Source organism: Poecilia reticulata, chromosome 15, assembly GCF_904066995.2.
Source record: "Poecilia reticulata chromosome 15, P_reticulata-male-v2, whole genome shotgun sequence".
Classification (NCBI taxonomy): domain Eukaryota; kingdom Metazoa; phylum Chordata; class Actinopteri; order Cyprinodontiformes; family Poeciliidae; genus Poecilia; species Poecilia reticulata.
The window spans coordinates 23,147,020-23,435,377 of NC_088844.1; the positions used below are offsets into that span (position 1 = coordinate 23,147,020).

The 288,358-nt window shown below is 39.3% G+C and overlaps 6 protein-coding genes and 2 long non-coding RNA genes across 23 annotated transcripts; 4 read left to right on the forward strand and 4 right to left on the reverse strand.

The window, feature by feature from the left end:
- Nucleotides 1-10,860: 10,860 nt before the first annotated feature.
- Nucleotides 10,861-11,739, reverse strand: LOC108166934 (uncharacterized). The gene is made up of 2 exons (XR_001777327.2): nt 11,345-11,739; nt 10,861-11,275 (listed from the first exon to the last, which is right to left on the reverse strand). It is a non-coding gene; the product is annotated as an uncharacterized LOC108166934 (long non-coding RNA).
- A 12,730-nt stretch (nt 11,740-24,469) lies between these two features.
- LOC103477253 (signal-induced proliferation-associated 1-like protein 2) lies at nt 24,470-139,345 on the reverse strand. Of its 7 annotated transcripts, none has more exons than XM_008430233.3 (23): nt 139,017-139,345; nt 112,630-112,777; nt 95,798-97,540; nt 89,783-89,916; nt 87,877-88,065; nt 82,080-82,254; nt 81,058-81,161; nt 79,456-79,613; nt 77,949-78,525; nt 67,900-68,174; nt 61,254-61,508; nt 54,874-55,020; nt 53,667-53,770; nt 53,451-53,539; nt 51,181-51,554; nt 46,888-47,136; nt 44,920-44,973; nt 42,819-42,957; nt 36,359-36,578; nt 34,177-34,308; nt 29,146-29,263; nt 27,724-27,799; nt 24,470-27,310 (listed from the first exon to the last, which is right to left on the reverse strand). In XM_008430233.3, the coding sequence occupies exons 3-23, from the start codon at nt 97,302-97,304 to the stop codon at nt 27,164-27,166; spliced, it is 5,223 nt and encodes a 1,740-aa protein (XP_008428455.1). In that variant the 5' UTR covers nt 97,305-97,540; nt 112,630-112,777; nt 139,017-139,345; the 3' UTR covers nt 24,470-27,163. The 7 variants fall into 7 exon arrangements, with proteins under 7 accessions (XP_008428455.1, XP_008428452.1, XP_008428453.1 ...); XM_008430230.3 differs by having other exon boundaries at nt 27,724-27,802; nt 139,017-139,343; XM_008430231.3 differs by lacking the exon at nt 112,630-112,777 and having other exon boundaries at nt 27,724-27,802; nt 139,017-139,343.
- Nucleotides 139,346-140,350: 1,005 nt separating this feature from the next.
- Nucleotides 140,351-142,891, forward strand: map10 (microtubule associated protein 10). The gene has a single exon (XM_008430229.3). It carries the CDS (start codon nt 140,424-140,426, stop codon nt 142,776-142,778), a length of 2,355 nt encoding a protein of 784 aa, XP_008428451.2. The 5' UTR covers nt 140,351-140,423; the 3' UTR covers nt 142,779-142,891.
- Nucleotides 142,892-143,620: 729 nt separating this feature from the next.
- Nucleotides 143,621-149,347, forward strand: ntpcr (nucleoside-triphosphatase, cancer-related). Its single transcript, XM_008430227.3, has 5 exons — nt 143,621-143,757; nt 145,269-145,431; nt 145,522-145,624; nt 146,887-147,096; nt 148,316-149,347. Exons 1-5 carry the CDS (start codon nt 143,724-143,726, stop codon nt 148,400-148,402), a joined length of 597 nt encoding a protein of 198 aa, XP_008428449.3. The 5' UTR covers nt 143,621-143,723; the 3' UTR covers nt 148,403-149,347.
- Nucleotides 149,348-156,638: 7,291 nt separating this feature from the next.
- mymx (myomixer) lies at nt 156,639-199,440 on the reverse strand. Of its 9 annotated transcripts, none has more exons than XM_081616201.1 (34): nt 198,836-199,440; nt 197,998-198,084; nt 195,756-195,893; nt 191,864-192,010; nt 190,800-190,991; nt 188,718-188,804; nt 188,416-188,534; nt 188,216-188,330; nt 186,940-187,017; nt 186,747-186,862; nt 185,159-185,321; nt 179,985-180,115; nt 179,790-179,886; nt 178,216-178,365; nt 177,920-178,069; nt 175,818-176,074; nt 174,182-174,317; nt 173,906-174,100; nt 172,634-172,786; nt 171,597-171,814; nt 171,154-171,337; nt 170,919-171,074; nt 168,438-168,761; nt 168,111-168,230; nt 162,086-163,948; nt 161,035-161,154; nt 160,875-160,949; nt 160,708-160,794; nt 160,544-160,635; nt 160,357-160,442; nt 159,548-159,611; nt 159,270-159,457; nt 158,842-159,003; nt 156,639-158,771 (listed from the first exon to the last, which is right to left on the reverse strand). In XM_081616201.1, the coding sequence occupies exons 1-34, from the start codon at nt 199,295-199,297 to the stop codon at nt 158,506-158,508; spliced, it is 6,978 nt and encodes a 2,325-aa protein (XP_081472327.1). In that variant the 5' UTR covers nt 199,298-199,440; the 3' UTR covers nt 156,639-158,505. The 9 variants fall into 9 exon arrangements, with proteins under 9 accessions (XP_081472327.1, XP_081472329.1, XP_081472328.1 ...); XM_081616203.1 differs by having other exon boundaries at nt 188,784-188,804; nt 198,800-199,440; XM_081616202.1 differs by having other exon boundaries at nt 185,195-185,321; nt 198,800-199,440.
- Nucleotides 199,441-217,712: 18,272 nt separating this feature from the next.
- Nucleotides 217,713-247,738, forward strand: klhdc3 (kelch domain containing 3). Of its 2 annotated transcripts, XM_008430225.3 has the most exons (11): nt 217,713-217,851; nt 219,468-219,711; nt 221,849-222,025; nt 222,224-222,339; nt 222,423-222,494; nt 223,796-224,009; nt 224,675-224,761; nt 226,861-226,969; nt 240,249-240,322; nt 241,940-242,018; nt 244,479-247,738. In XM_008430225.3, exons 2-11 carry the CDS (start codon nt 219,558-219,560, stop codon nt 244,543-244,545), a joined length of 1,149 nt encoding a protein of 382 aa, XP_008428447.1. In that variant the 5' UTR covers nt 217,713-217,851; nt 219,468-219,557; the 3' UTR covers nt 244,546-247,738. The 2 variants fall into 2 exon arrangements, with proteins under 2 accessions (XP_008428447.1, XP_081472401.1); XM_081616275.1 differs by lacking the exon at nt 241,940-242,018.
- LOC103477247 (uncharacterized) lies at nt 245,902-248,396 on the reverse strand. The gene is made up of 3 exons (XR_001777326.2): nt 248,308-248,396; nt 248,123-248,219; nt 245,902-245,992 (listed from the first exon to the last, which is right to left on the reverse strand). It is a non-coding gene; the product is annotated as an uncharacterized LOC103477247 (long non-coding RNA).
- An 8,081-nt stretch (nt 248,397-256,477) lies between these two features.
- Nucleotides 256,478-264,489, forward strand: npas4l (neuronal PAS domain protein 4 like). Its single transcript, XM_008430224.3, has 9 exons — nt 256,478-256,968; nt 258,623-258,786; nt 259,430-259,575; nt 259,659-259,758; nt 260,514-260,769; nt 261,158-261,267; nt 261,367-261,502; nt 261,586-262,790; nt 263,688-264,489. The coding sequence occupies exons 1-9, from the start codon at nt 256,868-256,870 to the stop codon at nt 263,714-263,716; spliced, it is 2,247 nt and encodes a 748-aa protein (XP_008428446.1). The 5' UTR covers nt 256,478-256,867; the 3' UTR covers nt 263,717-264,489.
- Nucleotides 264,490-288,358: the final 23,869 nt, after the last annotated feature.

Here is a 288,358-nt window from a genome sequence, read left to right on the forward strand (position 1 = left end):
CTATGCACCTTATCTCCAAGGCTGAACTTAACTCATTTCACTCACTTGCATTCAATCAACTGCATCTGGAATTTAATTTTCTGGGTTATTCATATCACATCACCCTCTCATTCTCTTTCTTCGCCAAACCAGACTGTAGGAACATCATTACTGCCAATAAGGTCCAGATCTGACACCAGATCTATTGCACAAGTATTCAAATGTAAAAATAATTTATGAACCAAGTTTTCTGAAGATGGTTTGGTTTTCTGAAGGTTGTTTTGAGTTCTACATGCAGGTAAATTACAATTTTAAAACATATGATAACTATTGCAGGCATGTAATCTACTTTAATGGGATATTATTAAACATTACTTTCATAAGACTTTCACAGTTTATTAGTCACATAAATTAAAAGCTTACATGCAAATAAAGTGAACCCGTTGCCTATTCTGCTGATTTTTTTGTGAAGTTAGTTTTTTCATGGATTTTCTTTGTAGAGTATGATATATTTAAAAGAAAATGCAGCTTTGGTTGCTTGATTACCTTCCAGGAAAAAGGTCTTGGGTTTGAATCCTGATCTGGGATCTGTCTGCATGAAGTTTGTATGTTCTCCGTGTGCTTATCTGGGTTCTCTCTGGGTTCTCCGGCTTCCTTCAAGAATACAAAAACATGACTGTTAGCTTAATTGGTGTCTCTAAATCTTAAAGTGTGAGTGTGTGTTTGCATGGTTGTGTGTCTCTGTGTTACCCTGTGATGAACTGGCGACCTGGAGAGAATTTAATTATTTAATTTCAGTCTTTTATTCTGTACTGGTCCACTGAAAACAGAAAAAGAAAAAAAAAATCATTGGCACACAGTAGATTTTGATTAAATAGACGTCAGAACAACTTGAGCCACTGCAATTAAGACATAATCACACTGAATAAAAAGCACTAGTGAGGTGACTACAGCCGTTCATGTTTGTCCACAATTTGTGAAAAACAAAGTGTGATGTTTTAGTGAGCAGCAAAGACAGAAATCTGATGAGACATCCCAGGATTTCAGTGACAAAGCAATGAAACAGAGATGAGCCCGAGGTCTACAACATAACCACTGACCCACTGACCATTCCTAAACAAACCCTGAAGTTATTTTTTTATTGTTTTTGGTGTCATTGCCCTCTAAAAAACCTCTACACGATGTCGATGAGGATCTCTGTTTGCTTGTGGAGGAAACAATGCAAAGCCAAAAAAGCAACCAGAAAAATCTCAACAGTTCATCTCTCTCTAAGTTATCGCACACACAGGACATTTGGAAACTCTTTGGAAACTTCTCCACAGCTGCTTTAGGTATCAAATGCAGCTGCAGACTCAGTTGAAACCAGAAATCAGACTAGTTTTCTTCCTTTAGGCCAGTTAGAATAAACACATGTATTTCTAGTTGATAAATACCAGAATGCCAGGATTTTTAAAATTAATATCAGACATTTAGATCTACTAAAATGAACATTCCTTGAAACAATTTAGGAAAATGTAGATGGTGAAGTAATAGTTTTATTGGTTTTGGCAGGTTAATCAACAACATATTTGCCTGAACTGAGGTAGAACTGAAACAGGTTTTGTTTGGTGTTTCTTTTTCTAGTCAAAGGGGAGTTTTCTTTTTCCGCTGTTAACTTGCGTTGTGTCGTTGACTTTGCAGCAATCCATCAAACCGAGCATGCATGCAGCGACAGTGGAAATGAAAAACTCACCTTTAACAGGAAGAAACCTTCAGCAGGACCAAGCTCAACACATGTAGCAACATGTAAACACAGGAAATAATTTTAGTAATCCTAGCTAACTTAACAGGCAGTGGTGCTCTCAAAGGGGGAAAAAAGAGGACCATGGTCCCCCTGGAAAAATACTGGCCAATCAGAGACTCATGTTCAATTCATACAAATGCATAAAGAGTCGGTCATCTTGAGCTAAGACATGAATGTAAAACCCTAAATTCTACAGGCCTGTCTGGCCACTAGAAAGTTTTCTAGGGAACAGGAAACAGAAAACTTGTCTTTTTATGCAATGTATTCAGACATCTGTATATTTTAGGGAATTTCTTAGGCTTAAGACAATAAATAGGAAACATGCAAAGCCAAGCAGGAGCAAAATGAGAATAAACTACAAAATGAGGTCAGCTGAGGTAAAACCAAGGATTTCCTGAATGTTTGCATGCAACATTGGTCTCCATTATCTGCAAATCATGTTTAGAAAACAGAGACAAACACAACCCACTCCTTTACCGTCTGTCCATGTTGCTGGAACATTTATTCCTCTTTCTGTAAATGCAACTCAACCCACACTTGTCAGATGACTTGTGTATGTCCACCTACCTACAGCTAGATGAATCGGGAGATGTCCATTTGTTCATGGCTACTGACCTGTTACGGTGTCGGAACCTTGCTGACCCAAATAGGAAGTGACATAAAGGTGAGTGCACCATCCAGGAATGTACTATCAAGGATGAAGCATGAGACTTTGAGTGCTTTTTACGTTTCTTCAAACAACACAGCCCATTTCCACTCTTTTCATAATTCTTCCTGGCCTTGTTTTGTCTTTCTCTGCCTTATAAACGTGAAGTGACATGAAGGTGAATCCGCTGTACCTGTGGGCTTCTTATGCCATTTCTCTGTTTACAGCTGTCACACAACAAAAACAGGCAAATGTTATGCAAGAGTTGGTTTCAGCCTTGACATTGACTGTGATCATTGTGATGTGTGTGATCTCAAATTGCAGGGCTGTGATTAAACATGAGAGATCATGTATGTTTACTGTTGCTCTTGTTTTATTTTTCTATTATTGAAAAGTTGGTTTTAATGTCTGGAGGAAAGCTTTTGTTCAAATCATGTCAAGTAGCATCTTCAGATTTGAATATGATCTGTCATGCTTCATTGAACAGGTTAAGAAAGTCTGTGAGCCAAACAAAACATATTTATAAAATTTTTTGCACAAAATCATTCTTAGATAATGAAATTTTAGTCTGGTCAGTCCTGCCTATTTTGAACTCCTTTTAGGGTGTCTTGTCAATTTAAATCAAAATAAGCTGCTGCTGGCCACAACCTCCAACTCAACATTTACACTTATACATGAAAATGGCTGCAAACAGGAGTGCAAGTAGACATCCATACATCTTTGAAAAGCAGAAGTGGAGACTCCTGCACAACCAACAAGAATGTAGCAAGAGGTTTCCGGATGGTATGTCAACACCGAAACACTTGTCTTTTCAAGTAGGTAAAAGCAGCTGACCAATGTTCTGGACCACAGTTAGAGTAGCTAGGTAACTAGGTTGCTAGGTGATTCGTGATGCAACATTCAGAAGGTTTTTGAAAAAGGTAATTTTCCAGACACTAAAAACCATTAACTTACTGCAAAAAGAATGGCTGGATGGTTTGTTTTAGTGCTTAGGTTGTTTTTAGGATCAGCAGAAACCCAAATGGAAGTACAAAAAGTTACAAAATATGTATTCTACATACAGGGTCTTCTTTAAGAGAAACACAAGACCTAAGGTGTTTATGCTATTAAATACTGTTACTGATCAAAGAAGGATGCAGATACTGGGACAAGACCATTGGTAGTCTCAATATTTTATAATCTATGTCATTTGTCAACTCACTAAGAACAGAGGAAGCAGCATAACTTAGTTTTCTGTCACACTGTGGAGGATCCTCCATCTTTTCCTCAGTGTTAGTATTTAAGTGTTTCATATAATATATTTAGAATTTCACTTTTTCTTTGGTGGTGGTTATTGCATTAGGTTGTTTACTAATTTGGGTGCACACAGTTAGTAAACGCCTTATGTTTATTTAAGATCATTAATATTTTGTTTTGTTGAGTTTAAGGACTGGCTGGCAGAAGGGGGTTGGCTCAAAAGAAAACCAGGAAGTGGAACAATCCATCAGGCTGCTGGAAGCAGGGGACTTGATGTGAAACAATCTGCCTCTCTCCACTAATAGCATAGCCTCTCTCCACTAATGGCATAATTGCTAAAACCTTTTTGGTATTAGTTTATTTTGGTTTTTATAGTTGTGATAAAGTTAAAATGTTTTAGTTTTGTTTTTAGTCATTTATGTTTATACATTATTTGTCTTTGTCTCCTTCCCTACCCCTCCTTGTTTGTGTAGGCTAGCCTGTTTGTATAAATTCCCCTGTGTGTTCATTGTTAAGTGAGTCTTTTGGTTTGTTATCTTGAGTTATGTTGCCTCAGTTGATTTTCTTTTGGGCCCATTTTGTTATATTTTTTAGATTTGTTGTTGAACCTTTTTGTTAAGATATTCTTTGGAAAAAATAAATAGAAAATATTTTTTTATATATGCCTTTGTCCTTTTGTTTTACTGGTCGGACCGTCACACACACTGACAATAATAAGGACAGAGCAGAATTAGCTGTGAACATAGCTATTGAGTCGACATGCAGCCCAAAAATACACCCAGCTTCAACATGTAGCAAACACTGGCATGTAGGAGGTTTTAAATTAGTAATAATCCTAAGTACGTCCTTGTAGAGTCCAATGCATGTGGGCATTTCAGGGATGTATGCTGGGTTCAAACATAACCATGATGTACAACACAGAGAACAATCCTCTTAAATCTGCATTGGATCTGCTTCAGCGACTTGATAAGATGTGCTAGATGGGATTGGAAAGTTCTGTTCTTCATTTGGTACCAATTGTTTGGTCACCATTAAAAACAAGCAGTCGGTCATTTAAGGAGCTTTGAGTATTGAAGTCTTGTTGCAGCTGACAAAAAGAGTCTGATTTTGTGAACACAAGGGAGCAAGCAATGTTATCAGCAGCATTCACGTAAAAATGGAAATCTGCACTTGAAACGTTCTGATCAGGAGTATTGAGATGCAGAAAGGTTTGGCGTAGTCAATGGGCAGCTCTTTTTATGCAGAAAAAAAGTAGAATTTACATACAGAAACTAAAATCTGTGTTCTTAAATCCTCATAAGGCTGTGTTGGTAGAGCTGTGATGCTCTGCATGTTGTCGGACAGGTTTTTACCATTTGATTTGTCTAAAAACCTCTTGGAGTCGCAATTAGAGGTAATTTCCCCCCTTTTTTTATATTTGGACAGTTGTTATGAGGCGTACCCATAGCAACAATGTGTTTCTTCTACATCGGGGAGGAGCTGATTAACATCTCAAAAGCTCAAATAATATCTCAACTACAGCCCGACATGCCAGATAAGCTGAAAAGGAGGCAGAGAGGAGGGGGAACTCAAACATTCACTTCCATTGATCACAAACGACAAATTAGATGAACATGAGATGTTCTACAAGTCTGTTGTGAAGAGTGCAATCTCTTTAGGGGTAGCAGCACCAGAGTCAGTGATTAAAGTGATCTGTGGAGACTCTGTTGAAGTAATCAATGCAACTAGATAAATGCGTAGATGAGATTCTCTAGATCCTTGGTGAACCCGGAAATGTTCTGCCATTGACAGAAGGCCGACTTTGTAACTGTCTTTATGTGACTTTGAAGGTTCAGTTTGAGCTTTGTGACTGTGCAAAATTCTATTAAAAGGGACTCGGTATCCATTGTAGACTGGGAACACCTTAATGGTGCGTTCACACCAAACGTGTCACCAAAAATGCTTCTAATGCTTCAAGTTTGACGCGTGCACTTTGAACGCAGATGATTGACATTTTGGTCTACGCCCATCATTTTGTGTGTCTGGTTTACATTGAAATTCTATGTGGAGGTGCGTCGAGGGCGTCACATGCATCAAAATCGATCTAGCCGTCGTTTTTGTTGCCGGCCTGTTTTTTTGGACATGTTAGATGCGCAAATCGAGCCGCAACGGGCTTTGATGCACCTCAACGCACCTCCACATAGACTTATGTAAACCAGACACGCAAAACGCGTTTGGTGTGAACGCACCAGATCTCCCAGAACGAAGATGACAATAGATAGATGAGATTTCTTATAAACTCCACAATATATTTCTTTTCTTCCTAATAAAACTAGCAGTCAGTAAAGCTGTGTAGATTAGAAAAACCTCCAGATTTTACTTGTAAAGCATCAAGACACCATGTTTATCTTTTGAGCCAAGACATTTAAAATTCAAAAGTCCATAAAAATAAAACAGTGTTCCTTCAACAGTTCTTCAAACAACTAACTCCCTTTTCTTAATAATTACTTCTCTGCTGCTTTGTCTCTTCATTTGTTCATGAATGCACAAGACCTGAGGTCATTGTGACTGTGCAGACATCAGCTGATTTTTGTGCCTCGCTTCGCAGCGCGAGGACCCAGAAGTTATAAACAAAGACACAGAGAGATAGAAACAGTGAGGAGGAACGAGAGCAAAGTCATCCACCTAAGAGTCTGAACTGGCTCAGAGCGGGAACGCTAAGTGGCTTCCTCCCATCTCCTCTCTGCCATCTCTGTCTGACTCTTTCTGGGATTTGGCCGAGGAGGGAGGGTGACCGTGATGCCTAATCACAACAGAACATCGACTGCTCTTTCCAACTGTCTCCACTAGTTACTATCTTTATTCCCGGGTGCTGAGAGGGAGTCTGCTGACCCAACAATAACTCTGGAGGAGCGATAGATGGTAGGACTCTGTTATTTCTAACCTCATTATATCTTGTTACTATAACTTTGGTATCATCCCAACTCAGTGTATCCTTGCAGACCTGTTTGAGTCAAACATCAAGGAACCTTTTGGGAGTTGGTAGCACGGTTGCGTTCAAGTGTTTGCATTTTTTCCTGGTGGTTGGGGCGGCGAGCAGTCATTCATCCAGCGGCCTGCCACGTTTCTGAGTTAAAATTTTTTTAAAGTTGACAGGAAGAAAATATCACTTGATAAGTATGTGTTATTGGAAGATTAATATCTGAACAGCAACTATAAAGTCTTTAAAAAAATGCAAATATATATATATAAAACTTAAATAAATAAGCAAAGCTAAGCCTGGGGGCCCACCAAGCTTATAATACACTGGGGGAAACCCTGACATGGATTCTTCCAGCATCCAAAACCATCACTGTTTGGTTAAAATGCCAAATATCAAGAGCTTATATTTTCAATTTAAGAGAAGAATTTCATTACCTTTGTGATTGTGGCAACACTAAGGTAGGAGTACCCTGCTCCTCACAGCAGGGTAACCAGAAGTTGTCAACAACGCCACCTTGGGAATTGCACCCAAGGAAATATGCTGCCCGTGGGCTCGAGGTTCGTGACCAGAGAGAACAAGACTTTTCCAAAAAAAGGGAACATTACTTACTGATGTCAGAGCTTTAAACCTGCATGCTACCCAAGCAACCTTCCCAGCGACGTGTGACCAAATGCCAGCATAAGCAACCAGGTGAGAGAGTCTGCCTTTGTACTCTCCACCCCTCATGAGGTGATTAGGGGCCGGGTGTTTTGAATATTGGGGCAGGCTTCTTCCTGCTACATAATGTTTTCACACAAAACGTCTTCTTTTTTTCAAATACAATCTGTTATAATACCCAACAATTACAGTTTTATTATTATCTATTCATGCAGCTATATCTTTTTTTTAATTGCAGCTCAAAACTATACACCTACGTAAAGATATACAACTCTGGAAAAAATCATGAGTCCTCTTAAAATGATCAGTTTCTGTGATTTAGTAAAATGAACATTGCTCTTTTATTCTATTGACAACATGTCTCTGAAATTCCAAGCAAAAATTAAGTATTTATTTGCAGAAAATGAGAAATGGTCAAAATGACGAAAAGATGCGGCGCTTTCAGACCTCAACTAATGCAAAGAAAACAAGTTCATATTCATTTAGAAACAAAAATGCTAATATTTTAACTCAGGAAGACTTCAGAAATCAGAAATCAGTGGAATAACCACGAGGTTTTCAATGGGGTTCAGTGGTATCCTAGTTTTTTCCAGAGCTGTACTGTATATCTCGAACATGGCTGAAAATTAACTATTGAAGGAAAAATGGCTTCAACATGAAGGTATTGACACAATCTGCTTTTATTGAAACAAATCCTAATAATATGCTGAAAATGATAAAGATAATGTAACTCTTTCATTATGAAGTGTATTATACATTTTTATCATTTTACCTCTGTTTTTACACTGGTAGGACATATTTTCTCCTTTAATAAAAGTGTTAATGTTTGGGTAATTTGCAGCAAAGTGCATTTAAATCCATTGTCTTGTGCTCCGACCTGCCTATGAGGAAAGGTCAACTTTTCACGGTGAAATGTTTCTCATAAAATGCCCTGAAGGACTGGAGGAAAAACTAACAGAAGGGTTCAGACAGGATGCTAATCAAATTCAGCTGATTTTTAGCAACCCCTAATTTTCCCAGCTGAATCCGTCTCCCACCTGCAGTGGCTCTGAGCCATCGTGTTTGAGCTCCAGTGAATCAGAACAAAACCAATAAACACGGGGAAACCACACACTCAAGAACGCTCGTCCTTGTCTCAGCAGTTTTATTGGGTGTCTAAAATTGCTGAAGTATGGCTTTGATTGAAAATAGTTTGCAAGAGAGAGGGAGGATGTGATCGACCTAAGTACGTCTGTGATTAATCCAACACTAAGTAACTCCATTTGTTCTTCATCTTTATTTCATAACCAAGAACTAAAGTGGCAGGTACAACAAAGCGATGTCCTTACTACTCCCAGATCCCTGCATTTGTCTTGATCTAAGTGGTTTCAGTGAGACAGAAAGGGTTTTTCTGTTGAAGTCAGATCAATTACAGTGTAATGCAGCATGCTAATTCTTTTACGGTCGCTGTGGTTAGAATGCAACAAAGCCTCCTGGGAAAACTCTTACAAACAGATAGCAGAGTTGTCATCGCCCAGTGCTAATCAGCCAAGCAAAATTAAACCTGGATTATCTGTCGCTGTATAGCTGTGATTATTTTCCTCAAGTATCTGGAGGAATGCCCAAATATGAGGACTCACGTCTACACGCAGTGCTCAGAAGTGACGTTAAGCTCGGTGAAGAATTTGCTAATAGGTCTGTGTGGCAGGACTCAGCGAAAAGCAGCTGGCAAGTCAGGATGACGACTCATGTAGCCATGACCGCAGTTAATCAGCAGCAGGCACTTACACAGAGACAATAAGCAGTTCATTAGAGTCACTGCTGAGTAGTTTAAAATGGAAAACAGTCACACACCCAGACAGCAGAAAGAGAAGAAAACAGACTCCTGTTTGTTGGTAAGGAGTATGTGGTTTTACAGATTGTAGCTAGCAAGCTAGCTATGAACACGAATAAAGCCAAAATGACTCATACTCCAGGTAGAAATAGATTTAAAGTGGTGTTCTAGTTTCACCCACAGGGTTTTTTCTGACTGGTCATCAGCCACTTTATTATTCACACACCTTCAAGTGCTTCTTAACACAGTCAGCAACACTGCTAATCACTATAGAAGCTAATCAATCTGCATAAAACAGCTTGCAGAGTTAAAACTGAGCATCAGAATTTGGCATGATTATTTGTACCAGATAGTACGAGTATTTAAAAAACTGCTGAAATGTTAACATGCAACAATGTCTTGGGGGGGGAACAAAATCCTGTGGCGATAGAGGTCAGTTGAAGAAAGTCTTTATTTCAAGACAAATCATTTCGGAAAAAAAGTAGAAACTGAGCAGACTGGTTTGAGTTGATAGAGTAACAACTGTAATTCAAATAATAGGTAATTCAAATACAAGGTATGCATAATCTCTGAATAGAGAACATGTTAAACATTGAAGCCGAAGAAGATGAAGAAGACCACATGGCTGCGTTCAGCTGAGAAAGTTCACTTCAGAGTTCATCAGGCCAACTTGAGTATTATTGCTGACCTTGTTCATCTTTTTATGACCTCAGTGTGTCCATTTTCTGGACTGCTTCCTCCTGCAGGACAATGCACTATTTCAGAAAGCTCAAATCATCTCAAACTGGCTCCGACAACAGCACCTTTCGGATTGGTGAAAAAGCAGCAAAAGCACGCTAACATGCCAATACGGAGCAAAATCTCTCAGGACTTTATAAACAAACATTTATCAGCATTGGTGTACCTAATAAACTGGCCGGCGGGTCGGTCATAATTTGCATGTTGCTGTTATCCAGACATCCCTCTCTGAACAGACAAAGGATTCAGACAGAACTGCCTCTCGTTCTGTGCGGACCAGCGGCTACCAGGCGCATTTCACACCTTGGTCGCCGTGGAAACCCACCATCAGCTGAGCTCAAGAGGTGATAACAGACGTCACACCAAAGAGAGAGTAAATTTGCTCCTGAGCTTTAAGTTAGGATAACAGAAGAAAATAAAACAATAAAAAAAAATGGGGGGGGGGTCGTTTCCTTTCCTGCTGTTTAATAAAAAATAATTCTGATGAGAAAGCAGTGCAACTCAAACGCGTATGACCAATCTGGATCTGAAGATTATGTGCCTCTCGATGTGTTTGCTTTTAATGAGAGATGCCATTCACACCTTTCAATTGCTATTCATTTGTGGTATCACTCACATCTCCCCGGCACAATGCGTCGCCTTTGTGTGCTGATTTAGGCTTATTGTACACGCAAACTTCCAGCCGCCAGAATCGTGATCTCTCATCACTTTGCCTTTGTGCACACAGAGAAACTCATTTCAGCTTTTCATTACAACACAAGTGCGCAGAGCCATTACCTGGCCTTTTTCCACACCACAAACCAACAAATGGGTATTCAGAGTTGCTATAAATGTATTAACACAATGCCGAGGAGCTCTTGATTGAGACGCACCAGGGCTGCGACGAAACCACATTTCGGCGTTTCACGAGAAGTTATGGCTTACATGAATTTGCATTTTGGTTCTGAAGCCACTTGGGATGCTGTGTTAGTGAGAATCCCCATGCAGGGTGTGACCAGCAGGTGGAGATATCTCTAAAAAAGTAACAAGACACACCAGAACACAGATTTAACAGTGTACAATACTTTATTAAACAATTATCTAAAAGTTCTTTTTAAAACACTTCTTTTAAAATCCAAGGCATCGGGCTCACTACTTGGTCGCCGGAACCAAAGAAAAAGGGAACACACAAGAAGGGACAGACAAGATGAGGTTGTTCCAAGAAAACCATGCAAATGCAACAAAATAAAACAAGAAAACAAAAGAACATGCAACACAAAAGAAAATACTTCAAATGATGGAACAAGTTGTCGTCGTCGTCGTCGTCTCTCCAAGTGCCCTTCTATGGGGGCCAGAGGAGTAATGCCCCGCCCACCAGCCTGCCCAATCCACAACAGGCTCAGCGGAGAGCGGCCAGAACAAACAGTGATAAGACAAAGCAGCAGAGCGTCCAAAGCACTGCAGCTCCCAACACTCAGTTGCCTGAAACAGAAACCCATTAATGCTAAGTACAAAATAAAATAATCCAAAACTAAATGGCAGGTAGCTTACCCAGGGATGGAGACACAGCCTACACCAGGAGGGAGCAGACCAGCAGGCGAAGACTAGGCAGAAGCCACACACCACCACAACCTCCAGCCGCGGCCGGCAACGCCAGCAGAGCCGCACTGCGGAAACGCACGACAGGTGTAGCACCCAACAAAACCAACCACGATCCCAGCCCGGATAGCAAAAATGGCACTTACGATATCATACGAGTGGACCAAACACCACCAACATGCAGCCGCCAATTGCGCAGACAGTGGAGGAAACAAGGGCACACACACACCTCGCAGCGACTTACCCAGCTTTAAAGGCATCTGCCCCGCCCACCAATCAGTGGCGCGCCTCTCGCCACACCCGACGCAAAGCGTGGGGGAGGGTGAAACACCATCCCACCACAAGGGCAAACTCCCAGGTCTGCTGTACCGCCAGATGGTGGTTCATTAGATCCTATTTGTTGTGTGTTTGGTGTGAGGCGTAGGAGGGGCAGGGTTTGCTCTCTCTAACAGCCAGACTTAAAGTCTAGCTTCATCCCCGTTTAATGCTTCTGCTCCTTGGAGAGAGCCAGAGCGCCTGGAAAGCAAAGTGATACTAGAGGGAAGCGTGATGGGAGGAGGAGCAGCCTTTTGTTATGCTTTTTTTAAAACGAGGAATTTATGTGGTGTTAGATTAAGCACTTTACATGTTCAAGTCCCAAAGGGAGGAGCGGAATAAATGCAACCACCGCAGCTATACGAGTAATCAAAGTTGAATTACGCCGCCACAAGAAAAACTGAATGTAGATCAAAGCACAAAGTGTTGTTTGTTATAAGTTTGACTGTTTCAGTAACAACAAATCAACCTATTTATTCATCAGCAGGTCCTTGCACATGTATGTGGTTCCAGGCAAGAGAAAGATCAATAACACAGGATTATTCGCAATACAAGAGCATTGAAGGTTTTCTGATAAGCAGGAAGGGAGCTTTGGTTTAAAGCAAACTTTTTGTCAAATGCTGATTGTAGTTTTAAAAATGCCAAAAATGTTGTGATTTTTTTTATTACCTACTCAAACATAAACTAGGAATGAACTATTTTAATTAAACAATCCTGTTTTTTTTTTTTTTTTGTAGGAACAGGATCGTAGATCCAAATTTTTATCTTTTGGTAAATGAAAGGGAAATAGTTGAAGAAAATTGAAAAAATTGGATATATAGGTCAATCTTGATTTGAAAACATTGACTGTATTTAGCCAGGTTTTAATACAGCAATTAAAAACACAGAGGTTTACTTTAGAGTATAAATTAATGAGTAGATGTGGTTCTACTTATCATAAAAATAGAAGGAAACCAGGAATCTTGGAAAAGATGATCACTTTCCTACATTTATGTAACCCACTTAAGCAGATTTTAACCATATTTAATTTTTTATTGAATTTTAGTTGGGAACTCTACTTTTAACACGTTTAAAGGATAAACTTTAAGCCAGCAGAATGTAATTTCTGAATCATTTTACTGCAATTTTATCTAAAGAGTATGTTAAGTTCACATTCGTCTGACTTCAGCTGATGCTGCACTTATTGGCTCCTCTGACAAAGTCACGTAAAAAGCAATAGAAAAATTCAACTGGTTGGCATAAAAAATATTTAATTTGAGAAAATGTTTTCGCTGTAGAAAAATATACATGTAGGTTAATTGTTTTTTTTTTTTTTACAAAATCACTAGAGAGAACATTTTGTGCACCCAGCAGGGTTTATTTGATATCTAGATTCAGGGAATAATACAAGAAGGCTGATTTTATATTTTGTGAATCGTTTATTTGTTTTTGAGCAGTTACTTTGGATCTTTATCATGCAAAAAGAAACACTGAAAAACATTCTGTGTTTATTCTACTGACAAAATCCTCTGGTGTTTCAAAAGGTTTATGCTACAATCCAGTCTAACAATCATCCCACAGTCTTTGGAAGAGAAATAGGGTCAAAACGTCACAGATCTCCAGCAGTTTTCTTGACAAAAAGCCCAAACTTTAAATCATCTGACCAAGGCTCATGTCTCCACATAGAGCTACAGTAGAGTTTAGGAAACTCCACATATTTACACAACTTACAATTTTTAATTTCTGGCTGGATGAGGATCCATATTAATTTTGCCACCACACACAGCGAGTAAGCTAGTAACGGAAGTAAAACAAATCTCCAAAGCTCACTACTAGAGCTGCAGCAACTAAATCCCTGTAATAACCATCAGTAACTACCAACATGACAGAGAAAGCCAAAAAAAAAAAAAAAAGCCTCACTGTCCTACTTTTTCATTGTAAGATTAAACTCCTGCAGCAGAAGAAGTATAATCTTTTCATAAGACATTTCACACCTCTTTCCCACGGGGCGAATAAAAGTAGATGCATATCCCAGCTGAAAAACTACGGCTACTAAAGCAAAGTTTCCAGGAAACTTGGAAAGAATAAAAGTGACAGAATGTTTCAGCATCCAGATGAATACATAAACTGGCCTTAAATCAAGGATAATTACAGCCTGATAACTTAAACATGTTGCTTCTCTCCCTGGAGTTAATCCAGATCAAATAAAAAAGTCGAAGTTGCATACTTTAACGCACTGTTTGCTGTAGCTACAAAGCTGAGAAGACACAAACACACATAAAGAGTTTTGGCTCTAAGCCTGGGTGAATTACATCATAACACTCAGAAATGAGGTTTAAAACATATGGACTCACCACCCAACATCGCAGTAACGTCAGGCTAAATATGACCTAGATTATTATTACATCTCAGCATTTTGGCTCTTCATGACTCTAAAAACTTTTCCCCGTTGGTGTGAGAGCAGTATGACCGCAATCGCTGCAGATGTTGCCATGGTTTGTACTTTTCCAGCTGCTCACAGACACACAAGTTGCCACAAAGCTTCCTCTTATACCCCTGATGTTGCTCTTTTTCTCCTCGCCGGCCCATTGACTTTTGTCACATGGCGAGCTGATGGAGCCTGATGATTAGAGACTGCATGTGAAAACGCACAATTAGAGAATCCACAAGCTGGAGGAAAGCAGGTGGAACCAGAGGGAATAATATATTTAAAAAAAAAAACAACATTTTCTGTCTGAGAGTGAGTAACGCTCAGCTGCACAATATTTGGGTTGGGTATTTTCTCTAAAAGACAGGGAGTATAAAAAGAGACCGATTGGTACCTGGCTTTGTTGTTAAGCCAAGCATTAGCAGAGAGAGATGAAGGGAAAAGAAAAACTATTTTCTGTCTCATTCTTCTCTGATCTTTGCGTCCACTGAGAAGCTTCCCCTGCTTGCAGAAAATGTTGGACTAACAAACACAAAGCATCAAAGCTTCCATTTCAAATATTGTTTCTGCAGTTTGTTAAAAAGGAACCGCCAGGCAGGCAGGTAATCAGTTTTTTATTATTATTTACATGTGTTTTTGTTTTATGTCGCATTGAAATACAATCTAAATATTATCTAGGCAATGTTATGGTTTGATTTTACTTTTTATAGGTTTATGTTAGAGTTAAACATAAACCTATTTTTTACTCAAATATGCATATGTTTGAGTATATATCAGTATTTAACATATTCTATTAACTACTGACAGCATGTCTACAAAATTCCAAGCAAATTTGGGTCAAAATCAACAAGCTATTATTGCTAGATTGTCAAAACATTCAACCCAAGTCATACAGTTTATAAGGTAATTCAGCAAAATACCATTTAAATCAAATTTCACAAATAGAAATAGTTCAAGTAATCCTAACTTACCTAAAGCAGGAAAGATTACCAGATAGTGTTTTCTTTCTTTTTTCTTGTGGGGTGTATTTAAATATCTGTTTTCAACTGGATATTTATTTACACATCAAAAACTGAGAAATGTGTAAAAAACAAAACAAAAAAAACAACAAGAACAAACAAACAGGAAAGAGAAGTAAACAAGCAGAAGACAGCTGAGAATGCTTGCTGAAGAGATGATGATGTTACATACCAAACACCAGATTTGGATACCAAAACAGAGCAGCTCCCCAACACAATATTAGATAGCGTGGATTTCCGCTTGAATCAGAGTCCATAAGCTAAAGATTTCTGTGAGGAATTGTGTCTTCAAATAACTGTGTGACCAGAATAGCCTGCTTTAGATTAGTGGGCACAAAATGAATGGAAGCAGCTGAAAGTCTCAGTGCTAACCATGGATTGTGCTTGTAAAAAATTTAAGATATCCGTTTTCAGTTTCTTTCTTCGGATTGTCAAACCTTGAAACTGATTAGTTCCTTTTTTTCTGAAACATCAATAGAGTTAATTAATGCCATTGCCTTTACTTTGTCATTTTAATGACATTTTGTCCATTTCCATTATGCTACTGTTCATTTCTAACATATTTAATGTATTTTGGGTTCCTTCTCATTGTAAAAATACTGAATTGTTGGACAAGCTTACCCAGGTTCATTGAGTGCTGTTTGTTTTTGGCCAAGCAGTTCCTGGTTACAGTTTTTTCTGCCTTTATATGTTGAATATCACAAACGATTAGCCTGTGTTCCCCTCATAAATACAGCAACATTGTTCCAAAGGCATGATCTGTCCTGCCACTCAAATTCTGCTACACATCTGGTGTTTAGGAATGAATTCAAAATATCGATATAGAAGCTGTCATTCATTTGGCTCAGGCACTGAGAAAAAAAACAAGGCACTGCTGCAGCTAATTTTAATGGGTAAACAGAATGGAAGTTGAACGGGAGCATTTATTGATTACTCTTTCTAACACAATCTGCTTACATCTGGAGATGTTGCGTATTAACAGATGGCAAATTTAAAAAAAAAAGGAAAAAAACTTTTTACTCTGTGGTTCAATTTAATCACACATTAATGTTTTATAAGATTTTTAGGTTGTCCGCCTCTAAGACATGATGATTTGCTTTTTTCAAGTAGAGAATGACGGAAAAAAGAGAAAAATCAGAGAAGTCTAAGAATAATGTCTCAGTGGGGAGAACTTCTTAAAAGCGAAGTACCACATTAAGGAAGAAAAGTGGACTAATAAAGAGAGAAGTACAAAAGCTCAATAGAGTCTGAACTTTTATTATTACACGCCAGTATTGAACAGCTTTCTTCCGCCCTCATGTCACTCTGGGGAACAGAACCGGAAAAGTTGTGAGTCAGTGAATAAATAAAAGACAACAGCACATCTGGGGATTTGAGCTGTTTGCTTTTGCAGAAATTAAAGGTCATCCACCCTGAGAGTGCTTTGTCATGCAAATACTTTCAAACTAATTATGTTGTACCTTATTGACTGCATAAGCAATCAATGGGAAATAATAACTGAGGTCAGACAGACGGCTTAACATCTGATGTGTTAAACAGATCCTCTTGTAGTGCAAGATTTACAGCTTTAAACAAAACATGCGTCTTTTGATATGTTATTTATGCTAATTTGTCATGAGGGATATTCTGGTGATGACATAGTCAGCTCATAAAGACGGCTGTGAGCTTAGTAATAAAGTTGACAGAGAAAAAGTTTTTATTACCCGGGAATCATCAGGAGAAAACTGAAATGACTTTTAATAAATTTAGTGGCAGATTTCCACGTCAGACTGATCCCTCATTACATTTCAGTTCACTGGTGGCGTTTTGTTCCCTCATCGTCGTCGAGCTGTCACCAGCAGAGCAAGGAGCGAACATTAATTTCTACTTATTGAACCGATTAATGAACTATTCAGGAACATACCAACATTCACCGTTTCTTCATCGCTCCCCATGTGCACAAAGGTCTTCTTTTAAGCAGACTGATTAAAATCCCAAAACTTTCAGTTTGTACGTCTTGTTATAGGATCCATAGATTAACGCTTATCACATTTGTTGACATGCAGAATAAAGAGGCATAAATGTCAACATCTGGCATGTAAAGCAAGAAACTAATCTCTGATCAGCCTCGGATTGAAACTATGGAAACAAAAGGAAGACTAAGGCTACGTTCACAGTGCAGCCCAAAGTGACCCAATTTCAATTTTTTTTTTGTCAAATCGGATTGGTTTGTTGTGGCCGTTCACACTTCCAAATATGTCCGACTTGTACATGTTCTCCAGTGTAAACGACCTGAAAGAGTCCCGCATGCGCAGTACAGGGCGCAAAAAACGTCTAGAGCGTGCTCAGTGTTTTACAAACCGCCATAAAAAAGAACTTGCTCTAAACGTGGATGCTAACAGTGGAGCATAGCTTGCGATTTTGAAGTTGTCCGATCGAAGGCAGAATATTAACAATTTAATCCACATTATAGTCCGTCATGGTTGTTGTTTTTCTTCCTGCTTGCGCCTATCAGGATGTATCAATGAGGTTCAGGTCGGATGAATGCGACCGGGCGTTCGGTCACATTGGATTCAGATACGTGTCGGATATCCAAGCGACCTGGATCGCATTCTAAAAAAACCCCAACTTGTGTTATTCAGACTGTCTTGAAAAGATCAGATACAGCAGGTCGCATTACGGCAAAAAAGAAAAATCGGAATTGGGTCACTTCGGGCTTCAGTGTGATCATAGAATATTCTGCTATCAGATAAGCAAAAAGAGAAAATGACCAAACAACAAGTTGATTTTACTGATGATACCGCCTTGTAATTATTTTACTATTCTAAGAATTACAACTTAATTACAGTTTCTCATTTTTCACTTCTCATAAGGCTTCTTTAAGAGTCATAAAGCTGAAGTATGTACAGGTTTTGATGCAAAATAAAAACGTTTCTCACTATTTTCAGTATAGCATGCGAATCCCTGCATTTGTTAATGCAGAAGAGAGCCAGAGCAAGATTATATTTATATTCTTCCACCCTTTAAATGGGGTTTAAATGTAAAGACAAATGTAATTGCTTGTCGAAATGAATGGACTGAACTCATGTTGTTAAATTTACTGAACCTTACTGAGTTTAAAGGAGACATCTGTTGCTTGTTACGTTAATGGAGAGGATAGAAATACTCACTGTGTATTGTAATGTGGCTCAGCAGTTCATAATATAAGGATTTACAGAGATCACATGCAAAAAGCCTAAAAATGAATCAAGCTTTTATTGAATAAGCATAATCTGTATTTCATAATCTGCATTTCTGGAAAGCAAATAACAAAAATCCAACCTTTAATGTTTTAGAAAGTTGGAACTAGGTTTGGGAGACATGGACGTAGAGTTTTATTGAGATATTTTGTGGTACTGTTGTGATAATATGTTTTTATTAGCATTAAAGGAGCACATTGGTTGTTTTGACCAGAGTGGGCGGAGTTCTGGAGAGCGTGACGTCACGTGCAAAGGGTCATTATTATGGGATGGATTTTTACTTTTTCTCATGGGTAATTTCTGTACTTTTTTTGTAATGTAAATTGTTAAATACATGTTTTAAACACAATAACATGTTTTAGTTGTCGTGAACAAAAGTGTTTCTTAAGATTAACGCCTGGGCCACATTTTTTAACTGTCATATTTGCAGTGCATTAATGCAAATTAGCTCAAGTCAAATGTAAACATCTCCACCCGAGCAGCTAAAAGACTGATTTTATCAGTCCCCACCTGGAGATAAGGACAGCTCCTATTAGCCGCGCTTCTCCCAGCATGAGTTTTCCTTCACAGAAAGATGTTTGTTTGCCAGGTTAATCACTTCCTTTACTTCATTTTGCCAAAGAGGAAGAGTCAGATGCGTGTTTCGTTTGACCTTCAGCGTCTCCGCAGCTCCACCTCTCACAAAGAGGATCGATTCCTTCTCCAGTTAAGCTTTTACGGCCTATGATGGATCAGTGGGGCTGTTTGCTATTCAGAACTAAACACCCCCATGCTTACACCTCGCGTTCATCCATCAGATATCAATATTCCCAGGACCCCCTGCAAGAAATGTTCCACTCAGCTGCCACGGGCTTGGCCAGGCTTATCAAACTTTATGTGATCAATACTCCAAATCAGGGGAAAAAAAAAAAAAGTCTGAGGGTGGCTGTGAAGTCCTTCCTGAAAAGCCTCCTCACAGCTGCAGCTGTTTGCACTGGAAGCAGTCGATTGAGAATCGATAGCTGAGCTTGCTGCTGCTCCGGGGCTGAAAGGACAGCACACAAGGACATCCTTGCAAATGAAGATAATTCACCTGCCCTTGTCTGATCTATTTGTTCCTGTCTCCTTAGCTAATTTGCCGGTGAAGCACGAGACGCGGGCCCTCGTTTCTTTTCTCCCGCGTTCAACACGGGAGGCTTTCTCTGCCGTCGCCTCGGATTGATGTAAGATTTGAAGTCACTCTCCCTACAGTGACCTTTCTGGAAAATGATTTCCTTCCCCCTGTTTTACCTTTAAGGATTTTCAAAGAAAGCTTTAAAATACGCTGCCCTTCACTGGGTCCAGGTAAGAGGATGGTCACCTGTGACTGACTGACAGCAGCAGCAGCCCTCTGGGATGCAGGAGGCAGATGGAGGAGAGAGATGACTCTTTACTGGTTTTGTTTTTTTCTTTGTGTCTTTTTTTTTTTCTCCCGCCCCTCCTCCCCCCTTTTCTTTTTGCTTTCTCTTGCAGCTCCCCAGTGAGTGAGGGGGATTTTCAAAGGGCCGGCAGAGGAGAGATGAGCTGCACAGATAAACAGTCCAGGTGAGAGAGCTTATCCTGCTGGCATGCCTCTCAGGCACACAGCACATCAGAGATTCGGTAAGAGCCAATGAGAAAGAAAAGTCAATGCTTTATAGTTTTCCCAGTTTTCCTCTCATACTCAACACTCGCTAACAATGTGGGGATCAATACGGTTATCATCTAGCTTTCAAGTAACAAAGGAAACAGCACTGATAGGAATGAGTTGTGAGTAATTCTCCATGTTCACCTGGGAGAGATGCATTAAACATTAAAAATTGACATCTTTAATTTGTAACCAAAGGCCTGTGTGCTAAGCAGCAAATTGTTGATTTCTCTCTGCTGGAAAGAAGTTAAGAGAATAATCAGCTTTGAGAAAGTGTAGGAAAAAAAATCTGCTAAATTTCAAGAGATTTACAATAATTTTCTTGCATTTTTAAAGAATTACCAAATTAAAATTTAAATGTCTCCGTTGATTATTATGTATGTGATGCTAAGCTATAAATATGAGCATTATTGGCCGTGACCAAACTCTGTTTTAAATCTGAGTTATGAGGGATTTTTATTTTAGTCATTTATTCTTTCCTTTTGTTTAAAACCTTTTTGGCTGTAGATGGCTAAAAACAAATAAAGACCTATTTTAATAAAAATATGAAAATAAAGTGATGTTTCATACAGTAGTTTCTAAAGCTGCATTTTCTTTCAAATATTTTAGATATGCTCAAATAACTAATTTAGGTCCACTGTATAATATTTCCACAACAGAAGGACACTGATCTGCACAAAAAAAAAAAAAAAAAAAAAAAAAATATATATATATATATATATATATATTTTTTTTTTTTTCTTTTGCTCATTTTATGTCACTGTGTTGCAGCTATAGAACATTTCAGTCAATAAAATGTTCTCTTTCCTTCTTTTGTTCCCCTGACATGTTTCATGCAGTAGATATTTCTAACATTTAATGATTATTTCTCAGGATTATATTGGTTTTGCACATTTATTTACTTGTAGCCATGACTCTTTGGATTATAAAGGTTGCTGACCCAAAGGTTTAGGGGCTGAGATTACTAGTAAAAGGTTGTTTGAACCATTTCTCTGTGGATTTGGCCAAATGTTTTGTTGTTAATTTTTCACATTTGACCAAGCATTTTGGTGAATTTAAGTGTCCTGCACTGATGCAGTTATCAAATAAAAATGTAATTCAGTACATTTATGTATGCATTTGCAAAAAAAAAGAAATGTTTTAATTTAATTCAGCGATGTCTTTCTGTATCGCATTGGCCGATACTACACCTCAGATTTCTGCACTGCAAAAACACAAAAGTAATTTTGGTCTAATTTCTAGAGCAAATATGTTATTACACTTGAAATAATTCAAAAAAACTTAAAAGTAAGGCTTGTTTTAAGTAAATAATTATTTGCTATTGTACTAGTTCCACTGGCAGATAAATTAACTTATAACTTGGGGAAAAAATGTCTTGTTGTAAATAAAATAATCTGGCAATCAATATTAAGGAATTATTCACTTAAAACAAGTAAATAAGTTAGTTTTGTTTCAATTTCAAGCGTATTAAGATATTTGGAATAGAAACTAGACCAAAACTACTTGGTAAGATTGTGTTTTTGCAGTACATTTGTATTTTTTTTAAAAGTGTAAAGTACACATCTGCAAATAAAAACGAACATAATAAGGTTTTTTTCCTGCATCTGTACCAGGCTGCTAATTACAATGGTGCAGCACTTAGAATACTTTTGCCTTTTCTCATTTATTCTCCAGAAAAAAAAGAAAAAGAAAAAAAAATTAACTCAGCTCTACGTTTGAGAGAAATTTGATACGTGAAGCCGATATCTGGGTCTAGTCGATGAGAACCGCCTCCCCCTTCCCTCTGCACGGTGCCAGCTGTGTTTAAGGCATTCTGAACCCATTCTGGGTAACATGATCCGGACCAGCGTGGAACTCGCAGCAGGGGAGCATCTGCCGTGGGACTGAGGAAGCAGGACAACTGCGCTGCAGTCACAAGCCATTATGAGTGATGAGCCACAAATCTGTGCGGCTGCGGATGACCGTCACTCCTGAACGGAGGAGAAATGTCAGCGTTTATGCTTTGAACCGCTGACACAGGAAGAAATTAAGAGACCAAATATGGTTTGCACAACCGGGAGCCCGAACCATCTGGCTGGTTCAGACCGTCAACCTAATGGGTTGGGTCTCCGAGTTACAGCTTGTCAGCATATTTTCCGAGGATAATGAAATTCCAGCTTGTCACTGCGTTATTGGATTGGACCGGTGCTTCTGTTGCCACAGCCGCTTGGTTCTCCCTCCAAGCCTCAGTTCATTTTTTTTTTTATGTTTGTCCAGATTTTCCTCATGCAGAAGACGCTTGGCATTTCCATTTAGCTGCTCCACACCCTCGACCCCTCCTCCTCCCCCCCCCCCTTCATCCGAAGCAGGCAACACTTTCACTTTGTGCCAGTTTGGGTTCCCATCTGCCGTCCTGGCGCTGAGCACATATACGTGTAGATTAACCACCTCCTGACTGCGTGTTGCCCAACACAGAGCCGGTTGGTGATGTGGAGCGGCCTGACAGGGAGGTCAGGCTGCAACCAGCGACTCCCTGGAGAGTCTGACCCGCTTTCAGACTTTCAAACAGGCAGACATCTCCGCCAAAAACTCACAGGTAAAGCCATTAGCAGCGCAACACGTTGTCTATGTCCCGCTAATGTCGAACAAAACCCGACAATTGGGCGATTACGTTGTTTCTATGAAATAAGAATAAGTTTGTTCACATGATAAGTCATTAAAAAACGTGCTGCGCCATCCACCATCGTTCTCCATCCACTTCCTGTCGTCTTCTTCTTCATGGTTTGCGCCACTGGAAACAGCCGCTTGTTAATCACCACACCTGTGATGTAAAACAAACAAACAAAAAAAACGTGTTTCCACGGCAGTTTCGCAAAATAAACCAATTTCGGTACAAAAAACCCACCTCACCCTAACGCCAAAACTTTTTTATTTTTTACAATCAAAAAATGTAATTTTTTTTCGAAATTGGCGGGTTTTCATTTAGAGAATTTATTTTCAACAAAATAAAATTGCGTGAATAGAAGCGCAGCAATTGACATAAGAACAGTTCGGCCAATGACAAAGTTATTCAAAGTGAGGCCCAGGGGCCATTTGTGGCCTCTGTCCCGATTCTCTTTGGCCCCCAGTTCAATTCAATGAGACAAATCTGATCCCCCAACAAAGATGGTTAACAGAGATGGTAATTAATTGATGTTTATTAAAATATATGGAAAAAAAAGAGGCACAACATGAAATATTAAGCATTTCATAACCAGACTTTTTGCATTTTCTTTAATTTTATAGAAAAATCTGACCACATTTATCCAGTGACTTTTACTCTAATGCAGACTTTAATGCATCCAAATATGCATTTAAGTAATTTACCAGGCTCGACTCAATACAGCAAATGTTTCCTGAGAAAGAGTGAACCAAACCCTGTTCTTGTGCTGAAAATACTCATTTGTTCTGTAATTTATTTCCAAATGAGTCCCAAAGAATGTGCAAACTGGATGCCTTTATTTTAATGAGGCAAGGATGCAAAACTCCTTCTCAGGTTTTGAGCTACGCTTCACTTTTCTTCAAACAAAATTAAAATACTGTGTACTTAGTTTATTTTTTGTGGTGTTAGCTTTTTAGAAGAGTTAAAAGGTTTTGGCCCAGTTGTTCTTCTGACGTGATAAAAGGTTTGGACACCCCTGACCACCCCTGACCTATGACATAATGCAGCTGCAAACCTGAGAAACTTTAATAGATTGAGTCGCACTTCAGCAGCTGAGCAGGTTTTATGCAGGAAGTAGCAAACAAATTTAATTGTTTTTCTCTCCACATCTAGAAAGGCTTATGATTAATTATTTAGCAAGCCGCTGCAAACGGTGAAAGCAACATCTGTCATTTATTTAAAGCCCATCAACTCGGAGGGAATCAAGTCCCAAACACATTATGGTTTCATGTTTCAACTGGAAAGACTTAGCAGCACACCTGCTGTTTACTAAACAGGGGATGAGGAAAGTCTGACAGAAAACGATCTTTGTTCCACACATCAGGAACAAGAAAAAAGAAAAGTTCCTGTGCAAAAAATAAAATTAGCTCTTTGTACATGCATCAGCGTCTTAAGCTTTCCTGCATGAATTTCCCTTCTGTGAGGCAAAACCATGAACTCAATAATTGCAGTCAGGGCCTCTAAATTCACAAAATTTAACTGCGGACCTATTGAAAACTCAAAGCTGTGCACTAAACTATCTGATGTATATGAACACTTTCAGCTGATTAAACTTCCTCGAGGCACATGCGATTTGATGAAACTGCCTTTCAATGAGCAGAGACGACCTACAGATCCGTTTTAAGCCACGATTGATCAGAATTCCTTTAAACTTTTTCATGTGAAAGTCTAAATAATAATCAACGTTTCCATCCATCGTCTAAACCCGTTTATCCGTGAGGTCCTTCAGATCTTTCTTATGCAACATTGCTTAACTTAGATTAGAAAAAAAGACACTGCACATGGCAAAAAGGTCTGATTTTTACAACTACATTTATTAAAAACAAAATAAAAAAAAAAAAAAAAAACAGGAAAACAAACAATCAAATGCGTCCGACATCCCACACCAGGGAGGAGACTGGTAACGAGGAGAGACATTTTTTTTTTTAAAAGCATACAAACCAGCGATCTGTTCATCTAGCAGCATCCAAATGTTGGAATTTCCAAAATTATTTATACAGTTAAATATATACTTATTAATTTGTTTTGTGGTTGTTGGTTTGATTTGTTTTGTCGTTGTATTTTTGCCCTGCAAAGCAACACACTTTACAACATACACAGAGCTTTATCTCTCCTTAGTGCAGAAAAAAACGAAAAACAAATAACGAAGCTTCATAAAATAAACAACTTTAGGTTAAATAAGCTTAAATAATAGTGTTAAATACAAGACACTTCTGTGGCAGTTATGTACAGAAATAAACACATTTGGCATTGTAAGTGTGGTTCACTGGCGTCCGCTCTGATACTCTAGAAACCACTGCATAAGAACTCATACTGCTGCACTCACACACACTCTCACACTCAAATGATTTTATCTCAGTGAGCCACAGACAAGGCATGTGTTTATAAAAGAGAGCTGACAGAGAAAAACAAAGAAAAAATCCATTTACAACCAGTTTTAGGCACAGTCTCTTCCAGCTTTATAAATACATGTCAAAAAAACATCTGCTTCTCGAAAGAAACTATCCACACTTGTGCTAACTTCCTTTAGAAAAGAAAATCCCAAAAAAAAACCCCCTAAATAAAACAAAAAACACAGTTTCGTAACTACCACTTTGTTATTGCTAGGACATTGTGACGGTGAATGGAAACTACTGACAAATATGTGCTGAGGGAGAAAGCACCTTCGAACATCAAAATTACTGCCTTGTGAACCTACGTTACAACACAGAGGAGAAAGAAAGAAAGAAAACAAATGAAAAAACAGGAAAGTTGACTGAAAACAAACACGTCAAACGTTCAGAACTTCTGTAGCTTTGGGAACGAGAGTTTCAGAGAAAATAAAAGGTCTCGGTTGAGCTACATTCATCCCCTCCCACCCGTCGACACACTGAACATTTCAAGCCCACCATATGTGGATTCCTCCTGGTGCAGGCGGACAGTATCACTTTATTTCGTCTGGTACATTCCTGTCCCCTCCGACTCTCGCCTCAAACCCTCTGCTCCCCCAACGTCCGTGAGGGCCGACGCAGCAGAAACAGCTGAGTGACAGTGTGCGCAGATTGATACAGGTGCCTCTCAGTACATTAGAAAAAAAAAAAGAAAAGTAGTTCAGTAATTCAATTATGAAAAGTGAAACTCGTATTGGATAAATCTACCACACAGAGTGATCTTTTCAAGCTCATATTTCTATTAATCTTGATCATTTTGACTTCACAGTTTCCGAGAAAATAATAGAAAACCAATATTTTTTTTAACATATTGACAGATATTGACTTCCCTTGCAAGTTGTGTAAAGGCTTTTGCCAAAAGAGCTGGCAGTTCAAAGAGAGACGTAAACAAAAATACAAGCGGAAAGTTGAGTGGAAGGAAAAAGTGTGGTAGAAAGAGTTGCACCATCAACAGAGACAACTGAGGGAAGTATAAAACAAAGCCCCTTATAGGCTGCTGTGTAAAAGCATACTAATGGAAAGTTGAGTGAAAGGAACATTTTGTAACATCACAGAAACCAATCCACATGAAGTTTCCACAGTCTATAGCTGTGTTTCCATGTAACTGCGCAAACTGGAGTTATGAAAATAAATGTACTTGATGGAAACATGCCATAAAAAGTTGAGGTGGTTTTTTGGCTGTATTCAAATTAGTATATTTGGAAAAATATTTTTTTTGCATGTGATCAACAACTGGGTGTTACCACTGGCAGAAAATACAAAGAAGACAACAGGAAGTGGTAGGAGGAGGATGGTGCTGCATGATTTTTAATGACTTATCATGTGCACAAACTTATTCACATTCGATTTTAACTATATTTTTCTACTTTATAGAAACACAGCAATTGGAAAATCATGTTTTTTTGACATTAGCACGATATTGACAGTTTTGTGCAAATTTGTTAGCCAGTAATTTAAGAAAGTACCGTAACTTTGTTTTTCATTTCCTGTAACCCATAAACATCAAAATTTAAAATTATGCTTGAAATACATCACCCTGTGTGTTTAAATTTATTCATATGAGTTGCGTGAATAAATTAGCTTTCACAACGTAGCAATGTATTGAGATTCACCCGTACAGTACAGCTGAGTATACAGTACAGTAGACTGACGTGATTTACGTAGGTAGATTAAATGTTGACTACAGTAAATGAGCTTTACATTCCACTTCTGTAAGAAGATCCCAGGACTCAGCGGAGCTCCTTTCCCCTGGAATTACTTTTCTCTAGTCCTCTCTGGAGCAAAACACCACGAGGTTCCCCAAGAGAGACCGGTAACTTTAAAAAGAGGAGCACAGAGGAGTTCCCCTAAACTACAGTCCAGATCTGGGTTTTCAGTCTCTCTCACAGTGCAGCACAACATCCTAAGTGTGGGGCTTTTAATACTCGTCGTCGTTTTAATGTTGTTTTCGTTGTGGATTTATCTGGGAATCTTACATGGGAGTTGAGTGGGTGCCCAGGAGGGATGAAGGCCTTCTTTTGCTCCGTCTTTCCTCTGTGTTTTTCCTCTCTGCGCCGCTCAGGGTTTCTTGTCGATGGTGTGAAAGAACCACTCTGTAAACTTCCTGAGCTGAGCCGCTGCCGTCTGGCTCTCCTCCTGCAGCCGCATGTTGTCCTGTCTCAGGTGCTGCACCTCCTCCTGCAGCATGGCCTTGTCCTCCTTCTCCTGAAAACACACACACACACACACACACACATCCAGAACAAGAGGCAAATTAGGCTAACACACACAAAGGAGCTGATAAAAGCCCCGCTATTAAAAGCACATCCGTCTTTCGTCGATGCGGCGTAAATGAGAAGCATTAAAGCAGCTAAGCAGCTTTTTCCTCCGCTCTGGTAGAAGTGTATTTCCTCAGCACTCTACTGGAAGTGGGGAAACACTGGGCTGGGACACAATAAGGAACGGAAACAGGATATCAAATTAAGTGGATGAGTATATGTATTACGCAGACCTCAGGGCACCCATTACTCCATGTCGGCCTGAGTGGCACAGACATGCACTAGCTGCTGGTGTTAAAAAAAATAAAAATAAAGAAAAGCACAGAGGTGCCAGAGCTTAAGAACAGGAACATAACTCACCTTTCTGAGGTCCTGCTGCAGCTGCCTGAGGATGACCTCCAGCTGGTTGACTTTTCCAGTTAGTGTGGACGGGGAGCTGCTGTTGGTTTAAACAAACAAACAAAAACACACTGTTAAGAGACGCATTTTTCTTTCATTTTTAACTAATTTAAAGTGCAAATATTGTATTTTAGTCAGAAAAACAAAAAATCTTTAAATAATATACATAATCACATAATCTTTCTAATGATATAAAAGCTGATAAATCATTTTAAAACACTTTTTTCGTAGCATAGAAGAACCTTCAGGAGCTCACCTCTAATAATCATAACCACCATTAGCATATATATGGATGTTGACATATAGGGTTTGTTACATAGAGAGTAAACCCCCACTTTCCTCAAATATCCAGCTGAGCAGAAAAAGTGGGTGAACTTTGTGTCAGTTAAATAAGTTTCTCAGTTCGACTCACTTTTTGCCACAGTATTATAAAAACACGAGCTTTGAACTACGAAACTACCAGACTGTCAGTCAGTACATCTGCAAAAGCTGTTTGAAGAGTAATGTTTTTACCAATGACGAACTATTGCTCAAGCACGATTTTACTTTTAATGAGCCCCGATAGTAAGTTTTTGTTTTTTTTTACACTAAGTGTATTTTCTCAGCGTCTGAGCCCCAAAAAGAAAAAAAAAAGAAATTCTTGAAACATATACCGCATGTGTAGCAGTTAATGGAAGTGACATTTTAAGGCAAAACAACGCAAGAAAAAAAAATTGTGGACAGACTTTCATTCACCACTCTGGTGAATTACATGCCGACTGGGCTTGCCATAGAGTGCCTTTAAATTCCTGAGTACGCTCACTGGTGTTTTAGGTCTCGCAGCTGCTGACTTCCTCCTCCAAACTGGACCAATCATCCATATAAATCTTGGTGTTATGAGCTCACACTGGAGCTGGGAGAATCTGCAGTCACAACTTTCTACTTGGGTGGCCATTAAGTAATGCATTACTGCTGGAGTTTGGTATAATTGTCGCTCTTCACCAACTTTTAGCTGCATGCTTGGGTGCCTTGCCCTCACTAGATTTTCTTTATTCTTTTGTAAATACTTCTTGGGAAACTAACTATTGCAAATAAGCAGCTTAAAGACATCCGAAAAAGAAAATAAATAATGGAACACTTATTTCACCATATCAGGCCTTCAAGATTGTATTTGGTTTGGAAATATGGTGAGCTGCAGATGATGCAACAGTAGATAAACGTGCTAAATGACGAAACTCCTTACAAAATGCTCTAGGTTTTACTCTAGTTCTCTTTCTTTTCTCTGAAAGGCACACACTGCTAACTCGCAGCTGTTAAGTGTTTTCAGCCAAAAATCCCTCTTTGCTTCTTCCAGGAGTTGTGTTTGCGTGTTTGTGCGCTTGTTGTGCTGTGAATGATGCCTACTCTGCTCCCAGCGCTGCTCCCTCCGCCTCCACCACCCGTCTGGTCAGCTCTCTGGAGATCTGCAGCGCCTCCACCCGCTGCATGTCTGTCATGGTGCAGAAAGACGCCACGCGCTGGTCTGGAAACAGAACAGGTGACCAGAACCGGTCAGATAATCCGGCTTTGACATCACAGCAGGAAACCTGAATCAACATGCAGCCAAAGCAGAACAACTTGAACTGAATGCATGCGTTCCTAACAGGATGGGTGAGTCATTCATGGTTTCAATGAATGGAGCTTATTTAAGCATTGTTTCAAGCCACTTTACTAAAATCTACATCCAGATAATTCCAGTGTTTCTAGTCAATCTCCTTGGGTTCTGCTTCAGTGGTTTCCACCCTGGAGTTTCCTCTGACAGCTGTTTGGCTCCCACTGTGAAACTGTAAGACACTAGTCATGCTTGTTTCACCATATCAGGCCTTTAAGCTTTGCCAAAGCCACATGGAAAACCCGAACTTGGCACAGCGCGCTCTGGGATTTCTCAGTTTTAAGGCTTAATGCTGTTTTCTCTACAAACCAGTCCTTCTCCAGCCCTTGGTTTAAGACTAAAGATGGGGAAATCTGCATATTCATACCAGAAGTAAGCATTTTCATTAATTCATCCCCCAACTGAAAGATAATCCACTTTAACACAGAAGTTGGATGAGGACAGAGTTGGTTTCTCTCACATGAGGCAGCAAAGACAAACCAGGCCCTAATTTCCATATGAATGATTTCCTTCCTCAGATTCCATGGCTGCATCAGAAAGATTAAAGTCTTCCCAGACAGCAGAGATGCCGCCTGTCTTTTAGCGATGAGGCGATGTCCAGATTTAGTGAGCATTCTGATTAGATTGAAAAAGAAACCACATCACTGTGGACAGGAAAGATGCTGTAACTGTAAGTGATCCTGCTTATTTGTGGGGGATATCAAAAATATTTGGAAATGATTTACCAAAATTTATTTTATTAGGGTTTCAGGCCTGCAGCATCTCCAAGCACACAGCAAAAAACTTGATTGTAACGGCTCCATTTTTGTCATTAATATTCAGTTTGAATAAAGCGCAAAGCCTGAACCAGGCAAAAATCTAAGAGGGGTCCTTTGGAGATCTAGCTGAATACATGCAATGCTCCTCAGATTAGACAAAATCTCTAAATCCACCAATTGGAGTTTTATTTCTTAAGATTTAAGACATAAAATCGATTGATTGTCTGCAGCTGTGTTCAGCAGCATTATCTAGCTGAACACAGCAAAGGAAGCAGAGTTAAAGTATTTTTAAACATAACTAAAGGTGATTTATTATACCTCCTCGAACAGGGGAAGTTAGGTGTATATGCTATATAAAACATGTTTATCACATTTTTTGCATTAAATCATTCTTAGATAATGAAATTCTAGTCTGCTCAGTTCTAACTGTTTCACGATGAGATGTTTTAGTGCGACTTGTCACTTTAAATCCAAATTAGCTGCTGCTGGCCACATCCCCAAACTCAATGTTTACACTCACACGTGAAAATGGCTGCAGACAGATGCCCATATACAGTCATACATCTTTGAAAAGCAGAAGTAGATCCTCCTGCACAACCAACAAGAATGCAGCAAGTAGTTTCTGGATGGTGGATCAACAACAAAACACTTGTCTTTTCCAGCTGCCATTGTACAGCACACACAGCGGTAAAACCAGCTGACCAAATGTCCTGGAACTCAGATTCGGCTGCTAGGTAACGGGATAGGCCTCACCGGGGTTTGCTAGGTGACAGGTATGGAAGTATAAAAATGTGCAAAATGTGAGTTTTGCATATTGCATCCTCTTTAAGACACATGCAAAATAAAGCTTTACTGCTAGCTAGTTTATAATTTACATCTCCATTAGAGTAAAATACTGTTGGATTTAATTTTAGTCCCTAATAAGAAAAATAATTCTGAGATTATAGAATCCCAGAATATTGTGGGAAGGTTGGCTAAAGCAATTTTCAAAGTATTTTGCACACATTCAGTCATGGCCTGACATCAATTTTGTAATGGACAAAGTCTGAATGGCTAAGAGGCAAAAAATTACATTAAAATAATATTTAAACATACTATGTATTTGCAGATTTTTGCAAATCTCACTGTAATTTTTCAACTTTTGGACAATTTCAGTATTTTAGTGGGTCAATATTGATAATACAGCTACACTGCATATTCATGCTGTCCTCAGTGACAGTTTGAAATAGTTTTTTTTCTTTGCAGGAAAGCTATTTACAACCCTAATTAATATTATTACTAGAGCAGTCATTCATCAAGCGACCCGTCGTGTTTATGAGTTAAAAAATGTTTAAAGTTGACAGGAAATTTGAAAATATCACTTGATAATTACAGTATGTGTAAGATTGGAAGATTAACACATGAAAAGACTTAAAAAATGCAGACATTTTAAAAAGACTTAAATAAATAGGCAATGCTTAGACTGGTGGGGGCACATGTAAAGCCTGGTGGCCTGCCAGGCTTATAATATCCTGGTATTAGATAATATTAATGTTAATAACAGATGACAGTGAAATAAAAATGCACCAGGAGGGGAGTGCACAGGGCATAGGAGGCTTGGAACCCAGTTATATCTGCTTGAAAATGTGGTATTTCATCAAATTTTCACAGGACAGTTTTTACTTCTCAGCTGTGAACAGTTTTCTTCACCTTGAAACAACAGAACATTTATTATGAGTGTCTTTCATCTTTATTGACCTCATTGTCTCCTTGCTCTCATAGCATAGCTGCTTAAATGTCCAAGAATGATGCTCCAGCTTGCATTGACTGGCGTGACAACAGCCTTACTGCTGTCAGTCAAGCTCTTCATCATCTCCGCTGAACCCCCCTCTCCCTCAGTAAGTGATGGACTTTATGCTTTGAAGCCGGAAACGAACCAAAGGCGAAACGCCGCACTGACAAATGAGTGAACACAAGCTATGCTGTCTGCTCACGGGTCAGGGTCAGGCAGAGTTCAAACAGAGAAAAAAAAATCTTATGGTATGCTAGTGGAAGATGAAATGCACTGACATGACAGTAGAGCTTAAATTAAGCATAATAAAATATATAAACAGATGATGCTGCACATGATGTGGAAAAACTTATTGAAACTGGATCAGTTACAGACAGAGAAATATAATTCAAGCATTTATTACTGGTGGTTTTTATGATTATAACAGCTAACGGAAACCAAAAAGAAATTACCTGCCTAAATATCTGCGTTAGTGCAGAGTGGCATGGAGGTGATCAGCCTGTGTTTCTGTTTAGCTGTTAAGGAAACACTGGTAGCTTTCAGCTCATCTGAACTGCTAGATCTGGTATTTCTCATCTTTTTGTTAATACTCCTAAGCTGTATAGCTTTTTGTTCAGGCAAGTACTCTACCAATTCCTGCTGGTAAATTAGTGTCCCTGTAAAACTTGTTGGCAAATAAAAAGATGAGGCGCTCTAAAATGTTGCGGTAGACTTCTGTGCTGATTTTGGACTCGAGAAAACAAATTGGATCTGAAAAGAGAACTGGACAACTGAGCAGAGTGCCGATTTTTCAAATTAGGCCAAGTAATTTATCACAGTTTTTTTTATACTCAACCTTCCATCAATATTTTTAAATAAAGAACTGAAAAACTACTTTATTTACCAATGACGTTTTTTGTTCCTGACCTTATTTCTGAAGGAGGTCAGTAGTGGAGGTTCCATTGCAAATGTGCGGTTACTGTCAAAAAAACACAATTTTATAATCGCAGTGTTTCCTTTACATAAGAAACACAATTAAAAGCCTTCATGATTAAGTTTGTTGACTCGATAAGTCAGTAAAACATGCCACACCATCATCCTCCTCCTACCACTTCGTCTTTTCCACCAGCCACGACAGCCATTGTTCATCCCATAACTTGTGAAATAAACTAATTTCGTTAGAGTAAAAAAAAACAAAAACAAAACTACTCCATTCTACCACAAAAACCATAACTGGAAAAAAATGCTTCTTTTGAAATTGCAGTTTTTTCATTAAGAAAATTAGTTTTCTTAATTCCATTTTGAGGAATTTTATGGTCAATGTGAACTTATTAATGACCATCTGTTAGCGTTCTAGATAATTGTGTAGGCCGTCACATGACCATAACATTACATTCATCACTTTTAATTGGTCTAATGCTAAACTTTAATTGTCTGGGAAACTTATTTATGGGTTTTTATTAGATGTAAGCCATAATCATCAACAGAAGTGAAACACATGAAACATATTTCCTGCTATGGGTAAGTAATAGATATGTATGTTTCATTATTGAAAAAAGTCGATGTGTTATTTTAGGGGTGGACAATAAATCAGTAACAATATGTCGGGATAGACACATGATCAATATGAATAAATACAACTAAGAGCGTTCCGAACATGAATGGTCACACCACCAGATTGACTGTATTTCAGATATTTGAAACAAAAAACTAATCAATAATCATCAATATTGACCAATATGAAATACTCATATCGTGATATGGTTTTCAGCCATATCGTTCAATATTATATTCTAATTTGTAATCCAGCTAAGCAGATCTTAATTTATGTAAGGCATTTTTACCTACCTGCCGGTGTTATTGAACAAAAAGCTAAAGTAAAACCTTCATAGTAAAAAGAAACCAAAGTGTAAAAGTTTTTCCTGACTTCCTGGTTTTATGGTGCGGAAATTGGTTCCACCTCTGAGCGGTGACATGACGGCTCATTTTTAGAGATAACCGTGCTTGATGGGAACCACAAAGAAGTGCTGGGAGCAAAGGTGCAAAAAGCAGGACTCCCAAAAGTGACCTCCAGTAGCACTTAGGAGAAGGTAGTAGAGACAAAAAGAAAACCACACAGCTGACAAAAATCTAACGCATGCAAGCGAGCGAGCACTTGCAGCTTACAGACACACAAACACACACTGCGCAAAGCAGCTGGGGGGTCAGGGAGGTCGGGGCTGGAGGAAGAGGAAGGTTTTAGACAAGGTGCCAGCAGCTCTAGCCAAGCTGGTTACCTTCAAAGGCTCGTGCTGCATCGACCAGGTGAGACCAGTCCAGGCCCGAGGCAGTGTCTGGGAGGGGCATGAGGCCCGGGTCGCTGAACTTGGACCTATCCGCCAAGGAGCCGTCAGAGAACCAAAACTCACCTGCAGAGACAGGCAGGTATTGTGTTGAGTGTCTGAGCCCGGCCTGAGTTCAGGGCTAAGCGTCGACAGGGGGGGAATGAGAGAGGGGCATCGGAGGGGAAAAGTTGGGAGCTTATGTTAACTATTTATCGCTGCTAAAAAAAAAAAAAGAAGGGATATTTATGTAACCCCTGGATGCATCTGGAAAATCCTCAAAGAATGGAAACGCTCACTCTTAAGAGGAACGTCTTGCATCAGCGTGAGAGGTTCAAGTCACATTAAACCAACTTCTCTGCAAATCACCAGAGAGGCACCGTTTGAGGGGTGATAAATGACTTGTCTCGGAGAATATCTTCACGTTTCAGTCAACATCTCCGCTCCCTTCCATCTGCGTCTCAACCCTGAAAGACGCAAAACGCAACTAGCACACTCCCGCTCACCGGAGAGGCATTTAGAAAAGCTCGAGCAAGGAGTCAGCGAAGAGACAGAGAGCTTGAGGTGACATTCTCTTTTCAATTTACCAAGCTTCTCGGAGCTTGAGTGATTCACTGTTTACCAAATTGGGCCGTCTCTGCGAGGGGAAAAAAGAGAGAGCCTTCATTCTCAACTATCCTTCAAAACAATCAGGAACCCATCAGGTTGACAGCCAGAACAGGCCGGAGAGAAAAACATCTTTCCAAAGCCCATTTTCTACCTAATGGCGGCAGCAAGAGACAGGTGAGGAGCGGTATGGAAATGAGACCGGAGGGACAGAGAGGGAAGGCAGGGATGGGGATGATGAGCGAATGAAACATAATGTATGACAGAAACTGTGAAAACCCTGGGTGGAAAAACTGGCACATTCAAGTCAGCGATGTTAAAACCGGGACACATCACACCTGTCATTTACTTCCTTACATTCAGAAGATTCGGGGTTGAAGAGTCAGGAAAGTGTCTGCTTGAAGCAGGCGCAGAGGCAGAGAGCGTGCGAGTAGCTTGCAGCCCCACCCATTTCCAATTAGTTTGCTATATGGAGGAGTGTTGCTGAAATGTGTTCAGTTGTGCTAATGATATCAGTCGGGCACAAGTGGCTCTTCAAGCAAGTAACTATATCCTGGCTCTTATCTGGTGCCAGAAGGAGGGAGAGATAATCATGGAGCAACATGATGAGAAAGTGTTACTAGCCTTCTGTCTCTCTGAGACGTTTTGGAGTTGTGTTTATATCAAAAACAGATTCTTTCTGGTGTTTGTTAATGCACAGTTCATGTTACTCTAGGAGTTTAACCGTCATTCCCATGCAGAGCCTTGTAAAAGTATCCCTTACAGTTTATTATGTCACAACCACAATTTTCAGCGTATGTGCATTTTTTTGAAAATAAACTCAGAACATCAATTCTCAAGTCTTATCACAGATTTTCAATTAGATTTAGATCTGGACTTTCACTGAACACAGAGTAATATAAACCCTGGCGTAGCTTTGGATGTACGTTAAGAGCAATTTCAAGTGCAGGTTTTGTTCCTTAATTCCTTAATATTGATTTAAAAAAATCTAGATTGTTATTTTCATAACAATAAATTTATCAGGTGTTATAAGTAAAATAATATGCCAGTGGAACTAGTATTTTATCATCTATTAAGGCACTATTAACTTAAATAAAGCCCCTATATCTTACTAAAAAACTACTTGTAAGTTAGTTTTGTTTTATTTCAAGTGTCGTCAGATGTTTTCATTAAAAACTTGACCAGAATACTTGGTAAGTCTTTGTGTTTTTGCAATGCACGTCTTCATGATGGTGTTTGTTCACTAAAGCTTTCCAACAAAGCCTCTGCGGTCTTCACAGAACAGCTGGATTTATACAGAGATGAAATTACACACAGGTGGACTCCATTTACTAATTAAGACACTTCAGGGGGTAGAGAGTACAAATGAACGCCACATTCGGATTTTTTATTTGTAAAACAGAGTAGAAAACCGTGCGTAGTGTTTCTGTATCGCATAAAACCCAGTAAATACTCTGAAGTTTGTGGTTGCAACGAGACAGAATGTGGAGATAGTCAAAAGGTGAACACTTTGCAGTGTGTTGGCACTCACTGCGCAGGTTGGACGCTCCCTGGTTGTGGACCATGCGAGGAGGCAGTGTGCTGTGGTAAGGTGGCGTGGTGCTGAACAGGATGTCGTTGGGCATGGCTTGATCGAGCATGGAGCTGCGAGAGCTGGCGTAGGACGAAGCCTTCCTGTTGCTGCACACGCTCTCGTCCGACAGGGTTCGGTAGAGCGAGCGTCTCGGTGACAAACTGCCCGGTGCCAACACCTGCAGGAAAAGGAGAAGAAGTCATATCTACGTAGTTGCAAAAAGAAAAAAAACCCTGCAAGTACTGGAAAATCCCCCCCTGTTGCATGCTCCGCTGACATCCTTTGACTTTCTTGGGCGCAGCGGGGTTACAACAGAAGTCAGCTGGGCGGGTGAGGCAGTGACATCAGGGAGCTGTGTCAGGAATCAATTACAGCCTTTGCTCTCAGGAAAATGCGACTGATTGAGCACAGCTGGAGAGTGTCTGACAGAGTGGGAAACACAGGGGACAAGGCTGGTGGAGGTGGTGACAGAGGTCACTCCCCTGTGGCAACCACTGGTCACTGAGCTTAATGTGAGAAGCCACAGACAGCAGAGAGGAAATCTCCAACAAGTCCAAAGAGTTTCGTTTTCATTTCGTAAAAGATCGAGCTCTCAAGCAAAGCCTAACTGCATCTAAATTCAAAGAAATGATCAGAAGAATGATGCAAAAAAAACGGCATGATCAGATACAAATGATCAGATGCGCTAAAGAAATTATGTCATTACATTTTAAGCAATAAAATATTGGTTTTCTTAAATAACTTAATTATTTGTTCATTTGCATTTACAATACTGTATAAAATAAGCATACGTGGTTAAATAAAAAATCTGCAGAAAGAGTCAAAATTAGTTGTCAGAATAATTGATAACTAAAATAATCGTTAGTTGCAGCCCAAAAAAATATACCAGATCTTAATAAGTTTTAGGTAAATTTAGTTTTATTTTTGCTGACTGAACATATCTGAAAATCTAAATCCATCATTAAGCAATTAATTCAAGAAACAAATGTTCAGCTGATGGTCTTTAACATTTTAAGATACTTCAAATTGCAGCAGGGATATTTGTGCAACAGGTTGCAACTGTTTATAATCAGAAGTAAAGCAAATTTTAAAGGTAATTTTCATTCAATAATCCCCAAAAACAAGGCTAATAAAATAATTTGAGGCCCATACTTCAGCTGAACTCAAGTTTTTTCCCTGTTGGTCTACTCTACTTCCTCCAAAATAGGTCAGTTTAAGAAGCCAGGAAACATGACATGCTCTGCACCCCTGAAGAGTAGGAGCTTCGAATGAAAAGCCTTTGCTCCTCGTTTTTTATCGTTTATTTCAGTGATCACTTTTCCTGTTCTGGAATACCAGTTTAAAATTCTCACTGGTGTTTTCTTTTTCCAGTTCTATAACAGTTTATGCTGCATTTAGTCACGCGGCGTTCTTCAAATTTACTACAGCCTATTGATTCTTAAAGCAGATGTATACTTTTGACTCCATGTGTTGTATAACTGTGGACTTGTTCCTTCAGCTCTGCCCTTGTTTAACGCTTGATTCATGTCTGTCATGAATTAATATTTAATGCCATGAAGAGGAAAAAAACACATATACAAGTTACACCTGACTAAAAGTTGCAGAATCAGCCAATCTATGAAAAAAAGTATGAATTGTAGTGGACATGCAGCATGTGAACCTACATGTAAGAAAGGGCTGTGTTTTTGTTCTTGACTAGTTTTTTGAAGAATGTCTTCGAATCTAGATAGGTGTACTAGTGAAGCAGGTAGATAAAATTGATGATGAAGCATTAGGCTTGCTATGAGGTCTATATTCTAGTGTTCTGAGCATCTGAGCTAATTTTAGAAACAGAAGTAACGAAAACAATTACCACACAATCCACCTGTTAGCCAGTAAAGAAGCTTGATACCTGTTAGGTTGAACGCATGCTGGTGGACAAACATTTCTGGCCAATCCCTCTTGCTTGATTTTGTCTTTTGGTGCTACACCTTACTAGATTTTTTGGGAACACTTTATTTGATGGGGTGTGCATAAGACTGACATGACACTGTCATAAACATGACATAAGATCTGCCATGAACATGAAAAGAGTCTTTATGAATGTTTATGACTGTTGTCACGAAGTGTCATTCGATAAATGACACTTTTAATGCAAAGCTGCTTTAAAACTTGCATTAAAAGTCCATTAAAAGTGTCATTATTTACTGAATGAGTGTCATGGCAGTCTTATGCACACCCTATCAAATAAAGTGTTACCAATGATTTTTGTGCCCTTCCACTGACTGATACCTTCATAAAATTAATTATTTTGATCTTTGAAAACCTCTTATTTGAAAGGTTGTTTGACAAAGTATTATCTTTGAGTGTTTTTAATTTCTTTTATATTTTTCCCTGAATCATATTGGTTGAACAGGATAAGAAAAGGTGGAAGAAAATCCAAAATTATTTCTTTTTTGCAGTTATACAGAACCTCACCACACTCTAGATGAGAAAAACATTTTCTCTCATCTATTAGTTCATATGATAGAAAATTAAAGTACTTCTGTCATGCAGGTCATGCTCTCAAGGAGAATGAATTCAGATAAACTGAATTATGAAGTGGTAAAGCAGGCAAACAAATCGGCATAATGAACGTTCTGGATCGGCTAGTCTATGCTGAAGTTGTGTGGAGAAAAAGCCTCCGGGTTAGCTGTGCATCATCCATCTCTAAATGTGTCAGAGTAAACACATAAGGTGCTTTAGATCAGCCATTATAGCTTGCAGTATGGGGCTATACATCATGGTCAATTAGACCGCTGACCTTATTCTGCCATATTGATCTGTGCATCGTTGATTATTTGAGGGTGACTTTTGTCGCTGCTTAATGTACAGAATAAAATGAGTGCAATAGAAAGGTTAAAGGATGTGCTGTCAGGTCAACCAATGTATCCACAGGCAGCTAGGACCAAAATCCTTTGCAGTTAGTGGTTTGGTAATAAAACTGCTGGGTCATCCAGCATAAAAAATCTACAGCTACAGGCCGAAACATGCTGCTGCCAAGGCCAAAATGAAGATGTTAAAACTCTTCCTTGGTCGGGAAATTAGCACCATCACAACTTACGCAGGATGCCACAGCAGGGAGAGTAGTGTCTCATTACTGCGGTCATAGTTGTTACAGAGGATCTCCTGTTTAAACACACAAAACCACGACGACCAATCCCATCCATCACTGTCCCATTTAGTTTACATAAATACAGAAGGAGTGACATCAAAAGCAGCCACAAATGATACACGGAGCAGCTGCACAGATCGGTAAATATCTGCCTCTTTCTTCCCAGCTGTAACCCACAATGCGCTGCTATCTCCACAAGCCAACACCCAGCCATCTCCATTTCAAAGCGAGATCCCCCACAAGTCCCTCAGTGGGAATTTAACAAACATTCAGTCTGTCTTTAAAGCAGAGATATGCTTATGCCTCCTTCAGCCCAAACACACTTTTCTCATATTCAAAGTTTACAAGATAAAACCCCGCAAGGTTATCACACATCGGAGCAACTTTAGGATTCTCGATTCTATAAGAGGCAGAAAATAGCAGAATTAAGTCTTGAATAAAACTGCAGATCAGATAAATCATCAGTGAAATGCACTGCATGATTGCAACATGGAAAAGTCTTTAAAAGTGTACAGATACTCTTCTATTGAAAGATGACAAAAATCTGACAGATGATCAGTTATTAAAGGTACATCTAAATCCACTAAGACCGACTCGGGCAGCTTTGGGCTGTTAGATCTTAGCGTTTCTTTGTACAGCAGCACTCTTATCAGCGCTGCCAGCTCTGACACATCCACCGAGACTTTTTCCTGATTACCCTGACTTGCAGCTCGCGGCGAACAAAGACAGCAACCGGCGCTGGCCCCTTTTTGACGTGCCACTGGGGAGGATGTGTTTGGACAACCACCTATTCAGATGCTTTTCTTTTGTTTCCCACCGAAGGTTCAAAAGAGGAATGTTGTGGGAGACTAAGCCTGCGAACGGCCTTTCCTCTGCGTCAGCCACACAATGGGCTGTCTGTCGGACATGGCTGGCAAGGAAAGTCTCTGTGCACCTGCTTGTCCGTACGAAGACTGGCATTGGGCGACAGTCAGAGGGCACACTGAGCTTTGTTGCATCCGCTGCTTGGTCACCTAGAATATTAACTAGTATGCAGAGGTGAGTAGTAACTTGCTACATTTACTTAAAGAAAAATGTATTTTTATTGAACTGTAGTTTTTACTTTTACTTTTTTGTGTTCTTTGGTCCACAAGTTCTTATATATATATTTATTGGTCTGTTTGTTGACGTAATTTTTAAATATCAAATTTTTAGTTTACTCAGTACTTGTGACGCCTTTTTCCCCAAATACTTTTTTTTATCTAGAGTAATTTCTCGGATAGATACCTTTAACTTTTATTTGAATAAAAATATGTTGAAGTAGTGCTACCTTTACTTGAGTACAATTTTTGGGTACCGTTCCCTCCTCTGGTAACGTGACATGTTTAAACCTTGCCTCCAGCTTTGTCGTTTTCATGATTTAACTCTTTCATGTACCCACCCTGCAGTGTGTCTTATTTGGGACCATATGCATGTCTGGCAGGAATGCTCGGCATCGGGCTCCCCATGATACTTCTCGCTCTTCAATTGTTTTTCCGTGCTCTGTGCTATCAGACTGGAGAGGGCGATTATAGTAACAAACCAGCTGGCTGAGTCCTCTGGGTCTCTGGCTGCTCTACTTCTTGGTTGTAAACAAAACATATTCAAATCAAGGTGTTTGTTTCTCTCGTTATTGAAACTGTGTTAAAACAGCTTGGTCCTTTTAGAAGTAAGCCAAAGGGATTCAAAGCTGCAAACAAGTGCTGTGCACTGAACTGATTCATGTGAGGGACAGGCCTGGCTGTGCCAGAGGACACTGCTGGCTGCCTTTGTATTAAAAATGACCGGCGTCCAACAGAACCCATTTGGACGTCTCCAGGGTCTCATCCTGGTCGATAATGGACGAGTGTTGAGGCACTGGGGAACTGGGGATACAATTAATTGTTCTGAGGAACATCAAACATCTTTCTGCAATTTCCTGTCCCTAATATCCCAACTGTGTAAACTCAGGCTCCTTTTGGAATTAGGTTAACATAACGCTGAGCGAGTCAGGGGTCACACAGGGGTCAGCAGGGCGGAGGTCCATCAGCTGTGGAGCAGATGTTTCTTCTACTGTGACGTGGAGAAAGTATCTGCTCAGGGTCCGCCCTCATATCATCATCTACACTTATTATGAAAAGACAATGGCTTTATAAAGAGGAGCAGAATATTAAATATCCTGTAATCAGAGTAAATAAACAAGTGATTCCCAATAAATTAGAAATCACTATAAAGTTAATTTATTGCAGTTCTTCAGTTCAAAACTTTTTCACTACACAGTGATGGTGATACATTTCGAGTATGTTAAATTTGAAGGTCAGGAAAATCTAAAGTTGTGTTTCCCAGGAAAGTATGATATTACTTCATCCCATTAAAAATAGATTTTTTAAGCAAAATGATGGCTTACTGAAAGGTATGTCCAGGCACTCTACAGTAGATTCACTCAATCGTTGGTCAGAGCTCCTTTTGCATCTTTTACTGCATCAATCCAAAGATAATTTCTAGAAGTTCTGAATTAAAAGTCGTTTTTGGTGAAGTTAAAATTTCAAAATGTTCATAGAAACCAACTTTTAGACTTTTGAGATCAAAATTAAGACTTGAAAAGTACCATTATGTGGATAATGAATCCATACAATATTTAGGGTTTGATTAACAGCTAAGGGAAACCAAAAAGTCAGTTTTTTCTAAAGACAAAAAAATATAAGTAACTTATATAAATATATATAAGTTATATATATATATATATATATATATATATATATATATATATATATATATATATATATATATATATGAGCAAAAAAACTTGATGTTGTGGCTTACACAATAATGGTGATGGCTAAAAGTACAGAAGAAACTGGTCGTTCACAGCAAGTTGTACCCAAGTATTTTGATGGAAAGTTAAGTGGAAGGAAAACTGCAAGAAAAAAATTAGCAAGAGTAACAGAGACAATCTACCTTGAAAGAATTGTAAATGCAGAGATTCAAAGGAAAATACTGAACAGTTCAACTGGAAGATTATTTCACTTATAACATGGAAAAAATGTCTCGTTATAAGTGAACTTGACCTATTTTTTTAATCAATATTAAGGAATTATTTACTTAAAACAAGCTCCTGAAAAGGTAGTACACTTGAAATAAGACCAAACTAAGATATTTGCACTGGAAACTAGATCACAAATACTTGGTAAGATTTTGTGTTTTTGCAGTGCATTGATATTACAGTTTATTTAGTTGCACTTTTTATGCATCAACCAATCATTCTTTCATTCAGCTCAATAACCTCACCTTCCGGCTTCTGTCTTCTCCTGGAGGGCTGTCTGGCAGCAACATCTTTCGAAATTCCTCTTTCGACAGCCTATGCAGGGATTTTCCATCGTGCTCTGCAGACTGGAGCCGGCACGCTGCCTCCTGCGCGTATAGTTGCCTGCAAATCATATCAAGAACAAAGAAGACCAGATTTCATAACCAGGGTTACCAGAACCACATCCTGCGAAGGAGGCCCCAGCTACTTTTAGAATAGCGGCTGAACAAAGAAAAACGGGGTCCAAGTGAAGGATTCATCTTGGCATGCCAACATCAGGAGTCTCCATGCTAGTCAGTTACATATGGGGCAGCAGGGAGGGAGAGACGCCAGGGTGTGTGGGGGGGGGTTATTTCCACTAACACCTTGTCCAACACCGGTGTGCCAAATCCATGAATAGAGAGACTGCGACGAGTGCAGCCAAGCACTGTGAGGGGCAGGAACAAAAACAAGCATTTCGAACAGAGACCATCACAGACCAAAGGAGTGCTCAACACAACAACATCAACGGCGACGACGACGAGGGAAGACATAAAAGCCGCTATGCAGGGATTGAAGACGGATTCTGAAAAGGTGACATGTTGTCCTGGAACTGGTTGTCAGCAGGTTTTGTTTGAGGACGTCTAAATGATTCTGACTGCAGGGGTTTTGGGTGTTAAGAGAGGAGGGCACAGGGCACGGCGGATGTGACCAAACTGGCTGGTGAAGTGGTGTGGCAGTGTGAGCTCTGCTTTAAATGAGCAGCCTGTCCGCGACACTCTGAGTGCTGTTGGCAGGGTGTTACATGGCCGCGGGGATATCGGTTCAGACGGCTAGACGACGGGACAGGCCGGCGACGAAGAGACACCATTTCTGAGAATTGCATTGCTTTATGTAGCTCGGTGTAATGAATACTTCCATGTCACATGGACTTTATGTGACAGTTAATTGTTAAATGAATACAAAAAGGCAAAACTTTAAAGATTTTTATTTTTTTTAAATAAATGTGTTTTGTATGTATTCAGCCTTGTTATCATTTGTAGAACCAACTTATCATCCAATTTCACACATCACTTTTGGGCGTGTTTTTATCAGCTTTACATGTCTAGAGTAAGGTTGGACAATAAGTCAATATCAACAAAGTAATACGTCTGACAGAATATTCAATACTTTCTCTGAACAGCTCTGCATTCTGGGGGTGTAGGCAGAGGAAAGGTTTTAGTTGCTCAACCTTTCACAGCCACCTAAGCTAGGTTGGTGGCATTAACTCACTCACTTGCTTTTTGGTTACCTAGCAACTCACTCATTCTTTTGTTACCTAGCAACGACCTCTGGAGTAATGGCGCGTTCACACCAAAAGCATTACGCGCATCAAAAATGCGTCTGGCGCTTCCAATTCGATGCGTGTACACTTTTAATGCAGACGCCTGACATTTTGCGCTACACCTAGCGTTTTGCCCATCTGGTTTACAATCAAAATCTGTAGAGGCGCGTCGATGGCGTGTCAGATGTGTCTGCTCTAGCCATTGATTTCCGTACAACGCGTTGGATGCTCTTGTCTCATAACTGCTTAAAAATAAACAGTAATGCGTTGAGTGAAAACTGGATAAAACAGGAAATGTCACACCATCTGTTTGGTAGTATTTCAGGTATTTGAAACAAAAAAAACCCTAATCAATAATTATCGATGCTGACTGATATGAATTGCTTATATTGAACGTTTTTCAGCCATACAGTCCAGCTCTAGGTTGTAATGTGAAGAAAATAAAACTGGAAAGCATTGCTATTAGCCTGATGCTAAAGCACTCAGACATTTTGCCTACATTTTACTGAAATCTTATTCTATAGTCTGAAGTTCTAGCTAAACTGCAGTTACAGTAAGAGTGGGGTTGTGTGGAAGAAACTGCAGAAATGTCACAGCTACAGATACACAGTTGGTTGCCCCTTGAATGTGTCACATGTTGACAGGACCGGCACTTGAGACCGGTCATGACATTCAAGTGGCGTGATGGTCTAGGACAAAGGGGGGTGGAGAGGGTTGTGACGGAGTGCAGGGGAGCAGGCTGGGTCAGATCAGGGCCACCGGGTTCGACTATAACCGTGTACCTGGAGCGCTCAGACAGCATTTTGAGAAGGAAGGCTAACAAGCTCTCCGCTCCTCTGAAACAAGAATCAGAAGCAGCCTGGGATTAGAAGCATTAAAACAGATCCTGCATTTCATACAGTGTTAGGTCAAATGGGAAAACTTCACAAAGAGGGGAAGAGAAACTTCATTACGTTAGAGCAATATCTGTGAGTAATATTAGGCCATTTATCATGAGACACTGTTATGTAAGAAGAAATAAAACGGCAGGAATATATAAACAAGCAGTGGGGAGGGTAAATGAATTACGGAGCTTTTTCATAAGTCGGCAGAAGACGGCTTCAGTGCACGCGATCAATCACACAGCAAATTTCACAGCCTCAATTGGATTACTAGGAAGCCGAAGCTGGGGGTTTCTTCGAGGGCAAATCTCACTTTCGCTCTTCCAAAACATGCCCAGAGCTGTCTCTAACACCCTCAAACGAGTACTTACATACATCTAACCCTCCCTGCAGCGGGCCATTTAATTATCAGGGAGATGCTGTCAGCCATCAATCCTCATACAACATCTAAAGAGAAAGGGGACTTTCTGAACTTTTCTAAACGACTGCATACGTTTCTCTGGTCGCCGCTCTGTGGAGGGTGTGACAGATCGTAGCTTGGCTCGCAGCAGAGACGCTGATCTGTCAGAGACCCAGCAACGCAATCCACAGGGACCTGAGATCAGATGAGTGATCAATAACGACATGTGACATGTGTCAAGTGTATTATGTCAGCAGCTTCATTGAGCTTATTTATTTTGTGGCTGTCGGCTTCAATCAAGGCCAGTATATAAGCTCTGAGTGGGAAAGACAATGCAGAGGGTCTGAAAGGAAACTGGTCCAACAGCAGGCTTCACACCTGGTGCTATCAGGCAGAAATAATCACAGGCACTGAGCCTTAAATACCAAAGCTCACACCTTGTATTAAAATATCTTCATGGCACTTTAGCTCTGTCTTAAGGATCGTGCTAAAAAAGTTATCATTTTCAGCCAATGCATACATTTGAAAAAGAAATAGGCAAGGGCCAATATGAAAATGCCATGGTTTCAGAATATTCTGGCATTAATAAGTTTTTACACAAAAATATATACAATGAGCTGTTTGCTTTTATTTGTAACAGCTTTCCAACCAGCTCAAAACCTACCAGTTGCAGATTTAAATCGGAATTACTTTTAATTCATGGAATAGGGCTAAAATGATATATCGTATTAATTGATCAGTGAAATAATTGTCAACTGATTTAGTAATCGACTAATTATTAACTGGAGTATACAGACTCTAAGAAGACTAACTGCTGAAAGAACAATATTCTCAGAGCAGTAATTACGCCAGAACTGTACAAGAAATATTTTCAATCATTTGTATTTAAGATGTAAAAAAATTATTTATCTGTAAAACCCAGAACTCATCAAGAAGCCTCATTTTAACTTCACCTGTTCAAATTCTGTAAAAAAAAAAAATCAAATAATAATCTCCTATAAAGCATCTTTCAATATCCAATTATTTATTGGTTATTGCAAAAAAAAAAAATTACTCAACTAATCTACAATGATCAAGGGTATACTAAAGAACTATGTTATTATATTTTAGGAGATAAAACATTTAATGCATTGTTAATGTTATATAAAAAGGCAGAAGTGATTAAAAGAAAAATGTGCAAAATGTGTCAATTTTTCTATCCGATTAATCGTCTGAATAATCGATTACTAAAATAATTGATAGTTCGACTGGTTTCTGTAATCAAACTGTGACTAAAGCTTTTAGGCTTTTAACATGACAAAGACTGTAAGAAACAAGGAAATTATGTCGCTCTGCATGATTAAAAAAATGGTAAATTGAGAAAAATTCACTCAAACCACATAAATAAGGTGCTTTTGTGACGTTGTCCTCATTTTTTGATGACCTCATCCGTGCACTCTTGAGACCTTTTCTGTCTCTCACACACTCACCCACACTCTGAAATGTTGGGAGGTCCCTCAGTGCAGTGGGCATCACCATCACCATCATCATCAGCTGTCTTCATGCTCTCTGGGAGCTTGCAGCTGGACTGTGTGCGTGTCTGTCCACAGGCCTCGGAGCTGGGCCCCGGCTCGGGCCCTGTGCTGCTCGTCTGGGGGATGGTGTACACCTTGGAGGAGTCAGCGGACATACAGTACCTGGCACCGCGGGCCAGGGGACTGCCAGAGTGGTGTGAGCCACTGATCAAACAGCAAAAATAAAGCATAACGTAACTCAAACATGACCAAAACAATGAATGAAATGAAATAAACAAATACAAAACATAAAAAATGGTGATAATAATAACAAAAAAGAAGCATTAGCAATAAAAAAAAAAGCATGGATGCTTGCAACACAACCCGGCAGATGTATGGAAATTTGTCAAATGGATGATTTATTGTCAGATAGAGCTGGACAATAAATCAATAACAATATATTAAATATATTTATTTGCACGCCTTTTAATGTCCTAAAAAGTGCTAGATAGGTTTGATGTATTATTAATATTATCAATGTAAATTGTGATTGACGTGTATCAATAAGGTCCTTTGCAGTTCATGGGTGAGACAAATACAAGTCAGAAAAAAGAAGAAATCAGATTTCACAAAAAATATGGGTGTTAAAGCCTGCAGTGTGAACGTAGCCTAACTCGTTCACTCTTTCGTTACCTGACGCCGCAGCAAGTTAAGTTTTCTTCGCCGTGCCTCAGAACTGCTAAAGAATAAATAAATGACGACGGTGTGGAGTAAAACAGTACAGATCAGGCCACAGGTTTGGTAGTATTTCAAATATTTAAAACAAAAAAAAACTAACGAATAATTATTGATAGACTGATACGAAACGGCTAAATTGGAATAAGATTTTGTGCCATATTGTCCAGCCCTCACCTCACAATGGTTCATGAATGGTCAGCATTGCAGCCAGCTAGGATGACATAATCCCCTCCAAATAAAAGTACCTCCCCTTTAACCTACTTCATGAGACGACTCAGTTCCAGTCTGTCATGCTCGTATTCCTGCTGAACTTTGTCCTTTCAATATTTCATCAAATATCAAATGACAGGCCGCATTTATGGTTCAGTGCATTCAACCACAAAGAGGCATTTCCTCCTCTTGCTCTCGGTGCTATGCAGAGGTTCCTCAGACATCTGCTGCTCTGACCCCTGCTGATTTATGGGTCTCCAAGCATAACGAGCAAAGCAACTCGCACGCTTCCATGTATGCGGAAAACTGTTTCTAATCATGTTATTGGGGTGAATTCACCCTTGAAATTAAGATTGGTTGGTCAAAGTAATGACTTGTTTGCTGACAGAAATATTACCCCAGCACCAGCTTTGTTCTGTTGCGACAAAATCTAATCATTGTAAGTAGGGTGGTCGAAACATTCCCCAACTCATAATGGCTTCATGTGCTTTGTGAATATGCTTTAAATCACAGCGATTTAAAAATAAGCATGCAGTCATTATCAGAGTCCCACATTCAGGCTGGGGTTTTCCCTTTATTAATTTTCCGTTTATGATGATGGCCGACAATTAGGATTTCATGTCTCTTGGCTGCCAAGGACTTTCACTACGACTGCTCAAATAAAAGTCAGACAATAATGAACTCCATAAAGATGTCAACCTCAAAGCTGTAAAACTTTAAAATATGTACAATGAAATGATGTTTTGCTTGCTTCTGTTTGCTGAGAATGCTGAACGCTCACCAAATGTGTGAAAACCAGAGATTTTCCAGCCTTTTTATTTCTGAGGGTCACTGAGGAACGCCTGCCCCTTTCGGCTGGATGTAATCATGGTCAAGCAACCACAAACGTTCATTTATTTTCTCTTAATTTAGCTTAAGTCTAAAACGTGCAGTGCTATAAAACCATTTTTGCTCCCTTTCTGATTTCCATTCCGTACACATTTTAATTTTCGATAAAGACAGCCTGGGTAAGTAGAAAAAAAATCTGATTTCCAGGTATAATTTTATTTACTTAAGGGAAAGAGCTATCTAACCAACCTATCTGTAGAAATATTCACACATCTTGTTAAATCATGAAACGATGTGATAACTCGTATTATTTCTGCACAGTTAAAAAAAATCTCCAAAAGTAATACAGTAACATGATCCAAACTAAAGGAAACCAATTACAAATTAATTAAATTCTATTTGAAAAAGCGTTAAAAAGCCCTTTCTAAAGGTTTTGGACTCCTGCAAAGCCAGGTTGGGAGCCGTTATTAACAAATGGAGAAAACATTGAACAGTGGAGAATTTTACCAGGAGTCACCAAATTCACTTCAGGAGCCCATCGACAGTTTATTAAGGACGTCACAAAAACATAAAGCACAACATCTATGGGTAAAGATAACTTCTATAGAAGAGCGCCAAGACCAAAACCACTGCCAGCAGATCAAAAAAAGCTCATCTCCCATTTGGAGTAAAACTCCTTTCAATGGTTCCAAAAACTTTTTAGAAGAATATTCTCTAAACAGACAGACAAATGTTTTTTTTTTTTTGAAGGTGTGTACTATTGTATCCGATATAAAACTGAGAACATTTCATCACAAAAAGATTCTTACTGACAGTAAAAGAAAAAAAGACGGTTGGGTTCTGCTTTTGGACTTGGGAAAACTTGCCATAATTGTTAAAATCATAAATTCAGCTCTTTACTAGAAAATCCTAAAGAAGAACATCTGACATTAAATTGAAGCGCAGCTGGATTATATGACAGGACAATAATTCAACCAAATTCATTGCAAGTTATCTTAAAAACCAGTTATCGCAGCCAAGGGTCGTAACTACTTTTTCACAAAAGGCGAGGTTGGTTTGAAAAGCATTTTTTCCTGAATAAATGATATAAAACTGAATATTTTACAATAGCTGTCAAGGCAAAGTTTTTCCTTATTTCCTTACTCCAACATTAAACCAACCCAGGTATGAAAACAGTCTGAGTTTAGATTAATGGTTAAAACAATAGATCCTCTTTCATTTTTTGCAAAGCGTGAATGAAAACACCCCTCCCCCATTTTCCTTCACAAGAACCGCAGTCTGGCGATGGGAACTGGGATCATACAAGACCCCCTTACCCCACCGCGTTGCTTCAGGCGGAGAGCAGCGACCACCGCTGGCTTCAGCACAGCTGGATAAGCCGGGTGGTAGCTCAGCAGACACTAAGCACCACCAGGTGAGGAGAAGGTCAATAAACAGACACAGACCATTAGTTGTGCATGTAATTGTTCGTGTGTCTGGCAGAACAGATCCAGTATCGGGCTCGATAGTTTGGCGGTCGTGGTGTTTGTCTGCGAGCACCGATGTATTCCAGCACAGAGGATTTTGCTGTGAGCTATGTAGCATAATAAAGGGTGTGAATTTCCAGCACACGCAAATCAGTTCAGTGACCCGGCTCGGATTGAGCAAACACAGAGCAAAGTAATTACCAATAAAGATGAAAAAGTATCAAAGAGCAACCACTGACTCATGATCTGGTAGACATGGTGCTTCTGTGACTATTTATGTAACTTTCAGTATTTTAGCTTGTAACTGTTTCAGTATTTTTCAGTATTCCAAAACAAAAAACACTCTTGCCTCAGTGCTTCTCTACCTTGTTTCTGAACTTGGTGATGAATCTACCACAAAAGCTGGGTGGGCTTCTTTACTAGGACAGTACAGATCCACATTTCTTTGCATTTCTTTACAAAGAAAGTACAGTGATTGCTACTATTAACTCAGAATATTCTGCTTTTCTTTTCTACAGAAAGTATTCTTGGTTTTTCTATTGTGTGATTAGCTGTGACTCCATCTTGGAAAGCACCTTCAGTCATTGCTGCTAAATAAACAGCATTAAGTAGGGTGGATTTTACTGTGATGCATTGTTATTGGGTCAAACTGAACTGGATGCAGTTGGATATATACTGTAGTACTACTGTTTCTTGACGTGAAGTGGACCTGTTCTGCAATATAAAAGTGAACTGAATCGAAATGATGCTGAAAATACAAAAGCGTTCAGCCTTTTATTTGCCCTGATTATTCCAGTCCTATAGTGGAGGAATTCCCCGTCTCCATTTGATGTTTTTCGAGGCTGGGCCAAGGCAAATTATTTTTTTTGATAGTTTAGTTGACATTTTGTGAACTTCAAACGTTAACGTGTTAAAAGTCATCAGTTTTTTGTTCCAATGCTTACGCAAATCCAGAAAAACATTGTTGTTGTAAATTTTGGCTGCCATTAGGAAGAAATTAAAGCGTTAACCTTCATCTCTATCGTACCTTGAATGAGACGAAATCTCGCTGAGGTCTCCAATGCTGCCCTCTGTCATGTGACTACCCATGATGGCTGAAGCGAAGCCTTGCTGCAAGTATAGTTTCCCATGATCCTCTTCTGTCATTTCGTCCTCATGGTGCTCAGAGACCCAGGGGTGTCCCTGTTCCCCGACTCTGCCCTGCAGCAACACCCGGGCTCCGGGGGGCACGCAGGGATTCGTGTCTATGCCGCTGTCTGTGGAGGCGCCTTTGATGTAGGTGAGGCCCAGCATCTCCGGGTCCATCAGGTCTCCAGAGCCAAAGTGCTTATCATCGCTGTTGCTGGAGGCGTTGCTTGAAAGAGTGTTGCTACTAGAGTGGCTTGAGTTTTTATCGCCAGTCTGGTGGAGAGAGGGAAAGGGCGAGAGGGGTGAAGGGAAAAGAGAAATGAAACTGGGTAATTGCAGATTGTTCTTATAGTTGTTTTAACGGACTCGGTGTGCCAGACGATGGAGGTTCGGTCTGATTCCACTCTGACTGATGTTATTACAAGAGATGAGCCTGTCAGACAGCAGGGGAAACTAGGTATATCTACAGGAAACATTTAAAAATAAGAGCGTTAATGTTTTTACAGCCCTGTTTCAAACACACTGCGTCTCTATTTTAAGTTCATGGTGTGATTTTAATCTAATTTGAAGGAAGTCTAACAGATAACCAAAGTAAAGTCTGAGTAATATGTGATACTAGTAAATCTCAGACTGAGAAAATAAACTATGAATTACATGAAATTGACCTGACACTCTTTATTTACTATGCTACGCTCAACATTGTTAAATCGTGGATGCAACTTAAATCACATCGAATCAAAAGCAGATGGGAAAAAAGAAAGAGCTCTGTGCCAAGAGGAAGGTTTGATTTTTTTCTTTTATGTAGAAAGCCTGGGTTAATGAAAACATAGCTGAAAGCACCAACTGACAGAAAGGAGCAATTAGTTGGATAAGGAAGAAGATGAGCTGATGTTGAGTCAAAAAACGGCAAAAAAAAAAAAAAAGAAAATATAGATAAAGTAGACAGGAGAGACTAAGGCTAATAAAATATTAACAATTTTACTAAAATATGCCCTAGAAAAGTGTGAGTTGGCCAGAAATGGTGATGGGATGAGGCACATGCTTGCTTGCTGATGAAGGATATGTGACAACTGGAAAGAGCGAGAGAATAGCAGCCCAGTTCAGCTCCTGATGGCTGTAAAGTCCATTTCTAAATCAAACACACATGAGGAGCAAAGCAGGTCTGAAACTGCTGCACAGCTTTTAAAAACATTGAGGCCGTTATAATGCACAAAACACTCCGATCTGACCTTCATCTTACATTTAACTGGTCTCTTTCAAAACATTGGAAAAGAAAAATACTCAACAGATCTTTTAGATTAGTCATAGCAACCTCCTGAATCTTCAACATTTGCTAATCTTTATTGGAATGTAAATGTTAAGCTCTAAAGAATGTCTCTTCTTTGAAATATCGTGTTTTAAATCAATCCATTAGTCAACTTTAGGTAAGTTAAAGGTTTAAAACTCTAAAGATCTTAATTTGTATTCTCATTCAACAGATTTGTTTGCACTAAATGTCTACTTGCTTTGTGAAATTCTTGCATCTCTGAGTAGCTTTTTCTCTCTGAGAAACTTTTTCTCAGAGATACTAACGCAAACTATTTTGCATTAGTTTGATTCCAGCAGGATCCAAAAGGTAAAATAAATGAAACATTGACGACCTAGATGGACGAACCAGCTGTTCCCTCTCGCCTCACGCTGTTTAAAACTGAGTTGTTTGTTTTTCCTACTGAGGAAGTTTTCTGGTTGAGGCAAAATTTACAGTCAAAGTGGTTCAGAAACTCTGAATCCCTATTTTTCTTTCCCTTTAAATCTTTTTAAACAACCACTTGCAACATCAGGTTGCATGTTAAACTTCGAAATGCTGTAGGACAAATTTGTATAGTAGAATTAGAAATAAATTGTGTTCCAATTTCTTGCATTTTTTTGTTTGTTTTACTTAAATCGTTAAAAACGTAACATCTCAATAATAATAATAAAAAAAACAATCTTTAGTGATACTAAACTAATCTTAATTGTGAAAAACGTACATAGGGTCCTTGCTTAGGGAGTTATTGACACTGATGAAGAATGTAGATTGATATGTTTTTTTTACCATTGAGTCCCAGGAACCTAACAATGTAGAGAATATGCTTAAATGTCATGCTGTCAGCTTGAGTCAACCTAAATGGTTGCAGAGAAGACATTCACCCTGGAAAGCTTGTTTGGCGAGTCCTTCCCTCCTTCCCTTTGCTTCAGAGGATTCAGGATCTTCGTGGAGGGTATGTGCCATTTGGCCTCTGTGGAGAACCATGGAAGACAATATTTAAAAGAAAATAACCCATAAATGATAAAATCTCTACATTACTTTGCTTTTACTATATGGCATCTTTATGTAGAATAAACTTGAATCTCAATTAGATTCACCTGCAGATCTGGTTCTTTCCAGGGTGGGCTCCCTCTCCCTGCGAATCTCTCCATCGCCTCCTTGGATGTCGCCCGCCCGCTCATGCAGTATAGGGGAGGGACACCTGAAAAAAGGCACACAAAAAAAGGCTCAAAATGATTTTCAATCTATTGTGTGAGCTTTGTTTCCTAGTCAAAGAAAGGCTTCAAAAGACCTACCGCGGATTTAAAGCAATTAGCTCAAGTTTCTTTAAGGTCAAATCACTTGAGCTTATAAAAGAATAAAGAAGCTGCCAGACAGCTCTGGCGAGAGGCCTGTTTTCATTCCGCTCAACATGCCAAGCTGTTCCTTGCTCTTGACAAAAGGGAAAGAAAAATCACATTTTTCAATGCAGGTCTTAATTATCGCTTCGAGGGCTAATCGGGGTTACAGGGGTCAGGGTGTCTCGTTATCTTTAACAAAGACGCTAACTGGAGATCAGTCGTCTGGTCTGGAGAAGCCTCAGCGGTCCTCAGCAGTTCAGAGAAAGTTTGAGGCTTTTAAATGCAAAGAAGAGGGAGGCTGAAGCTCTAATGAAGGTCTAGAATCATTCATTCACAGATGTAGGTGTTGAATTTGAGTCAAGATTGACCAAAATCATGCCGGCACTGTCTGCAGTCTCAGATGCAATAATCCAGACATCTATTCAAACTTATTAAATTGATAAGATTAGGCCAAGTAACGTTCTGCTTATAAATTTATAATGAATAAGATAATTAATTTGAGAACATTTTGGTTTCAAAGGCTGTGTACAGAGAAGATTTTAAAGTAAGAATCATTAAAAATACTGAACTGAAATGCATATGAGACAGTGTTAATGTTTGAAATAAAAACAAATACAAATCAGAAGCTCCAAAAAGTTCCAAGAAATATGAAGAAATAAAAAATCTCATGCATGATATTCATAAAACACCATCTGGTCTTCTGTGTTGCTAAGCCGTAGCAAGCACAGTATAACATTTCTGGTGGATTATTTCCTGTAAAAAATGTGTTACGACAAAAGCGCACTGATGATTTGGTCATTTCATGCAGAAAAATTGCCATCATTTTGTAAAATTGCCAGGTCTTAGAAATAGTGCGAGCACTGATTGAAGCCGCATTCACAACAACGAGAAAAAAAGAAGATATAATCATGGAGAGACTATTTTATATCAAAAAGGAAAAGTAACTCATTTATGTTTCTTTTACCCATCATATCCGGGCTGCTGGGACCAGTTGCTGCTGCCGCATGGACCCGGATCGCTGGAGGAGGATTGGTTACTGGGTGAGCTGCGGTAGTGCTGGTCTCCCTTGTTGCATAAAGTGACCTGGGGATTCTCCATGTCCTGCAAAGTCCTGTAAAAAATACCGGAGGTTAGTAAAAAAAAAACCCTGCTAATGTCGGAAATTTCTGTCTGACTTGACATAAAAGCTGTGCATTGATTCTAGTTCGTTCCTCTTTAGGTCCAAAGATAATAACAAAACTGAAGTTATTATCTTTGGACCTAAAGAGGAACGAACTAGAATCAATGCACAGCTTCAGTTATTACAACTAAAAACCAGCGATCAGGCCCGAAACCTGGGAGTAGTGATGGACTCTGACCTGAACCTTCAGAGCCACATTAAGACAGTCACAAAGTCGGCCTTCTATCACCTGAAGAACATCTCTAGGATTAGAGGACTTATGTCTCAGCACGATCTAGAGAAACTCATCCATGCATTTATCTTTAGCCGCATTGATTACTGCAACAGCGTCTTCACAGGTCTGACTAATAAATCAATCAAACAGCTGCAGCTGATCCAGAATGCTGCTGCTCGGGTTCTCACTAAAACCAGGAAGATAGAGCACATAACACCAGTTTTAAAGTCCCTACACTGGCTCCCTGTAGCTCAGAGAATAGACTTTAAAATACTGATGTTAGTTTATAAATCTCTGAACGGTTTAGCACCACAATACCTTAAAGATCTGTTATTACTGTACCAACCATCTAGACCCCTCAGATCTTCTGGTTCTGGTCTGCTCTGCATCCCCAGAACCAGAACCAGACGAGGAGAAGCAGCATTCAGTTTCTACGCACCACAGATTTGGAACAAACTTCCAGAAAACTGTAAAACAGCTGAAACACTGGGTGCCTTTAAATCTCAACTTAAAACCCACCTGTTTAGAGTTGCTTATGGCTAAATTAGGGTTAGAGTGCGGGTTTTGATGTCTTCCATGTTTTTATGTCTTTAATGTTTTGATTTTTTTTTTTTTTTTTTTTTTTTTTCTTCTTTCTTTTATGTATGGGGAAGAAAGTGAAAAATGAGGGTGGAAAACGATGAAAATTAAAGTGGAATGGAAATGGAATGGAACCAGTTAAAGTCCGCGGGAGGGCAGACTCCTCTAACTATAAGTTAGTTAAATTCTGTGTGGGACGGCGGCGTCCTCTGGTAAGAAGTTAAACCCTGAGAATCCTAGGCACTGTCAGGTACAATAAAAGCAGTTAAAGTCCGCGGGAGGGCAGACTCCCCTAACTCTAAGTTAGTTAAATTCTGTGTGGGACGGCGGCGTCCCCTGCTAAAGGACGGCGGAGTCCTCTATGAAATAGTTAAATTCCGCAAAGGACGGCGGAGTCCTCTATAGTTAGTTAAATTCCGCAAAGGAAGTTAAACCCTGAGAATCCTAGGCACTGTCAGGTACAATAAAAGCAGTTAAAGTCCGCGGGAGGGCAGACTCCCCTAACTCTAAGTTAGTTAAATTCTGTGTGGGACGGCGGCGTCCCCTGCTAAAGGACGGCGGAGTCCTCTATGAAATAGTTAAATTCCGCAAAGGACGGCGGAGTCCTCTATAGTTAGTTAAATTCCGCAAAGGCAGGTACAATAAAAGCAGTTAAAGTCCGCGGGAGGGCAGACTCCCCTAACTCTAAGTTAGTTAAATTCTGTGTGGGACGGCGGCGTCCCCTGCTAAAGGACGGCGGAGTCCCCTATGAAATAGTTAAATTCCGCAAAGGACGGCGGAGTCCTCTATAGTTAGTTAAATTCCGCAAAGGACAACGGGAGTTTGTTTTTTTTATTTTTATTTATTTTTTAAATTTCTCTCTTTCTCACTGTTTATTTCTGTTTTTATTTTAATTATGTAAAGCACTTTGAAATGCCTTGCTGCTGAAATGTGCTATACAAATAAAATTTGATTGATTGATTGATTGATTGAAAAGATAAAAGCGAATCATTTCAGCACTAATCCACTCTTCCTTGTACATTTATTTATTTTAAAAAACATGCAAAACCTGCCGAGACTGCACCTTGAAAAACATATTACCCAAACATTAGCATCACTATCACTTGGCGTCACAGCAGAAAATAGTTCCTTTGCATGTGAGCGCCTGGGATAATCTCCATAGAAAATGTTGGAGCTGTCACTAAGAAAGAAGGCGTCTTGTTCTCCAAAGATAAACACAAAAGAGATTAGTTCTGCTTATAAGCCGCAGAAAGAAAGTAATCCAGATGGCGACTCTATGTATGCATGTAGCATGAGGAGATTCTGAATTTACACAAGCTGTAGATTCTTGCTTGAAACTTACACTTGAAGTTTGGTCATTTCTTTTATTGCCATTGTTTCTTCAAGTTTTTTTTTCTATAATCATTGAAGTAGCTCGCTGCTAACTTTTGTTGAAGATTAAAAAATGCCCATCATTTCCTTTCAGCTTATAGTGCGATGCAAATGTCTTCATAACCAATAAAGTTTATACTTTTTAACATGTTGGAGGTTTGGATTCTCTATGTAGTAACACACACTGTTCTTCCTTCTCCCATCCTGCTGCATTCAAAATACCGTCACATCTCACATTCTCAGTGTCTCAAGTGAGCTAAAAGGACATTTTACTAAGAAGATTTTGTTACTAAGCGAATCCGCTTTATGGTCATCTTATGACTGAAGATAAAACAAAAACAAACAACTGATTCTTTCTCTGCAGTGCAGTACTAAAAGACGTATGGACTGGTATTGGTTTGTGGTCCCGCGGTTGGGGATCTCTCAGGTTTGGGCCAGAAATTTACAGCCTATGTGTAAAAATACTGAATTGGAGAACTAAAGCCATAAACGCAAGGTCCCTATTGTGAAACTTCTGCAGGGATTATTTTCATCAACAGGGTGAATCCTGACAGGAAACGCCAGGGTAGAGAGGTAAACATACTTCTAGAGGTACAACTTAATGGCTTATGGCCAACTACTAGATATGTTCATTTTCAGTAGGTCATAAAATTCTTAGAAAAACATTGATTCAATTTAGAACAGCAGAATATCTCAAACATACAAGATTTTGGCTCTTGTAGCATGGATCCTTGGCTACCCTTATTTTAGGTCAAATGGAACAGCTTATTATGTAAAATCTCTCTGAGAATCTTTGCCAAAACTTGAAAATGAAAGTTCACAGAGGCTCCCTGATCAATCTGACTGGTCTTGAGATATTTTTCATAAATGTGTCTGTGCAAAACTGGTAGAAACAAACCCCAAAGGACTTGCAGCTGTAATTGCATCGTTTTTTTTCTACACAAAGTATTGACTCCAATACAAAAGCAGGCCAAATAGATTTCTGCAAATTTGTAATTGTTAAAAGAAATATCACAAACAAAAGATTCCTATAAAAGGCATTGAGGTGGTTGTGAAGTCAAAAAAACTTGACAGCAAGGCACAGTACATATGTATAGTAAAAGTATGTTTTATTTAGACTTTGTGAATACTTTAGTTACTACAGAGTACAAATTAGTTCTTCGTTGTCATCTGCATGCTTTTCTTTAACAGAAAAATAAGCCGTCACAAAAGAAATCCCTGCACACATCATCAAACGCATTAGTTTGATCGCAACATTTCCTCTCCTCCGTTGAGTCCTTGCGCTTTAATTTGAAACAGCAGCATCTGCCTTCTTGTTCTCCTTTTCCTCCTCCCTAGAGATAAGATGTTCTGAGAAGGGGGATATCAAATGCAATATTCCTCTCTGTGGTGTAATATCGTCTGAAGGTGCTCTCTGGTTTTGTAACATACACATATTTTATATAGCACAGATTCTCGATTCAAATTTATGTCACGTTGGGATTATGCTTTATGGTGGCAGTTTTAAAGGTGATCTATTATGCTACCTTGAGCAAGTTAGGATAGGTCTATGGCTGTAAAAAAACATGTTCATTAATTTTTTTTTTTCACAAAATCATTCTTAGAAATTGAGATTTTAGTCTGGTCAATGTTTACGCTTGCATGTGAAAATGGCTTCAAACAGATGCACAATAATACAGCTGTACATTTTTGAAAAGCAAAAGCCCTCTGGATGGTAACTCAACAACAAAACATTGGTCTTTTCCAGCTGACCAAATGTCTTGGAACTCAACTTGGATTGCTAGGTGACGGACGGAACTCTACTGGGGTTGCTTGGAAACCCCAGTAGAGTTTCCGAGTGAAAGCCCTGGTTGCTAGGGTTGCTAGGCAAGGGTCAGTGTCTGTTGATTTGTGACGTTACATTCCAAAGGTTTTTGAAACGGCCCCTTTCCCAGAAACCAAAGAACATTTGATTATTTCCAAAAGCTGTGTGGATGGGTTTTTTTTAAGCAGTTGGGCTGTTTTTCAGAAGCAGTAAAAACCGAAATGGAAGTACAAAAACATGCAAAATGTGAATTTGCAAAACACGTCCATTTTATGCTGTAGATCCTTCCTTAAGAGAGACAGAGAGACTTCCTGCCAAGTTTCTGTCTTCAGTTATTGCTACCATTTAGAGAAATAAAAGTTACACATTTAAAACCTTTTCTGATTTGCTAGTACTTTCATTGCCATCTATTCCTAATGGTTTTAGTCATCTGCACAGCTTTGCCGCACTTAAAATGATTGAGAGTCATCACTAACCATTACATCTTCTTCTTCTTCTTCAATTAGTCAAACTATTAAAGGAAATGACAACATAATTTATGTTGATTTATGCCTATAGAATATGCTCCTGTATAATAGCACCCCTTCGTTCTCTCCCTTGCCTCCTTTACAACCAACCACCCCCCTCTGAGGCGCTACACGTCGTGGTCCGGGAAAGAGCACTGTCTTTGTTTCTGTAGTAATTGGATGAGATGAGCCGAGCCGTGTCAGTGTCCCTATCACCTCCTCCTCAGCAGGGTGCAAGGAAGAGGAAGGGAGAGCGGCGAAAAAGGGAGCGAGGGAGAATGGGAGTTCTCCCACTTCCAGAGAGCGAGCCTGATTAGACAGGGAAGGCGGCCATTATCCAAGTATAGTCAGAGCAGGCAACACCGGGGAGGGGGGGGGTCGGTGTGACACACTGGAAAGGTTATCATGACTGTAGGGGTTTCATTAGTCTGAACAAATCACTGCTTTACATGGCTCAATGGAGATGTCCAAAATAGGACAGGAACAAAGTCTGAGTGTGGCCTTATCATCTGAAGGGAGATGAAAGCAGGGCTGTGAATTCATTGGACTAAAATGCTCCGTTTGTATGTATGCAAATAAGTGAACACAATAACAGCTCCTCAAAGTGTCCCTGTGGCTCTTTTCTAAATGCGAAAAAAACAGAGTTCAAAGATTTGCTCGCACAGAACCGGGGGTGGCGACGTTTGATCGTAGTTCTCACGAAAACCCCTGAGCACAAATGTCTTAAAAGCTTTGTTTCCTCTCTTGATTTGTCTGACAAACTTGTAAGATAGTTCTCCAACCATCCTAACAGGATAATTAACCACATATCATTTTTACTGCAGCTTAAGTCATACTAACTGGGAAGAATGTTTTGGTACAGAAAAGAACCATTTTGTTAAAAGGAATCCAACAGAAATAGAGGCACTGCAGAATTGTTTTTTTAATGTCTAAGTGTTTTATGAGAGTGTAAGAGTGCTAAGGGATCCATCCATCCATCCATCCATCCATCCATCCATCCATCCATCCATCCATCCATCCATCCATCCATCCATCCATCCATCCATCCATCCATCCATCCATCCATCCATCCATCCATCCATCCATCCATCCATCCATCCATCCATCCATCCATCCATCCATCCATCCATCCATCCATCCATCCATCCAAAATGTCAAATCTTCATTTTTGCAATAATTAAATATAAGTTTCCTTTAACTTAAAGGCTGTTTGATGAGGCGGTCTTGCTGGGAACTGACTGTCAGCTGGCAGAAAGCGGAACTTTGCAGTTGTCCACTGTTGAGAATTAGTTCACTAGTTGGTAAAAGAAGTCTTGGACCGAAAAGAAACAGGAGAGTTTGTTAATAAAATAAAATAATAGCAAACATCAGGAGTGGCCGAATCAAAAACCTGCGTTGGAAAATAACTGGTGGATCACAGGGGAGTGTTGCAGTAGGCAAAACTAAAACAGTTCAATACATTCAAGTGAAGATGCCTCAAAGGCAAACAGAGGATCTTACATGCAGTGCAGCTTTTCACATTCTTCACTCACATAAAGCTATGATCTGCTTTACGCTCAGACCTGAGGAATAGATGCGTTCACCATGTTTGGGTTGATCCTCATCTGGTTTGAGATGAAACCCTTCTCCTGAGTTATTTTTAGCTAGTTGTATTTAGACCTCTGGTTGGGAGAACAACAGAAAGTTTTACCTAGAGCCATCTGGCAGCTTTCTATCGAAGGAAGTGCTTCGCGGGATGACGGCCTGGTGCTGCTGGAGGATCTGCTGGCACTGCAGCCGGTCAGGACCCTGAGTGGGCGAGCCCCGGGACAGAGGCGTCCCAGCAGTGGCCGGCACCCGGTGCCAGGTGGTGTTTCTCCTGAAGGGCGTCTTGTACTCGCAGGGCTGGCCTTCGCTGTCCACCTTGTACTCCACCATTGGTATCCGGTAAAGTTCGGAACAGCCCCTGAAGGAAAGGAATCAATAATATCATCAAGGTTAAAAGTCATCAACAAGATGCACCAGAGGCTAAAGTAGGAAATGAAATCTTTAATCTTCTGAGTTTTTTTCCAAAAGCACTGACTAGAGTAACATGAAACACACTTAATCTGGTAGACTTGGTTCGATTAGGGACCAAAATTGCAACATTTGTTAAATTTTCATCTGGAGAGGTTCACTTTCACACTGCACTGTGTGTCAAACAAACCAAATCCTTTGAAAAACCTGTTCACCTCCTCACCAGTGGGGGCGCTGCGCCAAGATCCACTGGAGGAAACGACACAAAAAAACTCTGAAAAAGATGCAAGTGCAGCTTCTTTCTTCATGACATGCAAACAAAAAGTCTCTTTTTGATCACATTTTTCTTCAGGAAAAGACACAAAAACTTTTAAATATTTAACATAAAGGCGATATTTAGATAGATTAATTCACACTTGCCAGTCTGATCACAATACATGTCAAACAGAGGCAAACATGCACACAGGGTCCGTATGGGCATATCCTAATTACAAAGAACTATAAAGAGGAATTTAATGGCAGCTTTCCTTGAGTCTTTGAGGAGGCAATTTGTCCCTCCATTTTTATTACCACTACTCTCACAATCCTGAGGATATCTCACAAGAGGAGACCTGTGATGCCATTTCATGCAGTATTAATCTTCTGGCCTGGGCAGAGCCGTGGATGTGTGAAGTGAAGGTGGGTTTACTGGGTGGTGGGTTGAGGTTAAACAGCCTGGACGCTCTGCCAGCTCTCCATCAGTATCTCAAGTATGAGCCAGATGATTACACAGCCCTCGCCCCCTACTCACTCTATTTTCCAGGATGTACTGAAGGATGAAGAGCTCTGTATACTTTGCTGTGGTCATACATGTACAAACAGTGGTGCTTGAGGTGGATGCTCTGATTGAAAAGGCTGCAGCGGAGGGGGCGGGTAATCCCTCTCAGAGGGAACCTTTCATCAAGCTGCTAGACCGTGGGTGGCTGGGCTGTTTACAGCTGACCTCCCATTGGAGATACAGAACGCAAAAAAGGAAGATCAACATCACTTTATTCTTGCTTTTGAGTAAAAATTGAACAGTTTATCTATATCCTGCAGTTTTAGAGATGTAGTAAATGCATATTACATTTTTGGCTGCAAAAACAGTCCTCAACATATCAAGGCGGTGACTCCGTTAGATCGGCCAAGAATATTAGCAGTATCCACTGACTATTTTGAGTATTTATTCCATAAATAAATCAGTTTTCCCATTCCTTTTATTCTACAACCCGAGGTCCTTCGGTCAGTTTTAATTTCTGGATGCCAAATTGCCCAGACTGTTGGTCAATTGTTTTTAAACAGAGCTGCTAATCCCCTCATTACCTTGATTAACTGAGAGTGTGTGGTCATGCTTAGTAACCATGCGCCATTACTCCCAGCTAAAGACTAAGCCCTGCAAAAGTCTCAAACTCTGTCGCTTGCTGCGATTTCTGCACCAGAATATTTAAGCAGTAAAAGGATGAAATCCTCTGGAGAAATTTTTCATCACCACCAGTGTGAGCTTAAAACCTTCAGTTGATCTGATGGGAGGAGAATGTGTTTGTTTTTGAATGTATAAGAGGAATCTCTCTTTCTCTCTGTGTATAAATCAATTTGAAACTGCAGGAAATGAGTGTTTAGACAACTGCTAAAGAAAAGCTGAATGCTTGCAGAAGAGGAGGTGAAGAGGAAGTGGACAAAGTTGTGTTCAAATTAACAGCAGTGGGTTTAAGAAAGTCAATATAGACTCTATGTACTCATAATAATATTTATAGAAATATTCTTAGGACATTTTCCAAAGCTAATTTATTATTAATCTATTAAAAGTGGGAGAAAAGTTGTGCAAAAACAGCTGTTGCTGCGCTTTTCTTTGCAGACTCAAATATGTACTGCAAAAACTGAAAAGTACTTGAAGATTTAGTTTTCTGTGAATCGCGGAACTAATATCGAGTTGCATAAACACAGTTTCCAAGAACTGCTTCACATCTGTGCTCTATTGAGTCCTCCCACTTCTGAAACCTGTGAAGACGTGTTGAAGCTATGGATGACAGGACTGCATCACACAATTCCTCCATATTTCATGTTGTTTTTTGCCTTAGAAATAGCATGTTTAATGTCACTTCGCAGGTTTATATTAGGTTAAACTACAGGGTATTACGCTGACTGCTAACAGTTGATCGCCCTGGAACTTCGTCTTTTACAATTTCTTTACTCTTTGATCCATTTAAATGGCAGTTTTCCATTTTCTTCCATTCCATTTTCTAACCCTTTCCGTTTTTTATTTCCATGTTAAAGCATTTGAGATACAGCGCTTGACTATATGATTGGAACACATATCACGATATAAGCGATTCACATCGGTCGACATTGATAATTGTTGATTAGGTTTTAGTTTTAAACATTGGAAATACTACCAAAATGGTGGCGTCAACTTTCCTGTTTTATCCACAGTTTTCACTTCACACCATTGTTGTTTATTTTTAAGCACTTGTGAGGCAAAGTGGAGAAACGTTAAACTGCTCCAAGTTACTCAGCAAGTTGTTGCTAGGTAACCAAAGAGTGAGTGAGTTGCTAGGTAACCGAAGAGTGAGTGAGGTAGATGATTTCACCAACGCAGCTTAGCTAGTCGTCAGAAATTGAGCAACTAAACTTTTTCCTTTGCCTACATCCCCCAGAAGGCTGTGCAGTTCTGAATCAATTTATCTATTGATACAGATCACCTTTCTATCACAATATGTATTGTTATTGATTTATTGTTTATTCCTAATTTGAGGTCATTTTAACCAACTAGCCTCATCACTTTATGCAAGATTTAATACGTTTTCCTATCTGAACTCAAATTTCTTCAACATATTTATAACCTCTGACACAAAAAGTGATTTATCTTGTAAGTGATGTTTGAACACAGCTACTTGAAGTCAAAGCTAAAGTCATGTTAAAAATGTAAAATATAACATCAGAAAGAAGCTGATGGGACAAATAGCTTCTTTAGGAGCTTCTGAATAGAATAGACCTGGAAAGTTCCTAAAAAAAGCTTCTTTAAATAAAAAGTGTTGAAAAAAAGGAATGAGAGAGAAATTAACCCTGATTTTTACTTTTATTTTTGCGGTAAATCGATCTGTTTGGGGGGGGAAAGCCGCTCTGGTGAAGGATATTAGAGGATTAAGCAGCAGCAATTAGTGACGCAGGTTTTTGGTTTAGCAGAGATGCCGTCCTTAACTGGATGCTGGCATGGAAAGTGAGAAATCCAGCTTTACTTTGGTCCAGAGGAAAATCCGCTATGACAAGTCTGATGCCGCTTCAAAGTAAAGGTCGCAAATGAACATTTAAATGTCACAAATGAGACTCATTATCAGCAGGTTGAACACAGATGAAATTATGGTTCTGTGCCATTTTCCCAAAATAATCCTCAGAATCAAATTACAAAATATTGAAACCCAGGTCAGGTTACTCAAAAAGCTTGCAGGCAAAGTCAAAATCCTGGTTATGCAATGACAGTCTGTCTGTTTCTATTTGTATGTGCTGTAACATCCCACTATATTGCATATTGAGCTGATTTTTTTGTTCATTCCCACGTAACTCATGGCCACATGCAATCACTGCCATGTTCTGTGCATCGCATTCCTGTTTCAAAGACCTAATCTTCTCCATCTTTTTCCCATTAGTTTGATCCAAAGGATAACATGTTGAACTTGTTTAAAGCCTTTCAGAGTGACGATGGAAAAGCGTTTCATTTTGCTCTTTGTTAAAACCACGTCCAGCTCTCAGTCTAAATCCCTAGGATACAAGGTACCTCTAATATCAGTGCCATATCTCCCGCATGTGAGGAGAAATGGAATAAAATGCAGTTTAATAAAGAAGAAGACATCAAGAGCACACAATGCTAAACGAAAAAAAGAAGAAGAAATCCACTGTTAGCTGCTACATGTGCTAGTAAAAACATGATCCCCGTCATGGTGGCTCTGTGGAGCTAGGGGACTTTGTCTGGAGGTCATGAGACTGGTCCATTGTTGCTCGACTGACCCCCCATCTCTCTAGTCCCCAGGGACCGACTGAATTCCTTTCCTTTGAGATAAGAGGAGAAACTGGAGCACTTATTGTTGACGGCAACATTTTAGCAACTCAGAGACGCAGCAGCAGAAACAGATGAGGACTCTCAAAGTTGTTTGCCTGACCTCTCACCTTCTTAGAGATTCTCAGGACTCTCCAGAATATTTGGATTCTCATCAAGACATTGGACATTTGGTTTATTACTGCCCAATTTGGTCATGTTATATAAAGCAGATGTGTTTACAATATGCACTTAAATATGTTAAAATAAACAACCTTTAATATATTTAGATTTGTTATTAAACAAAAGTTCAAATTCAAAAATACTTTAATGATCCAAAAGGGAAATTAAGTGTTGTAGTAAAAAACAAAAAAAAAAAACTACATCTTGAACTCTGAACTCTGGCACGGATCTATATCGCGATATTTTGTGGTAACAATAAAAGTCATGATAAAAAAACTACTTATTAGTTATTTTTTAAGTAACTTCGTGTCTATGAATGCATAGCATAGTGGCACAAACACAAATACTGTTCTTGAGAAACATTCCTATTTCAAATAGCCTTCAGGATGTGTGATTAATTATTTTTTTACATTTTCAACTTCACTGACACTTATTGAAGCCTTGAGGAACACACAGTGAAATAATACTGAGTTTCATAAACATCAATAGTTGAAATGTATTGAAACCAATAAATCGGCATTCATATCATGATAAGCAATAATTCACAATAAATTATAAAGATACGATAAATGCCCCCGCTTAAAGGAACCAATATTGTGAAACGATATAGTGGAAGTCTTACTGCATTAAATCTGTCACTATGGATTTCATGGAAAATCTTTACTTTAGATTGTTTAGTCTTTAAATGTGAACAATATCAAGGCTTTTTATACATCACATCTGAACCAGATGTGTCAATAAATGTGACGGTTGCTGCAGCAATGCTGGAAGTTATACGCATATGCATTTCTAAAACAATTTCTTCTTCATTTTTGTTTTGACTCAAAACAAAACAAAACTGTTTTCCTGGCAGAGAAAAGATGTCAAGAGCACACTTCCCTCTGGAACCAGTGCTTCCAGTGAGCTGAACTGGCACTGTGGACACAGGACCAGTTTTGGCTGACGTTTGTTTTGCCAGGTTTTCTCTTTCCCTGAACAGCGATTATGATTGTATCATCGTGTATCATTGCTGATTGTGGTAAGAGGATTAGACGGCGGTTCTGCCAGAGAAGCTTTTTCGTCAGAGTCACAGACGAGACCACCATCTGGGGGAGCAAATATGTTACATCTTTGTTGCCAGGCGGGAACACAGAGTTGAAGACAGATAATAGGAAAGCCTTTGATGGAGCGCGCACACACAGATGTTTAACCTTATTCTGGATATTCTGCAGCATACATCTGACCCAATCTAAGATTGCTCAGCCAGGATTCTTCCCTCGCATCACACAGTGTGAGACACAGTCAAATCATTCAGCTGCACTCTTCGTAGTGATGGGGGAACCAGCATTTTCTGCTGCACAAATCTGTCAGCCTGAAACAGACGCAAAACAAAGATGTCAAAAATGTGAGTGTGAAAGAGCGGCTGATGGCGTGTTTCACAGCTCGGTCTGTCCCTCACAGACAAAACACTCGGATGTGCTCTCAGAACAAGTGTTTTACACAGATTTACGTCTTCTCTCATCATAAATTTGATCGATTGTTTGAAATAGGCTTCTCTTTGTGAACAAGCAATAAAACCTCCCTAAGGGCGCGTGGAAAATCCTCACTTCATAATTGCTCAAAAGAACATTATGCCAGGTTAAAGGGGGAAAAAAGCAATTTTCAATTGTGAGCTGTCAAACAATAGTGGTGAGATTTGAGCCATTAATCAAAAAGCTCATCTCATTATCATTAGTGAGAAACGCTGACTGTGCACGTTTGAGACGCTACAGCTGTGTCGGACGTTTCTCTCCAGAGAAAACAGGATAAAACGCCAACAATGACGTTCTGTAAGCATTTCTTTATGCTAATTATTTTCTACATGAGAGCAAATGTCAAGTCGATTCCCCTCAGCAATATAAAAAGCAAGAGCATGACTCTTCTGTTACAGGGTTTTTTTACAAGGCTTTAAATGTCAAAGTTGTATTCTTTTTCAATTGTTAAAAGTCACAGCAGATATTTTAACATAAAACCTGTTTACAGTAGACATTTTTTAGATGGAGTATGCAAAAGTTTTCATACCCATTGTTTTATTTGTCTACACTGTACCAAGACAGAAATTACTTAACAATTAAGAAAAGTAAAAACGTACCTTCGAGGAGTACCGTCTTCATACGGCTGGATTATAACCACTTTGACGGTGACGGATGTGCGCAGGAGGTCAATCATCTGCTCATGAGTGAGAGTGGCGACGGCCACCTTGCAAATCTCCACCAGCCGGCTGCCCTGCCTCAGCCCGGCCTTCCAGGCGAAGCCAAATGGCTCCACGTCGGCCACGATTCCCTCAAAATTGACGTGAAAGCCAAGCTGGCCGAGGCTATTCCTCCGCAACGTCATCTCTGTAGTCTCACAGCCTCTGGTGGCAATCTGGAATCAGAACCAAAGGCAATACGTTTATCGTCTGCATAAAGGGAAAATTGTTTTTACTTATGACTGGGATAGGTTCGCTAAATCTTTATCCTGCATTTTCTAATGGGTTTCATCTGACCAGAGCAACCTCTGACATGTTTTTAATGTGTTCTCTTGATAAGTTTGCATCCCTAATTTGTCTTCTGGTTTCTTTGGTTTTGATTATTGTGTTTGTTTCTTCACAGCTACATCCACACTGAGGTTAAGTTATACAAAGACAGACTATTTGCATTGATTTATGACGACAATTGGCTGCAATGGATTTTAAACAGAGGTATAAGAGTAAATTAAATACGAGGAACTTTTTTTCTCCCCGACTTTACAATTATGGACTTCTTCATTCGTATACTCTCCACAAAATATGGTTACACTAATGGTTGCAACATGACAAAATGTGTAATAGTTCAAGGGATATAAATACTTTTGCAAGGTGGTTCATTTGACACACATACAAAAGAGGAAACAACACTGAGCACCTGAAGCTGAGCAAAACCCTTTTTAGCAGAACAAACAAGCATGCATGTTTGGCAAATCCAAAACATCTTTAGATATAAAAGTAACTATTTCTGAGCTAACTAAAGAGCCTGAGAAGGAACAAAAACACACCTGTTTCTGCCTGCAGAATCTACAATCGGTCTGTGGAAGCTGCATGAATGAGAATCTAATTGGCCCCTAAGACACCGGCGTCTCCATAGAGTTGTGTTTGTGAGCCAGAGTTTGTGTCTAAAGCTGCCTCTGGAGCACAACAGTCATACACAAACATAATCTGCATCAGCTGCCGGCTCATTTTGTTCATTTCCAGCATGAAGAAAACAAATTAAACACGCCACCTTTTTTTTTTTCCCCTGTTGGCTGACTGCAGTCAGAGACATGACACTTTAGCCATGAATTTTTGATGGACATTTTGAGCCTGTCCAATGCATGTCTGGAAGAAATTAAAGCCTGGTCTTGTTTCCATCATACACTTTAATGTAAATTCAGCCTGTCTTTTTCCCCAGAGGTGGCTTGGCATCACCCTTTCATAACACGCAGTCCAGGTTCAGGCAAAGTTCACACGACCTACTTTCTGCTGCGTGACTATTCCTGTTAAAACTGAAACAAGAAAAGCAATTATGTATTGACTCATGATTGTGGCAATGCAGCTGTGCAGCCTTATGGTGGGACTGGACATTATTGTGCAGCTTTCTGACCGTTTCTTAGGGGTAAATAAAGAACCTGACTCTACAACCAAGAGCTGTAATCACCCATTAGATTAGTTTTGGTTCAGTTGTGGGTGACTGCCTCCATTTACTTTAGAGTGGCTGCTGTAACACATTAACACAGACTATGGATTGTTAACCCTCTACAGAGACTCCATATGGCAGAAAACATACCGTGCTGTATGAAAGACGGCCCACGGCAAAAATGATGCACTATCATAGACTAACTGAGCACACAATCAGACTCAATCCTAAACTTTTTTAGAAACATTAGGTTTACCTTTAAACAGGAATTAAACTCAGCAACCCCAGGTTTCTGTATCAAGAATGCTTGTTTTATTGGTCTGATGTAACAAATGTCATGTTTTCATTAGTTGTAAGTGGAAAATCATCATATTTAGCAGAAAAATAAGCTTGAAAATTCCAGTCTCTGTGTAATTAATCCATATATTTGTCAATTAGAGAATTAAACTACTGAAATAAATGTACTTTACAACAATATTCTCATATATATTGAATGTGGAAGTAGCGATTCTGACAGACGTCTTTCCATATTACACCAAATGTTGTCCTTTAATTAGAGACGACATGAAACTCTAAATACTGTCAAAAAAAGGCAAACATTAACAGTCTTAATTCGAGTGATGCTGGATCTAATCCACACTGAGAGAAATGACAAACACAGCTCTGACAGTGATGACACCATCTGTAAAAGTGAAGCAGAAGCGTATTTCATAGACACGACAAAACCTTGTCATTAATGGTGATCTTCAAAAAAAAAAAAACTGAAACGCATCCATGAAGATGGGTCACGCGTTTCCTCGGGGAAAATGTGAGCATTCATTTTAATCAGTAAGTGTGTATTAGAGCAGCAGCTTGTCGGGGCAGGTCTTAAGACGTCAGGGTTTGAACTGGCTGCTAAACCTACAAATGGTGCTGATTAATTCTGATTTGGTTCACAAATTGACAAAAGCCTCATCAAAAAAATTTGAGGATTTTTTTTTTTTTTTTTTTTTAGTTCTGAACATGTTGCTTTTGTCTGTTATGCTGCAGCCTCCACAGTCATTGGATCTTCTGGTAAAAATGTGCAAAAAGACTTAAAATAAATGTAATTTGAGCAGATTTATGTAGTGGAGAAATACATTATTTTAAAAAAAGCTAATTTACTTGACGGTAAAACAACTCCTGTTTAGCAATAGAAAAGTATTTAGTCTTATCCTATGATATTTCGCAGGGAAAAGGATTTTCAATTATTCTTTTTTGCACAGACCGTTTAGTTCGGACTCAGTTTTTGCTACGTGTTTTCTGCAGGATTTACATCTGTGTACGGATAAGAGCATCAAAGAATGTTGATCATCTCTGGGGAACTATTTTTGTAATGATTCGGCCATTTGTGTTTAAATGACATGTATTACTCTGGATTTACTTATTCCGATTTGTGTCACTGTTGTTCGTAGCCCCTCAAAAATTAGACTGGGAATATCCTTGAAATGCATTTTAAAAATAAATAAATATGTTAAAGATAAATAAATCATTATCCTGTTAAAACTCAGAATGGCTACCCATTCCCACTTCACTGGCCTCTAGATTTTTATTTAAGATCTTCTTTTTTCTTCTTCTACTCAGAATTAAGTGTGACAAATCTGATCAGATCTGGGGTTGTATCTTGATATGGCTGCTGCAATAAAATCTACACCACATGGATTTAGACAGCTGGCTCTCTTCAGCACAGGATCATGGTGTCACATCCATCTTAGCAGTGATTGACACCGGCTGGATGTGCTTTAAACATAACTGTGAATCTGTGCAGCAGCACATTTTATATGTATATGATTGTCAAAAGATCCTGCAGCTCCTGTGTTTCTTTAGAGATCTCTCTTCTGGGATAAGTGGTTTTTTTTCCCCCCAAAAAATGATGTTTTCTAAATATAAATCATGTGAGTTGATATTTCTAAGATGCCATGCACTCTAACAAGGTTCTGAGAACCCTTGGAAGAAAAACAGACCACAGCGTCATAAATCCTCCACCATATGTAACAGCAGACATGAACTCCATTTCCACTTCTTCATCTCGTGTTTTTAGTCTCATCTGATCAAAGCACTTGGTTCCAGTTAAAGTCCCAGTAGACTTTAGCAACTTGCACATTTTTACCTTTGTAAGGGTAACAGTTTATTTAGTTTGTTGATTACAAGGGAGTACATTTAGTGGATTTAAAAGTTGGGTTACTGTCAGACTGACTTGTATCTCATCATATTTATTGTGCAAAAAAACAGGAAGTGTGTTTGATTCAGCTAAAATAGGATTAATAGTAAGGATAATATTTCATTATTTCACTTGCACTTATTTTACATTGTTGTTGGGCTACCAAAAAGTTGGCACAGGTTATTCTATTTCAAATAAATAGAATATTTTTATACATACTTTTACCAGTGACTAAACCTAAAAAGGTTTAAAATGATCCACAGTTGAAAATAATAATAATATTTATTCATAATTAGGCCTGTCACAATAACAAATTTTGCTGGACAATACATTTTCAAAGTTATTATGGGAATAAATGATAATATTGTTGTCCTGAAACAATTTTCAAGTAATATATTGAAAACTGCATAATAATGTTAGCTTGTCCTCAGAAAGATCAATAAACTTTAATTTTGCAAAAACACATTGCACTGGAACTGGATGATATTTTAAATATGCAAAATAAACACGACAACCAAAGGCAACAAATAAAAACGGAAATAAAAATCTGTACACAACCAAAACCAAAAATAAAAAAAAATTACCATTCAAATACTATTAATTATAAGAACGGAAATTACTGAGCTCATTTTAATTGATCATTTGCTTATTGCAAGAGGCGTAATAACTTATTTCTAGTTAAATCTTTACAGGTTAATCATACAAAGTATAAAACAAATGGAGTGTGGTGTAGCATCTGGGTCCCAACCTGTGCTACATGTCTTCCCTCCTTCTCTTTCTGCCCATATCCTGTCTGCCAACAACGCCAAAAAAGGAAGAAAAACAACTTCTGCTATTTGTTATGCTACTATAATTAGCTCTCTATGAATGCATATAGCACAAAAAAAAAGACAAAACAAACAAACTGAGCAGCCCACGATGGAAAGGAAACAAAACAAGTAGAAATGCTTATGCCTCCATGCCAAGAGGACTTGTCTAATAAAGGCCAAACATGCGGCCACCCAGCTCAGGAGCCCCCTGGGGAGAAGGACTTCTCCACAAAGCTTTTAGTTGTGCTCTCACTCTGAGCTTCTCTGCAGGTTACAGTGGACAATCTGTTCGCCCTGGTTCGCATTACATCACAAGTCCGGCAGCCTGTAAATCCTCAGAGTGAAACACGACTCGAGTCAACCGCTGGGACATTTACAGACACCTCTGGGACGACGTCTGCACGGTCAGCTCGGCTAGGCCTACTGCTCCAAATACTAATCCAGGGCTTCTCCTGCACAACTTTTTTTTTTTTTTCCACAGATACAGCAGGGAAAGAGGAGAAGGGAGATTAACATAGTGGATGAGAAAGTGATCTCCTTTGGCTAATCATAAATGCTAATATATCCTGCTCTGTCCTTTCTTATGATGAGATGGGCTGACACTGAAAGGCATCTGTGTCCTTTCAAGATTAATTATGGAAAATACTTCTTCAGATTCTGGAGGGATTTTCTCTTCTTTCTGACATGGTTAAGACATGCAAAATCTTATTCAACCAGATCTCATTTTTAAGCTCTGCTGAGCGTTTCAGCTTATCGCTGTATTTGTTCATAAAACACCTTTTTACCTGCAGAGATCTCATGTAAAGTGCTGTGGAAAAAAAATTATCGGATTTGTTTTTGCTATGGCTGCTTTGTCACACATTTTAGCTCATCAAAAAAAGTTTTAATGCAAGAACAAAATTAACCAGAGTAAATAAACAATGATTTTTTTTTTTTTGTCTACTGGAAAAAAAAAAAAAACTGGGCGCTGTTTCTGCCTGCCCTATTCACATTGAGAATTAAATGCGATATAATCAGAATATTCCTGTTTCTCAAACTTTTTCGGGCTGATAAATTCTTGCCCCACTTAATAAATACTCGCGGATCATCTAATTTGAAATTTCCTCCGCAACAACACAACATCTGCGTCATGCTATGTATCGCAATATTGTTCAAAAACAAAAGTTTATCTTTAGCTCACCCAGAGAAACTTTCCACTGGTATCTTCTTTTTTTAGGGACCCATTTATCCATTATTTTTTTAAACACAATCCTTTGGTAAGCTAGCTGTAGCGTCGCACTTTGAGCTGACGTCACGGCAAATAAACGGTTGTTTACGTGCAGTACCTCGCGGACCACTAGGAGGCGCCCCACAGACCACCAGTGGTCAAGGGACCACGGTTTGAGAAAGACTGGTTTAAATGGTACCGGTCAAACAACATGAAGCAGGCTACAACACATCATGAGCTGATTTAAATACATTAAATAACAAATCGGACACAAACTAAACGGGTCAGAAGATGCTTCAAAAGCTTTTGTACTCCAGAATGAGCCGTTTTCCACATCTGGCGACAACCTCACCCAGCTTTACAGAAGAAGAGCATCATACCGACAGTCAAACCTGGTGGTATTGGGATGTTTTGGGACTTCTTCTTTTCTGCTCTCCAACAGGAAAGTCCTGAAGGAGAAGATCCAGCCAACAGTTCGTAACCTTTAGATTGTTTGGGTTCCACAACCAGACAGTGATCAAAAGCACGAGCAGGTCAACATCTGAATAACTCAAAAGAAAAAACAACTAAATGAAGGTAAGTGTGATTTAATTGTTATAACAGTCCTTCCCAACCATGATCCTCAAGGCACTTGAATGTTTTAGATATTTCCCTGCTTTAACACACCTTGCAGTTCAGCAAAGGCCTGTCAATAAGCCATTATTAAAATAACTATTATTAAAATAAGGTGGACCAGTGTTGAGAAACATTGCTCTATAACCCTAAATTCTGGTTGAATTAAAACAATTCTCCAAAAAGTGAACCAGAAATCCTCTGATGTGATGTAAAAAATTAATTCATAATAATAATAATCAAAAAGAAAGTCCAGCAAAGCAAGGAGCATTGGCAAATGTTTGCACGGCATTATGTGCTTGCAGACTTGAGGTAACAGATGTCTGTACCAAAATCTCACAATGTCACACAGAGGAGGCCGGGGCTTTGCTTAAAAGAAGGGGAGAAGAGGACTTGGTGGGAAGTTCTTAAAGGGAGTGAAGCAGTATGAGGCCAAACGGCCTCTATTTTTAGTCTGTTAGAGCCAAAATTGTGTCTGTTTCCACTCCTCCCCCTGTAAAAACTGGGTTGGTGTCCTCTTTAAGCCGCCTCCTTCTGTACCTGCACCCACACGTCCTCCAGTTCAGCAGCGGCAGAAAACTGCTTCACTAGTAATCTTTCATTCAATTAAATGAGCCGTCAGTGACAGGAAGTGACAGCGGCAGCTTCTTTTTTTTTGCTTGTAGATGAAAATGCAATGATATCTCCTAAACGTTTACCTCTTATTAACTTGCGATGTAAACTATAAGCCTTTGTGGATTCAAAGCGATGAGCTAAAAAAAATAAAAATAAAGTGTGAAATCTATAATCCGGGGCTGCACAGTGGCGCAGTTGGTAGAGCTGTTGCCTTGCAGCAAGAAGGTTCTGGGTTCGATTCCCGGCCTGGGGTCTTTCTGCATGGAGTTTGCATGTTCTCCCTGTGTGTGCGTGGGTTTTCTCCGGGTACTCCGGTTTCCTCCCACAGTCCAAAAACATGACTGTCAGGTTAATTGGCCTCTCCAAATTGCCCCTAGGTGTGTGTGTGCATGGTTGTGTGTCCTGTGTGTCTCTGTGTTGCCCTGCGACAGACTGGCGACCTGTCCAGGGTGACCCCGCCTCTCGCCCGGAACGTTGGCTGGAGATGGGCACCAGCACCCCTCCCGACCCCACTGAGGGAAAAAGGGTGCAAGAAAATGGATGGATGGATGGAAATCTATAATCCTTTCTGGAGTTATGGAGCCCCAAAGGTGACATGGGAAACTTTTTTATTTTGTGTTTCCTTGCAGTACTTTTGCTTTCTCCAGTCACAAATGTCAATTTAAAATTTCAAATACATACACATATAAAGAACCCCAGTGAAAAGGTGTTTATATTCTTAACTCTTTGGTGCAAAAAAAACTGAGATGGAGCTGCACATCATTTATGAACCATTCAGACTCCCAACACAAAAAATACATAAAACTGTCAGATGACTTTATTACCCCATGAAAATAACTCAGAAATAGTCCAAATAGTTTGGATGTATGTTTTCTTTCTTTCCTTCTTGCAGAAAGTTTCTGTTTATATCTTGGAAGTATGGATTTCTATCCCAAAATATATTAATATAACTTCAGATATTTCACAAACGACATATCAATTCATGGAAAAACCTTATGAAACCTTATATTATAGCAGAAAATACGGTGGACACTGGAAGAAAGACTTTCAGTGATGCCACATGAACTGATCAGTACATTATTGCAAGAGAACACAAAAGAAAAAAAACCCATGTCCCACAGGGGCCTCCGTACTGGAGTCCCTGTTTAAAAGCCACAAACACAAGCAGCCGCTTTCTCTCAGAGCGCTGACTGGAACCAAACCCTAAACAAGGGAAGCACGGTGTAATGTTGCAACACATATGGGACTTGACAGGAGAGATGTCAAGTTAAACATGCAATATTACTGCTGACCTGATAAAGAAAACAAAGCAACAAGTCAGTCGGTCAGGCGAAAACGTTTTGTTTCGCCACAAGGAGACCACAATTATTCCAGTGAAACCACTAAACGTTGAGTTAGTCATTTTTCCACGAGGAATGAGTGTAAAACTGAGATTTACAGGGTCTTTCTGATGACAGACTGCTACCTTCATGCTGTGCAGGGAAACGGCTTCCCAGTCCTTTCATTTATTTGACATTTTGACTAAAACTACCACAGGAAACCTCCTTTCCATTGCTTAGAAAAACTGTTTTGTTAAACACTTAATCAAGCAGCGCTTGCAGTCATCATCCTGTAACGGACCAACACCCTCCACAGACTTTACAGGCTGCTTGGAAATAAGAGAGTCTGAAACCTCACTCTGGGTGCCACCCAGCTGACGTCTGACTGCTGGCCATCCAGCCAACCGCTGCAAGAACACCGAGAAGGAGGAGAGATTTCCATTTCTGAAAGCTAGCATGGATAAAAAATTCAAAGGCACTATAAATTAGTTGACCAGTTACTCAGAATCTCAATTAGTTAAGTTCTTGCTGAGGTAAAGAGACTCAACGTTAGCTATTCTTAGTATCAGTGAGATGGCAAGGACACTATGCTTTCTCTGGAAGTGAGTCTGTTGTTTACCTAGAATGCTAAAACAGAGACCTAAGATACACCAAGTGCTCATCATTCTTTTGGAGTTTTGATCATTTCATTATTGCATATCTGAGTTTTTCCAGATATGAAAATGAAAACACCTACAATAAGTCAAAAATTATACCTTCTCTGGGGGCTTCTATTCAAAAAGACAACAGAGCTAGCAACAGGAGATCACAGTAAGGCTAAATGTATATTTATATTCCTTTTGAGCTTTCTGTCTGTCTTTCACGGTGAATTTGGATCAGGCATCTGTTTTGCTTTAATCCCATAATGTTTCAGATCATCAAAGAAATGTAAATATCAACTAAAAACAATCTGATTAAATACAAAAGATAGTTTTGAAATTGATGACATCATTAATTAAGGCAGGAAAGGCTAGCCAAAACGAAATGCAGACCTGTTAAATAATAAGTTAACTGTAAATAATGCAATATTTTATTTATTTTCATGAGCCACAGCCGGAACTGTTTCAATAGATTCAATAAATCACTTATGCAGAACCTCTCTGACAACACAAAGTAGGCTAAAACACATCTAAAGGAGAAACAGATTGTGATCTAAAGTGTAACATAAATATCCCTCTGTTATTACAGTAATTCCTTTGACTTTTAGAAAAGGGAACAGAAAGTAAAGAATAAATTTCAGCTGTTTCCGGAACTCAATTTTCTTTACTAGTCTTTTCCTTCCTTAAGAAAAACCTAAAGGCAAATTGAATACTAACCCCTAAATGCTAGCATTGTTCCAATTATTTCCTTTTTAAGTGTTACTAAAACGTGGGCTGAGCATTTGCACAATTAGTGCACAGTTTGGCACCCCCTGCAAAGAATTGAATTGTTTTTACTGTAATTTGTTCATTATGTTGAAAGAAAAATGATGAAACCCACAATTATCCACAGTCGGAGACAATGCTAAGTAATTTACTCCTTTTATAAGAGGGTTGTGCAGTTCTAAAGCTGAATATTAAGGCTTGTGTTCACTGAAATGTTTGTATGGTGCGATTTCAGACTTACACAGAAGGCAGTGGATTAAAGTATGATGAAGAAGGTATTTTGCCACAAGATGATTCTAATCCCGCAGTGTTTATGACCTCTAAGATCACTCAGATTATTAGAGATGAGTTTATAAGGGTATTACCTCGAGTCGCTGCACCATCTCTCTGATGTCCTCGCCGCAGTTGTCGTGGGCAGACAGCATGATGCACTCCCCGCGCTCATAGAAGATTTTAATACTCATAATCCCTGAGGTCCATCCAATGACATCGCGACATGAGCAGTTAAACACTACGTTTTTTGACTCCTCTTCAATGAGCACAATGAACTCGTTGGATATGCCGAGCAAGCAGTCAATGTCCATCGACTGCCCAAAGTCCCGGGCGCAGACGCTCCAGGTGATGGCTCCCACGCTGAACAGATGCGCCTCCTTTCTGGCTTTGACTTTCTCCTTCTTCTTTGCTCCAAGAGTAATGAAGCTGAATTTGACGGCTGAGTCTATAGTAGCCGTGCTGACAAAGTTCTCGGCTAAGTCCTTCAGGTACTCCTGCCGCGTACGAGTCGCCATGGCTCTGAACTTCTCCGACTTGTGAGCAGCGTTCTCGCCATTGATGACCTTTGCAAGTAGGAAGTCCCTGAAAACGGCCGACTTTGGGAAAGTTACGGACTTGGGAATGGGTGGTCCGAACGGAGGCACGTCTTTGGATCTGGATACAGCGACGCTGGAAAATAAGGCAGGGATAAACGATATAAGTAACAACTTAAGGTGACCTATTATGCTTCCTTGAACAAATTGGAATAGTTCTGAGGTCTAAACAAAACATGTTCATTACATTTTTTGTACAAAATCATTCTTAGATAATGAGACTTTAGTCTGGTCAGTTCTGTCTATTTTGAGCTCTTGTCACTTTAAATCCAAATAAGCTGAGCAAATGTGCTGGAACTCTACTGGGGTTGCTAGGTAACGGGCTAGGCTTCGCTGGGGTTGCAAAACAACTCATCCAGACACTAAAAAAAAACTTATTGCCAAAAAAATTTTATTTTTAAGTGCTTTGGCTGTTTTTAGAAGCAGTAGAGACCTAAATAAAAGTACAAAAATGTGCAAAAGGTGAATTTTGCCTAATAGGTTCCCTTTAAAAAGCAACACCCCTGAATGAGCAGTAATTTGTGTTCCGAAATGATAAGTTTAAGATTTTTCTTTTCCAATGAGCGAGAGAGAATAAATTTGCTCTGTTCTATGTTATTAGTGAAAGTCTTCTTTGCCTACAAACACGTTCGAAGCAGAGCTTCAAGTCGTAATTTAAAGGTATCTCTGAAGATAATAACTGTATCATCACCGAACACATCAAAAGAGCCTTGTGATTTGTGGATATTACTACAAAGCCATGACAGATACCACAGAAGGAGCACACCAAGCTATTATTATTACGCTTTCAAATTTAATGTCTTCATGCAATTTGGCAAGAATTCCTTTTCGCAAAGCCCTTTTTAAATAATAAAACCCATCTTCCTTAATTGTCAAGAGCAAATGAATTTGTATCTTAATAGAGGGTTCAACTCTGCACAATCTCTCTCTTTCTTTTCCCTGCGTCCTTTCCTTGCCTAATAAAATAAAGTAGCTTGCAGGCAAAGTGCACGCTTGTTGCATTTACCTGTAGCAGACATTATCAGTGCAGGGGCTGTGGACTCTGACGATGACAAACACATGTTGGAACTGGGAGCGGATGTTTTTGGGAGTGAAGGGAAGGGCCCCGGGCTCCTGGAATACTATGGTGACAATGTCGTTGCCAATGTGCCTCTTCCTTAATAACTGCGAAAAGTATTGTATTAAAAGAACACAATAAAAACAGTTGTAATCATGATGAAAGAGGTCAACTTTATAGAAAAACATTCAACGTTCAAGACAAAAATCAGAGTGAGGCGATGTAAAACCTGATGCAGTTGGTATTTCAAGATTGTGCAATTCAGTGATTAATTATAGATAAAAATTTTGAAATTTAAATCAGTCTTTCTCAATTTACCTAAACCCAGTCATGACAGCATGTATTGATGGTCTACACAAACACTTAACCTCATTCTGTTTGGAATGTGATTGCCTGAGAGGGTCAGAAAGAGCCCAAAACAAGCAGGATCATAGGGTATAGAGGTGAAATAGAAAAGAGTAGAGGATGCTGGAAGATTACTCAAAGGGATTAAATTAAACTATCCAACTATGAACCCTTTGCACATGACGTCCCTCTCTTCGAAAGACACCATGACAGACGTCAAAACAACCTATGCGCTCCTGTAAAGCCTGTCAAAGTGCACATGTAGTGGCCTAATATCGCTTTTATTTAGTTGGTTTCACTTTAAAAACATAGGATCATAGGATGCTGCACAAACAGACAAGGATACAAACCAAACTTGTCATTATATTTTAGAACTTTTAAAGTTAGGAATGATACGGCGGCGATGGATAGCAGCAGTCAATCAGAATGACTGTCAGCCCTCGATGTAACCGCAGATTTGCAGCGCACACTTTTTACAAGGTAGGAAGATTAACGATTGTATACTTTATAAGTAAGTGTGGTTAGAAATATATCAAATATTGCATCATGAAGAAGTCACTCTGTTCAGTACTACCATCTCTCACTTCCGACGTCTATCATGGCGCCTCATGATTAAATGACGTAGTTGCAAACGGTCAATACAATCCAAGAGAGGAAAACCTCTCTCTACCAATCACATGCCTAAGATGTACTTGACAGACTGGTTTCCACCACATTACACTGCTTCTCTCCATCATTTTAACCTCCTTGAGTCCATTCAAAATGAATGCTCTTACATGGCTGTGTGCACAGGCCTTATTAAGGGCTCAGAAGGCACTTCCATACATTAGCACAGACAACAACGTACTGAAACACTGTCAATTATGCATTACTAGCCACCATTTGCCCATCAGCCACTACATTCACTTAATCCCACTTGTTCACAAAGAGACGGAGGCTCGTCTATTGCAGCGGCAGGTCCATCCCATGAGGAAGCACTGATTAAAATCCAACTATGGGGCACCGTCTCCATGGCAATGCTCGTGTTTTCAGCTAATAGGTTATTACCATGGCAAAACGGCTCTCTAGGGACGGCTGGCAAAAGTCAGCACTGGAAGATCCTTGCAGAGGAGCTGCCCAGGGACTTGTTAAAGCCATTATATGGCGATTCTCCACGCAAAAGAGCAAATGTTGTGATTAGTGGAGGTAATAAAGCACAAAGTTTACCTGCTGTCTATTGTTGGGCGTGTAGGGGAGCATGGTGGACACATGAAACATCAACTCGTAGTCCTTGTAGGTGGTGTACAGGGAATGCGTTCCCGTTGAGTCAGCTGCACACAAACAAATGAACAACAAACAGGTTTTAAAAATGGAAACACCTTTTCTCTCTTTGGTTTTTAACCCAAAGTGAGCTGGCATCTGTCTCTTAATGTTGCACTTCTTCCTTGAATTTGTGATGTTTTGTATAAGCCTGACATGACAGTGTCATAAATATGACATAAGATCTGTCATGAACATGAAGGAGTCTTCATGAATGGTTATGACTGTGTCATTTGGTAAATAATGACACTTCATGCAAAGATGACACTTTAAATTGACTTTTAATACAGGTTTTAATGCAATTTAGCATCGAAAGTGTTATTATTTACCAAATAATGCAAAGTTGACACTTGTAATGCAACTTTGCATTAAAAGTGTCATTATTTATCGAATGACACTTCATGACAACAGTCATAAACATTCATGAAGACTCTTTCATCTTCATGACAGATGTAATGTCACATTTATGACAGTGTCATGTCAGTCTTATGCACACCGCATCAAATACAGTTTTACCCTATTTTCTTATTCTTCTTTGTTATTTTTGTACTGCACTTTGGTCAGCCGCTATATTGAATACTAAGTGCTTTAGAAATAAAATGGTCTGGTATGAATTTATAATAGTTTTGGGGTTTTTCTTATTACTTAGTTTTATTTCATTGTGAGTTTCTTTTTGCTGACTTGTTAGTTTTTAGAGTGTTTGCTTTTTTATCAGTTAGTTTCATTGTAGTTTTTATTAGTTACATAGTTTTTTAATTACTGTTTTTATTTATTTCAGTTAACAAAAATGCTTTCTCAATGTCAATTTTTGTTATTTTGTTCATTTTAGTCGACTGTAATAACCCTAGTATGGTCTCTGCTGCTACAAATTGTTCATCCAGGCTTATAAAGGGGCACATTTTAAGTTTATGCAACAGGCTTTTTCTTACTCTTGTTGTCCAGCTGGGCTCGGTACTTTGTGAAGCCCTTGAGGCGAACCCGCTGGCCGAGCAGATCCAAGAACTCGTCCAGCGCCGGGCCAGCGCTCTCGTTGTTGTACATCTCCTCCTCCGTGCTCTGGCCCGCCTTGCAGTAAAGAACCCCCACCTTGTGCTGGAAGCTTAGCTGGAACACACACAAATACCTCGGACTTAGTATATCACTTCCTGTTGCCGAGATGTTGCACACTCAACAGAGACGAGTCTCTCCTTTCCATCATTTTGCAGCTCAAGTTAAGGCCTTTACATCCCTTCGAGGGGAGAGATGAAATCCCCTCTCACGAAGCCGGGCTCTGAGCTCTCCGGAGCGTAAATTAAGCCGCGCTATTAGCTGCAACTTAAGTGCAGCTGTGGAGCGACGAGGGAGTGAATTAGATACATTAGGCAGCGGACGTGGCTTTATTACAGTAAACTTTGCCAACTTTAGCATATATCCTTATTTTTATTTAAGGATTGGTGCATGCGGTCCAATATTTCCAGCCTGACCCCTGCAGCTAAATGTCAATCTGCAAGACCAAAAAGGTTTTCCTCACTGTGAAGGAAAATAAATGATCTATAGACTGAAACCAATTTGAAGCGTTCCCTCCCGTTACAGGTTATCAGTTCTTGGCGTGCTCCCCTCACAGTTGTCATGGCGACTCCTCTATCAGCAAGTCTGCTCCTTGCTGAAGCTCCCGCCGTGATGGGAAGCTATTATACCTTCAAGCTCAGTGGAAACTGCATGATGTGCAATGATGTGGTCTTCTATTTTTCATTTGGAATTATAAGGACTTACTTAACCTCCAGCACATCCTTACAGAATGGATGAAGGACTTTCACATCAGTGCCCGAAAAGTGGATTCAGGTCACCTAAATTCAGCAACTCTCCAACAGACACAGTTGCCTCAAACTTTTTCATATTTTGTCTCATAAAAACAAATCAACTTTGAAGTGTTTTATTTAAGTTTTAGGTGACATATCAACCAAGGTTGTGTGTACTTAGGAAACAAAAGAAAACTTCCTTCGCATTAATACAGCATAATGGAAGTTGGAAGAATGTTTTCAGTGTGACATTTTTGCCATTAACAACTTCTTTTTGTAAACTAAAAAGATCAATTTTGGCCTCATCTGACCACACCACCTTGTTGCTCTTTTTTTTTTTAACTAAATGTTTGCTGAAAGAAGCAAACATGAGTTTTTCTGACTTCCTTTACAAATGTCAAAAGCTGTGCATATCTTCCACAATCTGTCTGCGATGCTCAATCTGTCTGCTATGCTCCTTTTTCTGATGCTTTTCGTTCATCAGTAAACTGGTGGAATCACTACAGAAAAGTGTGAATAATAAATTACTGACAAATAAAAGTAATTATTTGCTCTGGAATTTAATTTATTTTTATGGGAGTAGTGTACAAACATTTCTCACCTTTGTCAGAATTGTCTAGTCAAACTTACTTATGGGTCAAAATATGTTTAAAAAAAAAAAAGATTTTGTTTGCTAAAAAATAATGAGCATGTAATATTTAAAGAAAACAAACAAGGCAGTTGATTTTTCTTGCCCAAACGGATGCGTAGATCATTGTAGATCCAAAACCTAATAAATATTTGTCACCTTATAAGAAGAAAATTATTCCAATCTACAAATTCTTAATGGAATAAAATTTTAAAAATATATTCTCTGCCATTAGAACAGGATTTTGGTTTTTCTTTTTATGAAAACACTTACTATGTCTAACCAATTCTTTAAATCAATGAAGGTGAGAGGATCTGGTTCTTTCTATTATAACATTTAAAAAATATACATAGTGAAGATGTTAAAGAGACATACTTTGTTTTGTATCTAACAGTTTCCGTTGTTGACTTAAATTTTAATTTGATAATTTTTTTGATGAGCTAAATTGTTTAATTCATGAAATCCAGTCTGACTTAGTTGAATGTGGTTGAATATAAATACATGTGAAATTGTGATTTATTTAAAAAATTCATTATTATTTTCTAATGATTTTCCACTTTACAATTCTGCAATACTTTCTGATGGATAATCATATTAAAAGCGCCATTATGTTTGTTTTTGTAAGATGGCAAAATGTGAAAAGGTGTAAAATATTTTTAATGAACATTTCACGTCTCTTTCTCGGAACAGATCAGCTCCTTAACAGGAAGTGAGGACATTTCTGCAACTTAACTGCAAAACCATCTTAACGGAGGTTTTAAAAGTCACAACACAAATACTGCATTCTTACTGAGTGGATGGAGAAATGAGGGCAACATTGTCCCTGGAGACAATCATGAGGCACCTGAGGGATACAGCATTGCCCTGGCAGTGCATGCAACGCTAATGTGACATCTGCTTCCACTGCAATCTACTTATGTTGCAAAAAGCATGGAATAATAGCTCCAAAAAACCTTCCCACCAGAAGCAAGCCAAGGGTATAACCTTCAGGATTGCCCTGGTCCTTGTAGAAGAAAGCTGTGCTACGCTACTAAATCGCACATCTAACCCCGTGGCCACAAATATTTTTAAATATCTGCATTTATTTTGCAGCAACATCCAATCTGATGAGTAAACAGTCAAGCTTCTCTTACAAAACATTTCCGTCGAGTCACTTTTGATGGGAATCTGATTAGGATGGCGATAAAACCTTTGCTTTGTCTAAAAATAAATAAAATCCTCCTCAAACCATGTTGTGACCGAGCAGACTTGGCGTCATGCCTCGGTTTCAGTGATGCTTAATGTCTCGCATGTCACAACTGTCTTGAAAACGTACTTAATAAACATTTAATAAACATTAGATTTTGGTGGTTAAGCATTTTAATCGAGTCTAAATTCCTGAGAGGCTCTGAAAGTTTGACCATCAAATCTGAAGGCTTTTTTTTTTTTGAAGGATTCGTGGAAAGCTTATGCTCTTTTTCTAAAGGGTGAAGGACTGTCTGAAGGTTATCTTTTGTTTCAGGATCTTAAGGCTTATATGAAGAGTTTCTTTTTGTACTCTTAGAAGCACTTATCTGTCGGATTCTTTAAAACCAAATCTTTGCATCTTTGTAAGATGGACCGGAGTTAAAGAGCAACGTCTTCGTCTGAGGACAGGGTTGAAAAATTGCGAGTTCTTTTTAGGTCAAGTAGTGTGAGTTGCTTCCTGAACTACAGAATAAATTCAAAACACAGCCTAAGATAATAGACATGTTGATAGATGAAGGATCTGTTTACATTTTTTCAAACACTTATGTCTCCACGTCTGTTGATCTATGACTCATTTTCTGTTAAACTGGACCAACAGGACGACTGTTTTTCAGATTCCTTCAGCTGGAACGATGCCAGAAAAGAAACCATCACGGTCACCGATCTGAAAGGTTCGATTTCCATATATAACAATCAAACTTAGTGCACTGGAGCAACAACAACCCTAGCAGGTGGTAGATTGCTCTCTTGAACTGGAGCAACAAATCAGATTTAAATTTAAATTAGACGCAAGAGTTGAGCTGTGAGGGTTTCTGTTTTAAACTGAGAGTCCAGGCGAAAAACAACATGAATAAGGAGTTTGTACACACACTTATTCATTCATTTACTTTCCTTTTTTCACTCATTCATGTATTTATTTTCCCTACTTGTCTGTTTTATAATTCTTTCTTAAATTGCATTGTTTATTGCAACAGTCATTCATTGCACTCACTAATTTAGTTTGCACAAGTAAGTAACTACATACATGTTTTGGAAAAGTACGAGTGCTAAATATTTTGAATAGAAAATATAAACTTTTGTCTCATTTATTTATCATAAAACACTATAATATATTCATTTCAGCTCATTATTGATTTATAAAACAATGTGATTTACAAATATAACTAAAAACAAAACAGACAAGGAGAAAAAAAATGTTAGAAATCTTGAACAAAATTTGTTGCAGATTAAATTAATCTTGTAATTTGTTCACCTTTAACAAGTCATGTCTATTTTCTAGAAGTTAATTTTTTTAATACTTTAGAAATAAATGCAATTTGTGATCTCCGTTAATGAAATCTCATCTCAGATTAAACAGATTTATGCTTTTTCTAGGCCATCTGTGCATAATCAGTTCAGTCATTGGAGCATATAAGAAGACATTTGAATCAGTTCCTTCTTAAATCTTGGAAAAAATTACAGCAGAGAGTAAAAGCCAGCAGATGATTCCTCTTGATCATGAAAATATTGAGAACAGCTCTCTAACTCAGCGAGGAAAAATATTAAACATACAGCTGTTCTGACCAACAAAACATAGCCTAGTATCACTTATGAACAAATATGCACAGAAAAAACACAAATTCAACTTTCCAGACATGGTGGAGGAAAATACTTTAGCCTTTTAGTGCAAAACTGACTTTTTTCTCATAAATAGATTAAAGTTGCAGAGGGGTCAACGTAATTAGAGGGACTCTAGGCAAGATCATACATTTGAATCACCAAAAATATTACTTTCTAAATATAAAGTTTAGCTTCACTGGACTTTTTGGGTTGAAGTGTGTAAAAGATCAAGGTCATCTGGAAGAGCTTTAAACCCTAATTAACTTGCACTCTCCTCCTTTGAATACATTTCCTTATAACATCTCATCACCTTTTGCCCTTTCCTAATGGATTTGTCAGTTTCTCTATGATGTGTCTGCAGATTTCAAAGAAAAGCTGCTCATTTCCAATGACATTTAACAGAGTAATCATATTCAAAATCTGTAAATTTGACTGTTATTCATTTGCTTTAGAAATGTCTCTCCACTGCTCTTGAATAAATGTGTAAAAAAAAAAAAATCTGAAGAAACAAAGGTGGGCTTGGTGGAGCTTTTCATGATAAGAGCCTTTCCCTTGTCAGTTAGAATGATGGGCACGCACTAATGAATGCAATTAGACTAATAAGCAGCAGATTTCCTGATAGTAAAACACGGCTAATGCTCCCACTCCCTCTGCCGTCTTGTAGTTTCATTAGATGAGAAATTAAAGGCCTTGAGATCAGACAATGAATCCGTCTGACACCTGTGACTGAAGAGAACCTTCAGCATTATTAGGAGTTCAAGGAGAAAGACTTCCAGATGACACCCTCCATCTTCTAAAATAAAAAGCACCACATTAACCTCTTTTTAATGAAAGTAAGCTAATAAAAGTGAGACGTTTTCACTAGTCTTGCAGCTACAGTCGATCACAACAGGGGCGCCAAATACATCCTATTGATAGTTGCAAAGATTGTTGGATTTCAATAAATTTTCTAATGATCTGCATTATTAATATTGTGCTTTTATTTTTTTTCTTGATAAGTGAATGTACCATAAGTAAGTTCTGCCAGATTGTAATTCCAAAAAGAAAAAAAAAGCTTTAGTATTTTAATAAAAAAGTTTTTGCACTGGGTTGAGGTAGTTTGTTGGCTGAATAAAAATGTGTTTGTTTAGCAAAACTGAAGTAGAAACACTTTGTTCGTATCACACGAGTCACATGATCAACAACTGGATGTTGCCAAACCATGAAGAAAGAAGACGACAAGAAGTAGTTGGAGGATCATGTTTTCTTAACGACTTATTACGTGAACAAGCTTATTCACATGAAATTTTAACTGCATTTCTTATTGAATCAAAACACCATGACTGTGAAACAGTTTGGCAACGTTTCGCGCTCATTTGCAATGGAGAAGTAGCTACAGACACACCTACAGTGCTTTTCTAATGTTATTTCTACTTTTACTTGACTAAAATGTTTGGGTACTCTACCCATCTCTGATCCTGACCCCTGTCTGAAACATGACATGAGTCCACTCACCCCTTGCTCGTCCAGTTTGAGGAGTTGCTCTGGGACTTTGGGAGAGTTGAGGGCCAGCCTCAGACACTGGATGTTCAGCTCAGGGATGACGTATTCCAGCACTTCCTTAAGCGGCAGGCCGCGGGCCGTTCCATGCCTCGCCGTGGATGGAATGGCATCCTCCAGGATGGCTCCACGGAGGGTCGTCAACTGGCGGAAAAGATAAACAAACAAGATTTATTTGGTGAAATGCAGTGTGTAACTTCTGGCTCTTCTGTTACATGTGCTGCCCTGTTATTCTGGCTGGTTGATCCGTTGCGACGCCTCCGAACTACACTATGGACTCAAATTTTAAATAATTAACACAGACTAACCAGGCAGTACACGTTGAGTGATCTTCCGCTATTAACCCCATTAATGTGCCAGTTAGAAAAGAAAAACACACAGTCTGTAAACCCATGCTGTTGTTTGGAACATCAAAGACATATTTACACCCATAAATCCCATTTCTGTCCAAACTGACTATGGACATTAGTGTCAGCAGTCAATGGCCATCTGACAGAGAGGCTTTCTGAAAAGCAGATTACTTAACAGACTTAGTGTGGCAGGGAGAGTGAGCGAGGCAGCGGTGCAGACAGTCAGAGAGGGCATTGGGGCTAAATGAGAGGAATTAACTCAAACAGACGCTCCAGTGGTTAGGAAGCTAAAACATTGTCTGGATGCAGCCTGCATGGCTACCATGACCCAGATACATTGCTTCATGGCCGCCTGGCTTCAAATCCAGAACAGTGCTGGATATCGGTGACATTTCCCTGCCTGACACATCTGTTGCACCTGAATAATTCAGTGAGTGAGACCAACCAGCATCAATCAAGGAAAGCTTTTGCTGCGCCAGGCTGTGCATCTCAGTTTTTGGATTAATCACGTCATGGGAGCATGTGTGTGCAAGCTCGGGTGTGTGTTAAAGACAGCAAGAAAGTGAATATGATCACCACCAAACCCGACTGACAGCTCTGGTGCCTGCATGACCGACCAGGACGGCTGGAGCAGATCGAGGAGCTCGGAGCAGATCTACTCTCACTGCATGACTGAGCCCTAAGCTGGCTGACCTTAACATGCCGAATGCAATGACGTATGAAATACACATGTTGTTGCAAGTAAAAAATGAATTTTGCAGCATGTGCCATCTGATTCCACTAAATTTGAACTTTCCAACAATCAAAAGTGAAACCAGAGTTTGATATGCAAACTTCTACCATAGTAGCATATCCTGAGATTTACATTACACATCAGACATACACTGCATAAAATACCATTTTTCTCAATGTCTGAAAATTAAACTGAATTTTTCTGCTTTAACCAGAGGTGGGTAGACTACCCAGTTTAAAGTCTCTGCCTGGATATTTTTGCTTATTTTTATTGCACGCAGTTCATTAAAAGTCCTGTGTGTAAATATATATTGTCCATTTGTCCATAACAACTGGAAGTTTCAATGTCTAGCAAGTTATTTTTGCAATTTACTGTCTATTAGAAGAGACTAATTTCACTCCCTGCTACAGCGATGGTGAAATTACCGTAATAACCCGATATTGGATGGAAAGAGCAATGTCTCCCCTTTCGGAAACCGTTGAAATTTTTCAGATAACGCAAAGTGTTGAGGAATTACAGTATTGCAAATTTGGCTGGATCGTCGCCGCTATGTCTGAGGTAAGAGTACTTCGACATATTTTTACTGAAGTAGAAAGTAGCCGTTTAGTAAGGAAATATATAAAATATGAGTAAAAATGTAATTGGTAAAGGAGCTACTCAAGTAATTAGAAACTAATCTTTTAAGATATCCATCTTTTGTTATGCCTACCTTCTCTAACTCTTGCAAATACATTATTTCAGCCCTGTATCCACTTGATCATTACAGGCTGATTTTTACCTGACTGGTTCTGAAGGTGATCCGGTAGTTGTACTGCATGCCTTCTTTCTCCTTCCCATCGTCCAGCCTCTCCCTGCGGACGCTCACTGCCACAGGTCCCAGATTCTCATCCACCCCGAAATAGTTCTGGTGCTCTGCAGACAAAATATAAAACCAATATTCAGATGTTAGGGGTCAAGTCAACTGCCTTAAAAAAATAAGAAAATAAGTTTTTTATGATTATAAAAGGGTCGGTTACAGACATCAAGGTATAACAAGATCTGAAAAAACTTTCAAAAATTAAAACTTATACCATCTGACACTTTGACGAACAAATTAATGGAGCGCCAGTCATTCTGAGTGAAATGTGGTAAACAGCTAACTGCAGACTCAACCACAGCAGATAGCCCAACTAACCAACTAATATCAGCTTTTTACACTTGCATTAATTTAAAAAGGTTACATTTTTATCACAATAAGAACTTCAAATTTGCCTCTTTATTTGGCAGTTGTACGTTTTGCTTAAAAACTTTGGATGCAAAATAAATAATAATCATGAAAATCACGTTATTATGGCTGTAATAATCAGTATTTCAGTAGCAGTTTTGTTTTAAATAAAAACAACTAGAAAAAAAACATAATTAGTTTTTTTTATTTTTATGAAGATACTATAGAATTATATACTATACTATGAAAATTGTAGCTCATTGTATCTAATGAGGCTCATGCCTCATTAGATACAATGGCCTTACTTACAAATCAGATTAATGCTTTCACACCAGTAAAGCATCATCCATCCATTTTCTACGCCTGCTTAATTCCTGCTGTGGACTGGCGCCTATTTCCAGCGGTCAAGGGGTGAAATGCAGGGTATACAGAGGTCAACAACTATGCAATCACATACTCACACCTAAGGGCAATTTTAACGATCAATTAAGCTAGCATATGTGATTTTGGATGGCGGGATGAAGCCAGTGTGACCCTTATGAGGGGTCAGGCCATTTTGAACCCATTCAAATCCTTTTAAATCCATTTGCAACAGTGACAACTGTGTGTAGAACCTGTTTCACATATCAGCAAACAGGGAGTCAGACAGCGCTTAGTGTGCAGTCTCTATATTTATTTAATCAGAAATGATTTGTGGAAGTTTGTAGAACTGTCTTTCACTAAAATTATAGCTTAGCTGCAAGAAATTTGGGGCATGTTTACACCAGCTTTCCACATCTAGAGACTGAAATGTTCTCCCTTTTTTAATTTTGCAAATTAGTTCAGTCAGGTTGGGTGGAGAGCATCTGCGAATGTTCAAGTCTTACCACAGATTCACAATTGTACTTGGGTCTAGGTCATTGAAACACATGATTATGCTTTGATCTAAGCCATCCCATTGTACCTCTGGCTGCATTTTTAGAGACCCTTTGCAATTAGATGCTCAATCCATCTTCCAAAAACTGATCGATTTCCCTGATTCCTCTACGTCCCACATCATGCCTCTACCTCTATTTTCAAAGTGACCATGCTGTATTCAAGTTAATCGCTTCACAAAAAGTTCAATTTTTGTCTCATCTGACCATAAAACCTTCCAGGTGTCTGCTGTCTCTACTGTAAGAACCATCCTGTTGTCTTTCTACCAACATTTCAGCAATTTTGCCTCTCTTGTACACATGCAAGATTTGTAGAGTGACCTGTAGTTCCTCCACAACTAGCATTGACATTTTGGCTCCTTCTCTGATTAACAATATTCTTGTAACTTTAGCTAGATGGCCATATGTTGGCAAGTTTCCTCTCCAATTTTTGGTAGACAGATGGTACAGCAAAGCTCCAGGAATTGTTTTATAAGACTGTCTTAGAAAAACAGTGTCTTCAGACTTTTGGACCGGTCACATACGGTTCTCTGTGCATTTATGTTGGTGTTGTAAAACACAGGTGGCAATGTCCAAATGTCTCTCAGAGTCTCAGTTAAAACCTACTACAGCAGGCTCCACCCTCCCACGATCCCAGACAAGATTAAGCAGGTATAGCTGATGGACGGGATTATTGGATGAACTCGCCAAGCAATTTGAATGAGTTGTTGATAAAAGGAGATTTGGATAAATTCTGAATTAACTACAGAGTCAGACGATTATGGGAGGGACAGTCATTAGTTCAATGACAGGTTATGTGAACAGCGAGGAGCCAGTCTGGAAGCAAATCTAACATATTTGGTGCACAATCTCTGAATAATAGATTATGTGACCCACTGATTCGCGGAAATCCATCCCAAAATCTCCCAGAGACACAGACGGTTCACCCAGAAATGAGTGAATCTGATTGTCCTGTATCTGATGCAGTGCATCTTTATTTGTCTAAGCACAATTATACCAGTTCAAGATGTCAATCAGCAAAGAAAAATTCTAATAATCTTATGTCCGAACTGCAAATGTGATCTACCAGATAAAGTAATCCAATGAAAGCTTCGCCAAGTTCATTTTTATTCTTGCTCAAACAGATTTAGAGTGAAAACATTAATGCCAATGCAGAACTTTAAACATTTAGTCTTAAATTGAAACTGTTATAAAAAAAATAACATCGTCTCATGAGTAATTTAGAGTGTGCATACTTTATCTTGCACTTTTGTACTGGACTTTCCACATTTATTGCTAATAAATGGTAAATATAGTTTTTATTTTTATTTTTTGTAAAAAACATTTACCAAATTGGGTTTTATTATCTGTGCTTGTGTGTTTTGTTTGATTTTACCTTTTCAATTTGCTCTATTTCTTTATATGGATTTGATATCAATGTTCCTAAAAATAAATCCATTAAATTACACATGAAAAATAAAGGACATAATATAACTAAAAATCTGTATTAAATTTAACTATTTGATAGAAATTTCGATTTTTGTCTTTTAGATGATGGAATAAGAAAATATATCTGGACTTGCAAATTTGTTTTTTATCCTCTCCTGGATAGATTCATATAAAATTCCAGACTTTTCAATGAAGACTGTGTAAGAGTCTATTTTAGACATTTCTACCAGGTGAACCAACACGTCTGTATCTCTGTGTGTATGTTTGTGTGTGTATGGCTGTGGACAGGAGTGGAGCTTTGTGAGCGTTCTGCAGGGTCTTGAGCAAACACTCTTTAATCCGGCCTAAAGCTGAGGAGATGGACCTGGATTCAGCAGACCACAAACAGAGACGTCAGAAGGGGCATGTAGCGCTGACATTCGCATGGGGAGTTCAGCCACGAAGGTTTTGAATTCATGCCATGGAGTGTGTGTTGTCTGTGAGCCGCCAACATGAAAAGAAGCTACATGAATTATACATTTATTGCATGAAACCAGGCTGTCTGGTGAATGTGTGGCATGTGAGCGACAGAGGGCCAAGGGGAAATACTACAAGAGGCATAAGGTCAACGTTTAGAAGGGAACTAGACATCCAATAGCAACTGCAGGGTGAATGAGAGGCCAACATCCATTTTTCAGTCAATTCCCATGTCCCTGGTGCTCGTCGCATGCTCCACACCATTTGCAAAATGGATTACTTGACAATCATGTCAAGTAATTGGGATTTATTTTGGCTTCATCTCCTGTCCTGCTGACCCAAAATGTGCACAGATCCCTTAAATAAAAACCTACTTCTAATCTTGTTTTTATGTTAAGCTTACACTCACTTTACTGAAAACCCTGACAAACCACATGCAATGTGACCCTGGCTGCTTCCAGCAAAGGTTAACCTGCTGGTCTGAAAACATATACTGCCCATTAGGAAATCCTGGGGTGAAACATCACAGTTCGCCAGGGTAAGATAAGCTGTAGTCACTCAGTAGGGTCAATGTTCAGCCCAGGTTGATAAAAGCCTGAGATGTAACGCTGACACACGGTCAGGTTTATGTGAGTGCACATTTGCTGTGAAGTGCAGGTGATGACAAGCTTGTCCATCCAATAAAACACCTCACAAAGGAAGGGCAAGGGCTAAATTCACATACTATGCAAAAGGCATCTTCTGAAAAAGCTGCATTATAATATTTACAGTGCCTTGCAAAAGTATTCCTAACCTTTTATTCACTTTTTGTCACAAACTTTCATTTATCTTAGAGGGATTTTAGACAAGGTAATCCAAAGTAGCGAATTGTAACAGTTTGCACATCCATTATGACAGAATAAGTATTAATCCTCACTTCAACCTAAACCACAATTTGCTCACTTTTATAAATATTTGGTGAATATTCATATTACCAAAAGAATCTGCTTTAAAATTTTTATTATAAACAGAGATATGAGAAAACGTATAATGCCAAGATTAAATGTGTGTCGTTGCTGGGGCGGCCCTCCAACACATTTCAGATTTTTCATGTGTGAAAAAATTTATTGCCCAACCCTGATCTAATATGACAAGTGAACCTTATGTTTGCAGCATTCCCAACATGAGTTGCTGTAAACTGCAAAAGGTCTTCCTATGGTTTTCTTCTTGCAAATCCTCCATAGGGGTGAGATTTGTAGCATGTTGGTTTATCACATAAATCCTAATAAAATACAATGTAGTTTACAGCTGTAACATGACAAAGTGTGGAAAAGTTCAAGGGCTAGGAATGTTTTTGCAAGCGACTGCAAAACAGACAGTAAAGCAGAGAAGTCTCTGTTGGTATTTAAGCAGCTAAAGCTCCACCTGTTATTGGACAAGCAATAAGTGAAACAACATCTCCCTGTGGATACGTGGGATCAAAGGTAGTTCCAGTCACGCCACACAGAGCATCTTTATGAAGAAGCTCAGACATACGAGTGTAAAAGGTGAAGCAGCTGTTTTCTGATGGGCTTAAGAATGGTAATTCAATCAGCTCTGGGCAGCAAAAACAAGCGGTGAGAAAAACAGACATGTATAATGCAGTGATGGGTCTAGGTCACATGGCATTTCCAGTGTCAGCCGAATATGTGTTTTGATGAGGATCACCAAGACCTTAGCATAGTTCTGCTGACCCTGGAGCTTCATATGAGAGTCCCCACTCCCCACTGGTCCCTATGGGAGACAGCTGCAACACACCCTCATTCACCTCAGTCTTCTCACATGACTGATCAGAGTCTCTTTGCAGGGAGTGGGCTGAAATCTCAAGGAAGATTTGGTTGTTTCTCTATAAAAGCACACGATCGACCCCAACACAAGCCGGCTATTGTTCTGGATGTTATTTCATCTGGTCCTACAGGAAGATATCTGACCTTATGAATGTAGGCAGATGTAGCTGCACTTGTATGATTCAAGGAAGGGCAAAGGGCCTAAGGGGCTCTGCATGGGCAGAACTGATGGAATCAGTTCTCATTGTTGAAGATGCATGACAAAAATTGTGTCATCTTGTTCTCAGCCTCGTGTCGTCCGCCCCTTCATGTCACAACCCCTCTGGCAAACCTTTAGCCTCCTCTCCATGTGAACTTATTGTGTGATTGGTCTGAATTTCATGGGTGCGCTTATGTATGCAGGTAACAGCTCCACACAACTTCCATGAGTTGCTGCTCTGACTATCTATGCAAAGTAGGAAAGATCGTTGGGTGGCACAGGTAGGCAGAACGGCAGTTTTCCAGTCAGAGAGCAGATTTTGAGGCCGTGAGGAAGTAAGTACTGAAATACTAAACTCCCCTTGCTCAGTTTTAGTCTGATGTGGTGGGAGAACAGCTCACCGATGCTTTTTCTCTCAGTAACGTGAAAAATAAAATGAGATTTTCCGGTGCGTCAATTATTATTTCCTCCTGCTCTGAACTTGTGAGCTCGTAATGCTCGTAATGTGAGCTCTGCCATGATCACTGTGTTTACTGTACAGCTGTAAACTACAAACGACAAAACACAATGACATATACTGCCAGGGGAGCTTGACTCGGTGTGTCTTGTGGACCTTGAAAGGTTTGTGAGAAAACAAAAATCAGAAAACCATTTTACCGCACGCTGTAAGTTTGACCTAGTCCTGGCCTTCCTGGACTCTTTAGTCATTGAACAGTTATCACAACAATCACACAAAATCAGTGTAAATCACCTTTGTCAACAGATATTTATCAGTAGTAACTCTTACCTCTTCCATAGAAGAACTTGTGGTAGTAGTATGCTCCAAGATCAATGTGCTCAATAATGTAGCGTTTGACCTTCTCCCTGTGGATCGGCTGGTTTTCTCTTGGCACCTCCAGTACAGAGACGCCAGCATTGGTACAGTGGGAACTGAGAGAGGACTCAAACGAGCAACTCTCCGACATGCCACTGTAATTGGCACTGTTGGCTCTGGAGAGCGAGATCTTCCTCTCCCCCTCACCGCCGATCTCGTTACGAAAGTGCGGACAGCTCAGCACCAAGTTGTTGCTCTTTCCGTCCCCCTCATCCACGTCCAAGTTCTCCTTGGGGTTCAGATCCTCTCTGCTCCCAAGCGGAGATTCAAACATAGGTTGATTTCCACTGCTGCAACCTACTGCCCCAGCGTCGCCAGGCACAGCAACTATGCCACCTCCCAGCAGTCCACCTGCTGCGGCCCCAACACCAGCTGAGGCAGCTGAAGCTCCAGTGGTGGTGTTTTTTCTCTGGCTCAGGTTTGCCCGGCTTGCCACGGCTTCGCTGATGTTGAAAAGCACACTCTGGACGTCGTAGTGGGCGAAGCATTTCTGAAAGCTCAGGGGTCGCCGGTCATCCTCTAAAGAGAGTCTCAAGGCATCGCTTTCACTTTTAATGGTCCTCAGTCTCCTGAACAGAGAAGTTTCTGTTGATTCTGATTTAAGACGCCTCATAAAGGACTTTTCCCGTTCCCGGCTGTAGAGGAGAGAACTGTCTATGTAATCATAGCCTGGAATGTGGACTATCTCTCCCCGGGCAATCTGTGCGGCTGTCTGTAAGCTTGGGGACAAAGCGGCATCACAGCGCAACAACTCCGGGAATCCCAGAGGCGGTATGCTCCGGTGATCCAGGTTGTCAACTCTGTAGCCTCTGAGCATGGTGAAGAAGCCGTCCCCACCGAGGCCCTGGCGGTCAATAGAGGACGTGCTTCCGTATTCACGATGCAGAGAGGCTCCGGTGTTGGGATTGACAGCGTTCTGGTCCATTATATCCTCAGAGTCAATGTCGCTAATGGTGACATCACTGTTGCTCCGCTGACGGATCGGGTGGAGACCCTTTAAGGGAGAGTGGCAGAGAAGGTCGCTGAGTGTGTATTTGTCAGTGTAGTCCACCTCCACACACACCGCCTCGCCTTGCTCCAGTAAATCCACAGCAAGATCCTGCTGTCCATTCTGGAAAACCGGAATGACACTCTGGTAATTGGGTGAAGGCCGTACATCCCAGCCATCTTTCCGCGGCGGCCATTCTGTCACCCTAGCCCTGACGCCCATTTTGGGCATGGCAGGATTACCGTTTGTTTTCCCTGCACCGTCGGGTTTCACCTGCATGCTGGAGGCCGGTGGTCCCATGCTGCCATTCAAGGCCTTGAGTTTCCTGCTGAATAACTCCTCTGACTGCATGGCTTTGGAGTATTCTTCAGGGTCTCCCACAATTCCCACAAGGGTTGGTTTGTTATCTGTCCCAGGGCTCAAAATACTCATATCCTGCTCACAGATTCTTTGAAGAGCAAACTTTCAGGAAGCGTCTTCATCATGTCATGTGGCTGGAGGGGGATCTCCTTTCCTCAGTCAAAGAGAGAGCCGTCATCATAAGCCATCATCACACAGGGCGGGTGGCATCACTATCGACACTTCAGGACAACAAGGACACTCAAGAACGGCAGAATCTCTTCTTACAGGACACCAACAATACAGAAAGGCAGTTGGAGGAGTCGGATCTGCAGAAAAGACAAAAACAAAAGAGAAAACTGAGTCGGATTTGCAGAAAAGACAAAAACAAAAGAGAAAACTGAGCACACAGCAAGTGTAAATTGTTAATTTTAAACACAAAAGCATTTCTTCCCCGTCATAATTAAGGTACATTCAGCTGAGCTGCATAAATGATTATGATTTTGCAGCTGATCTAAATCGTAGCAAACCTTTATAATGGGGTAAAATTGAGGCAGTATTAGTTTATGAGCTATGTAGTCTGCATTGTAAAATACTGCTAATTAGTGTGATGGGAGGAGAGGGTGCCATTATAGGTTTACAACTAGATAGATATACATTGTTGTTGCTGTGTGCAGCCAGTTCTGAGCAGATGGCAGATAAGCAAATCACAGTAACAAGAGGCAGATGTTCACTCAAATGTTTGCATGCCAATATCTGATCCTACCACTCGCACCATCATAAACCCAAAAGATTATAAAGAAATGGTTTTGCTATAATTTATTGCTCCACAGGATGGTTGCTGTGGGTTTTAAAATGTAAAGGAAAGCAGTAACTGATCACGCTTTGTCACACTCCGCTCAGCAGCCGTAACATCAGAAGACAATATTTGCTCAACACTGTGTGGTCAGACATGCTGGGAAACTGAGGACACCGGCAGACAAAAGCCTAATATCAGCAGTTTTACTTATTAACCAGAACATCCGAGGGTGAAGAAAAGGGAAGTAAACATTGGTTTTCTTGTCCTTGAAAAACAGCCTTTATTTCTTCTTGGGGATTTCCAGATAGACGTCAAATATTAGGTCCTCCTTCTATAACTTATATACATATATAATGACCATATCCAATGTAATACAGCTCTGGAAAAAAATAAGAGACCACTTAAAATGATCAGTTTCTCTGATTTAACATTTTATAGGAATATGTCTGAGTAAAATGAACATTGTTGTTTTAATCTATGAACTACTGACAAAATGTCTCTGAAATTCCAAGCAAAACTTTTTGTTTATTTGCAGAAAATGAGAAATGGTCAAAAGTTTTCAATGGGGTTTAATGCAATGGTCTCTTCATTTTCTACAGAGATGGAAATACAAAATGCACATGTCTCTTTCAGTCTGTGAGAAATAGATATTGTAGTCAGAATTGTGGCAAAAAACCACCACATTATACCACATTTATTTCAACCAATTGCCCAGTTAGCATACTTTTAAACGTTTAGTAACAAACAGCCTGGTTAAATTTAACTCCCAATTATTGTTGCTAGTCTATTGTTTGTAAATCTACATCAGATGGACACACAAACAGAGTCATATGGACCCATTTATTTTCAAGTAGACAACTTGAATAGTTAAAGATGCACAACGATAAACAGCTTAAAGTAAAAAGAAGAATTTACAGTGTCTCGAATTTACAAGAAGGTTAAAACACCAATGATTCCTGCCTGTCTGTATGCTGTGATCTTCTTGATTCACTGTGCACAGATGTCTTTGCAAACACCTGTCCATGTGGGAGACAGCTATGCTGAGAGCAGCTGAACTGCTAGTCAAAGGAAAGCGCTAAGATCATGTAGAACGAGAAAAACTTCGTTTGTAGTTTATTTTAGATGGACAGAATGTAAGTCAGTCTAAAGCATCAAAAGAGCAAAATTTATGAAGCAGAACTTTTATCTGAGTTTTATCCACACATTTAATAAGAAGCACACTGAAATATGCTTTGAGCCAATGTCTTGTCAAAAAACAAAAAACAATGCTAAGATTAGTCAAGCATATAAAAGAGAGTACACATGCTAACATTTCCCAAGAACTTCAAAAGCACTTATCATATGAAGCAGGAGAACTTGTCTGCAAGTTTTGTCCACATATTGTTAAAAGGAACCGTACCAAAACATGTTGAATTATTAAATTATTCAACATGAAGATGATAATATTAGCCTAGCATTCCAGCAAATAAAAACAGTCTTCAGGAGCGAGACGAGAGGTTCAAGTATCAAAATCTGTAGCTGTATATGATGAGTTAGATATATAAGATATAAGTAAAAGCAACATTACAGAAGCTTTCATGACCTTGCTAACCCCATGTGGGAGCAGCATAATATTATAGATGTACTGCAGGAAAAACATAACTGGCTACTGGATAGATTAATCAACTTTCCATGCTATTGCACGTATTTTACTTTGGGTCTATTAGGATTATATAAGTGAGATTCATCTTTGGGTTCCTCTCTTCAAACGCTTGTGTTTGAATTAAAGATCATGCTGCAGCAGATCTGGCTAATGAGTCTTCAGCTCTGACCTAAATGCTTTTTTCCTTGTTCTTTGGAGCTGCGGTGTGCACCGCATTAATGTGAAAACTGCTCTGAGTTATCCAGTCATCCCTCCGCATCACAGAAAACATGGTTCCAAATGATCAGTAAAGATAATAAGCTACGCTGAAGCTTCTCTCTTCCTAAAGTTCAGCTGTAAACACAACAGATGAGTGTCTCTTCATGCCCTAGTCTTCATCTTTTATCCACGAGGTCTTTCAGTGTGAAAGCTGCAGGTCTCACGTAATTGTTTACATTTGTCTACAATGTTTACCATCTCAAAGGAGCATAGCCTATTTTGAGAAAGGGAAAATGGTTCACAATGAGATTAGTTGCAAGTCAAACCAGACAACATACACACTGGAGAGAGCCTTTTAATTATAAAGTAAAGCACTCACTGCTGCCTGCATGGATGAAATGCAGGTTAATGCATGCATGCATGACCCAAATATGAAAGGGAAATATAGTAATTTCTCACGTAGACTCAGTGCTAAATCATTAACAGCCTTTCTTGTCCGTCATCAGGAGGCTGTTTATGAACTCGGTTTCAATAACCAGCAATAAAATGCGACCTAATGCTGCGTCTCATTTATGGGTTAGAGAGGACAGCACGTTACAATCTTGTGCAACGTGAATGCATAATGCAGCGATATGCCAAATAATGAATAATGCAACATGTGACCCACTGCAACATAATGAGCATTACAAAAGTGGAATATCAACACAGATCAGATCTGGATTTGAAAGGGTCAAATGGGCAAACATGAGTTTAAAGTGTTTGTTTTTGTTTCCTTTAAATAATGAAACAGGAAATATTTAAGCATCTGAATCTACTCCCATCAGTTTGATGTTATATTTAAAATTATAGCTTAAACTCTTGGTTATAATTAATATATAATGGAAGAAATAACAAGAAAACGGGGAGTTATGATCCAAAAGTATGTTATCCACAATGCTTTGCAAAAGTATTCCTACCCTTTTCACTTTTCCCCCGTTTTGTCAGAATTAAAACATAACTAAGTTTTTATTCCTACACACTTTGCATCACACAAAAAAGTTCACCTTTGGTCTATTATTATTACTAGAAAATCTCATTCTGTGTGTTTTAGTTTGCCCTGCATGAGAATATGGAAACTGTAAACAGGATTATTTTTTTATGGCCTTTTCCAAAAAATTGATTCATAAGTGAATAATTCAGCGTAATTAACTGATAGTTTTCATGTGGATAGTTAAAGTCTGCAGCACCTCCAGATAATTAATTTAGTTATTTAGTTAGCTGTGCCATTCTCTGTATCAATTTTGAAAAACTGGTTAAAAGTCTGTGAGGTATTTAAAGTTTGGGATATTGTTTTAAAATTAACAATTTTCTCCTTGTATGCTGCATAATCCTTGATCTTCATGATGCTGTTAATCCAATAATGTTCTCCACAAATTTCCAAGGACTTGGTATTTAAATATTAACTATTTTACATACAGGTGACTCAATTTACTAAGCAAATGACTTCCTATGGAAATTGGTGGCACTACTAGGCTTTATTTATAGGTATGAAAGTAAAGGGGTATGATTATAATATGCAAAAAACTACAAGAAAATCACATATTTCATTTGAAGTTCACAATTTTGCTTTACTTTGTCGCATTGATACATTAAAGCATTAAAAAGTTAATGCAAAAAACACAAGATTTTTATTTTCTAAGACATTTATCAAAGGAATACTTTTCCTTGAAGTTGCGACAAGGAGCAAAAGTGACTCCAGCCAAACTCTAAATGTCACATGTTGACCAAAAGCTGCCTCTTCACACTCACAATTAGGGCAGGTAACAGCAAAATGTGGCACCGGTGCATAAAGCGGGATCAGAGCTGACACTCTAACAGAGACGTTTCTTTACTTCTGGCTGCGAACAGGAAGAACAAAGACACTGACATAATGCAATCTGATTGCAAGGCAACAAAACAGCATGTCTGACCTTTCGCTGCTGCCACACAAAGAGCCAGTGAAAAAGATACCTGAACAAATACCTTAAGTTATCTGGGATAAACAGCATTGTGCTGCTGTTAAATGCTCAGCACAAAAACAGAGCATTCTGAGTGAATTTTCTTAAACTCTTGTTTATAGAAGACTAACAAACAGCAGACCAGACTATTTATGTACACACAGTCCACCATGTCTGTGTTTCTGTAGCTAAATGGGGTCAAATAGGGCAAATTGGGCCTTATTTCATGTCAGAGACGGGACAGGATAAGCCAGGGAACATGGTGGTCTGTGTTTCCTTTGCCTTTCCTCTATTAGCTACTTTCCCCCACCAAAATGATTGATGCTCGCAGTTATAACACGTCTCACTCTGCATCCAGCCCACAGTTCCCACGACCAATGGAGAGCGCTACAAGCTACTTGGTCAGCAGATTTCCTGCTGGAGTGTGACCTGAAGGCTGTTTTCTGTCCTTTCTTTTGTTGCCGTCTGCACAGGAGAGGCAACAGATGGAGGGTGGGAGGTCTGCTTTTCCAGCAGCCTTCTGCTAACTGGAGTAATGCACTGCTATTAGGCCTGTTTTAGGCACAGGGCCTGGTGTACAAGGGGGCTGGATGGAGATAGGGAGAGACATGGAGGCCTAATTACAGTAATGAACTCATTTTCTGTCTCTGATGTTGGATAGTCTGTCTTTCATCTTGGTTCATCCAGATGAGCCGCCCTGCAGTTCAGCCAGGTCTTAAAATAATCCCCTGACATTGTGGCCTGATTAAAGGCTCCATAGATATTAATACACTGTCAGAAAAGTGGATACATTCAGTCCACCACCCTAAGATTAATGCACTTCTGTCGCTAGAAGCAGACTTCAACTGAGCAGGATGTAAACCGATTGTTGCTACAGATGTTCTGATCAGGAGCTTTTCCCAGATACCAATATTGATCCAGTCAGATACTTATCTACAATCAAAGAAATATACAGTATACAGCTTAAAAATTCGATAACTTTCAAAACAAAGGTGTTTAAATCAGTTTTACTCACCCATCAGTGACATTCCAGATGCAGTCATAAGTGTTTTTCTTAACAGCGACTGATATTTTGTCTCAAAATAGTAATTTCTTGAAAAGAAAACAGTCTACACTACAGCTAGCATGCTTACGTTCTGTTTTGATATGAGTTACTGATGATTCTGTCAATATATTTATGGCTGATAGTCAAGTGTGAACAAAACTTACAGGAAATGTTGATATCCTGCTTGATCTCCTACTTCATAAGCACAAAGAGGCAAAACTGGCCAAAAGTAAGTTTTCTGGATATTACTACAGATCTAGGATTTGTTGAAACTTCATGCTTCCATTTCAAAATGTTCTAGCAGAATCTGAAAAATGTAAAAGTAAAAAAAAAAAAAGAAAACCGCTAAACAAAAGAAGTACAAGACCGTCCATATTTATACATCAAAGATTATATCTGACTTATCAGGGTTTTGTTTGTACCTAACTAAAGAAAATTCATCAAAGTACAAGCTGGTTTTTGATTAAAAAACGAAACAGATTTCTCAGTTTTTGACCTGCTGATCAATCTGGATGTTTGACTGGTTCATGTAAGAGTCATTTCATACCTCAGCTCTATCCCCTGTTCAACTCAAAGGTATATTTGTTGTCAATTTCTTTATCTGTCGCAGCTGGACTCCAGCTGACATGAAGGCATCAAGAGTCCAAATGGACCAAAATGTCCAGAGGGACCCTGCTGATGTATTTGAAGCCCAGCATTTTTCAAATGTTAATGAATCACCGAGTCAAGCTGATATTGTACAGTTTTTAGTAAATTGGATGGTTTATGTTCAAAGGTGACCAAAACAACGTGTCTGCAGAAAATATCAAAATTTGCATAGATGTCACAGGAGGATTTTACTTGCATGATCCTGACACTGCTGACTGCATCGCCTCAAACACTTAAAAACAGCATTTACATTATTTTAAAACCAAATTCCTCTAAAATGTAAAACGTTTCACTGCATCCTGTCAAATGCACATAACATCAAAGCCAAATATGTTTTTTTTGGAGCTGAGAGGGCTGTCGTGCCACTCTGAGCCCGGAGGTGAAAACAAGCCTGTGATTAAGGTCAATTACATTTAATGAAGCCTTGTGTAATTGAGTCATAAAAATGGTCCTCTGTTTGCTGCAGACAGGAAGTCATCGCCGGCCTCGTCCCCAAGATGACGAGCTAAAACCGTCACCATCTTCCCCCCCTCTGCAGCAGAGTCAGATACAGGCCAGGATGATTACTGAAGATTTCCGGCTCATGCTCGTCATCATGAACTGATTCAGGCAGCGTTGCCACGTGGAGCAAATTTACAGCTTTCTTCCCAGCACACGCATTAGCCCGTTTGTCTCTGTTCCAGTTACCTGCCTGCCGCCGTCTTCTGCGGAGACGTTGCATCCCGTCAGACGTTTGGATGTGTCACATTGTGTTCATCGTTCACGGCCAGGAAGGAAAAGAATCCGAGTGGAAAGAAAACAAACCTGAAGGCGAACTTTTTACGCCCTGCTGCCCACTATTTGATTCCTCAATAAAGTCACAATAAAAACAATGAATCACTCGCGATGATTCATTGATCAAAAATGATCAAGTCCGCCCTCCAAGGACATGATTTAAAACTGAGCAGGAGCTCTGCTTTCAATCCTTCATAGAATAGCATCTGTTTTCAAAGTTGCAGTGGAAACTGGAGGTGTGTGTGTGTGTGTGTGATGCATCAAATTCATCACACTTCTGAGGGTCACGTCTGTAACTAGACGCAGCCATTTTCTAGTTTGATGAAAAAACACTTGTGTTTCTGCTTCGGTGGAGCAATTCTTCAGCCTAACTGGGTTACTGCGAAGTAGAATGCGAGGTTAAGAGGAGAGTAGAAAGTGGTGGGGCAGGAAGAAAAGAGTTGGGCGGGAGTTTTGCCAAATCTCGCTCAAAGCGTTTTCTTCAGTTTAACCGCAGATGCAATTAATTGGGCGATGTTAGCCTTAAGAGTTCATTACTGGGGCCTGGGAAATCAGGCATGCCTTCTTCCCCAAGTGCCTCCGTAACCAGAGAACACTTCTGAAGGGGTATTAAGACTTTCTAAGTGTGTATCTGCACCACCGCTCGCACTCGCTGATGCTATGAAAGTTTAAATCAAAATGCACCATTCAGCTTCTCACTCTTTTATCTGCAACTCCAACAATTCAGCGTCGCAACAGGGAAGAGTCTCCTAATTAGCGCTGATGCCAAAGCCTCTCCATTGATGACAACCCCCTATCCCGTCTTCCTGCGCACAGCAATGCCTCAGTGCATCCGAGCCGGTAAGAGCCCAGTCCTATAACTCCACCCTTTCTTAGAGCTCCAAAAGGAACACCCACGTGGGGAAGCATTGCCTGCAGGGAGTAATGCTGAGATTTTAATGACCAGTGTGAAAGCAGGGTCACACCCTCAGTAGGAGGTACGGAAACCAATGAAATTAGTTGCACTCAGCTCCCTCTGATATGTGGAAACAAGCGAAATACATCCAAGCTCATCTGAAAATATCCTAAAGGATTGCAAGTGTTTATTTAGGTTAAACAGGATTGCATGAGTTACAGAATTTAAGCAATTCAGCAACATCATCCATTAATTAGGACATAGAGATATGTCTGTCATAAAGGCCAGCAATAATGGAAAGATAGGAAACCCTTGCTGGTAAATCTGCACAGTACATGTGTCTGTTTTGTAGACTGAGAGGATATTTGCAGTATATTTGACTTGTGATGCTCATGAAAATCCTGATTTAACCCGAGATGCAGAGACGTCACTTTCTTAGAGGAGCATATTGTCAATTGCCATAGAAACACAAGGCAGGAAGACAATGGTGTGACAGGAGGAAAAGCAAATGTTTGCTTTTAAGATGTGTCAGAAATAAATGCATCACATTCTTATTGTTGCAAAAACTGACACTCATTTCACTGCGATATTTAAACTGCTATTCATTTCAGCCCTCCCCCCCCCAAAAAAAAATACTTTTGAAGAGTTTAACACAGAACACAAACCGGCTTACATTTGGGTCAACATCCTAAACACACGATGTTTAGGGTGTAGTCTACTGAATCTACTGATCAGCAGGAATTGCTGAGAACAAGACTTTGCAGACATTTTTACATGTTTTTGTCTGCATACCGTAAAAATAAAAAGCCCAAAGCAGGGATTAACTTGTCTGTTATGGACCTGTTGGATTGCCTGTGAAGACCACCAAAATGTTTTCCTCTTGAATGCATAATGCGCCCAAGTCTCTTCATTTTTAATTACTCATCTGCCATCCTGTCTTATGCATTGCACCAACATTCCCCAGCCAAAAATCATCAAGCTATCTCTGCTACTATATATACCATAAATATTTTTGCCTCATATATCTGCTACTATAATTTTGAAGGGCGATAAATTGCCCCAGTAATTATTGAGAATTATTTTGATGTTAAAGTAATTGGATAAAAATGTATTTGTCTACACTAGAATTGAAACACGACAACCAAAAACAATGAATAAAAACCTGCACACAACAGAAACCATAAATAAAATGGATTATAAAGCCTGAAAACAAAACTGATTGTCAGAAAATATTAAATATCAGAATGGAAGTTTTTATGAAATTAGTTGATTAAATGCTTATTGCATCAGACTTAACCACAATCCACCTTATTGAGCACAACCAAAATCAAGGCAATCCATGGTTTCTCCCAGTGTATTTTAAGCCTTGTGGGTCACCAGGCTTTACTTGTGGCCCCACCAGGCTAAGTTTTTTTTTAAATGTTTGCATTTTTAAGACTTTATAGTTGGTTTTCATGTATTAATCTTCCAATCTTTTAATAACACATAATTATCAAGTGATATTTTCAAATTTCCTGTCAACTTTAAACATATTTTAACTCAAAAAGACAACGGACTGCTGGATGAATGACTGCTGGACCGCCCAACCGCCAGGCTTAGCAAGTTTTCTGGGGGAAACCCTGCAGTCGTTTAAAATATCTACCCTGAATTCCAGAATAATCTTGAGAAACACAGAAAGCTGTGTACAGTACACATGCTTCCATGGTGAGCAACAATTAAAGGCTTTTTGTTTACATCTCAGCGCACACAGACTGGACTGGACATGACCCGACGAAAGCAGAACAATCAGCAGAGGAGATAAAAAAGGAGGTCAGCCAGCAATGAGTAAACATAAACCATCACTGTCCCTTCACTCCCTGGGTACCGTGGCGCATACTGGACTGTAGGAAATGCCTACACGGATGTCCTCTCTGCGCCCCAGGTGCAGAAAACAGACGAGCAAAAAGCCATTTGAAAAAAAGGAGACTGTGTCTTTAAGATTCTTACCACCGACGGCTGCTTCTTAATCTGTTTCACCTCCACTTACAAGACAAGAAATCTTTAAAAAGGATGTTGGCACAAAACATCTGCTTCCCACAAACTGCAGACAAAGTGTGAGAAGTTTTCTGACCAAGTGTCTCGGCAGTAATCCGACGTCACTGCCCTCCAACGGTCGACTCTCCCCACCTAATCTGTCAACATCAATTCACTCGCACGTAAAATTAAACACGAGTTCTGTTTGCTTTGCTGTGGACTTTGGGGTTTGGACTGGTGGTTATTTGTAGCTGTGGTCTTTCATCCTGTTTTTCTACATCAGCCCCCCCCTTGAGCCTGCTCTGCATTGCGCTGTCTGAGGCTCCATCTGGAATGTGTCGGCTACACAGCTGAGGCTAACGCTCAGGGGTCATCCCATGTATGGACTGCACTTTATGTAGTTGAGAAAACAGTAAGTGTTCACCCGACACAAAGTGCAAAATCGTAAATTGTTTTTATTTCCTGCCCACATTCAAACGTCTTAATATCTACCAGATGCTGCTGCAGACAGAAAAGGAGCAGATTCCAGCACAAAAAGGTTTTTAAATTATGGGATTTAAATGAAAAAGAGAGCAGAAGGAATAGCCTTTCACATCACAGAGCTTTGTGTTTTTGTCATGAGACAAATAAGGCACAAAGGTTTTCAGTTGATGATTTAATCGGAAAGCAGAAACTTTCCGACAACACAAAGTTGAAGTGGAAGACTTCAAAAATCAACATCATGTGTCAATTTAAAGAAACGGATATCTACCATCAAACGGAAAACATGGAACAATGGTGGCTGGCTTTCCACAATTACTGCAAAACCTTGTTGATGTCTCATTTATGAGGTCGCAAAATTACCTAGAAACAACATTTAAACCCATGTAGACCTCAGCTGAAGTCTGTTTTTCTGATACAACAATAAGAAAGAGGCTGTGTGAAAACTGAGATTCCCAAAGCAAACATCACTGCAGACCAACAAGAACACAAAGACCCATCTGACATTTACAATGTTGAGGAATTTTGGGACTGATGAGGCAAATGTGATCATCTGGATTTAATCCTAAAACAGATTTTCAAAAGAAGACCTCAGTTTAATAGTCAAACATGATGGTGGTAGTGTGATGGTGAGTGGATGCTATGTTTCTCCAGTTTGACTTTTTGTAATTTATGGAACCATCTGTAGGAGAAAATCCAAATGTTTGGAGGTCGGTGTCCCTAAGCCACCCATCGATTCATGCACCGGACACTTGTATTAGCACTAGTTTAGCAATCTGGTGTGAAAACCCTCAAGCTGCAATTGTTATCTGGAGGTCTTCTAATTAAAAAAAAGAAATCTATAAACAGCTTTGTTAGCACTGGACACTGCTCTCAGCCATTTTGAACTAGGTGCACAACAAAAGGGTCGGGTGTTTCTTTAAAGGGAGAGTTTTCTGTAAAATCAACTTTTTTTTTTTTAGCTTTATATTGTGTCGTGATGTTATTTTCTATTCCCTCCCATCTGTTGAGCTTATCTTACAAACTATTTCTATTCCTTGTAACTCACGTGTACAGCGTTGCATGTCAGGAGTTGTTTTGGGCTATGAAATATAACCCAGTTTTTAGTCTTTTAAAGGCATTAAGCAATTTTTAACTCAAAATTAAAATGTGCCAAATAAATTGGTTCCCGTGTTCTTAAGTTCAAGTGCCAGATAGTGGTTTAGGATGACCTTTATGTGCAGAGATTAAACATAATTACTACCAAGTGGGAACTGAACTCCAGTCAAATAATGACATGAATAACCTGCGAATCTGGGCGAGGCCTTAAAAATGTTGGTCCACAAAACAAAGAGCTGCTCTTGTTGAGCTACATTGAAGCTCATTTCATGCGGTACAGGCGTTTTAATGCTGGCTGTGCACATGAACAGAGCTCCTCTGGGTTGAACTGAGACTGGGAGTCTCTTCCTGGTTGCACTGCCAACTGGCTGTGAGCCCAGCGCCTGCCAGGCAGCACACTGCCATTGTCCTTTAGATATTTCTGGGTGATCTGAGAATTAAAATAGACGGGACAACTGATCCCCTTTTCATTTTTTACATACTGACAAAGAACAAGAACTGTGATGAATGTTAGGTGCACAAAGCAGCTAATTGGCAGATTAAAGTGGTGTTGAAATCCTGCCGTGGACTTGAATAGTCACAAAGAGTGTCTATTCTGATAGAATATTATTGAAAAGTGACTGGGAGGGCTACATGGTTACCATGGTAACGGGACTGACAAAGCATTGAGTTTCTGGGAAAGTTAAGTACACTGCAAAAATAAGACAAAATTTTACAAGTATTTTCGGTCCAGTTTGTTGTGGAGATATCTTTCTACACTTAAAACAAGACAAAACTAACTAAGAAGTAACTTTTCATAAAGTTAAAGGAGTTTGTTTTAAGTCAATGAATCCTTAATATTGATGAGAAAATCTTAGTTCCACTGGCAGATTATTTCACCAGTGGAACTAGTACTTTCTCATCAATATTAAGGAATTTTAAACTTATGCTGCGTTCACACCAAAAACGTTTAGCGCCTCAAAAACGTGTCTGACACTTCAACTTGGACGCGTGTGCACTTTGAAGTCAGACGCTTGACACTTATGCTGCGTTCACACCAAATGTGTTTTGAGCGTCAGGCGCATCAGATTTAAATTCAGAGTGTATGTGGACGCACATCAAACTCTCAAAATGCTTCCATCACGCAGCGCTAGATGAGCAAAACGCGCCGCGCTCTCAACACGCATCCACATAGACTTTGAATGTAAACCTGACTCACCTGATGCTCAAAACGCATTAGAAAAAGCTCTTACATCTTGCTAAAAAGTTACTTTTAAGTTAGTTTTGCCTTATTTCAAGCATAATAAGATATTTGCTCTAGAAACTAGACAAAAAATACTTGGTAAAACGTTGTGTGTTTGCAGTTAGGGCTGCCGTGACCATAATAATCTGCTGACATAAACATAATGTATTATATTATGATTTCTTCTTAACTTTATTTCACTTTTCTAACAAAGGTTACAAAACAAACAGCAGATAGAGTGACTCCCTCTCAACTACTAAAGTTGGATGGCCTCTGAATGTTTATTCATCGTGCTAAATCTATCTATTTTCTGCTGTTTAAATCAAATTTAGCTGAGTAATCAATGCTACCATTAGTCAGGATCCACCATTAGGTTCATTTATTTGAAACAAACAAGCTATAAACCACAATAAAGCAAATATAATTTATTGTTTATTAGATGGTGTTTTTTTATTTTTATTAAATGTACACAACCACAAAATTTTGTTGTGGCTTTTAAGTGAACATTTATATTCTTCTGAGTAATATATCGCTTTACTGTGGTTTTAAAGCAGTGTTAGCATGATGGGTGGAGCTCCTTTAAACATCTTGTTATTCCTTTGTTTCTTTCTCACACCCAGCAAACATTTCAACCATTTGTCCTTCTTATAAGTGATTAAGTGTAAGTGAAACCGTGTTATTCTATGCTCTGAAGAGCTACAAAAAACAATAATCACTAACATTTTGCTGTTGTAGGACTCTCAGTAAACATATTTTAAACTGTAGAAACAGTGCCGCAGACAATAAAATAAAAAAAATAATTTTTAAGTTGAATAGAAATGTTAAAATCATGCTAAAATAAGAAATCTTAAGCTTAGGTATACAGAAATTGTTTTTTCCTTTGCAGAGGCCTTTGTCTCATTATATGTAACATTATGAATACTCGTGCTTTATTATTTGTAAATAATAACTGTGTCATTTTAATTACTTTTTACCATACTTGTGATAATACTTTATTCTACACTTTAAAGGTGCAGTTTATAACTTTTGTAAAAAAAAAAAAAAAAAATGTTTTACATATTTTTAAAACCTCGTTGTTTAATGTTATAATGGTGGAGAAACGACTTACCATTAGAGAAAAACCGTTCACCCGCCATCATTTACGGCTACGCTAACTAGCCTGAGCTGTCACAACAGGCTGCAGCGTAGCAGAGAGCATGAGGGGGAAAAAAATGAGCAGCGCCACATTGATGGTGACTGACAGCGCTAAGACCCGCTTTCCAACTCTGATTGGTTGTTTCTAGAGAAAAGACAGGGGAGCTTGATTTGTTTTTAAATTATCTGTCTCTTTCTATGCTGTCACGACAAAGTGAGAGTTTCAACAAAAATGGAAAATAATATTTTTTTAATAAATGTTATACTGCATCTTTAAAGAAAAAAAAAGTTCAAAGATTTCTTATAAAAAATAATCTGAAATACAATTAAGGGGGAGGGAAATTAATAATTTGGATTAACAAATTAATTGACAAAAATAAAAGTGGCTTTAAGGTTATGCATCAAATCAAACCCTAGAAGTTTTAAAGGTCTCCTGAATGTTCCCAACAGAAGGAGGCCACGTTTGGTCCTGCCTGCTCCAGCAGAGTCCCACAAACAGAGAGCACTGTGCAGTGGCCCTTCTCCAAAAGGGACCATCTGTCTCTCCCTGAAATGGGCCCAGCCACAGCGGACCTCCCTGCGACGGTGGGGCAGATCAGGACGTGCCGGGTTGATGTGGCCCAGCAGGTCCCCAGAATAAAACAGCACCTCTTTCCATCAGCGCACATCCCTCCCTCTGTCACTTCCCACAGCTTCCTGCTGCTTTCCGGGCTACTTCCAAACCGCCGGCTGCCTGCTGGCGGATCACGCTTTCTCAGGGAAACGGGAGAGAAATGTGGTGAGAAGAGCGCTCTCGTCCCGCAAAGGGGAAGCTGCTAAGAGACTTGTGAGGTGTTCAGATCGAACGCTCTGGGAAACTCTGTGTTTCTGCACGTCAGCTGAGGTCAGTCAGAGTCCACGCCACTACATTATCAGTGAGAAACAGTGCACCAAAAGAGGGAAGTTGGGAAGTCGGGAAGCTGTGTGACACTGCTAAAAGTTGAGAATAAACACACTGACGCAAACAGATTCACACAAACATCATCTGAGGAGCAGCATTAATACTTTCTGACCTCAGCATGCACTAGTGTCACCGGACCATCTCTCACTTCTCCTTTCCCTCTTAAAGTTTGTTTTCCACGCTCAGTGTGATGTTGCTGACAGAAGTCTGGCATTTGTGAGATAATTTAGACTTCTGGGCAGCAGCTGCAAGCCGTACTGCTGACACAGAAGAAGCTTTACTCAACCAGCGGATGCAAAGAAATGATAACTACAGGGAAGAGCGGACCAGACGCAGATGAATCACCGGTTTATTCACCTCACAAGATCTACGTCCAACAGAGATATGCCCATAAATTACTCAACTGATACATTTCCCAGTGAAGATATTACTAAAATATGACTAAAACAAAACTCCTCTATCTTTTTTTAAACCTTATTTAGCACAAGCATGTAAAAATCGCGACATTAATATGCAAACAAATTGCATTTCAAATCAAGAGCAAACATGCTTACCTCATCTGGGGAGCCTCGGCTCTATCAAAGCCATAAGCTCTCAAAGCAAAGGGCAAAATGTCCTGTGAGACACCGTGGTAATGAAGCTACTGCAGAGATGCTGTTCAAGTGCATTAAATCCATCAGCCACTTGTTGAGCACGAGCCTCCTGAAAACACAAAGGGAACAGGATTCAAAGGGCTGCACAGCAAAAATCTGCTTTTCCAGGTTCTGTAAGGAACTGCTTGTTTGCAAGCAGATGAAGAAAACTAAGGAGAGTGCAAAATATAGGTGTGATGATCAGGGAGTAAGTTTTGTGAAATGCATACAGCTGCCTCTTAATGCACAGCTCCCTTCCCCCTGTGACAAACCTACCACCAACAGCTGAATAAGCCTGCATCATTTGCATTTGTAAGGGAAAGTAGGTGGCTGTGCAGGAGGGGAAGGAGGGAATGCTGAGTGTTGGTGTTTGGGGGGAAGCAGGGCAGACCGTGACATTCAAAGCTTGAAGGCTGTGACAGGAAGGACAAGAAAAAAATGGAGAGAAGCAATAGGCATTGTTTCCAGGAAAAGATCCCCTAGGTCAAGCTTGTGACCTTCCATGTTACAAGCAATGACTGACATTTGAAGCTGCAGAAGGAAGAGGAATCTACTGATAGACTGCATGCATGTGTGACAAACAGAGCTAGAAACCCACTTTCCAACTTAAACACACCGAGACAAAGCTGCAGAGAGCAATAACCTTGCTTTAAAACTGATAATCCCTGCATTCACATTCCATATCTTTTACCTTCAGCATAAACAGCAGGAAGGTTTAGGAGATGTATCTAGTGATGTATCAAGGAAAAAAACATCAAGGTGCAAACTATGAAGCTTCAGAGATGAAATAACTCAAATAAAATACAATGAGTCTCAGGCTTGATTATTGTCTGAATAATAACACAATTCAATTGAATGATTCAATTCACCTCTTCCCCATTTCAACCCACCATTTCGTTCCTTCCTACTTTTTTATAATTGAAGTATTGTAGCTTCTTATGGTGATAAATGGTGATTAAAAACAATGCTGTAATACTATATGGCTGCATATGATTAAAAACATGATGCATTGCACTGTCTTTAATTTGGACAATACCCATTTTTTTGTCTGAAAATTTGATTAATTTAGCGAGAAAGTCGTTTAGTTGGCAACAATGGGGTAACTATTGTTAACCGCGCTCATGCAGATTTGACCTGGTGGGAGGGTCTGTCTGTCAGTCTCGCTCCCAGCAGAGCAAAAGAGGACAGTGGCTTATTTTCAGACTTTTCCTGCCAGAAGTAGATAAGATCGGCGGATAAGATCTGCTTCTCATGTAAATATCGGCCAATCTCGGATCTCCCAAAATTAAGGAAATGAAGGAAATCAGGGCTGATTTATCGGTGCACCTCTACAAATAACTCCTGCTCTTGACAGCAGATTCTGACAAGAATGAAAAGACTGACTTCAAATTTGTAATTATTCAAGTGGATTTGACCAAAAGTGGGGGAAAAAAATGGCAAAAGGACGCAGAGAACATTAACAGATTGCATGATGCACTGTTTGCAGCAGAGCATATGTCTTTGTAAGGCTAATCTTACAAAGACACATGCTCTATGTCTTTGTAAGATTGGTCATTCTGAATTGGACTTATGTTTTTTCTAGAAACATAAATAAGGCATTTTACAGTAGCTGTAAAATGTAAAAATCACATTCATGCACATTAAGAATTGAATCACTTAAAAAAATCCATTTAGTTTGTTAAGTGCTCCTCCCTAAACATTGACAACACAGTTTATTCCTCTGATGCATTTATTAAAGTAGAAATGGAAACATAAAACACGCCACATGAATCAGCTCCTGTGTTTCTAAATTCCAGCGCTTTAGGATAACAGCCAACTATGGAATAAAATTAGCGCCACAGCTCTGAAAGGACGACCTTTTTGGTGCCATGATTAACATAATTACTACCAGCAATCCATCAAGTGAGAGCTGAGCTCAAGCCACGGCACTGATAGCCCAAGTCAAATAATCAAACGACAGAGCAGGGCTTTGTCTAAAAAAATGCTGAATCTGGGTCTGATTAAACATACCAGGCTGATAACAGAACCGCTGAATAAGACATTGCCTCATATCTTAGAGATGCACAAAGAAATCTGCTGGTGACCAACTTGGTTTCTGCTTTTCTGGACCTTACCAGCCAACACCCCGTCAGAAGCTCAAGAATAAAATTTGTTTCTGATCAATAAACGCATCATGTCTACATGCTAACAAGTTATGCAAATAGCAATACGTTTTGGTGTGAAACCTGTCGTCAGATGGTTGAAACTGAAGAACAAAAGATGTAAGACACTAATTAAATAGAAACTATTTTCTGTAAATGAATGTCTGTTCATTCAGGCTGCTACAACAGAGAGCTGGACTTTGACAGGTGCAAGCAATTTCATTTATGCAAAGTAACAAAGAGGGGAACTGACCAGGAGCAGACTTAAAGGCTTAACGCATTACAGAAAAGTTGCTCTGGTTTACGTTTTTGAGCTTCTAAACTTCTCCCGTGTTGTGAAAAATGCTGGATTTGGGAATGTAGCTGTCCCTTTGGAAATCTCAGGAATTTACAGAGACTGCAGTTAATAGTTTGTGATGCTAACAAGGCTAACAATGCTAATAACAATATTATAACAGCTTTAAAAATCCACTCCTTAATCATTTTTATTTTGCTTATATGTGCAAAAAATATTTGTAAATCCCGGTTAAAGCAACTCTTCTCAGAGAAGTCACCTTTGCTCCTAACATACATATAGAGGGAAATAAAAATATATAGAATTTTGCTAATTATAGAGATAAAATTTGTGTCAAAGACTTTCAGAAACTGAAATCTGTAAATGTCTGGTTGGCACATCTCCAAGCACATCCTCTTATTAAAAAACCACAGCAGATAGCTTTTAGCACAAAATGTCAGTCAACAGTTTGACAGTTGTGACTGTGTTGATTTATGATCCAAATCTGTGACATGTAGGCATGCAGGAAACTTGTTAGGCTTGTTTGAACAAGTTGCAGCTAACTACAAACGAGTCAAAAAAACACCCTGTTTGAATGTTTTGCACAACTTCCCTGTCAGTCCTCCTTAAAGGCTATATTAATAGCTTTTCTGTGCATTGCTTAATGACTTGATTATATATTTCCTCTCTTGCTTAATTGAGTTTGAGGCAGCGTAATTAGAAAAACAGAAAAACAGTGTCATTCTAGCCACTTCCTGATGACTGCTTTGCTCTGCCTGTTTCAGGTTGGAGGCAGGAAGGTGTTAATAGCAGGAAATGACAGACTTTAATCAAGCTCAATGAATAGCAGCAAGCACAGCTCTTTGCGGCACAGTCGGCTTTGATCCAGCCTCTGCAGGCAGGTTCTCGGCTTTGATTTGAGTTGCAGGGAAGGAAAGGGTTTTATTTGAAGAGTGGGAAGCCCCAGGAGGTAACACTTAAGAGTTCTCTGTCGCTGCATCCCTGCAAACAGACGGACTATTCATCAGCCTACACATATGTGCAGCGAAGGCCTGTGGAGAAGAGCTCGTTTGCACACGGACGAGCAGTTTTGCTGGGTAATTTACATACCGAAGGTAGTCATTACACAAACGGATCCACATGCAAAGCAACACACGTTTGCAAGAAAAACATATTTTAATTTTGGTAACTGGAGAAACAGATTTTATCGATCTAAATAAACAGAATCGCTGCCAGGGATTCATCTAATGATAATTAAACCTCTCCGGGAATAAAAGAAAGGAATATTTTGATACTGAAGTAGAAATTCGACAAGAAGAAACTTCAGCTAAGTTGATTAACTAAGATTATTTGCTGTTGACATTTGGAAACAAGAAAGAAGATCTCAGCTGAGATAGAATATTTGGACAAAAAAAAAAAACGATAAACAGCGGTGAGATTTACAAAGAAACTCGTGGACTGTAATTAATAAGAAACTCAAAAATCTGATATAGCTTCCCCATTTGCAAGCCTACAAACTAACAGGTTGAAGTCCAAATTGTAAAAGAAAAGCAAAGTTTGGACAAACGCCACAAAACTGATTAGTGGCTCTGTACAATGTGTCATTCTGCAGTCTCTCTGTTAATCAAACAACCCTCAGGCTGACTGTCACTCTGCACCCACTCCGAAAAGACAAGTAAACCCAGCGTGGCAGTGTGGAAACTATTGAACCTTCCTGCATGATTACAGCAACCAGTTAAAACAGCATAATGTGGGGAGCAACAAAGGCATGGCGCCTGATTGCTTCCACCAGGGGAACATGTAATAATGCAGAAAGGACGCAGGGCACCGGCATCGCCTCAGATTGTGCTCTTTTTTCTGGAGGGTGTGACGATAGGCAGGCCTGTGATACATTTGCTGTCTGATATTTTTAGTCCTGCTGATAACAGCATGCTTTGGTAGTACAAGTTATGCTGAGTGGAACAGGAGCAGGCATTAAGGGAAATGGCCTTCCCCTCCTGTGGAGAGGAAAACAGGAATAACAGCTGGGTGACAACAGGAATCTCCGAACATCTCTCCTTCTCTCAGTTTGCCCTGAATCTGTTGTCTAAATCTGTCAGAGAGCCTGGATAGCTACGCTGCCTCTTCTATCCATCACTTCCACTTCATCTTTCCGACAGAGGAGAGTAAACAAGAAGGGGTTAATGGGCACATGAGTTGGGGGGCTGGAAGAGGAGAGTAAACAGCGGCTTCATTCGCATCTCTCTCCGTTGTTGCTAGGCAACTTTTTTCTGCATATGACAGCCCTGAGTGACAGCAGGCCTCCCTTCTGAACAAAGATGGAAAGTTGAGGGAGGGAGAGCAGTTATGTGCGGTGATCGGGTGAATTCAGAGAGATGCACATTGTTGCTCCTGGCAGTTCAAGGCAATCTAAGCATAATAAAGGAATGAGAAACGGACAAAATCAGCAGCCATGAAGATAAGATGTATATCAGAGAGATTTTAGCTCCCGAAGAAAAAGACAAATCAGACACACAAGCTTACATTTTGTTCACTTCGAAATCTCTTGATGCTTTTGCCCTTTGGGCCTCTAAATGATTCACATGAAAGGAAGTGGTGAATATTCCTGGTTGACCTAGTCATAAGGCACCGACATAGCAGCCAGTTAGAATAAATATTGCATTATTTCATTGCATCACAAGTCTGGAAAATAAAATAAAAATCCACAGCAACTTATATTCTAAGAAGAGAACCAAGACACGTTTCAGCTCCTTTTTGGGGACGTCCACAGAAAAGAAAATATAAATCCTACAATGGATCCTCACTTGGCTTCTGGATCCAAAAAATTACAAACCGGATTCCAAAAAAGTTGGGACACTAAACATATTGAGAATAAAAACTGAATGCAATTATGTAGAGATGGCAAATGTCAATATTTTATTCGTAATAGAACATAGCTGGCAGATCAAAAGTTTAATCTGAGTAAATGTAACATTTTAAAGGAAAATATGTTGATTCAAAATTTCAAAGTGTCTACAAATCCCAAAAATGTTGGGACAAGTAGCAATAAGTGGCTGGAAAAAGGAAATTGAACATATAACAAACAGCTGGAAGACCAATTTACACTAATTAGGTCAATTGACAACATGATTGGGTATAAAAAGAGCTTCTTAGAGTGTCAGTGTCTCTCTGAAGCCAAGATGGTAAGAGGATCACCAATTCTACCATTGTTGCGCAGAAAGATAGTGCAGCAATATCAGAATGGTGTTACCCAGCGTAAAATAGCTAAGACTTTTAAGTTATCATCATCAACCGTGCATAACATCATCAAAAGATTCAGAGAAGTTGGCACAATCGCTGTGTGTAACGGTCAAGGCCGTAAAATTCTACTGGATGCTCGTGATCTCCGGGCCCTTAAACGTCACTGCACCTCAAACAGGAAGGCTACTGTCAGGAATACTTCCAGAAAGCATTGTCAGTGAACACAATCCACCGTGCCATCCGCCGCTGCAGCTGAAACTCTACAGTGCAAAGAGGAAGCCATTTCTAAGCTCCACAAGCTCAGCCATTTGCACTGAGCCAGGAGTCATTTAAAATGGAGTGAGGCAAAATGGACGACTGTTCTGTGGTCAGATGAGTCACGATTTGAAGTTCTTTAAGGAACACTGGGACGCCATGTCATCCGGACCAGAGAGGACAAGGATAACCCAAGTTGTTATCAACGCTCCATTCAGAAGCTGCATCACTGATGGTATGTGGTTGCATGAGTGCTGGTGGCCTGGGCAGCTTGCATGTCTGGAAAGGCTCCATTAATGCAGAGAACTATGTTCAGGTTCTAGATTCTAGAACATATGCTCCCATCTAGACATCATCTCTTTCAGGGAAGACCCTGCATTTTTCAACAAGATAATGCCAGACCACATTCTGCAGCAATCACAACATTATGGCTACGTATGAGAAGGATCCGGGTACTGAAATGGCCAACCTGCTGTCCAGATTTTTCACCTATACAGAACATTTGGCGCATCATAAAGAGGAAGGTGCGACAAAGAAGGCCCAAGACGATTGAACAGTTAGAGGCCTGATGGGAGAGCAGTCCTATTTCTAAACCTGAGAAACTGGTCTCCTCTGTCCCCAGACATCTGTTGAGTGTTGGAAGAAGAAGGGGAGATGCTACACAGAGGTAAAAATGGCCTTGTTCCAACTTTTTTGGGATTTGTTGACGTCATGAAATTTTGAAACAACATATTTTTCCCTTAATGATACATTCTCTCAGTTTAAACTTTTGATCTGTGATTTGTGTTCTATTGTGAATAAAATATGAGATGTTGGCACCTCCGCATCATTGCATTCAGTTTTTATTCACAATTTGTTTAGTGTCCCAACTTTTTTGGAATCCGGTTTGTATAACAGGAGGTGCAGGACCATTGTGATCGGATGGTTAAAACGCCACAGCTGACTCTATTCGATGTGGAGAAGAAGCAGCTGGACACAAAGCTCTCCCTGGTGATGGAGCTCCTTTCTCCATCTTTGGAAGTGAGCCCAGCTGCATGAAGCTCCTTCCATCAGATTATATCAGAGACCTTCTTCTTTCCGTAATGATCCATATTTCATGGCAGAACCCAAGACCTCAGCTTTTTGCTCAACTCTTCCTTCAACACAACAGACCAGAGCTTTGCTCGCTCTAATCCAGACAAGTCAGGCTGTCAATAGAGCTAATACTCCATCCCACCATGACATGTGAACATGACAATAAACCTTAGCTGTTTCACATGAGGAAGTGGTTGATCTCAGAAAAAGAAAACCTTCTTAACCATTTTAGACCCAAGTTTCAAATCGCCGCCTGGATATTTTTGCTTATTTTAATTGTATGCAGTTCTTTAAATGGGCTGTGAGTAAATATATTTGCCCATTTATCCATAACAACTTTAATTTTCAACAACTTTAATTTTCAATATCTTTTACCATCTATTAAAAGAGTGCTTCATCAGATTAATTTCACTTCCCGCTACTGCGGGGGTGAAATTACCGTAATAACCCGATATTGGCTGGAAAGCGTAACATCTCCCCTTTCAGAAACCATTACATTTTTCAGATAGTGTAAAGTATCGTAGAATTACAGTACTGCAAATATGGCAGGATCATCGCCGATCTGTTCGGTCTGGGAGGGTTAAGGACCATGGTCTGAAATGTTCTCTGACCCAGTGCGTTCTGATGGTAACAGCTTGAAAACGCTGACATAACCACAACTTCTGCATAAAGAAACAACAAAACCCAAAGATTCCCAAACCAGACATGCTTCTTTCCACGACTACATCACAAGCAGCATTGAGGACAACGTCCAACCCACAATGTGACCAGGCAAGGATACGGGAATTCAAATATAGGTTGTACAAGGACCAGATAGCCCTTACAAAATAACCCAAGTACCCAAATTCCTGCATCAAAATCCACAAAAAGGCTTGGAGAACCCAGTTGTAAGCTGGTCCTGATTCACAAACCAAAAGTGGACCAAGCATTAAAGCCACACTGCTCCGCTTGAAGCTGAGGTTTGACAACCATTCAGAACTGGGTTTCCAGTATTAGAGGCATATTCTTGGCAATTTGCTAACGTTTTTCATCGCTAACAAACAACTGAGTAGAATTTAAAAGACAATTCTCAACAATTTCTATCCACAAACTAAACTAAAAAGGCTATCATGATCAAGTTCTTGTGTCATCGGTGCATCAATTGCATTTTTTGGGGGGAAATTGCAGGCACTATAAATAGAATACAATTAATTACAGACCTGAGAGTTATGGGAAGATTAGAAGTGTGCTGGAAGCCATTTATTTCAAAGATTCTCTACTTATGTTTGCAGAGGAAGCATCAACAGGAAAGTTGACCCTGGTAACTATATGGTTAATAAGCAAATGGGCACAGTTGCAAGCATTTTCTGTGGACAGAATAGAGCGGCAGATGTGTGCACCGCAGTTGGCCAGAGAAATTGAAGCAAAACAAGCAATTTAACTAGATTTAAATCTCTTCATGCATTGACCCTGTTGGCACGCCGCTGGTATTTGCTACAAATACAAGATTAAAACATGTAAGATAAGCCAAAAATAAAAACAAAAAAAACAACAGGAAGATTATTTTTTGAGGGGTGTTCAGGGCCATCTGGAATCTCTGTTCCAGAAGAACAGAGTTGTTCTGTAATTAATAAACTTCTCCAAAGGGACGGGTTTATTAAGTGAGAGCTGGTCTTACTCTCCACAGGCAGCAAATCAAGGCCCTAGAAAAGAACGGGTCTGATGGCATTCCTGAGAACTAGGCGGCTGTGGTTAGCAAAGCAGCTGGCATCTGTTTTACGGAGTCACTTTCAAAGCTTTTTCCCTACAAGTGGCATCAGAAACATCTGTTTCTAGGCCAGCCACCCACATGCGAGATAGCCTCATGCTTGCAGGATGGCCCGCAGATGCAGGCAACAACAGTCATGCAAATGTACATGTAAAAAGGCCAGACAGCCACAAAGTGACAGTTAAGTCAACATTACACCAAGAGTCACACGGGGGAGGCAGGAGGGAAAAAGCTAACATAAATACATAAAGGAGGCTGTAGAAAAAGGTAAAAACAGCGGAAAAGTTTAAATGAGAAGCAAAAGTTTTCGTGCCTCTTCACAATTTGTCAAGACACTTTCGCTGTTTAGTGGGAGTTTATTAGATAAACCTTCACACAAGATAGGTTTTCATGGCTTTCATTTTTCTAAACAAGTGTGGTGTGCATTTCTCTACACATTTTAGAACAACCATTCATTGTTTCAGCTGCAAGTTGTGTGAGGTACACTTCCCATTCTTCTAAGACAAACTTATTCCAAGTGGATGGAGAGTCTGAACATTCATTTTCAAGTCTTGTCTTGACTTTTACTGGGCTATCCTACCAAATGAAAATGCTTTGACCCACTGTAGATCACAGCATGGCTGCACAGTGGCACAGTTGGTACCACTGTTGCCTTGCAGCAAGAAGGTCCTGGGTTCGATTCCCAGCCAAGGGTCTTTTTGCATGGAGTTTGCATGTTCTCCCTGTGCATGCGTGGTTTCTCTCCGGGTACTTCGGCTTCTTCCCACAGTCCAAAAACATGACTGTTAGATTAATTGGTCTCACTAAATTTTCCATAGCTGTGTGTGTGCATGGTTGTTTGTCCTGTCTGTCTCTGTGTTCCCCTGCAGACTGGTGACCTCTCACCCAAAACGTTTGCTGGAGATAGACACCAGCACCCCTCCTGACCCGAATAGGGACAAGAGTGTGCAGAAAATGGATTCAAGGATCTGACATATCCCCTTGTCATCCTGTTGGATCATAAACTTATATCAAGGCTGCAAAGCTTCTAGCAGGTTACTTTTCCAGGATTGCTCTCCTTACTTGCAGCATTAGTTTAAGTGGATGCAAATGTCTTGTTTGGTTTTCAGTTGTGCCATACTCTTGCCATTACATTCAAATTAGTTGTTATAACATAAATACATTTGCAAGTAGTGATTCTAAGAGTGCATTTCCTTGCGTTGTTGAGGAAGGTGCAGAAGAATAAATTTAAACTCCATTCTGTTCAGAGTAGTCCTGTTAGTGGAGGTAATGTCCAATAAGTAGGAGCAGCGCTGCTATATTGAGGCTGCTGTGCACAGGGTGTATTAGATGCACTCTGGTTCAGAGCATTGTAAAACACTGAGCATCATTAAGGGGAGTGTGCTTGAGCACTGTCCACAGCCCCGCAGAGGGGACATGTAGTGCACAGAGTGCAGAGAGGAAGGCACTGGCAAATGGAGTTATTTTCCATTCCCTCAGCCCATTTATGGAAACATTTTGTGAGTAAGTTTCGGTTCTCACGGAGCAGGAAAAGATCCAGGGAACGCTAGAGTAAAAGTGAGAGAAATAAAGATGTGTAGTGAAAGACAGAAAGGAAAGGGATTGTAGAAATGCTGCTTTTAGCATTTTCTCCTTTGGAAAAGACCGTGCTCTGTGTGTGTCCTCCTTTGTGCGGCTCTCCCCTCTGGCAAAGGCCACAAAAGCTTCCATTTATCTCTCCTGAGCATCTAGCCTTATTGAGGAAAGACCCTGAAAGGCGGCAGCCATCACATGCGCCTGGGTGACATGGCTTTTCCCTTGTTAACACTTCAGTCTTGCACCCATGGTGCATCTGACTGAACCTCCACCAGAGTGAGGGATTACTCCCCCAGACAAGCTTGGAAAAAAGGAGAAGCAGTACATCTGTTCTATATATTTGCATTTCTTTGGTCAGGATCACAATGCACCACTTGACTCGAAGGAAAGAGAGCATTTTCAGTCAGGCATGAGAAACCCACCCCATCAATGAGGTCTTTTTTACACCCTTGGGTTTCTTCAGGATGCCACAAAGAGCAGCTTGCACAAAACACAATCTGTCAACTCGCAGGCAGACGGGGACACTTTTTTTCCCCTACAATTCTCACTCATCAGTTTCTATTTACTCTGTGTTATCGGCAGTAGAAAGGACCAAGTGCAACTTTAGGCCATTGCAATGTGTGCTATTCAGCAAACTGCTTCTCTAATTGCAGAGGGAGAGGAATTTCTTACATCTCTAGCATTGAGGCACAACAGCTGCAGCTGGCATGGCATGTGGTGGGTGTGTTCAGGGGAGGCGGGCAGCTAAACGGGTGTGAAACACCAACCTCCTGCTGAGAACCACAGAGGCACGCACACCTTCGCAAAATCATGCTTTTGTGCTTTTCCTTGTATAATTTCATTGTGGTAATAACATACCAGAGCATCAGGGGGAGTCTTGAGCTCTAAAGTTTGACTCCCACTTTGCTGTCACTTGTCAGCACATCCTTGATCTCTCTAATTTAGAGTGCAGACAGCTGCCAAAAGAGAAGAAGAAATATACTCCAACACATGCACACACAAATTTCATTCAGCTAGTTAATGGGTCATCATCACAGATGTATTCGAAAGACGAAATGCTGTCCACAGACTACAAAGACAGTGCATACAGGAGTAACGCATATTCATATTGTAGCATTTGCTCTTTTTCTGCTATACCATCCCCCTTTCCTGAATGCTAAATGGAAGAAAATGTCCAGGGAGACGGGCAAAGACGAATCAATTTCTCCCTCCAGGAGCCCAGTGCACTGATCCGGTATGACGTGTAGGGCTCCTCTGACCTTTAAAACCCATCAGGACCACTGATCTGATGAGGTGCTCTTTTGAAAAAGAGAAGGGTGGACAAATGGATTGTGGCTGAACAGCAAAACTTCTCACTCTTAACAACTGTACAGTACGGTTCTAATTCAAGACGCTGATGCTTTTCCTTTGGTGGTGAAAGCACTTGCAAGCCTTTGGTCATTAATATTTATGTGATCCAAAATGGCACACAAAGCGGAGCTGTTAGCTTCTTTAATGCACTGCGGCCCCAATCGAGCATAGATCAGGCGCAAAATGAGAAATGGGCGCAGGAAGGTGTTCGTCTTTTATCACAGCGTAAACCAGGATTTACAACAGCGTCCCAGATAGGCACAGATTTCCTTATTACTCACTTCCTTATCTCTGGACTGCAGCTTGCTCTGAAGAATGTGACAAAGATGGAAATATTTGGTGAAAGTATGGCCAGAACCTGGCATCTGTTTAACGTGCACCAACCGCACACCCACTGATCATCATATTAGTACCAGATATGACCTTGTTTTGTTTGCTTTGATTCTCCACAGAAGAGGTTCAACAAGGTTTCTGAAACATTGCTCAGGGTTTTTGGTCCATATTTACTTTAGAACATTTAACAATGCTCTAATGATGCAAATCCCCAACCCAACTCATCCAAGATGCTCAAGTGGATTGAGATCTATTGACTGTGTAGGTCAAGATCTCATCTTGTCGAGACATGGTCACCAACAATACATAAGTAGGTTGTGAAGGTTAGATGTTACAAAATAAATATACAGAAATAAGTAAAATAAATTATAAAGTCTCAAAACAAAATTATCTTTCAAAAAAGGGATAGATGAGAACAAAACACCAAACCGAAGACTTTTATCAGCCAGTTTTTGGTAAAAAGAGAGAAAAAAGAGAAAAACAATAAATCAAGCAAATGAAAATTATTGAGTTTCTTTTAATTTAACATGTGATTAATTGATTTATTATTTATAGTGAGAGGTCTAGGTTTATCTTCAACAGTTAATAAAGCTACTGTCGCTTTTCTTTAATTCCAAACAAGACATTTTCCTTTGATACCAGGATTCAACAAGTCATTTCTGTCCACATAACAACTAATTACTTGACATTTTTGCAGACATCGTAGATCATAACTAAAATACTCAAATCACCCAATGTTTAAGTTCCTAAATGCATCAAGTTGCTGCCGTTTGAATGGATAGAGAGAGTTACTAAACATGCCTGGTGAATGTACATGAAAAAAAATAATGCTTTCTTTTATATTTACTTCATATCCAGCACTATCATCAATTCATAAAGCGCTTTAACACCAGCCGCAGCTGAAACAAATGGCTGAACATCAGAGATAAACAAGGTAAAAGAAAACATGAAAATAAAGATAAATGATTCATTAGAAGCTTCTCTATCAATATGTCCGTATCAACACAAGCTTCCTTCAAGTGTCTGGTTTATTTTTACTGTACTACTTTTGATTAGCAATGAGATGGATGAATTCCAGTCATTACTGCCATCCCTGAAAAACCACACAGAGTTCAGCTATTCAATATTAAATCAATAATAAACCCAGTCTATTATGAGGCACCAGGGACAAAAAGCATGGCTGCATCAGATCCATTTTCAGCCTCTTTTCCAAGATCACAGAGATTTTTGTTGTATACACTCAACAATCAGACCAGCTACAAACCAGCAGCAGGAAATGTAAGATTTTTCATCACCGAATCCCAGACCCACACATATTTTCTTGGATAATTAGGCTTGATGACAGGAAATTATTAAATGACCCCAGAAAATGGCAAATGTCACCAACTGAGACATTGGATCATGGGCGACTTGATGGCCACATGTGTGGCTAAAGAGTAACCCCATGCAAAATGGAGACTGAAGCATGACAGGCCTAAAAACCTTACATTTTTGCTTCAAGTTTTCCTCTACTGTGTTGCCACCCAAAGTTACTTTTCCAGTAAGAAAATATAAATATAGGTTTACATTGCGTGGTGAAAGGCAGAAACTATCTTTGCTTTTGACTCAATACTAAAGTAAAGATTGATCAACAAAGTTGATGCTGACAAAACAAGAAAAGAAAGAAAAAGCATTTTTTGTCCAACAGTGACAATTTCTAGAGCATTTTGCTTTTTATATCTGGCAAGTTGTTGGCCATTTTCATCCACGCCATTTTTTTCTTTCCATTTTGACATTTGCAGATTAGAAAAAAAAATTACTAATTACATTACAACACAATATTTGATTAGGTGTTATATTTTCACGCTTTGCATATTGTGAACACATTTGACCATCTGGATGAACTTAAACTGATCTTGACTTTTCCAAACCGAACGTAGTGGCGACGATCCAGTCAAATTTGCAGTACCGTAATTCCACCACACTCTGCGGTGTCTGAAAAATTCCAACAGTTTCTGAAAGGGGAGACGTTGCGCTTTCCAGCCAATATCAGGTCATTATGGTAATTTCACCCCCACCTGGTCAGCAGGGAGTGAAATTAATCTGATGAAACACTCTTTTAATAGACGGTAAATTGTGTAAATTTACTGGAAAATGCTAGATATTGAAAGTTTCAGTTGTTATGGATAAGTGGGAAAATATATATTCACTCACAGAACTTTTAAAGAACTGCGTACAGTTAAAATAAGCAAAAATATCCAGGCCTCAAGTTAATGTCCACACCTGATACATGTTTTAGTGGCTAACATACTAACGCTTATTGAGACATGGTGCAGTGGTTCAAAAGGAGAATAATTAAGGAAAATCTGGGTTAATCTTAACTGATCATGGACATTTTCAACAAACTTTACTGATATCTTGCAGGTCTAACTGAGTACTTTAAGAAAATAAGTGGCACCATTTATTAGCAACAGCATTACGATTTATGTTTTAGTTCCTCATTTAAAACTAAATGTATGTAAAGATAAAGTTCAGGGACTGATATACAGGTGGTGGATTTACACAGGCAAGTATGTATGCTGTAATAATCTGTTTATCTAATGTTTACACAGTTCGGCTAAAAAAATACAATGAACTGGGGAAGAAATACAGTTCAATATATTTACATTTGTCAACATGCTGAAAACTTACATTAACCTTTGACCCTTTGTGTTTACATGTTTACTCTAAACTTTTAAATCAGATGAGAACAGTGTAATTATACAGCTGCTGCAGCACCTGGCTGTCTGTCCTGCTGCTGTGTGTTGGGTTTTGGCCCAGACCCTTGCAGCCCGGCGCTGCTGAACTGTATATGGCCTCACAGTCCTGTTTACATTTCAAAGAGCTTCCAAGGCTTCCAGTAAACACGGCCTGGGGTAGGTGAACGATGAATGGACGCAGTGTAGCTGCTGGGCATTGTAAGATTCAGATACACAAGGATCTCTTGTTGGGAAAGTGAACATAGTGTCTGGGACTCTGTTTGACTTATTCTGTTATGTAATCTCCTTTTCTTTTGCTGCTTCGTCTTTTAAGGCAGCAAACTCACTTACAGGCTGGCATTCAGCTCTTCCCCTCCAGCTCTGGATCCCACATCATCTCACCCCCTGTGGCTAACTTCCAAACAACCGCAGCAGCTTTGAAAACACTTTATCCTGAGGGGAGGAGGGGAGCGGTCGACCTCTTCCACATTGACAGACTCTCCGATTACGGAAGTAGGAGGAAAAAAGAAACCCCAAATCAGGCCACAGCCACTCCAGAACTTTATCCTCCGTCAACAGCATTTACAAACGACGTAGAATGATGTTGTAAAATAAGGTATGGTGAAATTGAATGCTACTCTGGCTTTGAGTTAGTTCTGCTTGGCTGGGCTGGCGCTCCTTAAACACATCATACGGCTGCAGCAGCCATAAGTATAAGAAAAAGGCCAGAGTGACTGGCAGCCATGCATAGTTCTGCTCCTTTCTGCTTTACCCATCCCCTCTACTTTACGTAAAAGGGTTTCCCCGTACACAGTGAATGCAGCATCTCAGGCTTGTCTAAAATATTCACAGACTACTGTTTCTCTGCAACAAGAAAAAGCCACAGGCAGCATCGCACGCAGACATTTTTGTGCCGCACTAAGTGGCTAAAACGCTACACAGCGAAGGCCTGAGTTAGTCATATGTATGATTCAAACATCCTTTGTGATCTGAAACAAGAGGTGGAATATTTGTTTTTTAAAGATAGCAAGGCTATACAATGATCATAGCCAACACAAACTGGCGCTGACCTAAAGGTTGATGATAGAAACTCTGGAAGGAGATGCAAAAGCTCCTGGTCAGAGCTGCCAACAGTTCATGACAGAAATAGTGCGACATGTTTTAATGGACCACTGCATTCGGCTCCATCATTTACTCTAACTAAGCTGAACTCGTTGAGTCCCTTTGTTTGTTTTGCAGCTTTGTGTCTCTGCCAGCTCCAATGTCATCACAGCGTTAATATAAAACAAGGGCAGTTTAACCCACTCCTACAGCTAGAGGTTTGCTAAATTACCTGCTGTTATTCTCATCCAATTACTGCTGGAGGTCAGAAATAAACAAAAATTGCTTCAGAGGCAACCGATGAAGGACTGAAGACGGAAAAAACCTGGATGAGTTTCCTTCAATCTGTCAGAATGGCTGTGTTTGGCAATTTTTCAGTCTTTGATAGGAATAAAAATAGCTTTTGATGAAGTATTGAAGTATTACTTGTGTTGTTATAGAGAAAAAGCTGCATGACCAACAATCAAAGCAAAGGGTAATAAAAAAAATATATAATTAAATATAAATTAGACATATTATTTAGGGATTGTTTGTGCATTTGTTTAAATAATTTATGAAACTACTAAAAATCAACATGTTTAAAAATGTTTTTATCTATATTTACAAAATTAAAATACAAAGTTATGAATTAATAATACGTTAGCAGGGCTGTACGACTGAACAGGCATGTTTAGCTGTGAAAAAAAAGAGTTTGGTCTCATTTGTTATGAGCTGTGATAGTCATAGATGTGATATTTTTTATAAATTTTATATATTTTTTGTGTTCCATTATCAGTGTTTATTTTTGCATAACATTTGAATAAATAATTTTTCAGCTATTTAAAGATTCAATTCCCTGTTCTCTGAGTCAAACTCAAGTTATTCAAACCATCAAATATTTTGATGCGATTTCAACGGCAGACAAAAATTATTATTATTTTTTTTTATTTATAGGTACGAAATGAACAGAGAAGTATAAAAAACTGAAACCAACTGGTTGGGCTAACAGACTGACGACAAGGTGTTACGTTCAAATTCAAAGCAGTACTGGAAGAAATAGGGTGCGTTCACACTGCAGCCTGAAGTGATCCAATTCTGATTTTTTTGACGTAATGCGACCTGTATCTTTTCAAGGCAGTGTGAACAGCACAGGTCGGATTCTTTTTCGAATGTGACGCATATCCGATGCGTATCTGATTCAAATGCGACCTAACGTCTAGGCCGCATTCATCCGAACTGAACGTCACTGATACTCGACAAATCTCACTATTCTGCGTCCTGATACGCGCAAGCAGGAAGTAAAACAACAACCATAACGGACTATATGAGGATTAAGTTGTTAATATGTTGCTCCGGCCAGACAACAACTTCAAATATGTAAGCTAAGCTCCACCGTTAGTCTCCATGTTTACTTCCGCAAACACTGAGCACTACTTCTTTTTATGGCAGTTGGCAGAACACTGAGAACGCTATTGCGCCCTCTAATGCGCATGCGGGACACTTTCAGGTCTATTGCCCATTCACACTGCAGAACGCATACAGGTCGCATTTACTGGCAGTGTGAACGGGCCCGGCAAAAAAATCGGAATTGCCAAATAAATCGGAATTGGGTCACTTCAGGCTCCAGTGTGAACACACCCATAGAGACTACACCACTACTACAATTGGTTACCATGGAAACTGAACACAGGCGATTTGATTAGAAATTGCCAACCAAGGATTTGATTTTTTAAATCAACTCCCACTGCAGCTTGGATGCCAAGTCATATGACAGGTGATTCTCCCAAAATCTGATTATTTGGAGGTAAAAATAAAACCAAAATTAAAGTTTAACCAATTTCACAATACTGAAAAAATATTACCTGAGTGGTAAAAATACCTGAGTGGTATTTTTACCACTCAGGTAAAAATACATTTAATATCCATGAAATTGTCGATTATTAGGCATTTCATTGGCAACGTCCTAGTACATTTTTTTATTTCTAAATACATCTAAAATGAAAAAAATTGCAAAATAATTAAATAATTGGCTAGACAGTATTATTTGTCATACAACAATAAAGCTGTTTCACTAGAAAAGCATCATAATTAACTTGCAGTTGGTTAAAAATACCAAGCAATTAATCAAATGTGAATATTACATTGCACCACATTACTTTGAACTCCACAGGAAAACCCCCAACAAAAACAAAGAAAGCGACCTGTTATAGTGAGTGAGATTCCCAGGACAACTAAACTAATTATCATTTGATTTATGGACCAAATTGAACACAACCGAGAATAGCTCACCATAGACAATGACAGACTACAGGCCATAGCGACACTTTCTCATTTGTCTCATGTCAGTGAGCTGGCAACATGAAAGGAACCAACAAAGAAAAACAGACACTCTCTCACAATTGATAAATGTCTGTATGGGAGAAAGTTCCTTCCTGCGAAAAAGGCTGAAACCGAGAAACCTTTCAGATTTCACAGTGGGAACAAAGCAAAACATGACCACTTACAAAAAACAAAGGGAAAAATATCACATGAAGCTTCACGGCGTAATATACTTCTCATTTTAGTTTGACGTCTACAGAACTCAGTTGTTTTTGAAAACTGGGTTTTCCCAACAGTTTAACCCCTCAATGTTCACTAATTCAAATTTCAGTTCAACAGCATTATGGTGAGGTTAAGTGAAGGATACGGGCCCAGCAGCGATGCTTCAGTGACTCACCAACCACATTAAAGATCTGCATCTGTCACGGCTCTGCTCCATTTGAGTTGTTAATTACAATTATCCCCCATTTGGACCCAAGTTGGTGTACTTTCAACACTCTGAGGAAACTCATCCCATGGATATTTGGTTCAATCTGACAGCTAGTGGGAGATAATTCCTGATTTTTAAACAACTTTTGACTTTAACTTATCAGGCTAACAGTATTTTAAAACTGCCTCCAAAGGTGAAGAGGTAAAGACTAAGACTTGGTTAAAAATGGGGGAACCATCCAATCTACCAACCTGTAAATATAATGTGTGTCCCCGAGTCCATTTTGCTTTTATGGAGCGTTCACACCAAACACGTTACGCTCGACGCATGTGCACTTTGAATGCAGACGCTTGACATTTTGCTCCACACCAAACATGTTTCAAACGTCAGGCAACTTTACATTCAAAGTCTATGTGGAGGCGCACCAAGGGTCCATCGTGCATCTAGAGCAGCACGATTTAAAGCACTTGACGCACTTCCACATAGACGTTGAACATGAACCAGACGTACAAAGCGCTAAGTGTAGAGCAAAATGTCCAGCGTCTGCATTCAAAGTGCACACGCGTCAAACTTGAAGCGTCAGGTGCGCTTTGGTGTGGCGGCACATCAGATGCGTCAAATTTGCTGTAGCCATTGTTTTCCGTTGCTGGCTTATTTGATGGACATGTCAGACGCTCAAAATGTTCCAAACGCTTCAAATCACGCTGTGCTAGATGCGCGAAACGTGCTGTGATGGGCCCTCGACGAACCTCGGCATAGACTTTGAATGTAAACCAGACGCACGAAACACGTTTGGTGTGAACGCACCATAAGAGCAATTACCTTTTCCTGTGTTGACTGGACATTTCCCCGTTCCATTGCAGCTAAAATGGAAACTGTTATTGTAAATTTAAGTACATAGAAAGATCTTGATGTAGCACATGCATATCTTTATTCAATGTCACATTCTGTTTTTATTTTAATTATGTAAAGCACTTTGAAATGCCTTGCTGCTGAAATGTGCTATACAAATAAAATGTGATTGATTGATTGATATCCAGTTATTCAATAACCAATTAACTTTTGAACAGAGTACTTCATTACTCAAATATTTAACAGCTGCAGACTATTAGAAACCTAGATGCATGAATAGCAATGAATCATGGAGTTCTTTTATTTTCTGATAGGCTTAAAATCATTTGATCTACAAAAGAACCTCTAGCACATTTTAAGTCTTTTTGGGTAAGGGAGATTCAGAGAAATAACACAAAAAAAACCTCATAAAAGACTAAAAGGAACATTAAATACAGTGACAGAGTAAAAGTAAGTGGCTAAAAGGAACTCCAGGATTCTTGAGCAATTGTTTGGATGACATTTTTAAAAGCAGAATGGAATGATTGAGCTTTTGCAGAAGAATCAAATCCCTTTCAGACGAAAACCTGAAAGGAAAAACGACCAAAAGAGGGACGTACCGCGGGAGTTCAGGAGATTAATTAAAGTGCTGGAACATGAACTTCATTGAGTGTCACTGGTGTTAAGTAGTATTATCTAGAGCTGTAGTCACAATATGGAGAAACTTACTGGACCAAGTGAAGCCATTGTGGCTTCAGCCTGTTAGGTTTGTTAGGACAGAGTTTACCTTGACAAGAAATATTGTGGTTTTATTTTAAATTCTGAGATATCCTCAGCAAAAAGAAAAAAAAAGATCAAGGCTGACCAAAGTTTTTAAGGAAAAAGGGGGTTTTACTGATCCCTAACCAGGTGGCCATAATGCTGTAGGTGTTTTAGCCATAATGGCATGCAGTCCATCATCAGTCTGTTTATCAACAGGTTCTTTCTTTCTCGCTACAGTAGGAAGAAGGTATGCACATCGACACTAAATCAAATCCCTACTTATCTCCCATTGGAGGCCGGCCACGGCCTACAGAGGTCAGTCATGCCAACGGCGTGGGTCTGCAGAGAGGAGCACAGACCGTGTTAACCCCATGGGTCACCGCTGGTCCTTGGACTCAGTGGCCGCGGGGTTAATGACTGACCAGCTCTTATTCCCTTCATTGTGCCGCACTGACAGACATGTAGACAAAACACGTGGGGTGGGTCAGCAACTTTCGGAGGCCTTTTCTCTAGCATTCCAGATACAGACACTAATGAGTTCCTGGGGGAACAGGAGTGGTGCAGACATAATTCATCTTTGAGAGAGACGTTTTCCAATATGCCCGACTAGCAGATACCCATAATGTTAGAGCATGATGTCTTTTTGGAGGGGTATTGTTACATTATTACAATGAGTGATCCTTCCCAGCTCACTGGAGGCATTTGTAATGTTCTGCTCTGATAGATTAAACTATAAATAATACAAATTTGGTATTTACAACAGTGAATGAAAGTTACCAAAACTCAACAGATGTTCATTCTTAAATTTCCCAGTATTTTATAATAATCATTTATGAACCACAAAAACTTGGGGTTGTGTCTGAAGACCACAGTGGCAATAACTTTCTTTTCTGGAAAAAAAAAAAGGTAGAAGACACAATAGTAAATATGGGTTAACTTTCTGTACATCACAGGAATACAGTGAGGATCGTGTGTAGCTCTAACGGTCAGTCATACGGAGCTTAGCCCAGAAAACTGGTGTCGAGTCAATAGGTCATTATCAACAGGCAGGTTTAAACTGGCTTAAGCTGCGTATCATGATGCTTTCATGACACAAAACACAATCGTAATGCCCACTGCATGCTCCCAAGTGTAAAATACAACAGGAGGGCTGAAAGCTTTAACCCAAAATATATCCACATATTTTCCAAGTCTTTTCAGGTTTTATTTTCTTACTTAGTGATGTACAGAAGGCTCTAAAAAGTGTGCAAACCTCTGCTAAAAGCTCAGGTTTTGGTGACATAAAGTTTAGCAGTTTATTTGATCCAGAGGGCTCCAAAGCAATTTACACTACATTCAGGCACACAGCCATTCATATGCTGATGGTAAGATGCTGAGAAATTCTACTCTCTACTCACAAACACATATTTCCAGGATTTATCTAAAAAAACAGAATACCATTGTTGCAGCATTGTGTACACCCTTCAATTAAAAGTCTGGTGAAGCTGAATTTTAGGTATTGTTACACCACCAATAACCACTTGTCTGGAGAGACCAAGCATTGCTAAAGTTTCTCTAGACAGTCTACGTGCAGAAGATCACTAGAAATAATGGTAGAAAAGATAAAAGGTGTTAACCAGGATGAGGTACATGTTTCTGTCAAAGTTGTAGAAACAGCTAAAATCTACTTGCAAAACTAGAACAGCAAACAGATGCTGAAAAGACGTCCCCAAACACCATGTAAAGCACCAGAAGCGCTATGTTTTTTAAATTCATCGTCCATCTGTTCCTGCTCCACTCGATCTCCTCGAACACATCTATAACAAACACGCAGCTTCTGAACACAAATTACTAAGCAAGCAATGAGGCACAGCAGAGCAGCACACATATTCTCAAGAAACACACCGCAGGCTGTAAGACCTCATTGGTACCAGAGATAAAGGAATCATTTGGCTCCTTTTTCTTGTTTTGATTCGCTGAGGTGAACAGCGACATATGCAACCCTTGAGCAGAAATACATGCTGAATAATCTTCAGATATCCAGCAAAATCTAATATGAGATCACCATTTGCTTTTGGTAGTTTACTTTGCATTCTTCAATGAGTCACATGGAGGATATTAAAACACACCGTCAGCATTGTTGAGGCGAATAGTTTGGGCATTTCATCATCATTAATAAACTCCTCATCCTACACATATCTCTTGTGAGCACTCCCCAAGACATCAATCTTTAAATCATCTAAATGACTTCATCTTTGCTTTCCCTAACAGGGATGGATGGGCTTAAATCCTTCTATAAATCCAGACAGCAATCAAAACAAAGGCTGATAAAATGACCAGAAGAAAAACTGCCTGTCCAAACAGCAGCAGGCAGCATGTGACCCCCTCCCCCCTGTCCGCTGGTTGGTTGGTTTGATGCAACAGGATTTGGTTGGAGGAGGTAGAAGAAGGGGGTGGTCTATTGTGGCTGTCTGCTCACCAGACACTCACAGCCAGTCAGCTGGCACACACTAGACCAGGTTCGCCTGATCCTTGTCACATGCACGGGATGTGGGATCTGTCAGAAATTCGCCTGCCACATGCTTTGGCAGGCTTCCCTGGTTTATAATGACATTTTAAAAAAATGCAACACCCCTGTGGTCTGAACCCTAGACCTTTAACGGCTTTTTTCCGATTTAGCCCAAAATCATGACTAGTCATCCCAGCAGCAGGAAAGCACCGTGAGAACACACACAAACAGGAGGGAAGCCAGAACAATAAAATCGGCCACAAGCTTAAGTAATCTGTGTATGGTAGTAACACATTTCCCAACCACCTCTTTCTCCAAAACCAAAGATAGAAGCTGTAACTCTAGCAGGGCGTCTCCAAGGCCACAGACCAGGAGACACCCTAAGCAGCTCAGCAATGATAACAACTGGATATGGCCTGCAGGCTTGTCCCGGGAAGCCGTTTCTCGTCCAAACCTGACAGGTGGCTTATTGTTCAGCTGAGAACACACTGTGCACATTATTTATTTCTGAAGACATATCTGTCTGCCTCAATCGCCCGTTGTCTAGTTCGTGATGCAGAAGGTGTTATTAGAAATAGATGAAAACATATTTCTTCTTCAAAGCCCCCTGTGCACCTTGCTAATGGCGCAATGCAGAAAATCTCTATTGTGGCGAAGACTGAAAGACCTAACCATGTCACTGCCATTATCGAGGCTGCTGAGTATGTCTCTCTCTAGCTGCTGCCAGCTAGAGATGGTTTTCCTGAAACTGGATTTTTTTATTCCACAATGCACAAACTCTTGTCTTTATTATTTTATCTTTCTTGAACCTATTCCATAGTGGATACCACTGGTAAAGAGGCATATAAGGAAGCACTTTGGCTTCTCTTATATAGGATTTCACGAGACTGGATCACACACTGATGTGGATTATTCTTCTTTGCACAGTCTCTGGCCCTGACTCCTCCCTTATGGACTCTACTTAGGATCACATACAGATTTTCTATAGGATTAATGTCTGGGGATGACTGAAACGGGTATCTAAGTGAATTATTAATGTCTTATGAACCACTTCTATGTTTATATGACCATATGTGTCTGATCCTTTTTCTGCTGAAAGACCTAATAATTACTCATTTTAAAATTTCTATTATGGTGCATTCAAACCAAACGTGTTACATTTGTCAAAAACGCGTTTGACGCTTCAAGTTCAACGCGTGTACACTTTGAATAAAGATGCTTGGCATTTTGCTCTATGGCTAGCGTTTCGCACATCTGGTTTACATTCAAAGTCTACGTGGCGGCGCATCATGGGTGCGTCAGACGCGTCCGTTGGATGCATTGGAAGCTCTTGACGCGTCAACCGCTCAAAACGGTTCAAATCACGCCGCACTACATACTCAAAATGTGTCGCAACGGCCCTCGACGTGCCTCCACATAGACTTTGAATGTAAACCAGATGTGAAAACGCGTTTGGTGCGAACGCACCATAAGCGGCTCAACAGATTTTTATTTAAAATCTTGTATTTCAAAAGGTTATGCATTCTAGCCTTCGGAGGCACATAGCATCATAGATCCACCACAGTATTTAAAAGCATTTTTTCCATTTACTCACCCCATGTGGAGCATTCGTCTAAGTCTCATCAAACAAAAGCACGACTGCAGATAAAGACCCAGCAGAATTCAGAAAGCTACACTACAAATCGGTTATCATGTAGGTCCATGGTAATCAGTCTTTGCTGCAGTTCTATGAGCTTGCTTTAGAAAACGCAACAATTCCTCCCAAAAGAAAATTCCCACCAAAACTACTTCTGCTGATACTGTTCAGCTAAAAACAAGAGTTTAGAGAGTTTATTTGTTTAAGAGTATGTCGTTTTTTAAAATCTTCAATTCGTCTATTCTTGCAGGTTTGTCTGGAAGACAAATGCTCACACTAAAGACAATTTAGAGAGACCAATTAACCAAACAGTGATGCTTTTAATTAAGCTGTGGGAGAACGCCGGAGTACCTGGAGAGATCCCACACTTACACTAAGAGAGCATCCAAGCTCCATGGAGAAACACACCAGACTGGCAACAATGTTACCACCGAGCAGCTCCCTACTGTTTTTCTGATTCCTCATATGTACATTTATACTGAGCAACTGTAACAACAACATTTCCCTCAGGGACTCATAAAAAGTTCTGATTCTGGTACAAACCCTCCTTTTCTGATATCCCCTTCAGTGCAGTTGACAAAACACAGGCATCTAAATCCCAGTTTAAAAAAACAAAACAAAACAAAACAAAACATAGGCTCAAGTACAGTGATTTAAATCAATGTGCATGTGGGTAAAGTTTCATCCACAGTAACAGCAGATTTCCTCACACCTCACTACAGATGTACTTACAGCCATTTGGGTTAACAGTCATTTGAAATATTGCCTCCCTGAGAAGCAAACTTGTGGTAGCTGGAGTTCAGCCAGTCCATTTCTAGAGTCAAAGGAAAAGAAATGTTGAACGCTATTCCAGGCTACAGAGAGGCTTTAGCGATATTAAAACACTCCTGTGCCTATACTTAACTCAGCACAGCCCCACAGAAAACTAATCTTTACCAGACATTAAACCCTGTGAAAAATATTGCTCTCACATTGATCTGAGCTCTCCAGGAGAAAGAGAGAGAACTCTGCTAAATCTGTGCAAAAAAGGGGGAAATAAATCAAAGGAGTGAAAATTAAGCAAAGAAATCTTGGATTAAAACTGACTGCTTTCCTCCAACTGGAGATGGGGCCTCTTTATTTCCCCTTTTATTGGGAATTTTTGTTGTTAGTGTAAAGGCTAAACTTCCTGCAGGAAAACAGCAAAGGATATGGAGCTGGAAGACAAACAATATTTGACTTAATCTCCCAAAGGGGAACACCGTGCAGCAAGTCTGAGTTGAATGGGCTCCAGAAGGAGCCAGCTGTAAAGCGAGATTGTATATGAATTGTACATGCAGACTGTCGGTTTTTATTTGTGGAGAATCCAAACAAGCGTGACGTTAGGGGAAAGTGTTCTTTATCTAAACATACAGGCAAGAAATAGATAAATACATGCAATATCCACCTAGGACAAAAGCAATGCAACTACATAATCATTTTAACAAATATATAACAAAAACAAAATTCAGAGCAAAATTAAACACGACCTGTGTGAATAGAGATGTGGAGTTGGCTTTTTTAGAACAAAACCAGGTGGAGAATGACGGCTTTGTCGCCCCCTACCGCTTTCATGGGAAAAAAACACCAAAGAAATTCATTCAAAAAAAATGCTTAGGCGCGCGCAAGCACGCACACGCGCACGCTTCTGGCTCCATCAACAAATGTCAACATTTAATATAATACTATCAAGGAATAATATTTTAATAATTTGTTCTGGCCCTGCGTATCCTTCTATGTGTCTTAATAAACAACCAAACAGAGATCAAGTTTGACTGACCTTTAATAAGCAGTGCTCACAAATATACAGGTTATAGATGGACGAGAGTTTAAACATGGTGTCCGTTTGTTATTTTTTGATTTTGTCGATAACACTACAACAGCTTCAGCGTCTCAGCGCAACTTTATCCTTTGTGTCCACCGTTACACCAGTTCCGCTGCACTCTCTTACCATTTCGCTCCTTACTTTCACCTACAGAGTCCACTTTCCCCCACTTTACTGGTGGGTTCAGAGCTAGAAAAGGACATTCAGAGCTTACCTTATAGTGTGGGCAGCCTCCTGTCTCCGTTTTTAACCCGGGTTAGTTATCCTAGAGGTGGGAGAAACCAGCAGGGGCAGCCGCAGCCGCTCCAACATCTCCCACTTTCAGTCCCAGCCTCCAGACTGAAGTAACACGGACCATAGCGATATCCATCCACTCCAGCACCTATCTCTGCGATGACAACACGCAACGAGGAGGGAAGACTCCGCCCACACCCACGCTGGGAAAAACTCATCCAGAGATCCTCTGGGTTATTATTCCTCGCATTTGTAGGCTGATATCGATGGGAACTAATGCCACAATTGAGACTAGATGCAAACAATGAGGCCGTCATGTAAACAAAGTAATGTTGTCTTGATGTCTGGTTTTGTGTAAGCTCCACAGTGGCACCATCTGGTGAAGTGAAGGAAAGTTGCTCCAACAAACTAAACTGAACAAATAGAAATCCTCATATTGCTGTTTTTGATTTGATGCAAGGACTATGTAGAAAAATGGCAAATTATTTCAAAAATGTTGCACAGTACTGTAATATTCAATGTATTATTGAAAAGTTGATTTAGTTTAGTAACTCATCTCTCCGTGAACCACATTGCAGATTAATTACAGAGACTGATGTTCTCCATCCTTTATTTTTGTCAATTATTATGATTTTCATGCTTATAGCTAATGATAATATGACTTTTAAGATTTGAATAATACATCAGGCCAATAAAAAAAAACTAGAGAAGTGTGGAAATGAAAAGAAAGCTTAATACCTCCAAAACGATTGTTTTGATTCAGTTCAAGAAGACATGGTCTTCTTTATTGAACAGCTTTAGTGAATATGCTCAACTTTACTTGTATAACTTCCCAGACATTCATTCCTTTGCATCCTTTAATTTGCCAAGATTTTACAAAGATCAAAATAATTTCATAGCAGAAAAGTATCAGTCAGCAGAAGACTACCAAAAAATGTACAGCTTTATCCATACAGCAGTTGTCAATAACTGGAGAAAATATGTAATCTCAGTGACAAAATCTGTCTGGACAAGGTTGAAAAACAGTCAATATCTTCCAAAGGAAACATCCAGGCTTCACAAAAATCTCAAACGTTTGTGGAGGAAGTGTTCTGTTTTGTTGAATTCTTATTACTTTGTTTTTTAAAGTTTTACTTAAAAACAATAAAAAAAATACTCTTAAGTAAATCTTCACTCAAAAACTGTCGCATAAAGTAATATATTTAAAGAAAATAAATGATAAACTTTATTCATTCTTTACTACATTTCCCAGATATCTGCGTCTCGTGATGACGTCATGTTTCTTCGACTGTTCTTGGTTTCCATGGAGCCGCCGGAAGCGCTAGCGGATTAGCGCCTAGTTTGTTTGGTTAGCAACTTGTTATTGCTGTAAAACACGCAGTTTTTTATGATGTCGTTGGACAATCCTGAGACTCTGTTTTCTTTGGAGCTGTTAGTGGATTATATCCGACTCGAAAAACTCTGCAAAGTCCCCGACAGAATAGCTCTCGGTGTGCGGTTACTGGATTTTCCAACGCTGCTCATTTATCAGCACCGATCCAAGAGTACTGGCTCTAACCAGTCTGCGCGAAAGCAGCCGGACGGACAGCGTGAGTTCGCCTTTAACAGAGGCAAGTGTTGTTTCTTCAAAATGAACCTGGACTCTCTGCACGTCCATCTGTCTGCCACCCCTCTGTACGCCATGGTGCTGGATGTAAGTGAGGAGAGCAGCCCCAGACTGGTTGGCTCCTCTCTGATATCTCTGGCTGAAACCATGGACAGAATCAAGCTGCTTTCCAGTCCCTCTGCTCACACAGGGAAGGGAGTCGTTGCTGTACGCAGCCTTTCCGGGGAGAAGATCGGAGCAATATCCCTGAGTTATAAGCTTCTGTGTCTGGGAGCAAGTTTACTGCCACACATCACAGAGGGGAGGGGCCATGAACGCACAAGTACCCCAGGAGGTCAGGACCAAGAACATTTCAAGGAGAAAATGAAATCAGGGAGCATGTGTTCTCCCACAGGGAACAAGTCAGAGTTTAGCATCCATAGTAACGATGCAGGAAATTCAAAGATCCTACTAGATGATTATAAGGAATTTTATTGTGCTGAAGGTCAAACTAACAACACTATTGAGGAGGATTTAGCTGCATTCTGCCCCCCTCATCTTTACTATCGTAATACCGCCCAAGCAAAGAGTGGGAATGAAAATCTGGATTACAGATTACTCAACCTAGATACTGAAGCTTTTACACTTGAAGATTCCATCTGTGAGCATGAGGACCATAAAAAGAAAGTTGAAGGTTCGGTTTACAAAGCGGTACACCAGAAAATGTCTCGTGCTACAAAAACACCAAGCCACCAAGAGACAAGTGACAACACACATATCCTCAGGGAAGCCTTACAGCAGCTCCCACTTTTAAATGCTCTTGCTGCTGAACTGTCACAGTTGACCGTTCGTCCCAGTCCGGATCGAATTACCAGGCCGGTTACAGACGACCACAGAAACTCATCACGAACTCAGACCCTGTACAAAGCTACAAATCTCTCTGACATTAGTTTAAACCCTTTACCTCCTCCCAGAAACTGCTCTACACCCATAGTTTACCCCGTAAAGAGGACAGACAACCAAATAGAGACCTTAAAATCCAGGAAAACTCAAAGGAAGAAGCTCACGTATGGAACAACTAAAACATTCAACTTAAGGCTAAAGCAAATTTCTCCTCTCAAAGTGAACAATCGTGAATGCGTGGAGTTAAGGAAGAGTGGAACACAGTCAAGGATGGCAAAAGAAAAGGAAAAGTCAAACCCTAAAACTATAAAGTCCAAAAAAAGAGGACATTTATATCGGCGCTCTAACTTGGATGAAAACATCGAGACAGTGATGCAGAGTCTCACTGTTGACTCTGCACTAGGAGAAACAGTCACTCTGAAAGCAAAAACTCAGCAGGGTGCCCAAGACGGTCGTGCACAAGGAGATTCAGAAGATTTTCATCCACTGAAAGAGCTGAAATGCATTCCCAGTCCCAGTGTGCACAGTGACAGCGCTCCTCTGGGCAAAGACAAGAACAAGCATCACAGAGAGCTGGATCAATCAGATTCTCAGTCTGACTGGGACAAATTCAGACTTTCAGTCCCTGATCTCATAGAGAGGCAAAGCAGCAGGAGCAACAGTCCAGAGTCTTTGTTTTCAGAGTGCAGTAATAACAAAAATGACGCAAACTATGCAGACGACTTTGACAGTCTTGAATCCAGTGATGAATCCTCAAGAGCCAACGCTGGAAAGTCTCCTGTCAGTTCTGATTCCTGCATTTCTAATCCAAGATCTGAAGGTTTCCAGAAAAGACCCGATCTCCACCCTGTACCTGTCAAAGCCCTCAAATCCCCTCACCAAGTTCTGATGGGCACACACACCATCCAACCTCGCACCCGCTCGTCGGCTCTCAGTTTTTCCTCTGACGCCGACAGTTGCGACGTGGAGAGGCCCTCTTCCTCACAAACTGTCTGCTCCAGAAACCAAGCAAATGCAAGTGACAAAATGGAGCAAAGCTCTTGTGCTGAAAGTGTTTCAGTATCAAGAAGTGAAAAGAAAAATTCACCCAGGGACCGTAGCCATATTGGATCATTTTCAACACAATCCATATCCTCTTTTGAAGCTCAAGAAGTGGAGGAACTGGAGGATGAGGTTGGATCACTGGATTTCAGAAAAGAGTACCAACATGTCTCTGAACTTGTAGCCAGCAAACTCCCAGGGTACACAATGTAAAAAAGCTTGTAGACACCCACATGGTGACCAAAAGTAGACCGTTTCCCCTTAAAGAGGAAAATATGTTGTATTATGCTTCACACATTTTGAATAAAGATCAGCTTTTGTGACCATTTTCTGCTTTTTTTGTTTATAGGTTACAGCAGAATCAACTATGAAAAGGTTATTTTTGTCAACAAATATGAAAAATCACTTTGATGCATTTCATATTAATGTGTCTTATATTCTCCTTAAAGATTTTAACAGCAGACAAGAGTAGTACTTCTGTTTGGTTTTGCTATTTATCATATCTCAATGGTTAATTTATTAACTAATGAATTATTTAATTAAATATGTATCTATTTTTATAGTAAGATACTGCTTACTTGTGTGTTAGTCACAATTACTAAACAGCAGAAGTGTGTTTTAACTAACTATATAGTAATACTATGAAGTATCGCTACTCTTGAGTAAAATAATGTGAAAACATTGTCACTGGAAGTACTTCAACTTTTTCTAACATATAAAAAATTACTGTAAGTATTAATTTATTAAGTTTTGTACAACAAAAAAATGTCTAATAAAGTACTTCTTCCGCCTACATTTTATTTTGTTATTAACAAACAGACACACACACACACACACACACACACACATATCTAATATCACACAATTACTTATTTATTTATTTATTTGTGTAGCAAATTTCCTAATCTGGGACTTGAGTCTGAATTTCGTACCACAAACAAGCTTTCTCATGACACCATTTCTGACACATCGGCTTAAATATTTTTAAATATTAAAGCAGATGTTATGATCAGCTCCTGGAGAACTTAAGTTTGCCGTTTCACACTTGTATTTTTATTAGGTGAAGTGTCAAGTTGAACACGCAGTGCGCATGCGTGAACTCTGTGTGTACGGAAGTGCGTCTGTAGCAGCTGCACTGTGCATGGTGAAACCTCTGCTATGTTCAAACACGTTTTTCTGACCGGACCACCAGGTAAATAAAAACACCGAGTATTTCCGTAAGTCATCATGAATCAGAAAGTTATTCTAACCCAACAGCCCGACGTAGTTAGTCTAAATAATGCTCCTAATGTTGTTAATTAGCTCGTTTTAGCTTTTAAGTTCTTAGACAGTCTGAATGAATTCGAATATTATTGAAATGTCTGCTTATTTCAGCAACTCCATCAATAGTCCAACACGCAGACTGATGTATTATATTTCTGTTAATTTTGTTCGTTTTTGATCGTATATTCTAACTGTTTGAAGTTAGAATACATTAGATTAATAGAAAAAACAGTTTTACTACAGAAAAGGTACTTTTAACCTGACAAATGAGCCTCATTTGAACACAAATGCAAATTTATTGTATGATTACTCGTTAATACTGTGGTCCCTCAATGTAAGTAATTCAATACGTTTTAAAGCTATCATTTTTAGTTGTAAACACACTTTTAAGACGATTTACATTAGTTTCTTATTTCGTAATAACTAATTAGGCGACTTTTTGAGGTAATGAGCTGCACTGGATTTTGTTTGAGTAAAAAGGACTGAATACTATGATGGCCAAACAAAACAAAACTCAGAAAATTTGAGATTAATCTCAGACATCTTTTTGAAAAATGTTTGGAAATTTCTGAGTCTGAAAAGTAAAAAAAATAAAATAAAAATAAATGCTAGAATAAATTTAGATCATTTGAGATTAATCTCAGAAATTGCCTATGTTTTCTAGAAAATGTTTTCTGGAAGAACTTATGAGTTTTTTCTAGAAAACATTTTTATAGACAATTTCTGAGATTAATCTCAAATGATCTACGTTTATTTTAGCATTTGTTTTACTTTCCAAAATCGGAAATTTCAAATTTTTTTTCTAGAAGATTTCTGAGATTAATCTCAACACTAATTAGATTTTTTGAGGAATTGTCCTCCTCCATTTTTATGTACAGTGACCGTAATAGGCCGTCATAAAATACTGATGCATGCCACATTTTATAAACATGTTGCATACAGCTCTGGAAAAAATTAAGAGTCCACTTAAAATGATCAGTTTCTCCGATTTTACTTTTTATAGGCATATATTTGAGTAAAATGAACATTGTTCTTTTATTCTATGAACTACTGACAACATGAATCCAAAATTCTAAGTTAAAATTTTGTATTTATTTGGTCAAAATAACAAAAAAGATGTTGTGCTGTAATACCTCAAATAGGAAACAAGTTCATGTTAATTTAGAGACACCAATTCTAATGTTTTAACTCAGGAAGAGTTCAGAAATCAATATTTGGCGGGGGAAAAAAGGAAGTTTTCAGTGCAGTGGGCTCTTAGTTTTTTTCAGAGCTACATTTTAGCTGTGTTTTGCAATTTAGCACTACTGTGTGCACTTGTACTTAAATTCCCAATAATATATAAAAATGTAGAAAAAAATCAAGATACTATATGGTCACAAACTTCTTGTAGAATCATGTTATTACTATATTTTTACATCAGTTCTATTGTTTTATCCACAGGTGTGGGAAAAACCACTCTGGTCCAAAAAGCCTGTGAAGCTTTAGTGTCATCCGGAGTGGGAGTGGAAGGATTTTACACAGAAGAGGTCAGGGAGGGAGGCAGAAGGGTCGGCTTTGATGTCGTCACACTTGCAGGAGAGCGGGGCCACCTGTCCAGAATCAGGTGGAGGTTTTACCCACAGTGCCCGTATCAAGCTACCTGCCTTTTTCATCCCATAGTTTTGACTCACCCAGGCCTCATTTTGTCTTGCAGAGAAGGAGCCAGCACATCTCACGGCAGACGGGTGTACACGGTGGGACAGTACGTGGTTGATTTGCCTTCATTTGAAAGCCTGGCCCTTCCCCTCTTCAGACATGTAAGGCTGCAGCACATGGCCTGTAAACTCATCTTTTAAATGAGACCCTCCTTCTCCCCACTTCTAAATCATCAAACCTTTGATTTCCCTCACAATTGATGGAATAATTGGAAGCTTGCAAGCGTGTAAATTCCACAGTGACATTTTTAGTGTTGCTGGTGCCGTCTGGCTGTCACTGACCGTGATTAATCCCGCATGTAAAGTGAGCCTGGAGTGACGCCTACACATGTAAAGAGAAGGTGTCTGTGGCATGGCGTCACACGGTTCACTTTCATCTCGCTTTGTACTCAATGTGCAATCACTGCGGCTCATTGGGACCCCCCAAACATTGTCAAAGTCACGTAAACATGCTGTAGGTAGTTGATTTTAGTGCTGATATACATTACCTTCCACTTTCATATTCATAACCCTTGAGCCTTTGAATATTTTTTGTGCTGTAGCCACTTACATTTTCTTTGTTTGGATTTGATGCAATAAAACGCAAAGTAATGGCATAATGTTTAATTAGTACGAAAATTATTTTTTTTTTTAAATAAATAGAAATCTGAAAATTCTGGTGTGCATATTTTCTGAGTAAATTCAAGAGTTTCCTGATTACACTCATTTGTAATTTAAGTATAAATTCAGCTGTTTTGAGGATTTTTGGAGAACATTCAAGAACAAATTGAAACAAACACAGCGCTCAGGTCAGTGATAAGTTGTAGAGAAGCTAAAAGTTAAAGGTGCGGTTGAATACAAATGTGTGCCAGACTTTGCAGGTTTTTATTATTTGTAATCACAATTATCAAGTTTTTTCTTTTGTCTGCCACAGAAAATTTCTATAAAACTTACTGAAGTTTCAGGTTGTAAAATTTGAAAATGTTCAAAGGATTTCAACACTTTTGCAAGGCACTTCAAAATTTGCAGTTGCTCACTTAGTCAATTTTCAGGGTAAAATAACTGATGCCAATTATGATTAATAATTCACTTAGAAAATTAAATTTCTTGGTGTGTTCCTGCTCTGTTTTTAAAATTTTTTGTCCTAAAGTTTTGAGGGATCCCAGCTGTTGCCTCGTCTATTTTGTGATTTAACTAAATCATGTCAGTCGCTACAATTCAGATATTCTTGGATTTTATGGCGTCTGGTTTGAAAGATTTTTTCAAACAAAACAAGTGGATAATTGACTGCAGAAACATCATAAGTCACCAAATTTATTATGACAAGTATTAAGATCATGTTTTTGCACTCGGTGAATTTTCACTTCCTGGTCTCGTGTCTGCAGACGGGGGCAGCAGACGGGGACAGCAGGACGGTGTTCATCATCGACGAGATCGGCAAAATGGAGCTTTTTAGTCAGGCCTTCATCAGAGCGGTGAGGCAGACTTTAGACGGCTCATCTTGCACAATCCTGGGCACCATCCCCGTCCCCAGAGGTAAACCACTTGGTCTGGTGGAGGAGGTCCGGAGCAGGAGGGACGTCAAGGTCTTTACTGTGAGTAAAAATATCACTTCATTGCCTCACTGGTTTAAAAACATAAAGAAAAGGAGCTATTTGGGTCAGTGTCTGAATTGTTAATTCCCCTAATAGCAACAGGACAGTGTTTACACTGTATCCCCTCTGTGTTAGGAGGGCAGGAGGGTCGACTCTGCATTATCTCTCTCAGCCGCAGCCGGATTAAATCTAAATCATGCGTGACTGATTCAACAACAAAGGGGTGTCTCAAATGTCAAAAATAATTTCTAACAGGGGACTCAGTTACAGACATTGTCATGTAAAGTATTCACTGTACTGTGGCAGACATTGTGTTAGATCAAAACAGGTTATGAGACAGTAAAGGGATTTATACTGGACAGTAGTTGATAGAACAGTGTCTTATGGCGACATTTTTACCTCTTCAACTTTGTCTCATTGTTTTGTTAAACCACAAACTTTAATCATTTTACTTTATGTTTATGTTTTTTTTGTCCAAATAAAAATCTTATCAATCAGATTGGATGGAAAATACATTTTCAAGGCATTGCACAGTTGGACGTCGGTCTGGGCTTTGACTACACCATTTTTCCTCATGGGTAGGATTTGATCTAATCTGCACCAGTCTCAAGTCTTTTCTACCCTCTGACAGGTTTTCTTCCAGAATTGCCCTGTATTTAGGTTTTCTCAAACTCCTACCAGCTCTGATCAGCTTCTCTGTTCCCGCCGAAGAACGGCATCCGCGCAGCATGAGGCTTTCACCACCATGTTTCCCTGGGAATGGTGAAACAGGAAAATGTTGCAGCCTCTAACCGGTTTTCCACCAGGATTGTTCTGTATTTAGCTCCATTTGTTGTTCCCAACTTCTGTGTCCCTGCTGAAGGAAAGCATCCCCTCATCATGATGCTGCCACCACCATGTTTTGAAATGCAGCACAGTTGGATTTCTACTGAGTTTAATTTCCACACAGGTGGATTTTATTTATTAATTAGCTGTCATCTGGCACAAATTGGCTGCAATTGATTTGTTTTTTTGGTTTTCAAATCGAATATTTTTTTTGTAGAAAATGTTGAAAGCTCTCTCTCATTTCCTACCACGTTGCTGCTTTGTGCTTGATAAACTCAAGGCAAAATGTTGTCTCATTTCCTTGATGGACATTTGTATAGTGTTTTTTTCTCCTTTTACTCAGATGAACTCTGTCATATTAATTGTTGTTTCCACTCTCGTTTTTCTTGTCTAGGTGTCGAAGGAGAACAGAAACGCTCTTCTGCAGGATATTTTATCAACCCTACAAGAGTGTTTAAAACACAGCATCCAGAACCAGTGAAAGGACGTCTTCCTGCAGTTTGTGCCGACTTTAGTTTCCTCATGTGTCTGTGCTTATACGCTTCACACAAGCCGACTGTTAAGTAAGTCCGTTCATGGTTGACAATGGTGTTGTTGACCTACTGTACTCTGCAGCAAGGTGAGAAGGTGGAAGAGTTGTTGTGCCACATACATGTGTTTAATGTAAAAAATCATTTCTTTTGTTTCTCTTCACAAAATGGATTACATGCTCAATAATTGATTGTGTGATGGAACACGACTGGGAATATATTCAGTTAGTTTTCTGTTTGTTGCTTATTCAGTTTTCTATTCCCAAGTTTTCCATGATCACAGCCGATGTTTTCTTTCAATAAAGGAGCACACAAAGCGGTGACCCTGGTGATTCTATTAATTCTTCCCGACAGAAGCTCTGCCTTGTGTTGAGCTTTTGCTCACGGAGTATCAATCAATATTTAATTGTGCAACGATGTGCACTCTATTCAGCCGCCATCACTAACGAATAGAAGCAAATATGCAGCACCTTGCAACAGTATTGATACTTGCGCAACATTTCTACTTTTTCTCACATTATCAAATTTAGGTCTACTGGACAGAATCAGAATCATCCCAGTATCAATGTGCGCTAAATCACATTCACAAAAGACTGCTTGCATAAAATATTTGGAAAAATATTCTATGATGCATTAAAATCCTACAAACTAGTGATATTTTAGTTTTGTTGGATTGTTTTCAACTCCCATTACTAATGCAATATTATTCTAACTATTTGATATCACACAACCGTGATGGGCATTTATGTTTTAGACTAGCACAAGGTAGCGACTTAAAAGTGCTAATTTTCTTTTTTTGCCATTAGAAATCTGAAAAGTGTGGTGTGTATTTGTAGTCCAGCCAGACCAGTTTTTCTGTACCTGAAAAAAATAAAATAAAAAACATACCACCACCATGTTTCAGTGTGGAGATTGTGTGTTCAGAGTGATGTGTAGTATTTTAGGTTAGGATATTGCGTCATAATCTAATCCTGCATTGGATTTCATTTGGTGACATCAGTATAAAGGGGATGATTTTGAAACGGAAATTTATTTTTTCTCTATTTCACATCTTTTGTTAGTCTATCATTTAAGCTCCACTAAAAACAAACTACTAATAATGACAAAATTTTGAAAAGTGTAAGTGGTGTAAATACTTTTGCGGTGAGCTGTAAACATACGCTTCTCTCAACAATCAGGTTCTCTAAAATTATATAAACAGCTTTTGCTCCTGCGAAGGTTTTCATCCCGATCATAAAACTCGATTGTTGTTTTCACATTCTTTGCTTACAAGTAAATAAGCTTAACTGCGGTTGCAGGGATTTTGTGTTGCCCCCCCACCCCCCCTGGAAATGTGTTTCCATGTTCCATCAGATTACACTGCAGGATAAGTGTAACAGTGAATTAAGGGTTTATTTCTTGTTTTATAAAGGATTTGTAGCGGAGCTAAGTGGAGGGTTTAAAACCACAGAGGAGAATTTGTTGTCAAACCTGCAGAAAAGGTCGCCTCTTTGTGACCCGTAATGTGTTGATCGTATCGACTCGCTGCGTGTGGAGCGCCGATTCTGCAAGAGCTCCGAGCCTGACAGCTTTGCTGAAGCTTTAAATAGACAACACCCTCTGGCAAACATGTTTGTTTTATTTCTTTATTTATTTATTGCAGCATTGAAATACCTCCAGGTCATTTCAAAGTGGTGGGAAAAAAAAAAAAAAAGGAAGGCGCTTTTTTTGGGGGCTTGTTTTGCAGTGTGTAACTGATGTGACCTGTCAGGCTGGCTGCAGAAAGAGCTGCCAGCCGCGATCTGCGTCAGACGGGCTGCTGCGCAAGCATCTGCTGCTCCGTGGCCTCGCACGACCGGCGCACAACTGGATCAGCTGCCACCAGTAAGCTCTAAAGTTACATTTTTATTCATTTCTAAATAATGTGGAAGAACAACATCACAATTTAAGGCTAATCAGCCTGAAGTAGCCGAGCAGGAGAGCTGGCTCTGTGGATGGTAACCGCCGGCTCCCTGCAGCAGAGCACCAGATGGGTTACATAACACTGACAAAGACCTTGCCAGATCTACCAAATGGAGGATGTACGCACATATGGATGCATCTGATGCTTTATGATGTAATTAGCATCCATACAGTCCATGTTGTCACTATACGTGCATATGATTTACTCGTCATCCCCAGGATGTGACGAGCTCATCTGCAGCACCTGAACACCATCTGTTTAGCCGTTGAGGAATTAGAGAAATTGTTGCTGGATATAAAACATATCCAGAAATACAAAGCGTGAATTAAAAATATTATACTCTAAACTAATTTTGGAATCATTCAACAACAATAATAAAGCTTACAATAACTTCTCACAGGGACGTTTCTGTCATAATTTAGTCCATTGTTTTGGATCATGATCCATGTTTAAAATGTTCCTGTATTTCAAATATTTTCACAATATTCTGCACTCTAGTGAGATTTCTGAAGATGTTGGAAGAGAAACAGGCCCACAGCATCATACATCCTCTACTATGCTCTAGTAAATATTATGAGGTGCTTTTCCACAGGTCCACTTCATGCTTTAGGCCAAACCTACTTGGAGCATTTATTTCTGAAAAGTTGAAAATGGTTTGATTTAAAGTTCCTGTGTTGTCCATGACTGTGACGATTGGACAGGGAAATATGTTTTCATGGCATATTTCTCAAACATCCAGTTGGAACGTAGATCGTATATAATGGGTGTTATGGCAGCTTGGTAATGTGAAGGTGCAGTTGTTTGGTTTCAAATGTTGTTATGCTTTCCTTACCATCCATATTTGGTGCCAAAACAAACGTGAGTCCTCATCCAGCCTTGATTCTCACAATATTCACTGTTTTAAACATTAATTATTGGTCTGAATGTAGAAATGGACAGGTTTGGGCAAGTAGCTACCTATTTCCCTGTAACCACTTCCTGATTTAGGAAGATCAACACACGTCTGCCTCGCTTAAATTGCATGTTCTCTTGTCTTTCACATTTTGAAGAGTGACCAGGAGGAATCACTTGTGATCAGTCATCATAGTCACATGTTTGGTGAAGTCCAGAATTATTCATTCCCCTGGCAGGTTTAGGTTTAAAGTGATCTTTTAATTTTAACTTTTTTTAAAATGAAATATACATTTTTACTCATTTTTGTTTGTCTTATTTATAATAAGTCCCTGTATAAAGCAAACTTCTGAGTTAAATGAAAAATAAACCTAGATCTATATAATCTAGGTGAATTTAGCATTCAACTGTACAAATAAATGGATTTTATTTTTCAGGAATTTCAGGCGTCAAATATTGTAGCATCAGTGAGTGTACTAAAAATATACATTTCTTATTGTGGCATCCCCCAGCTAAACGGTAAATAAATTAACTCAAATTTAATATTTGAAGTTTCAGAAATCTTTCCATGTGAGATTATACTACTGTGATAAAACTAAAAACCTTTGGCACGTATTTACTGATGTAAATACATTTCAAAATCACACGAAAAATAACAAAAATGGCTAATTTAAAAAGGTACAAATGCATTGGTGTGGTTATGAAATAAAGTTTTTTTCTTTTTTTTTTTTTTTTGATAAATGTTTTCTATGATGCTGTATGTGATTACACTGCATCTAAATCAGAAAAATGTTTATTTTCTCTTTATAAGCATTAAGTTTTTGCTTTCTGCAGCTGTAAAAACCTGCTTACTGTGAAGGAACTTGAAAATGTCAATGCGACCTAAGCAAGAGTAGTTGATGTAGTGGATGGCAACTGATAAAGTCATGCAGACAATTGGTTAACTTCATATTCATATAAGTTAATCAATGGTCATATCACAACACAGATGTGTGCATTTACTCTGATTTTCTGGGTCAGATGTCTGAGCAGGACCCTGAACCCTTTATCCGTCCGTCTCTTGGAGGGTACAAAAATGCAAGAAGCTTATCAACAATTCAGGACAAAGGGGATTTGGCTGTTTGGTGGGAGGGTGAGGTTTTGATGGGGGAGAGGGTGCTTAGACGTGGTGAGATCTCTCCAGTTATTGCTCTTTGTGGTACCAGCCCAGGAGGCACACTGACAGCTGCAGACAGGAAGGAGGGGGCAAGAGATGATGTATGGTCCGGGAAGCCCTCAGCTAAAAGGCCAAACACAGCTGATAAAAATCTGACATATTGTTACACAACAGCCTGCACAAGCCTTCCTCAAGCAGCACACAAAATTGACTTTATCCTGTGGAGAACATACGACGTACACGGGGGTGTGGAGGCGAAATAAACTACTTATCTTTTGTGATGCCAAATAATCTCGGAGCAGAAACCTGCGCATGGTGAGTTTCCGGAAATCAAGGTCATGTCAGAGTGTCAAGCTGGTTTCTGCATTCCCACAATTCCTGCCAGGCCCTCAGAGCAGCTGTGCATATGGCAGCCAGGCACTGCGGGCACAGATTGAGTCTTAATTTAACTTCTTGTTAAAAAAAACAAAAAAACAACAAAACTATTTCTGTTGGACTTTAGTTATTTATTAGTTTACTGATCAATTGTTGGGAGTGTTTTAGGGTGGATACAACATAAAATTTCTGGAATAGCTTCATGTTCCTGCCATGTCTGTGCCAGAAAACCATGCAATTTTCTTTAAAAACCTCTAACAATTATGAGAGTGATGATATATTCAGAATTAGCTTATATGACCTTAACTCCATCTAGGACTTTATAGGTCCAGGGTCAGGAAAAATGGAGCTAACATCTCCACAGACCACACACATCCTGGACACAAAATATGTTTTCCGTTAGTATGGGGCTATGGGAAACAAAACTAACAGCTAAATTAAAACTAAAAGCTAAAACCAACACCTCAGAGCTTCACAAGACCCAGTTTGTAGGGAAAAATGATGCTTTAATAGTGATCAAGAACATGAACAGAATCCAGGCAGCACAGGTGAGCGATGAGACAAGGAAATGCAGACGCTGGTAGCACTGGAAGTTACACCAAACCAATGACATGAATGAAGGATCTGACAGGGAGCAGGGGACACAGGTGAGGTTAAATACACAGGAAGTAATCAGGGAACACGAGACACAGCTGGGATCAATCAAGGGCAAGACACAAAGGGACTAAATTAACAACAAAAAAAACACAGGAACCTAAATCCTCACACAAAGTCAAGTTCTTTGTTTTTACACATAAACGCAGCAATTAAAGCTGATTCTGATAAGCAGAGATGGGTAGAGTACCCAACATTTATGCTCAAGTGATATCATACTTCGGTATATTCAAAGTAAAAAGTAATCATTCAAAAAAACAAACAAAACTCAATTCTAAAGTATATAACTTCTGTTATATACTGGGTTTGTTACATGCACCTTCACATCTGAACACCATGACATGTACATACTTACCGCAATGTGTATATCCACATTGCAGATTGTATACTAATGTGAAAGAAAAAGTAAGACATTTAAATCCAAGTGTCTGAATGCCTCTCACAGTCAGGCACTTCTTGTTCGGAGTTATTAAATACAGCTTTATATGTGCACATATTAACAGGTGGATAGATAAAGTGAAATGGGATTCCAGGGCTGTGGAAATGAGGCCATTTGATCCACCATTTTACCTCCTGCCCAGCACAGACAGTTCTTAAACTCACTCTTACCGCTACATCCCTTACATGGCCTCCCATAAGGCTGCTTGCGTCCTGCAGCTTTGGGTTTCAAAGCCTGCTAAACAACAGAACTGACCTTCTTGAAGCCTGCAAGTTGAAAGCTCAGAGATTTTCAATAAAACATAAATCTATTCTCTTTTATACAGTTAATTGTACTGTCTCACTCTGTATTTCAGCGAAGTTACTCAAGTAAGGAACAACCACGTTTCCGTCCCTGTGGGAATGTGTCATATGTTGAGGGTCATGCATCCCTCCAAAGGCAGTAGCACCATTTTCTATCAACCGTCGGGAAGGGTGAGGACCTGAGGATACCTTTCTCCTGTTACACTGTCCTGATGGCTCCTTCTGATCTCTTTGAAAGACACTGCCGACCCCTGTGAGCCACTTAGGTCTAAGACGCTTCACCCCACCTTTGGGAGGACATGTCAGGCGGTCAGTCTTTAAGAGATTGGACAGGGGGAAAAGGCAGCAAAATGTTGTGCAGTCGTTTTTAGCAGTTGTCGAGTCCAGCGCATGTTTTGCTCTACATAACCCCCCACACTTAAAGGAAAAGCCTCCAGAGTGTGCTGACATGCAAGCATAGTGAGCTGTTTGCTGTGTCTGCAGGGGAGGGCTACAACCCCCCGCAGCTGCGACGGGAGCAGTAGGAGCTGTCAGCGAATCGCATAGAGGTCAGGGGGTGGAGAGGACACAAAGATCTGGGACACGGCGATCAATCGATTGGCTGGTGCTGCGTCCCTCTGGGCCCTTACACGATACGGCTGTCGCTGCAAACATGACGGAGAGGGAAAAGCACACAGAAATGTCTTCAGTATGGCAGTCAGTGCATTCCAAAGGAATAGATGCCATATGTGAAGGCAGTGACTAATTGTATCAGTCACTTCCTGAATGTCAATGTGGATCATTATACGCCCCTCACTCTACTGCACATTTGCCTTGTGTTTCATGTAGAGATATACAACTTTAATTGAAAAATACACCAGCATCCCCTGCTTATGCATACAGCTAAGCCTGGCTTCCACCACTGTTTTGAAAAACTTGCATCACATAGACGCTGTTGATAAGTATTTACGTAAATACATTGCGAATATATGTGGCAATTAAACCAATATTAACATAATTCGATCTTATTCTGGGCTACGCAGACATGCTGTCTGCTCTGATGGTTCAGTAACTTTAGCAAAAACAACGACTGACATTTGTTAGACTAATTCAGCCAGTAAGTACTTGTCCAGTTGGTCCTTGAAACTGACAGTTAAGTTATGAGTCCCTGTAAAATCAGAAAAACTGATAATTTTAAGTAATCTCTTACGTTTTTTCGAAGTTGTATATTACAAAAAATAGATAAATAAGAGTGATATCTCAGTAAATATGCTCTATCCAGAACAGGAGCCCAAAAAGGACTTCAACAGGACTTCATTTCCTCATGTTAAAACCAACATAAACCATTTTCAAAGCACCAGAATACATGGTAACATAGAAAACAGTGTGAACACAACAAAGTAGTATTTATTGTTTTCTGGCTCCACTTTCTTTATCACTAGATTATTCCTTTTTTTTTTTTTTTTTTTTCAAATAGCAGAAAAACATGTGGAAAAAATTAACTGGAAAGATTGATCAGTACTGACGGTGTGTTTTGAGCATTTTAAATGTGAGATGCTGCGTGACCTCACGCTGACAGGCAGTACCATGCAAGCCCTCCGAAGCCTTCAGTACATCTGTGATTGAGCTACTTTGCAGAAGTATGTGATAAGTGTTTCCAGGTGCACTTCTTAAATCCTCCCTCAGATCTGCAGGCTTACAGAGAATCATGTCATGCTTCTAATCCTCCTCATATAATATTCCAACATTTCTGCTGCTGTCAGAATCAGCACAACCACCAAAACACGGAAACTGCTATCTCTGACAGTTTAGCTTCACTGCCCCAAAGCTGACCTCTCCGCTACGTTAAATCTTTTCACTTTCTTTGCAGATAAGTGACAAATATTGCTACATGTTCTGAAATTAAAGTAAAATATTTATGGCATTTGAGCTTTTACAGCGTTCTAACACTCTTTTAATTGTAGCTACACTTTAGCTGCTCTGAATCTTTGGATGTCAACAACAAGCAGCACTACTCACCAAACCAGTAAAAAGCTTACGCCAGTTTCCTTCTAGTTTTTTTTTTTTTGTTCAAAGTAAACATCAAAACTTTTGAGATGCCCAAATTAGTCATTTTTCTTCTCTACTGTAACTAATCCAAAGCAGACACTGAATATTTTTGCAATGCTAAGCAGCATTAGTTTGCAAAGGCTTTATGAGTTGAATTCATTATGCAACCATGTCCACAGAGAGCGTCTGGTTCCTCAGCTTTAAATGAAGCGGCGATTATTTATGTTTAAATCACATCTCTGAATGGGGTCATGTTTTAATATGCAAAAAGATGGCTTGTGATGTGGAGATGTTCTTAGCTTTGCCGACCTTTAATCTCTCGTTTCATCTTATGGCGTTTCTTCTCAAAGTAGTCCAGACAGACAAGACAAAAAAATAAAAGAAATTTTTGTAACACAAGTGTGTCAAAAATTAATCTTTAATCACAGCAAAAACAAAACCTTGTTTTGAGTTTTATTAAGTATTTAGTCTTTGCCTCAGAAGGTGGAAAAAAGTAGTTAAATCACACGAGTTCAAACAGTATCAAACTGTGAATTCATAATTGAGGAGCAGATAAAATGCAACGTAACTGAAGGCACTGAGAGCTTAACTATTAATATTTAGGTTAACATAAAGGGGAACAGATAACCGAAAGCACAACAGGGAGAAAATGAAAAGAAGAGTGATGATCAAAAACAATCAAAACAGTTCCAGACGTTTACATACAACTATCATAAATGTGAACGTCAGTTTCAACCTTTAACATATAAACAACAAATTGATGCAGAAGTTTAATTTATTGAGTATTTTCTCTGATCCACACAGGATCAAAACTATACATCTGGTTGAATTCAAAGCTTTTTTGAAAATATAAAGAGGCTTTGGATATTTGTCCGGTTTTAAGACCCAACTGTGTCCAAGTCTTTATCATGTGACCCAAACTGTCAATCTCTGATTTAAATTTTTTTTTAATAATGTTCAAGGATAAACACAGGAAGCTCCAAACCAAAACGTATTGAAACACAAGGCACATCGACCACTCTGAAGCCCGTTTGGAGTCATCTTAAAGAATCAAAAACTGACTTAAGACTCAAATTTTAACTTTTTGAGATGGTTTAACTAAAATAGCGATCTCTATCCTTTTTTTCAGAGACCATTTTTGAAATATTATAAGGAAAGTGCACCTTTGGAAGCTAAAAAACGCTGGAGCAAAGCTCCTTCACATGCTATTGGTTGGTGTTTGAAAGACAGCCAATCAACGAGTGCCGTTCATTTTCCTTGGTGCTGATTGGCTATACCCAGAAGAGCGGAAGTAATATAGACCATGGATGCTAGCTTCTGCAGTCGTGCAAAAACAGGTTCCACAGATCATAATAAGCCATACAAAGGTACATTTGGAGTTTCAACTATTAAAATAGGCATTTAGGAGCGTTTTTAGAGCGAGTATCAAGTGTTCGCAACTTTTAGCCTTTCGCCGGCAGTCCCGAACTCCCACGAACATCAGGGTTTCGAGGACGTCTGTGGTTTCTCCGCAACTTGGTGAGCGACATTTATTAGCATATTAGTGAGGGTTTATGTTTAATTTTGACAATGCAGTGGCTCAGAAATCAGCTCAAATTGCACTCTGAAATCCATTAAAGACCTAAAATAATAACATTCATGCCCATAATGACATTCGAATATTGCTAATGGTGTATGTATGTATTTTGGAGCTTGAAATGAGTGAATTTGGTGACATTTTCTTTTAATTTTCTCTCCAGTAGGCAGCAGTACCGTTGGCAGTCCAGTAACCCCACTGCATGACGCTACCACCTCCATACTTGATAATTTACTTTTTGTTGATGACATAAAAAATACAGAAAATATTTAAGCTTGTTAATCCAACTCTTGTTTTCTGAAATTACAGGAGTTGAAAGCTGCATTATCTTTCCATCTTGACATAAATCGTTGAGAGAAATCCTTCATTGTCCTGAATTAATATGACATTCATAACAGCGATGACTGTATGTACACTTCTGAGTTGAACTGTAAGTACACAGTGCACACTTTGCAGTGTGTTAGCAGTTGTGTTTTTATCCGACTTAAAAAGTGAAGGATCAAAAAAAGAGACACTCGTACAACAGGTTATTTATAATGACTTTTAAGGCTCTGTAGTGATTTATCACAAACGCATCAAAAACATAACTAGGATAAGTGTTTTGCTCATAAATATGGTCAGTAGTAGTGTGTTTTTATTTAAATGTGCACTGCACGTTAGAAGCTATCTTCAAAAACCAGCATGTATACGCTCAGGGCTCTTTTTTCCCAAAGAACTTTTTAAAGACAGATTTGTTGCGAGGTCGCGGGAGGCTCGAGTAGCTTTTCAGAGCAGAGTCCTTAAACACGTCTGGCTGCCATGAAGGTGAGGGCAGCACTGGAGGCTCCAGACCTCTGCTTATCGACGAGCTGTCTGCCGAACTGCCCCCGACCACCAGAGTCACACAGTAGTTGGATCCTTTTTCCACCCCTTCTCCTCCAGGAGAGTGTTGCATGGGTTTAATCTTCTGGTACGTTGCTGAAAAATAACCAATATTCAGATCGAATGTGATAAATGATAAATTTCAGGCTAATCGAAGCAACCTAACCTGACGTAAAAGAGTGGGAGCGGTGCTTGCTGCTGAGCCAGTTCTGGCTGCTGGTTGCAGGGGAGTGAGAGGAGGAAGGAGAAGTGTTGTCTACAGAAAGTCTGTGAGTCACTGTCTGCGTTAAGCTGCATTCATCACCATCATCATCATCATCATCATCATCTGTGGGGGTCAAATGAGAGCAGAAAAGCTGAGTAAGAAGAGATTTACATTTACTGTAAAAACAAACCCCTTTAGCAATCATGTGACACTACAGCTGTTCAATGTTGAGTGCTTCAGCTCCACCTAGTGGCAGCTGCTGTACCTACAACATCCAACAGCATTTCCATTGTAAGATATTTATTTGGCCGAGGGTGAGTTCAGACACATGCAGTTCATGAATGTTACGCAGATGTCTCTCTTGGTAAACAGTTCTCCACTCTTACCACAGCAGCCTGGATCCAACGATGAGGTCTTGGACTTCTCATCCGCTCTTTGGCTCTGGAGCATGTGACTCTGCTCTCTGGTGAGAACGACAATTTCTTTGGTTTGATCGCTGCTCTGCTGTTTCAACCTTGGGAATGAGTGGGTGACTTTGTGCTGGGAATGGCAGAGAGTGCTGGTTTGATCCTGGCATCTAAAGCATAAGAGCAGGTAACAGTCAACATTAACAAATGCTGCACAGAATGTTAGCATTTTATGCAAATTATTTTGAACATTATCTTACAAAGAGATGGGAAAGGCTTGATCACCAGGAACATTTGTTGGTGAAGACATGAGCTCACTTTGACCTTTGACAGAAGAAAAGGTCCCATCACAGTTATTCACTATAAACACAACTATTAACATAAAAAACAGAATGCAGTACAACCCATAAAAAATCTTATGGGTTGTACTGCAACCCATAAATCTTATAAAAATATAAGATTTTTTTATATTTTGTCATGCTCCAACCACAATTTGCTGGATTATATTGAGATTTTATGTCACAGATTAACACTAAATATTGCATAATTGTGTAAGTGGAAGGAAAACAATACATGAATTTCAAAACAATCTGTGAACAAAAGTGTGGTGAGCATTTGTATTCCAGAAAGAAAACTTGTGAGAGGGTGCAAAGGGTTTATGATAGTGGCAGCAGGATAATGACCCTAAACATACAACCAGAGCTTTACATCAAAGCATATTTATGTGCTAGAATGGTCTAGTCTAGTCCAGACCTAAATCCTATGGAGAAACTGTGGTAAGACTTAAAAGGTAATATTCACAGATGCTTTCTGTGTGAGCTGTTCTACAAAGAACTGACAAAGATTTCAGTCTCAAGATGTGCAAAAATTGTAGAAACATATCCAAAAAAACAAGTCTTTACTAAAGTGACGGCAACAAAAATAAATAAAATAAAATGTTGAATCATTTTCTTTCCACTTTATTTGGAATTTTGTGTGGCTCTATTACGTAAAATCACAATAAAATACATTAATGTGTGTGATCGTGATGTGAAAAATATGCTTTTCAAAGCCTCAGTATTAAATTTACCTGTGCTTGCTTGTATTTTCATGATCCACTTCTTCATCAAGAAGCGGGAGGTGGTATTAAACAAGTATTCAGACCCGTCACGGAGCCTGAAGAGCAGAAACGATGGCGGTAAAGAAAAACTTGCAGCACATACGTTTCACAATCGCTGTAATTTGTAATAACAACTTGGCTGTTTGCCCAGGATTACCGTAGTCGGAAGCAGTTGGGTTTTTTGGTGTAGTCTGGGGCAGCCGAGCACTCGGCTCCCATGAGGTTCAGCGGTAGACCGCATGCAGAGCTCTGAAGCACAAACTCATTATTAGTCACCACATGCCAACTGCTTTACAGATATCATATCTGCTTTCTGCTTACGCGCAGTGTATCCTTTCTGTCCTGGAAGAAGCACAAGGTGTGTCTATATAGGACAGCGTGGTAGGAGTTCCAGCCTCTGGAGGCAGCCTGTGAAAATAAGATAAGACCACATGCTGCTGACTCTGGGCTTTACATCTGCTGACTATGTAGGCCTAAACATTTCTTACTTTCTTTCCTCCCAGCTGCAGCTTGTGCTTCCTCTCCAGGGTTCCCTCCATAGACTGATGCTCCGGTTTTCCACTCTACATGGGTTTGAATTAAAAACCACATTCATGCAAAAGGATCAACTAACAACAAACAATATTTCCGCTCCGGTTTCAGTCTTACTAGGATGAAACAGCGCCCTCCTGTGGCTACTAGTTCTGGAGGCTTTGCTACGTCTTTCAGATTTTTCTGGCAGGCTTCGTTCAAACCCATATTGACTGAAAGGAGACTCATAGACTGGTTCTGTTAAAAAAAAAAAAATACACAGAACATTACTTAGGTTTGCTAAAGTTAAGATACAGACTTGCACCCTACAGATGTGTAAATATATATATATATATATATATATATATATATCATTGCAGTAATAAAATCTCCAGAGCCAAATCAACCTTTTCTCATGAACTAAATCTCATTTAAAAAACTAGGGAATCCAGAATGATCCAAATATTGTGCAGAATAATAGTCAAACATCTCTAGAAACGCTAACCTTGTGAAATGTTATAGAAGACTAAGGAAGTTTTAAAACAATCAATTCAAAACACTGATTTTCTTTAAATCAAAACTTAAAACACACCTGTTTAGAGTTGCCTTTGATTAATAAAAATTGGAATATTGATTAATATATTTAATATATATTTTGATGATGGCATTTGACAAAATGTAATGTTTACTAATTGTTTCATAATTGGTTACTATATTATGCTTATATTAGACATAACCTGCCTTGTTGCTAATATGTGCTACACAAATAAACATTAACAGTAGACATATAAATAATTGTTTAAAATAAATATTGCTTAATTCTGGATTATTTTCACCTCTGAATAAATGGACTCAAAGTAACGGTTGAATTTTTCTAAATACTTTTGTGTGAGATCATTTTCAATAAAAGGTTATTTTATTTTAGGACTTTTATAGGCACTCTAACTACAAGTTGAGAGCAAAGATAATAAATTAATTATTTAGGAACCACTGTTGGAGTATTTATTGATACTTTATTGAGTGACATGACCCAACATCAACGGCTTTAACTCATTTCTGGGGAATCTGTTAACATTTTCATTCAGGAAAATTAGACTTCAACATAAGCTGTTTTTAACCTCTGAGAACAAATTTGATTCTAAAATAACTTTACAGCATGTCTTCACCATACTTTAAGAAACAAACTTACCTGTGAGTACGTGGTTAGCTCCTCTCCTTCCTTCATCTCCTTCTGTTCCCCCTCTTCCTCCTCTCTGTATTGGTAAACGTATCTCGGATTGTCGCCGACATCTGGAAGCTTCACTGGATCAGACGCCGTCTCGTTCAGCATCACTGCAGTCTTGCTGGCCGGTTCCCTGTTGGGAAACGCCGCCCAGGACCTCCGGTCCGCTGTGGCCAGAGGAGGGAGGTGATCTTTGGAGCTCTGCCACTTCTCATAACCCAGACAGCTCTGGATGTGGGGGGGGAGTTTGAACTCGGCTATGAGGAGGTTTGGTTCTGAGGCGGTGACCAGGTTTCTGTAGAGAACAGGTGGCTCTGTGACAGGAGGGGAGCTGGAAAGTGGATCTCCGGTTTGGTTGGGCTGGTACATGATGTCTGAGCAGATGCTCTGCCTGTAGTTGGTATTCTGCTTCCAGATGTCCTCCAGTTCCTCTTCTTCCTCCTCAAACTGCTGGTGGTCGACATGGACCGGCTCTGTGTTAATATTCACGGACTCTGGGGATGAACTTGAGAACACGGCATAGTTTTCTCTTGTTGTAGTCGGGTCTATGCCTCCCACCTCAAGGGAAATAAGTTTCCCCACCACTCCTTTAGGCCGGGGCTGATCCGGACAGGGAGCATCGGTGCAAAGCTTGAAACTGCTGGAGGTGGAGATGCCAGAATCTACAGAGTCCTGTCGAACGCTGACGCTCATCGTTGACTTCAGATTCACTCTCACATGAGAAGCTTGGTTTGATTTCAGCCGACGACTGTTTTCATGCTCACACTGGGATTTTGTGCATTTATGGAACTGGTGTCCATTCAGGTCCCGGATGAGCGTATGGACACTGAGACACTCGTGTTTATGAGGGACTGAGCAGCAGTTATGGACTTGGTTCATGTAAATAGGCGGCTTTGAAGGCGGACTGATTTCTTTTGTTGTAGATTTAGTATCCGACGAGATTTCGTCCTTCTCCTCTGATCCGGCACAAGGTTCTTCCAGGGAAGATGGTTGTAAACTCACCTCCTCATCAGGTAGATCTTTTGCTGCAGCTATTAACTCCTGTGTTTCAGAAGAGCTAATTTCACTTCCTGTGATGGCCGCCAGGACGTGGGTCTGTCTGAAAGAGCTCAGAACTGTTTTTCTTTGAGAAAGAGGGTCAGAATCTGTTGTATCTGCCTTTTTAGACTCTGGAGGGGCAATAGTGATGATTTCCTGAATGCTGGGGATAAGGGTCATGTCTTTTGGGAGATCGAAGCTCAACACTGAGCCCAAAGAGAGGACTCTGCAGTGGTTTCTCCCATGAGCCTCTGATGGAGAAGTTGTTGGTCCAGATGATACGGCGTACGGAGTGATGCTGTTTTCTCCTGAACACTCTGAATCGATGTCTTTCACAAGAGGGTTTTTCATGTAAGCCCCAGTGCCTGCAACATTTCTGTTCTTCTGCAAGCTCTTCTTCCTCTGACCTTCCTTCAGTGGCCATGTTTGAGTGTTATACGTGACTGTCTCAGAGTCATACCGCTGCATCCCACTGGTCTGCTCATCCACGTCCATGATTCTCTGTATCGTGTGTCTGCGCTCGTCTCGCTTCCTTTTCCTCTTCTTGCTCATCCGTTTGAGGCTGCAGAAGATGGAGCTGCCGCCGCTTCCCGTCGTGGGGCGGAAACCGACGTTGGTCGTTTGTGGGTCAGTCACAGGAGAAGATTGTGAAGAGCAGGAGGAGGAAGCGGATGGCCATAAAGTAGGGGAGTCTGAGGCTGCAGAACGACTCTTTAGGCGGGGAAGGGTGATACTCTCGTACACCGGGGCAATAGCCAGGGTGCTGTCCTTAACATGCAGGTAAGTACTTACCTGTGAAAAGACAGAAAAAGATTAAATGCATGAGGATGAGCGGATATTTACTGAATGTGTCCTTGCTATGTCTTGTAAAAGAAGAAAAATAAAAGCGAACTATTTTTAGTAAAAAAGAAAAAACTGAAACATATGTCATGCTTTTATATTCAGACCCATTACCTTTAGATACCCCTCAATAAAATATAGTGCAACCAATAACAATCAAATGTCACATAACTAGTAATGCATCTCTGTAGAAATTAAGCCCACAGCAGTTGGTTAGAGAACATTAGTGAACATATAACCATAAAAAAGCATGACAACCAAAGAAAGAGATGGGGATAAAGTTGTGGAGACATTTTACACACGGTTAGATTATGACACACTATTTAAAACAGTCCAGAAAATAGAACATTACTTAGAGAAGCAACTAAAAGGCCCATGGTAACATTCAACGCTCACTGTCAATAGCTGCATTTCCATTGGTCATATAATTACAGACATTTTAAAAATAGATTTGCTTAACGGAAACAAGAACTCTTATTTTTTTTATAAAAGTTTTGGTGCTACGATGTTGTGTTTTTGTTTTTGGGCTGTAACAAAATTGATTAAATTGATTTATTTCACAAAACTGCAATGGAAACTCTCTTTTTGCTTCACGTGAGTCATATAATCAACAGCTGGATTTTGCCACTGAGACAAACCACAAAGAAGAATACAACAGGAAGTAGTTGGAGGATGATTGTGCTGCATATTTTTTCAGTGACTTTAATGGGATTTCTTATTTAGTGGAAACACCACAACTGCAAAATTGTGTCTTTTTAGGACATCAACAGAGTATTGACATAGTTTTGCGCACATTTGTAATGGAAACACAGCTATCGTTACAACTGTTGATCAAAATGTTTCACATCTCACTAACAACTATAAACATCCAAATGGAATAAAGCTGTAATAAAATAAATAACAGACATTTAACTGATTTTATGGTTTACACAATGCAGACATGTGGAGGTAAAGTATTTCTTATTCCTGGGGACCATAGTGAATACTCAGTCATCTCTATGTTTCAACTTTCATTATTGAGGAGAATCTGGCTGGTTGATTGGACTAGACCATTTAAAACCAAATCTGTTGAAAGGAGGACACTTCTATTCTGGGCTCATTTTTGAAGAAGATGCTCCAGTCAGATGAGATCAAAGTGTGACATTGGCTGGAAGAAAACATGTTAGAGGATGCAAAAAATAGCCTGAGACGCAGATTCATTTTCTAGCAGGATAAACACCCTGAGATCAAAGCACAGAACACATTCAAATTCAAAACCTGAATTACATCAAGAATCTGTGGCAAGATGGAAACAGTTTTTCACAGATGCTCTTCATTCACAACTCTCTTATCACATAATATCCCAATAAAATACACAGAAGTTTGTGGGTGTTAAGATACAAAATGTAAGAGCAGCTTTGCAAGGCCCTGTATAGTTGGCAAAACTATGAGCGGCTCAAGCTTGATGTTCAGTGAAATAAAGAATTTTGGAGAAACACTCATCAAAGAAAACTCTGGATTAACAAATATTTATGAAGCATACAAAAATGTATAAAAAGCACATGACGGAACATGAGTCCAACGGCAGACTCAGGATTTAATCAGAATCATATGTGTCTGCATATGTCGTCATACACAGCTGTAATGCCCTGACCTTTCAACTCTGTGACTAATCTCTTGTAGCTGCATAAGCTCCAGACTATAAATCATGTAGTGCAGTCTGGAGCCTTTCTGAAAGGTTCAGCACCAGTTCTCTCGTCTCATGACGGCAGCTCCACCAGCATGTGGGACACACTCCTACTGGGAGCCATTTTGGAGCTGAGGATGAGGTCACTCATTTCACACAATCACGGCAGAGCCGGGCGAGAGTCAGACCTGAGCAGGTTTACATCAGGCTCATCAAAGGCAAGAGAGGGTTTCTGTCAACAGTCACAGCAGGGAGGAGACTGTGTGTGCTTTTCTTACTCATCGCTCACATCGTTTCTGTCATCACCACTTTTCAGCTTTAAATCTAGCCTCATTTTACAAGTAAAAATCCTCAAAAAAAACTTTTAATGACGAGAAAAAAAAAGTTTGGTTATCTGCTGGGATTTCACCCATTGATTTGAGTTTCTAAGAGACAAGCTGAAAATACAACAGGAAACTTTACTACTTTTTTTTCAGATTAGGTTAGCTAACACCTGAATGAACTTGTCCGGCCTGCTAACGAACAGTTCATTTGATTCAGGTGTGTTGAAAAACGGAGGCACCCAAAGGTTGCAGGAAAGTAGCTTTGAGAGATTGGACTTTGGGAGCCCTGTATTAGGCCTAGGCCAGATAAAAACACAAAGTTGATAGAAATTTATTTAATTACAAAACCCTAAAATATAGTTTTAGCTACAAGATGAGATGATAGCATGATTCAAATTAGCTTTAGGGGAAATGTGTTAATGAAAGTTAATTTCTGTGTGAATTGGAAGAGCCGAATGTTGGTTTCATCAGGGAGTCACACTTCTTTAATCAACTAGAATAATGTCCAAGCCAGTAATTGGGCAGCAAAAAAGGCTAATATGTTTGAAGTGTTTCTGCTTCAACACACCTTTATCAGCAGCAATTTTGTCAAAAATAAATCCAGAAATAAAGGATGGGAGCAAAACATCCTCCAGCAGCAAATTTGCTTGAAAATAGAGTTCAGAATTTTGTAAGTTCCACCAATTTAAGTCTTTTTAAGGCCTAGATAAGACCACTAGGATTTAAATGTAGGACCTACACAAGTCTGTTAAATCTGCACGTATTTAAGATCAATTAATGCCTAAATTTTATTTAAAACTCAGCAGAAACCCCGGAGGAGCAGTTTGCTGGTGAATCTTTTTGTCCAGCATGATTGAGCACCAGGTCACAAGGCAAATGGGATAAATATACGTCCTAGAGATCAGATCATTGACTTTTTCAGTTCTTTGAGACGCTGTGATCAATCTTCAGGAAGATAGTGAGGGAAAGAAAAGCTCTAATGAACGAAGAATGCATCGCACTCGACCAGGATTTGGACCAGAAGCTGGGGGAAAGAGAAACAGGGGGAATGGCAGCAATATTAAAAAAGAAACGTCAACACTGGAATTATAGATGCTTTGCTTAATCTTGCTGTATTTCTCAATAAAAGCCTGAAAAACATATATTTTTATATTCAAATACAGCATAAAGAGGAAAAATCTAAAGTCTCAAAACAGACTTTCATTTTCAAAGAATGAATAAAGTTTACTTATTCAGAGTCTAAACATTTGCTGCATTTATTTATTATCCATCCATCCATTTTCTGCCACTTATCCGGGGTCGGGTCGCGGGGGCAGCAGCTTCAGAAGGGAGGCCCGGACTTCCCTCTGCCCAGCCACTTCTTCCAGCTCCTGCCGGAGAACCCCAAGGCGTTCCCAGGCCAGCTGAGAGACATAGTCCCTCCAGCGTGTCCTTGGTCTTCCCCGAGGCCTCCTTCCGGTGGGACGTGCCCAGAACACCTCACCAGGGAGGCGTCCAGGAGGCATCCTGACCAGATGCCCGAGCCACCTCAACTGGCTCCTCTTGACATGGAGGAGCAGCGGCTCTACTCAGAGTCCCTCCCGGATGACCGAGCTTCTCACCCTATCTCTTCGGCCGTTTGTATCCATGATCTTGTTCTTTCGGTCATGACCCAAAGCTCATGACCATAGATGAGGGTGGGAACGTAGATCGACTGGAAAATCGAGAGCTTCGCCAACTCTTCACCACGACGGACCGGTACAGCGCCCGCTTCACAGTAGACGCTGCCCCAATCCGCCTGTCGATCTCCCGCTCCCTTCTTCCCTCATTCGTGAACAAGATCCCCAGATACTTAAACTCCTCCACTTGAGGCAGGACGACCCCCCCTGACCCGGAGAAGGCACTCTACCCTTTTCTGGCTTTATTTATTTTAAAATCGATTAATGTTTTTATTATCAATCTTGTTGTCTTCGGTTTTATATTTGCCTTGCAGAGGAGCCAAAACCACTGGGTTGTTGAACATTTTGTATCTTCTAGCAAGTTAGGAAAAAAGCATGCTACCCTCAGGAAACAGCTGCACACTGCATGCAGTCTCGGCACACTTGGAGACGGTGCATGCAATCCCAGTTCACACTGCGCAAATTACCTCATCTGCGCTCTGCCGATAAATCTTTTTCTTTCGCTTTAAACTACCGAAAGTATTTTCCAAAATCCCCTGGCAACGCCTCCAAAACTTTTTACAGGCAGAAGACTGAGGCACAGCGGGCTGAGGGAGAGAACGAGGGGAAAATAGAAAGTTGTGAATGCCAAAGGAGAAAGGAATGACCTGCAGTACAGAGAGGGAGATCCCATGCAGTGTTGTTGTAGAAAAGTGATCATCGAAGCCTGGAAGCATCAAAACTTTCCTCTTTTCTTTGAACAGATCGTGTATGTAACTGATGTTGGGTGATGTTTTGTGCAGAGTGCTCCTCACCCTGTGAATAGGCTCAGAGGTCTCCTTCAACATCTCATCTGTCCCAGCAGGGAGGTCGAGCACCTGCACTTGGCTGTCCTCATTGTTCTCAAAGCTAAGGATGAGGTTTACAGCGCCCCCAACAGGTGGGCTGCTGCTCTCCTTCACCAATGTAATGTTTGCTTTGGGAGAATCGCCTCGTTGGCCGATCCTGTTCATGATTTCATACCCATCTTCTGACATTTTCCCTTCGCTTTCTTCGTTACGTTCAGCTGCATTTGTTGTGTCCTCAGACGTCCTGATGGCATGTGATTGTTGGAAGAATTCAGGGTCAGCAACCAAACTCTGTGTGGGAAGACAAAGACGGGCGAAATATTTACGGTGGTGCAAGAAAACCCAGTTTTAGATCTTACAAAGAATTCCAGACTAAGTTTTCAGATTTCTCCGTCATTTATGTTAAAACATAAATACAAAAGTTCCCTATGCATCCAGATGTTTCTACAATAAACAGCAACTATAAGAAAGAATATGGATAAACAAATATGATGTTTGACATGTGAAATGGGATCAAACTCTTATAAATAAGGGTGGTTGATTTGTTTGATTGGGGGCCAAAGTTGCAGTATTTGTTATACATTTTCAGCTGATGCAGTTGTTTTCACATTGCACTGCGTGAAACGAATCAAACCCTTTGAGCAACTTGTTCACCTAATCACCTGTGGTGGCGCGGCATCAAGAACCAATAAAGGAAACAGAAAAATCTCCAAAGAAGACAATGAGAACGTCCTTCTTCATGGGTTTATAGGTTACCATGTGAAGTGTTGACCTCAGGCTGGTACTTGTTTAGCCTTGTTCTTTGCGTAATATTTGGTGGAGTGATGATTCAAAAGAGGTCAAAGTTGATCTGGGAGTCACTCCACCCAGTAATACTGTTCTTGACCAGTTGATTTTGAAGTGTTGGCTGTCTCGAGTAAGGCATGACATAAGAAAGGGGCAACATTGCAGATCTTCATCAGGGTTCATTGCCATCAAAGTGTAAATGTGCTTAGTGAATAGGAAGAGGCCTGACAATTTCAACTGCTTGTAGATGACATACAGGAGTGAAAAAAGTCATGAATACACTTTTAACATAAATTGCAGAAGATGACAAAGTTTATATTCTGCATTCTGTCAGTTAACACAACCAAAATAGAGCAGCAGAAAAACCGCGTTTAAAATAGCCAGTACCAGTTCTTCTCAATGTGTTATTTTACCAGGGTTCTGTATGATTGGAAAAAACAAGGTACAGTTTAACTTTAAATATAAACTGCCAAAAATTTGTGATAAAATGCAAACAGGTGCAATCAGTCAAGCCAAATGAGCAATGTCTATGATAAATAAGCAAATTTCACTTTTTTTTTTATTGACCACATGTCCTAGTAGAGCAGTGAAACTTTAAGTAATTAACTTCTCTTAATCAAATATAAATGCTCCATTGCCCATATAGTTGCATTCATTCAAAGAGCGTTAGGAGTTAGCAATGTTTGCAAGTTCTTGTGCTCAGAAACAGGTTTGGCAGCAGAGAAGCTAGCAAGCTATGTTAGCGTTTATCCTCCATGTTGTGGCTGCGTGCTCTATGCTTCAGATCTCAATGGACACAAAAATGAACTTTGATGGTGTACCAAATATTACAGGCATGTTCTTATTTAAGAGTCACCAGACTAGCTGAGTGAGGTAACTAAATGGGGATGTGCAAAATGCGGTGTGCTCTGAAACAGAGATTTAACAGAGCAGCTTGCAAGCTAGCTAGTTAGCAACTCTTGCATTTAGAAAAGTGCTATAACACAGGTTTTGCTTTTCAGACATTACTAGACTAAACTTTTTGTCCAATTTCCTTTGTTTTGTGGTGAAACTATTACCTGGAAGATCACCTTAATTTCAGCATGGGTAAAATTTAATCACACAAACATGACATGCAAACTGGTCATGTTTGACATATTTTCAAGTAAAATTTCAAGTTTTGTTTTACATTTTAAGTTGTTTGAGATGAAAAACAACCTCATGTGAAATTTTCTCAGCTTGCATATTCTGTCTGCTAGTCTTTTACCAAAATTAAGATAACTAAATTCTAACTTAGCTTTTTTCCCCCCCAACACTTCAAATATTTTTTTACTTTTATCTAATTGCAGGACAAATAGCTTAATTGCAGATCTACTGTATTCAGGGGATCTCAAACTCCAGTCTGAGGACAACTTTTAGATGCGCTCTCCTTCAACACATATGAATCTGATAATTAGATCATTAGGAAGACTCTGCAGAGCCTGACTGCATGCTGAGGTAATTCAGGCATTTGATGGAAGTGTGCTGGACCCGTTTGAAAGCTGGAGACGATCAGCCTACGAGGGCTGGGGTTTGACATCCCCCTATTCATGGCTTTATTGAGCCCGTTTGGGTTTTGTCATAAAAATGGAGGAGGTACTTTTGCTTTTATTTGGACAAACTCCCACCAAGCTGCTAATTTACCTCTTTAAATGAGTTCCACATTGTTGCCTCAGAGTAAATGTTATCATGTGAGGGTTCCTCTCTGTTCTGTTTGTGAAGCCACTGTTGTTTCTGAGCTCTCCAGTGCACTGAGATCCACCCAAGCATGCTCCTCAGTTCCTCCATGCGTTCCTTCACCTGCAACACATTTCCAATTTAGGATCATCATCCACCTCATGTAGACTGTAGTGATTTGGTAGAGTCTATATCTGCTCACCATCTGTGTGAGGTGGTGTTCTTTGTTTAAAAGAGTCTTTGCTTTGGCTGCCAGCTCGTCAAACTCGTTAAACTTTTGCTCGATTTGGATGTCCAGCTCTGCCGCCAGTGGTCGCTGTCCTTCTCTCTTGAGGTGCAGGGCAGTGTCTGAGAAAATGCATGACCTAGTGTCTTCGGTCCATGAGCTGTTCAGAGGGATGCGTAAGAAAAGGAGGTGGTGTTAGGAGACTGGGAACAGTAAGAAACATGAGAATAAGCAGACTCTCCCAGATAGGAAACACATTCGTTGGCCTGTCACACCCAGGAAACCTGCTTTATCCCTAAATTCCCTGCTCCCCCTGAGGCAAGAGCTTGACAGTGAGAACATTCTGTTCTTAAACAAATGTTCCCAAAAAAATGGATTAGAAATTGCAGCTAAGGCGGGGATGTTGACATCCTGCTTACATCATGGCGAGGTAGCTCCTGAAGAAGCCCTGGAGTTCCACAAACTCCTGCAGACGTGATCTGTTGTCCATCACGCTCTTCCCCAGTTCGCTCCAGGCCTGCAGCGTGGACTGGGTCTTCACCTCGAATGTGTACGCTTTCTCCGGACACAGCTCCTTCAGACGCAAAGCCTGGTTCTCCATCTTCTTTACATCCTCCTTCATGATTTCATAGTCAATCTGCAGAAAATCACAGAGAGGTTCTATCATCTCATCAATCCTCCAATCATTCAAACAACCTGGACTGATTGTTCCTCTGACTATGACCTCATCGTCATAGCTCCATGCATATTATTCTATTTGAGGCCCATATGTGGACCATATGGGCCTCCATGTTATAGGTTGCAGTCTTAACCACTTTTTTACTCCATTTTTTGACGACGCTGTAATTAATAGTGTTCAGGGCTCTCTGGGAGCAACGCTTCATGAAGTTTCTCAGCTACAGCAAGCTTCACCAACTCTGAGTTCCTGCATGCCTGTCTGCTGATGCAACAGTTATTTCTGTTCGGGAGATTAGGTCATTTCTGCTCTTCAATCAAATCAAGTCCTGACAGCTGAATGCATGTGTGTTTGTTTTGTGTGTGTGATAAACACAACGTTGGCCAACAAATGAGTCACGCAAAACTCTACAATCCTCGTCTGAAACTCTGCTTACCCGACCAAATTTACCCCCCCAAAACATACACACACACACGCACGCACACGCACGCACACACACACACACACACACAACACACTTTTAGAGTTAGCAGAACAGTGACTCACTGGAGAACAAACAAATAAGTGTAGTGTTTTTATTAAATCTTTGCACGCTCCGTGTGTACGTGTGTGGCCAACATGCACGGCAGCTGATAGGCAAAACTAAACAAGGCACAAAGTGGTGCAAACAGGGCACATTTTTGCTGTAGAGAAGAAAGCGAAGCTGATTTTTCCAAAAATAATTCTGAGTTGTGTAATCAGTGATGAGTCATTTCTCTTTTCTGCATCTTCCTTTGTTACCTCCAGGTGCCCCAGCCTGTCCCGGAGCGGCCCGAAGCCGCAGCGGTCCGGCTCGCACTGCACGGCCATGTCCGTCTCCTTCTCCAGGATCTCCAGGCTCAGCTCCTTGCTGCTGCACAAACACTCCTCCACGCGCACCGCAAGGCTGGCATGCTGGAGCGGCAAGAGGTTCTCATGAGATGGGATCATCATTAAGGTAGTGGACTTTAATGTGTTTTACAACAGGAGCCACGAAACGTAGCACATTTTTTCACATGCCAACCACAAACTTTGGTCTTTTCATTTATTGGGATTTAATTTGCTAACCCAACAGCAAAGTAGTGCTGAAGGAGAAGGACAATGATGCATAGTTTTCAAAATGTTATACGAAGACATTAAAAAATCTATGGCGTAGATTATTCACTTTATGTAGATATCTTTTGCTGAAAGTTTGTTTTTTTAGCATCTCTTAATTTTTCTACATTGGACAGAATAGAGAGGGTCTGAGGAAAGTAGTTTTCTAACATATTTGATTGGGTTTTGGGTCTGGCCTTCACAAAAAAAATATAAAATAGCCTATCTACAGCATGATGCTGCCACTACCATGTTTCACACTGAGGATGGTGTGAACACACTGATCAGGGTAAAACTGATCATTTAAATTGATCTCTTATTGTTTTTCCAGTGCTTTATATATATTTATATTCTAACATGTTGTGGGTCTGTTTGCCTGTCACTTTTCTGCTGTTTTTCCCATTTTGGGACAATGAAGGATATTTCTATAGTATTTTATTTTCAATGGAGAAGTCTGGAATCGTACCTACAACCATCTGATTACAAGACGACTACCACTGAAACACAGCCGATCTGAGGAGCTGGTTACAAATGTATAAAACATCTTTCAGATTATTTCTGTTTCAAAACAGGCCTTCTTTCCAGTTTGCGATTACTCTAATTTGTGTTTTTTTTATAACATAAAATCTTATATGCAAATTTCAGTTTGCTAGTTTAACAAGACTGTAAAAGTTTAAATGGTATGAACACAAATAGTTGTAAAATTATGTCATGGTTTCTCCGTGAACTGATAGTTTTATACATGTGCCAAAAATGAAACAAATCAAACCAAAAGTCCTTATTTTAGGGCAGAGCTCTTAAAACAGCGGTTCTATTACAGATCATAGAATCTGAAAATGATTAAACGCCTATTAAGCTGTAACATTTGGATCTAATCAACAGTATTTAAACCTCTTAAAGCATAAACTTTAAATGTAGCTCCTCAGTTCCTGGTCTAACCTTGCTGAGCAGTTCCTGGATGTCGTGATCGTGGCTTTGTGATCGACCTCTTTCCCTCACAGTGTCGTTCAGCATCTCTACGGCCTCCCGCAGCTCTTCCACAGGGTCGCCCATAGTTTCTATCTGATTGTCTCCAACACCGCTGCTTTGGAGCCCAAGTAACTTAGGGACTGAGGAAATGCCACTATGTAGAGGCTGTTGGACACATGAAAAATGGAGATGTTTCATATCGTGAATATTACTCAAGATAACGTGATAATGTTCGACGTGTAATACCTGATTGAGATTATATTGTCCTCCGATGAGGTCCTGGCTCTCGTCCAGCTCCAAATGCTCCAGAAACTCAGTCAGCATGCGTGTGTCCTGCAGCTTTGAGCTCTGTAGGGTCAGGGCACTGAGCACACAGTGATACCTGTGCAACACAAATCGCACCAACATGGTTTCACCAACAAGCTGCTCCTATGCGCTCATCCACGCTCAGAAGAACCACATAAAAGACACAGAGGTCAGCTCACAGGATGATTGTTTCAAGGCTCCAGCGCTGCTTATTTTATCAATATATCATGTGAGCATATCCAGTACCTTACAGAAACAAAGCTTGCATGTGCTATGATGGAGGGATTTGCTTTTTCTAGAATAAATTAGCCTTAAATCTCTTTTTTCTTTTAGCATTAAATAATGACATCAGCCCAGGTGTTCCACAGCTGCTTAGTGTCTCTGCAGAACGCTTCACACTTTTCTTTTATTGCAGCAGCTTAGCCTTGCATAGCTGTAAAGCACAGAATAACACTTATCCTATAATTATTGTAAGACAGTTTGACACTGTTGCTCTTAAGGTTATAACTAAAACTTTCGTTTCTATGTTTTCTTTCATTTAACGTCTTTCTCACTGCCATGGCGAGAAGATAAACCTTGGATGATGTCTAGTTTTTTATCTTCTTGTAGCCATTTGCTCGTTTTTAAGAATTGATACACATTTGGCTTATTTAATGATGGGCATGTTCTCTTGTTTTTATCAGTTTTAAGAGAGGCCTATGTATCACATTCTATAATAAAAGTTACTAGATAGCTTGATCAATTAAAAAATATGTATAAATTTAAAGAATGGTTCAATTGCTTTTGTTTTGCAATGATTGTAGGGCCTTTCTAAATATTTTAGAGCAAGATTATCCCACTGCAATTACAAAATAATTTGTTTTACGGCTTTTACACAGCTGGATGAGAGGTGCAGATAAGGATAATCCTGTATCTGCACCGTTGGTCTCCTGGACTAAACAAGCGGCCCGATCCAACACTCACACCCTGGAAACACCTAAACTGAGACATTTGCATGCTTTCATTTTCTTTGCTCAGGCTGGCGCACTTTTTTCCAGAGTCTGACCTTCTGTTTATGGACACAGGTACTTCCAGAAAGCCTGTCAACATAGTTAGGTTATACTGTGAGCCTCATTGACAGGCTGTCCTTCAAACTACTGCCAAAGCGTAAGGCAACCCGTCACAAACTAAGTGGTTGACTCATAAGAACAAGCTGAAGTTATGGAGCAGATCTTCCAACATGCTACTTGATACACAATTAATGAGAGCATGGAGAATTTTTTATTTATTTTTGCCAATCTGGATAAAGTTTCAGGCTATGAGAACTGTGGGTAGGTATATTTTCTTTTTTGGTCTATAGGGCAACATTATTTGTCTTGCGCTTAAACTGGGGAGTTTTATGAATAAATCCTTCCATGTTGAATTACAAACATGGCAAACCCCAACCTGTGATGTCTTGGAAACACTGACATGCTGTATTTTCTGTGACTGGCAGAAACTGCCAGCATTATTCATCCCTGATGGGTTCAAATCCATAACATGAATCTTCCATGATGACAAACGGCGGGCAGCTCACCTCGACCCCTGTAAAACTTACTTTCTCTCCAACTCCTCCATGCGCGCTGCCAATCCCCGTGTGTGGGGGTGACTGTGGCCGTGAAGGCGATCCACCTCCTGCCTCAGAGCGCTGAGCTCCACGCTGCGAGCTGCCACCTCTTTCTCCAGCAGGCAGCTCTCCCTCTCGGCCCGGCTCATGGTTTCGGGGTCGCCGGCGATGGCGGACGCCTTCATGGAAAGCTCCACGGACTCCAGCCAGGCCTCCAGGCTGCCGAGGGCTTGGAGCACTTTCACCACCTTAGCCAAACAGAAGCAGAGGAAATGTTGAAAATGTGTGCAGAATAGCATTTGTCAAGATGGAGAGGCTTTCTTTCTTAAACATTTAAGAGATTTAGTACACAATGAAATAAAAATAAGTCAGAGTTGAAAGAAGAAGAACGCAACAGCATCAGTAATTATATGTTTTATAATAGCAGGCTTCTTATTTGAAGCAAAGCTCTAAATTAGATTTAACCCATAATCAAATTAAAGTATTTATATCTCTCTAACTATATTCCATTTTATTACGTTTCAGCCACAAACCTCAGTGTACATTATTGGGATTTTATGGCATCACAAAGTGCTGCATAATTGTGAAGAGATACAGAAAATATCATGGTTATAAAAATTGTACACAAATGAAAACGTGAAAAGTGTGCCATGCGTTTGTTTCAGTCCCCTTTAATTTCCTGCCCTTAAATAAAATCACAGATTACTGAGTAAAAAGAGTCCATTAGTGTGTAATTTAACCGTATCCAGGCAGCTGTCCTGTGAAAGCCGCAGAGGTTTAGTGAACAAACAGAACCAGAGCTGGAAAAACTCAAAATCTTACAGAGTATTTTCTATTTTCTAGTGCAAACATCTTAGGATGTCTGAAATAAAGCAAAGCTAACTTACATGTAACCTTTCATTAAGATATAGAAAAGATAAATAGAGCTTAATAGAAGGCAATACTTGGAGAAAACCTGCTAGAAGCTCTAGCAGCCTAAAGACTGGGGCCCAGAAACGTGTGACGCAACCCAGAACTACAATGGAGTCGGACTGAAGCGTGTGTTCAGAATGGTCCAGTCAAAGTTCAGACTTAGATCCAATGAGGAATCCAAGTTTAAAGATGGAATTTGCAGAGAAGAACTGTTAAAAATTTCAGTCAAGATTTGCATTATTGGTAAATGCTACAAAGTGTTGGCTCAAAAGGATGGGGGCTGGATACAGATGTATGCCACACTTTTCAGATTTATTTTCTAAGGAAGTCTGAAAACTATGTTTCAATTTATACACTTGTGCTGAATCCTAATGAAAACATGCAAGTTTGTGGTTGGGACCTCACAAAATCTGAAAAAAGTTCAAGCAGTAACTATAATTTTTCAGTGTACTTTATAAACGGTTGTAAATAGGAATGCGAACAATTGAATTTCGACTAATTGTTGATAAATGTTTATTAAAATAAAATTAGTTCCAATTGATTCGTTAATAATGTGTGCTATGACCTTGTTTTATTGTTGTACTTTGGCCGCCATCCAGCAGAGGGCGCCGCTAATCATACTTAAACAGAGTCAGTTGAAACAGGTATAAAGATGGCGGCCATACCAGATCGAGAAAGAGAAACAATCCAAAAAAAAAAAATCCAGTTGGGGATGCAAAGCGCACTTTATGTGGTTCTGTTTTAACATAAAAACACCCGACAAGCTCCTTGGGTTAGCAATATAACTTATAGCATCATTTCAGCCAATCTGCATTATTCTTTTTAACTTTTATTTTTTTTATCCAGCAGCCTAAGAGGTTCCCGTTTTGTTCTATATGTCTCAGTTTAATAAATATGAGAAAACAACAGCTGAAACAAAACAATGTTAAAATTTAAAAGAAGATTAAGAAAATGTTCGGTTATGAATTAATTTAATTGACTGATGATCTGAATACATTTTAGATTAACTCATTAATCTTGGGTCATAACTTGGATCCCTATTTGTTAGCATACCTATCTGAATCAGCACCAAACGGTGGTAGAACCGATCCAGAATAATCTGTCCTGACGGTAAATCTTCCTAGAATAGCATGACCTCAGAGAACAATCTGTTCAAGAATTATTAAAAAAATGAATCTCACTCTGAAGCCCAGCTTCTCGGAGGCCTGCAGAAACACAGCATTCCTCTGGTGCCTCCTCCTCAGTTCTTCCCACAGGACTTCCAGCTGGCTGAGGAACTCCTCAATCCTCGCGCTGCCTGGGTGCTGTGCACGGACCAGCCCGTGACCCTCCTGAGGAAGGCGTTTTCAACACATGAGTGCAGGTGATAACTCAGAAACCTTCTCACACCAGATGTCAGAACGTCGATTAAAGATCTGCAAAGATTCTGCACGTTTCCATTCAGCGGCTGCTCAGGCGTTAAAATGCCTCCGTTTACCCTTTTGACCACCTCCATCCTGGCTCTGTTGTTGAGGATTTCTTGTTCGAGGGCCTGTTGAAACCTTCTGGCAGCCTCCAGTCCCTCGGAGCTCGCTATCGAACACACCTGTGTTGCCACGGAAACGTTGTCTTTCAGCCAGGACAAAGTCTGAGGAGGAAAGCAGAGAGAAGAGGGTTGGATGGTGAAAAACAAAATACAAAAAAAAAAGACAACAAAACACACAACCTGTAACTTGGCTACCAAAACAACAAAAAACAAAGTTACTATGGGTTTTTTTTTGTCTTTTTCACTTTTATACCACTCTGGCTTCCTCCTATATTTCAAAAACATGACTTTAATTTGCTCTTAGGTGTGAGTTGTGTGGCTCTGTGATGGACTAGCGACCTTTCCACCGTGTACCTTGCCTCTTGCCCAGTGACGGCTGGAAATAGTCATCAGCAAGGTCAAATATATAGATGACTGGATGACTGTCCTGTAAACATTACAGAGAAATTAAGCTTCCTACTGATGGGTTTAGTACTGGAAATGACTAACATGGAGCTCTGCACTGGCTACTTCAATCATGAGACACCGGGGATTGGTTTTCTTTATTGCTTATGTTTGAAAAGTATTGCCTCTTATGTTTCTGTCTTTATTGTCATCTGACTCTGGCAATTTAGATTTATTCTTAAAAGGAAGTTTTTTACTTCTTGTTTTCGTCTTCCTGTGAATTTTAGGTTGTTTTGTTGTGTCCGTCTTTACTGGTTTGGTTTGCAGCTCCTCTGTGCTTCGCTCAGTTTTCTTTGTGTTTACAGTTCTCTCTGTGTTTGGCTGAACTGAATCCCCCTGTTATTCTCCACTGCGTCTCTCCCTGTGATTCAACTTTGTTATTTAGAAATCTAAACACTTTTATGACCGTCTGCCTCTACGTTTGGGTTTTTACAAACCAAATTATAATAACATGTATTAGAATTTATTTTAGGGTGTTTTTACTGTATTAAAAGTATTAATGGCTTTAATCCAATCTGCTTCAGATATTCAGAGAAAGGCCATCTGTTGGTTATTAAAAGTGCGATTTATAGTGAGGAGTCATTCTTTTATTACAACTTTCTTATTTAAAGTTGTCTTATTTTATTATGATCATAGTTATATGTCTTTTAATCTTGTTTTCAGCATTATTTTCATTTCATAGTGAATTAATTATCTTTCTAGCATTATTTATTTGGCTTATGGTGAAAAGTTGGTGTTTCTTTGCTGCTTACATTTGTCTGGTGTTTCTTAGTTCAAACTTTTTTCGTGACATTTCATTCTAGCTGTCCGATAATAATGTTTCGCTGTAACTGGTTGTCAACCAATCAATTTAAATATATCTCACATTTCCAGTGAGCAAAATAAATATTAGCTGAGGCAAGAATCTAAGATTAGAGCACTTTCTAAATCAACAAGTCTCATTTTATGCATGCATGACAACTAATCAAAAAACTGTGCAATCAGCTCTGATGCGTAGAAGCAGTAATTATATGGTGTTGGGATTTGTATGAAGGCAGTTGGAGAAATACATTTTTAGCTGCATCTGAGAGAAATCTGATCACCTTGTCTGCAGACAAAGTGAACTTCTGGAGCTGCAGGTGAAGCTGTGGGTGGCCTCGGTGGCCGGCGGGAAGCCTGGGCTCCTCTCTCAGCTTTCTGCTGCAAAGAAAACACAGATGCGTGACTCCACTTATGGTTAACTTCACATAAAGACATTTCCTTGTGTCATCAAGAGAGAAGTCAAGCACAACAGTCACCTTAGTTCATGTCTGCTGATGGCTTCGTTTACACCGAGTGAGTCATTTCCCTCTGGTGAAGAGCTGTGGTTCACTGATTGTTGGTCGTCTTGTTGGCTGCTCTGAGTTTGGCTGTGGTCGTCAACGATACTCTGCGGACAAAAGAGTCAAACTTTCTGTTACCAGAAAATCTCAAAGAGCAAAACCTGATTAAAAAAATTCATGAAACAAAAATAATTTACATCTCTGCCAGTCTGGAAAGTTTTATAAAACCATTTCCAGGGCTTTGGGCCCACAGTGAGAGTCATTATCCTCTAAGGTAGGAATCATAGAACAATGACGAAGCTTTTCCTATTGCGTAAGGAACATCTAAAACATCCTGATGACCCTCAACTTTTACGATGACGTTCTGTGGACTGATGAGACAAAAGTGAAACTTTTTGGAAGGTGTTTGTCCCGTTACATCTGGTATAAGGCTAAATATATTTTAGAAGAACATTTAAGTGCCAGAGCAATAAAAGCTGCTCTCTACGACAAATTCCTGAGGGAGAATGTTTGGGCAAACACACTTGGGAAGTCCATTTTTTAATGTTTAAAAAAGTTTTGAAGTGACATAGTCAAAGTCTGGTTCCAAAAATCTAGATGCTGATGCCCCAAAATCCTCCAGTCTAGCTGAATTAACACAATTCTGCAAACAAGAATGGATCAAATTTTCTCCACTGAGATACAAAAACTTATTTCCAGTTAAAACAAACACATCCATATAGTTGTTGGCGAGTTGTTTGGGTAGATATTCCCTTCTCATTAATTAGGTCACAACATGTAAACAACATTTTGTGTTTACTGGGGTTATTTTTATCTGATAGTAAAATTTATTTGTTGGCCTGGAACATTAAGAGTGATTAAAACGTAAAAATGGAGAGGGAAAATACTTTTTCACGGCTGCTAAATAATTACTAAAGGCTTCAACAAATTCACATAGCAGGAATATTATATTCTCTTCCAGCTTCAGAGAAGTGTTTCTGATTGCTAAAGTAAATTTCATAACGTTGCTGAAGGCTGTGCAGGAAAATAAATCTCTCAAACAGTACATTAAGAAGTAATTGTTGCTCTATTGATCATTGATCTTTATTAGCTTCCCTCTCTATCCTCTGCAGGGCTCCCGTTTGCCATTTTTGAATGAAATTATATTATGAATGAAACCAAATTAGCAAACATGCACGGTGCTGCTGTGATGATGTAAAAGAGGCACTGCAGATGAAACAGATCGTGTCCATCTGTGAAACACGCAGCTGTGTTTATTCAGCATTAAGCGATTTCCATAACCGGTCACTGTTACAGCTGTGCAGGCGAGTTTTGAACAAGGTCAGTGCCGTGGTCACAGCCTCCACATGCAGGAAGACATCACCAGCCACTGAACCACTTTTACAGCCATCTCTGTGTGTTTAGGTTGACCAGGGATCTCCACTGGACTTTTTAATGAGACCTCCATGTTTCTCTAGTTCAGAACGGACTTATTGTTGGAGCAGAAGAAAACCTAAAACTGAGAATCTAAAATTTTTACTAAGTGCTCTGGGAGCAATTTTGACTTATACAAACATACTTCTTTTCACTTTTATTCAGTTCTGTTGAAACAAGCTGTTGTGGTAGGATGTGGTTTATTACTTTGGAGCTAATTCCTAATTTTGAACCAAGAACCTTATTTCTGTGAGTGACGGCAATAAGAAAAAATCCATCGAACTGCCTCTTATTGTCTCTATTTAAAGCAACTGTAGCAATTTTTAATTATTTGCACATTTAACATTGGCTATCATATTTAAATATCGTTTTTTTATGGCTTATATTGATTACTGAGGGATATACATAAAGTAAAATGCACTTCTAATTCTAGAATATTTTTTATTTGGTTGGGAAGTTTGGGCCTGAGCTTATTTTTAAATTATTGCATGAACAATATATGTTTTTTAAATTAACTAAATAATTTTAAAATGCATTGCAGATTTTTATTTTTCACATGAGCTTCAATGTTATCAGATAAAATAGACAAATCATTTTTGAAATACATTTCTCAGTCATTTATTGGGCACATCACTTTTCCTTGATTTCAAGATGCAAATTACTTATTGTATAAATGAGACCTAAACTGTAACTATTTTGATCTAAATATATTTTTCAGAATATATTGATCATTTAATCTCATAAAACCAAACAAACTGAGACTTAAGTTCATGATTTGTTCCTGTTTAATGCACCTTCAGTGAACATAGTTGGTCGCCATCATTTTTACAGTCTGTTCTAAAAATAACCATTTCAAAAAACAATGAATGACTTTGTCTTATTATTTATTTGTTATATTTTTCGTCATGTTCACAGATTTATATATATATATATATATATATATATATATATATATGAAGATTTATTCAGAGCAAAAAAAGTCCAAAAATGATGTTAAATATATATATATATATATATATATATATATATATATATATATATATATATATGACTACAGGATGTAATCAGGTCATTTATTTGCAGAGAACTAACAAATTATTACATTTATTTAATATCAACTATCAGTTTCTCAAAGCAACATGGTTGCTTCTCTCTTTCCTTGTTCGTAGTGGCTTCTGCTCAAAAACAAGTGATTATCTGCTAAGTGATTTGCATCATTGTAGTAGTACTACTGATATGTAACAGTAAACCTAATCATGTCTCATTATAGCTCACCATTTCCTCTCTCTGTAATGTTTCTTATCTGTTTTCTGCTGATCCTTTCCACCTCAGAGTGTCTAACCGTCCTGCGCTCCGAGGTGATGTCAGCCAAGAACTATCATTTTGCGCCGAGCCCATCTGGTCTGCAGCCGCGGCATCTGGCCGCAATTAGTCGGAGAAACAGACGATAGCCATGTTTACCTCCAGAAACAAGAGGCCGTAACTACCGCTAACACAAAGACAATGATGTATGGACTACTGAGTGAGGCATGTTCTCATAGGTACAGAGACGATAAGACTGGGGCAGTTTACCATTCATCTTTCAAGAAAGACCAATTTACGTGAAAAAACGTCATGGATATTTGGGCTGAACCGTGAGAGAGAGTCATGCGATGACAGTTTCAGTCGTGATAAATCCACATTTCCCTCCGTCCTCTTTATCTCTGTGACCTTTGGCATCTTAAAAACCACCATCTGTGTGAGGTGTGGGCATCTGTAGCGCCATCCAGCAGGCTGGATCTTTTGTTGGCACTTGAAGTGTGAATTCCTCACACTTGGATTAAAACATAACCAAGAAATATCACAATCCTAGCAGTTCCTCTGAGATACTGATGACTGCACACACTGATGCTAGGCTAACAATAAATTGTAATGTCACACAGAATACCTGAAAAGTAGGGATGGGCAATATGGACTTAAAGTTGTGTCCCAATATTTTGTGATACTCGTGATATAGATAAAAGAAATATTTATTTCTTATTTTTTATGTAGCTGTACAGCTGTGACTGAATGGTACAGCAATTATAGCCCCACAAACACAAAAGATACCCATTTATAATATGCTTCTTTAAGACTCCAGTTACATAAAGAAGTCTGGTTTGTATCACTTAAATGCACACTGTAACTAGATTTAATCATATTTTTAAATTTACTGATATTTATTGATAAGAAGATATATAAAAATAGCAAAAATAATCTTAAAAATACAGACAGTTTTAAGGATTTCCAAATATTTATTGGAATTTATCATGACGACAAATCAAAATCTAATAAGAAATGTACCTCGATAAATGATAAACGATACGATACGATAAATGCCCAACCCTACTAAAAAGCATAAATTGGGATGGATGGATGGATGGCAAGAAAAGACAGAGAAACAGATAGAATTATGGGTAGATGTATCCAATTTTTTTTAAAATGTGATGGAGAATAGAGTCTGTAAACAAATATCTTTCCATACTTATCCAGATCTGTACAATACTCACATAACCCCAACACAAATTTAATATTTTTCCTGTCTGCATATTGGAACATGTTTTATGGATGATAAATAAATAAAATAAAAGCATACAATTCAAAAACTTCTTCACTTGCACCCGTTTACAGTGATGGTGTTGGATTTTGACAACACAGGGCTTTATTAAGAATGTTTTTTTTTTCAATCTCTTCCATAAATAGAAACACAGCATCCCAGAAGATCCCATCTCCCAGTTAAGGAAAGACTGGAGCCGGACCAGAACACGCCCAAACTGAATTTAATAATTCTTCCACCTTCTACTGGATGTTTTCTCTCATGACAACATGAAACGAACATCTGCCAAACTTTAGAAGCGCGCTTCTGGCTAACTTTGTCCAAAGGGTCTCTTTCCTTTTCTTCTAAGTAGCTCAAATCGTGAACGTAAAAAACTAAAAATACACATAATTACTGGTTTTTGACATACCGCATCGTTTTCCGATACTTATTTTTTCAAAAGAAGCCAAGAGTATTTCCTTGTAGGTTTATGAGCAGCTCTTGGGTTACTGTAGGAGCACGCACATGTTCAATAAAGCTTCGAGAAACCTCGTGCTCAAAAAGCAACCCAGCAGTGAATCCCAGACATTTTATTCATATGGCGTTAATAAATGACTGTATTTATGACATAATGGATATATAGGTGACTTTAAATAGGATTTGGAGCTGAATAGAAAGACCTATTTACCCTGGCGCTCTGTTTAACCGTACAGAACTTGATATTTTCAGTGGAAACTTAAAGAAATCCTGCGCCAGGATAAACGACATCCTAAAAGCTCTTCCTATGACTTTCACAGGGCAGCAGCATCAGAGACAACCCCAGACTTGGATTTTATTTGTCAGATTAAGGATAAGGCTAGCAGAAACCAAGCAAAATTATATGGTGCTCTCCAACATGCAGGAGTTTCAGAGCCAGAAGAAGAATCAGTTCTGACTGCATGTGATGAAGGGATGGCTCTAAACTGGATCGTCACAAGGTGATTTTAAGTGCAATTAAGCTGCTGGAAGGGATGGAAAACCAGCAGCGTGTTTGTTGCCAAAACCAGAAGTCGCAGCCCGGCTCATTTGTCGGACTTTATTTTGGAAAAACCTTGCCTAAGCTGTAAATCCGGCATTTTCCAAACAAAAAGACAAAGTGAGTCATTTACTGCAGCCACAGATCTTATCTCCTGCCACTACTCACTCTGCTGCCTTTCAGACGGTTCTGCTCCTCCTTCACCTCTTTTCCCATGATCCCATGTGTCTCAGATCCCATGATGCATTGGGCTTCTCGCTCTGGAGTCAGGAGGTCAGCCTCTTCCCTGGTGAAAGTGGAGCCGGAGAGGGAGTTTGTCGTCCTGTCGCTCCTGCAGGCGGAGCAGGAGGTTACTTTGGCGCTGACAGCTGGACCTCAGAGACCAGCGCTGAACTCCAGTTAAGGCTCTGAGGTTTTCTACCACTGTTTGTTTTATTCCACTTAAATAGTTAAAACTAGAGCTGATAGAACAGCTGAAATGATGTAGAGTTGGGAGCAAAAGATAGGCCACTCTCATGGGAGGCTGCGTCTGAGAAATGTTTGGACGGCAGGATGTCAGGAATCTGGACACGTCTGCTTTTTTTCATAAGAAGTAACTTGTTATTTTCCTTTCCTTTACTTTGTTTCTTTTACACTCATTTGCTCCCTTTCTACACATTTGTCACATTTTATTTCCTTTGTTCACATTCCTTTGGATTGGTTCCCTTTCTTGTCAGTAGCTGTTTCCATTGGCCACACAATTGAGCAGTTTGACGTTTTAAAAATAAATTTGCTTAATGGAAATACGACAGTTTCGACAGTAAAAGGTTTTGGCACAAGGTCGATTTTTTTGGAAGTATCAACATTGGTTTATTTTGCAAAACATTTTTTCACATCACACGAGTCACATGATCAACAACTTGATGTTGCCACTGGCACAAACCACAAAGAAGACGACGACACGGAGTAGTTGGAGGATCATGTTTTTAAAGGCTTATTGCATGAACAAATTTATTCACGTGTGATTTGAATTGCGTTTCTTACTTAATGGAAACATTGCAATTGCGAACTTGTAGGGGGGTTTATATTAGCAGAATAACATTAGAGTTTTGTGCACGTTTGCAATAAAGGCTCAGCCAGTTGCTTCTGTTGTTCACTTGTTTAGTTTCCTTTTATTTCTTTTCATTTTGTTTCTTTTCTTCACTTGCACGTCCTTTCCCTCCATAAGCAATCCCAATCAATCACTATGTCCATTTTGTCAATGAAACATTTTTGTTCCAGAATGAAATAACACTTCTTGTAATGTTTCCTTCTGCTATAAACAACAGATTCATTTATCTAACGCTAAGACAAACTGCTACTACTTCTAAAGAATATTAGCTTATTGTACATGCAGCGCCACTGTAACAAAATCCAGCTGACATCGGTGAAAAACAAAACAAAGAGAGTCATTATTACTTGTTGGAGATTTTTTTTTCTGATAGGTTAAACTCTCAGTGATGTAACAGTCTGGATACAAACTGTACGCTATTAAACAAACAAATAATGACTCCATAAAGTTACAAAATATTCTTGTTAATGTTTTTTTTCATCTCAGGTTCAGCAAATTGACCGACTGAGATGATGTCACTGTTTTAATGGTGAGAACAAAGCAAATCAGTTTAGCAGAGTTGACGTAATGCGTCTATCACGTAGATCCATCTTCCAAATCATTACAGAAGTTTGCAGCTTTTCACCCCAACGTGTAGAACACACTTCATCCTCACCGGTGACGTACCTTATATCCCTCTGGAGGAGCGCCCAGCAGTCTTTCACTTCGGCCTGCTTCTTTGTGACGCCGGCAGCCAGGCCGGGGTGCAGTTTGGGCAGCTGAGACACGCTCACATCCAGCATCTACCGAACACAGGCCTGCAGTTAGGCGGAGGCGGCTTCTTGAGCAGCATGCAGGATGGGAAAAACTCTGTTCTTACCATGATTTGACCGGCAATGTCGCGGATTTCTCTGTCGCCAAAGGTGTCCAGGTCTTTGGATGCAGGCATGCTTCTCCGCTGTAGGGGAGTATATGTTCTAATTGTCATCATTGGATTATTATTTTTTTACTTATCTTGTATTTAGCTTTTAAACTTGTTGCATTTATTGATGGCATCGTTTCTGCTTTGTCTTACATTTCTTGTTTATTGACCTCATATTTCCAGAACTTTGTATGATTTCAGAATAATGTGACACATTGACGGTTGGTGTGAAAAATACACATTGCAGCATTTATATCATGTAGAAAGACTAAACTCATAAGTTAATTTCTTGTTGGAAATGGAAACTCAAAGTTTCTAGGTGGTTTTTCCGGGTTGCAAAAATCAATCAGTCAGGTTTTATTTGTATAGCGCCTTTTAGCAACAAGGAATTTCACAGTGCTTTACATCATAAAAACACAAAGTCATAAAACACACAGTCAACAACATGACATTTTACCATCTTTACACATCACATCATTGATTAATGAGTCATGATTATGTTTCAAAAGCAACTTTTGAAACCCAAACTGCTGGGTTTGTAATCTAGATATAAAGGAACTCTGTGTTTCAGCAGTTTTGCAGTTTTCTGGAAGTTTGTTCCAGATTTGTGGTGCATAAAAGCTGAATGCTGCTTCTCTATGTTTGGTTCTGGTTCTGGTTCTGGGGATGCAGAGCAGACCAGAGCCAGAAGACCTGAGAGGTCTGGAAAGTTGATACAACAACAGCAGACCTTTAATGTATTATGGTGTTAATCTGTTCAGTGATTTATAAACTAACATCAGTATTTTAAAGTCTATTCTCTGAGCTACAGGGAGCCAGTGTAGGGACTTTAGAACTGGTGTTATGTGCTCCATCTTCCTGGTTTTAGTCAGAACGCCAGCAGCAGTGTTCTGGACCAGATGTAATCGATGCGACTGCAGATAAACGCATGGATGAGTTTCTCTAGATCTTGCTGAGACTTTAGTCCTCTAATCTAAAATATTCCCATTACATGTGTGCAAAGCGCGCAGACGTGTATATAAGCAAGATCATTTCCTTTGTTAGTTAGAAGTTCGATAAACTGCTCTAGTACTTCTCCTCGATCAAGTAAAAATCCTTGAAACGAACATTTGTATCTGCCTCTGTTTTGATTCTGCTTTAATGCCAATTCTTGAAACATCTCCTAAAACAGAGAGTTAATAAGAAGCTCTCAGAACATAACTATGATTTAGTATTGGGCTTTCTGTCACTTTACCATGTTGTTTATAGCATCCAGAGTATTATCAGCCTGCTGGTAAAAAGACGACATCTCCAGCGCGACCTGAAGGTTCTCATGGTAGTTTTTCAGGTACGACTGGACCTTCAGCCACCTGCATGAAGAAGATTACGCCTCGTGGTTTCAGCCTGAAGATGTTACATGAAGCATTTACGTTTTGCGTAAAGCACAGAGCATACATTTTATTGATGTGTTTCTTCCTGATGGTGATGTTTTTGCCATCTGCCTTCCCCAGTTTCTCCAGCTTCAGGGCCAAGTTGTTGATCTCCTCATGCAGGTTTCTGTGGAGCTGCTCATCCTGTCGCAAAAAGAGCAGAGACTTTAGTTTCCCTTCCTGAATGTCCTGAAGGTCTGTTTATAATCAGACAGGGGACACTGATAAATAAGGCTGTTACCATCTGAGAATGCATTGTTTAACTGGTACAAAGCTTTTGTCAGTGTAAGTTATGCATTGTTTTAAATCCATTTTTACAAGTCTGACCTGTTTGAGATCAAGAATTCTCCTGGTGAGCTGCATTTTGTCAACATTTTCCCCCAGGACACTCACCAGAGACTGCTCCTCTTCCTTCTGTCACACAGAAAGTTACTGTTTATAGAAGTGGTTTTTGCAAGAAACCCAACAATCATTTATTTTCAGACGCACAGTGGCAAGAAAAAATAAAAAAAACATTACTTATGCAACAAGGAAGATATAAAACAGAGTTCTGGTCAGAGCTTCGCATTCGGTCATCCCACAGGCATGGATGTTACATTAGCTTCAGGGAAGGGGCTCCAAAGTGCAGCGTTGAGTTCATTAGAGGCCACTGGAGGGATTTTGTTCAAATTTGAAACAACTGTTTTTTGCAAACGGACACTTTTTCAAAATATTTTAAAATGGTATTTTTACTGACGCATTACAATCTTCTTGGTTATTTCTCTTTAAACTTCATAGAACCAAAAATATACCAGAGCTTTACTCAGAAACAGACTTGAGCACATCCATTAAATTTGATTAAATGTAGCAAATGTTTTCAAAGAAAGAGACACCGACACCTTCTTGCCCAAGACAATGGAGAACAGAACCTTCTTTTGATTGAGTAAATGTGTGAAACGGTTTTTATAATCAGACTATTGTTTAGTTTTATTAAAATGTTTATTGTTGAGAAGTCAAGGATGGGACATGTTTTAAACCCCTTTCCCCCAAATTTTTTTTATTTTTTTGTGGTTCATCTGTATTTTCAACTTGAAAATTTGGCGAAATGTTGTCTAAAAAAACATGTGGGCTCAAAATAACTGAGGTTGAATTATTACTTTGTCTTGAAAAATAATAGTTCAAATGCATCAATAAAGGCATCAAATGCATCCTCATTAAGCTGGATATTGCATTCAAAGTTAATATGTAAAACTTTAATCCTGAATGATGAAGTGGGGAATGAATGTTTTAGATTTCACAATTAATCTCCTTCATTACAATCCCACAGATTCATCATCCATTCCTCTCTCCCTCGTGCCTGACGCAGTCAGGAACAGAGCGATAAACACCGACCTAGAATTTACTCCATGGCTTATTTTTTTGTAATGACAGGCAGATGTTTTAAATGGTGAGTTTGCATGTTCAAAAAATAAAAGAGAAAGAAGGAAATGTCTTCAGGATGCTGTGTGTATTTCCTGTATAAGGAAGAGCCACTTGAGTACTAATTATCTTGACCACTGTTGATCAGGTTGTGTAACTATGGAGTGAAAACAGTCTCAAAATACCTGTGTGTGTGTGTGCGTGTGTGTGTAATACTGGATTTGTAATCCGTGGTGTAAGCATCTTTGTGTGTAACTTTGGAGAAACATGATCACGTGAAACATGATTTGTAAACCGTAAAAACAAAATTTGTAACTCTGGGTACTTGTAAATATGTGGTCAAATGCATGTGACACAAATATGAAGAAATTACGAATACTAAATAAAAGTATACACACACACAATTATAATGTCTACAAACGTTAAATTTCTACACACACATTTTTTAACTTCAGCCTCACAAATCTGATAATATCGAATTCAAACCTTCTCCTACGCCTACAAATGTTAAATAACTATGCACGAGTCGCCTGATACACACAGACACCCGGTTACGAGTGCATAAGGATTTTTGAGACTCGTTTCATGCTTACAAACCGCCTCGGCTTTGTGCGTAAATGGTGCGTTTAAATGCTGATGGAAAGCTGGGTCATCTGATTTTAGCTCGGAGTCTATAGTGTTTTTATCCTCTGAACGTTTGTCACTGTGCTTGTGACAAATTTTTTTTTTACGGTTTACAAATCATGTTTCACAGATTCAACAATCCAAAGTTACACACAAAGATGCTTGCACGGATTACAAATCCAGTGTTATACATGCAGGTATTTTGAGACCATTTTCTCTCCATATATAACAAAGTGCTTTTGTTATAATTGCTTCATTAAGTCTGCTTTCTTACTCTATTTTGGATAACTTGCAAACAATTTCAAAAGATAAGAAATGGGTGAATTAGTAGGAAAACAAATGAATAAATAAATTAATATTTTAGTTTTAGAAAACATGGCTGCTTACCTTCTCCTTAATCCAAGCTTCCAGTTTGTCCACCTTCCTGTTGAATTCCTGCAGGCTCCTGGCTCCACCCAGAGCGTGCGTCTGATTTGCGGCCATCTGCTTCAGGGTTTGCCACTGTTCCCTGAGCTGACTGAGCTGCTTCTTCACCAGGTCGGACGTTGGGTTCAGCTTGCAGATCAGCTGTTCACCCAGCTTTAGAGAAATAAGACTCGGTTTATTTGAGCTGGAGGCAGCTGGACAAACAACACGGGTAAATCTACCAGTTATTCTTCTTGTACACCTTTAATGGTTTGTTGGTTACTTTACCAAAGGATGGAAGAATTATTATGACAATTCAAACTTTCCAAAAGTCATTTTGATCTGGAATAGTAAAGGTGGATATGTATACAAAGTGACTTGCAAAACTATTTCAATGTTTTCACAGCATTAAAACAAAAACTTTTCTGCTGCAATTACACTAAATCTTCAAAGATTCATTCCAACTAGCTTTACAAAGCTGGAGAAATGTTTCCCTGTTAATCTGGATTATATCAGAAAGCAGAAATATTCAAGTCCAACTATGGATTGTGAATTAAATTTATGGCCCCTTCAAACCTGGTTATACTTTAATATAAACCATCCAGTTGTAGATCTGGCTGTATATCTGAACTGGATAAAGCATAAATAATTTAAAAGATTTGAAATAATTTAACATTTAAATTTAAGATTTAATTAGAAAGCTTAATTTGTGAACTTCAAAGATGAATAATTATAGTTTGATATAATCTGGTGCTTTAACTGTCTTTTGATGGCAACTGCTTTTATTTAACCGTGCCACAGTAAAAAGGACTGAATACAAAGGCATGCTGTGTTTTTTAGGTTTTTATGTGCAACAAAGAACTTTCCTTAATCTTATTAACTGTGCTACTTTGAGATACAGTCCTTATAAAATACAATGACGTTTGTGAACGTAATGTGACAAAATGTTATCATTAATTTATGCCGTCTTAATACATTTAATCGGATCACCATCACATACATCTACATATTTGATATTTAAATCATGAGCGCAGCGGGTTTGTGACCTGGTTGAGCTGAATCAGGGTGTTCTCGAAGTCTTTCAGGTCTCTGTGAAGCGTCTGCGAGGCTTCCTCCCAGTCATGCAGGGGCCGATGCTGAACGTTGCATCCGTCTTTCAGGTCCTGGAGTTTGCTTTTCATCCACGCTTCTGCCTGCACCACCAAAAAAAGACACAAACTGTTTCAGATGTTCATTACAGCTCGTGTAGTGGCTCATTTCGATTTTACTTTACACTTGAGAAGCGTTTCTTTATCATTGTATCCCATTATTAAGTGACTGTGGTATATTTTTACTCTACCCTACAGTGTTATGACGGTTTGGGAACATGAAAAACAGCCTCATGTTCTCCAATGTCATGCTATGTGGAGCGGAGGTTTGTCTTGGCTGGAGCTCGGACTCGGTTGCATAAGGCTTTGTCTTGAAAAGCTGCCTTTTCCATCAGCACTTCGCATGAAGTAAGAAGGCCGCCAAACAAGGTGGCCAAAATGTGAAATGTCTGAAGGAGCGTATTTGTTTTCTTAAGGAGAACATGGCATGGAAGTCAATGAGCCACATACGTCTGAAACACACACAAAAAAAGTCCAATAAATCAGGTTAGATTCTTGCTCCTGTCAGAATGATCCCACATGAGCCATAACAGCGATAAAATCAGAAGAACTTCATATACTGCAGAGTGTCAAATAAAGGTTAAAGCCACAACTAAGTCATAATAACGTCACATCAAAACATTTTCTGGAGAAGTTTAGGGTAAAAAAAAAAAAGAAGAGAACTTTAACCCGACTTCTAAATCTATAAAATACATTAAGGGTGAACACATGTTGAGCCACTTTTGGGTTGTGCTTAAAGAGTGATGTTACTCTTCCCTAGAGAAAGGGGGTCATTAACTTTCCGAAGCGCTCCCACCCCCAGGCTGCAGAAATATTGCTGGGCTAAGAAGAGGGAAAGCAGCTTCACACAACAGGCTTGCCCATATCTGCTCACAATGGCTCCCATGGCATTATAATGACCTCATGCAGGAAGTCTATGATTCGCTTGTTTCTTCCTGTCCACTCACCACAACAATGGTCTGTTTATCAAAATGTGCAATTAGGGTTTGTTCTAGTCACAAGAAATGGAAACAAAAATGTCAACTTTAAATAATCACCACTGAAATAAATCCTCCTGAAAAGCCTTTAATCAGAATGAAAACTTTGGAAAATGGTTACACTACTCCACATGTTTTGTTCTCCGTTTGCGAAACGTTTCCTGGTTTCTAATACGATATAATACAACATTGCATCACTAGATGGCTAAAAAATAATGACAACAGTTCAAAAGAAAAAGCTCTGGATAGACATGAGAAAACTCGTGGGATTAGATAATTGTTCTTATGCCATCTACAGGTCACAATACAAGCCAATAAAAATATATTTCTCTCTGTTTTACGTGTTGAAATACAAAAAGAAGGGTCTCAAGAGCATTATTTGTGAAACTACTAAGGTGATAATAGACTTACACAAAACCTTTCACAACACAACAGCCTTGCATGGCTGATTCATAAGCTTACATTTTTCCTGTTAAAATTCCTATAAAAGGAAGGATTCTTATTCTATTTCAAACTTTGAATCTGGAAAATCCTATTTTGTCATGAATACTGATGAAGCCATTTTGGCTCGATCCACCATTTCGTATTTTTGTAGTTGTTGGTTGTTTTTTTCCCCCAAAACTTTTCAGGTACAATGAAGAAGTCTGCCACTGGAAATTTCATAGGAACTGTGTGTTGATTCACACACATTTTTACTTTAAACTAAATGTGTTTAAATAAACTTTTCTGGCATCGTATTTTATATTAGATTTAAGTTTTTAATCATTATTTATCTCCAAACCTCCTCAAATACTTTGTTGAAGCCGAGGGAGATGAAATAGCATGCAATAGTTGATTTTACTGATATGAAGTGATTTGCTCAAAGAGTATCAAATGGAGGTTAACATTAAAACGAAATGGGGTCAAATGGTTTAGTATTACTGGATTCACCAATTCGCAAGTTTTCTTGTGGAAGTTATTTGAGGAAAAACTAGTCATGGATAGTAAATCAAAAATATTCTACAGAAAATGCAGCTTGCAGCTGAAATACCTCGCCATGTATAAAAGTTAATTTGATGTTTGAATTATTAATATAGGAAACTATGTGCATTTTTAGGGGAAGTCTGAAGTATTTGCAGATTTTATTAATCAAACTCTCTTTCAAAACCTATGTAACTATTGTTTTTTTGGACATAATTTACATTTTCTCTCGAGTCTTCAGCTTAAATTTTAAACTTGGTGAAAATACAGTCAGGACAAAGCAGGACAGATGAGGAATAGTTCATAAAAACTGTTTCAGTGTTCTGCTTCATGCGGATCATCGTTTCTTTCTGCAGATTGAGCTCATGTCTGACGATTGCATCACACCTGAGATGAACGAGTTTAAGTTGATTTGCTAATTGTTGTGCAACATATTCCTTGGTCAAAGCTGCCACTCATATAAAGATTATATGGTTTCATCGTTTTTTTTTTTATGTTGGGTTGCATTACATTAAATCAAAAACGCACTTTGAGCTGTATAGCTTCAACCTGTGAACATGTGCGTTCACACTTTTGAATGTATAGACTGGAGCAGTCACAAACAATTACTAAATCCCTATAGTCCTCAACTCAGGTGTGACGTCATTCCCAGATCTGAGCTCCACCTTCAGAGATAATCTCTATATCTCCATGTTTTAATAACACTTTGCAAAGTGCTTAATTTTCAAGGGGTGGTTTTAGAAAATAAACCGTTGAAACCTGGAGATCTTTGTTTGGCAAGGTATCGTTGTTGCAGTGGACAGAAAAAAAAAATCCTCTTTCAACAAGTTAAATCTTCACCCCTTAAAAACGTCTATCACTACGTTTCACCTCACAAAAAGGAACACAGCTTGGCTTGAAATAAAGTGGGAGATTAAGATTTTTTTTCTCCACTTTTTCTATCGTGAAACAGTAAATGGTGAAAGGCGAGATGTTTTGCAGAGCAGCTGCAGAAAAAGATACTTTTCTCCATTAGGCGACCTGCTTTTCCCTCATAGCGTGAACCATTGGGGGCCTTTAAACGTCTCTGAATGGAAATCTCACTTCCGCTTTCAGAGCAGTGGAGCACTAAAACATTTTCAAAAACAATAGCACTCAAAAACACCAATTATCAAAATATATTAGAGAGCAATTTATTTATTTATTTATTTTAACTAAGATTGTTAAAGTTAACAATGTGACGCTACTTTCCGCACAGCCATATGCCACGTGTTTGTTTCAGCGGACACATCCCGAACACCGGAAATGAAATGTTCGGGAGTTCACTGCGTGTAGCTTGTTCCACAGAGATTTTGATGACAAACGCGACTTGCATGGAGAAAACGTCGCTCTGTTAAACTCCATGAAAAACGTGTGTGTGTGTGTGTGCTCCGGAGTGGACGCTGCAATGAGATAACACAACCAGTTGCGCTGCTTGGCCGAGTTTCTCTCAGCCATAGGCGTGAAGAGACTGAGCCAAACAATGATCTCATCCCTAAATAATTGGTTGCGGCGGCTTCCCCTCCCCTGCCCTCCCCCTGCTGAACACAGCTCACACAGTTCTTGAGACAAAAATAAGAACCAGTACATATTTTGTTCCCACTGGAGGGTCACGCAGAAGGCAGCTTCCTTTCTGATTTCATCTCAGCAGCATTACTTCATGTTTCGGAGATGGATTTATTGCGCTTTCTATCCATCAAAGGAGATCAAAAGTCCTGATAAGCTACTAAAAAAGGGTTTCATTCATGTACTTAATTTCATGTATAGGCGCCTCTTACACAGCTTTACAGTGCAGAATAAACATTCACATTGTGTGCTTGCTTTGCTTGTTTTACCTGCAGTGCTTCTTTGTTGAAGAGAAAGTTTCGCTGAGTGAAGCATTCACCGTGGGATTTAGCAGCTGCCAGCGCTTCGTCCTGCTGATGACTTTCTCTCCTTTCAAGCTCTTTTTTCTGCAGCTCAGGTGCTGAAATCTGCGTGACCACAAAATGCACAGAAGGTAAAACCAGGGCAAGTACTCTAGTATTAATAAATGTGTCTAATTACATCAGTACATTTTAATTTGCTGAAATTATACCTTCTGAAATAAAGCACGCATGCATTAGACCTCCAGGCCAGCAGGGGGCAACCAAGAGTGAACTCTGAGAGACAATTTAACCGTTCAGAAATGGCTCATTTAATTTAGCCTCTTCCATATTTCCTTACAGTTTTAGTTGTTTTATTCCTGACTGTCTGCGTAGGACATGGTGTACCGTGCATTGTTTATTAATTGGTAAAAACGCTTATATACAAGGGGCTGCACAGTGGCACAGATGGTAGTGCTGCTGCCTTGCAGCAGGGTGCCTCGATTCCCGGTCTTTCTGCATGGAGTTTGCATGTTCTCCCTGTGCATGCGTGGGTTTTCTCCGGGTACTCCGGTTTCCTCCCACAGTCCAAAAACATGACTGTCGGGTTAATTGGTCTGTTTAAGTTGCCCGTAGGTGTGAGTGTGTGTGTGCATGGTTGTGTGTCTCTGTGTTGCCCTGCGACAGACTGGCGACCTGTCCAGGGTGACCCCGCCTCTCGCCCGGTACGCTAGCTGGAGATAGGCACCAGCAACCCTCCAGACCCCACTGAGGGACAAGGGTGTAAGAAAATGGATGGATGACTTGTATACAAGGAAAAGTAAGGACATGGTTTAAGATTAATACGAAAGGGTTTGTTTACAGGTAGAAAATGAAAGCAAAATTTAATTAAGGGTACAAATTGATAGAACAACAAATTTACCTACAGCCACCTCTGAGCTTGTGTTGGCGTTTTATTGTCAAACTTTATCAAGAAGCAGTAACTTTTCATTTTTTCCCCGTTTAAAAAAACGGATTTAAAGGAATTTTAAAACAGTCAATAAGTTTCCTTTTTAAAAGAAATTTATGATCTAAAACGAGTTGATGACTGTACAATTTGTAACACATAAAAAGTTTTCCCAACGCTGTTACTCTGACGACCTTATTTGGACATTTGCTCCCAAACATTAATCTTTTTCCAAGGGTTTTAAGAGTGCACAGATGGAAAAGGCACGCCAACCAAGTTTTTTTTATTATTATTACATATTTGCAGTCCAGTTAATGAGGTTTGGGTGCCCCCAGTAGCACAGTATAAGTCATCCACAGTTCACAGTAAACTAAGCTGACCAACGCTAAGAATCGCCTCCGCACTCAGGTCAAACTCTATTCAGGATCCATTTGGTCCTGAAGATATCACAGCATGTGTTGGGTTGTTCCCAGGTTCCCACCTAACAAAGCCCTACTGTCAGCACCATCCAAAGTGAAATGAGCGCGGCTGGCACAGTTACAGTAACGGAGAGGCGTTCCTCCTCTCCACTCAGGAAACATCTGGGCACGAGAAGGAAGCAGGAACCAACAGATCCGGGTCAGTTTCATGTAAAGTATTCACCTCTGAAGGTGAATATACCAAAAATATCTTTGCTACAAGCAATTTTTCTGTTATTTACAACATGTGGGTGGAGGAAAAACAAGCCAGTTTTGTTGAGAGAAAACAAAATGATGTGTCAGATTAGAGAGAAATGAAGCCAGAGCTGAGGAGGCATGTTGTTTTAACACCTCAGTGAGGTTTTTCTTTTGTTAACATCTTCCCTGACTTCATGTTTTCCAGTAAGCCCTGCCTCTTCCAGATCTGCTGAGCTCTTCATACTTTACATGCACTTTTAACGCCACTTCGATGGGCCAAATTCTCTGTTTGCAAACATTTCTTTTCTAAATTATTAAGCTACAACTTGATCAGAGATGAGATGTTTATATTTTTTTAACGTGGGTACTCCATGAGATTTAATTTAGTTACATGTTTCAGGTTAAAAGCACTAAAAGTCCATGGCCATTTTTTTATGTCTTTTTATTGGTTGGTGGGTCTTTGTCGTATTTTATTTATTTATTTTACTTAGAAAAATCTGCTAAAAATGTAACTTTCCTTTGGTACAAATAATCACTTGGGAGCCCAGAATTTATTTGTTGTTGCAACTTTTTAATTAATGCTTTTCTAACATGTGTTCACTTAAAAATAACCATCAAGTTAGGATCTTACCTCGACTGATTTCTCTCCATTTAGTTTTTCCCAAGTTTGTTCCTGTGCAGGCAGAAATTCATCACTTCCCTCTTTGCTGAGTAAAACCTAAAAGATTTAAATAAACAGTAAAATGTTTCGGTAGACTATAAAACACAAACTGTGTTACACTCATGTTGCATAAATGTTTTATAAATAAAACTACATACTATAAAACTGTCTGTAGTATTTTATTGTTAGTTGGTCAGTTTTTTACTGTGTTACTTAAAGATTCATAATAATAATAATTTATATTTATTTAATTTTATTATTGCTATTAATTTAATAATTATTACTATTATTATCATCAGCATTCTTCATATTATAGTTATATTATTAATAATATTATTATTATGATTGTGTTAATTTAGCAAACGATTATTTAATTAAGATTAATTTTAGCCCACATTTTTTTTAGCTTTTTTTCCTATTAATTTTAATAAATTGTCATTTTTCACTGTTGTGTTGTACAGCAAAAAATTAAAAAAAATTAATAATCCCTCATCATTATCACCATAATCAGTAGCATTATTTATTTATTTATTTGTTAATATTTTAAGAAATAAATTCCTAAACATTTTTGTTTATTTTGGATAAATATCCATTATGCTTTGACAGAATAGAATAGATACATAATACATTCTCTGATTTTTATTTTTGGTTTTTCCCTAAATTAATTAATTAACTGAACTTAAATTTATTTAAATTTTGTTTTTACAACAAAAAAATCTACTTTTTGAATACATAAAATATCAATAAAAGCAAGTGTTAACGTATTTTGTACCTTAAATTGAGAGTTGGGTTTGTTTTCGCAGCTAACCTCCACGATTCTTGGCAGATGTTGATCTGGAGTGCTGCTGCTGCTGCTGATGTTGTTATTGTTGTTGTTGTTTCCAGACGTGGAGCATGTGACCGGTCCCAGCGCTGTCTTGGAGTCTGACTGGTCTTTGCTCCCAGAAATGGTGATCTTCTTGATGGATCTGGAGACGGCAGAGGGAGAGGCGATGTTCTGGTTGAGGTGGTCCTCCGCCGCCACGTGCTCCGGCTGGATTTTGACGGGGGCCGCCTGCTCGACGGTCGGTAAAACAAGACGGGAGCCATGTGCACAGACCTGGGATCTGCTGAGGTAGAGCGAGTTCAGGTTGCGCTGTAAAACGCAATTATCCAGAGCCTCACTGGGCAGATAACTCTGTGGAAACTCCTGGCATTTAGTTACAGAAGGAACAGAGAGCCTGGTTCCAATGGTGAAGGGCTGCACCTTCCTTACAATACTCTCAGACATCCTGATAAAAAAAAAATATATATAGAAAACTCACTTATGTCCCCTAAACAGCTGTCCAGTCTCTTGCTCAGAAAGTGAAGAGATAGTGAGATCAGTTCTCCACCTTCTTGTGCATGTTGAGAATGCACAGGACGCAGCCCAGGACGGCTTCCTTTGACTCCTGGGATCGAACGCGGTCCCAGATGTGCCTCAACGCCGTGCCAAGGTGGGCAGCGCCAGTCGAGAGGCTTCTCCTGAGGAACTGAGCCAGAGAGCCTGCCAGTCTGCTGCTGAGGAGCCTGATGACCAGGGAGCGCAGCAAGATGAACACTGGCATGCTGCCTGAGCGTGCTGCGCTGAAGTATTGGGAGGGGAAGAAAAGAGAAAAAGGGAAGCTCGGAAAAGGAGGGGGAGAGAGAAGGGCTTGTTAGGAGAAGGGATGAAGTCACCACTTCGTCACTCTGCCTCTCCTTCTCTCTCTCTCTTTCTCTCTCCGTCAGGAGTGACAGATCAGGGAGCTGTAAAGCCTGGCTGTCAAAACTTCCCTCTGAACCCGAGCAAAAAAACTGCTCCGATAAGCGGCAGAGAGCAATAGAGTCAAGGGCTGTTACCTCTGTTAGACCTCTTCAGTCTCCTCGCTTATCCTCCATGAGGTAATGTCCTCGACCGAATCACCCGCACACACTCCCACGCTGCCTCTCCCTTACCTCCTCTTTGATGAGCAAGCTGTGCCCCAAGGTGTTGTGCTGCTTGTGCGCAAGAAAAGACACCAACGAGGAGGACGAGCTTCAGAGGCTCATGGCAGCTCAGTCAGTCCAGGAGTGACGGACTCAACCCCAGGCTCCACTCCTTCCCCCCATCGGGAAGGAGCAGTTGTCTCACAGGTCACAGCTGAACGGAGCAGAGCAGCTTTGGCACCACAAGTGTGGAGTGTTTTCTGTTGGAGCAGCCGGGCAGATGATGAAACCCGCCACTCCTTTACGGTCGGAGAGCAAATGTTGGACTGACTGATTGAAATAACAGAGGTGGTTTGCTCCTGACAGTGTCAGGGGGGCTGAGGGGGATTAAGAGGGCAAACAGCAGAGAAAATATTTGCAGGGAGCAGAGGGAGAAATCTGCCTCTTCCCTTAAAAGGAGCTCTCACTCTTCACACCGCTGCCCTCTGACTTGACCTCGGCACCTGCCTTGAAGACTCTGGCAGCAGGACAAGCAGTTATTGTATTCCCTTTTTCCAGCAACACTTGACTTGCAATTCCTTGAAAAACATCATAATACTTCAAACTTCAATGTATTTTATTGGGATTTTGGGTCATAGACCAACACAAAGTGGTGTTAAAGGGGAAGTATTATGTATTTTCCAGGCATATAGTGGCATTTTATAGCATAATAAAGTAATGATATTATCATTGACATAAATAAAAATGCTGTGTATATTAAATATGACACAGCATACAACAAATAGATTCCCCTAAGTCTTGGATCTCCGCTCCTTTGATTAATGCTCTCCTCGTCATTCTCTTAATATTTCCAGATGATGGATGAACAGTGCTCTGTGCTCAAAGATTGAGATATTGTTTTACAACCCAAATCTCCACAACTTTATCCCTGATGTGTTTGTTTTGAGATTTGGGCTTCTGGAAAAACTCTCAAGGCCTTATTACCGATAACAAGCCAAGTGTTTGTAATCGATTCCATTTAAGGGGCATCAGAGTAAAGGGGGGTCGATTCCAAATCATGAATCATTTTCTTTCTTCCTTGTCTTGGTGCATCACGTCAAATCGTATTAAAATACATGAAGGTATATGATTGTAACCAAAAGCCCGATGTGAATACTGTTTTGAGTCTCTGTTATGTAGTGAAATCATAGAACATCGAAACATTCATTCCCTTTTTTTTTCTGACCTCCTCTGTGTTCACATAGTGTTTTCTTAGGAAGTACAACCAGCCAGCAGTGAGACAGCACTTTCTCAGCAGGACTCCATTCGACAGTCACAGTCATCATGGTTAACAACGCTTCTAAATGAGCTCTGGTTTCACGATGAAGTCATCTAAAGAAGAGTTTTATGTGCTGCAGCTTGAAATCAGAGAAACACTCTGCACACCCTGGGAAGTTACTCATAGAGAATGGGTGGAGTTCATGAGGTTTGGCGAACTTTAAAATGGCATTTTCCTTCGTTGGTAGGCAAGCGACTCTTTACGAAAGCAGTTTATGTGTTCAGTGGTTACGCAGTGTGCGACTACCTCCATTTCGGTGAAATGTTAATTGTGTACACTGTTAAATTAACTCTTCCTGCCATGGCCAGTCTAAATGCACATTATAATAATGTTTCCACATCCAGATTATGACGGTACGAATCTGTATGTCCAGGCCCTCACCAGTCGGTTGGCATCTGAAGCCAACACACAACCCCAGAGCGGCTCACTTTTTTTTATAGTGTAGTCTTACTACATCAATATTCTCAGAGAAATTAGTTCAGTTGTGTCAGAAACCTGACTCATTAAATGGTTTGTACCTCCTGAACAAAGCAGACTCAGAGCCAGCTGGAGAAACAACGTTTTCCTCTTTGGTCAACCATCTGGTCACTTATGCAACCCCATTAGCGGAAAAATAGTGCAGGGAGAGTTTGATCTTAACATCATTTGTTAAATTAGTATCATAAGTAGTGGACACACACACACACACACATATATATATATATATATATATATATATATATATATATATATATATATATAAAGAAACCAGAACTGAAGTGCAAGCATTTTACCAAGAATTGGGTGCAGAGTACCCAATGAAGTAACATGCTCCTTTTCTCAGATTTTTAGTTGAATGATGTTTGGTTGTCTTTCTGACATTTTTCTCACATTTTTGCTTAATGAATATTGAGAAACATTTATTCTTTTAAAATAGCATTTATTTAACTTTAAAACTGAATTGAGAGTTTTTTGTTACTTTGAAACTAAGTTTCAATAATCTCACTAAAATAAAATAAATAAAGATTAAGAGTTATTTTTATTCTAAAATAGTAGCAGGTAAGATAATTAACAATTCTTCAAAGAATTGTTTATCTTTTAAAAATAATTAGATGGACAAGCAGACAGAGATATGTACAGACAAACATCCTTTCAAACCAGTCATTTTTGCCTTCAGTCCTGCTACATAAAACTCATTTACAGCTGCAAATATTACATAACCTTTTGTGAAAAGAGAACTTAAACATTTCTAATAAATACCTATAACAGAAAATTGTGGTTATGGTTGAAGAACCACCATTTAATTTCTCCTTTAGGTTTTATAATTAAGAAAAACATAAAACATTTACAAAAAGTGGATCGATACATTTACTTCTATGGGATGTTGTTGTTTGTGGAAATGATTTAAACAATCATTTCCACAATGAAAAGATCTTGGTTTTGAATGTAATGACGAGAAAAAAAATATTGCTGGTACTTGATCGGCCGATACTAAACCTCAGATATCAGTATCGGTATCAGTGTAGTTGATCAGTACATCAGTTGAGCGCCCAGAGGGATCAACTGCAGCTCCAAATCTGGAGTTAGTTTGAAAAATAGTTATGGTAATAAAATTAAATTACCTTGATTTTGTTTTCTTATTTACTATGTAAACATTTTAAAAGGATGCACATTTGTTTCTCCAGGGTGACTGTGTGATTAGATTTGAACCAGGTATTCCCTTTCTGCCAGCTTAGTTGGATTATGCTACTGTAACACCTTCCTTATGCTGTTTACCCTGCAGTCCTCCTCCTCTTCCTCCACACACTGACGCTGCTTCCCCCACATCCACAGCCCAACATTTAAACCTCAGCTTGAATCTGTCTGCACGTCAAACACGCTCACCTTAGAGGACAGGATGTCAAAGCCAGCAGATACCATAGCCTCCCAAGATGATAATGAAACCCCGATGCTCCCTCACCACAAACCCCAGTCAGTGATTGCTTTGTTAGATACCCTCCTCTTTTCAGAGAGAGTAAATACGACTTGGAAGACTTTTTGGAGGGGTGATGTCACCGAGGCTACCCGCATAAAAGGAGGATGATAGCTGTGGTGGAGGAGAGAATATGTATGGCAGAAACAGGGGGGTCTGTACTTTTCCACTCGCTTTATGTCATCACAAAGGCATGATCGGCCTCTTGGTCAAGTTTCAGTACAGATAAGGTTGGGATTTTGCTTTGGATCACTATCAGTACAGAAAAAAAATAACTAAAGCTCTGCATATTTTACGATAGAATCCTAAAATACAGCGGTGCATGCCATGTCGGGCCCACACATCTTTAAACACACAAAAAACAAACGATCAGCATTATTTTTAACTCGTTAGAAGCCTAAGGTCAAAGACAACATGAGGTAATGCATCGGCTGTTTGAGCTACAAAGCAGAGAAAGCAGGTTTAAACCTGCCTGTGCTTTATTCCAGTATGAGGAGAAAACAATACGCATTAGAGGACATTGTTCTCTCCATAAAGTCTACTGCAAAGAAATATGTGTTGCTAGAAAACAGTATTGCGAAATGTTTTAAACCTTTTCACATCAGAACCGCAAACTTAAATGTGCAGCTCTGGAAAACAACAAGAGACCACTTTAAATGATCAAGACTTGGAAATTTTGCTGCGTATTCCCGTATGCTATGTTGGGAGTTTTGTGGATTTTCTTCTGGAATCGTGATGTTCGTTACTGGAATCGGTTCGTGTTGCTCCTGCCGTGTGGGTGGAGACACAAACCATTCGAACCTGTTGTAGTTTTATCAGCTTGTGGTCACAGAGGTTTGGAGAATCGGCCGACAATTCTTAAATCTTGCCGTCTAAACCAGACTTAAGACTCACAAGCTCTACTCATCTCCTCTCGACCACTGCCCAAACGCTCTCTGACTCTGGTCGCTATGGTAACGTTTACATATTCCGTCAAATAAGATACAGATGCGCCACAAAAACGAACATCTTACTTTCGAGAAAATTTTATCTCACGATAATGACTAACGGGAGCCCTGAGCCTGTTTCTCTGCAACGAGATGGTCCAATCTGGGGGTGATGAGAGACAATGACACCCAAAGTGTTGCTTATATGCACAGCCTGCTTGGTCTCTATGTGGTGAAGCAGCTTGAAGTTTTGTTGCCTCATTAGCAGCAGGTCGCCGCATGTTACGCAGAGCTGCTTGTAATGTGGGACTCACCTACTGGTCCGGGATAAATCCATTCTCCTGTCTCTTCTCTGGGCCTTTTCCCTGTTGCAAAGAAACTTTCCAAAGACATCTGATCTGTTTCTTACTCATTTTGCTGCTTGTGGCTCAGTGTTGGTGTGCAAGTAACCGAGAGAATCCGGTTAAAGGATTTTCAAAATAGAAGATCGTCCAGACTCAAATAATACATAAAACGGAAATATTTAATGATTTCTTGTGCGGCCCGGTGCCAATTGGTCCACGGACCCGTACCGTTCCACGGACCGGGGATTGGGGACCACTGCTTTATAGGTCTATGTTTGAATTAAATGAACCTTGTTCTTTTATTCTATCAACTACCGACAATCTACAGCAAAAATTTATTTATTTGCAGAAAATGACAAGATGCAGTGCTTCAAATAATGAAAAATAACAAGTTCATATTCATTTAGAAACAACATTACTAATGCTTTAACTCAGGAAGAGTTAAGAAATCAATTGGAATAACCAAGAGGTTTTCAATGGGGTCCAGTGCAGTGGGCTCTTCATTTTGTTGAGATTTTAGCTGATAGTCTAACTCAGAGTAGTGTATGGTTATAAAATATGAGGAAAACAACATGAGTTTTACAAAGAAACTCTAAAAAGTGTGGCAAGCAATTGTCATCAGCCTGTCTGTATATATATATATTTTTTTTGCAGAACCTCCTTTACCTGCAACTGCAAGTCTATTGGGGTAAGTCTCTACTGACTGAAATTTCTATGCAGAATAACTACTAGATGTAGTATGTTGAGGTTTCACGTTGAAGATGGTGTGTTCAGGGTAATTTGCAATGTTTGTGTCTGGTCTTCATGAAGTTGTTCACTAATGTTCTCTAACAAATGCCTTCATGGAACAGCTGGATTTATAGAGATAAAATTACACACAGATGAACTCTAATTACTAATTAGGTGACTTCTGAAAGCAGGTGGTTGCAATAGATTTTATTTAGGGTTGTTAGAGGAAAGGAGGATTAATACAAATGCTCACCACAGTTTTCAGATTTTTATTTAAAAAAATGTGAAAGATTACAATATTAACTTGATGTGGCTCATACATTTCCTTCTATTTAACATGTGAAAACCACATTTTTAGAATAGCTCGTCTCGGATAGGCTGCCTAAGTAAATAATTAAGGAATTTGAAATGATTTGAGTATAATTAAAGCTGTCCAACATCTGCATTTTATGGACAAGTAATATAAACGCATTACGAAAGACCACCTCTCAGCATTTAATCACACAATGTCCACATTGTGCAAATCCTCTTCTCGGTGAAAGCTGTCAGATGAAGTTCCAAACACTCCAGTCGCTGATGTAATTCAGAGATGATTTGAAACTTACCTGAGGCCATTTATGACCTAATGAGACTGCATGCCTGTCATCTGATGCTCACACACACCTGCAGCGCTTTATCCTGGGAGTTCTGCTCCACACATTTGCTTCGAACAGGTCCGCCCTCATCGCCGAATTGAAACACCCACTCAAGTTCAACGGTTGGATGACATCATGTGCAATAAAAGGCCATTTTCACCGCTTATTGTTTAAGTCTGTGCCAGGTTTTTAGTACAAAATAAGAGGACTACACAACTTAGAAATGAGGCGTGACTAATATTTTTTGTGTTGCTGCTAAGCTAGTTTAATTTTGCTGTACTTATATCCTAAATATGTTCTGAAATAGGTCGCATTTATTGGTCCCCTTTGGCAAAAGTTGTATTAAAAGGTAACAGTAGTCTTTATCCACAACACCATGATCTCAGGCCTAATCTTGCTGCATTCCTCCATAATGTTTGCTCTATTTATCCTCTGACTTTGGCAGCTGTCTCGAATAATGATTAAAAATACTGGCTGGAACCTGTGTTAGTAAGTATGTAAAACCATCAAGGCAGAAGTCAGACATCATTTTAAAACAAGAAAGTCTTTGTCCTGCTAAGGCCTTCAGAAATGGGCTTCTTGTTTTATTGTAAAATTGCCGTGACATTAGAAAAATGTGTCGGCCAGTGGAGGTAGTGGGAGTTTTGGAGAAGCTAAACAGTGCCAGTCACAATTACTGGTAAATATGTGTGAAAGTCTTGGATTTACTTGATTTAGTTTTATGATTTGGACCATAATTCAATTGAAAGACCCAATGACGACACATTTGCTCTGTTCTATTAACATTCACCAAGTTTTTATTTAAAATCTCCTGATGTGTACTCTAACTCTTCTGTCGTGATGTTTTATTTTATATATTTGTCATTACTCTTATTTTATCATATTTTTGTATTATTTTTCTCCTCTTTTAACGTATTATGTTGTGTTATTGTTTTTGTGCTGTTTTTAAAAGTGTTATATAAATAGACATTGACATTTAAATGAGCTAATTTTGAAATACACTAACTTGATTCCCAAGGCCTTTTGGAAGAGAAACAAGCCCACAGCATCACAGACCCTAAACCATGCTTAACAGTGGCCTCTGTTTCCTGAAGTTTTGTCAGCATTTTTGCCAATTTTTTAGTTTTTCCCAATTTCTTGAGCATCTTCTGGTGCATCCATTCAGCAGATTAACATTCTCATAGCTGCATTTGCACAGATGAATTGCTGCCACAGCAGACTAAATTATTTCTCAAACATGCATAAAATGATCAAGAAAACACTCCTGAAGACTCCAGGCATGTTTTCGCTGAGTGAATAACAATATAATGCTTAAAAATAGTGCCTCTTTAAACTGAGACTGAACTGCATCTCATTATAAATACTTCATATTTATAATGAGAGAGATAACTAACAAAAGATTTGGATTTATGGACATTTTTGTTCTCTAAAAGGAAATGGAAAAGTGAAATGTTTGTTTCTGTTTAGCCATGCTCCAGGGTTTTCTGTTTGTCTAGTTAGTCATCAAGACACACCTTTATCTCCAACTCATCAAATTCAAAACAGCCATTTCCTGAGTTCAGTGGGTTCATTGCATATAATTACAAAACGTTCCCTTTCATTTCAGCAGCATTGTGTGTTTTTCACAGGAAAACAAATTATTACTGAAAGTATAAATGTACATTTTAAAGTATAGACACTTTTCTCTTTTTGCCTCTAAAATGTGAGGTGCTTAGGGCAACTGTGAGTCATACGTGGTTTTATTGTAGTTTTCTGTGTAATTTGAACTACCCCCAGGTGGCCGTCAGGCTAAATAATGAGATGAAGCTACTCCATTATGTGACATCATATTTTTTCAAAGGACAGGAAACAATTTTCCCACATCAAAAACTCAACATAAAAAAAAAAACTCTTCTAATATATCCAGCACTTTAAAAAGGAAGCTTAATATTTAATCGCTGATGTCATTGTAGCAGCAAGTGCCTTTCACGGCTTTAATGGAAAACAGTTTATCCTGAAGAAAAATGTATTAATAATATACAAGAACTTTAATCATGCGCTGCCACCCCTGTGCTTAACTTCTAAAACAGGTGAGGCTGACCAAATGTGCAGTTTCATTAAACACACTCAGTGTAAACTCAGAGAAAATGAGTCAAAAAGAGGAATAAACCTTTGTATTTATTTCTAAACATTTACATGTTCAGACTGTCGATGGATTAGCTCTGTAATCAGGGTGCATGTCAAAACTTAACACGGAAAACAGGAGAAAAATCAGACTGCTGTGGGCAGATGGAAAAAAAATGGGCAAGCCAAAGTAAAGTGAGTCATTTTAAACACCGCTTTTGTGCTTTAATGTTTATTAGGGGTAATACTTTTCTGTCATTTTCTAATTGAAAGTAAGTACAAAAATACCAACACATGACTTGGAAAAATTTTCACAGATGTTTCCCGACCATCCTAAAAACTACTCAGCTTACCGATTTTATCTTTAGAAAGAAGACATCACCATGTTTCACCTCAAAGAATCTGGATGCAATACGGGACTGGTAAATCAGAACCCTGTTGCTCAGACATACTAGGTGGCCTGGAGGCCTGAACACAGAAAGCTGGACCTACCTGAAAGTTCTGCAATATTGTTCGCTTGCTCATGTCACCCCCTGTTAGTGGAATGAATGAGCTCATTGCTGACACAACTGTGAGGTTGCATGGCATATTGGTGCTAAAAATCAGCTAACAGAATCGCACTGTGTGGTATACCTCTACAAATAAATATGTCATTGAAATTTTGTAATGTATGTATGTATATACACAATGACACATGCTCAATGTCTTTTTTTTAAACATAATTCATATATTTTTTCTCTTTTAGAGAGAGGCCTGTTCAAACATGAAGCATGTCAAAAAACGGTCATATTCAAGTGACTTCTGATGGTGTTCATGATAACATTTGTGCATTTCAGCTAAATAGCGATGCCTGCCAGATACAAGGATCACAGCTGGGGTTGGCTGCTCTGCGGGTTATGTTTCACTGAGCAGCATCAGTTGTTAGAAAGACCAAATGCATGGGAGGTATGGTGGGCGGAGTGGGTCACAAAGTACAAAAATAGATAGCAAGCTGAGTAATTAAAGTGATTCAGATGAAAATATGTGTTGTTGCCAGTTGTCCATCTCTGCTGCACTGTAAAACATTTGGAGGTGGTTTAACTTGAAAATGAAAGTCAATCTGCAACAAGAAAATTGCTTTGGTTTTTAACTCAGAAATTAAATTTCATGAAGTTGATTTAATAACAAGAGACAAGTTGTCTAAGTATTGTTTTTTAAGTTAATTAATCTCGAGTTGTGAGTTTTGACTTAATGCTGCAATTTTAATCGCATATTTCACAATATGCAAGAAAAAAAATTGCCCTGACCTAGTTAAAGAGCCACATTTCTGTCATTTTACTCACAATATTAAGACAAAATAATTATTTTAGTTTAGAATAATTTAAATTCTTATTTCAAATTGCATGAACAAAATGTCTGATCTGACAATGGATTTTATTAAATATCCCAATGAATTCAGCTCAAAAAACATTTAGTGTGAAGGATACAAGAACATGCCACTAAGCATTCTGGGAAATAGTTCCCACTCCCGTCTTTTTCTTATTTCTCTTTTTTTAAGTACTATCCTAAAAACTCATTTATTCAACTCTTGGAGGTTTGGCAAAATTAATAAAAAGTTAACACAACTTACTGCTTTAAGTTTATCTTTTACAAACTCACACATTTAGGTTTAAAATCTAAAACTAGCTGAATTTATGTGACTTAAAGAATAGAAGACACTAGACACAACTAAAGGTGGCTTAGAGGTTTTACAGTGTGTGATGAGACTTTAGGACTGCAAGCTAGCAAAAAAAAAATCAAGTCAAACAGAAGCTTATAAGTCAGGCTTTTTTGCAATCACTTTAAAGAAAGCTACATTTTCTAGAGTTAAGTTTTATTTTCCACATTTGGTCAAAACTCAAACAGCAAGAAAATGCTTGCCTGTATTTTAGCAAACATCTACAAAATTGTCAACTTTGCAAACAGTCAAAATTAACCAAGTAATTCTTAATGGATTTCAAGTTTCATTGCATGTTACCTAGACTTCTAACAAGAAGTTGGGAAATAAAGAATAAAGCTCTCAGAATAATTTTAATCAACTCCACCAAAGCTAAGTGCAACCAAAGGCTTGCATAGCACCCAGAATGAAAATGATAGTTACTGTATTTAAATTCTTCATCTATTTAGGATTCTATGTTTTGTCCAATGACCTGCTTTCTTGCTTTGCCTTTTGACATTTCTTTCAAGTACATTTTGGAGCCTAATGGATATCGTAATTGAAAACAGACCCTATCCAATAAAAGCTGTTGCAAAGTAATAATTTTACTCCTAATTCTGAGCAATTCAAATGAACCATAAGCGAGAAAATAACCCCAGGCACATACCAATAGTCTTCTTTTAAAACTCGCATAGAGAAGTTCTGTTCATTTAATAACCCCCAAATTAAAGGAAAACGCATGATTCAGTCATTGGCCACAGAGTTAGATCATGCTCTATGACATCATCTTGGACTGCCTAATCCAGCTAAAGCGGAAGTCAAACCAAATCCGGGGAAAATCTCTGTATTCTGCAGCAGAGCTCTGCAGAATAGCAGAGGATGCTTGCTTTTTGAGTAAAATCTACAGAAATGTAAAACACAGTCCTCTTTTCAATAAGGTTTGCTCTGTAGGATCCAAGCAGGCATCTGGAAATAATGGGCCAAACAAACCATAACTTATTGGTTTTCCTAGTCAAAAATCAACAAGCACTTCTTACCCGTTCCTATAATGTACCGTTTTATTTTCCATGCTGTTGGTTTTACTGTTCACAATAACAGGACACTTACGGGTTTTATGCACAGTGGTAAAGAAAAAGGGCAACCAAATGAGCCATTTCCAAACCAAGGCTGTGTTTTTCTCAGCCGCAAAACATTGCAAAGCTCTTCCATCACTGGACCTGCCCAAGAATGCCCAACGACAGTTGGTTTCAGCAGCTGTTTTAGTCTTGTAAAGCTATGCAGCAGTTGGGCAACCCCTGTTCTCTTTGTCAAAGCTGACACCGCATGTGCCAGCTATAAAGTTAACAAAACACATCACCAAACTAATGTGTCAAAGGGTGGCTCAGCAGGGCGATGTTGCAATCTGTGCAAATGCTGACAGGTGAGACGTCAGGAGTAACTTTTGAGGCGTGTGTCAAAAATGTTTTACTTTCACTAAAGATGACCAGAGAAAGTGATTAGAAACTCCAAAGATATTAACAAAAAAGCCCCTCAAAATTATTGAGTCGGAGAGGGAACGTTTTCGCATCTACTTTCTCCCCAATGGTTTTCCTGAGATCACAATATGACTAGTATGTGTGTGATAAATCTGATTCCATCCTTCAAGTGCAGGCCCTTGTGTCAACATGGAGTCAGGTTAAACACACACATCAATCATCATGTAATCTTGAGAAAACAAAATTCTCAACATTAACTTGAGAAAACCATAATAAAAAAAACTATCCTGAAAATGTCTGCTCTCAGGTTCCATACAAAATAGTTGTTAAATTAGAATAAAATTAAAACTGCAAATTATTCAATTTGGATTTTTCCAGAGGCTGCACAGTTGGTAGAGCTGTTGCCTTGCAGCAAGAAGGTTCTGGGTTCGATTCCCAGCCCCGGTCTTTCTGCATGGAGTTTGCATGTTCTCCCTGTGCATGCGTGGGTTTTCTCCGGGTACTCCGGTTTCCTCCCACAGTCCAAAAACATGACTGTCAGGTTAATCAGCCGCTCCAAATTGTCCCTAGGTGTGAATGTATGTGTGCATGGTTGTTTGTCCTGTGTGTCTCTCTGTTGCCCTGCGACAGACTGGCGACCTGTCCAGGGTGACCCCGCCTCTCGCCCGGAAGGTTAGCTGGAGATGGGCACCAGCAACCCTCCCGATCCCACTGAGGGACAGGGGTGTAAAGAATATGGATTTTTCCAGAGGTCTTTTGCAAGAAAAAAAAATTACATATTTTGAATAATAAAAGTACAGTTAAGATGAGCACTCACTCTATTGAGTATGTGTTATTAGAACCAGGTTCCACCTCATTTTACCTTCAGAACTGCTTTGATTTACTGCCTTTGAATTGAGATTAAGTGACTGTGAAGGCCGTCATTGTCATGTTCCAGAAACCAGACTGAAGCGACTGTAGAGGTGGTACATTACACTGGTGGAAGCAGTCATCAGTAGATGGACATGCTGTGATTATTAAGAGAAGGACATGGTCAGCAACAGCACTCCAGGTTAGCATTTCTCAGCTGCCCTGCATGTTTTAGGTGTTTCCCTGCTTCAGCAAACCTGATTCAATGGCCGCTTAACAGACGTTTAGCTGAACCTCAATCATCTGAATAACATGTGGCAAAGCAGGGAGACATCTTAAACATGCAGGGCAGTGTGCCTTGAGGACCAGGGTTGGGGAACACTGCTCTGTGGTGGTATGTAAACAATGTTCAGTTGGTACCAACAAGCCTGCCAAGAAACCCCCCCACCCCCACATACCACCACCAGCAGCGTACGGCGTTGATACGGAGCAGGATGAAGCCATGCTTTCATGTTGTTACCTCCAGGTTTTGACCACACCATTTGATTGTGACAGCTGAAATGAAGACTCATTTAACACACCGTTGTTGTACAACTTTGGTGAATTGTAGCGTCAGTTGTTTCTTTGCTGACAGAGTGGCACCTGGTGTGGCTTTCTGCTGCTGTTGCCCATCTACATGTTATGCATTCACATATGGTGTTTCTCATACTTTGATTATGAGTGAATATTCAAGCTGCTGTTGCAGAGCAGTCATTTCAATCCATTCTGGCCTCATTTGACCTCTGACATCTCCAACAATGCATTTTCACCACACCTCAAATACTTCTATCTGTCTGTAACTGTAAATTGAGCAGCTCTTCAGATGATCAGATTGGACAACCGGAGCCATAATACCATACCGTAATCTTTTAATCCTGACAACTTGGCATCTACAGATTTAGATGGGTAGACTTAATAATGTCTCTGGCTTATGAAAATATATTCTTGGTTTGATTCACTATACATTACATTCCATCTGTCTGACCCATCAGGGTCCCAAGCAGCAGCTCCAGGCAGCTGTTGCTTGGTCAGCTAAAGGCACAATCTCGCCATTGTGCACGACCTGCAGCTGGCATGAGTCTGGAATCCTGACAAACAATGAATCAATCAAAGTTCCTGCTTAGTATACCAGAAGTGGGCAGTGGCACAGACAGATCTATAACAGCTGTAATGCAGATAGATCCCTGGTGACATAATCCATTTTTTTTTTAGAAGTTTATAGTTTCATGCCAGGCTGAATATTCATAATCAAGCTGACTCCACTAAACCCAACTCTGTATGTCAAAGAGTCTAGATAGGCACGTCATATTTAGCAGTTTGAAAGTTTGTAGTAAAATTTACAAGATATGGCTTCATGTGTTGAAAAACATCAAATTCTGACAGCTTCTTTTTTCCTTTCCTTTTCATCTGTGTCCATTACATTTGAAATAAGCCCCACAAAAAAAGAAAAAAAAAATGCCTTAACCTTTATGGTTTTCATTCTTGTAACATTATCATCTTAATGGCAACATGTGCAACATCCAGAAGTTTGATAAAGTAAACCTCAAAACATTTTCTAAAATCTTTCCATCACGATAACTTAAATTTATAATAAGTTAGTGGTTAAATATATAAAGAGGTGTGGCAACAGTATCAGTATTTTCCAATGCACAGAGATCTTTTGCATGGTTTTATTACGTTTCCATAATACGCTCCCAGTAATCTGCTAACTCTCAGATTATTAAATATTCTGTCATCAGCTCCTGTTACGACATCCTTTGGTCACATTATCACAACAACGATTCAAAATGGGATACTTCCATGCATCATCAGTGTGTTCAGTTTTCTGACAGCCTGCTAACTTCAGTATACCCACACTGCCCTCTGCTGCTAGAGCTGTGTTACTATTCATCTGGAATATCCACAAGTGAGGACGATGTAGGTTTTATCAACCTACATCTGAATAAATCAGAATATTATTGAGAAGTTTATTTATTTTAATAACTTTACTTAAAGGAAACCGTGTGCATTTGTTTCTGTTAATTTTGATGAGTATGAGTTAGAGCTAATAAGACCCAAAAATCAGGTTTCTAGAAAACCATATTATTACATAAGGCAATTACAAATAGATTTTCTACCCAGAAAAAAGTTATATCATGGCTCATATAAGCATGTGGAAGTTTGTTTAGGCCAACAGTGAGTCACTGAGAACCCTCAGAAAATTCTTGCTAAAAACACAGTGCATTCAAAGAGTGTTGAATGCAAGAATATTAATTAAAAGCTAAGTGGAAGGAAAACAGGGGTTCATACAACAGGGATAATCAAAGGCAAAAGAAGACTGGGAAGGAAAAAACATTTCAGAATAATCTCCATGGACTGAGAAGAAAACAAACTGGGTTGCTTTTCAGTGGCCCATTAGCACCTACCCACATTGCCAAAAGTCCCATTGCTTGGTTTATTGACCATTATATCACTGTGTTTGATTGACCAGCAAAATTACTAGGCCTAAACCACCAAAGAAAATCTGTGGAGTGTCGTCAAGAAGAAGCTGAGGGACATCAGAGCCAACAATACAGAGAAACTGAAGGCAGCTAACAGAGCAACTTGCTAATGGAGGCCCTATAGTAGTGAATATAGCATAAAGCATACATGCTTTTCTTTTTCCATTATTTTGAGCTTTTGAGGAGATGCATAGTTATGGAAGCGCATTGCTATCAGAAAAAAAAAATTTGAGCGCTATCACGTTATAACGTGATACATATCTTGTTAAAACGTGATACATATCACGTTATAACGTGATACTATCTTGTTAAAACGTGTTACGTATCTTGTTAAAACGTGATATGTATCTTGTTAAAACGTGATAGTTATCTTGTTAAAACGTGATAATTCTATGTCCAGGAAGTGGCGGTACTATGCTAGGCTAGTACAGTGGCTGACATGAATTGGTCAGGTTTCCCTTCATGTTTGGTCTACACGGATATGGATTCTGCTTTGCACTGTGGTTAAAACCATTAATAGCATGCTACTCTGAGCAGGATCCTACACAGAACGGGGCTGCACAGAAGGAAACGTCAGTTTGGTTCTCTAGCTGTGGCGGCGTTCCTGACTGTCTGGATCGAAGCTGAAGTTGGCTTCATTTTAACAAGATATGTATCACGTTTTAACAAGATAGTATCACGTTATAACGTGATATGTATCACGTTTTAACAAGATATGTATCACGTTATAACGTGATAGCGCTCAAATTTTTTTTTTCCTGCGTGATAGCAATGCGCTTCCGTACATAGTTGTTTTTCACAGCTTTGACAACATTTATGAAAAGGAAGCTAATTTTATTAATTTTTTTGTTTGTTTGTTGTTTTACCTTTTTTATATAAGAACTCCTGTCCTAAATGTCCTGCAGCAATTATTTCCATGATAAAGGTCCCTCCTATGGCCTGTCCAACATGTGATTTGGACAGGCCATGAATTTTATGACTGACTTCCTTTTCTAGAATTTCTTGTTCTACTGGTTGGCCTTCTTACTAAACCTCTCTTTCACAACATGGAATTCCTTTTTATTCAGCAAAGCTTGCAAAACTCAACTGAGAAGACTCAAACAGTAGCTACATGACTCTGAATCAAAATGGGAACTATTATTTTTCCAGTGATCAATGTTTTTTTTTCCTCTTATAAAATAATTACAGTAATTTTGTTAGACCATGAAGACATGTTTTATTTAAAAATAATAATAATAATAGTAGTGCTGTTGGTAGTTTTCTCACTGTTTCTTTTTAGCAGGAAGGACTGGGGTTTGAATTCCAGCCTGGTGTTTTTCCTTTACATGGTCACATAAAAACATGACCAATGGAAATGTTTCTATTGCAACTATTTGCCTTAAGCTAGTCAGAAATGCACCTACACATAAACAACAATGCATTAAACGAAGAGGCAGTTCTCGTTCTTGCATCATCGGCATGCTTTGGTGCAAGAATGAAAAGCAATGTTAACGTACAGGTGTGTTTGTCTTACTGATTTTTGCTCACAAAAGACTTCAAATTTAATGTCAGTTTTTATCTTATTGTGGAGAAACTGAATAAATTCCATCACGTAGAAGTAAAAAAAATGGTTGGCATGTCACTGAGTGAAATAAATGTTTGATCGGGACCAGAGTTGTTGCTGCCAGAGATGTGTTATGTACTCATGTTGTGCACAAATGAGATTATCATTCACAGACTCTCCTGACCTTAACTAATCAAACTTGATATGGACTTAAAATTTTGTCACAATACTTTGTGGTACTATTGTGATAACAATAAAAGTGACTATCAGAACTATTTATTACATCTTTTTTAGGTAACATGGTTGTGTGACAGTATGGCAGCTCTCATAGCCCCGCAAAAACAAATACTTGAAAAACGTAACATTTGGAATATTCTTCTTTCAGACACCGCATAAAGAAATGTGATTTGTATCACTAAACTGCTCACAGTAACTGCATTAAATTGCACTTTCAAATGTATTGATGTTTGATGATATTTTCATATTGAACAGTAGAGAAAATAGCAAAACTAACATCATTAATTGGAATTTATTGTGACACAATGCAACAAAATTGTAATCATGACATTAAATTTATCATGATAAATTATGGAAAATGCAATAAATACCCACCTTGCAATCACTATAGACACAGCAAAGAAGAGAAGATGACAGCTGTTGAAACAATGGATGGAAGAAAAATAAAATCACCAGCAGTCATAGTCGATCTTTGCTCATCTACTGAGGATGATGATGTGAAAGCTGAAGGTTCAGCCCACAGCTACTCGTCACAGAATAAATGGTATAATGAGGAAAGAACATAATGTGGAACTACTGAAGCAATATCTCAGTTTGCCAGTGATCCCAAATATACCACATAATTAGTTGCAAAGTGGCTTGAGGAGAAAGTAGTAAATATTTTGGAGTGACCATAAAGTTCTGATCTCCATACCACTAAAAATTTCTGAGGGTGAGCGAATAGGGCAGCCACCAAATGTGACTCAGTTACCACTCAAATCATTTAGGATTTAATTAGTATTTGTTTTTTTCCAATCTAAAAGAAAAGCTTAGGCTGATTTAATGTTTAAGGTTTAGTTTGACTGAAAGCCAGGCTGTGAAAAAATCGTTTAAATTGGGTTTAAATTTTGATATTTAAAGTCTTAATATCAAATTTCCACAGGAAAGAATATTTGTTTATCTTTTCCTGTGTTTAAAATATATTTTAAAAGGCTATAAAGGCTGATTTACCTATGTTTATTGACTTGGAAATCTGTGGTTTTACTTTGCATGTCCTTCATTCTGATACTGATTTAAGGTAACTATGTTTTTGGCAGAAACATAACAAGTTCAGCTGGTCAAGCTGTTTAAAACTTTCCCATAGGCCTAAGTAATGTCAGGAATTTGTAGAAAAACATGTGAACTTGACAGACATCCACATGTCGTCGTGACATTATTTCACTTACATGCATGTGGTGTCAAACTCCAGTCCTCAAGGGCCGCTGTCCTGCAGTTTTTAGATGTTGCCACAGGTACAAAACGCTGGAATGAAATGGCTTAATTACCTCCTCCTTGTGCAGATAAGTTCTCCAGAATTATTCCATTCAGGTGTGGTGCAGCAGAGGCACATTTAAAAGTTGCAGGACAGCGGCCCTTGAAGACTGGTGTTTGACACCAGTGAGAGGATTGTGGTTGAGAAATTTGAAAACATGCCTTCCTCAACATGCAAAGCTCCACACCTCCGACAGATGGCGCTAACGGTCACCCTCTTTCATGACATCACGGTGAGGGCTCTTCTTACTGGATGGTTCTGCCTGTATGAACACCAGTTAACGACTAGCTCCTCAACCCAAAGGTAGATAAACTCCATACCTGTTTCACCTTCTCTCAAATAAGCCATTTGTAACCTTTGCAAGTGCAAGAAATAAACGTAGTCGCTGTTGGTTGTTTTTGTGCATTAGTGGTCGCTAGCTAACAGCTAAGTCAGGCAGTTAGCTTCAGTTGATTAGCTTTAGCTTAGCTTTTCAACAGCTGGGTATCAAACTGCTGCTTTCTGAGGCTATTAAAAAGCTACGCTGGGGACGTTGTGAACGTAGGCATATTAAAAAATAGTTGAACTTGGCGTTTAGCCGCTGTTTTTATTTATTTATTTATTTTTTATCTTCAATAGCTTGTGTTATCCATTAACTGATAACGTTAGCCAGCCTCGGTAGCTGTTGTGAGTCGTTATCTTGACTTTATCTGAAAGACCTCAATGTAACTGGATCTAGGTTAATCGTTGGAGTGTTGTTTAGTACACCTGATCAAGCGTGATGAATTCAGTGCTATGACTTGCATTTATTACTCATTGAGACTGGTTTGGCAGCTGTCAGTGCCATTGCAACTCATCCGATATCAGTGTTTTCCAGATCAGTAGGTCAGGGTGTTAAAAGCTGCCCAACTATTGTTGTCAAAGTTGGTGTTGGGCACACGAGAGAATATCCACGTAGTACAATCGAGAGGTTATTTGTTTCTCTGTGATATATTCAGATCAGTCTACGGGAACAGCCGCTTTCAGCTTTACATAAGTTATCATCTTGACTCATGTTGTCCCGAACATACGTGGCAGTTTGTTGATCACGGCTTGTTACAAAACAGGGATGAACTGATAAACAAAGCAATGAGTTAAACTGACACTGATTTCCTCCTAAACGCGGGATTGACTCTTGTTACACCTCAAAAGTTATGTGGGATCAAAATAGACATCTATGTTTAATAGTCATCTGGGGATTTTATTTTTAAGAGCAGACAAAAGGTTGAAGGTCAGTGAGTAACTGGGGCATAGAGACATAATAAACAACCAGGAAGTACAGTGTCTACTTGTGTATCAGATGGCACCGTTTCTTATTGGGCATCATGTTAACATTCAATATTATTATAAATGGTTCTTCATTTCTCATGACATTTTCTGCTCCTCACAAACAAAATTAGCAATTGAAAATATTTTCAGGTAACTGTTGTTCTTTGTAAATTTAAGGCATGACACTAAATCTTGCATTTCATGGGTGGATAATCATGCAAAACCAACTACTTACACAACCAGTTCACAGTTTACAAATGCTATTAATAGCTTGATAATAGCTATAACCAGTATATGAACTCTATTTGAACAGCGACTGCTTATTTTATGCACATCTGCGGAAATACAACTTATTTATTGATAACGTACTCCACTTAAAGGTGGAGTTTATGCATTTATGACATACTGGAAAGCGTATTTGGGACCAGTGGGAGGTCCCCGAGAGGGGGAGTGAACAGAAAGAATGAGGACTGGTAGGTGTAGGTCTAATCACCTCTTAAAATACTCTCCCAGCTTAGAAACAGGGGCTTGTGAGGCTTTCAGCAACTTCAGAGCTCGGTTACACTTTGGGCTTTCCTTTGTTGCATCTTGCAGACAGAGTAACTGTGTAGCTCTCGCTGTTTTGGTTACAGGAATCAATGATATGGACTTGTCGGGGTCCAAGCGGGTAACAAAAGTGATGGTCTAAAGACTCGCAGTCACAAGAGGTGCTTGCGCCTGGAATGTTGCGCTGGTCGGTGCATCTAGAAGGAGGGCCACGGAGAGTCAACCATGCTGCTGTGGCGGTGGGGCACAAGGTCTACTCCTTTGGGGGCTACTGCTCCGGGGAGGACTACGAGACGCTGCGTCAGATCGATGTGCATGTCTTCAACTCAGGTGGGCGGTGAATGTGGTTTTTGTTTATCTGAAATTATTTCAAGTTTGTTTTAAATTTAAGTGTGTGGAACTGTATTTTGTTGTAGGTGGTAAGTGTGGCTGTTTAGAGGCTCGGTTGTTTAACTTTTTGTAAATTAAAGAAAATAAGTATAGTTTTAATATACTAAGCACTTGCCCAAGCATGGGAATCTTAGAATGATGGAAAGTAAGATGGAATATTTATGTCATAATGTCAGGAGATAAAAACTGTAGTCATAAATGTATAAAGTAATGTAGGAATTATTGCGGCTGCTGTCTGGGAATAGTTGGGTTGAGGTTCTCAAGGCAAAATGATCTTGAATAAAAATGCGGTAGTTTTATAGTGTCACAGCATTTCTGCAAAGATTCTTTTTGCAAAATTGTGTGATATAAAAACAGTTCTTTAAAATCAAAAGCGTCAGTAATTCATGTCGCTTTAAAATAAACAAACCAACTGATTATTATAAATATAAAAATGTTAAATATAACATTGATGAGCATAGATAAAATATGAAACACCACCTGCTGGATTTAGTAATTTGTTTTTTATGGCTCCAGTTCACTGCAAATGTTACCTTTGCCACTTTGCAAGACAAACAGATCAAATTAATATACAGAAATGTATAATCAAGACACTTAAATTATAAACAGATGTAGATCCAGTTACATAAGTAGTATTCTGCACAGTAGGTTCAAATCAACTTTATTATGTCACCTGGTAAAACAGTGGAAAGGAACAACACCCTTTTAATTGAAAGAAACCTCCAGATTTGTAAGGGCAATCATCTTCTGCAACCAACCGGAGCTCTATGTGTGGTTACTTACACAAAATATAATTTTTTTTTAGCTATTTATAGAATAAAACAGCTGGGATATTTCTCATCCTATCCGCTCTGGTAGCCATTCATGCTGCACGCAGTGTCTTTTTCATGACCGACATTGACCTTGTGGGTGAAAAGTGTAGATGCACATTACTGTTCTCCATATAAACTCCAGTCACTCCAGTCACAGCCTTGTAATAAACAGGCTTTCAACCACAGGAGAGGTTTGATAGAAACCTCCCCTTATGCTTAAGCTCCACCACTTTAACTGTAGCTAACAGTTAGACTCCAGGATTTCCATTGTGGTTAGTTTACTTGGTCCCATCAGATGTTTTTCAGTTGCTAACTCACAAACACAGCTGTTATCTTGAAAGTTGTCACCCCGACTCATATAAAGCTGGTTCCGTTGCTTCCTCCTGACCCATATACCATTGGTTTTTCCTCTGTGAGGTCAGCCAGCTGCTTTAACAGTTGCTCAAGTAGCGTGATCTTACCTGCCGTTGGAATATCCTAAAAAGTTTATCTAGAACTAGATCTGAAGCTGATTGTAAATAACGCACCATAAATACTGATTGTTACCGTTTGGCCTCTCTGTCCTCCTTTTCATTGCAGCAGTTCTTTATAGCCTTTGTTTTTTTCTCCTAAGATACAGTTAAATTTGGATTGTCAGTTTGAATCACCCTGGTTTGTATTTTTCAGGTATTATATTTCTTTTCACTTCTGTATAATTTTTTTAAATACTTATTTTATGATGAGAAAATTGCCTAATGATTAGGGGTGTCCAAAGTGCGACTCAGTGGCTGTTTGTGGCCTCTGGAATAATTTTGTGCCCTGACTGCAGTTCAGAAGTGGTAGAAATTTTTTTGCCCTCTGGAGATAAACACTTTTTGTAAACATTTCCCTGGCAGGTTTATTATACTTGGTTAAACAAGGCAAAGTTTTTTTTCCTGGTGGACATGAAGACATTAAAAATACTATAAAAACATTTTATAGACTAGCAAAATGGAAAAAAAAAACAATAGGTTTGAAAAGTTTAAAAAACATAAAAATTGAGGCAAACGTCATACTAATGTTTGTTCCAGTGGACACTGGTTTAATTTATTGTTAAAAGTCTTGAATTGGAGAGAAAAAGCTAATTTTGGCCCCTGAGAACTTTCAACTTGGGGATTTTGGCCCTTGGTGCAAAAGGTTTGGACATATCTGATCATTTAATCTGTACTGACCAGTTATACAGTGTATGGTAATAAGTCTTGTTCACTTAATTTAAGAAGCTGTTGTCGGCTACTTGTGTATCACAGTGTCTCTGCGCTGGATGAAGTTGCCCCCAGTCAGGTCGGGGGGACACGAACGGGCTCGTGAAGTGCCGTACATGCGTTACGGCCACACAGCTGTGCTGCTGGATGATACGATCTACCTCTGGGGCGGGCGTAACGACACAGAGGGGGCCTGCAACGTGCTGTACGCCTTTGATGTCAGTAAGTAGACCCTCGTCTTACTCATGCTGTCGAGCGACTGTGTTTCCTCTCAGGTGCGCACGTTTGATGTCAAGGATCTCTCAGACAAAACCGTTTGTCAAGTTGGAAAGCTGTGACACCTGCATGCGTGTCTAGTGGTTTTATGATGTTGCACATGATTTAAATGTCAGCAGTTTCTAACCAGTTTGCGCTTCTTAGATACCCACAGGTGGTTCACGCCCAAGATTTCAGGGGCAGTTCCTGGGGCGAGGGATGGCCACTCAGCCTGTGTGCTAGGAAAGGCCATGTACATATTTGGAGGATACGAGCAGCTGGTGAGTGTGTGTCAGTCTTTACTTTTTACCTACGTTTTACAGAAATATAAATATTTAAAGTTATTCTCCTCTTGGTGTTTCAGGCTGATTGCTTCTCTAATGACATTCACCGGCTGGATACCACCACCATGGTTTGGTCACTAATTAATGCCAGAGTGAGTCCAAATCATCCTTATTTTTAAAGCGGATAGAATGTTTTTTTTGTTTGTTTTTTTATACCACACAGTAAACAATGTTTTCATCTTATTTTCTAGCTGAGAAAATATTGATATCAAGAGAGAATTCCTGTCATTGTGAAATAAATGCTTCTCTCCTAAGCCTCACATTCTTTTTTAGAATTAAAAGATTTTTTTTTTCTGAGCCACATTATTATGAATTCTCAAATGGCTTTTATTGTCTTCCTCTCCTTGAAGAGAGAAAATAAAAAAAACATCTGCACATTCTGGAAATGCAGACATGTGAAAGGCTTTAGCATGGCTCCAGGCTAGCGGAATGTGCAGGGAGCAAAGACTTTTCTTTGTTTTCCAAAGCGCTATTCATTAACAACAGAGCCAGTTTTGCTTTTGCATGTTTATTCTTTCGCAACAACAGGGAGCTGTATTATACTAATAAACTCTGTACCTGTTACAACACAGTGATGTCTGAAAAGAGGTTTAGATTTAGGTTTTCATCTTGCAGTTGGTAAGTAGTTCCACTAGCTGGTGCTGTTGTCTTTTTTTTTTGTCAGTGTGAGAATGGGTTTGTGAACTGCATTTGAACTCAAGTTTTTATTTAAGTGTATAAAATTGTAGATTTAAAATAATATTGCCCAATAAAAAAAACACCTCAGGTTTTTAATTTTTACTGTTAAATATAAGGCTGCCTCTAACAACTAGGTATATTTTGTCGTTCCACAAACATCAAAGCAATTGTAGTTTTTTTCACAGCCAATCTTGGCATTTATTTTATGTATTATAAATAAAACATGAAACACATGGTTATTTTTACTCGAGGAATTTAAGACCAATATTTGCAGAGCTGTCTGAATTCACCAGCATGTTCACCTCCGAATGGCTTACAAATACCAAAATAATGTTATTTTAGGAGGCCTAGTTGAAGTCTGGACTTGAATCCAATTGATTTGCACCATGTTGCAACTTATTTGCAACGTGGTGACTGGATGGACGTCTTTTCAGACGTCCCCTATTTTTTTAAAAGTCGTGATCAAACTAATGTTTCCATTCCTCTATTTTTTGAACTGATAATAAAATTTATGAGAAATTAAAGTGGAATTTTAGTTGCATTCTGCATGTTCATTAAATATGTGAAGTACCAGTGGCTGATATGAATAGAGCTGTCAAAAAAAATACTTTTTGAGACAAATACTTTTTCAGTAGATATACCCAGTAGATATAAAAAGTATGGATAATATGTTCAGCACCGTCATCACCCAGGTTTGTTTTCTTTTTTTCCCAAGGGCACACCGGCACGATGGAGAGACTTCCACTCAGCCACCATCATTGGGACAAAAATGTTTGTGTTTGGAGGGAGGGCAGACCGCTTTGGCCCCTTCCACTCCAACAACGAGATCTACTGCAACAAGATCAAAGTGTTCGACACAGAGACCAACTGCTGGCTGAGCACCCCGACCACACAGCTGTTGCCAGAGGGACGCAGGAGTCATTCAGCCTGTAAGACATAAACACACACAAATAACACGTGTTGAATCTGTTTTTGGATTTTACTTGTCCAATATCAAGATTATAGTTTTTATTCTATTCACAGATTTATTGTGATAAAAGTATAAAAAGAACTAGCATACAGCTCTGGTTAGAAGGTTGCATACACCCATGTTGCGGATATATGTCGTATTAATTTTTGACTTTTAATAACTTATTTGAACTATATTTTCCAGGGTGGGATTATTAGTTAACAACTTTTAAAATCACCAAGATTTGGTGTACAAAGTTGTTTTTTGTGGAAACCAACGCATTTGTTGGTTTCCACAAATGCGTGGAAACCAACAAATAAATATGAACTCGTCTAACTTTGATAAGAATAGTGACCAAATACTCAACCAGAGTTTTTCCCAAAATTGGTGGAGGGAAAATTATTCGTTTTAGCCTGAATGTTCAATTTCATGCCTGTGAGAATTTGAGAAAAATCCACATAAATTGAAAAACTTGTTGAATTGGAAATCCAATGAAGTCGTTTCCTGTTTACAAAAAAAAGACCCAAATAAATCACATTCATGTCCATGATGGTTATTCATTTCTAACCAGCCTTTCATATGTTGCCATATTCTTTGAACTGTTTATCTTTGTGACGAGTCACAAAACTGTTGATTTGTGTTCAGTCTGCTACAACGGAGAGCTCTACATATTTGGAGGCTACAACGCCCGCCTGGACCGGCACTTCAACGACCTTTGGAAGTTTAATCCAGGTGATTTGTTTCCGTCTTAAATCTATCTGGGCAAAGGTGTCACGTTATTGTCTGCTTTCCAAGAAGCTTTTCTTCCTTCATGTGTCACTGCTGCTGATGTCTAGCGGAAATGCAGCCATTGCTGCGCTTATTTGCACTGTCCTACTTTTTATACTTTATCTGCAGACAATCATTCCTTCCCTTATTACATCATTGCCAGTTTCACAATGTTGTCTGGCGGCTCCCTTTTCATTTTGCATAGTGTTACCCAAATGCCATATCTGTTGGGCCAGAAGCACTCAGATGAAAACCTGACAATAACTCAAGTCTCTAGAGCTCTGACAAATGTCAGCTCTCAACTCACTTTAATTGCTCTCCCTTGGGGAATGAAATGTGCTGTTGTTGCAACAAAAGCATTGCTGTTATAGCTAAAGCAACACACCTGTGGTTTTCTGATTCTATCAGTTATTTTTCTATAACATGTTAAAATCAGACATGATTGTCTTCACATTTTGTGCGTCGATGTAAATTGTTGGTATTTTTTGCGATTTAACCAACGCAAAGTAGAGCATAGTGACTTGCAAGAAAAAGTTACAGGATTTTAAAATCATTTCTCTGGAAAAAAAGAAAACAAACTTAAAAGTTTGGTGTGCATTTCACCTTTTGCTATTCAATTAATAGTTGGTCAATCAAAAAAATAGTCACCAGATTAGCCTTTCTGGTTTCTGCTTTCAGCCCTTTCGAACAGGAAGGGCTGAGATTTTCACATGTTGATGCTGGAATTAGTTTCTTCAGAAGTTTCCTTTGCTTTGCTATAATCAAGCTTTCACTAAAAGAATGCTTTGTTATTGCATTTTAGGCAATAAAATGTTTATTATGTTTAAAAAAAGGGAACTGAATTATTTGCTTATTTGCATCCTTTAATGTATTTAGAAAATAGTGTAATCTGCAGAATATGAATGGGTTTTTTTCATTCAATTGTCAGAATATTTGATTGAATAATCAATTACAGAAATGATCTTCAGTTGCTTCCCTGTTTTGGGTTTGCAAAGTTAAATGAGTTGTCAATTATTATGTGTAAAGTGGATTTCGTATAACTTATTTTCACAATTTGAACACTGCTTAAAACTTCTTTATTCCTCACTTGTCTGCTTTGTTTCTTTGTCTTAAATTACACGTTCACACTTGATGTTTATTAAGTGACTTCTGAAGGGAATTGGTTTCACTTGATTTAATTTAGGAGTGTCAGAGTAAAGGGGGCTGAATTAAATTTCACAAATGGGCATTTCCAGACTTTTATCAGAATAAAAACCATGAATAGTTAATACTTTCAAGTGATTTGAACAGAGTGCAGCTGACCTCTGCTATTTATACAAACTATTTGCTGTCCACTAGATGGCAGCACCTCGATTACAATCATAATGCTCCCAAATTTGAATGGCAGGTTGCTATAGAGATGTGGTGATGATTGAGGATGAGACTGTGAGGCTGCACTTAAGCCTTTTATGGAGCAAACAAGGAAGCCTCAACGTCATCATCATCATCATTCTGATTCAGAGCGGCAGAAAGGAGCTGAAATGTGAAGGTTGTCGTTTATTGGTGATGGAAATTCTGTCTCGGTTTTCCATCCAGCCATTATGTCTCTGTGAATAAAAGCAAGACATCAACACAAGATCTTAAAACTTTAATTCGTTTCCCAGCAGTGTTTTTTTTTTATCTATACAAAATCAAGACATCAAGAAGAAAATATGTAGCTCTCTCAGACAGAAACTGCACTACATTACTTGCATAAATGAGACAACACTTCTCACTGCACATTGTTCACTTTAAGATTAGACGTTGTTTTCTCTTTTTAATTGCTGTTCAACTGTGAACATTGTTTTAATGAAGGAAGCTTATGAACTGCAAGAGCAGTAAAGAAATCACTATTGGATCATGTAAGCTGAAGTGATGGAGAATTTCTATGACGTAGCTCTCACACATCTTCATTTAATGTGCCCAAGATTACTTTTTATTTTTGCTGTGTTTAATGTAAATGAGTCTGACTGAATTATTAAGTCGTCTTCTTTTATATTGTTGTGACTCACTTGATTTTTTTTTCTTGAATTTCCTCACAACAGAACAATTCTTGTGGAAGAAGGTAGAGCCGAAGGGGAAAGGCCCGTGTCCTCGGAGGCGGCAGTGCTGCTGTATGGTCGGAGATCGAATCGTCCTCTTTGGAGGAACAAGGTAAGAAAATATTCCTATCATTTTATAAGCCAACCAGTGTTTTCTTCCTAAACGGTTAATTATCCATACATTAAAAAAATAATGACACTTTTAGGCATTTTTTTTTTTTTTTACATATATTTGTAAATGTATTCATTTATTTTAGAAAGTATTGATAGAAATGCATGTAACAGCTTTTACAAAGACGAGTAGTGATGCAAAAAATTACAACCACAGTTTGGCCTCAATTTGATTAGTGTTGAGGTTTGTGGATATAATACAAACTTTCTACAGCTGGTATTCTTTGGAAAGTTGTGTGCCAAATTATTGTACATGCTAAGGTAAAAAGTTTAGAGAAACAACGTTATATCTTACAGATAATCTTTGTGATTGTTTGATCTTTTGATAAATATCTTATTTAAAGTATCAATTTTGTATTATTGTAAGTTTATTGGCATCAATTCACAACAATTTTTTTCTTGAGGCTCTTTACAAGAAAGCTAAAATTTATGAAAAAATATAATCAAATCCGTGAAATCATATAGTCAAATTGTATTATATTTATACATTAAATACAACAGTTATAATTACCAGTTGGCATTATAAAATAAATATATCTACCCTTAATTGTGTAGCGTACCATGCATAGACACATAAGAGATATTTGATGACTGTCAAACAGTTATCTTTCCTTGTCTTACCTAAAAAATTGGAAAACCCTGAAAAGGGATTTTTACAAAACCCACAGAAGAATTTTGAAGGTTTCAAAATCTTACTTCTTTAAACGTAAAATCAAGATGATTTAATTCCAATAATTACTGAATCGCTCCGTCTTTGGTAGTCCAACAAGAAGACCGAGGCTGTTTTCACACCTGAATAATGTTGAAACAAACTCTGGTTCTTCCAGGAAATAATTTAAAAGCAGTTTAGTGTTTTGAATTTGTATTAAATTTTTAGTTGACTAAAGACAAATACATAGAATCCTTCTTGAACATAGAAAAACAAGTGTTGTTCTGACTTTTTTATTAACAAAGCAAGCAGAGACTAAGAAGAACTCTGTTTCTTTTGAACAACAAAGTGGAGGGTCTGCCGCCTGCAGACGGCAGGCTGATTATTCCCCTTGTTGCTTGTAAGACAGTAGTGATAGCCGGTGGTTTGAAGCTGGTTAGGTGCCGCTGGGCTGGTGACGGACTTGTGATAGGCCAGTAGCCAGCAGATTAATGAGGCAGCTTACGGCGTTGGCGTGGTCTAAAGTTGTCTGAGTCCTGGGCTAGTGTTATCAACAGTGCTACTGTTATCAGGCAGACCCCACAGGGACAACCTGACAACGGTTTAGAGAGCCGTGGATAAGGTCTTCTGAGCTCCACTCCGTCTACTGGCATCTACAGGAGTCTGAAAACGGGTCCAAAGGCTGGAATTCCTTCAGAGCTTTATAATTCACCACATACAGTGACTTCCAGAAGTGTTTGGAGTCGTTGAGTGTCGCCAGTTTTCTCATGTTACAACCAAAAACTTAAGTGTGTTTATTCAGATTTGATGTGGTAGACCAACGCAGTGGAAGGAAAGGGATGCACAGTTATTTTTTTTCTTTTCACAGTTAAACTTTTGAAAATATGGCATGCATTTGTTTTCAGTACCACATTCTATAGAATAGAGGCCTATGGTAACTGTGGATGAGCTGCCTAAACCCGTAGCTCAGTTGGTTCTGAATCTGGTCGGAGTTACCAATCCCTGGTTTGGATCAAAGTATGTTCATGTGTTGGAATGGCCAAGTTAAAGTTTGAACTGAAATCCTGTTCGAAATCTGTGGAAAGAAATGACAATAGTTGTTCACAGACTCGCTCTCAGTCAGATCTGACTGATTTAGAGCTACTTTTCAAAGAAGAAGTGACAAATCTGGAGGAAACCCACACCGTTACGGGGGCCAGCTTGCAAACTCCATGCAGAAAAAAGCCAGGACACGGGACCTTCTTGCTATTTTTGATATTTATGTTACAAAAATAAAACGGGTCACTTTACTCATACTTGATATTTTTGCACTAGTTTGTGATATGTCACATAAAATTAAGTTGTGTGATTTTAAAGTAATGTGTGGGGGAAAAAAAAGAATATTTTTGCGCTGTAATGTTGAGCAACACATTTGTCTTATTCTTTAATTTTAGCAGGCTGATGTTATATCTTGGAAAATGTGAATAATAAATTCTTTGCTGAACAATAACACCTTTGGCATGGTTCTGAGATGGAAAGCTACACAAAATAAGAGTGAAAAAATATAATTAGAAGCCCCTCGATGGTTTTGGATTTCCTCTGGGATTAGTCTGAGTTTTAGGAGTCATGATTTCCTGTCGAGAGCAGATAGAGACGAGTCTGGAGAGGGGAGTGTGTTTGAGCTGATGAAGTGTGAAGAGGAAGAAATCAAACATCGCAGAGTATCTCCAACATCCTGTTTAAAATCCCAAGCAATTTAAGACTCGTGGTTAACATATGCAGACCTCCACCCCTGGTATTCCTGTAAAAAAATCTTTTGTTTTGTCTGCAGTATTTCTAATACGCAGGATTTTGTTGCTAAGCAGATGTTCTGTGGGTTTTTAATGCTGCCAAGATGTAGTTTTCAGTTACTGTACAAATGATTGCTTTATCCTCCCAGCCCATAAGAAAGCTGACCACACAGGTTCTTTTACCTAGAATTGCGCATTTGTTTGTGTGAGCACACTTAAGCCTCTTACACACAGGAAGTCCCATAAGCACATGCACAGACTAGACACACAAACAAACCCTAACAGCTTCTTATCGAACTCATTTGCCTGCTTTACTTCGAAAGTTGTTCTATTACGCTTCATTAGTTTTTTTAATTCCTGGGATGATTTGCATCAATAGCAGGTGGTTTTTCACTACAGACCACTTACTTAGAGACAATATTGGCTTTATAATCACCCATTTCCACTCTGTCTTGTTTATTTTTGCAGAAGAGCAGTTAAATGGGGTAAAAAGTTATTGGGTGTTTGTCTCAGCAACCTTGACAAATGCTCACATGGGCAATCATGAATTATCTTCTGGACACTTTGCTTGTGTTTTTTCTGGGCCTCCTCATTTTGGTGGGTCGTCTAAGGAAATTGTGTTGAAAATTTATTGTCTACATTTTGTTTTCCTGCTTGGTCGTCCTTTCAGACTGATCCAAAACAGAACCCCTTCTGTTGATATTTGTTCCCACTTTGTGATATTTGTTTTACTTGAAGGAATTTGGTCAGAAGAAATTTATTGCTTTAGTTTTAGACACTAGAGTTAATTAATACAACACTGCCATTGCTTTCAGCATGATATAGCGTGCTATATTCATTTATTAAAAATAAAGGAAACATAAGGTAAAGCTGTAAAATTATAGAGCAGTTTTATACATATTAATTTGCTAAATCTTTATTAAGCCTATTTTTTCCTATGTTCATTTCTAGTTAAACAGAACACATTTGCCAATTTTTTTGTGAGAGAATTTTTTACGTTTTCTGAAGTAACTGAGCAAACATTGTTTGTGTGTCAGTGACAGGCTGGGCATTAGTAGCAGCCCTTTGTGTGCCACTTTCGTCAATCTAAACAGACTTGCTGTGCTGCAGAAAGGCGCGAAATTTTGCCCCGTCTCTGATTTATGACCTATGGGAACGTTCTTCTCACCGGGTGCAATTTGATATGCCCTCAATGCCTCCGTTTCACTCATTTACCGGGACCTGCTCACTGTCCCACGAAGGACGACCCCACGCATGACCAACTCCACCTGCACTGACCTTCAACTAAGCACACACACCGTGCAGATCTAAAACCCGAGAGTTTGTGTTTTATTTTTCACCTTAAAAGGATCCGAGCTGCGTACGAAAGCAGTGCCACATAGATTATGGATCTCCTGCTGCAGCTATGGTGTCATTGTTGGCGTTCATCATGTTGTGTTTAATTGCTTACGATAATCCCAGTTTGGGCTAAATCAGGAAGCAGTTTAAGCGTAGGAACAGGGCATCCTATGAGGGACAGGATGCAAACAAGGACATGACAGATTGGCATGCTGGGAGCAGACAGTTCAGAATGTGTGAAGGGGAATTTGCCACAGATCCGTGAACAACCTGACTATTGGAACATTTATTTTTTTTAGAAGAAAATATTTTTTGCAGAGCTGTAAAAACTGTAATGATTGTGCTAAAATGTTACCTTGTGATTGAAGGCTTTTTCCAAATGTCTGTATCTAAGTGATCTCAGTTGTGAGTGAAATAAAACCTTTCTAGTCCTCCAGTACCTCTATGGGGAAAGCGGATAACGGTGTTCGTTAAATGGATTCTAAATACATTTCACTGCTGGCAGCAGAGACCAGTCATTTTACTTCCATCAAAGCCTGAATGGTCTTTAGTGATAAAGACTCTTTGAAGACTTTAGAGAAAAAGGGACCGGTTTAGTCTTTCAAGTTTTTCTTTTAGCATGCTAAATATTTTTTGTGGTGTCAGTAGTTACTCAGATACTAAAATACAGCAAGATTATATCAGCTTGATTTTTTTTTTTTGTCACCTGCATACGACTGTTTTGTTTGCAGTTTTTTTTCCTTCTGACCTGTGAAGAAAATTTTCATGGCTCCAGACATATTTTTGCTGCTTGTTTGGATTCATTCAGGCAGATGGAAGCAGCTATTGGTAATCGGACCTGACGTAGCGAATGTGTTGCTCACACAACTGGTCACAGTAATGAGAAGCTGTTTGTGCATCCATAGGTTAAACAAGGCCAATGCAAATCCTGAAAGGCATAACCACAGGTTTTTCTTTTTGTGTAAAGTTTATATATGGCCAGTTCACAACAAATGTAATCTTAAAACAGCTTACAAAATGGAGATCCAGTTTTCTGTCAAAAGCTTCAAACTCAGTTCAAATCAGCCCACTTCTTTCCAGTACATTCCTATCATACAGTCACAAACCAAATCCATACAAAATTCAGAATTTTAGTACAACATAATTTAATGATGTTATATATTTCCAGTTGGTACAACATTCTCTATGTAAGTTAACCTGGCTGATTCCTCTAGTTTATTGATTTTGAGCAAGCAGAAGGACCCATTTAGTTTAAAAAGAAAGAAATGTAAAATACAACTGGGCTAAATAGTTTTTTCCAAATAAGAATCACTGGCTAAAATAACACTTTTTATAAGACTTTATGTTCAATCCAGATGAATTGTGCAAAGAAGCTCATTTCGGATATTAGATAAAAAAGCATTTTGTGGTTTAACAAATGCTTGACATTTGTTAAATGTTATATGATGACAGTAGCAGTTGATGCTGCATTATAATACCTTTCTTTCATTGTTATATTAAGCTCCTGCTTAATGTACAAATAACAGTAATGATGAATCTGATTGAATCTAACAGTTCTCTTCTGCTGCCTTTCATTTAGTGCTAATTTGTTCAGTAAAATCTGTTCAGAGATTTGTTCAGTGTTGTAGTGAAATCTGCAGATTTTTGGCCTATTTTTGTAACCAGCCAGTCTGACAGCTCAATTCCATCATTATCTCTCTTTTCTGATGCCTCTTTTTATTTTAGCTGTTTTTTTCTTCATCTACTCACATGACACAGTGACTCACAGCTTCCCTCATCACCTTACGTCAGCAGGGTGCACGTACACACCCACATGCTTGCATTGCTGTGCCAGTCTTACTACATTTCTTCCATTTAGCATTAGGCAGTCACTAACTGACATCAAAAGCGTGCTGACGACACTTCTAACTTTAGACGCTTCAATTATAAATGATCTTTTTTTAATGATTCTTTCTCATCTCAAGTCAATCTGCTAGCCTATTTCAATTAATATAATTTCTGTTTTCACTGCATGTACACAGTGCTTTCCAAAAGTATTCGCACCCTTTAAAACATGCGACAAACTCGAGGTTTGCAGGCCAAATCCGGTCCACCTTTGCTTAAATTTTGTTTATTAGTCAAATTAAATCAGTTTTTATTTGGATAGTGCCAAACTGCCTGAGTGTGAAAAGTTTTTCAGTGTTTTATTTTAAGAAGCATCCATTAAACACAAAGCTAATTCATTGAAAATGAAATGGAAAAACTGATTCATTGTGGCTTGTGGCCTTCATGCCTATGATGAAGAAAATAAACAGAAATGTTTTGGTCTGTTGATAGTCATTTTCTCAACCTAAAATGTTCCTGGAGTTCTAATTAGATTTTATGTGATAGACCAACACAAAGCAGATTATTGTGAAGTGTTAAAAAAATTATAGATAGTTTTCCAATTCTTGATACGTGGATTAAGTTTCTTTTTTTAGAAAATAAGTCTGAAAAATAAGGCGTGAATTTCTTTTCAGTCCCTTTCCTTCTTTACTCCCCCAAATAAAATCCTAAAAATGTCAATTGAAAATGAAGATGCGGTTTTCCAATGTCTCACACTTAAGTTTAGCCACTTTCATGTTTCAAGATGAAAAATGGTGAATGCTGCTGGGAAGACGGTGAGATTTGATGGAAGTATGGATTCAGCCAATTACAATGCAGTCCTAGTTAAAAAGAAAAAAAAAACTGATAGAGGCTGTAAAGGGCTGTAGTCCAAATAAAGACCTAAATCTCATTAAGACTTTAAAATTGAGGGCCACTATTGCTCTCAGTACATTCAGGCTAAGCTAAAGCTACTTTTGGAAAGTAAAATGAAGGTAGATCTGTAAATCAGCTACAGAGATACCCCCAAATGATTTTCAGCTGTTATTGCAAAATGAATCTGTTAACCATTACAGTTATCCACTATTTTGTAACAGAACGTCACATAAAATCCCAGTAAAAAGTAAAGTAAATAAATATGTTTATTTTGTTGTGCTCCTGTACAATGACAATTAAAGCTTTCTGATTCTGGTTGCAAGAAAGAATTTGCGAGTGTGTGTCCACTCTGAACGCTGAGCATGGGAGAGACCACACCGCTGGTAATCTCACTGGTAGCCAAAACAAAACCACCCACTTTAATCCACAAAAATCTCCCCATGATATTTAATCTCAGGAGAATTTAACGGGTCATTACAAAACTGAAAGTTGTGGAGGCAGGGATGTCCTGCAGAGTGCAGCCGTTTTGTTGAGCAGTTCATGAAGGTCAGGAATCTGGAGCTTTGATATCTCCTGTTGGGACATATTGTGGTTTATCCAAGGGTAGCTGTTACTCTGCGAGGTGTGGCTTGTTATCGCTAAATGAGGCAGAGAACTTTACTAGTAAGACATTGCTGTGGAAATCCTAAATTTGATAGATTTTGTTTTTATAGACTAAAAGTAATAACTACGTCTCCTTGATTCCACCAAAACATGCCTGTCAACACACCATCAATTTCAAACCAACACCAACTGTCATCTTTTGGCTGTAGTGTCAAAGGGTAAGCTCCAGAAGTTTCCTTTTATTAATTGTCTTTGTGCGCGTGCCTGTGTGTGTTAGTGTGCCCCAGATAAAACCTGTCAAACAGTGAAGGCGACCCCCGCAGGATGTGGGGCATCCCGCGCGTGGCGGGACAAGACCCTGGGGCGGCGCAGCAAGCACTGTGATTTACTCTTCAAAGACAAGATCACGATAGTATTTCATCTGCATCGTAACCCTCCTTAACCCGCTGGCTGGCTGTGTATATTAGGGTGTCATCGGGCTGGGTGTTAGGCTGCAGCTCAAATAAACAGCCTGAAAAGGTGAATCTTTGTGACGTTGTCATAAATCGATTTGTTTAAAAAAAGACAGTTTGTTTTTGAATAACTGCTAACTCAACAACAAACTAAACGTTTTGTAGAAATAACTGTGCATCAGAAACAGTGTTGCATGTTTGCCTTATTAAAAGAAAGAAATCCAATTTACAGCAGCAAGACTCTTTCTCCAGAATCGCTTATTGTACAGTTAAGCCTGTTGCAATAAGCAACTTATTAATTAATTGAATGATTAATTAAAATGAGCTCAATAATTTACATTCTGATGACTAGAATTTTTTGAAGAGCAATTTTGTTTAGACATCAAAATCCATTTTATTTATAGTTTTGGTAGTGTGTGTTTTTTATTATGTTTTATTTGTTGTTTTTGGTTTTATTTTTGAATATTTAAAATATTTTCCAGTTCCAGTGCTAAGTTTTCTTCACAAATCCTATCAAACATTAGCAGTAGCCTTTTCCTTAAATTAAGCTTTTTAGCTATTATTTCATTTGTTATCCATATTTCGCACGCTGAATGGAGAACATCAATGTAAGACAACATGCTAGTGATACCCCACATGCCATCGGTAGCACTTAGGCTAACATTAGCATTTTGGCCAATTTTAGCTTATACACTAATTGTGACATACTGAATGGAGTAAGACCATGTTACTCAACATGCTTGTGACTCTCCACATGCTATTGAGTACATTGTAGCTTACTTTAGATAATTTTGAGCATCAGTACGCTGGGCTCCAACCAACGTGCACACTTTGACAGGCCCCGATTAAAATTCTTCATACATTTTCTAGTGTTACCATTATTATTTGTAGCAGTGAGTACCACCAGTTGTTTCAGCATCACCAGTAAACCCAGCTGCCTTCGTCCACAGTGGCTGAAACTGGAGATAAGTGCTTGTTTGGGGCCGGCGTCCCCTTTGTCTAATCTAAAGTCAGGCGTCTCTCCCTGCAGGACTGATGTAGTTTGTGTCTCAATCTCTGCATGGGGTTTAGGTCTCGACAGCTACAGCTCCTAATCCACTGTCCAGCCACGACCCGGGAGGGGGCACTGATAGCCCTGGAAGACATGGGGTATCAGTGATTAATCTATCAATCTGTGATAACTTACAATGTTGGATTCAATTAGGAAAATTTAAATCCCAGATCATTCCTATCTCTGGCTGGAGTCAATGTAGATGTTAAGAAATCCTTTACCTGCTTATAGATGCTATCATTTCAAAAATGTATATGAAAACTTATGCTTTACTAGTCCTATTAGAAGGTTAGGAGCCTCTTCTGTTGATGCATATTTATAGTCATGTGGTTATCCAAATGGCCCCCTGTGTCCTGGTTGATGGACTAGAAGAAAAGAAACATTTTACTTCCTTTTGAGAAAGAAACATAGCAGACCTGGCTTTTCATGGACGTACACACCAATGAAAATGTCAAAGGGAGTGAATTATTTTCAGACCACAACCTTTTTCAGCACTTTAATGCATTAACAAAACTACGGTAGAGGTTGTGAAATAATTTGAAGGCCCATCTGGCTGTCCTGATAAGACGGTTTGCAGGAAGTTGTTGTGTGTGATGAGTTCCTGTGGGTTAAGGGGGTTCAGAAAAAGAAGAGTTCAGTGGGAAGGAGAGAAAGGAAAAGGATGCAGATCATATCAGCCCAAGAATGAGGATATGGCCAATGAAGACAGTAAAAACATTGTTAGAAAAGGACAGGTTCCACATCTGGAGAACACAGAGAAAATCTCAGTTTTACCACTTTATCTGGCTTTTAACAGTTTCTGAAAGTAATTTTTAATTCTACTGATCACTCCTTTTCCTTACAAGACTCTTGTTTCCTCGTCTGTTTTAGGTCTCAGGACGCTAGCTCAGCTCTGTCTTCTGCAGTTTCAAGGCCTTGGTTTAGAAGGTAATTAGGTGGAGTAGGCAGTGCAAGGGCTGGCAATTAGGTGATTAGACGCCCTCACTGAGTGTTGTTTGAAATAGCAACCAGTGTTGTTTTAGTGGGGGGAGCAGCATCACTCAGGCATCATTCAGACTGGGAACCACTGCCACTGCAGGGGGAGGAGCACTTTCACACACACACTGATACTTTGCTGATCAAGTAACAAAGTGGCCCGTCAAACACCAGGATGCCACATAAAGTCGTACGCTGTGACTTTCCCACTTCTTAATACCGCCAGTCCATCGTTCGTCCGCCATCACCCCCTCGCTCTTTCTCCTGCCTTTACGGTTCAGTTCATTCTCTTCCTTTTTGTGGCGACCAATAAAGTATTAACATCTCCTGATGCTCTGCTAAATTTCACACTCAGGCCGACAATATCCACGAGCAAGCGAGAAACTTTTATCTAGGAGGATGCAATCTTCAGCTTTCTTGTTAACACTATTACTGCTGTTCAAACATCGTCTTATCTGCTCCGCTTCACATGTCAGCATCTTCAACCTGAACCGTCTCTTCTGAGTGAGTCTGCACAGTAGTTCACAGCTACTGAGCTGTGCTTTATAGATACATATGTTAGTTTTCAGGGCTATGTATTGAATTGCAGCTACTATTGCGATATCAATGTGTGCAGTATCTCAGCTGCCAAAGAGCTTTGATGCAATGCGTGGAAGCCCAGGACAGTGTCTTGGAGAGGTTTTCACACGGCTTACATTTTTCTGCATGGTTTCATATTACAATGAATAGCTTGAATGTGTTTGTTAGAGTTTTATAAGAAAAAACCTCCCCATTCTTCAATAAATATGCGTTATGATATGGAGTTTTCACATAAACAAGGTTAAAAACTAACTGTCCAACCACAGAACACATATTTTTAAAACACCACTGAGAGGAAAACTGTCACAATATTCATCTGTAAAAATAATTTTAAAAACCCATTAAAGTGAACGTTGTAAACCTTTTCCCCTGCAACATTGTTCATCTCATTTCCCCTAACATAAATGGAAAATATCTTTTTTCAAAAAATGTAACAATATCCGCTTAGTAGCTTCTTTTTTGTATAACCTGCATCATACGTAAAAGCCACTTGAAACCAAAGATCTCCACATTTTAAAAAAAACTTGTTTCAACAAAATAAAGAGAAGAAAAAAGAATAAATTTCTATTTAGCCACCTTATGAAACTTCCTAATTTATATCTCTTTCAAGTACTTATCCACTGAAGTTACCTAATTAACTGTGTATTATTGTAATCTCAGTATAAATCCAGCTGTTCTCTGAAGGCCTCAGAGGTTTGTTGGAGAACGAGTGAACACAGCAGAAAAGTCAGTAAGAACTTTGTGGAGAAGTTTAAAGCAGGGCTAAGTTATTTAATAATATTCCAAAGTTTGAACATTTTACTGTTCAGTCCGTCATCAGGAGTTATGGCACAACGGCATCTGGTCAGATGTTAACAAAATGAACTTTTTGACCTCCATGAGAAAGAAAACTGACGTCGCACCATCCGCATGGTGAAATGTGGTGATGGAAACTTTTCTGCAGAAGATGCAATGAAGCTCATCAGCGTAGTTGGAAAGATCGATGGAGCGAAATACGAAACAGTTCTGAAAGAAAAACAGTTAGAGGCTGCTAAAGACTTGATTCTGGGACAGAGGTTCACCTCGCAAGACGACGACCGTAAACGAACAGCCAGAGCTGCAGTGATTCAGATCAAAGCAGGTTCATGTGTTAAAATGTTCCCGTTAAAGCTGACATGTAAATCCTCTTACAAATTTGATGTTTGCAAACATAAATCTGATTAAGGTTGTACTGTTTTTCATAAAAGCAAAGGGTTAAATTTTAGTCTCTAGATTTGCAAAGTTGGTGGCGGCATATCCCTGAAGACTATCGGCTGCAATTACAGCAAATAATGATTCTACAAGGATTAGGCGACTAAATCTGAATGATGGCCACACTTTTAAGCTTTTAATTTCTAAAATAAAACCTTAGGCAGCATGGCCAGCTTCCTCCTGCTGTCCAGATGCATGGTAGGTTAATTGGTCTCTCTAAATTGCCTTTAGGTGTGTGAGCTTCTGTGGTGGCCTGACGACCTGTCCAGGGTGAATACACCGCTGTTTTACCTGAAAACAGGCACTCAAAACAAATCTTGTTTTTTATGTTGTGATCATCATGAAAATTTTGTTAATCTCTGCCCATTATTAATACCTTGTATTTATTGTTGTCCTAGCACCTTTCTAATTTATTGCTGGCTGATTTTTGATTGACTGGCTGATTAAGCTCACAAGTAAAAACATAGTTAAAGACCTGAGTAATGTTTCGACTCAGGGTGCTCTTCTAAGGTGCAGAGGCCGGGTCACCTCCTGAGGGCAGGGGGCTGTAATGACTTCCCCATCTGGACCCCTGGGACGACGGTGCTCGTGCTCAGCACCTCTCCTGGCCGCCTTAAGTCCGCCGCCTTGTTTGTTTAAGGAAGATTAGCAACGTAAAACCCTTACAACATCCTGAACACGCAGCGAGAGGGAGATGTGATGGAGAAGAGAATAGAGATTGATGGGTAAAAAGATAGAGGAGGGGACGGTGTGCTGTGGGAGACGGATTGTTTTTAAAAGAAAAGAAAGAAAACTGAAAATTTACAATAATTTGAAATGGTACTGTCTTTCTCAGTGATTTTACCTGTAGATCTTAGGGAAACTGGTGCAAAGTAGCTCATGCCCATTCAAACTGGATGGGGAGCTTCTATGAGCATCAGTTTGTAAAAACCTTTCCAAACATTTTCAACTGCCTCAAATTTCTGGACGTTACTTAGCCCATGAATATGCTTTAATCTAAAACCAAAAGGTTCAGCAAAAGCTTTTGCAAGGCGCCGTAAAGTTTCTGTAGCGACTGATCTTGGCTGTGTAGATCAGTGTTATATACATTTATGGTCTCCTAAATGCTCGGGAGATGGCACAGGTCTGGCTGAATGTCTCCTTTGGGTTGTGTGAAAGTGTCAAGAGAAATTTAATCATCTTATTTAGACAGGTCTCTGTGCATTGTTATTGTGTCTGTAAAACAGTTATGGGGATCTAGTACGCATAAGACTCTGCCTTTAGAAAATAAATCACTCCTAAAAGATTAACTTCTTTTGGCTCCAGGGTATTTATTACAGCAACGTTTTGTTTTATGAAGCATCGTTCTGCTTGGTCAGGTTTTTCATTATTATTAATTGTTTAGAATAATGCCTGGATAGTTAGAATTTAGCATAGCTTTCTTTCTTAGACTGTGGTGGTTCAGGTGGGTCACAGGTGTGTGTGTGTGCGTGTGCTTAGCTGTGGCAGGAAACAGATGTGCAGTGATATCATCGACTGCGCAGCTCTGGGAGTCTATCAGCTCTGGCCAGCCTGCCGTCTCGGTGCAGTGCTCCACTTCCTGTGGGCTTAAATCATGAACGTCCATGATAAGGAGAGCAATGCGCCCGGTCCTGCTTATTGGCAAAAATCTGAGAGTCCCTGATTAAAAAGTTCAGGATTAAACAACAGAATGAAGACAGCAGATGAGATACTGCTGGTTTCGAGTCCTATAAATGACTTCATTAGAGAGTTTGGAGTGAAAAACATCCTGGGAAGCCGTTTGGATCCTGATCAGGAGAGCAGGAAGTGAGGGCTCACCCTAACCTAACTCTGATTGTTTTTGTTCTCTTTGACAGCCCCTGCCCAGAGCAAGGAATGGGGGATGAATTTAACCTCATGGATCATTCAGACTTGTACATCTTAGACTTCAGTGAGTATTCCTTCCTGTTCTGCTTTTTTTTGTTACCACTGTAAAAATGTGTCTTTTCTATCCTTAAACTATCAAACATGTTCAGGTAGTTGTAAACTTTATTAATGATGGTTCATTCAGAAGCTGAAAAGGAGAGACACTGATACCTTTTTTCTTTTAAAGTTTGTTTTTGTTAAACCGCAGATATTCAGGAACTGTTGCATACAATAACCATGAGATGTGATGGAGAAGAGAACACAACACAACACAAACTCTAAAACACAAACTAATTAACTGTTCAAACTCACTAGGATCATAAAGGTCACATTCATTTTGCACCTTTTAATTATTTATTTGAAACGTTTCATTGGCAAATTATTATATTCCATACAACTTTACTAAAATTTGAAAACAGGGAACTGAATAAACAAGTTTCAATTAACTGTAGATTTTCTCATCTTGACACCGATGCTAGTTTTGAAAGTGTCACCTTGAATCCCGGCTTTTTCAAGACTCCAACTTCAACACCATCAAGAAAGCTCTGGGTTCTGTTTAAAAACCAGCAATTTAAAATTAATTCTACCAAGAAAAGTGATCAAAAATCCACCCAGGATCATGAAACAGGCTTGTCATTAGGGCTGCAACTAATATTCATTTTAGTAATTGATTAATCTATCAAATATTCAGAAAATGTTTCTATTTTTCTTCAGTTTTGGCTTAACTACTGCTCAATTTTTTTTAGTCCATATACTTCAGTTGACAGTTAATCGATTACTAAATTAGTTGCAGATTATTTTTGATAATTGATTCATCAGAATTAATATGACTTCAAAGCTTCAAAAAAATGTGTGGTTTGGGTTCATTTTGATGAATGAGCAAATTATATTAAAGTTGTTCATTAAATGATCATTCCACCGTGAATAAAAAGCAGAAAATATTTTGAAAATCGTTGCCCAAGAGAAGTGTATGTAAGCTTTTAACCAGTGGATAAACAATTTTTAACTAAGGAGTTGTAAAAGTCCCATTTTTTTGACCATGACAAAAAAAAGGACCTAACTATTACACCCTATAACAACTTGTCTGGCGTGTCTTCACTGCACTGCTTCATTCCTCACCGGCCTTTCACAGTGGGTGCTTCCGCCTCACAGACACCCAAGTATAGTCATGCATCCTGCCTGCTTGGGACGGGCCTGCAGAGCTTTCTGGTCACAGTTTGGCTTCGTGTGGGTGGGCTTGCACAGGGACCGGCTGTACCCGGTGGCATCCCCTGTGCCATACGCGTCCCAGCGCCAGTCACGTGTGTCCTCCTCACACTGCTCATCAGCGAGCATATGGCCAAACAGCCATGACGGCGGCACTAAGAGGAAGTTTGTAGGTAAATTTAGAACGCAGGTTTGTAACAAGATGAGTTGACGCTTGCGTCACTTCCCTCGTATGTAAATGTCGTTGTTTTGTTTCTGACTGTGCCCTGCTTTGCGACCACTTCAGGAGGATTTTACACCATAGAGAAGAACTCTATGGATCTTAGTTGTATTGCAGTGTCAGGTTGAATTCCCACAGCTGAGATGTATATTTGTAGCATGAATATAATTAGATGATCTGACTCACTTCACTTTCTGTTTTTTTTTTTTTTTGCAGGCCCCAATTTGAAGACATTATGCAAAATAGCTGTTATTCAGTACAGTCTGGAGCAGTCAGGACTCCCACATGATATCAGGTCAGAGATGCATCCTCGTCTCATTAATGCTGTTTTGTCACAGAACCCACACATTTTAGGTCCTGTTTGTATTATGCTTGTCGCTCTCAGTAATGAGGTTATTTATCAAAAAGGCAAATTATAACTCATTATCCTTCATTCAGCTTGTGGCGTACTAATGTACATTTTACACATAATTATACCTCAGCTAATAGCAGAAAAGTTTTTTATAAAAGAATCAAATGATCATGAAGAAACGTTAACGCAGACTGTGACGTATTTCGTCTGAGCCTTTTGCCCGTTTACATCACACAGACGCCGCCTCATTGTCCGGCAGAATAAAAGTGGAAACGGCTAAACTTACTCAGGCATAAATGTGTTATTAGATTTTAATATTTCTGCAGTGAAATAAGTGGTAGCTTGGAAATAAAGGTCTGAAATGACTGAGGTTTTCACGAAATGAAAACCTTCAGTAAAAATACTAGTTTCATCATATCAATTTATTTACAACAAAATAAAAATAAAAAAACAGTGCAACAATATAGTTAAAAGAGAAAGTAATTATTCTGTTTTATGTAATTCCTTTTTTTATTTATTTTTTGGTGAGCATTGAGAAATTACACTTTGCAGAAGGAAAAACAAACAGTTTTGACTGTTTGTTTTTCTTTCCCAGTTCTCTTTGTATTTTCAATCTCCTCTGACAGAATCGTTTTAACAGATTAGAGCGAAAAATAAAAACACCATAAAAGTTCACAGAACAATACGCCTTTACTCAACAAAATCTGATCTCATTGGTGAAACGAAGTCCGCCCAGTTTGTCCAGAAAATCAAATCTGATGGAAAAAGTAAATCTTTCCATCATTTCTAACCAACCTTCCCTCCATCTTCAGCCATTTTCTATCACTTTCTACAAACATCAACTTCTTGAAATTGATTTGCATGAAAAGACGTAATGAATAACTTGCACTTTTTGAAGTAAGTGTGTCTAAAACTTCGGCCTCCTGCTAAGAGATTTTTTTTCTCTTTTCTTTTTGCACGTTTGTCTGTTGGAACCTGATACTAATTACTCCTCTTAACCTCTCATTTCTCTTGCATCATCTCTGCCACCTTGCACGCTCCCAGCCTTGGTGTTTGCATTTGTGTTTCTAACCCTTCGAGGGGTTTCCAGCTGGGGTCACAAGACTTTGGTTAACTCCCTTTTGCCTCTCGGTGGCGTCCCCAGCTCCTCTCTTAAACACACGTGCTCACAACAGAAAAACGAACAAAGCAGTCGAGAGGGAGTGAGTGTGAAACCAGAGCCAGTGATAACAATCTGCAGCTCAACCTCTGACCTGTCATCAGGTCACCGCTGGACCCTGTTTGCAGCTCCCGCTCCTCGCGCTCACGTTACGGTCCGTCTTTTCCACAGCCTGCCTCTTTATTCAGACAAGTTAGAGGAGGTGATGGGGACGGCGCACAGCAGGGGGTCTGCAGCGTTCTCTGTGTTTCAGAATAAACGTATCTTTTTTTCTTTTTTTTTTAGTTGTTCAGATTTGTTAGAGAAGAACAAGCAGGGTTCCTACACGGTCTGGAGGAAGTATAAAAAAAAATATATATAGAAATGTAGTAAAAGATGATGAAGTATGAAAAGTATCAGTTTTGGAGTAAAAATCCATCCATTCACCCCTCCATCCATTCGTTCTCCTTTCAATCACGAACTTATAACAACTTATAATTTGTCTCTCTCTTCCTTCATCCATCCATTTATCATTTATTCCTTTGTCTCTCTTCCCTTGTCCTTTTTTCCTTTAAAGTCTAGCTAGGTCTGTTGCGATAACAACTTTTACTGGACCATAAAGTATCCCAGAAGTCATTGCGATAAACGACAACATTGTTGCTTACCATGGAAAAAGGCATAATAATGCAAGAACACATTCTCAAAGATGATTAATAAACATTACATTTTAATGAACATTTAACACTGAAACTGGAAAACATTTTAAATATCCAAAATAAACAACAGAAAAAAATTAAATAAAATGGATTATGAAGTTTGTGTAAACAAAGTTGTCCTCCTAAAAAGGGTTAGATAAAACCAAAACACCAGACTGAAGATTCTGATCATCCAGTTTTTGGTAGAAAGAGAAAAGCCATATATCATGCAAATAAAAATTATTGAACGCATTTTAATGTATAATGCAATTAATTAATTTATTGTTTATTGTGACAAGGGCTACATTTAGCCACTATGAATTGTCTAAATTTTGTAAATAAATAAATGATGTGCGAGGTTTGAGTGCCTTCCATTTGAAACCTAAATAAGGTCAAATGTAAATTCTCTGGTACAAATTCAAAACAATTATATGAGTTTTGCACAGAATGTTATGATTATCATAAATATAAACATTTTAAACACGTTACAGTTACTCAGATTCAGCAAGAAAGAACATTTTTCTAAAGATTTTGACCCTTTTTTTCCCCCCTTCCTTTTGTTAAAATCAGATGGGAACTGGCAGCCATGACCACCAACAGCAACATCAGCAGACCCATCTTCTCCTCGCATGGTTGATGCAGCTGCAGACGAAACAGAACCAGGACTCTGTTTCAGAAAAGCTGAACTTTTTTTATTTTTAAATCATCCTGGTCGACTGTACCCGGAGGACTGCTTTGGATTTATCTTCCACATTCTTCAAATGAAAACTCGTCACTGACCAAACTGTCCTGGCATAAGACTTCAGCAGACAGAAGGGCCTTGCCCTGCCTAAGGATGTATTTTAATCCTCGACACTCGTTGTTGTGGGCGATGACGCTTGTTCAGATTTTCCTCTTCTTTCTAGCCTCTCTAGGAACCCAATCAGCCTATGATAATCATAGACATGCAACTTCTAATCTTAAGCACAGGAATCGACGAGAATTTCAGCCAAAGGCTCTTGAGCGCAAGCGACCACTGAAGATGTCAAGAAACAAACCTTCAGCTGCAGATCTGAAGACACTGGCTCACATCCAGTAAAGGACAGAGAGTATTCAGGACTGCAATCCAGGAGTGTTTTGTTTGCAGAAAGTCTAAGTGGTTTGCTAGTTTCACCACAACATGAAAGCCTCCCTGCTGCTCTGAAATGGCTCCCAAATGATTTACAAGACAGCTAGAGAAAGCTGTAAAATAATCAAGGGCATCTACCTCCCTCTAAAGTATTTGTGATTGGGTCTTTGACACCTCCTGCACATTCGACACCTGCTAGTCTCCAGAAGAAAAAAAAGAAAGAAATGTTGCAAAGAAGTGTGACCAACCTGCTGCGTAACTCCTCTGGCTTCAGAGGATTTCAATATCAAATGCAGAAAAGATCATTTATCTCAGATACACATTCTGTGTGTGATTTGGAGAGATTATCTCATGAATGCATTTCGTTTGTAGACAATCCTTCAACTTTCAAACCGGTTCATTTATCAAGCAAATCAAAATCAACGGAAATGTTTGTGTGCGCAGCGTGAAGAAAACATTTTGTTCATTTAAAAAAAAAAAAAAAAAAAAAGGCTGTGGTAACAAAGTCTAATTTATTTCAGATTTTGTTGACACGTCCCAAAAGTAAGACCAAAACAAACTGTGTAACATCGTCTCTCATCGCTTCCCTGCCTCGCTGCGGTCCGTTTGTTCCCGCTGATTGTTGTTTCTCCAGCGTGACGTTTTTAACCCTCAGCAGCGAGTACGTGGAGGCAGGGCGCGGTTTAAACATCATACTGATACATTTCATTTTAGCTTTTGAGCTTCGTGATCAGCAGATCCAGGAAGTTGCACCTTTCCTTCAAATCTGAAAATGATTAATCGTTCTGGTCAGAATCTGGAGGAGTTATTCACTTTTTCTCATGTTTTCAAATCAGATTTCAACTTAATCTAAGACCTGAAGTTGTCGTTTCAGTCCACTCTGCGTGCTCTGCCCTTCCTTAGGGACCAAATCTGTCTAACCTTTCAGTATTGACATCGGTTTGCTCCTGCAGTGGCAGCTACATCTCTCGGTGCCCTAAAAAAACAACAAGTGTGTTTTTTACTGCAGCAGATTAATCTCTCCCTGAAACATTTTATTAGATCCTTTGTTAAATTTGAGTGCATTTAGTCAGCAGGAATAAAAAAAAAAAAACTGTCATGTTTTAAGAAATAATTGTTTTTAACAAAATCACTAGTGGCACAATTATTGGAACCCAAACATAACATCAGAAAACACTTCATATTTTTTAGGTTAATCTGGTTTTCTAAGACTTTCCAAATGGTAATTCTTAACTTTTTGTTCAGCTTGTTTCCTTTAGCCTGTGGCCTCCTGGCTGGGCGAGGATCAGATTCTCTTACCAATATGCACAGATATAAAAATCTAAAAGAGATTATTTGTAAGGGTTTCCAGAAAAAGATCCTTTTCCATCCTACCATCACAAACATGAACAAGGGCTTTGAAAAATCAAGCTTATCTGCAATAAAAGCTCCATTTGTGTTTGGCATTAAGAGATGAATTTATGTTGAAAATCACCTTTTGTTAATTGTGAATTTGTTTCCTCCAAATGCTCTAAGAGCCTCGTCAGAGTTCATGGCATCAGAAGATTTACATAAAAACAAATCTTGTGGACTCTACCAGGAAGTGAATAATGATTCCAAATAAGTGGGGAAATTATTTACAAGACACAAAATCAACCTCTGTCACTGACCTTATAGAAAAGTGATGTGAAAAAGAGGAGTCATCTGCTCCGACCATATATAAACATTATAATAGACGACGAAATAAACTGACCACAGGGTTGCCAGTATGTGTGCCACTTGTAATTTAGTTAACAATTCAGTATCAGATGAAGCTCCTGTGATGAAGGATTTATTTATATTAAAGCTCGCACGTAAAATTTAGCTCGCAGTGTCATTTGACGGATGCAGGGAAACTTTTCAAGGCTCTGAATCCCGAACATCAGGATTTAACACCATTTTAAATGTTTACACAACAGAAGCAGAGTAAAACGGTCTGTAACTACAGCTTAGTCACCAGGTTTCTGCACTATCGCCAAATGTGGCACGTCTGGCCTTACAGAGATGAGAAACTGCTTTTTTGCCAAGGTAGACTTGAGAGTTTTTAATGTTAACCTACACAAACCAGTTCAGACTTTTCTTTACAGACCAGCAGTGCCAATGTGACCCAGCAAGTCCGACACCCCTTGCACTACACGCGTGTACACTTAACAGATTTCCTTAGAGGATAATACAAAGGATAATGCAGTGAAATCACATTTAAGCCTATTTTATTTTTTTGTCACATACTGAAAAATAAAACGCAAAACAGAGATTTAATTTTTGTCTAAGTATAGCGTGGAAGTAATTTAAATTTGAGTGTTTGTTGCCTTTGAAGATTCTGAATGATCATAATATTTGTCCTTTAAAAAAGAAGTAAATACTAAATAATTAAGGAGGCAAAATAAAATAATATAAATCCCTCATGTAATGCTCAGAAACATGCTGGGGTTTCACTCACAATGCAGGAAATGCAGTTTCTAATTCTCCTCGTGGTTTTTGTTAAACCTGACAGCTCTTTGTTCAACGCTTCAACACGAGCTGGAAAAATGAACAAAGTATGAAGGGGTGTGTTTCGGTTCCTTTTACAACTATATAGGCTCTTTATTCTGTTTTTGTTTTTCACAATGTTTTAAAAGGGGATTCCTTGTGTGGTGAGGGCTGGCAGGACTTCCTGTGCAATATGCTTTATATGTGTATAAGTAATAAATTGAAAACACTTTAAGTATTTTGTTTTTGGTATTAATTTATCAAATACGGTTTTTACTATGACAGACACACACAGACTCATACTTAGGAGCAATCTAAGGAGACATGCATGAAGAGGAAGCTGCAAACTCCATGCTGGGATTTGCTGCAAACCTCCGTTGTTTTGTCTAAGAGATGCTATGAAATGTTGTACATTCAAGAAACCTCACAATATGTAGATGTAGTCAAAGTATTTCAGTCACAGCTGTGGTAGACACTATCTGCTGTTTAATCAGTACAACTTGGCTAAATAACTTTCCTTCCCAAAGATTTTTAGAAAAGGATTTAGACGCCAAAATGCGAACATTTCTCCGCAAGTAAAAATGTCTTTAGGACTAGTAATAAGAGGGAAATGAATTACACAAATTGTTGAACGTGAAGCAGTCTAGAGCCATCATCTGCACCGTGCTCCTTATGTTTTCTCCATCGTCTTGTAACAGAACCCCAGCTGTTCAGACCTTACAGAAAAGGAAATGGCAATTTAACTGCAAATGTAGATGTTGCTAAATCTTGCGTGAATTTCATCTGCTGTGTTTTTGAATCTACCGTTTAGTTAGCAGATCCGTTGGATCCACTGTGAAGACTCTTTGCTCTTCAAACTTGCACAGCTTCCGCTCCCTCCTGGGACGCAGCGACGTCCAGCCCAGCCGGCCTGTCTGATGGCCCTCTCCGTCTACTGATGTGGGTGTTTGAGGTAGTCATGGTGACACAGCCCCTGCTCCCCCTAACTGCTCATTGTTGATGGGCGAGCGGCTGCTTGGGTGGAGGCCTCACCGTGTCTAACCCTGAACCCTGAATCCAGCGGTGGCCTGGCAGTCTGATCCTGTCTGTCACCAGCCGTGTGCTATAAAACCTGCGTTATCTGCGGCGTTAAGTGCAAGCAGCAGACGGCGGGTCAGCTTAAAGTGAGGCACCCGAGACACCATGTCCCGCCTGGTCCCATCGCGCACAGGAAGCCGGGCCGCGCTGGGTCCCCCTCGTCTGGCCCCGGAGCCCAAAAACGCAGGCGCTAATGTGGGGAGACACTCAGCCAAATTACTCTCTAATTTCCCCCCAGGACCGAAATGATCCCACTGGCACTTGAGAATCAGGCTGGGGATTTGTTCTGAGTGATTTGTTTTGTCTTGTCCACACATATCACTGTCCAGTCCCTTCACTCAAGTTCTAGTTCTCTGCGTTTGGCACCAAGGAGGGTCACTAAAACAAGAAGGCACCAAGGGAGAAGCCAGTTGTAGCAATTTAACCCAAAAAGTCAGCTAGAAACTGTTTGTACGAGTCAGAAAAGAAGCGTTCCCTGCAGATGTCGTTCTCACAAATATAACTCTTTGAGGATGAGCGACACTTTTCATAAAAGGCCAAGTTTCTGCTGTGCTTTTTGTCATGTTGTGCGATATCTGTAATCTATTCATCTGCTAAAGGATCTGATTTAGAGCGAGCTGCTGGGCTGCTCAGCCTCAGTGCGTCATGATTACAGACCTGTATCTTGATTCTCCTCCAGCAGGGGTTTAATTGGGTGACTAATACAAAACACAAATGAAGTTTTAGGAAAACAAGCTCCCAAAGCTCACTGCCTCCAAAAAGAAAAAGCGCCTTGATAAACGAAGAAGTGATGCAGCGAACAGTTGTTTTATGTAAGATTCGAACTATGATGACTCCGAAGTTTAAACGTAAAACTAGTCTGGTTGCTTTTGTCTCATTTCAATTCAATTCATAAATAATTTATTGATCCCAAAGGGAAATTAAATGTTGTTGTGACTCATATAATTAAAAAGTTATTGTATGAATACTTGAAATCAAACAAAAACAAAAACCGATTTAAAAAAAAACAAACATCCAAAGCAATCTTTTCCAACGTAAAGTTGTTGCGCAACCCTTGGTGACAACAACTGACAATAAGAAGATGGTTTTTTTTTTCGTTCTTACATCTCCACTGTTGAACTTTGACCCTCTTTTTTGCAGAGTGGAAGAAATGTATGAACATTCAAGGGTCATCATGCATAAACAACCAGTTTAATGTCCACCCACAACATTTCAATCAGATTTAAACGTGGGCTTTGATTAGGCCACACCGAAACCTTTGCTACAGTTTTTTTTAGCTTTCAGTGATGGATTTGTTTTGGATCATTGTTCCAAAACAAATCCATCACTCAGACTGATGGTCTCAAACTGATGGACAAACATTCATTACACTTCAGGATTTTCTGCCAGAGAATAAAATGTTGACATTTACAGTCTTCTAAAAACAACTAAAACGCCCAGGTCTACTTCTTTAATATTTTTGAAACATTATCTTGTAATATAAACAGGTTTGCAGCATTTTTATTGTGACATTTTGCAATAAGATGCTAAGTTTTGTTTGTGTTTGTGGTATGAAACCTTCGATTTACAGTCTTTTTAAATAAAAAATTGTGTTACAAAATGTGCAGACCTTATTTTAAAGAAGTCAACTTTTAAAATAAGTATTTTTAACCAAGACACAATAATTCCTCATTTATCTTCTTTTGAGAGTAAATATACAATCTGACCTCTGACTGTGTTGGAAGTATATTTAACTTTTTCCAGACTGAATTAGTTTCTGAAATCTTTGAGCGTTTCTCTTTCAGAACCTGTTTCAAGACTCGCAAACTGTATTTGTTCCATTAACTGGGTTTTGTGACATTAACCAGTTTTAATTTGGAGTTACTGGAAACAAGTGTGTCACCCAGTACTACCAACCAGTGAGAAGCATCAGCTTCTTTCCCCACCGTATGATATGACCATGATAATGACACACATTGACTGACGGGTTGATAATAAAGACCTGCCAATGCAGTTATTTGTTAATGTGATTATTGACATATATTACTGACATCAGTGTTTGGAATAATTACAGCTAAGTGACGGGCTTTTAAAACAAGCACCGACAGACGGAAAAATAACGGATAATACGAAAGAAACACTAACACAGCAAGATGTGCGCAATAAAACAAATCTAAATGTTTTAGATTTAGATTTGTTATCACAGTTGCACACAATCTGCGCTTCCAAAGAAAATTGTTGTAGAAGACAAATAAGGATATCTATATACAGTTAAGCATGTTTTGTTTAGAGCAGGAGTTTGCATGTTTTTGTTTTTAGCTGTCCTGACAGTGGCAACCTCCAGACGTTTAATGCTGTAAGTATGAAGATGTAATGCTTTGATTAATGACAACGGCGGGGAAATCCACAGCCGACTGATGCCTACCTCTTTATCACATTATTCCTTCGTGTAGTTGAAAAAAAAAGACATTTAAAAAAAACAATTTCAGGAGTATCCTGGTTTCTGTACTCTAATAACATTATGTTGAGACTCATCCGTCTATATATATATCAGTCGGCTGTATATATATATATATATATATGTGTGTATACTGTATATATATATGTGTGTACATGTGTGTTTTATATATGTATACATATATATGTGTATGTATATATGTGTCTCTATATACATATAAGTATATTTATAGAGAGAGGCAGATATGTACACATGTATGTATATAAATACATAAATTTCACATACATTTTTATTTAATGCCACATTTTAAATGATGTAAAGCACATTGAAATGCCTTGCTGCTGAAATGTGCTATACAAATAAAATTTGATTGATTTATTGATTGCCCAGAAAGATAAATAGTTTTCTAAATTTTTCCCACTTTGTATCGGTTTAGACTTCTAAAATTTTCTTTTTGTTCCACGTTGTTTACATTTTCTTTCTCTAAATCTCCCTCTAATTAATAAATGTGGTTTTCTGATTTTCTGTTTTGAATTAGAAGTAAACATCTTACAATGGATGAAGATGAGTACTGATTTCGTTGAACGTGGGGGAAGCCAGAGTACCCGGAGGGAACCCACACCTGCACGGCGAGACATTTCCCACCGTGCAGTCCTGTCTTTTGAATATTAAAATGTCCAATTAAAAATCACAGTAGCTTTTTTTCAAATTACCACCAATCACCAAAACACGCGTGGCCCCGCCCCCCTTTTAAATCTAATCTACTTTAGACATCAGTTGATGTCTAAGCTGGATGGACTTTGTATCTGTTTTTGAACCGGCTTAGAGGTGGTGGAGTCAGAGCCTTTTTGATTCGCTTCCACAGTGATGTCTTTTTCTTGGGGTTTTCTTCTCCTTCAGAAATACTGTTCTCCTCAGCAGACTCATCAGCTGATTACAGTTCTAATTCCTGAGGTGGTGTTTGGTCTTCATCTTTGTTTAATGTAACATTTGTTTGTGGAAGCGATGTTTTCTGTTTTTCCATTAGACCACACTCCTCCTCTGTGGAAACTACATCAACTTTACATGTTATGTCTTCTGAAACTGTCCCAACTATTGTCTCAGTTTGTTCAGGAGCAATCTGGGGGATGTCAGGTATTTTTTCCGAATCAGGATTTGTTGTCTCACTGATTGGGACCAAGTGTTGATCTGACTCAATCAGGTTTACAACAGTTTCCAGTTCAGTTTTTTCTTCAGTGACCTGCTGTTCTTTAGAGATCTCTGTTTCTATTGTATGAATCTTGTTTTTAATGAAGGTTGTTTGATCCCCAATTGTTTCTACTGTAGAAACTTCTTGTTCTATGTTTGCTCCAGAAACATTTTCCTTACAAAGGCTCTCCAGTTCAGATGCATCTCTCGTCGCTGCCTTTCTCTTGATCTTACATTTAGATTACTTTGATCGCCTTTTCTCAACCTGGTGGTTTCCATTTTATTGTGTTATGGAGACCATTTCTTCTTCTATCACCTGTGGTACTTCACCGATGGCTGTTTCATTCGTGTGAATTTCGTTTTTAACGAAGGCTATCTGATCCCCAATTGTTTCTACTTTAGAAACTTCTTGTTCTATGTTTGCTCCAGAAACATTTTCCTTACAGAGGCTCTCCAGTTCAGATGCATCTCTCGTTGCTGCCTTTCTCTTGATCTTACGCTTAGATTTCTTTAAACGCCTTTTCTCATCCTGGTGGTCTCCATTTTGTTGTGCCATGGAGACAGTTTCTTCTTCTATCACCTGCAGTACTTCACTGATGGCTGTTTCATTCGTGTGAATTTCGTTTCGATGGTCTCTGTCTGGTCTCCAACTATTTCCAATAGTGAAAGTTATTTTTCAATGTCACCAGAAACGTGTTAATCATTGACAGCTTTCAGTTCAGATGCATCTCTCGTTGCTGCCTTTCTCTTGATCTTATGTTTAGATTTAGTTGATCGCTTTCTCTCAACCTGGTGGTCTCCATTTTGTTGTGTTATGGAGACCATTTCTTCATCTATCACCTGCAGTACTTCACCGATGGCTGTTTCATTCGTGTGAATCTCGTTTTTGATGGCCTCTGTCTGGTCTCCAACCATTTCCTTTACTGAAACTTCTTTTTCAATGTTGTCACCAGAAATGGTTTCATTACTGACAACTTTCAGTTCAGATGCATCTCTTGTTGCTGACTCTATGCTGTTCTCAACTGTAGATCTCTTGAATACTTTTGTCTGCCGATCATGATGTCTGTTTATTTGTGTTTCAGAAGGTTGTTTTCTAAGCAATACAAACTGCTCAGTTTGGGTTGAAATAGTTTTATAAACTGGTTCCAAGTGACATCTGTTCTCCAGCAGATCCATCTCCGTTTGCGTTGATATTAATTGACGGATTTGTTTCAAGTGACATCTGGTTTCAGGCACATCCATCTGGACTGACACACATTGGTAAACTGGTGAAGTGTCTTGTGATTCGCTCTGAGTCTGAACTGAAACCATAGTACTCTTCTTCTGTCTTGTCAGATCTGTTTGCTGTTTAAGATTAGCGTTTAGTTTCTGATTTACATCGGACATGTCATCAGGCTGTTTCATTAAGTATTTTTGTACTTCCATGTGTGCCAATTCAGACTCCTTACATTTGGCTTCACACAAAAATGTTACTTGACTTGTCTTTTCTGGAGAGTGGGGCAAATTCTGAATTTCAATTAAATTCTCTCCTTGAACATTTTCTTCTGTTTGATTAACAGGAACCTCAGTTAAGTTTCCAGTTTGGATGTTGTCCATGGATTTTCCCAGAGATGGATGTTTCTCCCCTTTTTGACCCAGTGTCTCCTGAAATTTCAAGATGGATTCCTCTTTGGTGACCAGCTGTGTTGCAGTGTTCTTAGAATAACCTTCCTTTTTCATGGACGCTACCTCATCATGTTCTTCAGCCGGCATAGAAACATTTTTGGTTTCAATAGTCTCAGCAAAAAAACGTACATCTATGCAAGGTTCTGAGTTCGGGAGCATTTTCCACAACGTCTTTTTTCTGCTGCTGGGAAAAGATCCCTGATAATTTTGATTTTCAGACAGAGGACCGTTGATGTCACTGTTTTCAGCAAAAAACGTTAGATCGATGCGAGCATCTGACTGGGGGAAAGATTTCCATAACAGTGGGGTCTTCTTGTTGCGTCTTTGACTGTTTTTCCCCTTTCTAATTGACTTTCTTCTGTGTTTCTGTGACGGATTTCTTTTCGGTCATCGGCTCTGATGTAAAACTAATAAGTTCCTCTTTGCAAATCTCCATTTTAAAGGAATCCTCCTGATCACCTTCTTCAGGCAGAGAAGTGTCCTGATTGATAACATTTTCAGTGCTGGACTTAGAGGACTCTTCCTTCTCTGGTGTCTCCTTCACTACGGAGATCGATTCCTGTTCGGTAACCAGTGAATCGTCTTCCGTTCCAGTACTTTCAGCTGGGGTCCTTAGTTCAGCGGGGCCGTATTTCTCCAACCACAAGGACCACGGTATCATTTTCACCTTCATCTTGTTACGCCTCGTCTTTGGTGGCTGTTCCTCAGACTTAGAGGGCTGTTCTTTCTCTGTTGTGTCGTCTGTCTCTTGCTCTCCAGTGATGGACTCTTCTACACTGACCAGTGAATCGTTCTGCTTTCCGATATTTCCAGCAGAAATCTCTTGGTCAATGGGGATGTCTTCCCCCGAACAGGTTTTAAATGCTACCTGGTTGCTCTCGCCGATTTATGTTTTCGCATCTACCTCAATAATGTGTAGTTGCGCCACTGTCTCCAGTCCACGTTTTGCTCCCGGATGAATGCAGCTCTTGTTTTCCAGCAGCAAACAAGATGCTGTAAAGCTGAGAAAGCCTGACCTTTTCTGTCACATGCTGTACAGTGAGAAGCATTAATAAATCATGTTGCCTGTAAAGAGTTGCAACAGCTTACATCATGGGTGATTCTTGTAAGAAATGAGCCCTGAGTGCACTCCCACACACAATAATAATAACTTTTTATCAAGTAACCTTAACTATCTAAACATCGTGATTACATTAACTTAGAAAATGGCAAAATTATTAAACTACTGGAATTATCAGATGTCCATCCATCCATCCATTTTCTTGCACCCTTTTTCCCTCAGTGGGGTCGGGAGGGGTGCTGGTGCCCATCTCCAGCCAACGTTTCGGGCGAGAGGCTGGGTCACCCTGGACAGGTCGCCAGTCTGTCGCAGGGCAACACAGAGACACACAGGACACACAACCATGCACACACACACACTCACACCTAGGGGCAATTTTGGAGAGACCAATTAACCTGACAGTCATGTTTTTGGACTGTGGGAGGAAACCGGAGTACCCGGAGAAAACCCACGCATGCACAGGGAGAACATGCAAACTCCATGCAGAAAGACCCCAGGCCGGGACTCGAACCCAGAACCTTCTTGCTGCAAGGCAACAGCTCTACCAACTGCGCCACTGTGCAGCCCTTATCAGATGTCATTCGGCTTCATTTGTCGGCAGCTTAATTTTCAGTATTTACTTTGCACAACAAATGTATTTCCTCTAGAGCTGATATGCAAAATAATTTACAGAAAAAAAAGTTTGTTGCAAAGACTTTCTAAAATACTAATAACTTTAACTATTTATTTATTATGTTTAATTGCTCTTGTCACCCTCTGAAACTATCCCACCCTGGGCAGTGAGCCACGTTGACCATATAAAAATCAGCCACTGCTTTGTGGATTCTTAACAATATAGTTTAACAATATAATTGGTTACATCATTTTGATTTTCTTTGTTACATTTTTATTTAACTCATTCTTGTCTCATTTAACACTAAGAATCTTAAAAAGAAAATACAGAAGAGTTTTAGACGCCTTGCAAAATGCAGAAACCTTTACAGTCGATCATGTTGCAAGTTTTTCTTTTTTGCTATTTTAAGGAATCTTGTGAAGCATAGATAACCTACAGAGTAAACAGTAATTATTTTATATTTTCACAGTGCAGATTATCCCTCTGAATGTCTTAAATGATTAGACTAATACTGATTGCATTCAGTGTTTTCTGAGAAATGTGACAAATTCAAACTGTTGTGTGTAAGAAAAAAGCTATTCTGCCATCACTGGACCCTGTTGCAAGCTTCACATGTAACCAATGAATCCCTAAAATCACAGCTGCGCTTACATAAGCGAACTTATTGGTTATTTGAAGCAAAGTAAATCTCCTCAATCCAAAGTCTTAATGAACAACACAAGAGTGCGGACGCAGTGTGTAAAATTGAGTCATCATGCAGGTTCTGAGTGGGAAATCACTTCCAGCCCGAATTATCCAGGGTCCGGTTGAGTGTTTGGACCTAAATAAAGCTCCTTAGAGGAGAACGTCACAGAGAAAAGCCTTCATAGATTAATATTTAAAACTATCAGGGGCCGCTTATTGTTTGGAGATGTTAAGCATTTTAAGAATCAACAGTTTTTTTGTCTTCTTTCATAATGACGCTTCACATCCCTGCAGAACCGACTCCCACGTCCAGTCCGGCGGGTTATTATTATTAGGAGTCGTTAAACTAAATATATCTGGCTTCGGTCGGCTGTCATCGCGTCACAACAAGTGAGATTATCCCGCGGAGTTTTCTCTGAGAGGTGTCGGGTTTGGTTAGAGGGGGGCTATAAAAGGAGGGGCGGCAGCAAGTGGCTGGCACTCATCACCCAGAGACCGCGGAGGCTTGAGATGCGAAGAGGCTGCGGGTTTGACCCTCAAACAGCTGTCTGCCTTCATCCGCATGAAAAGTTAAGGTTTTCCTTTCGAAGGAAGAGGAAACACCTTGGATGCGCTGCACTCGCAGGTCTTAATCGCCACAATGGCTCTTTGGTGCAACGCCTGCAAAAGTCCCGTCAGCTCTCCGTGCACATCCCACCATCAGCCCGGAGACCAGCGCCGCTCCGCCTGCAGGAGGTTCAGGTCAGTTCTTCTTCTCTGATCGGTGCTCAAACGGGGGTGCGTGTGCCTCTGGTGGTACAGGTTACATCACAGGTTAATTGAATGTTGTGGTAGTTGATTCTTTCTACTGGAACAGAATCATTTAACCAAACCGTGACTTTTATCACATATTTCCGTGTTACAATCACAAATATAGTTATTTTTCAACTTCATCCCCACAGTATGTTATATTGCTGGTTCAGCTCTCATATAACCTTCTTCCACCCATTTGCTACATCTCCCTGCATGTTTTGTGGCAATATAAGCTGGATTTATTCTGTTTCTTCCAACAGTGGCTTTTTTCTTGCCACTCCTAAAGATTTATGAAGCAAGTAGTTGCAACAGATTTTTTCCACCTGAGCTGTGGGTCTCTGTTGCACCTCCAGAGTTACCATGGGCCTTCTCTGATTAATGTGTTTACCTGTCAGTAGGTCTTTTAACCTAACAGTGCTCCAAGTGTCAGCTGTGTTAAATTGTGTTTTATTTAGTGCTATCAAAGAAAAGGGGGTTGAAAATATGCAGGCCACACTTTTCAATTTTGTTTTGTTTTTTTTTAAAAACGCTTTTGAAAACTACATAATACATTTTCTGCTTAATAATTAATAAATTCATTTTGTTGTTTGTTTGTACCAAATTTCAATAAAGAACATTAAAGTAGTCACTTAATCAAAACTGACAGTTTTTATTGAATGGTTTGTAAAAACCCAACTTACTTCTTGTCATCTAGCAACTGAGTAATTATTCTCTCTTTTTTTTTCACCGATGTCTTGCAATTCTGTGACTTTTCTTCATATTGAAAATTGTCTCTTTATAATCAGATGCCGTCCAGTTTGTGAGCCAGGTGCATTTAATTCTTGTTTTGATTTGAAGGGCTTCTGCACAGTCTGAGCTGGTTTCTAAATGAAAGAAAAATAAAAAGAAGTGACATAATTGGAGCAATTAAAATTTCCATTTGCACACCTTCCCAGTTTTCCTGTATGTTTGCTGGTTGGGATTAATGCATTTTATTGTTATGACGTTTTATAGGCTGTTGAGACACAAGGTGGAGAAAAATGTGCTTCAGCCTCAGTGATGCTCTCAAAACTCATCCAATAATTTATCCCCTTTTTTTTTTAAATTCCTGAGCCCTATTTATAAACACGTCTTGACTGAATTTAATATTAATATCTGATCAGGAGTTTGACTGTGCTCATGCTTGGATACAGAGTGATCTCACTCTCCTTTTGTGGCACTTTCTGTGTGGTGTGACGTGGGGTGCTCCCGCTCCAAGGACGCCCACTTTATAAGGCAATGAAGGGAGAACGAGGAGCTCGGCCGCCCCTCCTATCCTGTGTGCGTGACGCCCACGCCCGTAGCCCCGGCAGCTATAAAAACCCAAGGCTCTGTGAGGATGGACCCAGACAGACTCTGATCATGCAGACTAAGTGCATGGAGAGCCCTCATCGCTCTACTCAGCCTCTCCTGTCAGCCGTTTCCATAGGAACTCTTCATATTCAAAGTGGGCTTTAGCTCAGACGAGGCCAAATCTGTGTTTTGTTTTGAAGTGAACAGAATGGAACCAGATTAGTTTTTTTTTTGAGAATTTTGTAGATTTTTAGGTCACAGCTCTCACACCAGCAATCATGGTCTCCCACAGGTCCACTAAAGGAGCCTCCAAAGCCCGGAGAGACCACATCAACCATGAAATCAGGAATATGCGCTCTCTGCTCCCCATCAGCCAGGAGGACCAGGAGCGCATGTCGTACCTTCACTCCATGGCCGCCATCTGCACCTACATCCGCAAATCTGTCCTCTTCCAGGGTGAGTTCTGCAAACTTATCGCAAGTTAAATTTACTCCAGTACTTTTATTTGAGTAACCGCGGGGGGAAAAAAAATTTGCTTCTATGAGTATTTTTTCTACGCTGTACTTTTTGCTTTTTCTTGAGTGAGTTTTTTGAGTGTTGATACTCTTTGTGAATAACTCCACTGAGTGAAAAACAAGCTTGTTTTAACAACAACAAAAATCACCAGACACACAACTGCAGTTTTTGATAAAGTTTAATAATTACTTTAATGAAAGACAGTAATTTGTAAAAAAAAAAAAAAAAAAAAGTTTATTTTGCTGGATGTTGTTATTTTGTAATTCTGTTATTTATATGAATTATTTTCACTTATTTTGGCCTTACCAAAAAATTCCACATATCTACATGCCAACATGTAGATGTTGGCATGTAGATATGTTGATGACGTAATTTTAATAACTTTTTACTATTACTTTATTCGAAATGATATAGTGCTACTTTTACTTCAGCATATTTTTTTCAACACCGAATCTAGATTCATTCTGCATTACAGGGAGGATTATGATGCTCAGTTTAAATGTGTTATATGAACAACATTAAGAACATGGCAGCTGTGACAATCTGCAGAGACAGAGGCTGAATTCGTCCTTTCATCCTGCAGGGCTCCCGGCTGGGGAACGGTCCCAGAGCGCTCTGCAGTACGAGGCCTTCCTGGACGCTCTGCACGGGTTCATCCTCGTCACCACGGCTCAAGGCAGACTGGTTTACGTGTCGGAAAATGTGGCTGAATACCTCGGTCCGTCCATGGTGAGCGTTGAAGCCTCACGTTTAGTTGTTTTGCTTCTTTATAAACTTTGATCTGTTAATGTAACCCTGTGTTGCTTTTCCAGGTAGATGTTCTACAAGGAGACACAATCTATGACTTGGTGGAACGATCTGATGTGGATGTTATTCGCTCCAACCTCAACACGGAAAGCAACTTATTTTCAGGTAACAATACATTCCTTTATTTATAGTTTTAAGCTTAAAAGTAAACCAAATTCTTCTGCAATCAGATTGTACTGTCCACATTTTGGTTGCACATTTTGAAATAAAGCTGGTCTTAGATACTCCAGATGCACAACAAAAATGATAAAACTCTTGTATGTGGAAAAATATTCCATTTAGAAGTAAAAGACGTGTAGCTGTAGATCCAGAAGACCCAAAAATGGACCAATTTCAGTTTATATCGTCATCAGATTTTCTTATTTGACAAGATTTCAAATAAAACTCCAGTAAGTTTCCCAGGGACTTTGGAAGAGAGTCAGGCACACAGCATCCCACCTGGAGTGTTTTTCTGCTTAATCTCAAGTCTCCTCTGATGGAAACAAAATTCCAGATTAAATCTCAGTACAGAGTTTTGTTGAGCAGAAAATGCTTTTTTTTCTGCCTGGCATGTAGGAAGTGTCTAATGGTTGTTATGGAGACCTGAAGATTGCACTCTGTGCTGCAGTGAGCGTTGGAGATTTTCTTCACCTTTCCTGCAACTCCAACAAGATAAATGCCAGTTCTGGTTCTGCCTTGTGGCTAATATGGGCCTCTGTTTAATGTCTTATTCATAAGCAACAGAAATTCATAGATTATTAATTGGAAGTTCCTAGAAACTCTGGTCGACCTAAAGAAGTAAAGTGTGGGTGCTTTTGTTGTGGTTGCAAAGTTTCAGCGTCTATAAAGACTAAATTTCCATTTTGCTTTATATTTCTCAGAGAGGAGCTTCGTGTGTTGCATGTTGGCCTCCAAAGCCTTTAAGCTCCAGTTTGGAAGCTGCTGCTCCATGCTGGTCAGAGGAAACTTCCAGTTCTTCCCTCAGCCCTCGTCTGCAGCCGCCCCCACCGTCCAGCCTTTGTTTGTGGCCCTCTGCACCCCCACTGTGAATCGCCTGACCGGCGCCAACTCTCACTTCTGCCACAGCTTCAGCAGCACCCACAGGCTGGACATGGGCTTCACTCAGCTCTCAGACAGGTGAACGCAAACTCCACAGCTTAGGCTACGTTCGCACAGCAGGTCTTCATGCGTTTTTCTGATTGTTCTGTTGAAATATAATTTTTTCTTACATGGTCAGGGAGCTAAGTAAACCCAACCGCAGTCAGATTATACAAACGGTTTTCGTCTCCTGACGTTGAGATCACACAGCATTGCATTGTTTACAGAAGTAATAATACATGGAGTTGTTTATGGATCAATTTTTACAGATTCATAAAGATAAATAACTGTGGTGGAAAAAGCCATTTGTAGGTCATATTTGGGCAAAACAGTGGATTTATGTCACATTTTCCTGTTGTATTTTCATATCTTTAGGCCGGGATCGCTGTCTGTGGTTTCTGATTGTTATTTATTTTTATTTTCTCAGTGTTTTATACTATTTGGGGTATTCAAGGGAGGAAATGATCAATCGATCATGGTACAGCCTCTTGCATCCTGAAGATCTGCCACTGGCTGCAACTTCTCATAAAAGTTTAAGTAAGTATTTTCTATATTTCTAAAGCTAGCGGCCAGGTTTTTATTGGTGAATAACTTGTTTCTCTCCTTTATAATAAGCATAATTGCCTTTTTCTCCAGTGCAGGCAGAAGAGGGATTCCAGGTGGAGATGATCCTGAGGCTCCAGAGCACAGATCTGTCATGGACCTGGATCTATATCCGAGCTAACAAGGACCCAGAGTGCCAGAGCATCAGCTGCACTAACTACATCATCAGGTGTGATGAGGCTCTGAGGCAACCCCGAACTGACAGTGTTTCACTTTTAAAAGTCTCTTAACACATCTTTTTTAATCTCACAGCGAAACCGAGGCCAAATTTCTGCAGAAGAAAATCAGCAGCGCCGCCTTCAAGCCGCCGTCTGTGCCAAATTACCTCTACTTTGCTCCAGAGGTGCCTCAGAGTCGGAGCGTCAGCACTAAATGTTTTAAAAGGCGGAGGATGTGTGGCAGCCAGAGTGAGGAGCTTGGAACCACAACAAGAAGGGAATCTGAGGAAGACATTTACTGTGTGTTTTGCCCGTCCTCCCAGGGTAACGGCTCTCCTGTTCCCCTGGGTGAGAGCCCCGCGCTGTTCACCCCTCCCTACAGCCCAGCCTCGTCCAGCTCCACTCTGCAGCCGGAGGAGCTGAACTCTGACCTCCTGATGGATGTTCATGCATGTGAAGATCAGCTGCCAACCTCTCCTGACGTCTCTCCCTCTTACTACTCCTACCAGGACACGAGACTCGCCTGTCGCCATTCACCTGCTGACTCTTTACTCACAGCCGCTGACCAAGTCTTTGAACACAGAGACTTTGACCTGTTCACCGGCAGCTCCCCGCACTCCTCCTCGTCCTCATCTTCATCTCCAAACTATGATTTCCAGGCTTGTCCGGCCGACGCTCGATTGGTTCCCGACTGTTTCTTTGTGTCGGAAACATGCGAGAGCCAAGGGGAGAGCGCGTCCCTGCATCCGGACGACTTCAACCTTCTGGACGATCCACAAGGGGGCAGTCTGGTTCAGCTTCATCAGGTGCCCCAACAAGAACTTCTCATGCATTCCAGCATTCTGACTCCCACCCAGTCTCCGGCAGCGGCAGAGCCGAACCTCTATGACGAGGGGGAGCAGGCGGCCATCAGCATCCTGGCCCAGCAGATCTCCTCTCTTGCCAGCAGCTTCAACCTGCACCGCGACCTGAATCCTCTACAAAACGCGGCGCTGGCAGCCAACGCTGACTGGCTCCAAGGCTCACCTCTTCCTTCAGCCCTTCTCCCAAAGCAGGAGCAGGTCTATGATGACCGCACGCTGGACAGCATCCTCAAAGACCTGAACGTGGTCTCTAGGAAAAGTAGTCCGTCCAGTCCTGACGTTGTTTCCCGCAGCTACCAGCAGGGCCTCGTTTCAGGGGAGCCGGTCAGCACAGGCAGCTTCACCTTGTGTCCCTTCAATGTGCAGCTGGGAAACCAAAGCAGAAACACTGAGTTGCATCAACTCAACCACTACATGCAGAGGAGCCTCCAGCAAGGTAAACTTTCCTAAAGCATACATTATTTTTGCTGTGAAGAAAAATATTTACCCCCTTACAGATTTCCATTTTGTCAGGTAAAATAGGTTTTTCAAATTACCGTTTTGAGGTGACGATTTAATTTATTAAGGAAAAAAATTGATCCAAAACAACCTGACCGTACATGTAAATATTGCTGCGACTTAAACCAAAAAAAAAAAATGACTGTGGAGAAATTTTTATTTCTCTGTATTGAGAATTGGTAGCTGTGTTTCAATTACAAATGTGGACAAAACTTTGTCAATATTCCACTAATGTCAAAAAAACAACAACACAATTATGCAACTGCTGTGTTCCCATTAAATAAGAAACACAATTAAAATCAAACATGAATAAGTTTGTCCACACAATAAGTCATTAAAAAACACATCGTCCACCTTCCACTTCCTGTCGTCTTCTTCGTCTTTTCCACCTGTAGTAACATCCGGTTATTGATCACACTTTTTTTTTAATGCAAATAAATTGTTTCCATTGAACTCATTAAGGCGTTCCAGAAATAATTTTGACAGACCAACAATTCCTGGTTCACCACTTTTCCATGTTTTCTCCATTTTCAGTAACATTTTCCACACCAGGCCTACGTTATATTGTCAGTTTAAATTACTTCTTGATTGTACAGATCCAGCAGTGAAACTGAACCAAATCAATTCTTTTTCACATAAAGCCTCCCTGATTTAGATTTTATCATAACAAACAAAATTATCATGTGATGTTTACCAATGTCTGACATTAAAATTCAGATGATATGAAACATCTAGGTGCGACAAAACAAAGCAAAAAATAGATCTGTAAGAGGGTAAATATCAGCTATGTATGTACAGAACTAATATCCACTCTGTACCTTTTGTCTCCCTGCAGATGGACTTGCTGAGGAGAACTTGTACTAAAATAAGTCTGTGACTTACTGTGCTAACACCCGTATGACATATTGTCAGGGCAACCCTCCTACGACGGACTCAAAGAGAGAGAAAAATGGACGTCAGCGCTTAGATGCTGTTTGCTTTACCAAAATAAGCCGAGATGAATTGTCCTGTTCTGTCAGCTCTGTCGTAACTCCTCCACGCACTGCTGTGGGGTGTGTTTTATGTTTTGCTGATGTCTTTCATTCTTAGAAAAAAGTAAAGGTACTTTAATAATACCTCTGACAGGAGTTACACACTGAAATCGAGGTATATTTTTCATTTAATACTAAGTGACCACAGTTTACTATTGAGCACTTTATCAAAGTCACCGACCGAAGAATTTCATAACAGAGGAGATAGAAACCTTGATTTAACCAGGATAAGCTTTAACACATTAATCATCACTTTTAGTAAAGAACCAGCTATTGCTACTTTCCAGGTGCCTTAAAACTGGTCATAAAGATGTAGTTTGTTAGACCGATGTTTGCCGATTTGATGCAAAAGTGACTCAATGTTTTCATGCTGTCAGGGATGCAGGTAAACCAGCAGCAGCAGGACAGATGTAATGATTGTAAATGCAGCTTCTACCTCAGTGGAAAAGCTCGACACATTCCAAGTTTGTATTTATTCTGTTTTACCTTCTTCTATTTATCGACAGTTCAATGCTTATTCTATGTATATTTCTTTTTTTTTCCATGGTACTGGATCCCTGTACGTTTTTCTGTTCAGAGATGTAAATAAATCACATGGAAAACACATTGATAGTTTTTCTCTCTATCGTTTTCATGAAATGTAATCAATAATTCTTGTAAAACATGATGAAATGTAGCATTTAACTTAAACACAACGGTGCTAATCCAATAGGAATTTTAGCAAGAGTAAAACCAATATGTTATTTTCACAAAAAAACTTCAGTTGGTAGAGCTTTTGTGGCTAAGAAATCCCGACGTACACACAATTAACAAGAAAACAATAAAAGTGTTCACTGTGAGTCATGTAAAAATGTTCATCCTGCTTTAAACCTTCCTTTGGTCTCTGCTGATTCCTGTGGGAGCAGCACATGTTGTCTCTCCCTAGCTGCTCAAGTCTGCAGTAAGTTCGCCAACGAGTTTGTAACTTTTACCAATGTTCAGTTTTATGCTGGTGGGTTTGTCAAAAAAACAACGAAGCAGCAAAACAAAAGCTGAGGAGAAATTATCCGAGATCTTTGGATTTACACGAATAGTTTTTCTTTTTACACTCATCATTAGCATGAACTGTCTTTTAATAGGTTATTCAAAGAACAATTTCAGGGTTAACTGATGAGATAACTTCAATAATTTTCAAAAACAAGTATTGAGTGCACAAGCTTGAATTTATAGTGGATTTTCTCAACTCCATGCAGGCTCAAATATACACACACGATACACAGAATAATATTTGAATGAATGTCTCTTAGGAAGCTGCATCTCAACCAAACTATTTTTTTTCACTGGCAAGTTTCTGGCAATTCTGGCTGGGCATTTGATCGATGATTTTAGCAGACTTGGCAGCAGTAAATGTTTATTTCGATTGGATAAGTCAGGGCCATGCAAAGGTTTAATGCTAATAATGAAGTGGCTGATATGAAGTTTGAATATTAATTCTTCATTATACTCATTCACGTTGCATAATGAGCAAAACGGGAACACAAAATGATGCTACTGTCAACATGCATAATAGTTTGTACTGTATTCTTGGGTTACAAAACCACAACCTGATGCCTCCAAACGTTTTTGTTCACTGTCACGAAGTAGCTCCATCTTCGTTTTTTCTGACCATAAATTAAGGAAACGAATGAGAGAATTAAGGAGGCAATATTTAGATAATGGAATTCTTCTTCCATAATTACCCAGTCCCAGAAAAATCAAATTTTACTCTTCTTTGAGACTGTGAGGAAACCCAGAATGCTTTCTCTGGATAGTCAGGATCGGATTGGTATGGCTCCTCCGCCTCGGATAGATTTTTACATCCTCTAGCTGGTCACATAAACTGTTCACAGAGAGATCAATCCAAGGTTGACCACATCTGGAAAAAAATCAATGCGTGCATGGATGAATATTTAGATTAGTGACCCGACTGAACGCTGAGGCGAGTGATAGATTGCTGCAGGCTGCAATGACATGCAGCACCACAGGAACACCTGGTTCATATGTATGAATGAAGAGCAAAAAGCCTCGTTGCAGGAGACGTGCTGAAGGTTAAAACAACCACCAGATGGCGCTATAGCTCCAACTGGCTCTAGGTCAGACACTACATGACAATAACATAATTCAAACGAGGCTGAAATGAAGCGCATTCTGTGTGTGTGTGTGTGTGTCCATTCATAGGAAGGAGTCCAGATGCCTATAGTTATCCATGGAGACCTAATTAGAAATGATGTCTCTTGAAGGGTACAATGGCATATAAAGTTCCTAACAAGTTCCCACATCTGCTGTGCTTCGGTCTTCCTGCTTCTGTCAGCGTTACCTGCAACAATAATGATTTCCCACAGGCACAGTTTCACTGAGGTTGTGTCCAAACCAAGCGAAAAACAAAAAAGGTCACCTTTTTTGCTGAATTGACCCTCAGTTCAGCCTTCCTTAACAGAGTTAAGGCTGTCTTTACATGACTATAATTACACCGCATATCAGAAACCGCAGGCTGACATGGATTAATGGATCACTCAGTTACATATGAGGGCCTCTTATCTCGCTTATGTTAACGTGGGCTGATGTGAGATTGTGGTAACAACCCAGCACCTCACAAGAGAGGAGACGCATGAGAAAATGAAAAGCGTTTGGGTGCTGCTGTGATTCATATCTGGGATCTGAGAGTGGTGTTGAGGTTGCACAGCTGACAAAAGAGAAACAGAGGAAAAGCTGTCATCTGCCCTACTTCAGTAGCTCCTAAAACGCTTTCTGAGGTGGATGACTGGAGGGCGGATGCTGAGGGGAAAAGTGCATCAGCGCAACTCAGACTGAAAAGCTCACAAGTGAGATTCTTTCCAGGGTTTAAGCAACTTTTAGTAGACTAAATTTATGACTTTCTAGGATTGATTTGTAAAAAAGGATTGCAATATTTACATAAAAAACTAAACTTTTTTATTCAGTAATTCAATTCACAATGCAAAAAAATAAAATCTTACCAAATATTTTTTCTTAGTTTCTAGTGCAAATATCTTTACACATTTAAAATAAGACAAAACTAACTTCCATATGAATTTTTAACAAGATATAGGAGCTTGTTTTAAGTCAATAATTATTTTATATTGATAATAAAATTCTAGTCCCATCAGCAGATTATTTTACTTATAACAAGACATTTCACGCGTTATAAGTGAAATAATGTGCCAATGGAAATAGGATTTTTCCATTAATATTAAAGAATTATTAACTTAAAACAAACTCTCATGTCTTGCTGAAACATTAATTACAGGTTAGTTTTGTCTTATTTAAAGTGTTTTGTGATGTTTTCACTAGAAACTAAGCCAAAAATAGTTAGTAAGATTTAGTGTTTTTGCAGTTCAACCTGTATTATATTGCTCCGTTAGCATTACACATAGTGACATGTTACACATCTTTGTATCTGTGAATATCAGATATTAGCTTCCAGCTATTCAAGAATCTTTATGTGCATTGTACTGTGCAGTATACACAGTCTTTACTTAGCCTGCACTCCTTTTGCATGAATAGCTGCATCAGATAAGCGTAGCCGAGGTATAAAGGAAGCTCAGGTTTCTATAATATCAGCCCGGTGTCTTTCATCTTTCTCTTTGCAACAGTCCAGATACTCTCCGTGGGGTTTAGGCCAGGTGGCTAATCATGCACAATGATAACACTGTCATTGAACAAGGTATGGATAGTTTTGGCAGTGTGAGAAGGTGCCAAGTGTTGCAGGTAAATGAAATCAGCATCTCTGATCCTTTTTTCCCCACTGCTGGTTTCCAGTTCAGGAATGACTTAACACAACGAATGTGACAGTCCAGAATACTTCTGTATGGGAAGACTCATGAAGCACTGACTGTAGCTGCAGTCCAGGTCCGGTTAATGGTTTTTAGGCCCGGGCCTAAAACTGGGCTGACTAAATTTAAGGTTGTTTAGGACCCTGCAGGAACCCTGTTTTCTTCCTTTCTTCCCTCCACAAGCAGCACGTTTTTCATATCTCGCCCTCACCAGCGACCTCCTTACAAATGATTACCTCATTTACTCGCAAAGAAGAAAAAAAGGGAGACTCCAAATTGAAACTGCTTGATTTCATACAACAGAGCCTCAGGTGGCGCCGCTGCAGCTTCGTTTATTTAGCGCCTTTATGCTTTCATTGTTGCCGCAGCCTGGCATGAAGCCTCCTCTGAAAGCTTATCTTAGGGTGTGCATTTATTTTCAGATAGATGAATGCGTGGATGAAACCCATCCAGCTAAGGATGTGATTTGTCTCCTGTGCTCTGGGATTGTTTGGCAGATGGAAACTGCTTCACAGTCTGATAGCAGTCAAGGTCACAGGAAGGGTGACCCCGAGCAGCGTTTGCATGTTAACCCCAACCTTGCGTCTGATTCCTCGTGTTGTATGAGAGAATCCTCCACAGTGTGTGAGCTGCCTTCTCCCGGTCTCTGCATGAAAGCAGCCTGCTATCGCTCTGCTTGTGTCACGTTTCCATGTGCACAGCATCCCTGCTGCTCCAGTTTTCAAGGGAGACACATCACCTTATGGTGGTGGTTCAGTCAGCACGCTCTGACACTGTAATTGGGTTAAACAAAAAGCCCCCAAAATAGACTGCAGCCTGCTCCTCCAGTTGCTTTGCCTGAAAGCACAGCTCTGATTCAGCACTGGATCCAAGACACAAGCCTCAACACATCCAGATGATATTCACGAGAGAAAGGCCAGCCATCCAGGGAGGAGAATGCAAATGGCAGCCTTTCAGAGCAGCCTTCTTGCATATGAATGTTTGATTTATTTTGATGCCGTTCTCTCGTTGGGAGCACTTACGGCAAAGCACCTGTCCTCCCAGGAGATGTAAGCATCCCCACAGTGGAAAGACTTCATAAACATGTTATCTTTTGTTAGGAGAAATTATTGCGCACCGAGTCAAGAATGGATGCCAAGATGTTGTATTGTGCATTACAACAATCCCAAGCAGGGTTTCATGGGTTTACGCTTAACTTCTTTGTTGTGCAGAGACAACAGTCCTGGGTTTTAGCGAGAGAACATCTCCGAGTGTATTGTTTGTTTACTTCCACACACTCGCCCTCCAGCATTCAAAGAATTAGTGCTAATGCTTGTGTGTTGTTCTCTGCAGGATCCAGTAAGATTTCCCAGACTCTCGCTGATGTGGGTATTTAAAGGAAGTCCTGAAAATGGAGGCAGCTGCTGGTGGTTCTTTAGGTATGCGCCATGCATACATACCAAACACGTATATGGGGCACGCATCATTAACATGTTTATCGCTCCGATTCTGCAAAACCCTGAGGGTCAACACAAGTAAACAAGAAGGAGTGTTTCTAATGCAGCGCTCAGGGGATTGGAAATGTATTCAGAAAGTTGATTAATTATGTGAGTTGTAATTAGGACCTTAAAATAGGTAAATTAATTCATCAATTATTGGAATAAAAGAAAAAAATGGTTTTCAAAAGGAAAGCAAGCAAGGCATACAATAAAATTAGCATCAGTAAGTACTGTTAAAAAGTTTCAGAGCAGTAAACTTGTCAAAAATGTAACATCATATAATAGGGTGTTTATTAAAATATCCAAATATAATTTTCAGATTCAATCAAAGGCTCAAAACAATTCTTGAAGGGCAAAAGGAGTCAACCTGACTGACTGGCAGAAGTATAAAATTATATTGTTGTTTCTATGGTAGCACTGAAGGATTTCGTTTTAAAAAGAAACAGTTTAATAAGAATGGCATTAGCTCCCCTGTCACTCAACACATGCCAAAAGGCTTTATTTATATTATGTTTGTCTTGAATTTTATATCAAATTTGAAAGATCCACGCCTTCATTTGTTTCTTGATTCATCTTGTCAGACTTTTATTTGTACATTTTGCACCTCATAGTTACAGTTAGGTAAAGAAAACGTCACTGGCACGGTTCACGGTTGTCCCCCTGATTACTGTACATGCTTCCCCCATATTAACATTTCTGAATAACATCAAACACAGCTGACAAAGTGCGGTGACAGTTAACGCAGCAGGAGATGAACTCTCTCTACTACAGAGACTTATCCCTCTCTGAGACACTTCGGATCGAACACGAGAGAAACCTCGGTTAGTGCTGACGTCAAGACAAAGCTCTCGTGGCCTCACAGCGCTGCAAAATAAACCCGACCCGGCGGGGGTCACTGCGTGGGTGAAGCGAGACGCTGAGATGAAACCAAACAAAAACATTGAGCGTCCACGCTTTCCAGTTTTTTCACTCTCAACCTTTGAGGGAACATGAAAAACTTCTCTCAGCCACCGCTGAGCTCATCTTCCTGCCATTTTTTGAGTGTTTTTACGGAGAATGGCGAACCCATGCTGGGAATCGGTGCTTGACAAGCTAAGGAATCTTTTGTGAATATATACAAAGCTTTCTGTTGTACAGTACGATTCATTGATGCAAGATTATTTCATTCTCTTGCTGAAGCTATAAGTGTCCCTGCTTTCAATAACTTTGAAGAACATTGCCATGGAAACAGTGCAGCGCACAGGTTGTCAAAGGTAAAGCTAAAAAGAGAGCACCTCAGAGAATAATATCATAGATTACCCAGGGTGTTATGAGCAGGATAAGGTTTCATTAAACCAACTAATGTGGAACAGTGATGTGCTTCTGGGTGTGGGAATTACATATTTCTTCACATGATGATGAAATCTGAATAAAATCAGCAAAGAAAGTTAGAGAAAAAGTTGATTTGTTCCTCCTTTTGAGTAGCCAAGGCCACTTCTTGATTTTTTTCAGCGCAGCTTTGAATAATCTCCATTAAAGTGTGAAAGAAAGAATCCAGCTTGAATTGCAACAACTCCTTGTTAAACGCTTCAAGAAGGGTGCAATTTGCTAAGAAGGTTGGACCAAACATTTGTTGAGGTAAATTTGCACATTTGAGCATCTGAATATGACAGAAAACTCACAATAGATTAAAAATAATTCTAATTCTTGCTTTTGAAGTTATGTTTTATAATCTCCAGGGTTTCCCCCAGTGCATTATAAGCCTGGCGGGCCACCAGGCTTCACTTGCCTCCCGACTAGGCTCAGTGTTGTTTATTTTAAATAGGGCTTTTATCCATAAGTAGCAGTGACAATAAAGACAGATTGAGCTAGATTTACAGCTGATGCATTGAACAGGGGATGAGGGGATGCTCCAAATTTTTGTAACTTTTACAATTTTTTAACACAAAAGCTCAGTGCTGCACTGTCATTCCTACCACCAGACTTACCACGTTTTTTGGGGGAAACCCTGTGATCCTGGGCTGGAAAAAGCCAAATTAAATGGACATTCATGCCCATGGTGACTACTTTAAGTCCAGACAGCGACTGTATGTCTGTTCCTCTGAATGGAGCAGACTCTTGGGTGACAACTGCCCACTGATTTAATCTGTAATGTCCATCTTCTACTCAGATTAATGTGCTGGTTCTGATCCTGATGACCCGTGGACTTATGGTAACCCAGCCAACAGGCTCGGGTTATGTGCACCCCTCACTGTGTCCCATACCTGCTGGAACTACTCAGCTTTCCGAGGAAAAAAATAATAATAATTCGATTGATAATGTCTGGGCTGGCGGCCAAATGGAAAATAAATGTCATAGAAAGTAAAAACGAACATAGATTTGCTACGGTGCTCATATTTTATTGTCCAAACGCACAGCACACACATTCAAACGTACAGTTCTCTGTGTCTCCAACCCACACACACCAAACGACTTTGTGCTCTCACAAATAAAAATCGATAATGATTTCCCACAGCTAATCAAACACAATCTCTTTGGATTTTGGACACGAAAGCAGTTGATTCAAATTGAACAAACCATTTTAAGCGTTAAAGCAGTCGCTTTGCCTTCCAAGCAAGCTCAGCTTTATTCAGCATGTGAGCTGCTTCAGCATGAAACTCGAACTGCTCAAGAAGTCAGGAAATCAGGGCCTTGAAAAAGGTCCTCCTGCGCTGTCCTGTCTTTGTAACAGAGATCTTGCCTCCCTGCTCTCTTTCATGTGATCTGATCTCTGGGTTGGGGTGCTCCTCTGGGGTCTAAGGGGAGTTTGCACGACAAGCGTTCAGGCTTTGACACGAGCGTGATTTCCAGTACAGTCGTCGGTGGATGTGAGATCTATGTGTGTTACCTGGGGGAGATGGCTCCCATCACATTTAATCTGCATTCATTCGATTTCCTCTCTGGTGGCGACTCACTAACGAGGCACTTGCAGAACAGGAGAGCGCGCAGAATACAGTTACACTATTGTTTGGTCCTTCATTGCAATCATGTACACAGCTCCTCAGCAGAATCTTAATTAAGCAGAAGGAGTTGTGATTGGTCAGTCGTTCAGCCACCTCTGACTAATAATCCAGATGTGGCTACACCCCTGACCTCATATGTTTAAGCCTCAATCAAAGGTGCCGGGGTATTCTGTTACCTCCTTACAGTTCAGCACAAATTAGAGGTATTTAACAGCAATCAGAGTGCAAAACACATAAATCCACTTCAAATGCAGTAAGTGATTGTCTGCCACCCAAAACTAATTTTTATTGTGTTGCACTGCTTCTACAGTTATCATGCAAATTAGTATACTGGCCCTGTCAAATGGTGTTATCATTATTTCTATGCAAATGTTCACACTTCAAAACTAGAGGGCTTATTTTTACACAATAACACATTCACTTACAACTCTTGCCAGTCTGGAACAACAAACTAAAGTGCCTTTTAAACTTACTGGCCCCCCCTGAAAAAGCGTTAAAACAATTTCCTCTTTCACCGCAGTAGCATATCCATCTGTCCGTCCATCCATCCATTCATTTCAGGGGCAGTAGCCTAAGAAGAGATACTCAGACTTTTCTCTCTCTACTTTGTCCAGATCCTTCACGGGAATCCTAAGACGCTCTCAGGCCAGGCAAGAATACCAGCCCTAGTGCAACCCTGCATAAGAAGATATAGACAGTGGATGGGATGATGGATAAACTGAATTCAACTGAACTCCAACAAACTCTTCAACATCAAAAACATCAGAATAAATTTAACCGGTGTTTATGTCAGATATACCACGACAAATGTCACAGCCTGGCTCCCAAATTTCCCTTTGGATCGCCTCCATCTGTTAGGCCTTTCATTCAGGACACTTATTCAGGAAAAATAGGAAATTTCTTGCTTTTTACCACATGAAATAAAAGTGTTATTGATAAAAATGTCCTTTCACTCTAATCCTCCTATGTAAGAGAACATATACCTAGGTTGTTGGGGCTGAGTACACAAAGCAAGTATATTAAGAAAAAGCTCCTTCAAGTTTTGGTCACAACAACTTGAAGTCTCCCACCTCCGTTGTTTCTACCTGTCAAATTTTGGCAGCAGTAAACCCTTTGACGGAGATCAAACAAAAACCGATACAAAGACAAAATGACTGCAAATAAAAATGAATGTGTCTCCATCCCTTCAGCATTGTTCTTCACAACACTGCTTCTCTTCAGAGGGGAGAAATAGCTCTTTAATTAGATTCATTTTGAACAACAACACAAATGGAAAGATTTTAAAACCCCTCAGAGGACACAAAACATTGGCATCTATGACGATCAGGTGATTAAAACAAATTAAATGTAAGTTTTATTAAGTTATTATCAAATGTGTTTTCAGAAGCCTACAACTGTAAGTTAAAAGCTTTAAGCAGGCTTTATGTTGTTGATCACATCTCTAGCATCGTGTTCAGTAAACACACACACACACGCACCCCCCCCACACACACACACACACACACACACACACACACACACACACACCTACACACACACACACACACACACACACACACACACACACACCCTTCTTTCACCTGCATATCTAATTTCAAATGGGGTGCAACCTTAATTTAGACTTCACATCATGAATCTAAACTGGCCTGGGCTCCCCTGTGGAGTGTGGCCTTTCAGTCACAGCGCCATTACTGGAAGAGTGTTGATGTGACTGACAGCTTTAGTGGGTGGTAAATATGTGTGTGTGTTGCTACCCAGAGAGCCGACAGCGCTCTGGGTTTTCTTCTCTCCTATCGATCAGAGGCAGTTAGACCATGTCTGTCCACGGGAAAGGTCACAGGCTCTTTCCACATTCCCAGAGTCCCTGTGGACTGTGAGGGGTAGCAGGCTACATGCACAAAAGCCTGGTCACAACAAGCTGGATGTTCAACTGCAGTACTTTAGTTGCCACTTTGGGGCCCGAGAGGAAAGATTTTGAACAGTCTCACACAACTTCAACAACTTTTAAAAGTATCTCCTCTGAGGAGCTAATGCATTTCCCTGAAAAAGTGTTCATACTGCTTGAACTTTTCACCTTTTTGTTGTGTTTCAACCACAAACCTTAATTGAATTTATATGGCCTTTATATTGCAGACCGACACAAACTAGTTTGTGATGACCGTCACTATTTTACCAAGCCTTATGTTGTTACAGTGACCTGGCCTATACACCTCTGCTGTCAACTGATTGATTCCACCTCTGCCACTGCCTATATCTTCTCCTTTCCTGCATCAGTTGTCATCCTCTCTCTCAGCCTTTGAACGATCATGTCTGACATCCTGATTGTACCAGAACTGTTTGTTTTGTCTCTCCTGACCATCACCTTTGCCTACTCTCTGACTGCTTTGAGTGTTTCTTGGTGGGTTGAGTGTTCGACCCGCAGCATCTTCTATTTCAGTTGTTGTGTCCTTGGGCAAGATATTTCACTTGGCTTGCCTCCTAGTGGTGGTCACAGGACCCAGTGGCTTTCTTTGATGCATGGCAGCCTCGCTTCTGTCAGACTGTCCCAGGGCAGCTGTGGCTACAATGTAGTAGCTAGTTTGTCGTTTTGAAGGTTTAATACACATATGTTAAAAATTTACTTTATTAATTATTATTTCTAATTCATATTATACTGAGTATATGTCAATTTTATCTCATTGAGCCATCTTTATTTGCTGTTTTATTAATTTTACCTGCAGGAATCGCCTTTCTACACTCTGAATATAATGTTTTATGTGAAGGTGGTTTTCTGCTATGTAAGGGATTTTTTTGTGCAAGTCAAAATTTCAGTTTCAGTTTTATCTGAACAGTACTTCTGTAACCATGCTTGCTGTGCTCCTTTAGAGCTACCAGTGACCTAATGACCTCTTTCTCTCTCTCTTTGACCGCCCTGTTTGTTGAAATGGGCAGCCAAATCTTGGTAGCTCTGCAGTTGCATCACACGCTTTTCATTTTTAGATGATGGATTAAGCAGAGGTCTGTGCAATGTTAAAACCTTTGGGTATTGATGTAATGTATAATCTAACTCTGCTTTAAACTTCTCATCTTTATCCCTGACATGTCGGCTCTGTTTCTTGGTCTGCATGATGCTGTTTGTTCATAATTGTTCTCTAACAAATGAAGCCAGACAGACTCTATTTGGAAGTTGCTTGTGCTGACTTTTATCCTAAAGGGAATTAAATAGAAATGCAGAACATCAACATATCAAATTTCTTCCACTTTCTTTCACATTAATCCAAATAGCTGAATACCAATTGAAGTTTGTGGTTGTAACAGAACAAAATGTGAAAAAGCTCAAGGGGTACGAAAACCTTTGGGAAGGACAGTGGGTTTCATTTTTACCCACGCTCTTATCTAAAGCTGGCTGTCCCCTTCACTTAGCTGCAAGAATCAAGTATTAATTACAGTTAATCAAACATTGCAGATTATGGTGGGTGAAAAAAGAATGGGTGAGTGCATTTAAAGTCCTGAGCAACCCCACTTTCTGCTGAGGTTGAAATTTTGAGGTATTAGTAAGTTATTAACATTCCCTAATAGGAAAATCCTGCTCCTGAAATGCAAACGAGGTGAGAGGGGTGACAATGAGAGCTCTGCTCAGCCGCTTATGGGATAATAATGATGTGTTCAGTGAGGCAACGGGTAGAACAGCCTTCGTGTCCTTAAAAATCAACCTTACATGAAGTTGTAGAAAGTCCGTCCAGAGTTTGTTTAAAATTTCTCTATGAAATCACATGTCATGGGTCATAAACAGTTGAATTTTATTAGAAATCCACTGAGAGATCTGTGGCTTTACTGATATGTTCCACCTATGGTGATCAATGTTGGGCCATAAGGGGTGAAGTCGTCTTTGTTTATTCTTTCCATTTATTCTCACAGGGATGATTCAAAAATTGGTGAAAGCATGCAGCGTCATGTGGGGGAAGCCACTTATTCACTCTGTAAATTATTGTTTTAGTTGAATTTATTAAATAATTCATGCCAAAAAAAATAATACAAAGTGTGAAAGCGTAATTCAGTTTTTCACAGTTAGTGACAACGGGTCGAGACTACAACACAAGAGCTCTCAGCTTGCAGCTCACTTTCATTCATGCTCGATAAGATAAGAACTACCTCCCGTGCTTTCTGTTGTCAAACTAGAACAAACTGCTGCTGGAGAAGCTGATTGAATCAGCCAATAGCTGTGATTATGGACTGGCAGTTGTTGCTGCGATAATGGGAGTAATTGTAGTTGTGCGGTTGTTGTTGGATTTACTACAACGGCACACCAGAGTGAATAAACAGCAGCAACACAAAGGTAATGTATCTGTGCAGGTAATTTAAAAATGTTAATTAGAGCTGCTGAAGGCACAATAGATATAAAACATTGGTCCTTTTCAAAGCAAAACTAGAGAATTTAATGACGCAATAAAGCTACATATAGCATGTTGTATTCCCAAACAAATACAGCCATAGTGCATGTATTAACAAGATGTACTGTTGTAGATTTAACAAGAGGCCAAGGAGCTGCAGCTGTGCTGATGACCAGCAGACATACTCCGTATGAACATGGTGCTCGTTTAATAAAGTCGACAGAAACTTTTCCACAGTGGAAATGTAACGGTACACTCTACAACATGGTATCATTGGTAGCATAGAACGGATATGGGTCATTATCTTATGTGTGCAAAGTCATGTGTTGAGGTTAGCATTATCACACTTTTTCACTTTTAAAACAAAATATTACATTTTAACCCTGTAATAGACATACATGTATCTAGAAAAACCCTATGCATTTATTGACACACATAAAAATATGTAAGTGTGAAAAATATATATTTTTAAGTATGCTTGAATGTTTAATTTAAGTAGAGCTGAGGAACTCATAATTCACTACATCCTGTTTCCCTGATGAATAAATATGACATATTACAGAGACCAGCTTCTAATAGGCACTTTTAAAATGGGAGAAATAAGAGAATATGCCATCCAATAACTGTGGTACACATGACTTTTCTGTAAAATAAATAAATAAATAGATTTCTTGATACTGGATTTTCTAATCTTCTCATATTAAAGGCTGGATTTTCCCCAAATTGAGATTATTCGCCTGCTTAAAAATATACATTTATTTTAGATTTTTGTTTTAAAATCTTTATCAAATTTTTTTAATCTCTCTCTTTTTTACAGTTTATTCAATGTGACATGACTCTGTGTTTCTGTTTTTAATTATGTAATGCACTTTGAAATGCCTTGCTGCTGAAATGTGCTATACAAATAAAATTTGATTTGATTTTTTGATCAGTGGGTACCAATGAAAAGTGTAGGGCATAAAGTATAGCATATGTTACAGCAGTCCTGACACTCGGGACCTGTAACAGATTGTGGGGGCTCGTCCGGGATCAGCACGCCGCACATCCATGGGCTAAAAAACAAAATACTGTGGTGGCATTTTTAGGTGCACCACACATATAATTACACAAAATGTTGATAAACAATGAAGTAAAAAAGTACCAATTTGACTCTTAGCATTTCCAAAGTTTTAAACTTGTGTTTGCTTCTTTTCCAAAATGCATGTAATTTTCTTGATGTGAATTGAGCAGGATAAATGTGGTAATTTGCTCTAAATAGATAAATATTTCACTGAGATTTATTGCAATATGTACTTTGACTTATGACAAATATGAAAAAACTGTTGTTGCTTGAACCAAATTAGATTATTTCCATAAAACAAACACAACCCACAATTTCCTAAATCAGTTAGTAATGGAGTTTCAGCTTTAGTGGACCAAATTAGTTGATCAATTTTCTCATTTTTAGAGAAATAAATTATATTACTAGAAAAGACTGAACAAGGCGTTCCTAAAAAACAAACAAACAAACAAACATACACATCTAGAAGTGCAAGGGGACACAATACGAAATTGGTGAGATGTGTGGTATTAATTAGCTGACATGCTCCACTCTGGACACTGCTGTGTTTTTGTAGCGTACCGTTGTGCTCGCTATGCATCAGCTGGTCACATTACAAAACCTCCTGGAAATGTCATTAGAATCAGTGACCTTTTAAACAGCAAGCAGCACATTCAAACATTATTTTAAGGGCCTCAGATCTCATTTCCAGAGTATTCAGTGTGGGCATTTGCTGCAGACAAATTTTACACTCTTTTAACCTTCTTGTGTAGAATATGGAGGATTTAGAAGATTAAAAGCACTTTGCATTCATATTCAGTCATTACAACCACTCAATAACCCACAATGATCATGCTGATTTATGTCTTTCCACGTTTTTTTTGTGAGCACTTCATGCTCTGAAAACCAAAGGTTGCTATTTCATTAACGATTTCTGCATTTCTAATTTCATAGACGTGTCAGCTTCTTCTTTCTTACCTTATAGTTATAGGATAGTTAAGTGAATATGCAGCCTTCAGAGCTGCAAATGAGACATCCTATAAACTTTAACTGTGCTAATTAAAATAAAATTAAAAAAAGAAAGACAAGCAGTCTTGAATTTACCTCGTACCTTGGCGTTGCTCAGGTCTGTGTTGCTGCCAAGGGGTTTGAGTGCCACAAACTCAGAACGATCCCAACCATGTGTGCATAAACAGTAGACGGAGCTATTTGGGAATCTTGGAAATAACATTCGCTTGCATCCAGTTGAACATCTGTTATGGATCAGTTGGGTGCAAATCAACATTGGGAGTTATTCTACCTTTCTGTCAGGCAGTGAAGGATCAAAATTGTTTGGGTTATCTGTTAGCCGTCAGTAAATATAATCAAGGGGTTGCATAATTTGCAAGATCAAACTGAAATCTTCCAGTCCAAAAAAAAAAGATGTTCCTAATGTATGTGGATGGAGCTTAAGTGATTTTCAGAAATTACCATATAGATGTGTGGAGAAGTGTGCAGCGATGACATGCAGGAAAGCTTGGAATGCTCAGATCTCATGCTATAATTTTGTGTTTTGCACTGAAGAGTCAGATTTCGAGGCCAAGTTATGCCCATGTTCTGGTTTGAATAATTACGTTTTTGATGCATTTTAAGTCACCAATGCAGTAAAAATATATTAATTAAATTTCAAAGTGAAATTCAAATCTGTTGGATGAGTTTTTACAATCAGGTTTTGACATGGGTTGAAGTTGATGTGGTCATTCAAAGTTGGATTTAACTTGGACTCAATTTATAACAAGTTTGTGTTACACAGTGAGAAGTCAAAGTTTGAAGTGTGATCACGCCTGCATCCTCTGACGGATATGCTTATTGATCATCCATATCTCAAAAGAATATTGAGCAAGTCGAAGTTAAAATGCCAGCTTCAATCCACAAATGGACGGCTTCTTGTTGCCAGTTTTCATACATCACACTGAACTCAGATAGCAAACATGGTGTAATTTTAAATACTTTTGAAGGTACCCTTAACATACAGAAATTTTTACAACACCTGACGTGTAAAATGTTGAGTTTTGGGGAATGGTCAATATTCCAGAAAGGCTTTATCAGTAAGATATTTTATTAAACTCAGATACTTACAAATTATTATCAACAAACTGAAAATCAGGATTATGATTAAAGAAATCTCTAAAACTTTGTATTTAAGAAGTATAAAGAAATAGAGTAAGAAGTAGAGTTTGAGTTCAGCTCTGCATGTTAGCAAACAAGAACAATTGGTTCTGATCAAGGAGAGCATTATGAGTTCAGCTGCAACTCCTAACAGAGTTTTGTAAAAGACACTCTACCAGAAAGAAAAAAAAAATCTCTTAAGAAAATTGGTATAATAATTTTGTCAGTAGAGGCTGCTGAATGTTGCAGGGAAAGAGGAATCTTCATATTTTTTCCCAGTGTATTTCTCTTCTCCCCATCTTTTGCCAGAACAGGCAAATATCTTAAGCGAATCTGAAGTGAAGAGACTGTTAAGGTTCCAGTGGAGTAAGCTCAGCTCTTTGATTAATTTGCACGGGATAAGCCAACACTGTCAGAGTCCTCACCCTCAAAGAAACCTCAGCCAGAATGACATTGAACTGTCTGTTCACTTCCTGCCTCACCACTGCCTCTGGGAATATTTCTATTTCAAAACATGAGCATTAATAAGACCTACTGAAAAAAGAAAAAAAAAAAAAAAACCTAAAGAATGACACTAATTGGTTGCTAATCAGGTCACATCTATACTTATAAGATGTGCAGGAATAAACCCTGTTAGAGCATGACACGTCTCCAGTCTCCCAATTTGTTCATATTAAAATGTGGAAATATATATATTTTTTAAAAAGATACTGACGAGCCCTAATCTTTTTACCACCAGCCTCACATTTTTAGGGTCTCTCTTTTTCTCTCTCTGTAACAGAATAGCTTTGATCCAGACAGAAAAAAGAAAATCCAAACAAGTCCTTGGACATCCATCTGCTTATCCATCCATCAAACCATGTGTAAGTGCTTAAGTAAAAGGCAAGTGTAAAAAAGCTCAGGCGCAGCATGTCTGTATCTGGTGAGTCTGAAGGCCAGATGACACTTCAGTATCTATTTCCTGTAGTTTGAGCCAAATTGTTGGTGCAGTTTGTCTCCATGTCTAAAATGTTTACACAGGCACCAGAGATGAAGCTGATCCAACTGCCATCTGACGAAAGATTGATGCCACTCTTGAATTTAATATCGGGCTTGGGCGACCAGTCCATCCAATGATCCAGTCGCCATCGTCCTGTGTTGTTGCAGGACATAATTTATATTACTGCACATTGAAATGGTAAATGTTCTAAATGTTCTAAATTGTTAATAAATCAATGTTTCATTTCAATAGATGAGTGGTTAAATTAGCCAAATTAAGTGACAGACCTACAGGTGGAGCTTGTTGCAGAAGTCCAGTCTGCTGCCCAGCAGAGATATTGGTGGATAAAGAGAAAAAGAACATGAGGAGAGACAACAGGAATGTTAACCGAATGACAAAAGTTGTTGTATTTTATTCTTTTTAGCTTTCAGTTTCTATCAGTCTTGGATCATGTCAGATTTGACAACTTTACCAGGTTGTTAGACGACTTAGACACAAGGTATGAAACACTGTCTTAGGAGTGGGAGCTCCAATGTCAGAACGATATGCCAAGCTGAGCACTTTCTTGTCGCAAGTTGGAAATCTAGTCAGGTTTGCTAATAGTTGTGTTAATTCCTATTAGCAGCCCAAACCAATAACAACATGTTCTCCCTCACTTTAGATTTAAACACTAAAGGGGAATGTTTACAAAAAGGTTGCAGAGAACTCTGTTTACAACTTCCAACTGGTAACTTGAAAAAAGTACAACTTCTATTTGCCTATACAATCTAGAAAAAGTATGCAAATCTTAGGGTGTTAATTGCTAAAAGATAAAAAGTTGACTCATGAAATGTATAAATTTCACAATTTAAATTTTTTGACAAACAAGTTCCTGCTTTATTGAGCAGTTTGCCATCATTTTTTTCCTAACCTCTCATGTCAACTCAAAGCATTAGCTCTAGCAATGATGAGTTCCTGATGGGAAAGACCTGGAAAAGTATACTGTTTGTGTTGACAGCGGTCCTCCGGTCAGAAGGGGGCGCTGCGTGCTGTAAATCGTATGCTTTGGTGCCAATGAGTGGTAGATAGAGATCTGTATTTAATAAGAGATAAGTTACCTGAGTGCCTCCGTGTATTTCTGTGCTTGCCCCTTCTATGGGCAATTGAGGGAGTTAACCCTTACTTTGGGCCTGGAGGAATTACCTCCCCTGTGTTTTCCAACTACGGTCAGAAGACAGAAGCGGGAACGGTTAGCAAACAGTACATTTTAAACCCAGAGTCAGATCCAGAAGCATAAGGAGTGGAGCCTCCTGCTCAACCCTGAAGGATGCAGCAGTTTATGAATGGTAAGTCCACAAACACTTGTCTTTTCAGCAGCAAAACCAGCTGACCAAACGTGCTTAGCTCCACTTGGGTTGCTAGGTGAGGGGCTGGGGTATTGCCAGAAAACGGAATAAGTGTTTTTTATTTTTTATTTTTATAGGACTTGGATGGACTTGTATCGGTTGCTGGGAGTGAACTTTCTATTATTTCCCCCAGGGTGCTTAGCGTCATGCTTTTGTATCCCCTGTAACGCTGTGACTTTGATGGAAGTGTGTTCCTGCCTCTGCTATTAAAGCTTTGGTTTAAACCATTACAGCACCGTTCAATTCCGGTGCTGTGTGCACCAGCACATCCAGTAATTCAAATAATTACATTACCTCATTGGCATGCTATCAGCTGCTGCAGTAGCCTGGTCCTATTTATTTAAATCAGGTGTGTTGGGACAGAAACAATAAAATATGCAGGAACATAGGCTCTGAGGATCAGAGGTTGGGGACCAGTTTGCTAATATGGTCAGAGCAGATTGGACAAATTACACTTGTTCATATCTGTTGTACTTTGTAGCCAAATTAATGTGCAAGTTTTTTATGATTTGTCAGTGAAAACAAGTGGATTCTATTCATTTAAAATCAGTTAAAGCCCATGTTGGAGATGTTTTTATTTGTACTTGATAATATTTCTGCAGTTAAACATTTTTCATATTTAATGCTAAATTAAATTTGAGCTTTATGTGTTCTCTTAACTCTGTCCAATAGAGTAAAATTTCCTTTGAATCCCCTAATGCTATGCAGTTCTGCAGGTTGTGTGTAGCTTTATTTGTGCCTCATGATAAAACAGCTGTAAAGCAACCACCACTGTATGAGCCATTAGTTTGATTTCACCGTTCTCCTGGATCTAAGGGAGTTTTTCTGCAGTGTGCACCGTGTCTCCTTAGCAGCTTGGAGCTGCACAACTGACTGAGTTTGAGAGTTTGAATGTTGCATTTGAAAATGGTAAGCATTCCTGTGGCGTAGCTTTAAGTTAAGTTCTGCAGTCGATGGTATAGATTAAGCCTGAGATGAGAGAAACTCGGAAGAAAAATGTTGGAAAGTCTTGACTTGGCCAAAAGACAAAGGTTTAGATTATCCGTGATTAATTTAATGAAAAAGTAACCACACAATTAGAACCTGGTAAATGTGTTTTTATAGTCTTTATCCTACTCTAGAAGCTAACTTTAGCCTATAAACACTATCCTTGATTTTTTAAAATATATTTTTAAAGGTTTCACTTCTGCAGAATATTTGTCTGCTGAGCAATATGAACTTTTTTCTTAAGTGGAACCACACTGAGCATCTTTCAACTTTAACTTCATGCTTTTGGGAGATGCATTGATCTTTTACTGAACAGAGCTGTTTTTTTTTACAGACTGAGACAGTAAGCCCTCCCTCAGGTAAAGTGGAGGGAAAAAAGACTCCTCACTCACTCTATATCTTCACTTGGTTGAACTAAATACTTAGTTTTGCTTACAGGTTCTCAATGTTTTTGTTTAATCCTTCAAGCTCAGCACAAGTTAGCAAAGATAACCACATGTCAAGAAATGTTAAATCTATATTAAGTTCTAAGGTTTGTAGAATGTAGTGCCTTCAGATGTCACAGTTTTTAGCTTCTCTTATATATGTATTTATTTTAATTAAGAGAATACAAGGTTTCCAAGTCTGAAAACAATTGCGTACACTTGTTTTCGGTATATATCAATATAATAACTGCAGTGTTTCTACACCATTTCTAATAATTATTTACATTCGACTAGCCAACGGCATTGTATGGATATTTTTCAGTGATCTTCTCAGACATTTTTGCTGTGTCCCCTACATAACTTTGGCACATTTGTGGCGTTGCTTTTGTTGTTCTTCCATAAAAAATTGATAAGAAGTTGTGAACAATGACGTTGATTTTCTGCGCTGTTTTACAATTGTAGACAATCTGTAGTTTTAGCAATGGCTACGGAGGCAGTGAACGAAGCCGCTCCGCCCACCTCGTTCGGACTGGTCTGTCTTTTTTTGTGGTGGAGAATAGTTGTTTACAGCACAGGCAATTTCCGATAAGCGTCTTGGCATTGAACTCGCGTATTGCACGTCATGGACAAATGTTAGCAATTGGTTAAAATTTAAAACCCCAACAGGGTCCAGGCCTCCAGGAACCAATCATTTGTCAATAGCCGAGAGCCGAGACCCTCCGTATGAAGCAAGGACAAGTGGCTGGTTTTTACCAGGCTACATAATTTTGAAATGACTACATTTCTTCCCATTACTTTCCATTAATGGGACGAAATTTTGTTAGATCCATAGGCCTGAGGTAGGATGGCTGTCTCTCTCTTGTGCGTTAAGAGCAAGACGTATGTTTAACAAGTAAAGTGTGAATAAAAGAAGTGACACTCCTGATAATGTGAGTTTTCATTTTGACGCCAGCCTAAGACATGATGAATGAAAATTGCACTATTATTAAAGCACAGCTCTGACTTTTTTTTGTGTCCATATCTTTTATCTTCCTCCAGAATCTCCTCATCTGGCACAAACCTCCTGAGGGGTTTCTCTCCACTGCAAACATGATTCTTAACTTAGCATCACTGGATGCCCAGAATTACTTTCACCCGGGCAGCTCTCAAGCTGCACAGTCTGAAAGGAAACTGGGACTTTTTAAGATCAGTCAGTGGATTTTCGCAGCATGGCACTTCTCCTTCACTAAATTTGGCAACAGTAGATAAAGAGATAATGATGGTTCACCCTTGTGTTAACAGCCCTCTTCACCCATGGATCAATTGATGGATCGGCTTGTAATTTCCCTTCATAGCACGAGAAAGAGGGTGTGAAGCAGAGAGGTGCGCATTCTAATTTGCTCCGACTGGCTCCCTACGGTGGCTCAGACAATGCTGATGTGTCTCTAATTGATTTCTATGGGATCTTCCAGCAAGCTGCAAGAGCAGAAAAGGAAATGCATGTTGAGTGTTACACATCTGCAGGTTTCCACCGTTAAGGGCCATGATGATAAAGGATTATGTTTAATTTGTCCTCTACTCCCCTTCACATCCAATCAAGCATACTAATAAAGTAAAAGTCTGAGAAAATGTTAACAATGATTGCATCCATTCACATCAGCTCAGGAAAATGGTGTGAAAATGGAGCGTTAGTGGATGTGGAAATGAGAACCAGATGACCTTAAGGTTTGCATGTCCTGTGTTAAGACAGGCCAAGTGGTTGCACAACTAAACTATCAACTTATTTTGATGGTTAAATTAAGTTAAGTTTGGACTGACTCATAGAAGTCTGTTACTTTGTTAAATTTCTTCATGTTGAGCCACTGGTTGGCTGCACAGAGGTGCAGTTAGCAGTACTGCTGCCTTGGAGCAGTACTGCTCCAAGGCAGATTTGGTGTTCAAATCCCGGAAATTGCTGAGAAAATGCACAGGGTGAACCAGAAAGTACTGACCTGGCCTGATAGAGGGCAGTATTGAGCTCCACGGGACCAATGGGCAACAGTTGTATGTTGTCGCATGCTCTTCTTCTACTTGTTAAAGGTCAGAAACATGTAGTTGAAATAGAAACCGCTCTAGGCAAGAAGGAGGATATGTGAATGGACTTAAAAAAAGAGAGAGAGGGAAATCAGTCTATAAGTAAAGCAATAAGTTTGAAAAAATGAAATTAGTTTTTGATATTGTTTTTCTTGCTGTCATATTCTTGAACAGAGTGAAACAGATTAAAGTATAAATATTTTTTTAAAACGACTAAATGTTCCAGTTAATGTCAAATTTGAAATTTAAATTGTACATCTGACTCCAGGGGAATCTGTGCCTCACCAGTTATGAATCTCGCAGCACATCACTGCAGAGATGAACATATCCCAACAGACTAGCGTCTAAATCTCAGCCTAAAAAGTACCAGCTCAGAGGGCCTGAATACAAATGCGCACTACACTTTTTAGATCATTCTTTTTTTTTATCATCTCTATCCTTCTGCTTCAAAATTCTGCTCTACATTGTGCTGATCTATCACGCAAATCCCACTACGATGCATTACAGTTGGTGCTTTGTTACATACAATAAGCCTAAAAAGCATACATTTTCACATTATTCAGATATCCCAAATCAATAAGATTGAACTAGCAAACCTTTTGGCTATGACAGCCACATTAACACAAACCAGGGCTAGTGCCGGTGTCCTGGGGAAAAATGAAACCGCTGAACTCTTCACCCAACCTTTAACTCGGCTCCAACATTTATCAAACATTCATAGCTGCAAACCTATTTGCATAAGACCCACAATCAATTCCAAACTTCAAGTGAGGTTTACCAACTGGGGGGGACATCAATAACTTTAAGATTCAGTCCAGATTTCTAATGCATGAGGCCACCCGCGTCCTGCAGCGGATGGATATTCCAGGGATCATAGCTGATGATGTCTTCCCTCAGGCTGGCTCTTATTCAGGCATTTCCAACTCCATGTTCATGTTCAGATGTACAATCTCTCTAAAGCTTACGCACAATGCATAGAATAAGTCTGTAGATATGTATTGAGCCTTGTGCCATGCGGTTCATTAACTATAGCAACTGATAACTTAAGTGTGTGTTTAAAATTGGATCAGTCTAATTAAATAAAATGCATTGATTTGATCAGTCTCAAATTTTTAAATAACATCTTAAGAGTAAATAGTCTTTGTCAAGGAGCCTAGAGGCCATTTGATACTCTACAAGAACACAGAAATTTGTTGTCTGTCCCAAATCTGCAACAACAAAATGACCTGAACGTGTTCTTGCAGCTGCTTCAAGATGTTTATTCAGAACTTAAAGTAGGTGCTCAGCAATAGACGGGTGTTATGAAGACTTCTTGAGATTTTTGCACTTTGTGTGAAATGTGAAATATCCTTGCTGTTTTAACCTCAAGTAGTTAACAGGATTACACTCTGGATATAGACACTAAAAGAAATTAGTAAATAATACATTAGTAATAACACATTTAAATTATTTAGTAAAGACACAATAAAAATCAAACCACTTAACGTGATTCTGAAGGATATTGACTCAGATTATCTATAGCTGATTAAGGATTTAACCCTCAAAAGTCTTCATGCATAATTCAGATTGTCTACTTGCCTGTTGTAAATTTAGGGGAAGTTTGGGAAACAAAGAGTTCGACAGGGAAAGGTCTTGCTAAAACAGTCTGAGATAAATTGATGAGACTTTACTCTTAGCATTAGTTCTTATGTCCCCTCTCAGTGAAACAGACTGTTTTCATGCAGCATGAATCCTCGGTTCAGTGAACAGGGAATTTCAGCTCAATATTTGCTGGAACTGACCTCAAGGTAGCTCTCTGGGAATGCACTACTCGATATTTTCATTCTGGCCCAGGTGTTGGAGGTACAGCGGTTCCTCTCTTTAATAAAAAAACAAACCTGTAAGCAGCTTCAATTACAGTTTGGCTAAACCAATTGGTCACAACTTTGTGGTTCTGTGTTGGCTGGTCAATCCATCTCTGCTATCCATCTTTCTTCTTCTCCATCTGTTTTTCATCAGTGCACAGAAATGGCAGTGATGGTTTTGCTACTTTTTCAAGCCAAGAGGGAAAGTAAACTCTGCGCTTTTCACAATTTCTTGTTTACCTTCTACAAAGAACACCAAAATCAAGATAGATAAGAATATTACTACCATTAGGAACCAATGTTTAACTCAATATGTGAGAATGGCATTAACACAGTTTAATTGTCATAAATGGAGCATTTGGACAATCTCAAAAGAACAATTGGTGGAAGTAAATATTGGTATTCTCTTTAGTCTGATTTAAAGTCATGATAAAAGGTCATTTTATGTAATCTTAGGCAAAATAATGAATTGTGTGCGTCAGTGAATTCACAAGTATGTTCAAGGTCGGCTTTAGAGCTGCGTGGACATTTTCCCACAAGTTCTTTTTATAAATATTTATAATGGAGGATTTTATGAATTAGTCCTTTTAATTAAACAGTATTATAATTCCTCTCAGTTAACCGTCTGAAGAACGACAGACTTATATTCTCTTGGTGTTTTGATTGTCCTGCCATTTTCATTATGATCAGCTATAAACCCTTCAAGATGTCATACTTCAGCAGAACCGTATAACAAACAGCTAAGACACAAGGAGAGGCTGATTGTTTATAGGGTCACTGCTTGTGACCATTACACTTTACTGCAGCCTAAATCAAAACTACAGCTGAGGTGAAGCTGTATTGCTGAAATAAGAGAACATGGAGTGATGCAACACAAGTTACCAAGTTCCTGCACTCTTCACAACAAAATAGAGATCACACGACACACATTTACACACTATCGTGTACAGTGAGATGGGAGCAGACAGAAATTCAGGC

Excerpts from the sequence above, each read along its gene's own strand:
- mymx (XM_081616198.1), bottom strand. The coding sequence starts at position 199,297 with ATGTCTGAGAGTATTGTAAGGAAGGTGCAGCCCTTCACCATTGGAACC. Across the intron at positions 168,762-170,918 it reads TGTGGAACTCATTTAAAGAG|AGTTTGGTTGCTGACCCTGA; the intron begins GTAAATTAGCAG and ends CTTCCCACACAG. Across the intron at positions 168,231-168,437 it reads CCTCTGAGCCTATTCACAGG|CCCGCTGTGCCTCAGTCTTC; the intron begins GTGAGGAGCACT and ends TCTCTCCCTCAG.
- klhdc3 (XM_008430225.3), top strand. The coding sequence starts at position 219,558 with ATGTTGCGCTGGTCGGTGCATCTAGAAGGAGGGCCACGGAGAGTCAAC. Across the intron at positions 222,495-223,795 it reads GGTCACTAATTAATGCCAGA|GGCACACCGGCACGATGGAG; the intron begins GTGAGTCCAAAT and ends TTTTTTCCCAAG. Across the intron at positions 224,762-226,860 it reads CCTTTGGAAGTTTAATCCAG|AACAATTCTTGTGGAAGAAG; the intron begins GTGATTTGTTTC and ends TCCTCACAACAG.
- ntpcr (XM_008430227.3), top strand. The coding sequence starts at position 143,724 with ATGTTCAAACACGTTTTTCTGACCGGACCACCAG. Across the intron at positions 145,625-146,886 it reads CCCTTCCCCTCTTCAGACAT|ACGGGGGCAGCAGACGGGGA; the intron begins GTAAGGCTGCAG and ends TCGTGTCTGCAG. Across the intron at positions 147,097-148,315 it reads GGGACGTCAAGGTCTTTACT|GTGTCGAAGGAGAACAGAAA; the intron begins GTGAGTAAAAAT and ends TTTCTTGTCTAG.
- LOC103477253 (XM_008430231.3), bottom strand. The coding sequence starts at position 97,304 with ATGAGTATTTTGAGCCCTGGGACAGATAACAAACCAACCCTTGTGGGA. Across the intron at positions 55,021-61,253 it reads AAGCTGCCAGATGGCTCTAG|GACTTTGCAGGACATGGAGA; the intron begins GTAAAACTTTCT and ends TATTTTTTACAG. Across the intron at positions 42,958-44,919 it reads ATGCTGTCTGAGCGCTCCAG|GCAACTATACGCGCAGGAGG; the intron begins GTACACGGTTAT and ends TATGATTTGCAG.
- map10 (XM_008430229.3), top strand. The coding sequence starts at position 140,424 with ATGATGTCGTTGGACAATCCTGAGACTCTGTTTTCTTTGGAGCTGTTA.
- npas4l (XM_008430224.3), top strand. The coding sequence starts at position 256,868 with ATGGCTCTTTGGTGCAACGCCTGCAAAAGTCCCGTCAGCTCTCCGTGC. Across the intron at positions 259,759-260,513 it reads GGAAAGCAACTTATTTTCAG|AGAGGAGCTTCGTGTGTTGC; the intron begins GTAACAATACAT and ends TATATTTCTCAG. Across the intron at positions 261,503-261,585 it reads TGCACTAACTACATCATCAG|CGAAACCGAGGCCAAATTTC; the intron begins GTGTGATGAGGC and ends TTAATCTCACAG.